The sequence below is a fragment of the Taudactylus pleione genome, unplaced genomic scaffold (genome assembly GCF_031769625.1).
Source record: "Taudactylus pleione unplaced genomic scaffold, aTauple2 ptg000225l, whole genome shotgun sequence".
Lineage (NCBI taxonomy): Eukaryota > Metazoa > Chordata > Amphibia > Anura > Myobatrachidae > Taudactylus > Taudactylus pleione.
The window spans coordinates 13,365,768-13,613,914 of NW_028284627.1; the positions used below are offsets into that span (position 1 = coordinate 13,365,768).

At 45.4% G+C, this 248,147-nt stretch overlaps 4 protein-coding genes across 9 annotated transcripts; 1 reads left to right on the forward strand and 3 right to left on the reverse strand.

Moving 5' to 3' along the window:
- Positions 1-14,014: 14,014 nt before the first annotated feature.
- On the reverse strand, positions 14,015-87,031 carry ADAM19 (ADAM metallopeptidase domain 19). Of its 3 annotated transcripts, none has more exons than XM_088478948.1 (22): positions 86,836-87,031; positions 85,616-85,722; positions 84,033-84,103; positions 65,093-65,171; positions 53,609-53,685; positions 50,875-51,052; positions 49,208-49,273; positions 46,418-46,489; positions 45,380-45,546; positions 42,805-42,889; positions 40,852-40,991; positions 39,666-39,843; positions 36,784-36,873; positions 36,422-36,617; positions 36,021-36,129; positions 33,967-34,168; positions 33,025-33,102; positions 32,129-32,237; positions 31,957-32,047; positions 27,297-27,357; positions 25,347-25,520; positions 14,015-15,939 (listed from the first exon to the last, which is right to left on the reverse strand). In XM_088478948.1, exons 1-22 carry the CDS (start codon positions 86,924-86,926, stop codon positions 15,871-15,873), a joined length of 2,490 nt encoding a protein of 829 aa, XP_088335074.1. In that variant the 5' UTR covers positions 86,927-87,031; the 3' UTR covers positions 14,015-15,870. The 3 variants fall into 3 exon arrangements, with proteins under 3 accessions (XP_088335074.1, XP_088335073.1, XP_088335075.1); XM_088478947.1 differs by having other exon boundaries at positions 31,897-32,047; XM_088478949.1 differs by lacking the exons at positions 46,418-46,489; positions 49,208-49,273 and having other exon boundaries at positions 31,897-32,047.
- Positions 87,032-105,216: 18,185 nt separating this feature from the next.
- SOX30 (SRY-box transcription factor 30) lies at positions 105,217-197,116 on the reverse strand. The gene is given in 11 exon segments (XM_088478971.1): positions 105,217-105,652; positions 137,049-137,265; positions 141,405-141,551; positions 146,027-146,266; positions 181,715-182,312; positions 182,315-182,471; positions 188,094-188,178; positions 190,998-191,237; positions 196,210-196,303; positions 196,475-196,596; positions 196,801-197,116. Coding segments are annotated over 11 exon segments (2,544 nt in total). The 3' UTR covers positions 105,217-105,324.
- Positions 197,117-202,336: 5,220 nt separating this feature from the next.
- THG1L (tRNA-histidine guanylyltransferase 1 like) lies at positions 202,337-220,753 on the forward strand. 4 transcript variants are annotated; one of them, XM_088478951.1, is made up of 6 exons: positions 202,337-202,588; positions 213,311-213,487; positions 215,030-215,199; positions 217,142-217,230; positions 218,819-219,005; positions 220,450-220,533. In XM_088478951.1, exons 1-5 carry the CDS (start codon positions 202,392-202,394, stop codon positions 218,960-218,962), a joined length of 777 nt encoding a protein of 258 aa, XP_088335077.1. In that variant the 5' UTR covers positions 202,337-202,391; the 3' UTR covers positions 218,963-219,005; positions 220,450-220,533. The 4 variants fall into 4 exon arrangements, with proteins under 4 accessions (XP_088335077.1, XP_088335076.1, XP_088335078.1 ...); XM_088478950.1 differs by having other exon boundaries at positions 202,342-202,588; positions 218,898-219,005; positions 220,450-220,753; XM_088478952.1 differs by lacking the exon at positions 202,337-202,588 and adding an exon at positions 202,889-202,937 and having other exon boundaries at positions 218,898-219,005; positions 220,450-220,753.
- Positions 220,754-230,600: 9,847 nt separating this feature from the next.
- NIPAL4 (NIPA like domain containing 4) lies at positions 230,601-247,670 on the reverse strand. Its single transcript, XM_088479018.1, has 6 exons — positions 247,506-247,670; positions 240,273-240,521; positions 239,739-239,795; positions 234,383-234,473; positions 232,876-233,036; positions 230,601-232,078 (listed from the first exon to the last, which is right to left on the reverse strand). Exons 1-6 carry the CDS (start codon positions 247,537-247,539, stop codon positions 231,465-231,467), a joined length of 1,206 nt encoding a protein of 401 aa, XP_088335144.1. The 5' UTR covers positions 247,540-247,670; the 3' UTR covers positions 230,601-231,464.
- Between the last annotated feature and the right edge of the window lie 477 nt (positions 247,671-248,147).

The window sequence follows — 248,147 nt, forward strand, 5'->3', positions numbered from 1 at the left end:
ATGTGACGTCATGTGCTGTTCCAGGGAACATCAGCACCCTACCACCCCCCAACGCATGTGACGTCATGTGCGGTACCAGGGAACATCAGCACCCTACCACCCCCCAACGCATGTGACGTCATGTGCGGTACCAGGGAACATCAGCACCCTACCACCCCCCAACGCATGTGACGTCATGTGCGGTACCAGGGAACATCAGCATCCTACCACCCAACGCATGTGACGTCATGTGCGGTACCAGGGAACATCAGCACCCTACCACCCCCCAACGCATGTGACGTTATGTGCTGTACCAGGGAACATCAGCACCCTACCACCCCCCATTGCATGTGATATCATGTGCTGTACCAGGGAACATCAGCACCCTACCACCCCCCAACGCATGTGACGTTATGTGCTGTACCAGGGAACATCAGCACCCTACCACCCCCCAACGCATGTGAGGTCATGTGCGGTACCAGGGAACATCAGCACCCTACCACCCCCAACGCATGTGACGTCATGTGCGGTACCAGGGAACATCAGCACCCTACCACCCCCCAACGCATGTGACGTCATGTGCGGTACCAGGGAACATCAGCACCCTACCACCCCCCAACGCATGTGACGTTATGTGCTGTACCAGGGAACATCAGCACCCTACCACCCCCCAACGCATGTGAGGTCATGTGCGGTACCAGGGAACATCAGCACCGTACCACCCCCCAACGCATGTGACGTCATGTGCTGTACCAGGGAACATCAGCACCCTACCACCCCCAAACGCATGTGACGTTATGTGCTGTAGCAGGGAACATCAGCACCCTACCACCTCCCAACGCATGTGACGTCATGTGCTGTACCAGGGAACATCAGCACCCTACCACCCCCCAACGCATGTGACGTCATGTGCTGTACCAGGGAACATCAGCACCCTACCACCCCCCAACGCATGTGACGTCATGTGCGGTACCAGGGAACATCAGCACCCTACCACCCCTCATTGCATGTGACGTCATGTACTGTACCAGGGAACATCAGCACCCTACCACCCCCCAACGCATGTGACGTTATGTGCTGTACCAGGGAACATCAGCACCCTACCACCCCCATTGCATGTGATGTCATGTGCTATACCAAGGAACATCAGCACCCTACCACCCCCCAACGCATGTGACGTCATGTGCTGTACCAGGGAACATCAGCACCCAACAACCCCCAATGCATGTGACGTCATGTGCTGTACCAGGGAACATCAGCAACCTACCCCCTCCCCCCAATGCATGCAATGTCGTATGCTGTGCCAGGGAACATCAGCACCCTACTACCCCCCAACGCATGTGACGTCATGTGCTGTACCAGGGAACATCAGCATCCTACCACCACCCCCAATGCATGTGATGCCATGTGCTGTACCAGGGAACATCAGCACCCTACCACCCCTCATTGCATGTGACGTCATGTACTGTACCAGGGAACATCAGCACCCTACCACCCCCCAACGCATGTGACGTTATGTGCTGTACCAGGGAACATCAGCACCCTACCACCCCCATTGCATGTGATGTCATGTGCTATACCAAGGAACATCAGCACCCTACCACCCCCCAACGCATGTGACGTCATGTGCTGTACCAGGGAACATCAGCACCCAACAACCCCCAATGCATGTGACGTCATGTGCTGTACCAGGGAACATCAGCAACCTACCCCCTCCCCCCAATGCATGCAATGTCGTATGCTGTGCCAGGGAACATCAGCACCCTACTACCCCCCAACGCATGTGACGTCATGTGCTGTACCAGGGAACATCAGCACCCTACCACCCCCAAACGCATGTGACGTTATGTGCTGTAGCAGGGAACATCAGCACCCTACCACCTCCCAACGCATGTGACGTCATGTGCTGTACCAGGGAACATCAGCACCCTACCACCCCCCAACGCATGTGACGTCATGTGCTGTACCAGGGAACATCAGCACCCTACCACCCCCCAACGCATGTGACGTCATGTGCGGTACCAGGGAACATCAGCACCCTACCACCCCTCATTGCATGTGACGTCATGTACTGTACCAGGGAACATCAGCACCCTACCACCCCCCAACGCATGTGACGTTATGTGCTGTACCAGGGAACATCAGCACCCTACCACCCCCATTGCATGTGATGTCATGTGCTATACCAAGGAACATCAGCACCCTACCACCCCCCAACGCATGTGACGTCATGTGCTGTACCAGGGAACATCAGCACCCAACAACCCCCAATGCATGTGACGTCATGTGCTGTACCAGGGAACATCAGCAACCTACCCCCTCCCCCCAATGCATGCAATGTCGTATGATGTGCCAGGGAACATCAGCACCCTACTACCCCCCAACGCATGTGACGTCATGTGCTGTACCAGGGAACATCAGCACCCTACCACCACCCCCAATGCATGTGATGCCATGTGCTGTACCAGGGAACATCAGCACCCTACCTTCCCCCCCAATGCATGTGACGTCATGTGCTGTACTAGGGAGCATCAGCACCCAACCCCCCCCCCCAATGCATGTGATGCCATGTGCTGTACCAGGGAACATCAGCACCCTACCACCCCCAACGCATGTGATGTCATGTGCTGTACCAGGGAACATCAGCACCCAACAAGCCCCAAAGCATGTGACGTCATGTGCTCCTCACCTGTTGCTGTGTAATATGGGTGAACAAAGATACCTGCCCAGTGGACTATGGAACCAATCAGGAGCCAGTATCCACTGATGGCCCAGCCACACACTAAGCGGCAGCTGCTGAAGGTGGAGGTTGCGTGGAGTTGCTGTTGCTCAGTGGGCCACACGTTGTTTGTGGACGGTTGCTAGGCAGTGGGTCGGACCAGATTGCCTGGCGGCCTACATGAGGGTTGTATTTTGCCCACCACTGGGCAATTGTATAATGCCCATTGCCCCATGGATGTTACAGTCTGTTGGTGTAGTGATCAGACTTGGCAAAAGAGTTTAATCCAATGTTATAGTGGTGGCATCATGCTTAATGTGCAAAATAAAAAAGTGCACAATAATAAGCTATTCTGAAATGATGAAGTCTATTTTCGCTGATGGTGGAGGAAGCACTCACAGGCCAGTGTAAGTCATGTGCAGCCGGATTGGATATGTCCACCATAAATAAAACTGTGTATTTATGTTGTCCTGGGATGTGACGTGCTCTGCCGTATACAAAGTCATCAGAAATAAACTACACTGCCTGGTAATATAAACACATGGCTGAAAAGCACAGAAGGAAGTGAGATTGGAATATATATATATATATATATATATACATATATATATATATATATACCATATATAGTAAAAGTTGCAAACATGTGGCGTTAATTGACGCCATCTAAAGAGGGGCAGCCCCTTTAAAATGAGCAGGTACACTGGGTACAAGCTGAGTGGATAAAACTGGGGCTGATTTGATAATTGCACACAAAGAGTTATTCATTTGAGAAGAACATATCCCAGAATGATGTACTGTATGTGAGAAGGCACTGAGCTGCTATATAACAATATAAAGCCAGAAGATCCTGGCATTTCAGATATTCCTCGATTGTAATTTGCTGCACTATAAATCCAACCACTCATCGTTTTACCACGTTAGTTGCTATCCCCTTATATATGGAAGATCAGCAGCAACATGAGAGCGTCACATCTGGGCAAAGTGCAAGGAAGAGGACAGCTCATTTCCGTGGATGATCCCAGGGGACAGTGAAACTAGAGAACAGTTTCTAAGCAGGTGCAATAATGTTACTGTGCTGATGACCATTATCCTCCCTGAAGAGCTTCTTACAGGCTTACTTAAAGACAAGGGGTTATATTTACTAAAGTGCAGTTTTATAAACGTGGAGATGTTGCCCATAGCAACCAATCAGATTCTACTTTTTTATCTGGCACCTTCTAGAAGATAATAGCTAGAATCTAATTGGTTGCTATGGGCAGAGTACTTATATACAGATGTATTTACTTAAAAATACAACAACATATTAATACTAACACATGCTACTGAGCTAGTTACAGAATTTCAACTGCCCAAAAGCAGATCAGATCCAATACTGCCAGATTTATTACAGTATCATGTAAGTTCCTTAGAAGAAAATAAATAAATTTTGTTAGAACAAGTGCTCACCACTATTGGGGTATGACAGTCGTTCTATCGTGGCTACAATAGATGTTACTGGCTGCTGTCTTAATTCACCCTTCCAGACAAGACCACAAGGTACGTTGGTGCAGTGTATACCTGTGCCTAGGAACTAACAGCACCAAAAAAGTACCTTGTGGCCATGTTTGGAAGGCTAACTTTATATAGTAGCGAGGAGGGCCCTGTGGAGCTCATTGGAGTACACTGTACTCATTGTTCTTGGAACCAGCTTGAGATCACCAGCTCTGTATTGAGGAAGACTGATGGCGAAACGCACATCTACGCGTGGGGGGGGGGGGGTCTCAACGGTGTACAGCGAGACCTCTGTTCGGCTCTGGGAGGCATACGGGATAATGATATCTACATATATACCCGTCTGTCCTCCTTCGCTCTCTCACAGCATGGAACCTGTCTGAGGGAGCACTGCAATGTTTTTCATATCGGTGCACCAGTAGCAGGTTTCACCCTGAAGCAGAAATACCTTCCTTGTCCTTCCGTCTATATAGTCTCACCCTATTACTTGTCCTCTTATCCTGCCATTCACTGCTCTGCACATGATAGGACAGTAGAAACAGGTTACAGACGCTGAAATTACTTTACAATTTCCCTATATATCACCATCTACATCTGGGGGTTTGTTTTTGTAACTTAATTTGAGATACCAGCCTGTTACATATTAGGTGTCATAAACATTGTGTGCCTCCCTTCACCCTCCAAGTCACTAAAATGTGCCTTATAGAATGCACGCTCTGTCTGCAATAAGCTAACATCCACCCATGATCTCTTTATTTCAACTAACCTCAACCTTCTGGCAATATCAGAAACATGTCTCACACAATCAGACACTGTCTCTCCTGCTGCACTTTCATATGGTAACCTACACTTCTCACACACCTCTAGGCCTGGTAATTGTAAAGAAGGTGGGGTAGGAATATTACTGTCCCAATCTTTCACATACACAGTTCTCCCACAGGTACCTTCACTCACATTTACATAATTTGAAGTACATTCTATCAGGACTTTCACCCCTTTCTCTCTGCGAGTTGCTGTTATCTATCGCCCACCTGGGCCACCTCAACAATTTCTGAAACATTTTTCTGCCTGGCTCCCTCACTTTCTATCCTCAGACATCTCAACCATCATTATGGATGATTTCAATATCCCCATTTACAGTCCACAGTCTCCTTATGCCTCCAAACTACTCTCTTTAACATCCTCTCTTGGCCTCTCCCAATGGACTGACTCCTCTACTCATCAGGAGGACCACTGTCTTGATCTTGTGTTCACCAGACTATGCTCAGTTTCTGATTTCACTAATGCTCCTTTCCCTCTCTCAGATTACAACCTTATCACCTGCGCACTCCCCTTCACTACATCAACCTCAATGTCATTAAAATTAATCATACCTCCTAAAACACGCAGAAATATTATTGCTATTAACTTTCAACAACTATCTACCTCTCTACAACTACTCTCATCAATTTCTACATTCATGTCTCCTGAGACTTCTGCATCACACCTAAACCAGATTCTAGAAAAAGCCCTCCATGAAGTAGCTCCAGCTACCTATCACACACCACGTAGACTTAGACGTCAACCGTGGCACTCTAGCTTAACAAGGCATCTATAAAAACTCTCACGTAAAGTAGAACGTCAGTAGCAAAAGACTCGTACTTCAAGTGACTTCCTTATATATAAGACTATCTACAACTCTTATCGTACTGCTCTGGACGCTGTCAAACAAACATATTTCCAATCTCTAATCTCTGCTCAAGCCTCTAAGCCCAAGCAGCTTTTTAATACATTTAAACTGCTTCTTACCTCTCCCGCACCCAAACTACCTGCTATCATCCGTGCACAAGATCTTGCTTCCTATTTCAAGGACAAGATTTATAAAATCCGAAATGAAATGGTATGCTGTTCCTCAGCTAATGACCTGCTCATTTCCCTACCTGAACCCTCTGGCACATTCTCTTCATTTGACCCCACAAACGAAGATGAAGTATCTACACTCTTCTCATCCTCCTACTCAATTACCTCTCCTCTAGTTCCTATACCCTTACAAATCAGTAAAGCTCTGGCTCCAGTGCTCACCCCAACCCTAACTAAAATCTGTAATCTCTCTCTGGCATCTTTCCATCACTGTTCAAACATGCAGTGATTACTCCCATTCTTAAAAAACAAAATTCTAACTCTAACACTCTTTCAAATTACCATCCTATCTCCCAGCTCCCATGCCTCTCCAAGATACTTGAGAGACTTGTCTACACCCGCCTCACACACTTTCTTAAGTCACACAACTTATTGGATCCACTTCAGTCCGGCTTTCATTCCCAACACTCCACAGAGACAGCACTGACTAAGGTAGTAAATGATCTGGTCACTGCCAAGGCTAAAGGTCATTACTCACTCCTAATTCTTCTAGATCTCTCTGCTGCTTTTGACACTGTTGACCACTCTCTTCTCAAACAAACACTACAATCCCTAGGTGTTAAGGACACAGCTCTTTCTTAGTTCTCTTCCAACCTATCTGATCGCTCTTTTACTGTCCTCTGCTATTCTCAATCAATACCACCTCTCTTGGCAAACTAATCCCCTCTTTTGGATTTCAGTACCATCTGTATGTGGATGTGGATGATATTCAAATCTACCTATCCTCCCCAGATTTATCACCATCTGTATTGGTCTGTGTCACTGAATGTCTTTCTGCCATTTCATCTTGGATGTCATCTCGCCACCTGAAACATAATATTTCTAAGACAAAATTAATTATATTTCCACCGGACAATAACAGTTACCAACCTGATCTCTCTATTACTGTTGATAACTCGACAATACATCCCACCCCCCCAAGCTCCCTGCCTAGGTGCAATACTTGACTCTGAACTGTCCTTTGTTTGCCACATTCAATCTGTCTCAAAATCATGTTATATACATCTAAAGAACATAAAATTCGACCATATCTCACACAAGACACTGCAAAAACTCAAATCCATGCACTCATTATTTCCTGCATTAACTATTGCAATAGTCTCCTTACTGGTCTTCCCAAAAACAGGCTATCACCATTACAATCCAATATGAATGCAGCTGCGAGGCTTATCTTCCTTGCCAAACGTTCATCGTCTGCTGCCCGCTCTGTCAGTCCCTCCATTGGTTGCCGGTTTTCTACTGTATTCAATATAAAATACTTGTACTTACACATAAGGCTATTAACCAAACCACACCAACCCAACCCGACCTCTCCGCTCAGCACAAGATATGCGTCTCTTATCCCCACGCATTGCTTGCTCCCATTCATGGTTACAGGACATCCTTCGGGCTGCACCCACTCTATGGATTGCCTTACCACGCACAATATGACTTTCTTCTATTCTCCAATCCTTCAAGCATTCCCTGAAAACTCACCTCTTCAGGAAAGCTTATCAAATTCCAGAACCGCCCACATAACCTACATAGCTTCCATATCTAATTACATCCCCTTTCACAGTCCACACATAATCTCACACATTGGGCCAAATGTAATAGGGTGTCAGTTTTAGTAACAGTACAAACTCGCACTTTCTCGCACTTTTAAAAAGTGCGAGTTTGTACTGAAACTCGCAAATTCAATAGCCTGCGAACTTTTCAGCTCGAGGCTACTGCATTTGCGAGTGCAGGCGAGTTTAGGACTATGTAAACTGACACCTTTTAACTTTTAATGCGAGTAGCATTAAAAGGTGCGAGTTTTAGAGAAGCCATCACAGATCAGTGAGATCCGTGATGGCTTCTGTGTCAAAAAAAAAACGTGCACCCCCTCCCCAAAAGCATAACCAGCCCCGGGCTTTATAAAGCCTGTTCTGGCTCTAAAAATACAGGGGCCAAAATGCGTAGGGGGGCCCCTGTATATTAAGAACCAGCACAGAGCTTTGTTGAGCTGGTCCTGGTTCTGGAAAATCAGGGGACAAAACGAGTAGGGGTCCCCTGAAAATTGCAAAACCAGCACCAAACTCTTTCTAGCAGGGGGATAATGCCACAGCCAGGGAAAACCTTTCACCGGTTTCCCCGGCCAAAGCATTATCCCTGACTGCTAGTCAGTCCAGGCCGGGGATCCCTGGGGAGTTGAGGACCCCCCCAATAAAGGGGTCCCCCTCTCCAGGGCACCCCAGGCCTAGACTGATAGCCCGGGGCTATCCCCATCACCCTAGGGCGGTGGGTGCCGGGTTGATAGTGTAAAATTAAAGTTTCCATATTGTCTTTGGTTGTAGAACCACAAGTACCAGCAAGCCTACTCTACATGCTGGTATTTGGAGAACCACAAATACCAGCATGCGGGGCATTACGGGCCCGCTGGCACTTGTAGTTCCACAACTAAAGAAATACGTAAATAAACAAACATACACCGTGAAAGTATAATTTTAATAAAACATACATGCACACTCACACATACTCACCTAGTATCCGAAGTAATCCATAGGGGTGTACCTGAAAAAAAAAATCCATACTCACCTCTCCTATGAGTCGATCACGTCCTCTTCTCCAAGTAGGCAATCCAGGGGTTAAAATAAAAAACCGCAAAAAAACCCGATCCATACGGACTGAGCAAAGGTATGTGTGTACACATACCTTTGCTCCGTGTAAATGACCGGGGCACACGTGTGCCCCGTCAGTGAAGGGACCGCCAGCCAATCAGGGAGCATCTCCGTCGGAGCAGCTCCCTGATTAGCTGAATGCAGCAGCCTGTGTGTCCCATAGACGTCTATGGTGAGAAATCCCCATAGACGTCTATGGTGAGAACCGCTACATCGTAGCCGCAAGATTAATTGAGGTTAATCTTGTGGTTACATCAATGATACAATGTCGCGACACACAGCAAGCGGCCGCCAGCAGCGAGTGGCTCTAAATGAGGTCCACAGTACAATAACATTATCTTGGAATCCAATCTCTATATGTGCTCTTATTAACTTAAATGGACAACTTTTATGTATAAATCAATGGATATGTTACAAAAGAAATTTCCTAACAAATAAAATTTTAAATATTTTGAAGAATACTAATGCTGGGCATACACTATGCAATTATCTGTCAAATATCTGTCCAATCTGGCTGGTTGGAATGAAAATCTGGTAATGTATGGTAGAAAATGACAATAGAAATTTGCTCCCAAACACTAGAAAACGGACCAGATTTTCCTTCCCAACAGACAGATTTGACAGATATCTGACAGATAATTGTAGAGTGTATGCCCAGCATAAACCATATGTCATTTATTATTCCTCTTGACATAACATTTTGGCTACTCAGTATCTTATTATTTCACCGTCCAATTTTTTGCCACCTAGCTGCACAAACAATTAATTAGGCATTTACCCTGCTCCTTATGATATGTGCTTGGTGCTGTGCCCCAAATACAATTCCTGAATGATAAACAGTAAGTGGCACTGACCCACTTTTGAAATATAAAATAATATATATCTTCTGTTTTAAACCCATATTATTATTTGGCATTTTAAAGCAAGGGCTAACATACCCTATAGTCTTCAGTACATTTCAAATCCCCTTCATTATGGTCATATGTGTTTTTTCCTCTCCTGACCAAATTACCATTAAATTATACATTAGTCTTTATCATATATATATATATATATATATACATATATATATATATATATATATATATATATATATATGTTTTAATTATTTGAAAGTATGCCCCTAAAAGGATTTTTTCTTCTGCACTTATGCAGAAAGAACCCATTTTATGTATTAATTACATTACTCCATTACACCAATAACCACCTTGAATTGACAAATGGAATTTAACCCTCTTTATAAAGTAGCTATATGTTGATTATAATATCACTTTAAATTTATTGTCCTGTATGAAATAATTTCCTCCTTTTATTCAAAGATCTCTGTCCTATGCAAGATGGATTCTGGCAGACAGGAGCTCAGGACAATCCTGGGCTACAGTCCCAGACGTAGGTCCAGTTGAAGATAACAGGGTGCCCTGTCTTATGGGTTCTGCCAGATGGGAGCTCAGAAGGGCCCTGTGCTAGAGAGAGAATTGTCGAACTTAAGTGACCTATTGTTCTTGGAACCAGCTTGAGGTAATGTGTGCTTTGTGACATGGCGCGTTATCCTGCTGGAAGCAGCCATTAGAAGATGGTGCAGGGGTAAGCAATGTGTAGCACTCTGGCTGCTGTGGAACTACACAGCTCAGTATGCCCTGCCACAGTTTTAGCATGCTCTAACAGCAAAACTGCAGTAAGGCATGCTGGGATGTGTAGTTCCACAGCAGTTGGAGTGCCACAGGCTGCCTACTAGTGCACTTTCATTGTTTAATATATATGTATTATTTGCACAGCTTTATTTTTCACCTCCCTACATGCAGCAACAGCTGCTCTTATCTATCCTACACCTTTTTACACTTCACCATTCCTTGGGCGGAATTCAATTGATTACGCGGTCCGGATCTCCCGTCTAAAGTGACAGGAGATCGCGGGCCGCCATTCAATTGCTGCCGTTCTTCGCGCTGATCGCGCCCATAGAGGTCAGGTTTAGTCGCGTAAAGCAGCTAAACCCGACCAAAGTGCTGGGCGCGATCGCGAAAAGTGATGTTTGGGCGCCCAAACATGTCACTTTTCGCACATTTCAGCTCTCATCCCCCAGGGGCTGCGAGCTGAAATGTAGCGCTTGGCAGCTGATCGTGCCCGACAGGAGCAAGAATAGAATAGCTCCGTCAGGCGCGATAGGGGATGAAAACAATTGAATTCCGCCCCTTATTGGAGTGATGCCCTGGGGTGGCTCAGCTGGGCTGGTTTGGGGGTATCCTGCACTCTGGATTTCAACCTCAGTATGTTAGGGACCTACCCTCACAGGTTACCTGGGCGCGGTGGGTAGGCCCATAACCATGGCCATGATTATGCCAAAACCTCTTTTATTATTTGCAAAATTCTATTGCAAAATGTATTATTGATATATAATGAATAATGTTGGAGTTGTGCATCTGTAATTCTTTTTTGTATGTTTGCAACAATAGTCTCCACAGGTAGCACCTCCCATTATATATATTTTCAGGGTGTGCAGTGTAGGGCCCCATTTCCACATGGCCTACTAGTGCATACTGATAATGATGACGAGGATAGGTTGCGGGTGTATAACTCTGCATACGGTCACGTGGAATAAGCGCATTTATTTCCCTTCTTGCGGTATGGTAGCACATACGGACGATATTCATCCAACATTGCATTGGGCTCTTTATTGTTATCGTGTGTTTGGTGTTTTTTTTTTTTTTTACAAAGCACTTGCCAGGAATACATTTCATTAAAGTGACAGTACCACGAACAGCACCTTTATTTTGGTTATCTTTTTGGCTGCAATTTTCAAAAATCAAATAACAAAATAACAAATATACATTTGCAAAACGTAAAATATAGCATAAGACCTCCAGGGTCCTTATCCCATCACAGAAGAGCAGTCCACTTCTCAGTGTTACTCCAGTTTGTTTCTCTTTGTTATGTAGAAACTAAGGGGTAGATTTAAGGTGAGAGTTTTTAGGAGTGGAGATGTTGCCCATAGCAACCAATCAGATTCTAGCTATTATCTTCTAGAAGGTGCTAGCTATGGGCAACACCTCAATTTCTAAAAACTTTCACTTTAGTAAATATACCCCTAAGTCACCTCTGTTATTTCCCAAGCGATTGCATTGTGAGCGTGCTGAGTGCATTGGAAGTTATTTCACATGACAGAACTTTGGGATGAAAGTGAAGGTTACTTTAAATGCAGAGAGCCTCATTTGTGAAGCGCATCGGGTGCATGATGGTTTTGACTTGGTGCTCCTATATGGTCCGTCCGGGCGCAAGGTGTAAACCTACGTCCTGCTAGCTGTGGAGAAAATGTCTCCCCCTCCAATTAACATTCTTGGAGGTGGTAGAATCAGGCCTTGGCCTACACTAAAAGTTACCTCAGCCTTGTCTCCATACATTAAACATTACATGTGTTTGCTTCTCGTCTAAATGCACATAATGCCACCACAAAGGACTTTGCTATCCGCCTCACTCACTGACAAGTGTCACCACTAAGCACTAAGCCTGTTATCACATTTGACCCACTCCCATCAGCAATATAAACACCTACACTTTCCTTCTAATATAATCTCATTCATGCCCCATATAATTATAACAATATGCAGGTTAGGTGCATTTGGGCATCTCATTTTATGCTACCTAGCATAAACAAAAAATTGTTTTACAGGACAAATATTTAAATGAAATGTAAGACATTATTCAGAGTTGGACGTGCAAATGCAAAAATACATCCAGAAACAAATGAGCATTTTGCTACTGATACAGAGTTGGTCACAAACATCAGCTGTGGCAAACTGTGCACAGGAGCAAATGACCCCCCCTTACAAATAACAGGAGCAGATACGCCAGGAATGCAATAGGAGGCGTGGATTTACTGTGAGCACAAATATGGGCAAAAGCACATTACATGCTTCATACGCATTATAGTAAGTGGCTAGAAAGTGAAGAAAATGATTCCCAAGTCGCGAGGAGTTTGTTAAAAGCAAATAGAACAAGATGCAAATATTAAATATTTAGTCCACACTAATAAAATATCAGCTGCCCTCCCCTTTCCAACCAGATTTATTTTATACAAATGAGTGTTCAAATACTGTAATCCTGCTATCAGATTGTAGAAGCAGCAGTGATACTATGGACCTGATTCAGACCCGCTCGCTAGGATGCGTTCGCTCGTAGCTGGACGATTTTCGCATCCTGTGCATGTGTACGCATCGCAGTGAGCGTGCGCGTATCAGTGTGAGAGACCGGTAAGCATTCGCTCGCTGCGCATAGAGAGCCCAGCAGAGTGAGTAACAGGAGAAGCCGTTTGTGGGTGGTAACAGGGGCAGGCCAGCAGTAACGGGGGAGTGGAAGTGTGAACGCAGGTTTGCATAATTAACAGGCAGCGTCGTTGTACACGTCACCTGGATGGATTTAACACTGAAGCGCTCGCAGTGCTTGCGGTAGGGAATAGTCAACAACAAGCACTGATGTACCGATGGTTGCATACACATCCGGGAGATGACGTGCGCAAGTGGGGGTCTTAAGAAAGGCTGGTGGGCGTCTGCATACACAAAGCGATTGCACACCAAGACATAGTGGGAGTGCTAATGCCTTGCCGTGCGATCGCCTGCCTTGCTGTGGGTTGGCCGGATTTGCATACGCTGGGTGTGAGCGTACACATCTAGCGAGCGGGTCTAGAATCAGGTTCTATGTTTGCATAATTGGGAGAATCTCACACATGACCAGCAGCTGTCATAACCATCAGCTCACAATTTGCACCGGAGGTCGAGTACCTGCAAGTGTTCAGCCTCCAAACCGATGGCCATCTAGGGAGGCATTTTGCATTGACACGTCCTTACTGCACACTTTGTCTGCATCTCTGTCCCTCTTTCACAACCCACCGTCCAACGCATGCACAGTTTATAAAAAAGCAAGTTCAATTTCATTTAAGTCCAACACTGAATGAGGTCCTTAATGTTTGCAGAGGCGGCATTCCCAGCTGTTTCATACCATGGATTTCTCTCTTACTTATCAGGAATCGGTGAAAGCATTTCCTATCCCTTCATGGGGAGAGCCTTTACTACCTATCAGATAGAGGGCCTGATTCAGACCCGGTCGCAAGCGCTGAGCACTCGCAACCGGGTCAATGGCGGCCCAGAGCGCATGCGCACGACGGAGCCGGCTCCGTCGTGCGCATGCGCGAGACCCGGATAGAGACGGGCAAGCTGTCGCTCCGGGTCTTGTACCAAAGGGGGCGTGCTGTCGATGTTGAGTGACAGCACGCCCCCTTTGGTGGGCGGGCCGGGGGGGTGGCTGCCCAGACGGAGGCGTTCCCATGAGAACGCCTACTTTCTGGGGGCGGCCCCACTGATACCACAAGTGATGTCAGTGGGAGAGCTTTCGGCTCTGTTTGAGCCGAAAGCTCTCTGGGGCTTGCGGCAACGAGACCCTACCACAAGGGTCTCGTCGCAAGCCCGATGGTCGCGATGGTCTTGACCATCGCGACCATTTTCCTGGCCGCTCGCTATAGCTGTGGGTGGTCACCCACATCTATGCGAGCGGCCAGGAGGCCGTTCTAAAAAAAAAAAAAGCCCGGCTCTGTCAGAGCGTCCGCCTCTGAATCAGGGCCAGAGCTCGCTATCCACTGAGAAGCACAGTTCTAGCAAAGCAATTAAATATTTAAACGTGAAATATGTAAGAAATTCTCTCCCAATATTCCCTCACATTCCTGATTAATTTAAGACATAAAAAGGCTGAACCCAGCAATATTTGAGATGTACAATTGAAAAACTGAAATGAATGAGTAGAGGGAGGTCCTAAACTGATAGAATTAAAAAAACAATACATACATGCTACTTGTTTGCCCTCTACACCATTCCAACAGCTTTAATGAACATAATGTATATTTTAATATCTAGAATAATTGTTAATAACTATATTAATTATATTTAATTAAAACAGAAATAAATATAAAGAACAAGAATTATTTAAGGGAGCTGGGGCTAGTGTTGGTGCATTATAACATCCTGTGTTTTATGCACATATTATTTTATTAAAGTTAATAATCTGTGCCTATACCTCTTTGGCCTCCCTGCCACAATGTCTGCCTTAGTTTGTGTTAAGGTGGATATATGTATTTATATATTTATTCGCTATTAAATGAACAGGTTCCCAGATACCTACGTTTTTTAACTGGAGATAACTGGGAGATAATCTGCCAGGACTTCAGCACCTAAGTGAAAATGCTTCAATTGCTGAAGGATTTTAGTTTGGCTAACTCTGGGGAAGTCAATGTGTGGCACTCCTATTGCTGTGGTACTACATATCCCAGAATGCCATCAGTTTTAGCATGCACTAACAGCAGAACTGAGGCAGGGCATGCTGGGATGTGTAGTTTCACAGCAGCTGGAGTGCCACTCGTTGCCTACCCCTGGGCTAAATTTTTGTTTGGATATCAACATGATACTACAGCAATGGTCATAATAATCTGTATTTTTTTCTTTTTACGCCTGCGCATTATATTCATACTTGTTTTCTTTACCTGTCATAATTATAGCACTGACCTTACTTATTTGTATACTCTCATTAAAGTGTACTCGTTACATACATTATACTTCCAACATTCCAATTTTTGAAATCAGGACATCACAGAAAGTGGGACTGGCCACTGCACAATGAGAAAGACCACCCATAATGAGGTGGTGACTATGTCCCTCATGGGCGTGTCTAGTGCTTCTGAACTCCCCTCCCCTGAAGACTCCAAAAACTGGGACCGTTTCACTAAAATCATAACTGTTGGGATTTGTGCATACAAACAATGGAGGCAGCCATTTTATAGGGTGTACCAATATTGATTCACTATGAACTAGTGACATTACTAAGATATGAATCACAACATTTCTTGCTTCACAAAATTCCTAGTTTCTCACTTATGACACTAGTCTCATGAATATTCTCTCAGCATACAAAATGGCTGCCTCCATTTTAGTGTACAAGTAAATACAGAAAATCTGTAGATGTTCTTGCCAGTGGTATTATTCATCTCATCTGAGATATGTCATTAGAGAAGAGTGCAGAGTCAAAATTAACCCTTTGTTTAGACACAACCTCTTTTGTCCCAGCAACTTTTTGTCAAAGATTATCTACGGACGTCCTCACTGGTCACTTGGCTGTCCGGCTCGGCCTACTTGGAGGAACCGGAGGTGGGACTCTTCTTGGGGGTTGTAATGCCTGAAAATGATGAAAAACATTTACTTTCTGCAGTCCCAACAAAGTCATAATAGATTAGTCACACAAAATAAGAACATCCAATTAAAACTGACGTTAAAGCCTGCATTACCCAAATTGTGGCTAAAATCCCCTCTGACGTTACCAGTCTTGAAATATTATCACCTGCACACTAACAATTGATGATTCAACCAATCTTAAACGGTCAGACAATTCTATAATTCATGAGTCCAGTTTCTTTATCATTTACCACTAAACATTTATCACTATCATAATAAAGGTGTATGACACTAATAATATGTGTTATTAAGACTTGTATCAACTTGTCAGACAAAGAGCGCTAATATAGAAAAAAGTATGACAATTTATTAACATCACATGTACAATTGCATATATATCTAAAACAAAATAAAATAATATACAAAAAAATATGAGTAAAGTTAAAATATAGATACAAAAATATACAAAAAACAATCTAGTAAAAGTTGTGAATAGGCTTATATCTGTATGAAGAAGAAGAGATACACCCCTTTCCACCTAAATATTTCATCCCCGTAATTCTTATAAATCAGTTTGTGCAGCAGTATATACTTTGATTTCAAGAGTATTGCAATAGAGGGCAGTCTATCTTAATGTGGATAGCAGAGTTTGTCTGTCAGCATGTGCAGCCACAGTCAATTCTCCCCCACTCGTGCAAGACACTAGTGCTTACCGCCGGCCGGCTGATGTAACGGTTAATTCGCTTTGGTCGTTACAAATGTTATTTAAGTGGAAACAACTATACTGGCTAGGAGTCTAGCTGGAATTTAATTAATGGAGGACAAAATTTGAATAGAATTGAGGAAAGGTAAGATTGCTGGTTTTCTGCTGTGTGTTTGTGCTGATGACAGCCTTGTTGCTGGGTTAAACTGTTTGTGTCAGATTGAGTGGATTAGCCTATAGGATTGTTAGTAGGTGGAGCTAGGTTTTGTCTATTTAAGGGCTGCCAGAACTCAGCTCAGTCTCTTTAGTGATCTTCTTACATGAGCTAAGTATCTGGGTTGCTAGTCTGCTCATTGTTGCACATTGCCAGCACTCGATTCTTTCCCCTTTCCATTCATAATGTCACGGCCCCGCCGCTCTGCTCCCCCCCCCAGCCGGCTGGCTGATTTTGCCTGCCCCATTCGCTCCGCTCCCTCCCGCAGTTCATCCCCCATTCCTCAGCCTGCCCTCTTACTTTTGTCTCCGGGTGGATCAATCATCCCCCCCGGCAGTCCCCCAGCACAAACAGGCTCTCCCTCTTTGGCCGCGCCCCCTCCCTTGCTTTTGCAGCCCTCCAGCAGGCAGGCTTCCCCAGCACCTCTCCATCCCCAGACTGCACCAGGTTTAGGCTTCATGGCGGAGCGTCCTCCTTCCGCGACCGACAGCATCCCCACCCTGTCGCCGGGTACACCTTCCGGTTCCTCTGGTCCCGCGCCTCTACCAGGTTTGCCCAGCATAGTTAGCCTTTCTCCCCCTCCTAGCACTCCCTTCTTACCTTTTCTGGCGGGGGCTCCTTCCGCGAGTCACCCGTCGGCGACAGGTCCCTACGCTGCAGCCGGGCACATAGCTGGTCCTTCCGCATGGCCTTATGCGGGCCTGGGAGGCGGGCTTGTTTCCCCGCATACCTCCTCCTCTGCCTCTTTAGCGCTGGGTGGTCCTGCCGGCCTGGCTCACACGGCGGGTCCGGCGGCCATCTTACAGCCGGGCGCCATTTTGGGGGTGAGCTCCCCTTATTTTGCCGGCACGGTCAGTCAGCTGCACAGCAGCATAGCGCCACGCTTACCAGCTCCCAGCTGGTTTCCCACTCAAGGTGGGGTGGTACCCATTAGTGTAGTATCCCAGGCGGCTTATCAGCCCCCGTGGTTCACGCCAGCAGGTTGTCAGGCAGCGGCGAGCGCGTCACCAATGCCCCTTTCCATGGCTGGTCCTATCTGGAGCCAAGCGTCATGGAGTTCAGGTGTTGCCCCACCAGTTTTATCTTCCCCTGCAGTAGCCCCTTCCTCGTCTGTGTACGGGGCACATTTTACAGCACCCCCCATTTACTACCCTTCAGCTTTAACACAGCAGCAATTGTATTACCCTTACGTACCGCCTTGGCAAGTTTACCCCTCTGCCCCGGCCGCACCCCCTCTTCGACCTGTGCTTTATCCTCCTATTTCCCATACGTTTCCTTTGAACCCCCCTGTTGATAGTAACAGTCAAGCATCTCCGGCTCGAGGTCCTCGCATTGCCCCTCCGGTGGTGGACCAGACACCCTCGCCCACTATCGCTACCTTGTCCACGTTGCCGGTGCCTCACACGTCTCTTTCAGTTTCAGGTACAGATGCGGTTAGCGGGCAAGTTACCGCGGTGGCTGTAATGTCTTCGTTGTCTGAAACGGCGCACGATCCTTCTACCACGGTGACCGGGACAGGTGCGGAAACAAGAGATAAAGTGGGAGAAGAAGTTCCGGGCCCATCAGGTTCTGGTGAGCATGAAAATGACATGTCTTCTACCGATTCTTCCTCTTCCTCTTCACACTCTTCTGGATCCCCTGCACGCCCCCGCAAAATTGCGCGAATGGTAGCGCGGCGTCTAGCTAAAAAGTCCAGTAACAATACTAGGAAGGATGATGAGATAGGGGCTAAAGCGCAAGAAGCAGGCGCAGACACAGTTCACTGTGCTAATACGGCGGTGCTTAGGGGCTTGCGTAAAAGTGTTAGAAGCAGAATACGCAGGGGAAAATTCGTGGACCTTTTTTCGCTCACAGATGATATGAAAAAGGGATTCACGCAGGCGAAAAAGTCGGGCGGCATTGGCGAAGATGCCTTTTGCAGCTTCAACACATGGTTGAAAGGAATGCTCATTTTCGCGACATGTTATTTGGAGACCAGGGCAGGCGAGCATGTTAACATTATAAGATATTTATTTTTGGTACTCGACATGTTTGTCAGGTCTCGTAATCTGGCATGGCGCGAATATGACTCTCAATTTCGCAAGAAGCATGACGGTGCTCTCCTCATTCCATTTGGGGTTAAAGACGTAGAGGTTTGGCTGGAGGTGTCGCAGCAGCATCGGCCCCCCTTGGATGGTGCTCCCCCTCGTAAGAATCTCACAAACAACAGACAGGGGACGGCGGGAGGGGGGAGAGGTAAATGTTTTGCCTATAATGACTCCAAGTGTACGCGTGGTGCAGGCTGTCGTTTTCGCCACTCCTGTCGTCTCTGCGGGGGGGAGCATCCAGCCAAGGATTGTCGACGGGGTTCAGGAAGTGCATCACAGGATAGAGGAGAGGCTCACAAAGGAAATGGTTAAAGCCTTTTCTCCGGTATGCTTAGATTCTCTTACCAGATGGTTAAAGTTATATCCTTGTAGAGAGGATGCTTTGTTTTTGTTAGAAGGTTACACAGTTGGTTTTCGTTTACCTATAATGGGGCCTTTGCGGATAAGGGCATCACAGAATTTGCGTTCCGCCAGGGACTTCCCAGGGGAATTGAGGCAGAAAGTTAGTGCGGAGGTTTTGCTGGGGAGGATGGAGGGTCCCTTTCCCTGTCCTCCTTTGCATAACCTATGTATATCCCCAGTGGGAGTGGTTCCTAAGAAAGTGCCGGGTAAGTTCCGCTTGATTCAACATCTCTCCCATCCTCGGGGCGGTTCAGTGAATGATGCTATTCCTGGGAACTATTGTAGTGTAGTGTATCAATCTTTTGATGCTACTTTAGACTTAGTTCGCAGTTTTGGTAGTGGCGCTTTAATGGCAAAGCTAGACAAAGAGGCTGCATTTCGTTTGTTACCGATGCATCCGGAGGCCATGCAATTCATGGGTTTTAAATTGGATTCGGGTTATTTTGTAGACAACTGTTTGCCCATGGGTTGTGCGGTTTCCTGTGCCTATTTTGAGAAATTCAGCTCTTTTCTTCAATGGTGTCTGTATGCCGGTACAGGCCAGATGGGTATAGCGCACTATTTGGATGATTTTCTGTTTATAGGCCCAGGAAAGAGCGAAGTTTGTGCTGATCTTCTCTTTTCGGCGCAGGCTTTGTTCAAAGTGTTAGGTGTCCCCGTTGCCCATGACAAGACGGAGGGTCCGGTGGCGTGTTTGTCGTACTTAGGCATAGAGATAGACACGGCAGCGGGTTGTTGCAGGCTACCTAAGGATAAAGTGGAGAAGCTGCAGGAACTAATTGAGTCATGTTTAGCAGCAGAATGTTAGGTTACGCAGGGTTCAGTCGCTCCTGGGTTCCTTAAACTTTGCCTGTCGGATCATTCCCATGGGTAGAGTTTTCTGCAGAAAATTGGAGGGGGCCACAGTCGGTGCGACGCAGCTGCATCAGTATATTCGCCTGTCGGGAGAGATTAAAGAGGATCTTAGGAATTGGAAGCGTTTTTTGTTGAGTTTCAATGGTGAACGCATTTGGCCTTCACCCCCGTTGGCGAATAGTATGCTTCAACTTTTTACGGATGCGGCTGGGTCGTCTGGTTTTGGGGCCTTTTTCAATGGGGAGTGGTGTGCTGCTCCATGGCCTCTTGATTGGCACAGGGAGGGGCTGACGAATAACATATTGTTGTTGGAACTGTTCCCAATTGTCGTAGCGGTGGAACTCTGGTCTGTACGACTGAGTAACTGCCAAGTAGTATTTTGGTGTGACAATCTGGGAGTGGTTCACGCCATCAACAACCAACGTTCGTCCTCACCTTTTGTTTTACGTTTGCTTCGGCATTTAGTTTTGCGCTGCCTCGAGGGCAATATAAGGTTTAGAGCTAGACATGTACCGGGTGTCTGTAATGAAATTGCTGATGCTTTGCCTCGCTTTCAATTTGCGCGCTTTAAAGCTCTTGTCCAGTCGGCTTCTGACGTTGGTTTGGTGTGCCCCCCTTTTGTGTGGCAGATCATCAGGCCGGCTTAGAAGGTTTGGTGTTACAATCGCTTGCCCCGTCGACTCTCAAGGCTTATTCGGCCGCTTGGCGGGATTGGTGCACTCATGGTGCACTCCTTGAGAAGGAGGGTAAGTCGGCGGATGAGTTGATTTCTTCCTTTGTTTGGGAAAGATGTCAACAGGGTAGGTCCAGGGCCTCCATGGGATCCGCGCTTGCAGGGATTTCTTTTTTTTGTAAGCTGAAGGGTTTGCATAAACCCCACCAAGTCTTTTGTGTTAACGAAGGCCATGAACGGTTGGGCTAAGGCTTTCCCCATTCGTTCGGATTCACGGCGGCCTGTGGACTTACAGTTGTTGGCAAATTTGTTATCAGTTATGGGGAGGGTGGCCTCTGATAATTTTGAGGCTTGTCTTTTCCGTCTTTCATTTGCAGCAGCATTTTTTGGTGCAAATGAAAGACGTTAGTGAGTTAGAGTTAGTGAGCTGGTAGCTTCCAGCAAGGCGTCCAATTCCTCAGGACTTTTGTTGAGCGATATCGTTTTTAGAGATTCGTCGGTGCTTTGTCGGCTTCGTTTCTCTAAAACCGATCAAACAGGCAGGGGTAAGTGGGTTACTTTACAACAACAGCAGGACCGGAATATTTGTCCGGTACACTTAGCGGCAGATTACATGGTAAAGCGCCCTTCGGGGGGAGCGCAATGGTTGCTACACGCTGATAATTCACCCCTCACGAAATACCAGTTCGCAGCAGTATTCAGGAAAGGCTTGCTTGAATTAGGGGCTGATCCATCAGAATATGGTACTCATTCCTTCAGAATTGGCGCTGCTACTAGCGCGGCTCTCGCTGGAGCTTCAGCAGACTCCATTCAGCAAGTAGGGCGTTGGAAGTCGGCTGCTTTTAAGAAGTATGTGCGCTGCGACAAGGTGTAGATGCGCTCCTGGCGTCAACCCGAAAGCGTTGCTTACCCGCCAATTGTTCAACGACTAGCGTTGAGTAATTGGGGGTGTGAAGGGATTTTTTAATTTTTCCTCCCGTTAGCCATGATTTGGCCCATATTTGGTTCACGGGAAGGTTTTTTGGGTTTTCTTCTTCACTCAGGTTCCAGTTTCCCCACATTTTGCATCCCTGCTAATTAGCTGCCATGTGTTGTTAAAGTTGTGTTTGTGTTTTTGGGTATGGTGCGGTTGTTAAGGTTAGGGTTTTCTCTTTTTCCACAGATTTGGCAAATGAAGATGTGACAGTGTGGCTAGTGGGCCATTCTTATATTTTTTGGGCGGAAAAGCATGTCTTGTCACAGGGTCAGAACTTGTGGCCGAGTGGTGTTAGTGTTCGCTGGATTGGTGTGAGAGGGTTACGTGTGGAGTGGGTGCTAGGATTGATTGTTTCATCTGTTGCCAAATGGGGAACGGACAAATTCTTGGTGCTCCATGTTGGAGGGAATGATCTTGGTCAGCTGAAAGGAGTTGAATTGATTGTGAGGCTGCGTGAAGTTTTGGAAGAGATGCGTGTCAGATGGCCGACTATTCAGATTGTTTGGTCGGATATGATGCCGCGTTTGAATTGGAGAGGTGTGCGCAAGCATGGTGCGTTGGATAGGTCACGGAAGAAGGTGAATGTGGCAATTACGAGACATGTTGAGTCTCTGGGTGGAATGGCGATTAGGCATGTTTTTCTGGTCGGAGAGCTTGGGAAGTTTTTTCGGCATGATGGGGTACATCTTAATGCTGTGGGCACAGCTTTGTTTATTAAGGACTTGTTCTCGTTCCTGGGTTAGGTTTTTGGGTGGCGGGCCGGTCTCTTTTAGGGCCCGGCTTTGGCAGGAGTACGCTGCAACTCAGTGGCTTTAAGTGGCATAAGACAACTTTGTGGGGGCACTGACCCTCGTTGCCCCTGGCGAATTTTTCCTGCTCTGTGCGGGGGACCCGGGTGCTGGCTGTACGGTAGCACCTCGGATTGGCCCTAGAGGGAAGTGAGACTCTCACATCGTTAGTACATCTAGAGGGGGGACTTTTAAGTAGTCCTCCGAGTATTCTGATCAGCGTGAAAGCTAGAACTGAGTTTGCAGCGTCTCTTAGCCACCCTGGTTAGGTTGATTAATAATTTATAAATAAAAAGCTGTGACCTTTTTAGCCAAGCTCTGGTGTCCGTGTCTTTATTTATTTATATATTGGTTAAGTAAGATATCAAGGTGTTAAGATATATTTGAAGCAGTAAACCAATGCAGATCTTATAATTTCTCTTGTATGAGAGGACAGACATACCTATTGTTTCCACTACCTGATTATTGCTGTGTGGAGCTGGAGCATATATGGCTATATAAATATTTTTATTTTTTGTATGTAAGAGACACCCACTGCAGGGGTGTATCTCTTCTTCTTCATACAGACATAAGCCTATTCACAACTTTTACCAGATTGTTTTTTTGTATATTTTTGTGTGTCTATATTTTAACTTTACTCATATTTTTTTGTATATTTTATTATTTTATTTTGTTTTAGATATACAGTCAGGTGCATAAATATTGGGACATTGACAGAATTTTCATATTTTGGCCTCTATTCACCACCACAATGGCTTTGAAATGAAACAAGATGTGCTTTAACTGCAGACTTTCAGATTTAATTTGAGGGTAATTACATCCAAATCAGGTGAACGGTGTAGGAATTACAATGGTTTCTATATGTGCCTCCCACTTTTTATGGAGCCAAAAGTAATGGGACTATCAACTCAAAAGCTATTTCATGGACAGGTGTGGGCTATTCCCTCGTTATTTCATTATCAATTAAGCAGGTAAAAGGTCTGGAGTTGATTCTAGGTGTGACATTTGCATTTGGAATCAGTTAATGTCTACTCTCAATATGAGATCCAAAGAGCTGTCACTATCAGTGAAGCAAGCCATCATTAGGCTGAAAAATCAAAACAAACCCATCAGAGAGATAGCAAAAACATTAGATGTGGCCAAATCTACTGTTTGGAACATTCTTAAAAAGAAAGAACGCACCGGAGAGCTCAGCAACACCAAAAGACCCGGAAGACCACGGAAAACAACTGTGGTGGATGACAGAAGAATTATTTCCCTGGGGAAGAAAAACCCCTTCACAACAGTTGGCCAAATCAAGAACACTCTCCAGGAGGTAGGTGTATATGTGTCAAAGTCAACAATCAAGAGAAGACTTCACAAGAGTGAATATAGAGGGTTCACCACAAGATGTAAACCATTGGTGAGCCTCAAAAACAGGTAGACCAGATTAGAGTTTGCCAAAAAACATCTAAAAAAGCCATTACAGTTCTGGAACAACATCATATGGACAGATGAGAAAGATCAACTTGTACCAGAGTGATGGGAAGAGAAGAGTATGGAGAAGGAAAGGAACTGCTCATGATCCAAAACATACCACCTCATCAGTGAAGCATGGTGGTGGTAGTGTCATGGCGTGGGCATGTATGGATGCCAATGGAACTGGTTCCCTTGTATTTATTGATGATGTGACTGCTGACAAAAGCAGCAGAATGAATTCTGAAGTGTTTCGGGCAATATTATATGCTCATATTCAGTCAAATGCTTCAGAACTCATTGGACGGCGCTTCACAGTGCAGATGGACAATGACCCGAAGCATACTGCAAAAGCAACCAAAGAGTTTTTTAAGGCTAAAAAGTGGAATGTTATGCAATGGCCAAGTCAATCCCCTAACCTGAATCCGACTGAGCATGCATTTCACTTGATGAAGACAAAGCTGAAGGGAAAATGCCCCAAGAACAAGCAGGAACTGAAGACATTTGCAGTAGAGGCCTGGCAGAGCATCACCAGGGATGAAACCCAGCGTCTGGTGATGTCTATGCGTCCCAGACTTCAGGCTGTAATTGCCTGCAAAGGATTTGCAACAAAGTATTAAAAAGTGAAAGTTTGATTTAGGATTGTTTAGTTTGTCCCATTACTTTTGGCCCCTTAAAAAGTGGGAGGCACATATAGAAACCGTTGTAATTCCTACACCGTTCACCTGATTTGGATGTAATAACCCTGAAATTAAATCTGAAAGTCTGCAGTTAAAGCACATCTTGTTTGTTTCATTTCAAAACCATTGTGGTGGTGATTAGAGACCAAAACATGAAAATTCTGTCAATGTCCCAATATTTATACACCTGACTGTATATGCAATTGTACATGTGATGTTAATAAACTGTCATACTTTTTCTATATTAGCGCTCTTTGTCTGACAAGTTGATACAAGTCTTAATAACACATATTATTAGTCTCATACAATATTTTAATTGACGTTATACTCAGACCTTTATTATTATTTTTAATCAGGTGGGAATTACAGATCAATTTCACTACTAGGAACAGCTATTTCTCATCATTCCATATTGCTAGTCATCATTTTAAGTTGTGAGCGCCTGATTTCTATATAGTTTGTATATTTACAAGTTATATTACTATCAACATTTATCACTATCCAAAGCTAAATCCTGCAGACTGTAGAATACCAGACACCTGTTTACACCGAATAACTATCCTGAGGTATTATTTTACCTTATGCGGTGGGAGACCTGGAGGCAGTGGGGCTGGTCTGTTAGGTGGAGGTAATCTTATTTGAGGAGCAGTATTTCTAATTGCACCCTCTAACTGCTTGTGTTGATGACTGGATGAAGGTCTTTGTTCTTCTACCATGTGGTGGATCTGCAAATTGACTGGGCTTTTTGGGCACTGCAGAGGAAGAATAAAATAATATGCCCTAATATTAGGACTGTGTGTTCATGTTCCTAACACCAGACTAGTCCATCTTGCATGTCATACTGCTACTGCCTGACTAATCCAGTTTGCGTGTCATACTGCTACTGCCTGACTAGTCCAGCTTGCGTGTCATACTGCTACTGCCTGACTAGTCCAGCTTGCGTGTCATACTGCTACTGCCTGACTAGTCCAGCTTTCGTGTCATACTGCTACTGCCTGACTAGTCCAGCTTTCGTGTCATACTGCTACTGCCTGACTAGTCCAGCTTTCGTGTCATACTGCTACTGCCTGACTAGTCCAGCTTTCGTGTCATACTGCTACTGCCTGACTAGTCCAGCTTTCGTGTCATACTGCTACTGCCTGACTAGTCCAGCTTGCATGTCATACTGCTACTGCCTGACTAGTCCAGCTTTCGTGTCATACTGCTACTGCCTGACTAGTCCAGCTTGCATGTCATACTGCTACTGCCTGACTAATCCAGCTTGCATGTCATACTGCTACTGCCTGACTAGTCCAGCTTGCATGTCATACTGCTACTGCCTGACTAGTCCAGCTTGCGTGTCATACTGCTACTGCCTGACTAGTCCATTATGCCTGGCACATTGCTACTGCTTGACTAGTCCAGCTTGCGAGTCATACTGCTACTGCCTGACTATTCCAGCTTGCGTGTCATACTGCTACTGCCTGACTAGTCCAGCTTGCATGTCATATTGGTAAAGCCTGACTAGTCCAGCTTGCATGTCATACTGCTACTGCCTGACTAGTCCATTATACCTGGCACATTGCTACTGCCTGACTAGTCCAGGTTGCATGTTATACTGGTAATGCTGACTAGTCCAGCTTGCATGTCATACTGCTACTGCCTGACTACTCCATCTTGCATGTCATACTGTTACTGCCTGACTAGTCCAGCTTGCATGTCATAGTGCTACTGCCTGACTACTCCATTTTGCATGTTATACTGGTAATGCCTGACTAGTCCAGCTTGCATGTCATACTGCTACTGCCTGACTAGTCCAGCTGGTATGTCATAGTGCTACTGCCTGACTAGTCCAGCTTGCATGTCATACTGCTACTACCTGACTAGTCCAGCTTGCATGTCATACTGCTACTACCTGACTAGTCCAGCTCGCATGTCATATTGGTAAAGCCTGACTAGTCCAGCTTGCATGTCATACTACTACTGCCTGACTAGTCTAGTTTGCATGTCATACTGCTACTGCCTGACTAGTCCATTTTGCATTATACTGGTAATGCTTGACTAGTCCAGCTTGCATGTCATACTGCTACTGCCTGACTAGTCCAGCTTGCATTATACTGGTAATGCTTGACTAGTCCAGCTTGCATGTCATACTGCTACTGCCTGACTAGTCCAGCTGGTATGTCATAGTGCTACTGCCTAACTAGTCCAGCTTGCATGTCATACTGCTACTACCTGACTAGTCCAGCTTGCATGTCATATTGGTAAAGCCTGACTAGTCCAGCTTGCATGTCATACTACTACTGCCTGACTAGTCTAGTTTGCATGTCATACTACTACTGCCTGACTAGTCTAGTTTGCATGTCATACTGCTACTGCCTGACTAGTCCAGCTTGCATGTCATACTACTACTGCCTGACTAGTCCATTTTGCATGTTATACTGGTAATGCCTGACTAGTCCATATTGCATGGCATACTGCTACTGGCTGCCTTGCTGACTCTAGACTTGCCTTGACAACAATAACATGAGACAACCCTGGCAACATACCATCTGTATCTGGGGTTTGGGTCTGGAGGTAGATTCAGGTCTGGCTTTATCACTGCTGTCACTGTGAATGAAGACAAATCTCAAGTTATTTTTGTGGCTGACACTTATTCTATGCTATGGCTCACTTTATTATAGATTTACAATGTGTGAAGTTATACAGTAAGAAAAGACAGCCGTGTCCCTCATCCACATGGCATGTATATAACAGAGGAGCACGACCTCTGTTTTATTCTCGTGTTCTATTATTTATTTTTTTAAATTCTATATTTAGACAGCTCATGGACGAAAACATGAGAAGATACAAGTATAATAAGCATTACAAATTCAGCTATTTTTCAAATAAAATATAGAAGTTGAACAGAAAATGGCATATAAAGGGATTAGTGTGTGGGGGGGGGGGGGGGGTGAGAGTGTAGGGTGGAACAGGACTACCAAGGGAGTTAAGATACCACAAAGAGTACCATACAGTATGTTGGGCAGGAAGCATTGGAAGGAGGAAAGAGGTGCCACTTGGGGTAGAAAGTAAAAAAGGAAGAAAATTACCTATCCAGAGAGGTTTACCAAGAAAAAGTCGGAGCAAACATGGGTAGTGAGTGTGGAAATCAAAGGTGACTAAGTGCCATCATGTGAAAGCCATGAAGCCCATTCCTGAATAAACTCATGGCCTCTATTGTGGTGATAACAGGTGATATTTTCCATCTCCTATATGCCGGATTTGTGATTTCAGGGCATAGAGGGACGGCAGAAGAGGGTTTTTCCAGTTGTGAGCAATCAGGCTTCTAGCAGCAACTAAGATGTGGGATAACAGTTTAAAAGAATGCTGAGATTAGGAGGGGGATAACTTGAAAGGAAGATCCATGGATCCTTCGGAATCGGGGCCTCAAATAGATTATTCAGAAGAGTATGAACCAAGGTCCAAAAAGGTTCAAGGGCTGGACCGGTCCACCAGACATGACCTAGGTTACCCCAAAGACAAGTTTCTCCAAAAGAGGGGTGAAGTAGAGGGGATAAATTTGGGAGAGCCGTACCGGGGTAGTGCCAGTGGTAGTATAATTTAGAAGAAGTTTCTTAGAGGCGGGTGGAGACGGAGGTTTTAGCAATTGCCAGTCTCATGTCGTCCCAAACCTCCTCGTCACGTGTGGAGATGAGGTCTACCTCCCAGGAGGATTCATGGGGACTACTATTAGGGAGAGCAGCATCAATTAGAATGCCTTAGACTTGAGAGATCATCTCTTTGTAAACATTGTCCCATGTCCAGAGTCGTACAAAGGGGGTGAGGTCACGGAGAAGCAGGGCATGTGGTAAGGAGCTTAAAAAGTGCCATATTTGGAAATATTCAATAGTGTAGCAGCTTTGGAACCATAGCACTCTCTGTAATAATACTAAATAAAAAAAATCAGTCTGATGAGTATCCCCCTATATAAATTCAGTGTCACAAAATATTATTATTATTATTATTATTATTATTAATAATGATTAAAACAGTTTTAGTTAGAGCCCGTCATTGTATACATATACATTGTATTATATTCTATAAAGTAATCTAATTATAAGCACTAGTGCAATTCGTGGAAAAATGCAAATAATCCAAAACTCAGCACAATCACTACTGGTCAAAGCAGCACACAGTAACAAAAGGCAGCTACACAGTGCAAACATTCCACAGTATCCAAGTGTGGTCTATCCGGCCTTCAGAAACAGATACGAGGCCTGATTCAGAGATATACGCTAGGTTCAGAGATATGGTTAGAGTACATTTCCAATGGTAAGTGGTCTGCGCAGGACCGGTCCTGCGCATGTGCAGAACAGGTCCTGCGATACCGCATGGAGTTCCCCAAGCCTCTGCCTGATTGACAGGCAGAAGCATTTGGGCGGCGGTGCCAGGACGGTCTGCGTCCCCAGAAACGGGGGCATGTTGTCCCAGTTTTCTGGGAGTGTTGAAGACCAGGGTCTGCGTCCATTGACGCAGACTTCCTGGCCTCACAAGCCACCGGTCAGACTGCGGTAAGCTTGAGTCCAGATGCAGCAAGGAGGTGTCTGTTTCCTAAAGACACCTCCTGCTACAATTCCATTTGAAACGGTGTGCGGCTCTGCAATTCTGTTCATCTTTAAATCAGGCCCATGGTATCAAAGTTGGAATTTGTTGAGTAAAACTTAGGGATCTATTTACTAAGCAGTGTTAGGAGACAGAGTGAAAAGTGATAAGGTGCCAGCCAATCAGCTCCCAACTGTCATGTTACAGGCTGTGGCCCTGATTCAGAGCCGGACGCTCTGACCAGAGCGCTCGCTCTGAATCAGGGCCGTCCTATTTAAATTTGGAGCGGCCTTTTGGACGCTCGCATAGCTGTGGGTTACCACCCACAGCTTATGCGAGCGTCCATGATGATGGTCGCGATGGTCAAGACCATCACGACCATCGGGCTTGCGACGAGACCCTGCGGTAGGGTCTCGCTGCCGCAAGCCCTGGAGTGATTTTGGCTATCAGAGCCAAAATCACTCCCACTGACATCACTAGTCTGGCAGCCACGTCCCCGGCACGCCCACCAAAGGGGGCGTGCTGTCAATCACCATCGACAGCACGCCCCCTTTGGTGCGAGACCCGGAGCGACAGCTTGGCTGTCGCTATGCGGGTCTCGCGCATGCACGCGACGGAGCTCCCTCCGTTGTACGAATGCGCATTTGGGTACCATCGACCCGCTTGCGAGCGTCCTGCGCTCGCGAGCGGGTCTGAATTAGACCCTGTGTTTGAAAAATGACAGTTGGGAGCTGATTGGCTGGTAACTTATCACTGTTCACTCTGTCTCCTAACACTGATGTGAATAAGGGGTCTATTTACTAAGCAATCACAATATGACTTGTGATGAAGGTCGTCTTGGCTGCATCTGTGGTTCCCATTGCACTACGTCTCTCCCTACTGACTGTAGCTAGCATGTGTTCTCTCCGGCTTACAGTCACTGTTCTCTGGTGTGAAGTCATATGAGATTCCATTTATCTTCTTTGTGTATAGTGTGGTGCCAACTAAAAATAATCCGCAAGGGACCCAGACAGAGCTTGGGCTGCAGACAAAATATATGATACATTTAGTATAATGATAATGTATAGAAACCTCCACATAGGGCCTGGTTCAGAATTGCACGGAAATAAATGCAAATGGACGCATGTATCCTTCTATGCCACCGCACATCCCCACTACCCACTGAAAGTAGCCGTCATCGCTATCTGGGGGAGATGTACGGAGAGTTGGTTAGTGCCAAATGCACCTTAACCAGCGATATTTGACGCTTTCATTGAACCACGGTATGTACGAAAGCAGATAACGTAGAGAAAAATCACTTTTCTCTACGTTATCTGCAAACATCTAACGATTTTGGCGTCGCCATTCTAAAATTATTCAGATATTATTGAAAAACAATAAGTGCAATTTTGTGGCGCTTTTTTTTCACACATCGGTAGTATTAGCTGCCGATTTGTGCGCTAACCTGCTGCCGCAGACCCGCCTGTAATAAGACGAGTGTCTGCTTACGCACAACTCTGAATTGCGCGCATTTCCATCTACACACCCACAGCACACTTATCCTACATTTGAACGCCTTGTCGCGTCCAAATTATACCCACTCAGCCACAACAAGAGATGTGTACGAGCTCCAAACCGCCCACTGTTGCTCAAAGGTGCGTATGCAGGTCCCAGTGCGGTTGCTTAATATCACAGGATCCGTCCGCAGAGGAGACTTTCCTGTAATTCTGAACCCGTCTCATAGCGTGTATCTAGCCCAACAGCAAGCCCTGCTCAGCGTAACACCAGTGTTGCAACTAGAACTGTATATAATCATATGACCAGTGAGATGAAGCAGAGATTTCTGTGTATACAAAGCTAAGAACATGGATATAAACAACACAAAGGGAATCTGCAGGGACGATTCTTGTGAATATTGTTAAATTCAAGAAATAGTGTAGCAGCTTTGGAACCATAGCACTCTCTGAGAGCTGGGGACACAACTATTGTATTCTGTGGATTGCATGCACTATGTAGCTGAAAGACCATATTGACATGGTTTTTATTAGTGTGTTGTCAGTAGTGATTGTGCATTGAAGTTTTGGGGGTTTGCACTTTTGTATTAATTGAACTAATATTTGATATAATTGCATAACAATCCAGAAATAATACCTCATTATAAACAATAGCGTGGTCTTTCTACATTTTTCTATGGTTAAGGTTTTATATTAGGGGCGCCATCCTAGTTATTTTTTTTTTACTTTTTAACATCATTTATAGATTTGGTATTTAAGAAGTGATGGAATTTTTTATTGCTTCAACCTTTCATAGTTTGGAATAAACATTTGGCAGTATATAAAGGCTCATATATACGGAGATTGCCCTTTTATTGGTAGCTGACCCACATCAGCCAATCAGAAACTAGCTCTTATTTGTCGAGTGCATGTTAAGCAATGAAAGCAAGCATCTGTTTGGTTGCTGTGGTTCAACACAGATTCAGTACCTTCTACATCTGGGGATTCTAACATGAGGGCACTCACCATTCTTTTATGAGAACTTTAATTTATATAGGGGCCGGTACAATACATGTGGTAATATTGCACATACCTCTTGTGCAGGGAACCTGCTGCGGGAATGCTGTCTGATTTATGGAGCCTTATTAAGCACCTGTGTTTGTAGAGGTATAAGGACAAAGTCACTGCGATCCCAGCTAGTAACGATACAGGTATAAATACCCAGAGCCACGCTGACTGTAAACCTGCAAAAAAATTAAATCAGTTAGCTTTCATGGTTCTAGCAATAGCACCCAGATACCCTAAAAGGAAACCGGAAGACTCACCATCACCAGGTACTGGGCCGCTGTCTACGCTGCCACCATTACCGGTCTGGTTACAGTATGGAGGTTTCCATCCAGGAAAACAGTGACAGTTCTGGTTATTATTGCAAACCTATAGATAGCATAGAACACAATCTGATTTAGTAGGTGTGCAGAAGGCCTGTGTTCTGTGTCATTTGCAGGTATTTTATTACTGTTTTTTCCAGAAACACAGGTAGAGAAGTGGACAATATTAAACATACGCTGCTATGTCAGACATGTAAAGACGTATAAATGGAATTCGTAGTTTCTCACTATGGCCAATAAACCCCACAGGCCTGATGCATAGTTCAAAGTATCCCTGATTGCGGAGCGTACCTTGTGTATTTTTGTTCTGGGCATGCTCTGAAAATGAGTGTACGCAATTATACATGTACTTTCCTTCCAATGCAGGGTTAAGAAGTTAACAAAGTAGAAAAAGCTGTAAGATCTGATCACATCAAAGGTGTCATACAAACAAAGTATGTTTGGGGGAGGAAAAGGTCTCTGCTCCCTCCTATAAAGCAGCTACCTCCCTTCTAATTGTGCCTTCTGCATACCCTTTATTTTGTTTAAATAAACCTATACTGCAAATCGAGATCTTGTCTTAGCACATTGCTGCAAACAAGGAACCTGCCCATCTAATGCACCTTCCCTGATCGGGTGATGCACCCGCAGACGCACCACCGTCCATGCACTACCCCATAAGACTGGGTAGAATTGCACCAAACTATTGTGTGACATCACAAAAGAGCATTTTTCTAGTTTTGCACTTCTGTGGTTCATAAATGATATTATATTCTAATATGTGTTATCAGAACACCTCGCTTACTCGCTTTTCTGCATGCCCCCTAGTATGAGTATGTTTTGGAGACTCTCACCCCATTTCCATGGCATTTCTTGGTACACTCATCCACTTGCAGGAACGAGATGTTTTTGCACTGTCCTTCAAAGCAAAGCTGGAGAAAACAAATTATAAGATCCAATATAATTCAGCGATAATGCACATGACCATAGCTTGTGTCTAGCGACAGGCCTAAATTCAGGCTCGTGACAGGTCTAAAATCAGGCTCGTGACAGGTCTAAAATCAGGCTCGTGACAGGTCTAAAATCAGGCTCGTGACAGGTCTAAAATCAGGCTCGTGACAGGTCTAAAATCAGGCTCGTGACAGGTCTAAAATCAGGCTCGTGACAGGTCTAAAATCACTCTTAAGTGGAAACACAAATTTTAATAGGCAACTAAAATGCTACATTGCACAAGTAAAGAAAAACATGTTCTTGTATTTTTTTGTGTGGTGATTTTTGAGGGATGTATATTAAATATAAAAACTGTACTTACATACAAGCTGGCAGCCATTTTGTGAGCTGAACCAATGTTCAATACCATGCAATCTTTCAATTCATTAGATACTAGTGACACTGATAAAGCATAAGGCATTAGTTTATAAATTTGCAGTGTTACCTTCTCCTTATTTCTCTCAATATTGGTCCAGCTCACAAAATGGCTGCAGCCACTGTGTAGATGACGCTATGACAGGCATACCTTACGCAATCATGCATAAGGGCACGTATTGGGCTGGAAGGCCACATACATGCAGCTCTGTCTATCTTACCACAGAGCTAACATATTTGTATGACACCGCTCACTTCATAGCTAAGCATATGGACATACAGTATATTGTTGTAAATAGAGAAGACAAAGCCAATCTATCAAGGTTTGTCTGCAATGGAAGCATGGTTCTATGTATGATCCATAAGAAATGAAATAGCTTATGTTGTGGGGTGTTCTGTGTCTCACTAAAGATGTACAGTACGGGTCTGACCTGGTTTATGCCACATTTAGTACCAGAGAGGACTAGGCCAGGATCCATCATATCTTCTTCTTCTGTGATTCTGTAAACATGAGTTCCCCTGCAGAGCACACGTCGCCCCTGCACGGTGATAGTGGTGTCTATTGCTACAGCGCTGTGCTCTACTGGCTTCAGAGCAGAACTTAAGCACTGGATCTTCCCACACTTCGCGTGCCTAGGAATACAGCAAAATAAGCTCTATGAACCAGGTGCTGGCTAGGAAATGTCATTTGCGGTCTATTATTTGACTGCCCCCTTCTTCCCTGACCTGGACATACCTCAGTGGACGCTGGGAAGCAAAGATTTCTCAAGAGTTTATTTTACACAGAAAAACACACAGTGTAGCTGGAGTCTTGGTAATGTCTACCTTAAGATGTTTTAGAACCTTTTCAAATGCTACATTTTGTGTATGAGAAACACAATGCATGAGAAATGGACTCCAGATAATCCCCAGGTAGCGATTTTCTGACTCTTCTCAGACTAGGATGCAACTGGAGCTCGCACCTACTCATTTCCTACCAGTCCCAGGTATTAGGTGATCTAGGCTTACTCAGAATGGGAAACATGACTCAATGGGAAGTTTTACACTTAAATATATATTTAAAGAAAAAAAAATCATGGATCAAGTTTTATTTAGCTTTGCAATTTTAGATTAAAGGTGCCCACTGAATAATTTAGCTGTAGTATCCCTATCACTGTCCCAGGTGATATTACACATGCCTGGAATTCAGAAGAGTAAGTAGTGGGTTCCATAGTATGTCTGAAGGAGCCTACGGAGTGTCTAATGAGGGGCATTCTCCTGTTGCCTTTCCCTCAACACCTTGCTAGGCCTGTATACCTCTGACCTGCTCTGACCAGAGCAACACAGGTGGCGACCATGATGGCCAGCTAGCTCCTGCATTTCTCAGTGGTTGTGCTCAAGTTGTCATCTCCTAAAGCCAGAACATATTGCCAAGCATAGACTACAAATGTTTAAAAGTTAAAAATAAAAAGAGATGCAGTACCATTTATGACCAAAAGGCGGAGTCCTTAGATGCAAACCATATATTTATTTTCACAATGCAATTTGCAGTCTACACTAGATCAGAACTTTTGCATAATATACTTGTGTGTATATTACAGACCTACCTCCCAACTTCCAGGATGTAGAGCTGACTATGTCACTGATTCACACAAACATATAAGCCAAGTTTTGAATGTAATTCAACTGGATAGTGATGAGTGAATCAGAGACATTATGATGGTTATGATGGGTATTTGTGACTGTTACTATGTCAGGGAGATAAACGGATCAACTGATCATTTAAAGGGACAAGGGACTGGATTACCAAAGACGTATGTAAATACCCATTTTAGTGCGCGCATACATGTCTTTATTTGGGTGTTGTGGATAGAATCTCTTTTAAGAGTATTGATGAGCAATAAACATTAATATTCCTACTCCTGCAATATGCCTGCCTACACCTGCTGCATTCCTGTGTCCCACAGATAAGAGCTAACACTCTCTCCATCCCCTGGCTGCTCTGTGTTGTACCCAGCTCCGAGACAATGCTCTACATGCGATCCTGCAACCCTGATACTAAGTGGTCAGGATGAACCCGGCAACAATCACCAGGTAAGAGACGCTGCAGCAGCTACACACCACATAAGTGTAAATGGTTCCAGGTTCCACAGAAGGAGAATACTGGTGTCAGTCACTACTCTCCTACACTACAGGGGAAGCCAGTTGACACTTCCAGTCAGTGAGCATCTAATGGCTTGGCTGCACGGGTAGGAGTGGTCAGTAACAGAAGGTTACAGTAACACAAAGGCAGAGTAAGCACAGTAACCAATACCTTATAGACTGATAAATTCTGTACTCTTCATGTATGCATTGTGTTGGTGGAGGACTGGTATATACATGCTCTGAACACGTATATCTCCTGCACTGTAACTCATTAGCTTTATATGCTGTGAATTAGTTATTTGACACCACATATTCACCAGTGAGAATTCAGGTAGTCATGTGTGTTATTCTCCTCACTCACCCAGCTTCACACTTCCTGAATTCACCGTTCATATCACGTCCACAGTTGCCATATTGGTCCCCAGCTGCGTTGATCTTTTCAAAGCACACATCTGGCGCAATGCTCGCTCCTGTGATACACACAGAACGCACACGTCAGGCGGTTACATCTGTGCACAAGGCCAGGCTTTGCAGTCTGCTCAGAGGTGGCAATAACCACTAGTAAACACAACCACAGCTCACAATAGACACCTGGCTGACAATGGTGCAGATAGACCAGACACCACAAATATGACCCTTGAAATAAAAAGAGCCATGTTGTACACTATGTGGAACCGTGGTACAAAGGGTTCGATTGGCGCAGGAAAACACAGGAACCTATTCCAATTTTGTTTGTGAATCTATGTTTACACTGCGACTCACCCGCTCCCCATAGTTGCCGGCACTGCTGTTGGTGAGTGAGACATCTCCCGTTGTAGCAGAAGGCTTCTCCATTTTGGCAAGGAGTTCCGTCCAGCTGGAAGGAGTTAGGAGGACACACAGGAGAATCCCCGGTGCAGAACTCTGGCAGGTCGCAGGCTCTGGATGTCTTCTGACACAGGAACCCAGGTGGCCTCAGCTAAACAGGAATTTTACACGGAGGGATTACTCTACAGATGTGTGCCACATGATGTTACGCTGTGCACGGGATATGCATAGAACAACAGTCGGTTGTGTTTCTCAGCTGTTCGTACTGTTTCTCCTGTTATTTATGTTGCTTGCATAACAAAGTAGAGATGACTTACTCTGCAATGATGACAGCAGGCCCCATGGGCACACTCAGCCCCAGGTTGCAGAGTACATGTTGTAGCATTGCAGCATTGATTACCACATTGCTGAAAAAGACAGGGAGAGGCTGTTAGGGAAACAGTAGAGTGTAGAGACTGAGGGCCTGATTCAGACCCGGACGCTATTTGCAGACGCTTGTTCTTAAAAAGGGGCCGGATATTTAAATTGAGTGCTCGCTCTTTGCGGTGTGTTGACGCCTCTATGTCTGAGCGAACGTCCGAAAAATGCGCTCGCTATTTTGTAAAGATGCCCCTTTGCCGTTTGCATCACACATCATCTCCGTTATTTATTAGATTAATCGGGAACATCGAGAGGCATCTGAACTGCTCGCAGTGCTTGTGGTAGGTTTTTCTTACCGCTATCACTGCGAGCAGTTCAGGCTAAAAGACAACCAAGTGACGTGGTCGATGACGCTCCTTTACTAATTATACACTCCCATTAAACGCCGTTTTGACCGTTAGGCACGACTGCGTTCGGATCTCCACTCCCCCGTTTTCAAGCACCTTCCCCTGTTACCACCCACCCTCGTTGTTTTACGAGCGCACGATTTCAGACCGCAATGACTGGTTTGCGCATTGCAAACCATACGCAGTTGTGCGAACATCGCTCAGAGCGAACGAGTGGCTCTGAATCAGGCCCTGAGTCAGTAGACAGGTAGAGTAGGGGTCAATGTACTAAGCCTTGGAGAGAGATAAAGTGGATGGAGATAAGGGCCCTCATTCAGACCCGCGCGCAAGCGGGTCGATGGTGAGGGCCTGCGCACGCACAGCACTCGTGCGCAAGCCCCGGAGTGAGTGACAAATTCACTCGCTCCGGGGCTCGCTACAAGCGATGTTGATTGACAGCTCGCCCCGTTTTGTAGACGGGGTGGGGGGTGGCCGGACAAATGGAGGCATTCCTGAAGGAACGCATGCCGTTTGTAGGCGGCCCTACTGACATCACCAGTGATGTCAGTAGGGAGCTTCCTGCTCTGTTAGAGCAGGAAGCTACCTGGGGCTTGCAGTAGGCGAGACCCTAACGCAAGGGTCTCGTCGCAAGCCCCGATGGTCGCGATGGTCTCGACCATCACCTGGTCACTTGCTAAAGCTGTGGGTGGTAACCCACAGCTTAGCGAGCGGCCAGGAGGTCGGCTTTCGAAACAAAAGCGTCCACTCTCATTCAGAGCGAGCGTCTCTGAATGAGGGCCAAAGTACCAACCAATCAGCTTCTGTCACTTTACGGGCTGTGTTTGAAAAATGTCAGTTAGGAGCTAATTGGTTGGTACTTTATCTTCGTCCACTTTATCTCTCTCCAAGGCTTAGCTAGACCCCAGAGTGTCTAAAACCCTGATATTTATTTATTTATTATTATTACCAGTTATTTATACAGCGCACACATATTCCACAGCGCTTTACAGAGAATATTTGACCATTCACATCAGTCCCTGCCCCAGTGGAGCTTATAATCTATATTCCCTATCACATGTACACACACACACACTAGGGTTAATTTGTGTTGGGAGCCAATTAACCTACCAGTATATTTTTAGAGTGTGGGAGGAAACCGGAGTACCCGGTGGAAACCCACGCAAGCACAGGGAGAATATACAAACTCCACACAGTTAGGGCCGTGATTGGAATTGAACCCATGACCTCAGTGCTGATATATAATTAACATATTTCCTAATCTGTGCAAGATCAGGATTCTTATGCAAGCAGGACACAGCCCATCCATAGTCATTTTCTGGGTTATTTTGGATTGCTAGACATTGTTCAGAAGTAGACCTGTGAACACCATCTTACAGCATTATGCTGGGTACACACTCGGTGATATACCGCTCATTCTATTGATGAGCAATATGTTGCGAGTGCATCAGCAGCTGTATACACCTGATATGTAAGTGAACGGCATTGTTTACAGACATATCAGGCCGGCCCTGCACCAAGTTAGAGGGCTGCTCATGGTGCTCCTGAAATGTATCAGGTTGCTGCTCTCTGGGTTAGACAGGGCTACTGGTTGCATTACTATCACATAAATTTACACCAGGCCCTAGTACCTGCAAAAATGATACTGCCAAATAAGTATGAGGGAACGTGTCCAAGTCACATTAGGTGGCATCTCCAGCTTATGTGTATATTCCCTTACTGTACTCAATTTGTGCTTGCCCTCCCCAGGTCATCTCTCCAACCATAAGATGCCTCCAAGATATCCACAAATCTACATACAGGCACGTTCCGGTACGTAGGCACAGGTTGGAGAAGGCCATTTGTAAGTGCATTCGGTTGGATACCTTCTAATACTGGGTAAACACTGGTAGACATATTGGCCGATCAATTGTGAGTCGGCCAATATATCATATGTGAGTCAGCCAGTGTGTACTAGCGTTATGTCAGCTCACGTGCTGCACAGGTCGCCAGGGAGGGGGGAGTGACGTGACCCACGGCCAGCGGAGCCCCCAGCCAGATGGCAGTGATGGTTGTCCAGTGTGTATGAACAACCATCTGCAGATATATCTTTCTGGTGTGTGCCCAGCTTGAGCGCGTTGGAATTGATCCGTTTTTTTTATACTGATGAATCATAACAGGTAACAGGTCTATGAAGTATGTAATCATCTAGATGCCTGCCACAAAGATACACAGATAAAAATACCATATACATTTACTCCAAGAAAGAAACGTTCTAGCTCTCACAAGAAAAACAAGTGACATTGGCAGAATAAAATAATGAAGGTCCTAAAGTGGATAGGCCCCAGAAAATTCACTGATGGTGTTGAGAAAGAGACCACCAGGGCATGCTGCAACTTGTAGTTCACCACCAGTCAGCGAGCCACAGATTACATATCATCTGCATTGCACAGTACCTCAGGATCCCCACAGTCACACTGCTCCCCCTCCTCCAAGAAGCCATTTCCACAGCGTGGGCCCCCGTAAAGTGTCTTAGTGTCCGGCGTGTTACTGAGGCACATTCCCCCTCCTGAGCGCAGGAAGCGCTCCAGCTCACGCTTATTACACTCATTGAACACTTTGGGGAAGGGATGTCTGGAAACGACACAATAGATAGTTAAATGTCAACCTTTAAAGTCCCCACTTATTCACTTTCCATTACTTTGCTCATTTCCATTATTCACCTAACACAGTCACTGTTATACATCAATTTAACTTTAATAAACATCTCTATTATACAGCAGATACAACTCCCCATCTCCAATAAAAGAAAGAAATTGTGATTATTCCAACATAAGATTCATGACAATTTTACTGGCAAATAATTACCGGACAACCATTTGGGATGTAATAGTAAAACAAGTCTGCATATATGTGTTTTTTTAATTCTTCAGGTCTCTGCAAGGTTACATCAAGAACAGTACAGTACATTGCACAATGCTCTCTTGTAAGGGGAGCAACAATGACACTATTATGGGTTTTGTGTTCCACTCTTTATCCGGTTATATAGCAGCTTGTAAAGCAAACAATAATGATTATATAGGACAATAATCAATAGTTATATCCCTATTGATGTAGTCAGGATACTGTGAAACCCTATACTTCTAATTGGGGCTTGGTGCAAGCTCAAATAATAATGTATAACTGTACAGACAGGAGTCCCAGCTCAATTCTACCAATGTCACCCCGTATACAGTGACTACAGAAACTGGTATCACAAATGAAGAGAATTTACTTAATTATAGTTGCATTTAGACAGTATGAAACCAATGTTCATTGGTGGCTGCAAGTAAATACTACAGGGGTGAAAACAATGTATAAGTTTCCCCCTAGTATGGATTCCCCTACATCATTCAGTAATTCCTAATACTACAGCAAAAGACAAAATACTACCACTCCCAGAATGCCTTGTGGCTAGGGTAAACAATAGTTGCTAACAAACACATATGTTGCTATGCAAAGCTCAGCATAGCAACAGATCTGTGAAATCCTCCTCAAATGAAGAAGGCAGCAAGCTTGCTTAACTAATATTAAATGTGGCCATTAGACATAAAGATTTGAAATAGTAAAAATAAAAATCATAGAACCAATTGGTTTTCTCACCCAGTTGCAGCCGCCATAATGCAGCCACCATCTTCTGGTTTGGCCAAGCAACAGCCGGCAGCATCGTGGCTCATCCCAAAATTATGACCCATTTCATGGGCCATGGTGGCTGCAACTCCAATAGCATTGTCCGAGTGATCCTGCATAACAACAAAGATAATCCTGATTACATTAAAAAGTACTCTGAATCTAACATGTGCTTACAGCAAAGTCCCTCTCGTGTCACTAGTGCTCCATCATAGATACTGCTCTCTAAAGTCAAGTAATGGTGCAGACACACGACCAAATTTTTCTTCAGATCTGAACGATAACGATTTTAAAAATCGTTCAATCGTTCATATCTGAAGGAAAATCTGACATATCTGACATGTTTGTCAGATGAACGATGAGCGTTCCCGCTGGTCCGATAACTATATCCAACATCTGATGTGTTTGCAGTCAGACTTGGACGATTCTATTCATTTTAATGCCGTCAGAAATCGTTAAATCGTTCGTCAAATCGTTCAATCGTTCATCTGACACATCTGACCATGTGTGTGCTCCATTAGGTGTAGATTTTGTTTGTGAATCTGCTCAAATGATATCTACGAAATAAATTATGTTCAGTTATTTTATTTGGAGCTGGACAGAAAGTACAACAGTCTTGAGTCTTATGGGTTTATTTACTAAAGTGCAGGTTTTAAGAAGTGGAGATGTTGCCCATAGAAACCAATCAGATTCTACTTAACATTTATCTAGCACCTTCTAGAAGGTAATAGCTAGAATCTAATTGGTTGCTATGGGCAACATCTCCACTTCTAAAAACCTGCACTTCAGTAAATATACCGCTTAATTTCTACCTTGGCTGTGATTTGATCCCGCTCCAGAATAATATACAGGTTGAGCATCACTAATCCGAAAGGCTTCAAAATCAGAAACTTTTTGAGTGCCGTCTCCACCTTTGCTTTCTGATGGCTCAATGTACACAAACTTTGTTTCATGCACCAAATTGTTACAAATAATAATAAATATTGTATAAATTACCTTCAGGCTATGTGTATATGGTGTGTATGACGCATAAATTAATTTTATGTTCAAACTTGGATCCCAATCCCAAAGATATCTCAATACATATATCCAAATATTCCAAAATCCAAAACATTTCTGGTCCCAAACATTTTGGATAAGGGATACTCAACCTGTATTTTAGGTAGGTCACAAATTTAAGTAAAACTCATCAAAAGTCTTTATTTTAGAGGACTGAAAATCTTTATGTTGATTATATTAATTCTCTGGATTTTTTTAAAGGCGTGCAGTGCCTTCTACTAGCCTCCAGGTGGCGCTGCTGCAATGGCTGTATATAGAAAGCATCTGGCCAAAAGCTATACTGCGCCATATACACATGAGTATATACAAGTATAAACAGCGATAATTACAGGATAATATAATACATATTTACAGATGTAAATGGGTGGGATACCTTACGCTCACTCACTTGGGTTTCCAAAAGGCAGCAGATAATTGCAGATGGAGGGACCCCGTAGTCCTCCAAACACAATATACAAATAACAATTTTAGCAAATAGCGCCAAAAGAACTATTGTGTGTGTATGTGATGTTAGTACTCAACAATGAGGATGCAATAGGTAGACTTAATGATGGTTTTACTATAAAAATGTAACAGGAAAATACATAACAAAAAGATCAATATACACCAAAGAATTACAAGGTAACTTAAAAATATTTACAGATGTGCTGATAACTCTTGAATTATTAATGACATAATATCAATTACTCTTCTTTTTAATTAGGAACCAGTGACATCACTGAGTCTCAACTGTGTTAAAATAGAATGTGCACTTTAAGTATAGATAAAGTATTCACATTTTTACTATTAATTGTTGCCTATGTTACATCACAAGTAATAAGCCATTTCTCCATCACACAGTTCAACAAAAATAGTGATCTGTCTTACCATATTTACTCCTCCAGACTGATAGGACGAGCACATTGCCTGTAATGGTGCCAATCCTATGGTCGTGCCATGAAAAGAGCGCCCTCTACAGGAGACAAAAGCAAAGAATTATACATATGGCATATTACATCAATCAATAAACTACAGTAACAAGGAGTTTTTAAACCCAGGAATAAAATTAATTTGGCTGCAATACAATATATTATCTCTGCGAATACAGGGCAGTGTATGGAACAACATGGCACAATGGTACAATATTTATAAACCACAGACAGCAGGACAACAGTTGTAAATGGCCATCACAGACCTTACTCCCTCGTTTGTGAATGTGGAAGCAAAATACAGAGCACTTAAAAGGGTAACTTCACTAAAAGACAATGTTGCCTAGTTAGAATTACTATGTTGCTTTTTATAGGTTACTGGAAAGACTCCTGATATTTGATATAGAACTTTTGCCTGAAATTGCCTGTTGATAACTCAGAAACACACTGGGACTCATTTACAACTCACAAAATTACCAAGGTGTGGCATGGTTTACCTAAACTTGCCCAGATGCATCTAGAACTTGCTTTAGCTAAAGTTTTTATTCACTATGGACAACCCCTTCTTAATCAAGCACACCCTCCTTGTCTATCTGCCACCACAGAGCTAAGCCATACCGCTGTTCTCAGTGCTGGAGGCCTCCGTACATGCACAGACCTCTATGTAAGCCCATACAGCTCTATTCATCAAAAGGGGAAACAGGCAGTGATCAGTGGAGTATATTGTTAGGTGAACCGTTATCATGTCGACCTGCATTAGGTCGACATGGTCAGCATGTCAACATGCAGCATGTCGACAGTGACCAAGTTGACATTCATCACATCTACGCAGATGACATATCGACATGATAGAATGTGGACCTAACGTCCCAGCAGTAGCTTCGTCTCCAGCCTCGTTTTCCGGGTCCCTGCAGCCATGTGACCAACATTTCCGGCAGAGATGTTTGACGGAGCGGTGTTCCAGTAAGTATTTTAGTCCTAACCCTAATGCTTCCCCTAGTGCCTAACCTTAACCCCCCCTCATGCAGCCTAACCTTAACCCCCTCCCCCATGCAGTCTAACTTTAACCAAGCCCCACAGCTTAACCCTTACCTTCCAGGTGGCACCTAACTGTCGGCATTCTGGGAATGTTGATATTTCTAAAGGCACCATTCAGATATCAACATTGTGGACATGTTAACATGGTGCCTGTCGTCGACATGTTGGACCGTGTCGATATTCTAATGTAGACATTGTGGCGTCGACATGGTTGCCATGTGACGGGAATCACTGCACCCAGCTCGAAGATTCAGATAATATGAGGGGATTTCCGGTTTGATTGGGAGGGATTTCTCCTAAGTGGATAATCCCTTTAAATTAGGGGTGAGCGGGTTCGGTTTTACTCGGATCTTTTTATTGGCTATCGCCGAACACGTGTTTTGGATAGCGAATGAAATCGAGCCGAAATTGCGGTAAAGTGGCGATAAGAACCGAGTAAAACCGAACCCGCTCACCCCTACTTTAAATAGCACCTAGCACCGATCTGCAGCAAGTTCCACCTGCCCCTTGTAATGGGGGATAGTTATATCAGCAACATTGACATGTCAACAAACACTTTGAAGACAGGTCTATTTCTCATTTCCAGTGATGTCATGTCCCAGCTCCTTGAGTGATGGAAACCCTAGTATTTCCATACAGGAAGGCTGTGGGTCATAGCACTTAGGCCAGGGAACCGGAGCTATCATATCACAGAGGGAGCCTGTATGCTTTCTTACATCAGCTAGAATCCCAGCAGAGAGCAGCAGTCTCAGCACTCTGCGTATTGATTTGTACTTACTGATGGTACACTGCCTTTATCACATCTAATCAGTTTTACAACTTTACTAGCACAGTGTTCCTCATCTTTTCATGACAAGTGACGTATCTATAATGGGTGTAGGGTGAGTCAAAGGGGACCTGCGTTTTACCCGACGGTTACCCGTGCCATATTTCTGAAAAAATCACCGGAAATATGGTACATATGCAGAAGAAAGCAAATACTGGTACTGTGCCAGGGTCCTTGCTATCTTCTGCCAATATGCTGTCACCATATTCTCCGGTAAAGGGGGCTGGTGCAAAAAAATGTGCACATGGGCCACCTCATGTCTTAAATTGACCCCTGCCTACTTTAAAATAAGTGTATTTTATAAAAAAGTGTCATTCAGACAGCGGAGGTGCAGCTATGGAAATGATGACTGACCATGGCACCTTGTGGTGTGCCAGATCCATCGTGCACATGCCCAGCACTAAACCGCCTCCCCAAAAAATACCACCACATTTCTGCACCTCGATGAGGAGGGCACACCTCCCAACAGACGCGCCAGTCAAGACAAAAAGCCTGACAAAATTAATCCAAAAAATCAACTACGGACCAAAAGCCCGACTGCTCGGCAAAGGGAAGAAGTAGGCAATGTGGCCATCTGCAATGGCCAGAAAGTAATTGGGGCTCATACTAAGGCCCTTCCCCATATCACACCAATAGTATACTTTACTCTTAGTAGCAGTGATATTCTCACGTTATGAGCTGTGCATTGTCATGGGGTGTCTGTAATAGGATCTTTCTCCTCCATGACAGGAAGGCACGTAAGGTGATGTATGGATTCTCAGACACATTGCATTTATCTCCAGCAGTCCAGATCTCCAATCCAACCAGAGCAATGCGGATATTCAGAGCCCTGTAGAACTGGGGGGTATAATACATACAGCTTTTATAACCATCATCTGTAATGAATGAAAAAAGAGCAGAACTAGCCAAACAATAATTCACTCAGTTACAAAAATACAATGTATCATTTCAGAACCCTGCCAACGTCCTATGCCGGTTAATGACTTTGGCACATAACAGCGCATTAGCAAGGTGTGTAATGATGTCATGAGTATGCATGTCTGCAGTAATCATTTCGTAAACAATAATTTCATTTTAGAAACCAAAGAACCATTATATCCAGCATTGGTGCAATCTAAAGCTGGGTACACACCAGACGATGTTACGGCACAGTATATCGGGCGGTCCTTATACACAGCACGATCTGGTGCACGACCGCTCAATATATCAGTCCCCTGCCGCATCCAAAACCATGGTGTTGACCGTCAGATCTTCTGATTGGCCTGCACTGCACGAGCGCCCAATAGTGCGTACACACTGGATGATGTGGACGTTTTTGTCATTCTGAGTCGTCCCAAAACAACAAATCGTCTAATATATTGTCTAGTGTGTACCCAGCTTTAAGATACGCTTCTGGTTCTCTGTGATGATGTTTATGCTTCCATGGATAAAACAGCATTATAGATGAACTTTGGGCAGTGTCAGTGAGCATGGGGCATTGGCATTTTACAAGAGCAACCACAAACATATCTAAACCACCCAATAGTAAAACAAGCCACTGTAGTATTCTATATTCAGGCTGCACCACCACCATAAATCTTATTCTTAGCATTATGTAAAATGTATTTCTATAAGACGCCCTCCCGCCCTTCATCACCACTGTATGCCCTTATATAACAATACATAGTATTTTCATTACGTATACAATGATGCTATTTGAGATTTGTACCTTATCTATATAATTTGTCACTTCCAGCATTTTGCGCTGAGTACACTCCAAGTCTGAATCATGTTTCTGAAACTGAATGTACAAAACAAATGGAAATCAATATATTGCCTTTCCGTTCACATGTGTAGCTGACAATACCAGGAAACTTTCATCACGTTATTGATCACAGCGCTGACTTAGAAAGCAGTATATTTATGTCAGGCTTCCTAGGCCCAGTGACATCTACAAGTACATTTATAAACTTCATTTGTGTCCTTGTTAACTACCATTGCTTGACACTGGCATCTGTGTTTTTGCTAGGCAAACTGTAAGCACCCCGCTTACAGTTTGCAGCGGGGCAGAAAGGGCAGTATAATGTGACCTAGGCGTTATTTTACTAAACAGTGGGCTGATGATTCTCATTGCGGGGGTATTTTATTACACAGCTCACAGCACTGCGAAGAGCAGCAAACAAAATTCAGGGATGAGCAACAGTGAGGAATGAGGAACAGATAGTGGGTCTCATTCAGACCCGCTCGCGAGCGCAGGACGCTCGCAAGCGGGTCGATGGTACCCAAATGCGCATGCGCGAGACCCTGCGAGCGACGAGGAAGCTGTTGCTCGGGGTCTCGCACCAAAGGGGGCGTGCTGTCGATGGTGAGTGACAGCACGCCCCCTTTGGTGGGCGTGCCTGCCAGACGGAGGCGTTCCCATGGGAACGCCTACCGTCTGGGTCCGGCCCCACTGACATCACTAGTGATGTCAGTGGGAGTGATTTTGGCTCTGATAGAGCCAAAATCACTCCTGGGCTTGCGGCAGTCGCAAGCCCGATGGTCGCGATGGTCTTGACCATCGCGACCATCATCATGGACGCTCGCATAAGCTGTGGGTGGTAACCCACAGCTATGCGAGCGTCCAAGGGGCCGCTCCAATTTTAGGTAGCCCGGCCCAGAGTCAGAGCGAGCGATCTGGTCAGAGCGGCCGGCTCTGAATCAGGCCCAGTATCCATTGAGAAAAGCACTTCTATAGTGGGACAGTGACTTGAAATCAAATTTCAGCCCCCCTTGAGCAGGATAGAATATACATAGCTCCCTCTCCTCGGAACCGGTATGAATTACTGCCGGACCTAAGCCCGGATGAAATACCGACGCTGGAAGGCCAGCACATGTAGATCCCGACAGAGGTGAATAAGACCTCTAACCCTTCCCTCTCACCCCCTCCTAACCCTAACCCTCCCTTAATCTCCCCGTAGTGCCTAACCTTAACCTCCCCCCAGGGTTGCCTAAACCTATCCCCCCCTCCCCGCACCCTAAACCTAACCCTCCCAGGTGGGGTGCCTAAACCTAACCCCACCTTCCCCTCGCCTGACCCTATCCCTCCCGGGGGGGTGAGTAACCCTAAGACCCCCTGGGAGTCCCTAAACCTAACCCTTCCCCCCGCAGCTATCGCCTCCTGACGCCCGACTTACCTACATTCGGTATGCCTGGCGTTGGGATTTCGGCGTGGGTCTAATGATAGGCGTCGGTATTTAGACACCTATCATTAGTCCCATGCCGGGATTTCACTGTCGAGAAGCCGGCGGTCGGCATTTCAATCTCCGGCTTCCTGACTACATCCCCCTCTCCTTTGGTTGGCGGCACAACAATAAACTGCACAATGTCCTGTAACAATCTCATGCAATGTGCGGTGAGGTCAGGTTTTTATAAAAATAAACTCCAAACTGAAAATGTGTGTGGGTAATATAAAATAACCCCCTCCCCCCTCCAAGTCACATGTTCACGCTCCAAAGATGTTTAAAAAAAATAAGAAGATCAGATTTATCTTTCATTTAAAAATAAAATGGTGAATAAGGCTTTTGAGTCTTTTAATTAAACTATATGTGAAAATTCTTTTGGTATAATGGACAGAGGTATTAGGAACCCCTGTCATTATAATAGTACCAATAGTGAAGCAAAGTTGCTACTCCAATGGTTCTAGACTTGTTAAGTACCATGACCTCTACAGCCCATGGGGTACAGAGACCTCCCCACTGTGCCCATCTTGCTCAGAAAATCCCCTGGGCCCAGGCAGATATGGAGACACCTAAAGCTATATTTACACTGCAGAAAGGCCACTTCAAATGACTCTATAGGCCAGCTAAAGTCTTATGGGTATATTTACTAAAGTGACAGTTTTTAGAAGTGGAGTTGTTGCCCATAGCAACCAATCAGATTCTAGCTATTATCTTCTATAAATGATAAGTAGAATCTGACTGGTTGCTATGGACAACAACTCCACTTCTAAAAAGCCACTGTGATATATGTAGGATTAGCAATACTACTGTTATAGAAGAACTTTAATACAATATACATTGGCAATACAGTTTCCTATATTGTTTTACTGAAGGTTTTAACCTTCTTAATAACTTAGTATTTCTTTTATCCAAGTAAACAGAATCTGAATATAGTTTAGAGGCATTTAGAATGATCCTGCATACATATAAAATATAATACAAAAGTACAGTATATCAGCATATTCCTACTACTTTCAAGTGAATGAACCAATTTGCTTTGTTCGCTATCAGTAAGAGATCTATCTGAATTGGATATTGTGAAATAATTTACTGGTGATTCTAAGTGACAGAAGGCAGGCACCACCCACTTGCACTCTGAGTACCTGGGCACAGGCAGATCAGGTAATAGTAACATTTTTGCTTTTACCTTTGCGAAACACATTCAGCAATGATCCTTCTCTAACTATATAACTGGTAATTGGAAAGTGGTGATAAGGATCAAAGGTCATTCTGCAAGATGAAACACCAAACGACTTTACCTCCGCGTGGTCGGCAACTAGGTAAAGTTCCACACATCTGTCCCCCTCCGTCTCCTCTCTCCTCACCTGCAGGACACACAAGAGGTCTGCTTCCAAACTGTAGTAATGATAGGAATTTAGAAAATGTACAGGGACAGGCCATGAAAATCACACTAGAGGTGACAGATCAGTGATTTCATGTGCGTGATATGATGGGAAAGCGAGAGACTCTAAGTACCAATAAACTGGAGCACAATTACATTATTATTATTGGGTTCATAGAATATACAACATTTTAAGGGGGTATTATAGTAAATTATTTTTGTTTTTAAGAGTGTTATTAGTTTTTGTTGCCCATTTAAAACAAGGATAATGTAATGTTTGAGAGATCATTGGTTTGAAATCAGGTAAAACCAAGCAGGAATTTTTCCATGTTTATACCTGGTTATTTTGGCACTGGGGGCGCTGTTCTATTAGACGGTATGTGGGTCATTGCCGAGAATTGAATCTCTCCCTCCCCTATGTATTATTTATACCTCAATGCTCGGGGATGGACGATTTTGATGGCGATGATGAGTACCCTAGTAGTCCTACTACCCCTGATGGTGAGTACCCCTGTAGTACTAGTAGCTAGTGAGGGCAGTTATTGGATAATTTTTAGGGAGACTGGAATTAATTAGAAGAACACTCATAGAACTATACATATTATGCTGTTAAGTATCCTATAACTGTGCATGTTATATTTTGTATATATTAATTTAATATGTGTGAGTGTGAGGTGGTGCACTGAGTGCTTGTCATGAAGCTGTTGAATGAAAGTTCTTTATAAACGGCAAAAGCAGCAATGCCACCCAAACCTGAGAACAATTGAAAACATTAGCATTCATTCATAGCCAAACACTGCATTAAAGATATTTATTACAAAATAAGGGATTATTACGTACAGCACATTAAAAGACTGGAAGTGTCTTACTGTGAAATATAACAGCTGTCATTTCTCTCACTTTTAAAACCTAAATGATGGGTCCTTAATAGTTCAATGAAGGTTTATGTATACAATGAGCAGTACATCACAGGCTGCTCCTGCACATTCTGCAGCCTGCGGAGGACAGATTTATATGAGGACATAGATAGGGTAGCATGAGGAGGACAGATGTTGCATGTCTGAGCTATAGAGCAGAGATCTCTTGGACAGATGACTCTAAACCTCTGTACGGCCGCATCAGATAGCTGGCTAACTAAAGGGATGTGGTTGGGTTTGTTTATATACATTTACAGTATCGGACAGCCACAGCCCTGGAACATCAGGTTGGAGGAGAAAATCACTGGCTAATGAAAAGTATGACACCAGATAATATACATCTGTTCATACATTGATCTCCTGGGAGTGTAAACTGAAGTAGAAATATTTTGTTGAGGAAAAGTAATTACTAGGGGGATATCATATCACCGGAAACCACTTCGTTCACAATTTTGTACAGTGCAATTAATTATTATTAATGTGTATGTATGTAAATAGGCTGGGGTTTGTTTCTGTTTATGTAAGCCTGACATGAGCCCACACTAAACCATATCTAATTGGAGTTATAACAATATGGCTTGTTCTTCATTCATCTCTACTTTTGGAAAATTATTATTGCAAGGGATGCTGTTGCTATAGCTGTGTATGCCGTTTGCCCAGCACTCACCCGATGATGAAAACGTTGGGATGTGAGGCTGGATACATTTTGCAGGTTAGCGGTTGCATGTCCACATTTTCCTCCTTCTAGACCTAGATGTTCTGCTCTGAAGATGAGGTGCCGGTGACAGTCTCCTGGCAATGGCTCCATCACATAACTTAGATTATTGCTAAGTGTTATAAGACCCCTGTAGACACAAGACGTTCTATTACATACAGACAATACATTTCTCTATCCCTTGAGTCAGTAAATTATTGATCTGACATAGCCCAGCATCAATTTGTGAGATGCAAAAATAAAAAATAAAAAAAAAAAAACCTAAAAGAAGCAAACAAAGAAGAAAACAAACTGATCACACAGCGTTTTATACAGCAGAGACGACAGGTCTTTTTCCTGCTACTACAAGTCTCAGCATGCTGATGATGCTGCTTGGGCTACCTGTGGCTCTGTAGCAGATGTGGAACTATAAGTCACAGGATGCTCTATTTGATGCTATCTAGGCAACCGGTGGCTCTGTAGCTGATGTGGAACTACAAGTCTCAGCATGCTGTATTTCATGCTGCGTGACCACCTGTGGCTCTCTAGCAGATGTGCAACTACAAATACTTGTACACCCGATATGATGAAAGATGATATGTTTAAAAACTTTGGGCCACTTACTGCCCCTATAACCTTCATATGTTGCCCTTAGCTCATTTTGTTATCTGTAATATGCTCCTATTCTTTGCTTTATTCCTCACTAAGCCTCCCCGCTGCCCCAGCTGTTATAATAGTTGGGGAGCAGATGAAGCTCACTGGGATATAAATCAGGAATAACACTGAACACAGGGCCTGATTCACTACAGATCACTATTGCAATGGCAGCTGCGATTACACACCCAGGCCTGCTGCGGAAATATGCTGATGAATGCAATCGCAAATCCGTCACACAGCCAGGATACAGACGCCCACTACCGCTATCCCACATCTGTAATACCAAACATCGAGTAACATCGGCCCATCACGCATAACAGTCCTGAACTTACTCTGAAATTGATAACCTCGTCGCACGCAGTGAGTACACAAGCTGCGTATGCTGTCGCAGTGGCTAATATATGCACACGCCCATGTAACAGCGTTCAAACGGACAGGCACGCCTGCGTTTCTCCGACCACTCCAACGTCACCACCCCAAACGCTGACCTCCCGTCACTCACTCAGTGATGGCTTTGTATCTGCGTAAGTGTATGCCAACTCACTCAGGCGCACTGTGGTGCATACATAGTACGCACCATCGGCCGATCTGCGTGCGTTGTTGCAATTGCGATCTGTAATGAATCAGACCCACAAATCATATTCTTTGCCCAAACTTCCACGTCATATGACTTCCCTCACACAGCGCATGGCGGCCGTGTAGTACCAGCGACATAATCTCTCTCCCTACCTGTGGGACAGAACTGCATGATTCTGGCTTTTAATGTTTTAAAATAGGGTAAGGCATTTTTGGAGAGACCCTTTTATATATCAATGTGTTGCAAAGCTGGATATTTTTTGTTCCACAGATATTGTATATCATGGGTCACATTAGCAACAACAAGCACTTCAGGCAGATGAAGAAAACCTACCTCTCCGCTAAATTGTCCTTCTTCCAGATATACACTTAGCTTCAAAAGCTGGTGGAAGATCTGGTCACCCAGAAGTCACAGTGATTTGTCAGCTTTGTTTGTTATAACATCTAGCACTTATTAATCTAACATGAACATGCCATGTGATGTTATTAAAGACATGTGTCTTGCTTTACTGGGTAATCTGCAGCCCATTTGATGGATAGAGGGCCTTGCATTTGACCCATGAAGAGTATCAGATTGGCCACCATTCATCAAACCTTCTAAAGATGACAAGTGGAGGTGTTACCCATAGCAACCAATCAGATCCTAGCTATCATCTATCTGGTACATTCTATAAAATGATAGGTAGAATTTAATTGGTTGCTATAGTAAACACCTCCACTGGTCCTCTTTAGAAGGTTTGATAAATATTTCCCTTGGGATATTGGGGGAGATTTATCAAATCTTGGAGAGAGATAAAGTCTAGGAGCCAAATGTAATAGGGTGAGAGTCTAGAAAATGTGGGAGTTTAGCAATAAACTCTCACATTGGTTGAGTTTATCTTCAAAATGGGAAAACATCTGGATGAGAGTGTAAATTCTGAGTTTTTTGAGTCTAAAAATGTGCGAGTTTACATGTTCTCGGGCTCTATGACATGGGCCGAGTTTTACAATTTCCAAACTCTCACCCTATTACAATTGGCCCTAGAGGTTGCTCATAGCAGCCAATCAACTTCTAACTGTCATTTTTCCCGAGCAAGCTTGTAAAATGAGAGTTAGAAGCTGATTGGTTGGTACTTTATTTCTTGCCAGATGTACTAAGCTCTGAAAAGTGATAAACTGGAGAGTGATAAATCACCAGCCAATCAGCTCCCAACTGTCATTTTTCAAACACAGCCTGTAACATGACAGTTGGGAGCTGAGTGGCTGGTGGTTTATCACTCTCCAGTGTATCACTTTCCAGAGCTTAGCACATCTCCCCCATCACTCTCCAAGCTTTGATACATCTCCCCCATAGTGTCAAAGAGATTTTTTAAATCCAGTACATGGAAATGTTAAGTTTAATAAATCTTAGGAGAGCGGGGCTAATAATCCACTGATGAAAGCAATAACGTGACACACGGATGTAGCTGCAGTGGGGGCAGCGTTTTCTCCTTACCTGATTCCTGAGCAGGTGCTGATTGCCACACTGGAGTCTTTCTGCCCCTGAACGACTCCATGGTAATAACAGTGGTCCTAGTGGAAACAGAATATTTTTTTTTTTCAATTTACCTACGCAGTTCAAAGAAAGATAATGTGAGAATATAGGTCATCCTATAAATAAGGGGTATTTTCAAGCAGGTTGTTAGCACGAAATACACAATGCCAGACCCCAACTTTGTGTCTTGCGATGATAAACTATCGCTCTGACGGACCCATATATTACCTTATATTTCACATGTCACACTTTTGGGTTTGATGCACAGAGCTGTAGCTATACACTCGTCCCCTAACAGGTAAAATAGCTGTGTTGGGCCCTACGTGTATGACAGTATGTACACAATATAGTATTGAGTGTTTTTGTGCTTTGTGATTTCAATGTCATTTATGATGATTTGCATCTGGTGCGCGATATCTTATACCCCTTTTACACCAAAAACCCGGTTCTGACTAGTCAGATCCGGACAGACCCCCTTTCATACCGTAGCTCCGACTCAGGTTGTCCCCGGGTCAACGCCGTTTACAATGCACACGGGCGCAGTGGTTCTCTCCTGCCAGCGCTTGGAGATTACATCAACTCCAAGCTCTGGGAATCCGCGTCTTCCTATGCTGTGAACAGGACCCTGGTCAAATGACTCAGGTCCCCTGTTCACAATGCAGGGTTACACAAGTCGTTCCTGTGCTCAACCCTGCTCGCTACCCAGGTTGGATTGACGGGTCACTCGACCCAGGGAATCAACCCTGGCCAGAATAAAAGGGGTATAACTGATGTCCTTTCTTCACCTGTATGATGGACATTACAGCGGGACACCCACAGATAGTACCCCCCTGGGTTTGCATCAATAGGAAGCTGCCGACATTTGAAGGAACAGTAAGAGAATACAAACAATGGTGGAGACTGGCCAGAGAACAGGGCAGATAGCTTCTATTCAGACGAGTCAAAGGTCAGGGTCACAGGGGTAGTAAGGTAACAAGCCATGCAAAAACAGGCGATCAGACAAGCAATACAGACTGTAACACTAGTAGATATGAAAACCTGTTGCTCAGGGACAGAGAATTGTGTACAGACATCTGCGGGTGTGAATCACCTCGGGCTCTAATACAGTAGGAGGGAAGCAGCAGTGTGGACACGTGCCTGACAAGGATGGCAAGACATCCGATAGCACAGGGAGAATGGAGATTCCGGAGAGCACTAGTGACTAGACTCCATACAATAATGTCAGACATCTCGGCCAGATCACAGAGAGATGAGTGTGGTCACTTTTGGTCACTTTGGAAGCAGACATTCTAATAACGGACAATGAACATTGGGCTCTTTCTATTCAACATTCTTATATCTCTTTTATCACTTCCGCTTCCCTAAAGACCCAATCCAAGTTCTCTGGATAAGGCGGGCGCGATGACCTCACCGAGTAAGATTTAACCCTTTCCTGCTGCTGATATAATACACATGATGTTGGGGGACTGGGAATTGCATAGGACAAAGACATAGTTGTACGAAGTGAATTTTTCCCAGAGGCTTATGACAGTTCACAGAGACTTAAAGGGGAAATTCTCCCAGCTGGTTATCTGCCAGCGCCATTCATATATAACACTCTCCTTTGTATAGTCACGCCGTAAATTAATTCAGATGCAAGCACTCCATCATACAACACTGTCTGCACTATGAGTAATGATCATTTGGTGTTTAATGCCTCATTCTATAATCAGGGCCGAAATGTATGATATAAATAGTTTTGTTGTCTTTTCTTGCAGTCATCTCATTAAGAAAAAGGCTGTTCATAAGAGAATTCCAATCAATATACAATTCTCCTGTGATACTGTATTTAGTATAGTGTGGCAGTCTCAGATGTGCTGCCAGTAAACTTAACCTTTCAGCACCTTTCTTTTACCAATTCAAGATTTAGGGTTTATTTACTAAGTGACGGATTGTAAAACCTAACACTTTTGTTTGTGTTCATGCCCAATATTTAAAAGGGCAGTGCTTTTACTAGACATGTCTTGCTAGTAAAAGCACTGCCCTTTTAAATTTTTTCGTACCTATGTCGATCATAGTTATATACACAGAAGTATGATATATGTGCATCCTGTCCTAATATAGGCCCTCATTCAGAGCCGTACGCTCTGAGCAGAGCGCACGCTCTGAATGAGGGCCGCCCTCCATGAAAATGGAGCGTCCTCCTGGACGCTCGTATAGCTGTGGGTCACCACCCACAGCCTATACGAGCGTGCATTTTGATGGCCGCGATGGTCGTGACCATCGCGACCATCGAAACTGCGAGCCGGAGCCTGCGGTTGAGCTTTTCAACCGCAAGCTCCGGAGTGATTTTGGCTCTATCAGAGCCAAAATCACTCCCACTGACATCACTAGTGATGTCAGTGGGCCGGCTTCTGACGGAGGCGTTCCCGTGGGAACGCCCCCGTCAGGGAGGCACGCCCCCGGCACGCCCACCAAAGGGGGCGTGCTGTCAATCAACATCGACAGCACGCCCCCTTTGATCAGACACAACGAGCGAAGGACTTTCCTTCGCTCGTCGCGTCTGGCGCATGCGCACGACGGAGCTCCCTCCGTCGTGCGCATGCTCAGTGAAGAGCATCGACCCACTTGCGAGCGGACAGCCGCTCGCGAGTGGGTCTGAATCAGGCCCATAGTCTACAAACTACATAGCAGAATAAAGTAACAGCATAATAGGTTCCAACAGAAAATGTCACCATCACCAGTAACAAATGAATGAGTCTGTGCTATAATTGTCATAGGGATCTCCTCTGTCCTCACTGGAGATTTTACAAATCCAAGCTGCAGTGAATGCATAGAACAACAATGCATTCAAGAATGAAGTGGTGACAATAATTAAATGATACACACATATACCACTATCTCAAGATGAACTTTCCATTGGATATGCTGGAATATTCAGTGGGCCGATCAGCAAAACATCTATGCATGTGGTCATCCAGTGACAGCGCTAGTTTCTCCCCAGGTGATCAAGCCGTTGTCCTTATTAAGTGACAGTTCCGTCCAATTTGGCTCCCTCCTAAGTGGAATAACTGCTGACTTTGTGCCTGGCTCCTCCGGGAGATGCTGGAGGGTCTGGCCTAAATGGCATGTGCATGGCGCCAAGAATTGAGTTATAGGGGGCCTGGATCGAACACTTATCTAGGGAAGTGTGCCGACCTGGGAGGGTGTCTACTCTCTCCAAAGTCCAGGGCAGCTTCTCTGTTTTCCCAGACATCCTGGGTGAGTAAGCCTGTATACTATTTGGCCTTTCTGAAGACAGATCAAGTTGTGTGTTATAAACAATTGCAATAATGTTGTAATAATAACTAATAAGCATTTGCACACAGAGCGCATCTGTATACAGATGTGTCCTCATACACTATTGCTGCAGTCACGCCAAACAGCCCTTCTTGGCGCACCAGGTCTTATGCGTCTCAGTCCCAACGCGATGTGACTAAACCGCTTCATGAGACTGCACACTTGTATATCTGTATGCGACTGAGTCTGACCATGTACACAAAGTGTCATGATGCAGCGGCCGCAGCTTTTTTCACGCCAAGTTTAGTTGTTTGTACAGATTCAGACGCAGTCGCAGACAGATATACAAGTGTTGCATATCAAATTGATCAGTGAAGTCTCATATAGCGGTTTTCTTGCATCACGTTGCGACTAAGACGTGCATTAGAGCGAAAAAGACGCTACACTGCTTGGCGCAGCTCGCTCGCACCAGGCACCGCGTGATTAGGCTATGTGTATGAGAACACATCTGTATGAGGCCAAGGGTCTGGCTGACTCTAGGTCTGTCCTCCTCTAACCCTCTGTGTCTGTCATGTGGTGGGTAATATCTGCATGTTCTATAAATAAATATGGAATCCCACTGTATGCGCGAATCCAAACGGACCACAGAGCAATGACTTTTCACTCCTGACCTACTTCCCTATTACATTCAGCCTCAGGCCTCAGAAGTGTGTTAGGAAACAGAAAGGGATTACAGGTCAAACCAAAATGGAACAAGAGTTTATCTGAGGTAGGAAATGGTGCAGCAGCAGCAGAAAAATATACAAAGCAAGCAGTATGGATAGGACAAACCACAGATTATACAGGACGTCCTGTGACCGAGCTAATATCTGACATGTTTTGATGTACACCAGAAGAAGAGTTGGTGCTGATGAATTATACAAAAACAAATAATAGTTCTCACAGCAGGACATTTTAGGTCACTCAGGGTGAACAGGCAGAATGCAGAAAAGTAAACAGGGGCATTACTAAGTCACATACAGATGTGTCCTTAAACATCTTTGCTGCAGTTGCGCCAAAAAGCCCCTCTCAGCGCGCCAGGTTCCGTGACATTCTGCTAGTGCCGGGCGTCTTTTTTGCAGTGTATTTTTTTTTACGAAAATGTGTCTAATGCTCGCCATACACGGTAAGATTTTCTGTCCAACCATCCAACTAGTTGATTGGTTGGAATGAAAATCTGGTAACGTATGGGAGTAAATGATGATCAGCAATTTGCTCCTAAATGCCAGAAAACAGATAAAAATGGTCGTCAGACAAGTTTGTTAAATGTTTGTTCTAAACAATTTATTCAAACAACAGTTTTTGTCCATTTTCCTGCGTTTGGGAGCAAATTCCTGATTGTCATTTGCTTTCATACCTTACCAGATTTTCATTCCAACCAACCAACTAGTTGGATGGTTGGACAGAAAATCTTACCCTGTATGGCCAGCATAAGTCGCAATGCGATGTGACTAGGAGGCACCAGCAGACTTGATTTGATATGCGACATTTGTATGTCTTTGTGCGACTGAGTCTATGAATCTGTGAGCCTGATTCATACCTATTCGCTAGGATGCGTTCGCACGCAGCCGTCAGCAGCCAAAGTATGCGGATCACACGATCACTAGCAAGACATTAGCACGCCCGCTATGTCTTGCCGTGTGATCGCGGTATGTATTTAGACGCCCACCAGCCTGACACAAGACGCCCATTTCCCTTAGTAACATACGTCATCTCCAGGAAGTGTATTAAACAATCGTTAACATCGAGTAACATCGGACCCACATGCAGCACTTGTGGCTGACCATAACTACCGCAAGCACTGCGAGTGCTGCTGTGTGTAATTCAGCCATGTGACGTGTATGCTGACGATGCATCTTAATTATGCAGGCCCCTGAAATGGCGTTCCAACGCAGACACACCTGCGTTCGCACCACCACACCTGCAGTACCATCCACCACCCACACACGGCAAGTCCTGTCACTCATGCTTGCGGAGCGTCTGTGTACAGGGTGCGAACACTTCCCGAACGCATGGACTAGTTCGCGCACGCGCAGTGCGTCTTGTATGCATGCGCAGATTGCAAATATCAGCAGGCTACATGCAAACGCAGCCTAGCGACCGAGTCTACAATGTAGCAGCCGCGGCTTTTTTCATTCCAAGTTCCATTGTGCTTTATACACTGTGCCCACTCAGGCCCTCATTCAGAGCTGCCCGCAAAAAGCGAGCGCTCACTCTGAATTAGGGCGGACGCTTTTTTTTTTTTTAAAGCCAGCCTCTTGGCTGCTCGCTAAGCTGTGGGTGACCACCCACAGCTTTAGCGAGCGACCAGGTGATGATCGCGATGGTCTTGACCATCGCGACAATTGGGACTTGCGACAAGACCCTTGTGGTAGGGTCTCGTCTGCCCAAGCCCCAGTGAGCTTTCGGCTCTAATAGAGCCGGAAGCTCACTACTGACATCACTCGTGATGTCAGTAGGGCCGCCCCCAAATGGTAGGCGTTTCTTCGGGAACGCCTCCGTTTGGCCAGCCACCCCCCCTCCCCGCCTACAAAACGGGGCCAGCTGTCGATCAACATCGACAGCCGCCCCGTTTGTAGCGAGCCCCAGAGCGAGAGAATTCTCTCTCGCTCCAGGGCTTGCGCATGCGCAGTGCGAACGCGGCGCATGCGCAGTGCCCCACCATGGACCTGCTTGCGAGCGCATAGCGCTTGCGAGCGAGTCTGAATGAGGGCCTAAGGCTGCATAGACGTAGGCTGTATTAGATTCAAAGTGTTAGTTATCAAATTGTAATTACATTTATAATCTAAGTCGGAGTTACGCCGGAGCTAAAATGGACGAAAACTGAGGGAAAACGAACTCAAAACCAGAACAGTTTCTGAACGACAATAAGCAACATATTTATGTGAATTACCAAAATCACCATCTTCTGCTTTATGAATATCCAGGAAACTCCTTACTGCACTCACTGCTTGGACATTGCAAATACTTCCCTATCTGTGTGCTGCTCTTGTTGATTGATCTTTGTTGATCATAACTTCGGACTGGATCAGCTCAGTACATTGTAATTTTGCCCTCATACTACATAAATTCTTGTTTGTATTGCCTTTTCCCATTGCATCACATGTATCCACTTTAATCATTTGTTTAATAACTAATTCCTGCACCCACTACTCACACACCTCTCCTTTATATATCACTTTTGGAGCTGCGCTCATACATTAGCAGCACTGTTCTTTTATCTATATTTTTGAACATTTAACAACTTTAATCCACACTGTCTATATCACACAGCCTCCACATCACACTGTCTCTACATCACACAGCCTCCACTCCAGTTTTCATCTTACTTATTACCTTGTCCATAGCATGAACACTCTTACTTCAAACACCCCCGTATTCAGCGCCCACACAATCCTCTACTTTATTCATCCCTATCCTCCCCCTCTTGTCTCCTCCGCTTGCTGTTCCCCCTTCTTTCTCTCATCAGTCTGCTTTCTAACCCTCTGCTTCTTTCCCCTGCCTTCTTTCCCCTGCCCCTGCCTTTTTTAGTTCCTCCACTCTCAACCACCTCCCTCCATGGCCTAGCTACCCCACAACTAAGCCCCATTCCCTCCTGGTTCTGCTGTCACCTCTTGGGCTGCCAAGAGAAATTCTGGGCCCGGATACAGCAACATCCTGTGGGACCACAGCATGTTGGGGATGGCTGCACCCATTTGTGGGTGGGTCTAGCATGTGAGATGCACCCACTCACAGAAGCATGGCATAGCACCCAGCAGCTGGGATTAAAGTATTCACTACTGTATTAGGATGGTGGGACAGTCCCAATATAACTGCATTTTTTATCAGGATGCATATAGATGCTAAAATGTAACACAAACATTAAAGTGCTACAACTTTATATTGTACATCTCTCATGTAAATAACATAAACAAAATCTATTTTCTGTCATAGAGATAGATGAATGAAGGACTTAATTTTGACATAACATCAGGTCATCTTAAACACACACCTTCCGCAGCACATATCCTAACCCACTGCTCCATGCTCCTTCCTCACTATCTACCCCATCTGTGTCACCCCTGTCTGTCTGCCCTACCAATTTAGAATGTAAGCTCTCATGAGCAGGGCCCTCATCCCTCACGTGCTTCTCCTCCCCTTACTTATAGTATAATTTACTCCTAACTCCCCACAACGGCGCCTAACACTTGGTTGCTTATGTCCTGCTGCTTGTGTTATGCAGCTATGTCTATAAACCATGTCCTTGTCCTACATTGTTTTTGTATTACTATTTGTTTTTCTTGTGTGCTCATTTATGTACTGTGTAAGGCGCTGCGGAACCTTTGTGGCGCCATATAAAGGATGATAATAATAATAATACACAGATTCAGTTGCACACAGACATACAAGTGTCACATATCACATATGTGTCACATATAACCAATACCATTAGCACATTCAGTCTATCTTTAAGAAACATGAAAATTTGAAAACTGTTTTGGAACTGATTGGATATGCAAGACACAACTGGTTAATATGTGGAGATCTTAAAATGTTATGCATGGTACTTGGCCAGCAACAAGGTTACACTAAATTCACATGTTTTCTCTATGAATGGGATAGCAGAGCTAAAAATTTACATTGGCAAAAAAACAATTGGCCAGCTCGAAAAAGTTTAGAAATTGGAAAAAATAATGTCATCAAATCCAGTTTAGTAGTGAGCCAAATAAAGTTGTACTTCCACCTCTACATATAAAATTAGGAATGATGAAACAATTTGTAAAAGCACTGCCTAAAGATGGAGAAACTTTCAAATATCTTTGCACCAAATTCCCTAACCTATCCGATGCTAAACTGAAGGAAGGCATTTTTACAGGCTCCGACATTAGAAAGTTATTAAAATATTAACATTTCGGGCGTGTAATGAATATTGTGGAACTTTCGGCGTGGACTTCGTTCAAACAAGTGATTTCAAAATTTTTAGGCAATGTCAAGGATCCAAACTACAAAGAAATTGTCAGGGAAATACTTAATAGTTACAGAAACCTTGGCTGCAATATGCTATAAAAGGTAAATTTTTTGAATTCCCATAGTGAGCATTTCCCGAATAATCTCGGAGACTACAGGGTGAACGGTTCCACCAAGACGTTAAAGATGTTATTAACGATTTTTTTCAATAATTATGGTTTTTGTCTCTATTATTGTTTGATTATGTTGTTATTTTATTATGTAATTAAGACAAAAACACAGTGCTATCATCTACACTTCTTCGTATTTCACAATAAATATGTCAAAAACAATTAAACTTTTTTTTCTTAAAAATGTATGTAACCCCCTTATAGGTAAATGTGATTTGGTAATTTTTTTCAATATACTATATCTTGATGTACACAGGAGTATAATTAAGAATATAAAAGTATTATTAAAAAAAGCTTTCAATACCTTAAATTTCGCAGACCTGTGTAATTAATTAGCACACTCTGCAGGTGCGTCCTAGTCACATCGCACTGCGACTTAGACACATTTTCAGCAAAAAAGAACGTCTAACGCTAGCAAAGTTGTACTTGACCTGGTGGCTCACCCACGCCAGGCAAGTCGCGTTGCGTGGTGTATTGAGACTAGATGTATGAGAACACATCTGTATGTAGGATATCTGACAAGAGAGAAATGCCATTCTCCATGCAAACCTATCCAAGTGCAGCACCCTTCCACTACAGACAGCCATTTTGTGAACGTAGCCTATTGATTCACTAGGAATCAGTGACATATCTATGGCTGCCATATTCAGCAAGTGAAGCCAGTGGCTCCATGACGCCCACATACTGTAACTAACACTCAGCGGGATAACCAAAATTAGCTAAATGTTCATTAATAGTCAATAACCTTTTTCAGGTTGCCCAAAAATGGCTGAATTTGCCATGAGCCAAAATAACTATTTTCTTTTATACCAAAATTAAATTTTACCCAAAGGTACCTATTTATTAAGCAGGTGACCAGTCCCTCCTGAAAATGATGATGATTTTACGTATCATGCCTACAAATGTCTAATTCAGGAAACATCAGAGATATCCCCTGCATTGGGGAAACTAAGACTAAAGTACCCAGAATTCGCAATGGGGTCTGTGATCTGGTCCAATTTACTAAGCTTCGAAAAGCTCAGCCTGGCCCCGATAACTAATGTAATTGTCAGAGCCGTTCTAGCAAATACTGTAGGTTTCAGTTCCCCCGGAGAGGGATCTTTGAATCCCTCACCAACTGCCTGACCTATGCGCATGCGTGGCCCGATAACAGATGTTCAAGAATGGGGCAAAACTATGGACATTAATAAATAAGCCCCCATTGCTCTAAGATATTTCTCCTTATGCAAAGTACCATGGTAATCCTTGTGAAAAAAAAAAACAAAAACAAAGTATTACCATGGTAAATTACCATATTTAATATGAAATTCCATCATTGTTGGTAGCTGCTCAATCACTTCAGGAATATCACTCAGGTGCATGTAAGGGAGGGGTTATGCTATCTTTTTGCTGTTTTTTTCTGGTGAAAAGGCCTGGTCCCTATGTCCAGGATATCAGACCACTGTCAGCCAACCAATCTGCTGTAGTTCAGTGTCAGAGGTACAGAGACACAAAAGACCTCTGCCAGCACTGTCAAGAGAATGGACTAGCATGGGTGCATGGGGGAATAAATATCTCCTAAGTGGTGTGGGTTCCACACCTCTTGCCCCTGCTATTATTGGGTGTAGTTGGGGAGAAGGTTTATAATAAAAATAAATTGATAAGGGAAGTTTTTACTATCCTTAGATCTGCAAAATGGTGTGATCAAATTGGTAGGAAGGGAACCATGGTCTTATGTGATACATTCAGGTTCAGAATGTCAGGGAACAGATCTATATTGCCTTGGAAGTGGTATACAGAGACTCTGGGGTAGATTTGCTAAAGTGCGGATTTATAGAAATGGAGATGTTGCCTATAGAAACTAATCAGATTCTAGCTATTATCTTCTAGAAGGTGCTAGATAAATGATACGTAGAATCTGATTGGTTGCTATGGGCAACATCTCCTATTCTATAAACCCGCACTACATCTGAAGCCCAATTTCCACATCACCTCCCTCCCACCCAGTTTACTCTGCCAACAACTGCCGTCTATCCTCCTTTCCCATCACCTTCTACCACTCCTGGGGGTATATTTACTAAAGTAGGGCTTTTAGATGTGGAGATGCTGCCCATAGCAACCAATCAGATTCTACTTATCATTTATCTAGCACCTTCTAAAAGATAATAGCTAGAATCTGATTGGTTGCTAAGGTCAACATCTCCACTTCTATAAATCCGCACTTTAGAAACTGTACCCCCTGCTCCAGGGTTTCTCCTGTTCTGCTCCAATCCTTCCACACTCTGTCATGACTCTACCATTATATGCCACCCATCCTCCTAGCAATCCGATATGCGAGAACCATCTCTCTTCCTACTATCTCTACATAAATGATGTAATCTGCAGATTATAATTATCTATATCTGTGAATATAACTGTTCGGTCTAATCACCCATGCACTATGTTATGTTGCTGTGTGTTCCGTCCACTATGTAGAGCGCTGTGCCACCATAGAAATTAAAAATAATAATTTCATCACCTGTACAGGGCTGTGATGTAAGTGGTGTCTCTTAGTGGGTGCTATTACTATACCGTGATATTTGTGAATTATCTGTGTAAATTATGATGAGACCTTAAAAGGAAGTACTGGTTCAATGCATCTTTACTGCTAGTCGCGCCTCATACCCTCTTGTGTCCTACTACCAGCAATTCATTTTCATATAATGTACCCTGGGGTGTGTGAGCATGTGGTAGGGAATATAGATTGTAAGCTCCACTGGGGCAGGGACTGATATGAATGGCCAACTATTCTCTGTAAAGTGCTGCGGAATATGTGTGCTCTATATAAATTACTGGTAATAAATAATAAATATATATAGTATCACTTGCATTTACTATATGTTTTTACACCACCACAGCACACAATGCACAGACATCATATACCAGGAGAATACTCTTATGCTCCATTTTCCCCCCATGTACGGTGCTACAGAATTTTGCGGCACAATCAAAATATACAGTAATAATAATATAAATGTATCTAATATGATCATCATCATTCACCAACTCATACCGTCATATTGGGGGTCCGAACAATAGGAATGTCACTGGGGCTATAATGAGTCTCTCTGTAGTCCATGTGGATTAGATGTCTGCAAAGCAAGCATAAAAACAGAAAATTAATCCGCATAATCCATTATAATGTAAGCAAACATTTAATGTCTCATTTTGCTATTGGTTAACTTAAAGTGGACCCATCAGATATAAACAGTGATATCAGCAGTTGGTGAGCTGAACCAATCTTATAATTTCACAAAGTGCCTCATGCCTCAGTGATGTCACTATTTCCTAGTGTATTGGTAGGGTGTATTCTCATGAACATTTGAATCCACAATAGCCGACGCCACTGTATATCTGTTACGGGATCACTTTAAAGAGAATGTATCAATCATTGAATATTTAGGTCAGTGCCCAATCCTGCTTACATGTGAACAACCTACCAATAGAACATACAAAGGTGGTTAATGCTGTATTCTTTTTGCTTAAAAATAAAGGATACCCTTACAGGTCAATCCAGGTCTCAGACAATTTTGAAGTTATACCAAGCTATCCAGTTTACTTAAATAATGATGCAGTACCTATTAACAGCCTGTAGATGGCACATTATGTAGCTTGCTACTAGAAATGCCCAAACCAGTCACACTTCATTTCTTGAACCGGTTTGTCTAATTAGTACAAAAATAAAAAAAAAATTGTTCAGATGGATTTGCAAAGTTCCAGACAGAATTGACCATGTTTGAGGCTATTCACTGCCCCATAGCATTTGCACCCCCTGCGCCTATTGCAGTTACGCCCATGGTTCGAACCGTTTCACTTGTGAAAAAATGTATACATTTAACGTTTCCTAACCGTGAACAACAAACATCAGGGCCAAATGTAATAGGGTGAGAGTTTAGAAAATGTGAGAGTTTAGCAGTAAAACTCTCACACTAATACATTGATCGAGTTGTATTTTCAAAACAGGAAACACCTGGATGAAGAGTTTAAATCTTGAGAGTTTTTTGAGTCTGAAAAACATGCACGTTTGCATGTTCTGTGACTTAAATACATTGGCTGAGTTTGAAAATGTGAGAGTTTAAATATTTTATATCATTTTACAAATGAAACTGAAATATGAACCTCATAGGCGAGCGGCAAATGGCGTGTACAAACTGCATATTTTTGAGCATCTTTACTTGATACTTTCCCAGTTCTGCTAACTACTGTGGCATTACTATATTATATAGTTTGGAGGGTGTGTATATTTTGTCAACGCACAATGTCAACATGGTTGTAATCTTGACATCGAACATGTTTGACAGGTCCATAATGTCGACATTAATCATATCAACATTCGTTATGTCGACATTTTAGTGCTTTTAATCTGATTTAATCCCTAACACTTAGCATGACCCTGACACTAACTTTAATGGAAACGGCGACTTTTTGGCAATGTCAACATTTGCCAGGTGTCCAGATAAATGATGTCAACATTATAACTATGATGACATCAACAATGTCGGCCTTCTGCTGACGAAATTGTGAATGTCGACATTTTAACCAGAGACAGTCTGACTGCATACCAGTTTGGGGAAGTGATACTACCAGACCCCAAAAATGTGTGGGAGATGATTCCTTCCTTTAAAGCGAAACCGCAGACAAAGAGCAATATGTGGATGCATGAGTCAAAGTGATCAAATGTAGTAGAATTACATCCTAGCAGACTAAACCAATGTACAACTGCATAAAGATTAGTAGAAATGTAAAACGTGGTCTTGGCACATGTATATGACCAGCACAATACTAAACAATTAGGACAATTAGACCATGATAAGTTGCACTGATGGCAGAAGTCTACACTGTGTATTATGGCACTGATTTACAAGCCATTTAATGGTGAATGGGTTAAAAGCGGATACAGCTACACAGTACACAGATGTATCAGTTACTGTAATAAATCTCATTAGGGGGATGGAGGGCTTTGTCCTACTGATAGCACAGCAGCTAGGAATTGTGAGGTCACCTTGTCATGTGACTAAACTCAAAAATTAGAGGTCAAAACTGAGCAGGAAAAGATGAGGAGGGACGGTGTTCTGAAGCTCATAGGGGCCCATTTATTACATTGCATTTGAGGTATAATCCCCGAAAACGGGTGGTTTGCCTCAAATATTAAGTATCCCCAGAATGTATTAAGGAGGGACCACAGCAGGTGCCGATACCTGCTGTGATCCCTCCATTACCTTTTGCAGCCGTCTGCAAGAGGTAATGGAGGGATCACAATGCATTCCAGATATTGGCCCCTGCAGCTAACGCCCTCTGAAGATGACGTTAGCCGCTGTAGCCTATGGGCTACACCGCGCATAATTAGCCGACAGAGGGATCTGCCAGAACCCTCCCCGGCTATGGCGGATGTGCATGTGCAGTCCGCGAGACCGTGCATGTGCAGCACCCCCTGCACTGGCCGGCAGCTCCCCGGAGACATCACATCGCCCGTGTCCCTGCATGTCCCGGATGATACGTCCAGCCGATAGGATCGAATTTTGCAATGCGATCATGGGCGTTACTGGCATGCCCTGATCGCATTGCAAAAGCTATCATTGATAAATGGGCCCCATAGACTTGCTGTGTAACGGTCCAGCACAATAGCTGATCCTTCTCTATACAGAATGCATCTAGCTTCTATATATATATGGGTATTTTTCCTCTTTGTTTTCACTCATGTTCACACAGAAAATATACAATACGATGTATGTTGATTAGGATAAATTGTAGGTTTGGCTCTTTCTGTGATAACCCAAGATGTATGTTGCTCTGCCGCTTCTGAAGTGGGGGCGTGAAGGTATTTCCTTTTTTCTCCCCTCCAAAGGGGCCTGAGACGCTGATGGTTTTCATGTGGTTTTTGCCTTCACCTGGGATGCAGTTCCCCTATCCTTAGCTAGGTAGCGCTGTGTTTACTAGTTAATTATTGTTAGTTTGTGTTTTGTACAGTGCAATGACGTACATTCGGGAATTGTTATCTTGAAATGAGACCTGCTCAGCAAGACGCGCCTTGGCTAAAAGGGTAAGTGTTTTTTTTGGGTGGTCACATGGTCACATGGTTAGATGGTTGGGTGGTAGGGTGTTTCATGATGGGGGGTGGGGGGGGGGGGGGGCAGTCTTGGAAATTATCTTCACAGTAGTGAAAATGTGGGGAAGACCAGATGGCTGGGTGAGAATGATTCAGGCCAACTGATCTCACAGATGAAGGCTGATTTGTTTCAGAGGGCCAGTCCAAGAGGCCCATTATAACTGTAGTATGGTCTGAGATGGTGCCATAGCAAGTTTGGAGGGGCTTTTGGGACCGCATTGCTTTTGGACAGTTCTAGGAAGATTAATATAGTAATTTCCCATTTCATTCTAGAGTCAGGTGCTAAGGTGATAAGACACCCTATGTTGAATTTAGAGTGTACCCCATTTTGCAGACCTTCTGATGCACATCTCAATAACCTGGGTTTGGGTATTTTGCTTAAAGGACTCCTGATATTTCTGGATTGAGTGTTTTATGGTCACATGGGTGGCAGGTTGTGGTTCTGTAGTGGGGAAAGTGTTGCTCGTCAGCAGCCACATGTGGCGCAAAAGTTAGCGTGGGGTTTATTGCCTATGGCAGTGGTTCCCAAACTGGGTGCCGTGGCATCCTGGGGTGCTTCAGGGCACTTGCAGAACTGCCTTGGGTTGGTGGTTCAGTACCAAATAAAAAATATTTTAGTCATTGCCATAGGCAAAACCATTGCTAATGGCTGCCAATCAAAACATTTGTGGACAAAAAGAAGACCAGCCCTGTCACCCACCCACACAACTGAGCCTAAGGGTGACATAAGCACAATTTACTATATTTAATTTTTGCTGAATTTCTCAATAAGAAACTTTTGGCCCAGGGGTGTCGTGGAAAACATGCCGATACTCTAGGGCGTCGTGATTCGAAAGAGTAAGAAGAGAGCCATCACAAAATAAGTCTACCATAAACCGTACAGAAGAATTCTGAACACATAACAATACAGCGAATAATGATGACAGATGTTCTATAGCCCAGTACATTACATCAATTAAACCTATCCTAGGTTCTGAGACTGTGGAATAATCAGCTCTCTCTATGCTGTTTTGCTTACTCTGTATATTTCTTTTCACTTTCTTCCTTCCCCTCCTTCCAGACGTTATTCTCTCGGAACCTTCTGATAGATAATGTCATTAAAGGATTGTCATATCCCACCCTTCCCCCAACCCTACTTCTTCCTTTATGTCAGTGCCGGGGAGGAGGAAGGAGGTTTAGCATACAGGTTTAATTAAGCTAAAAGCATGAGGGATGTCAGAGGGGAATATTCTAGCTAAGAGCCCTTAGTGCTTTCACTGCAGGATCTATCAGACAATGAGATGACTGTGAGAAGGGTCAGTGCAGACAGTGTGATGTCACAACAATGACCTCATCACCCACATCAGACAAGGGCATACAGACAGGCAACTCAGGTGGCGTCTGGCAGAAAGCACAGCATAACAATAATTTATTATAATTTATGCAATTTCTGGTCATTTGAGCTGTGGGCCTTAGTGAATGGAACAATACTGAGCATTTAATTTCCCCAGTTGCACAGAGATGGCCATCCTTGGTGATAAAGGACCTGCAGATAGTGGCTGATATGAATCAGATGCCAACACTGCTCCTAAGTAGGGATCCCAGAATTTTAAATGAAAATAAATAAATGGGACCCCATACATTCCTTTGGAATGGGTATGAAGTTCATATCTCGATGCCGGCAGCCCAAAGGGAGAAGATCCCGACAGGGGAGGTAAGTACCCTATCCCTACCCCTCCCACCCCCCCAACCCTAACCCTCCCTTAGTGGTGCATAACCCTAACCTCCCCCTCTAGAGTCTAACCCTAACCCCCCCCAGGGGTGCCTAACCCTAACCCCACCTTACCGCACCCTAAACCTAACCCTCCTAGAGGGGGTGCCTAACTCTAACCTCCCCCCTAGGGGTGCCTAACCCTAATCTCCACCCCCAAAAAAACCTAACCCTAACACCGCTACGCTCCCTAAACCGAACCTTCCCCCCCGCGGCTAACGTTAAGGGCGCCCCGGACTTATCTCATTCGGGCTGGCTTTCCGGCGTCAGGATTAAGATAGGCGCCGGTATTTCGACGCCTATCTTAAGTCCCTTGTTGGGGTTCAGATGTCAGTATTGAGACCGGCGGCTGCAACATAACTACATCCCATAGGGACCTATTCCTACACATTCAGGAATGTAAATAAATGGGAAATACACACTGTAAGTTAAAGAATGTAAACTCAAAACTCAGCTTGGTTTAATTGGTTTTATAATATAAGAGCAGTGCTATTTTTCAGCAGGAACTCAGGACCTGATTCAGACCTGCTCGCTAGGAGGCGTTCGCTCGTAGCCGGCCGATTTTTGCATTCTGCGCATGCGTACGCGTGTGCGAAGCACTGCGAGAGATCGAGAAGCGTTTGCTCGATGCACATAGACAGCCCAGCAGAGTGAGTGGCAGGAGAAACCGTCTGTGGGTGGTAACAGGGGCTGGCCACTAGAAACGGGGGAGTGGAGGAGCGAACGCAGGCGTGCCTGAGCATCTCAACGACGTTTCAGAGGCGTGCATAATTTAGAGACAGCGTCATAGTACACGTCACCTGTCTGGTTTATACACTGAAGTGATTGCAATGCTTGCGGTAGGGTATGGTCAGCCACAAGCGCTGCGATCGCATCCGATGGTAACCGATGTACCGATGGTTGCATACACTTCCTGGAGATGACGTGCACAAGTGGGCGTCTTAAGACAGGCTGGTGTGGCACCTGTTCCCGGATGGGGGCTAAGCTGCCGTACCTCTGTGTTCTGACTGCAGCAGCACAGTTAGCGCTAATGCATGCAGCGCAGAGCGGCTCCCGAGTCTCCTCATCAGCATCACGTGACACATCATGTCCGTGACGCTGATCACTGATGTCGGGCATCAAGAGCCGCTCTGCGCTCTATGCAGCAGTGCTGACTGTGCTGCTGCATTCAGAACACAGAGCCAGTATCACGGGACTCAAAGTAAGTAATCAGGGGGGGTGTGGTGGGGGTAGGCTCCGTGAGGCTGGGGGGAGGGAAGGGGGGGGGGCTCTGTGGCTTGGAGGAGGCCCCCACAAGCCTTAATCCGGCCCTGCTCGGAGGCCTCTGGGAAATCTGTCGAGGCAGAGATCCAAGTGGGAAGGTTGGGGACATACTACAATTTGCATTATTGCACCCCACACTATCTTGCAGTGATTTGCAGCATTACAGCTTGGGGATGCAATGACACATTTCACAGTGAAGCGCACTATCACGCACCCTGCCCACCCTGCAGCACGGAGGTGTTTTATCCACTATTCCGGGAGAACTCCCCCAAAATTGTAAGTCTCTCAAAAATTCTGGGCAACTATGGGTTTTGCCCCATATTTATAACAGGAGGCATTTAACACATTCCAGCTTTGCTTCAACCCATGCACTAAAAGCTTCAAATATACAAAAGTGACACATAATACATAACTTAGGCGTATTTTATGAGAAAAATAAAAAGATTTATATGAATGGAAGGTGTGGTGTAAAAATTAAGTATGTTGGACTTTGATGCGACCTCAGTGCCACTTGCGACCAGTCGTTGGCTTGCATCGATCATGTGACTGTACAGAATAGGGTGTGTCTTCATGGTATTAGTGGTTCAATAATCACCATCCTTCGAAACATCAGGATACTTTGTAATAAGTAGTCTTTCCCATTAAGTTATTACACACAATCTTGCAAACGCCACATACTTGTGTTTTCATAATATTGACTATGTAACAATTTTTCAACATGTTTTTAAAAGATCATTCACAGTTACAACAGTATCCCTAAATGGGGTATCCACTAGGCGATTTCAGCAAGCGACTGCACGATAACGACGTCGTTATTGTGCAATCGCTTGAAAACCGCGCATGCATCGTGCATGTTTTGGTCCGGAAGCAACCTGCGATGCGAGTGCACGCCGGTCGCTTCCGACATCTATCATCGCCCATACATGCTGGTCAACCTGACGATCTCGTAAGGTTCAGCATGTGCGGGGATGATGGATGTGCCTGTACTGAAAGAGTGAACTAGGCACATCACTATATATACAAACGAGAGCACGATTTCAATGTCGTAATTGTGCTCTCGTTTGTATATCTAGTAGTGGATACCCGCCTTAAGAGCTATATCTTCCCCTCCCATGACACACATACTCTGTGTAATACTAATAGACATAACTTAACATAAAACACAATAATATACTCTATTAAAATCACTGCGATCATACATCCCAACAAATACGAAAAACAAAAATAATTAAAAAAACTGCTAGATGGAAACACTTAATGTTCCTTACTCCACCTCTGCCTCCTCGTCTCTTATGAAATGGTTCAAGTGGCACAAATTTACCATTGACTGCAGCTCCTTTTAACTGGGTCACCTATGTGTTTTGTCACTTTCTAGTCAAACTTGTGTCATTGAGTGTTTTACTTTTATAGTGCTTACTCTGCTCTATGTCATGCCGTGCTCTTGACTGTTCATGCATTTTGTTTTGATTTATGGACTATGGGCTTGATTCAGCATGGATCGCTATTCTGCTAATACGCAAGCAACGCAGCTGCTAATATTAGCGGTGATATGCCAATAATTGCATTCACATTGCGATCGCAGCCTAACATAAGCACGCCCACTTCCCCTTACTCACACCAGTATACTTAGCCAACATAGCAAATTAATCGGTAACATCGAGTAACATCGGACCCATATGCACAGTTAAGGCAGGTCAGACCTCACTCAGTAACTGCTAACTTCAGCGCACGCACTGAGGCCTAAGGCAGCGTATGGTATCGCAGTGGCTAATTTATGCATGCTACTGCAACGCACCGGCACGCCTGCACTCTACCATGGGTCTGCGTATCCTCTGCGATCGCAGTCCCGATCGCAATAGCTAGTTCGTGCACGCGCGCTGCGATGCATACGCAGAAAGCAACAACAAGGCCGACTGCATACATATCAACTGGGATCCTTGCTGTATCAGGCCCTATGTACCTGTCATACCCTCCCCATTCAACTCCTTTTTTCTCTGTGTACCTTCCCTGTTCCCCACTTCTTTTATTCATTCTTGTTTGTCATTTCAAATTTCAATAAAAAAACTACTGATGATATAAAACTGCCCGTGTCCTCAAAACTCCCAATACATGTCCCAGTCCTCCCAGCCATAACGCCAATTCTCCATGACTACATCCGCAGTGGTATGCCATGACCCTTTCACCGTGTGGAAGTCGGCATATTAACTTTATGAACACACAGGCCCTTTGGGGAGTCACAGATGCACATATACAGTATATAAAACAATGTGGTTGTAAAGAGGGACAGTGAGATTTGTGTCCAGTTGAAAGATATAATCTCACATTTGTATAATGGATGAACTGGGAATCCACCATATATTGTCATCCTGTCCTTTCTGCCAAATGGATGAGAACTGCAGGAAGTGTTATCTGGCCTACATAGATAAATATGAGTCACAGAGACACAGATGTCAGCCTTACTGACTCTCAATGCAAAATGAAAGACACACTTAGAACAGGCCCCGCGTGAAGCAAATGTGGCTTTCATGCTTTTCCTTCCAATTGCCCTTTGTAGCTTTCAATAAATTGATCTGAGAGTTCTTTTCAACTAGGCATCCTCTGGTACAAATGACTGAGATCATTATTTCACTTTCATCATGTCAGACAGGAAGCTTTTAGGATCTTAATACCTCCACAACAGTGAAAAGCAGGATATGACACTGAAAGGACTGCTTCACCTAAAATACAAGTCCACAATATTTACACACACACACACACACACATATATCAGTGTTCTCCCCAGAAATTTTTTCCAGCCGGGTGGCATCCAGAAGTAGCCGGGTGGGGGCCTTCGCAATTATGCGCGCGCCGGGAAAAGGGGTATCTCCCAGACCAATCCAGCCCGACATGTCTCAGGCTGCTCCCCCACTGGCTCTCAGTCAAAAGTGCCCATTATGCAGTGCCCCCTGTATTTGTGCCCTTTATACAGTGCCCCCTGTAGTTTTCCCCTTTATGCATTGCTCCCTGTAGTTTAGCTTTGCCCTTATACAGTGCCCCCTGGCTGAAGTAGTGCCCCTATGTAGTGCCTGCAGACTGGTCCCTTATGTAGTGCCCCCAGGCTTAAATAGTGCCCCCAGGCTGGCCCCTTTATGCAGTGCCCCCAGGCTTAATTAGTGCCCCCAGGCTGGCTCCATTATAAACTGCCCCCAGGCTGGCTCCATTATAAACTGCCCCCAGGCTGGTCCTGGTCCCGGCCCCAGCACATACCTTTACTTGCTGGTCGGTCTCCCGCTCGCCGCTGCTGCTGCTGCTGCTGCTACCGCGCGCTGACTGGATCTAACTAGATCCAGCAGACGCGCGGGGAAGGCTCCTCACGTCACGGGTGACGTCATGACGTCACCCACGCAGTGCATCACTTGGAACGCTGGCCTCTGAAGTGATCGGAGGCTTCTTTAGCCTCTGGTCACTTCAGAGGCTAGTGTTCCACAGCGGGGGTCGGCGGGGAAAAGTGCCGGGCGGCAAGCTGTTTCTGCCGGGCGATGCGCCCGCAGAAAACAGCCTGGGGAGAACACTGTATATATATAATTATATATATATATATATATATATATTGTGGTGGGAGCACTGGTGAAGTCTGGGATGGCATATATGTGTGTCCCAGATTTCTATCATATGTGTTTTAAAAACCCCAGGAATGTCTGTTATGCCAAACAGACCAGAAGTGTCAGCTTTTGGTAAAAGCCGGATAATGGGTTCTAGGGGTGTGGATGTGAGAAGAGAAGGGAGGGCTCCATCCACAGGCCATTCCAGGTGTTGGGCCTTTCAGTCTGAGAGCAGGCTGATTAGTAGTTGCACCTGGTGGCTCAGATAAGCTGTGTAAGGCTGGCCACACACAAGACCAACTTACATCCAACCATCCAACTAGTTGATTGGTTGGAATGAAAATCTGGTAAGGAATGAAAGCAAATGACAATCAGCAATTGTCATAACCCTGGCTAGTTTTTTACCTTTTGCCTTGAGACTTACCTCTGCCAGCTGCTCCATGGATCTGTGTGTGTAATTTGCCTGGAGAATCTTCTCTGATCATGCTGGCTGCAACACTTCTCTGTATGCATTCCCTTCCACACTGATTGTTCACCTGGGCTCTACTCTGTCTGTGAGCATTGCTAGTCTTGATTGGAATCACAGGTGTGGTTCTGATTCTCAGTGCTGTAGAGATGAATACTCCCTCTGCATGTTGTGCCTTCCACCACTCAGAATGCTACTGCCAGACCACCTGTCCGTATCCACCAATTGCTGCCAGACCCAGGGTATGTATATCCTCCCCTGATAGCATTCTGGGCCTGAACATCTCGTTACTTCTTGTGGTGTATGGTTCGTGCTGCTACTCTGTACTAGTGTATCCCGGGCTCCTGCTACTACAATTCCTGGCAATCCAGAAAACCTGCTACAGCAATACCTGGCAATCCAGAAATCCTACCAGTTCCCAAACCAGTGCATTATGTCCATTGTTGTTGCATGACTTATGATCCTAAGTTTCCTGTGTGTTACCAGTGCTTCCTAGTACAGCCCACGATACTCCAGTCCGGAGTGATATTCCAAGTCCATTCCACGATACTCCAGTCCGGAGTGATATTCCAAGTCCATTCCACGATACTCCAGTCCGGAGTGATATTCCAAGTCCATTCCACGATACTCCAGTCTTGAGTGATATTCCAAGTACATTCCACAATACTCCAGGCCAGAGTGATATTCCAAGTCCATTTCACGATACTCCAGGCCAGAGTGATATTCCAAGTCCATTTCACGATACTCCAGTCCGAAGTCAAGTTCCAAGCTCACCAGTTCAATTCTCATTACTCCAGTCCAGAGTCAACTTCCAAGTTCATCAGTTCAATCCACGTTATTCCAGTCCAGAGTCAAGTTCCAAGTTCGCCAGTTCAACTCAGCAAGTCTTCCTGCCAGTCCCAGTCCGGTTCCTCCAAGTCTTCTACTAATTCCACTCCAACGTTACAAGTTTACTGTTCTTGTCATTTATCACCAAAGGCAGTTCTCACTGCTATACAATTCTTTCGCAAATAGAGCTATTTACCTCAACCATGGTTCCAGTCAAGCTGGTCTCCGCTGAATCCACTTCAACACCTGAGTCAGGTAATTCTCAAGCACCATTCGTGACAGCAATTTGCTCCCAAACGCCGGAAATTGGACAAAAACTGTTGTTTGAACAAATTGTTTAGATCAAACATTTAACAAACTTGTTTGAACGACCATTTTCATCTGTTTTCTGGCATTTAGGCGCAAATTGCTGATAATCATTTACTCCCATACGTTACCAGATTTTCATTCCAACTAGTTGGCTGGTTGGACAGATAATCTTTAGATGTGTGGCCAGCTTTAGGTTTTGGTTGAGCGTCTCACATACCCTGGGGAAGAACAGACACTGAGGTTTGTTCAGAGACACTGTTATTTGGAAGTGCTGTGTGTGTGGTAAGGCAGTAGGCCCTGCCACTTGTAGAGGGAATAACCTGTCTAGTTAGTACCCAGAAGTGCTAGGATTCATTTCTATGTTTTATTTATTTTGTGGTTTATATTGCACAATAAAACTGGTGCCGACCAGCTTGCACGAAAACCCTGGACTGGTGTGCTGTTTCCTGGCTGCTGTGTGTAAGGAGGTGTCCATCTACCCCAGGAGAGGGACCCCTACCCCGACTATATCACAATATATATATATATATACATATATACACACACATAATGGACCCGATTCAGAGACGCTCGCTAGATGCGATCGCTCGCCCCCTCGTATGCAAATTCGGCAAAGTGACAGCGTGGCAGGCGCTCGCTCGGAAAGGCCCACTTTGTCTTGTGAGCAATCACTTTGTGTATGCAGACACCCATTAGCGTATGTAGAGACGCCCACTAGCGCACGTCATCTCCAGGATGATAATAATTTTAATAAACATTGGTACAGCGAGGACCATTGGAAGGGCTCGCAGTGCTTGTGGTTGCCTTACCTTACCGCAAGCACTGCGAGGATTTCTTGGTAAAAAAAAAAAGCCGATGACGTGTACTATGACGCTGTCTGTTAATTATGCACGCCCTAGAAACGGCGTTGAAACATCCAGGCACGCTTGCGTTCGCACCGCCACTCCCACGTTATTAGTGTTCTGCCCGTTACCACACACAAACGGCCTCTCCTGTCACTCATTACACTGGGCTGTCTTTGCTTGGCGAGCGATCAGATTCCGATCGCTCTGAGTAGATCGCGCACGCACAGTACGAAGCATTTGCATGCGCAGTCGCTTAACATCGGCCGCGTACGAGCAAGTGGCCGCTTGCGACCGGGTCTGAATAAGCTCCAATGTCTTGATAAGAGGGAGAGCCTGTGAAACTTTGATCTCCACTACTGTGTGGTTTATCTTATTGTCTATAATCAGAGTGCCATCCAGTGTTTTTTGTATATATAGCTGCAACTCCGTCACTGCAGGAGGGGCACCTGGATTGCTGATCATTTCAGCTGTAGTGCTAGGCATCTAATATATACAGTCAGGTGCATAAATATTGGGACATTGACAGAATTTTCATATTTTGGCCTCTATTCACCACCACAATGGCTTTGAAATGAAACAAACAAGATGTGCTTTAACTGCAGACTTTCATATTTAATTTGAGGGTAATTACATCCAAATCAGACGAACGGTGTAGGAATTACAATGGTTTCTATATGTGCCTCCCACTTTTTAAGGGGCCAAAAGTAATGGGACAAACTAAACAATCCTAAATCTAACTTTCACTTTTTAATACTTTGTTGAAAATCCTTTGCAGGCAATTACAGCCTGAAGTCTGGAACGCATAGACATCACCAGATGCTGGGTTTCATTCCTGGTGATGCTCTGCCAGGCCTCTACTGCAAATGTCTTCAGTTCCTGCTTGTTCTTGGGGCATTTTCTCTTCAGTTTTGTCTTCATCAAGTGAAATGCATGCTCACTCGGATTCAGGTCAGAGGATTGACTTGGCCATTGCATAACATTCCACTTTTTAGCCTTGAAAAACTCTTTGGTTGCTTTTGCAGTATGCTTCGGGTCATTGTCCATCTGCACTGTGAAGTGCCGTCCAATGAGTTCTGAAGCATTTGACTGAATATGAGCATATAATATTGCCCGAAACACTTCAGAATTCATTCTGCTGCTTTTGTCAGCAGTCACATCATCAATAAATACAAGGGAACCAGTTCCATTGGCAGCCATACATACCCACGCCATGACACTACCACCACCATGCTTCACTGATGAGCTGGTATGTTTTGGATCATGAGCAGTTCCGTTCCTTCTCCATACTCTCCTCCTCCCATCACTCTGGTACAAGTTGATCTTTGTCTCATCTGTTTATAGGATGTTGTTCCAGAACTGTAATGGCTTTTTTAGATGTTGTTTGGCAAACTCTAATCTGGTCTTCCTGTTTTTGTGGCTCACCAATGGTTTACATCTTGTGGTGAACCCTCTATATTCACTCTTGTGAAGTCTTCTCTTGATTGTTGACTTTGACACATATACACCTACCTCCTGGAGAGTGTTCTTGATTTGGCTGACTGTTGTGAAGGGGTTTTTCTTCACCAGGGAAATAATTCTTCTGTCATCCACCACAGTTGTTTTCCGTTGTCTTCCGGGTCTTTTGGTGTTGCTGAGCTCTCCGATGCGTTCTTTCTTTTTAAGAATGTTCCAAACAGTTAATTTGGCCACACCTAATGTTTTTGCTATCTCTCTGATGGGTTTGTTTTGATTTTTCAGCCTAATGATGGCTTGCTTCACTGATAGTGACAGCTCTTTGGATCTCATATTGAGAGTTGACAGCAACTGATTCCAAATGCAAATGTCACACCTAGAATCAACTCCAAACCTTTTCCCTGCTTAATTGATAATGAAATAACGAGGGAATAGCCCACACCTGTCCATGAAATAGCTTTTGAGTTGATAGTCCCATTACTTTTGGCCCCTTAAAAAGTGGGAGGCACATATAGAAACCGTTGTAATTCCTACACCGTTCACCTGATTTGGATGTAATTACCCCCAGATTAAATCTGAAAGTCTGCAGTTAAAACACATCTTGTTTGTTTCATTTCAAAGCCATTGTGGTGGTGAATAGAGGCCAAAATATGAAAATTCTGTCAATGTCCCAATATTTATGCACCTGACTGTCTGTGTGTGTGTGTGTATATGTATATGTATATGTATATATATATATGTGTATATATATATATATATATACACACACACATACACACACACACATCCATTTTATGTATGATAGTACCAAGTTCAGTAAAGAAGGCGCTCCAGGAACTTGATGATGTGGTTTGCGGTGTATCTCATGATACACCGCTCAATGCTCAATGGCACAATGACGCATTTCATGACAGTTATCACCAGGGGCATAATTAGGTATTTGAAGGCCCCGTAGCAAAAGTTTGTAAGTGCCTGTATGTATCACCCAATGGTGAAAAATGTAAATAACACATGTAACTTTGACAAGGAAGATGGGCCCCCCTCATCTCTGGGCCCCAGCAGCTGTACCCCTTGCACCTATGGTAGTTACGCCCATGGTTATCACCAGCAACACCCACCTCCTGCATCTCCCACCTAGAATGATGAGAAGTACAGTATGATACTTGGCTAAATGTGGCTGTTTTAATCCATTCAATTGGAATAATGATCGATAGAGATAATCAAATTTGTTTCAAAGCAGTTGTCAACCTTTTTCTTAAGTTTGTTTTGTAATAAATTCCCAAACTTTAATTTGGATCAACAATTCAAGTGAACTTTGAAAAAGGAGAACAAGTTCGACCTTGTTTGAGCTTAATGGCTACTTTATATCGTAATTTTATTTATTTATTACCAGTTATTTATATAGAGCACACACATTCTACAGCGCTTTACAGAGAATATTTGGCCATTCACATCAGTCGCTGCCCCAGGGGAGCGTACGATCTATATTCCCTATCACATACTCACACACATACACACTAGGGAGGAAACCGGAGTACCCAGAGGAAACTCACGCAAGCACATGGAGAACATACAAACTCCATGGGGCTATAGTGGGAACTGAACCCACGACCTCAGTGCTGTGAGGCAGTAATGCTAACCATTACACCGTCTGTGATACCCACTGCTGTAATTTTAGCAGTTTACCATGCAAATGGTGAACTTTCAATTGGGAGAAAGTCATCTTTGCTGTTTGAGTTAAAGAGAAAAAAAAAAGACTTTCAAAATACAATAATTTGCATCCATTTAGACTCAAAACAGGCAACATTTCACAGTTTATCTTAATGTCTTCAAGATCAGGGAAACAAGTTTGAAGCTTGCTGCTCCAGTACAGGGTAGTCGCAGCAGATGAACAACATGACACCGGTCAATTGTACCATACACAAGTTCAAAGTCCACAAACCGCCCATATGCAATAAAATTTTGAGCTGGTTCAACATTTTCAGTCATGTCTCACAGAAATTTGTTGGATTTAGTAAATATCTCTCCAAGATCACAAGTTAGTGTTGCTGATAACAATAGAAGAGTGATTGCAGCTAAGATAAGCCTGTGAGATAATACAATATTTCAGCGAACTGTCCAAATAACCTAAAATGCACAGTAAGTTTTGCAGAGACAAAAGGCTACTAGCTGTGATGTATAGTATGTTTCCTATAATGCACCTATACATGGAATACATAAAAAAATCATTGATATTTCAGAGGGCCTCTGAAATATGTAATACATTACACTGATAATACACAGGTAGAAACATAAAAGCTAGGCTAACCTATTGGGGAGATCTAGAAATAAAGTATATTCCTAACTAATACACATACTATTTAACCATTTTCTGTGCAAATGTGACAGAAATTATGTCGCTGATGATATACTAATTCTAGGATGTAACAAGATTAAATATATTTCGTTATAAGGATTTCTGACTTAAGCTGAGTACACTCCATAAGATGGTGCGACCCATCGATGGTGCGATGCGATGTAACAATACATTGCATGCGCCGTACACACTGCACATCCTGGCCTATGACGGCTATCATGTGTACCCAGCTTAGGAAGCAATTTCTGAATACAGGCCATAGAAGAGTCATTAACAAACACACAGGGGTATATTTACTAAAGTGAGAGTTTTTAGAAATGGAGATGTTGCCCATAGCAACCAGTCAGATTCTACTTAACATTTAACTAGCACCAACTAGATAATAGCCAGAATCTGATTGGTTGCTATGGGCAACATCTCAACTTCTAAAAACTCTCACTTTAGTAAATCTACCCCACAGTCTTTTGTAAGTGACATCACAGGGAAGGGGTGTTGAGGTGGGAAAAAAATTATTTGAAAAACTGATATCAATTGTAGGTCTTTGGGAATGCGAATCGGATTACGGTGCTGTCTATATTCTAGCCAACAGATCATAGGACTATACATATGTTTCTATTTTGCTATTTCTTTTTAGGAAACTACGCATAAACTTACATTAGGATGTATTAATGTAGTTATTTATTTATTACCAGTTCTTTATATAGCGCACACATATTCCGCAGAGCTTTACAGAGAATATTTGGCCATTCACATCAGTCCCTGCCCCAGTGGAGCTTACAATCTATATTCCCTATCACATGCTCACACACATACACACTAGGGTTAATTTTGTGGGGAGCCAATTAACCTACCAGTATATTTTTGGAGTGTGGGAGGCAACCGGAGTACCCGGAGGAAACCCACGCAAGCACAGGGAGAATATACAAACTCCACACAGTTAGGGCCATGGTAGGAATCGAACCCAGGACCTCAGTGCTGTGAGGCAGTAATTCTAACCTTTATACAGTTTGTGCTGCATTCGGCAGCATGGCCCCCGCTAACGATATGTACCGTCGAACCTGCATGCAGGGCCGATGGGGGAGGTCGCGGATCGTCAGCGAAATAGCGGGTACACTAGTGTTCAACCAGCTTTACACTAAGAGAAATTATTCTTTAGGGTGTTCCTACAACATCTATCATTCTGAACTATACACTGACTTGCTAAAGACTGATAAACAGGATTTAACAGGTGTGACAAGCTCTCACGTCATTGGGAATTTGTAGATTCAGATCAGGACCCCTGGGATTAGCCTTGTGGTTAGAAGAGTAGCAGAAGTTTGAGGCCTTGGTAAAGCATTTTTTCATTAGGCCAGTTCTACTGCAAATTGCAGAACAGGAGGTAGATACTTGAGATGAATATGAAACGAATAAGCTGCAGGATGCACTAGTAAACACAGGTAAATGGTAACTGCAGACGAGCACCGATGCACTTGTAAACGCAAATAGTTGGTAAATGCAGACAGGTATTGATGCACTTGTAAATGCAAATAGTTGCTAATTGCAGACAAATACTGAAGGACTTTGGAAATGCAGATAGGAAACAGAAGCTGGAAGCAACCACAGCTAGGAGCCAGGATACCCCTCCCAGAAAAAAAAAGAGTGTTGTTCTGGCAATGAGCATGGCACTGGTGATGGTTTAAAAGTGTGCTCCTATCGCTTATTGGATAAATTAATCATATACGTGTGACTGCTGGGATCTGGTTGGCCAATTCAGTCATGTGAAGAAATCCAAGATGGTGGCGCCCATGCTCTGCTGTCATTGGAACTGTCAGAAGAGAAACGCCAGGCCCATATGCAAAACTGCCTTCATAGGTCTCAGGGGTGCCAGACACGGCCAGGGAGGGCATGGATGGCAGTGATGTGACAACGCCGGACCCGGTGACTGGGGCTAGGACTACATTACAATAAGATCTGACCACTGGACATAATAATAAGAGATCGAAACTTAGAACCCACAACATGACTCCAATGGACATGATCATAATACAATTCTGTTACACTATACAGATATACTGAACATCCCAACCCACTAAACATGAGCATAGTACAGTACTTTTACACTCATAACAGATGTAGAACACTACACCTCTACATTATCTGACCACTGGACGTGATCCTAATACAATTTTATCACACTTTATACAGACATAGGGCACTATACATCCCAAAATGGCATGACTACTGTATATGATCATAATACAATTCCAATACACTCTACAGAAACATAGAACACTGAGCCCCCCAACATTACCTGACCACTGGATGCTCATGGCATCTATTCACTGGCCAGTGACTGTTAACCACAATCCCCCCTTGGGACACTGCGGCCCGCAGGTGGGGGCAGCTGTTTTAGCAGGGTGCTGCCCTAAGGGCAGGATGCACTTTAGCGCTTTCAAATACAGCCTAGAGGGAACAATACAATTCTATTACACTCTATATAGGCATAGGACACTACACATCACAACATGACCTAACAACTATACATGATCATAACACAATTCTATAAATGGACACAAGGCAATATTTCTATCCAATGTGACCTGTCCACTGGACATGATCATTGCAGGAATCTATTATATTCTATGCAGAACGAAAACACTGCACCTTCCCAGCATGACCCAGCCACTAGACATGATCATAATGTAATTCTACTACATTCTACAGTCATATAACGCTACTCCTACTCAACACAATGTGATCACTGGATTTGATCATAATATAGTACTAATATAAAAAAAATTGTTAGCAAATTGTATCCTATAACTCACACACACAAATAATATATAAATGCATTCACCAATCATATATAAGAAACACTGTTTTCAGCTTTGCAGGGTTATAAATCCACAACCTGGGAGAGCAGTGACATATGTCATATAGGTGGAGAATAGTTCCTGAGCAGAAAGGACATACTATAGTTATACTGTGTACATTATTGCTGGTATTACACATACTCACTCGTTTCTTTGCAGAGATAGGATTAGCTCTCTCCCTTCTGCTGTTACCATCACTTCTACATGTGCTGGGTACTAAAAAAATAATATTTGTATTAAATAAATCCTAAATCGCACACACACGTAAATATACGCAGCCAAATTTAACATAGACTACACTATTGTCTACATAAGTGTGCTAGTGCATTGAAGATGCAGAGACGGAGCAATCTATAAGACCCCCTGGGGCCAAATGTAATAGGGTGAGTTTAGAAAATGTGAGTTTTCTCACACTTTTTAAACTTGGCCAATGTAATAGATCCGAAAACAAAGCAACAGAGCAAACTCGCATGTTTTTCAGACTCAAAAAGTCTCACGATTTAAACTCTCATCCAGATGTTTTCCCATTTTGAAGATAAAACTCGACCAATGTAATAGTGAGAGAGTTACTGCTAAACTCTCACATTTTCTAAACTCTCACCCTATTACATTTGGCTCCCAGTGTATATATTATGTAGGAGCTGTAATGCAATTGGCTGTTTTTATTTTTACATCTCTAAATGAATTATCTGCCCTAGGGTGCCTTTGATATATTGGTTATCCAATGTCTGTAACCCTTGATATGACCAAGGCTGGTATATATATATATATATATATATAAAGCTATGCTTTGAGTATTGCATATGACAGTATTCACAGACCAGTTATGTGTCACATCTACTGCGGGCCATACATCTAAACAGCGATTCCCAGTTCTGCCATCGCCAATCAGTGGTGATCCGATCCGCTGAGTGGTGAACGCCGATGATCAGCGATTTGTTGGTTGGATCAGTAAAAAAAAAAAAAACATACTAACAATCTCCATCTCACTGATTACGATTATTTTTGGGTCGGGATCTGGGAATCCAAATTGTTCAACATGATAGATTCTCACGATCCCCAGACCCAGGCATCGGCAGAATGGGAATTGCCCCGATACAAGCTGTATGGGCCACATAAAGGTAACAAGAACTAGTACTCTGAGCTCTGTTTAAGAATGAGCCATAACCACTTTAGCTTTCGCAAAAGGGGTTATGTACCTCTGTTAGTAAACAGAGGTACACTTAGTTTACAGCTGTTTGTGACTAGACCACTCTATAGATGGCTTTAGCGTTATGGACCCAGCAAAGCTTTTCCACTTCATCCTTCCAGGCTTTGCTAAGTCCCCTACGGGTTGAAGTACTATGCGCATTAGTTAGCAGCACGTGAGTGGTTGGCAGCAAGCAAGTGAGCAGATAACGCCACCGAGAAGGGGGACACTGCGGGAACTTGCCGGACAGGTAAGTTTTGGTAAATACCGGCGGCATATTCATTAGTTCACTGCAATACTAAACAAGATATGCCCCCGGAAATTAGTATTGTTATTAAATGTTCTGACAAGAAAACAAGCTTTGTTGAAAAACACAGGAGACAGAAACCAACGACATGAGTGAAAGTTGCAGGAAAACATGTACAAGCCTATACATTAAATTCAGAAGGTAGAAATCTGCTTTACATTTGTAATAACAGATATACATTTGTCTATGGATCAGAATACAGCCATGTCTCCATACACTCAGTCCAACTCACTTTGTTAGTGATCTTATTTCGTAAAGGGTGAGGTGTTAACCAGCGCGGCTCTATCACTTCAGAATGGGAGCGGATCTTATCAAGAAGAGGGGGCTGATTTTCCTCTCCTTAAAATATAGAAGGTGTGAAAATTAGTTTCCTGCAAAAGAGAGGAGTTTAGAGGTACAAACAGTCACTTGTACACCGGGGTCCCAAGAGGGGCACAAGTGTGCATGAAAGTAAAAAATGTGTAATACAGCAATTTTTTTAATCTAAAAAGTAACCTTCCCCTCTTTTGACATTTTCGGAAATGTCAAAAGACCTCCACACCCAACAGTTAATATAATGTGCTCATTGTATCCCATTCAGCAAAATGACACTGAAGTAGCACATGTCGCCTTATCAGACATGACAGGTGTGACAGGCCATGGTATTTCCTGACAATATCTGCAAAAATCCCCTCATAGAGATGGTTTCTGATGATCTATCCATCAGGTCTAGTCTATGCCAAGTCCTCCCACACTTACTGTTAGCATCTATAAATTCTTCATCACTCGTCTATATATAGTGTGCTATATATATATTGCACCAGTAAGGGCACGCTTACAGGCTGCCTGACAAACTTGTATACACACATTCATTACACTCCAGGCTCGTGTGACTAGTGCATGTGCTGCTGGAGAACTGTATATACTATACACCTACAGTACATGCTGAAATACTGTAGGCAGTACACATTAGATCGTGCACATATATAAAAAGCAAGACTTATCAGATTACTAATGTAGTATTCACACACGTGTGTATGTGTATGTACATATGTGACACTGTGTGTATACACACTCTAAGTGTAAAGGAGAAAGACCCATCTAAACACATCCATTGCAAAGTATTTTATATGAATACATACTATATATATATATATATATATATATATATATATATATATATATATATATATAAACATTTCTACATTGGTCATGTGTGAGGGTGTGGGTGTGTATGTGTATGTATATATATATATATATATATATATATATAAAACACATACATACATACATACATACATACATACATACTGACATATAGACACCCTCACACCTGACCTATGTAGCACTGTTCATGTATGAAGGGCTGAGCTACATGTCATTTAGCAGCTGCCAGCGCAGTGATATGTGGATAATACATTGGTCTCTGGAACATGCAGGGAGTTTTCTCCACGCGTGTCCTCGTCCACTTGCCTATCACAGTGGGTGGTGCAGGTGATGTCAACATCGCGATCCACATCCACATCCAGACAGGGATCCCCCCGAGCCACGCAGCTCCTTCCATCCGCGGGATCCCCGGCTTCTCCCCACCGTCATAGATCCAGCGTCAGCGGCAGCATCTCCGTCCTCACAGCCGCTACCCCGGAGAGATGCTGCCCGGACTCACACAAAGCCGGCGCCCCGCTACTCGCTGCAGGACAGACCCTCCCACCCGTGACACTGCTGAGTATGGCGCGTGGCGGCTGCTGCCCGGGGATTTATACCGTGCGCGGTCCCTCGGATGGGAGTCTCTCTCCCTCACTGCTATTCTTGCTGTACAGTGTGAGGAGGACACGGAGGGGAGGGGGAGTGCAATAATCATACTGTATATATCCACAGAGACAGGAGACATTTCACAGGGACTGTGACATTAATGCAGGCATTGGCTGCATACAGGGGCAGAGCATCCATGTAATATGTATAGAAGATGTTACCTCATCCCTGCTGTTGCTGCATACATCCTCAGTAACACTTCTATATACTGTGTGTACACATGTAGGACATCTGCACTGCACATATATAACCTGTCAGTATCTGTAATTACTCTGTATGTGGGACAACTGCACAGCACCACTTTTGTGCTTTATGGAATGCTCATTATCAGAAATGACTATGTGGGACAACTGCACAGCACAACTTCCCATATAATTTATGCAATGCTCAGTATTATTCTGTATGTGGGACAACGGTACAAGTTGAACAACACCACTTATGTCCTTTGTGCAATGCTCAGTATCTGTAATTGCTGTGAATGTGGGGCAACTGCACAGTACCGCTTCTCATGCTATTTTATGCAATCAACACATCAACAGTTTTATATATATATTTGTAATTGGGCTATTGTAATGACATTTTCACCAAATGTCAGCAACAACCCATGCAATCCACACATGCAAAGAAATCAAACCATAGATGTCCATAAATTAAGTTATGTGTAATAATGTGAAATGACACAGTGAAAATGTATTGAACACATGAAGAAAGGGAGGTGCAAAAAGGCATGGAAAGCCAAGACACCCGCTGAAATCTATCAGTAATTAGAAAGCAATCCTGCCCCTTGTCAGTGCAGAATTAATATCAATTGGTTCAGTCCCCACTGATGGCCTATAAAAAGGTGTCTCATTACCAAGGTGTCCCATAAGAAACATCTCATGATGGGTAAAAGCAAAGAGCCCTCTCAAGACCTTCACAACCTTACTGTTGCAAAACATACTGATGGCATTGGTTACAGAAGAATCTCTAAACTTCTGAATGTTCCAGTGAGCACTGTTGGGGCCATAATCCGGGAAAAGGAAAGAACATAATTTCACCATAAACCGGCCACGACCAGGTGCTCCTCGCAAGATTTCTGACAGACAAGTGAAAAGAATTATCAGAAGAGTTGTCCAAGAGCCAAGGACCACTTGTGGAGAGCTTCAGAATGGCCTGGAATTAGCAGTTACAATTGTTTCAAAGAAAACAATAAGTATTGCAGTCAACCGCCATGGCCTGTATGCACGCTCACCACACAAGACTCCATTGCTGAAGAAAAAGCATGTTGAAGCTTGTTTAAAGTTTGCTGCACAACATTTGGACAAGCCTGTGAAATACTGGGAGAATATAGTCTGGTCAGATGAGACCAAAATTGAACTCTTTGGATCCCATAACTATGTTTGGAGAAGAAATGGGACTGCACATCACCCCAAAAACACCATACCAACAGTGAAGTTTGGAGGTGGGAACATCATGGTGTGGGGCTGTTTCTCAGCATACGGTACTGGCATACTTCATGTTATTGAAGGGAGGATGAATGGAAAATTGTACTGAGACATTCTTGATAAAAATCTGCTGCCATCTACCAGGATGCTGAAGATGAAACGAGGGTGGACATTTCAGCAAGGCAATGATCCCAAACACACAGCCAAGGACACTCAATTGGTTTCAGAGATAGAAAATAAAGCTGCTAGAATGGCCCAGCCATAGTTCCCTTTATACAGTGCCCCCAGTAGTGGTCCCCCTTATGCAGGCCCCAGTTGTGCCCCTTATACAGTGCCCCCAGGAGTAATCCCCTTTATGCAGCCCCCCAGTAGTGGTCCCCACTATCCAGTGCCCCTTGTCGTGGTCCTCCCTATTTAGTGCCCCCAGTGCAGTGTCCCTTGTGCCTTCAGTAGTAAGTCCCTTATATAGTGCCCCCAGTAGTAGCCCCCCCTATGCAGTGCCCTTTATATAGTGCCCCCAGTAGTAGTCCCCCCCTATGCAGTGCCCTTTATATAGTGCCCCCAGTAGTCTCCCCAGTAGTGGTCCCTGATGGAGTGCCCCCAGTAGAGGTCCCACCAATTAGTTCCCCCAGTAGTAGTCCCCCCAATTAGTTCCCCCAGTAGTAGTCCCCACAATTAGTTCCCCCAGTAGAAGTCCCCCCGATTAGTGCCCCCTGTAGAATAAAATAAAACTTACCTGCATCCACGCTCCCGCCGTCCGCACGTCAGCCCTCCTGGACTGGCGCGCTCTGCATTATGGGAGAGACATCATGACGTCTCTCCCATTACCTACTGCAAGAGCCGGAAGGCAGAGCTCATGAGTGAGCTCCAGCCCGGCTCTTGCAGGTGGACACTGTAGCAGTCAATGAGAGTCTTTCTGACTCTCATTGGCTGCTGTTTAACACACACATCGCCGCCACACTGGCGGTGATGTGTTTGTTAGAATGCACAGCCTGAGCCCGCCTCCCACCCTCCGCCTGGCGCTATTGGGAAAGTGCTCAGGGAGAGGGAAGGGACTAGGCTGTGCAGTACAGGACCGGCGCAGGGAAGCCTAGTGCCGGTTCTGTGTAAATGTGTAGCACTGACCGCACTCACTGCGGTCGGCACTACACTGGGTAACTAGGACGGGCCCGGCGGCGCGCCCCACACACACACACACACTGCCGGTTCCACGGCGCCCAGGGCACGTGCCCCGCTCGCCCTGCCATAGTTACGCCCCTGAATGCACCTTATCTGTTATTCTGTTGGTGAGGGAACTGCACAGCGCACATTACCATGTCCTTTATGCAATGCTCAGTATCTGTTGTTATTCTGTAGGTGATGCAACTTCACAGCACTACTTCTTTTGTCCTTTATGCAATGTTCAGTATCTGTAATTATTCTGTAGGTGAGGCAACTACACAGCACCACTTCTCTTGTCTTTTATGCAATGCTCATTATCTGTTATTCTGCATGTTGGACAACTGCACAGCACCACTTCTCTTGTACTTTATGCAATTCTCAGCATTTCTAATAAATGGCTACATTGTCATAGATTTAATTCAAAACTGAATGTAAAAAAGTTCCGGGAGGTGTCAGTGGTCTCTTCACTCCTATCCTGGGACTCCTGCGCATGTGCGGCGTCCCGGCTAGTTTTGCGATATGTAGCCCATAGGCTACAGCAGCTTACGCCATCTTCGGATGGCATTTGCTGCGGGGACCAAGTTAGTTTGGTTAATCTGACAGCATCACATGCCCCATAGAAACCTATAGGGGTTGTGCTACTGGTGGAAATGGAGGTACAGCAGCAGATAGAGACATCTGCAGGATACTTAATATTTGCTGGTAACCCCCTGAAAACTTGTTTTCAGGGAATACCCCTCAAATATTAAATTATAAATGGGCCAGAGAGAGATACTGTATTCTAAGGTACATATAACACATGATGATGATGGTTGCTGGAACTAGTGAATGGCTTACAGTTTGCAAACGATTATGCTTTTAATACTTTTAATAGGCTAGTAATTCATCATTACTAAAAAATTGGTGGAGGTAATTAGGTTTAGAACTCGCATGGAGTTCTAGCTAATTACCGAAGGAATTCATCATTCCTCCTCTCCACAGGTATCTATTCCGAAAAGCTGTAATTTCTACGATGTCAGCTTTTCAGAAAATAGATACTTTCCCTGCCTAGTCCTACGTTACCGCAGCTGTAATTAGTGCTGCGCATGCGTCGTTACATTCACAAAAGCAGCAACCCCCTCCGCTCTGCACCCCCCTCCTGCCTGCTTGGCCGCTACAGCCGCGGACCCCGACCTCCCGTCTGAAGAATTTTTTTTTTTTAATCTTCACTGTTTTTCTTTTTACTTTACTGTGTTCTGCCGGGAGAACACAGTCTGTGTCAGAGCAGCACCCGGAGCCAGGGGAGGGACCAGGCAGCGACGGAAGGACCTGCTCAGGCTGAAATCAGGTAAGTATTACCCGCTGTACGCCACCTTCAAATTCCGAAAATACATCATTTTCGGAATTTAATGAATAGTTTAATTTCTACGTGCCCATACTGTTGTACTAATGTATGGGGAGTGTGGAAATTAACGCAGGCGGACTTAACCAAGAGATATCAGTGATATCTTCTGTGTTAAGTGTGTTAGCGAATACTAAAAAAACGGTATTTAAGGAAAATATCCTTAAAACCATTATTTTAGTGTTGATAAAAAGGCCCCTCAAGCATATATTATTTGTCTGATATTTTTTTTTTTTTTGGGGGGGGGGTCAGCCATAAAGCTGACCTGTATTCAACTCCCCATTAGCCCCATATAATGTTCACTAATGACTAGTAGAGCACAGAGGAGCACTGGTCTCTTGTTGCTGCACACATGCTGTAAATCACACACTGTTTGGATAGTGCTCTGTGTTTCTGGTTACACATCAAAGACAATCTTGGAGAAATCTTAAAATAGAAAAAATAAAGCTGCTCTGAAACTTTTATTTATATATTAGGGCTTACAGTTCCACCGGCGTGTCATCACTTTGCCCATGACATCACTCTGCCCATGTCATCACTCTGCCTTTGCCACCCTGTGGTCCGGGTATGGTAAAGGAAAAATGCCCTTCTAAACATAAATGAACAATTTGCTGAATATCTGTTTTCTGGTTTTCTTTTAACATTTTTATTTTCTACGAGCCCTAAATTCTTGTAACACATCCAGCCTATGACACACAAGTATGTTCTTACATATGTTTCCTCTTTGATTATCACTGTGTGCACTGTAATTGAAAGCATGTTTCACTATCCTTTGAAATGTGCATTGTTATATGTTTGAGTAACAGAGCCTTAATATTATGTTTGCATCAATCTGTGCAAATGATGAACCTACATTAGTGCAGGTGCTCAGGTCACGGTGCTCCTAGTTTTGCAAAGCATTGTAAAGATTACTTTTCAGTTGCTGGATCTTTAGGGGTGTTCTCACTGGCAGGACTAAGGAATGGGGGGCCCTGATGCAAAAGCATATTTTGCACCACTCATCCCAAAAATATATGAACAGATTAACATGAACTGAAATTGCTGAGTAGCTGCTTCCCGACCTGACCCTGGTTATTATCCAATGTTAGACTTGCAAGAAACTTGGGAGACAACTTTATTTAAGTTTGAATAATTTGATTGGCAGCAATAACACAGTGTAGGCACCACTATATTACTGTAAAAAACCATGTAGAGATGGCAGGAACTATTACGTCTGCCTCCCTGTTCCTCGCTCTGCAAGTCATCACTTTCAACTTCCTTGTGTCAGGATCGGTGGCACAGATGCTTACTGCAGCCATCCCCAGCTACTCCTTCACCCAGAGCCACTGCAGGACTTAAAGGCGCCCTGTGCAGGTCATATGATGTCATGTTGAGGGGGTGAGTCCACCAGTGCTGGTATGGACAGCAACAATGCCGGAGCATCCTCAGGATGCTCCGGGGTGCTGTACAGGCTGCCAGCTGCATGTCCAACGAACGCTCAGTGATGCGAATAGCACACTTTTAGTCATGGAGCCCTGCGCTCTGTGCGATGGCATCACTCGCATACCCCGAGGTACGGCCCTGCCTTCACCTACTATGGTAGACACAAAACAAACACTATTGCAGTGCTTGGAGGAAACCCATAAACACACACTTGAGTCCTGGATATAGAAAATAGTACAACAGTACTTAATTTTTTCTGCTGAAATTGGCATGCACAATGAAACGCATTAGAAGTTTAACATAAGTCTTTGCTGCACCAGTGGATGATCTGTTAATACCAGTTGTTTCCATATTTACCTTTGGATCATATATCACTGTTATTGGACCTTTATCAACTGTCAGGGTGCGCAATGCCGACCTTCATGTTACTGTGTTCACAACACATTACTATCTATTTACAGAGCCTTGCTATTGTTCTCGGTAAGGATTCTGCAGCTCAGCAGTAGTCAGATCACAGTATCAATTATACATGGAGCCTTGCAGCTTGCCCCAGATCCGGTGCATAAGAGTGAGTGTATGAACCACGCAATCCAATGTTACCTGTGTGCCAAGCGAGTCACATATCTGAATAGGAGTCGCATATCTCTAGGATTGTTTGGACTTATGTGATTTACTTATTGTCCCTCAACAACTGATCCTCCTGCATGTGCAAGCTCTTTTGTAAACCCACGTTAAGTGCAGGTCTCTACCCCTAACAGAGCTTCTGTCACTTAGTTGAACCTGGCCCTTTTTGATCACTAGTAGAGGTATTGTTTCTACTGGAGGTCTTAAAATGTCTGCTTTTGGCTGCATATTGTGGATTCCTTGAACTGTTAGTGGCCCAACTGTAAACCTTACCTTCTTGATAATCTTTGTTCACAGTGGTAAGTTTATCTCTTTTAAATCTGATAAGCTCTCATTTATATACTTCTATTAGTGTTTTTCAATCCAATCAGTAGAGCATCCTGATTTGAGGCTATCCAGATGTTTTACTACATTGTAGAGATTTTATTATTAATAATAGACAGCTCCCGTGCAGATTTCTCTATTACGAGTATAATTAGATCAAAACTAGATTTATTTAGCATGGCTACCCATTCTCTGCAGAACTCCTGGTTATATCTGCCGATAGTGGATCTATTGCGGACCCTACAGTCACAGATTGTTATTTTTCTCAATTTAAGAAAATAAAATCGAGATCCCCCCACTTTTCTATAACCAGCACCAGGCTGAACCAGCTCAAGGCTGGAAATCCTCGGGAAGTGGAGATCCCAAAAATAAGGTCCTCCCTCTGGAGGATCAACCCCTGGTGGCTGTGGATGCAGGGTAAATGTGTAAAAAATAGAAAGTAATATTGTTATTTACAGATGGACTACAGGTAACAGTAAGCCTGCTCTGGTATGCTGGCACCTGTAGTCCGTTTGTAAATAAAATATTAAAATAAAGACAGAACTCGTACAAAGTATGTTTTAATCCTTTATAAAAAATAAATAAAATTTCATATTCACCAAACTCCTGGATTGGAGTCTCTTCTGTCCATGTAGATATCCAAGTGTCTTCAGAAAATAGTAATAAAAAAAAAAAAACGAAAATCCTGATCCCCACAGCACTGTACACTTGCGATAGTGCTAGCACATAATGACAGGTTAATGCTGATCACTCTCAGGAATTAATGGGGTAAGCGATAATTGTCTGAGAGCGTTGGAACTGGCACCTACCGCCACCACTACTTTTTATTGTATACTCATCTATGTAAAAGTATGGATTGTTGGTCCGATGTTTTTGGTAGCTTTTCAGTTGCTTTTGCTCTTATTAAATATCTGTTTTTCGTTGTTTTGCAAAATAGACCAAAATCACAAAACCGAAATTTAGTAAATGTACCATTAGTGTCTCCACTATGGATAAATTCACACACAAAAAATCCACCTGTTTCCTGAGAGTCTGTTGTATGTGACATAATATTTACTGGTATATATATCAATATTATTTTTACTAAAATAATCTCCAAACAGGCTTTTTCACCTCCTTTTCACATTATTTAGTTCGAAGACAACGGGGAGAGCCCTGCAATAATAACAGTGGCTTAACTAAGGCAGGGCCGCTGGGGCTTGTTCCGTGGTCGCCATGGGACCGGCTGTGCCCGTCCTAGTTAACCAGTGTAATGCTGACTGCAGTGAGTGCGGTCAGCACTACACATTTACTAAGGACCGGCGCTAGGCTTCCCTGTGCACAGCACCAGTCCTGTGCTGCACAGCCGAGCTCCTTCCCTCCCCCTGAGAGCTTACCCAATAGCGCCAGGCGGAGGTTGGGAGGCGGGCTCAGGCTGGTGTATTTACATACACATCACCGCCAGTGCAGCAGCGATGTGTATGTTAATCAGCAGCCATTGAGAGTCAGACAGACTCTCATTGGCTGCTGCTGCGCCCACTGCAAGAGCTGGGATGGAGCTCACTCAGGAACTCCATTTTCCGGCTCCTGCAGTGGGTAATGGGAGAGACTTCATGACGTCTCTCCCATAATGCAGAGCGCCCCAGCCCGGGAGGACTGCGGTAGTGCGAACGGTTGCTGGAGCAGGAGTGGGGATTCAGGTAAGTGGGATTTTTTTTTCTATACTCGTGTGTCTGTCTATTGGGGGCACTGCATCGGGGGGGGGCTACTTCAGACCAAGCCTGGTGAGGGGGCACTGCTGGAGAGAGGGCTACTACTGGGGCACTGCATCAGGGGGGGACCTCTACTGGGGACTACTACTGGGGTGGGACCACTACTGGGGAGGGGGCTACTACTGGGGCACTGCATCGAGGGACCACTACTGGGGGCACTGCATGGGGGGGACTACTGGGGGCACTGAATAGGGAGGACGACTACAGGGGCACTGGATAGGGGGGATCACTACTGGGGGCCTGCATAAGGGGGACCACTACTGGGGGCACTGTATAAGGGGCACTACTGGGGGCACTGCATAGGGGGGACCACAACATGGGCACTGCATAAGAGGGATCACTACTGGGGGCCTGCATAAGGGAGACCACTACTGGGGGCACTGTATAAGGGGCACTACTGGGGGCACTGTATAAGGGTAACTAACGGGGGGCTGCATAAGGGGGAACACTACTTGGGGTACTGTATAAGGGGCACTACTGAGGGCCTGCATAAGAGGGATCACTACTGGGGACATTGCATACTGGGGGTACTGTATAAGGGGCACTACTGGGGGCCTGCATAAGAGGGATCACTGCTGGGGTCACTGCATAGGGGGGACTGTATAAGGGGCACTGCATTAAGGTGCATATGGAATGGAAAGGAATGTTCAGAGTGAGGAGATAGGGGTGTGTGTCATGTTAACATGCCCCATTTTTTAGTGGCCACGCCCCTTGTGACCATGCCCATTTTTTGGCACATGGGGGGCTCCATTTTTAAATTTGCCCTGGGCTCCTTATACCCTAGTTACGCCACTGAATAATAACACCACCTGGAGATGGCATTATTAGGGCAATCCCCCGTTTTATCGACTCCTGCTCTGTTCTGATAGACAGAGCAGAATTGTGAGCCGGCGCCAATAATCAGCTGATCACTGGATCCCTGTCAGCTGATCATCGGGCTCCTGCTCTGTGACCCGGTCAGCTGCTTTGTGCTGTAAGCTGAGATGCCGGCAACCGAGAGGCGCGGGGTTTGCCGGTGGCGCATGCGCGGCAACACTCTCAGACGGGTACAACTGGGTATTTGAAGGCCCTATAGCTAAAGTAGCTTTGGCAAGGAAGATGGGCCCTCCCTCAGCTCTGGGATTAGAAATCCGCATTAATTTGACATGGGTTTCAATGGAAGTTAACATGGATATTAATTTGCTGAGTAGGTGAAAAATCTTTATATTAAGATAAATGCATGTATGACTTTAGGCGGATCTTCTGAGGGAATTAAGTGCTTGATTCTGGCTGTGTTCCTCAGATGAAAGAATGAGGATTTGATTGTGGCTGATACCTGATGTTTAAGTGTCAAGCCACTATCCAGGACAACACCAAGATTCCACACATGTTCAGTGTTTTGTAATTCTGATCCCGCAAGCGTAAGTCCTGTCGGTTGGCTATGCTGTAGCCCTGTCCTGTGACCTATCATAAGGACCTCTGTTTTATCAGGGTTCAGTCACAGCCAACTGGCACTCATCCACTCCTGAAGCTCAGCTAGGCAGCCATTTAGGGTTGTTATTGGGTCCTTTGTACCTGGAGCAAAGGACAGGTACAGTTGTGTATCATCTGCATAGCAGTGGTAGACCAGGCCATGACGTCTGATTATTTCACCCAATGGTAGCATGTATACTGCAAAAAGCATGGGAGATAGAATAGAACCCTGTGGGACACCGCATGGAAGTGACACTGGTGATGAAGAGTTTACTCCAGAAGAAACTCTCTGTGACCTGCCAGTGAGAAATGATTTGAACCATCTAAGGACTGTGCCATCCAGTCCACAGAAATATTTCAGGCGCTCAATTAGAATACCATGGTCCACAGTATCAAATGCTGCTGAGAGATCCAGAAGGATTAAGATTGAACAATCACCTCTGTCTCTTGCCATCAGAAGATCATTAAGCACACATACCAGGGCTGTTTCAGTGCTATGTCTTCTCCTGAATCCTGACTGGAATGGTTCATAAATATCATGGGTAGACAGTTGGGTTTCCAGTTGCATTGCCACCACTTTCTCAATGACCTTTCCTAGAAAAGGAAGGTTTGATACTGGTCTATAGTTGGTCATGCAGTCGAGGTCTAAATTACGTTTTTAAGAAGTGGTCTAACAATTGCTTCCTTTAGTGGTTCTGGAAAAATGGCTGTTTGCAAAGAGCATTGAACTATTTTTGCAATTACAGGGCCAATAATATCTATACACCCTATGAGAAGCTTGGTTGAGGCAGGGTCCAGATCACAGGTGGTGGGTCGCAACATTCTGATAATTTTAGCAATGTCTTTTACATCCATTATGTCAAAGCTGTTCCAGGGAGACAGGTGGCTTACCTTGGCAGGCTTGGTAGTTTGGCACTCCTTTAATGGTACTGTGGGGATTCCAGCCCGGATGGAGGATACTTTATCTGCAAAGAATTTTGCAAACTCATTGCATCTTGACTGGGAGAGGGTTTCATCATGCTGCAGGCATGCTGGTTTGCAAAGCATCTCCACTGTACGGAAAAGCTGAGCCGGCCTATTGTTTGCTGCCTTGATCTCATTTGAAAGGAACTCTGTTTTCTTACGGGTGATTGTTGATTGATATTCTCTTATATGTTTGATTAGTGTTAGCTTATCCTCTACCAGGTTCGTCTTCCTCCATCGTCTTTCAAGTCTACGCCCCCTTTTCTTGAGTTCACTAACACTATTGTCAAACTAAGGGGCTTGACGGTGTGGCATGAGGGGTCGTATACGCACAGGGGCAATAATATCCATTGCAGCTGTCACATCCCTGTTATAGTAATGGACAAGGAAACAAGGATCATCACAGGCCCCCATTACCGCAGAAAGATCCAGGTTTGCTGCAAGAGCCTGGGGAGTCATGCCCCTCCTTGGACGATACCTTGTCAACTCCATGGGTAAAGTTCTATTTTGAGGGGTTGCAACTGAGAAGTTAATTGATTGGTGGTCTGACCACGTGACTGCGTTTATATTTAGGTCAGAGACATCTAATCCAATCTGGAAGACAAGATCAAGAGTGTGACCACTTATATGAGTAGCCGAAGGAATGACTTGTGTGAGGCCCAGAGCATTCATTGTGCACAGGAGATCTTGGCCAAGGTGTGAGAGCTCATCATCAATCCATGCATTGAAATCCCCAAGGATCAGCCATCTTTGATGCTCCAGAACTAGTCCAGCAACAATATCTGCAAATTCTTGTAGAAATATCTTTCCATCTCCAGGGGGGCGGTAAATGAGAAGTACTCTGAATCCTAATTCTGTAGAACTCAGAGCAGCGATGCACTCAAACGAGTGGGTCATTTCCAATGGGTGGACCCTAAGTTTAAGTGCTTTTCTAAAGCAGATGGCCACTCCCCCTCCCCTGCGGTTAAGTCTTGGGTTGTGAATGACAGAATAATTTGTTGGAACTGCAGCTTCCAAGATAGGTTCTGCATTTTCATCTAGCCAAGTCTCTGTAATACAGGAAAGATCTACAGATTCAATAAGGTCAGCAATTGTGGCAGTCTTGTTTCTTATAGATCTGGCATTACAAAGGACAGACCTGATTGGGCATACCGGAGTGCCTGTAGTTTTCTTTATATTGAGTGTGGGAGCTCTGGGGATGTCAGTCACAGAGCGGGAGTTTAATGATCTGTTCTTCTAAGCACAGGGCCGTTTGATAGGTACCACTTCTATTTGTCTTCTATATGAAACTGGTGAACCTGAAGGCAAGGAACTTACGTTGTTACAGCGGATAAGAGATTTTCGTCCTCGTTTCCCAAGACTGCCCCGTTGAGTTTTTTTGAAAATGCCAAGGGAAAATTGCAGCTGCAACTCAGAACCTGAATCAGAGGTGGACGCTAATGTGATTTCATTCGGATTTGCTGCTGTGCATATATGCATATGATAGTCTCACACTTCCCCTTCTATAATTGCATATGCCAGAGTTTGCAAGCCCTGAGATGCCCACCTTCAGTAGTGTACTCAAACATGCCACCATCGGTACACCGTCGTGATGACCATCAACACTTACAATGCCCTATGGCTGGCGCAGAGCTCTCTCTAATCATGGCCTCTGTGGCTGTGGCTCTACGTATCCTTGGTCACTGACACACCATTGACACTCTCATAAGACACCAATGAGATGGGCTTTTTTTGCATTCACTTCAAGCTGCCTCCCAGTTACCCTCCCAGAACCAGATCTGTAGAGAGTCGGGCCTGAGAAATGACAAGGAGGCGTGGCTTAATGTAAGGAGGCATAGCCACACCTCCTGGCAAAAAAAAGACAATTATGATCTGCGGTGCCGCCAGTGCGCTCCACAGGGGGATGCCATTTTGCCCCTCAGCCAGGGGCAGATCCAGAGGAGACGTGATCAGTGTGATTACCCACCCCCCTCCTATCTGGTGCAGTTAAAAGTGCAGACTGCTGCGTTCAGCGGCAGCAGTAGTCTCGCTGTACTCACTGCAGCCCAGCACACAGCAGTGTGTGCTGGGCGCTGCTGCCGCTGACAGGAAGTGGGAGGAGTGGCGGACCCGGCCTCTCCAAACCCGTGTAACCGTTACCCACTCCCCCCCCTCACGGCTTCCCAGCCCGGAACGCCTATAGCTGTCTGACTCTTGAACTATTACAAGCAACTTTGTTAGCAACAGCGGTCTCTGCATACACTCAGTGGTAAGCTTGCGTCATTGGGGTTCCTCAGGCTTGTCCCACATGAGCAGTAGCAAATAATTGCTCAGCTGCGCAAACTTCATCATTGCTTCCACCTCTGAATCAGGTCCTCGGTGCAGAACCTCTAGTACACCCATCCCAATGTATAATCATGCCCCTGGAGGCATTTAAATAACGTCATTTGGCCAATAATGACATGTCAATTTTCAGTTGATTATGTGGGACATGTATTTTGGGGCGTTGTATAGATAGGAAATGGGTTTTTGAACTTGTAGATGGGAGTTACAAGTGTATTTTGCCAATATTTTTGAAACTTGCTTACAAATCACATTACAGGTATTTTTCTGTAACCTAATATAATCTAGAGGCTTTAATTTTGTGGGGAAAAAACACTTGCGCACTAATATTGTTTCACTTTGTAATTAAAAAAATGGAGATATCAGCCATTTGGCACCTTAAAAGACCCTAAAATACTTTGCTTATGACCATTAATAGCCTTCTGTACTGTTATACAATCTTTTTTCCACTTTGGGGTTCAGGATGATTTCCCCACTTTTTCATGCACTTCCCCAGGTTATGCGCTGTAGAATTACCGCTTACTGCCATGGGAGCAGCTAATAGTCTTTTACAATTGAAATGACTCACAGAAGACCACTTGATAGAAATAACCTGCAAAATGTAATGCAACCTGTGGCTTCTGTAGACAGAACTTGTGGCTAATAGAATCGGCCCTTTAAACACAAAGGAAAGTCCACACACCTGAGATGACAAATCCAAATAATAACCTAGTGGTGCCCTGATAAGTTCTAGTATTTTAACAAAAGCAGTCCACCACTATGGCAAATCTATAATGGATGCAGGGTCTTAGGCCCTGATTCAGACCCGCTCGCTGCCGGAGGCAGCTCGCAGGTCTGAGGGGCATTTTTTTTTTTGTGTCCGGCCTTCTGGCCGCTCGCTAAGCTGTGGGTGACCACCCACAGCTTTTGCGAGCGGCCAGGTGATGGTCACGACCATCGGGCTTGCGACGAGACCCTTGTGGTAGGGTCTCGTCTGCTGCTGCAAGCCCCAGTGAGCTTCCGGCTCTAATAGAGCCAGAAGCTCACTACTGACATGGTGATGTCAGTAGGGCCGTCCACAAACGTCAGGCGTTCCTTCAGGAATGCTTCCGTTTGTCCAGCCACCCCTCCTCCCCGCCTACAAAACGGGGCAAGCTGTCGATCAACATCGACAGCCGCCCCGTTTGTAGCGAGCCCCGGAGCGAGTGAATTTCTCACTTGCTCTGGGGCTTGCGAACGCGCATTGCGCACGCCGCGCACGCGCAATGCCCCACCATCGACTGAATCAGGCCCTTAGTTACTTATCTCTTGACCCTCCCGCCCCCTTATTCCGGTGATATCTTCAATACTCACCCTCACATTTTTATACTGTTAATATATCTACCATGCCACTTTCCCTCTTCCTCACTGTGGTATTATTTTAATGCTGGTATAATATTTCCCAGCTCTTGGGTGAATTTGGGTCAGAGCTGTGGATTTCTATGCTACTCTAGGCCTCAGTTGGTCATCCCACCTGACCCATTAGAGTGGGAGATGATTACTGTGAAATCTGCCCCACATCTATAAGCGAGCCAAGATTGCTTAAGGTGAGTTTTGGGTGACCTCATCCCTTCCACAAACAGAAATATTTAAATATGAGTTTTAGACACTATAACAGACGAAAGTTGTTATTGCATTAGAGACATACAGCAGTAGTCAATGGCATGTGTTATTAAGAAGCTAACAGCAAATGTAATTCAATCATTTAGGGCTTTTTTTATGTGGGAATGGCAAGTTGAAACATGTCTGTGTAAATGGCAGCTGCAGAGCCAGAATTACAATCTTGGGCAGAGGACTAGATTGGGGTGTGTATGCTCTCTGTTTGAGGTCAGGAATAAGATGCGGGGGAACACGGAATGTTTATCAACTGTTGGGTATTTGCAATGGTGGAATTATAGCAGAGACCTGAGACTCCCACTGGACAAGAGTTACAAGAAAAAAGTAGAGGTCACTAAAGATAATTAGATCCTTATTGGGATTACTTGTGATTCCTGAGACCACTTTTGATGTAGATCAGTGCGAGGCCGTAACTATGGATGTGCAAGTGAAGCCGCCGCACAGAGCACAGGGCTCTATAGGTAGCACCGACGCTGCCCCATGGTCCCTACATCTGGTTAGCAGGGTGCCTGGAATGGCATCCTGCAGCCAGTGTCAGTGCTGTAGCGCTACTGGAGCTCCCGTTGGAATCTCCAGACATGCAGACGGTAGCCTGTAAAGCACCCCGAGTATCCTGAGGTTGCTCTGGCGATGCTGCTGTCCTTAACAGGGCTGGCAACCCCGCCCCCTTGATGTAATGTAGTCGGAAGCGTGGCCGGAACAGGGCATAAAAGCTCTGTTACGGTACTGAATCACCAGGTTACCAAACTGGGTGCCACAGGGCACTTGCAGGGGTGCCACGGGTTGGTGGCTCAGAATCAAATCAAATTATTTAATTTATGATGAATGTGATAGGCTGCCAATCATGAAATGTGTGGACAAACAGAATCACAACCCTGTCCAACACCACATAACTGAACCTAAGGATGACAGGTAAGCACAATTTACTTAATGTAATAATTTTTGATGAATTTTTCAATAAGAAACTTTTGGCCTACGGTTGCTGTGACAAAAATGCTGATACTCTAGGGTGCCGTGATTCCAGAAAGTTTGGGAACAACTGATGTAGATCCTTGTTGAATTTGAACAATATTTTCAAGAGTTGGAAACCCTGTTGTGGATTAGAGCATATGATAGGTTCCTGAATAGGTCAGAAATTAGGTAATCAATAATTACATATACATTGAAATAACACCTAAAATAGTTAAATGAAGTGACAAATGATTTATGAGTGCTAGCCTTCGCTGGCTCCCAACCACATGAACACAGAAACATGAAAAGCATTTCTGCCTATATCTAGTCCAACAGCTGTTCACAAAAGGAAACAGACCCAGCTGCCAACACTAAATATAGGGGGTAACTTCTACAAGGGCAAGAGAACATTGCAATTATTTAGTTCACCAATGAGGGTCATAACTGAGCTGCTCTAATTACGAGGATGAGTCAAAAATTATCCTCACTCTGGCTGTTGAATTTATTATATAATCAACTTTCAGTAAAGAAAGATACATATTTTCGGCATAATCTCCCAGCTTTTCAATACACTTTGTCCATCTGTCAACAAGCTTTCATATTCCCCCATTAAAAAAATGTCTTAGGCTGAGTTGCGAGCCACGAATGCACTGATGTTTTCACCCAAGTCTGTCGTGGATTATTGCATAGGCAGAGCCATGGCTGATTTGCAACATAATCCACTGTCTCTCATCTATCCAACAGAATCAGTTAACATACACGCTCAATGTTCTTATCAGTAATGGACAGTCGTCCAGCTCCTTCTTCATGGCTGACACTCGTGCGACCTTCTTTAAACTTCTCTATACATTCATACACACTTCTTCGCGACAATCCCGCAGCCTAACCCTAGCCCTCCCCTTAGTGCTTAACCCCTACCCTCCACTCCTGTAGCCTAACCCTAACCCTCAGCTCCCTACAGCATGTCAACATTTCACACGCTCTGCAGATGCCGACATGTTCAATGTCCATATTGCAACAATGTTGATGTTGTGGTGTCAATATCATGAATGTTGATATTATGACTACATCCCCATATGTGTGGGTGTGTGTATAATTTTTGTAGTATTTTTTTCTTAGTATTTGTTATCCATGGTACGCTGGGTCTCTAGCTAGTGTGGCTACCATATAGCCTCATCTCACCTGTGTTTCACCAGCTCCATTCTCCAATGTTAACTCCAGCCTCAAGCCCCCCCTCCCATATGTCTACAGTCACTGTCCCCCACGTATCTCTTTAGCCTCATGCCCCCCCACGTGACTCTACAGCCTCTTCCCCCCTGTGTCTCTCCAGCATCATGATCCCTTGTGTCTCTTCAGCATCTCTACACCCTGTGTCTCTCCCACATCATGGCCTCTTGTTTCTCTCCAGCCTCTTTCCCCCCCTGTGTCTCAACTGCCTCTTGTTCCTGTGTGTCTCTGGCATCATGGCCTCTTGTATCTCTCCAGCATTATTCCCCCCACCCACCATGTTGTGTCTCTACAGTCTCTTCCTTCTTGTGTCTCTCCTGCATCATGGCCCCTTGTGTCTGTCAAGCTCATGCTTCAGTGTCTATCCAGACTTATGCAACCTATGTTTGTCTTTGTCTCTGTACCCCCTCCGTCTCTCTGTCACCCTCCCCCATCTCTTTCACCTCTGTCTGTCTCATCTCTGTTCCTCTCCCCGCCATCTCCCTGTCATTGCTGTAGAGATACTGACAGTTGGTCTGAGCTCTGACCTCTCCCACCAGTGTCTATGATGTCATTATCTGAGATTTCCTTCATCTACTGAGCATGTTGAAAGAAGCCCATACACCAGGCATCTATCGGCCCAATTTCCCATTCAGCTGATGAATTGGTGAGCCAGGGATTTTTAACAAGTTGTATTTTGCTGATCCCACGAGAAATCGCCGACCATCAGAGTCCACCGCAGATCAGCATGAGGGAATCAGGGATTAGACGTATGGCCCGCATTACTCGGGACAGACTTTGCAGTATTACTATGCTAGTAAATGAGCCTAGCATATGCCAGGACACCTCAGCCTAGCCCCGCTTCTCCCCATCCTTCCTCCTCTCCTCTCCATACCTCCACCGCTTTTTTATACTTAGCCCATTTTCCTAATGCAATAGTCTTTCTCTCTGGGTGGTCTGTCCCGCCACTGTAGTGCACACCTTAGACCACCACCGATTATTATATACATAGAAACATACACAAAGATAGATAGATAGATAGATAGATAGATAGATAGATAGATTAGTATATTATTATTTGAGGATGATTAATCATGGTACCAGTGAATATGGGATATTTTTGAAAACTACAGTAAGTTAAGTGTGATAGGGGATTGAAAGTGATGATGAGTGCGGATCATTGATTAGTGAAATAGGATAGGGGCCATTGTGGGTTCTTGTAGGTGGGGCAAATTAGGGTGTATTGCTTCTAGTATGTCAAAAGTATTGACCATTTTTGGAGCATATATATTAATATGAGTGCGCAAATAACAAAATGAAACTGAATATTTCCAACATAAATATAATAGATATTAAAAACATTGATTTTATAAACACATAACATATATATTAAGAGTAAGACACTACATAAAACTGGATAGGAACACAAAGTTATCTGGATGTATTAAAGGGGAGAGTCTGTGGCATCTCCAGAACATAAACTCAGCAGATTTGTTTATTGTTGAGTTTATTTAGAACACTTTAGTCCTGAAATCTACAGGTCTACAAGAATTTTGGACTTGGAATCATCTTCATTGTCAGTCCCAGTGAGCTGCTGAATGCATTCAGGATGTCCGGGTGAAGTGGCAGCACTGGCCTCTGCTAACTCCACTTCTTGCACAGTGGAATGGCTACTCCCATAGCTACGAACCTCGTCGTTGGGTGCCGACTCACCTCTGAACTCATAGCAAGGATAGTCTCTGTTGAAAGTTGAAAACATGGCTTCATGCTGACGGTACTGGTTCACATAATATCCCAGGTAATCCGGCAATGGGGCTGCATAGTCTCCAAAACCAAATGCATGACCAGTAAAGGGAAATGCACTGTGTGGAATAGGAAAAAACATTATTAATTTTGAGAAAGAAACCGCTGGTTCCCAACCTCTTGCCAGCACACTGTGGGTCTGATTCAGAGCCGGACGCTATTTGCGCTCGCTCGTCCAGAAAAAGGGGCTGGCTATTTAAAGTGACCGTTCGCTCTTTGCGGTCTGTTGACGCCTCTATGTCTGAACGAGCAAACAAAATATGCGGACTATTTTTGTATAAAACGCCCCCTGGCCGCTCGCATCATACGTCATCTCCGCTATTTATTAGATTAATCGAGTACATCGAACGGCGAATGAACTGCTCGCTATTCTTGTGGTTGGTTTTTCCTACCGCAATCATGCGAGCAGTTCTGGCTAAGAGACACCCAAGTGACGTGGTCAATGACGCTGCTTTGTTAATTATGCACTCCCATTAAACGCCCGTTTTGACCGTTTGGCACGCCTGCGTTCGGATCTCCACTCCCCGTTTTCAAGCACCTTCCCCTGTTACCACCCACAAACGCCTCATCCTGTCACTCAAATTACCAGGCATTCGCTATCTTGCGAGCACACAAATTCTGACCGCACTGACTGGTTTGCGCATGCGTACTAAAACCCATACACATGCGCAGATGTGCGAACATCGCTCCGAAAGAACGAGCGGCCGCTTACGAGCGGCTCTGAATCAGGCCCTGAATGCATATTAAAAACATTTTAATCAAATGATAGTGCCAATTCGCCTGTAATGGACCTGTGAGACACAAAAAATGTATAGACAAAATAACAATGTATTTATGATATCACAAAGATTTATTCCAATAGACAAATCAGTATACTGGTCATAAAATTAAATCTAAAACAATCCAAATAACACATATACGAATATATATATATATATATATATATAATACATGCGGAGTGGCACTCCTCAAATCTGAGTAAATCTGCCCAGGCGCCCTCTGAAAGGGTTATTGAACAGTCTGGAAACAGCAGTGGCACTCAAGGTCTTGTTAGAAATCAATGAAGTGTATTCAAAAATAAACCACAGCATGGTTCCAAGCTGTGATTTATTTTTGAATATACTTCGTTGATTTTCTAACAAGACCATGAGTGCCGCTGCTTTCTCCAGACTCTCTCTCTCTCTATATATATATATATATATATATATATATATATATATATATATATATATATATAATATCGTATATGTAGAGAAAATCAGCTATTTAAGCTAATGCAGATTAGTGGTTATTAAGAATCAATGTACTCAAATAAAATCTAATCTCCAAAGTCACAGAGTGGCATAGAACAATGTATCCTTACACTATAGAAACTTAATATCCATTCATGATAATTCCTAAAATAATCGACCTGGACTCCAACAGTCTAGCTGGCTCGGTGGCTCAGGGTAATAAACAGCACATATTATAGTTCCACATAATCAATTAATATTGTTGTCATAAGAGACAAGTGGTTGATGATGAAATTCCGCATAGTCAGACCCACCAATAATATAGTCGCAATATATCCTCCCTCCACCAATGTCAATGGTAGAAGGGATCTGTATGGTAAAGACTATAATTACGACTCATTTAATGGTTTTAACCTATGTGTTAATTGGAGCGATAATGCTCCACTTTCCAAATATCGTGGGAGGAGGGAGACAGCCTGTAATTGCACCCAAGGACCCACCTTATTCAGTCAATCGAGGAGAGCCGTTCCGCCGTCTATGTACGCTCACCTGCTCCATGTGGGGTTAAATGCAGGCTAGGTCACACTGCTATCACTGTGACTCCGGACTCATGTAATATTCCCCCGGTCCACTGACGGCACGTCAAGTCCTGCTTTATAATGAGATTCAGGACTAGTGTAAAGTGCCTGCTGCTGTTGCTGTGGTCAGGGGGTCCGGGTACTAGTACGTCATGAGCTGTGTCCTCCAGCTATAAGTGCAGCTTGTGGGGCTGCATCAAGTGCAAAACGCTCCACTCTCCTGGTCCGTGAGGCGTTAATTGCAGGCCAGCTCACACTGCTATCACTGCAGCTCCGGATTCGTATGTAATTCCCCCTGATCTGCTAGTGGAACACCAGGTCCCGCTCTATACTGCAGCTCAGGACTAGCACAGAATGCCCGCTGTTGTAGCTGCGGTCAGGGGGTCCGTGCACTAGTGCGCCGTGAGCTGTGTCCTCTAGCTGTAATTGCGACTTGTGGGGCAGTATCAAGTGCAGGCGCTCCACTCTCCAATGAAAAGTCAGATTTGGAGAATTTGTGCAAATCAGTCTGCCGTAGTTCAGCAATGCTGGTCAGATATAGCTTCTTGGTCTGGAGACACCCTTAACGCGTTTCTTTCTCACTGAGAATTTCTTCAGAAGGAAAACATTTTGTCTAGTTCTTTTTAATTTTCAAAATATTGTTACTTTAACGTCCCAATTGCATGATGTCAACTTGCTTAGATCGTTCTCATGAAACTACTTTATTTTTATTTCACACTAACCTATTATGGAGGCACAAATGTGTCCTGACACGCTACTTGGGAATCACTGAACTGAATAGAACCTATTGCCCAATCATAAGGCCTGATTCTGAGTTGGATGCAGCTCAATATACGGCTGCAAATAGCGGGTTTTAGCAAGCTGCGCATATGCAGAAGCAAAGTTGCGGTTGAACACAATAGATCCATCTCATGGGAGCATCATGGGTGTGTAACCAGAGTTCTGTTCTATTCTGAGGCGCACTTACAGAGAAAGGAAGCCGGTTTCTGACAGATCTCTTGCACCCAGCATGGTGCTGGTGCAAGTGCTGACATAATTACAGTTTCGGGTGTGGATTAAAGATCTACACTATTTGATAGACAGTCAAAAGATAGACACCAACTGGTAGTCAGGCAATAGGTCGATAGGTTTAAAAGGTCGACATGGATGAAGATTGATTGGTACAAAAGGTCAACATTGGAATGGTCGAAAAGGGGAGGTGGGCACTGTGAGCCCCTCAGTCCTGCACAAAACCAGGGGGGGAAGCGATCAGTGTGATCACTCCCCCCACAGGCATAGGAGACTGCTGCAGTATCCCACTGTGAGCTGGGCTGCTGTGAGATAAGAGGGAGGGGTACCCAGTGCCGGGCCCCTCTAGCAAGCCCGGGCACCCGCTCCCCTTCCTCTCGGCGATATGTATGATATATTGTTGAACAATATCGTTATCGTTCATATCGTTCACTTTTATCATCAAGTGTGTACACTCCATTAGTCCCAAGATGTCCTGAGTGGAAGTCCATCCCCAGCATACTAGAACACGTCTTAGCTTACTGTGAGCTAGAGATGGCCATCGAATCAGTGGGCTAAGTCGATGGTAGGAAACCATTGATGGAAATAATTGATGGATATTACACACAGAACAAGGAATGGCACTGACGGCTGGGAGGTGGGACACGATGGGCCAATCAGGCAATGGATGGGGCTAAATGGATGTCTTAGGCAGAGCCATATGTCTTGAGCAGTGTAGAAGGAAAAAAATATATATATATTGCCATTCTCTCTGCCATTCATGACAGAAAACCATTTGATCTACAGCATCGATAGCAAATCATTCGCCGTCAGTTGCAAATCATTGATAGTTGATACTCATCACTGATTAATGGTTATACCTACTGTGAGGGCAGAAGCTATGAAGGTCGCTCAAACAAACCCAACAATTTCAAAACTGCCTATTAGCTGGGCAGGAGTGTACTATCTATAGAAGGGCTGACCAGGTGCAAGGCACCACTGGGCATCTCATAGGATGATAGAGTTGGATACTGCCGGAGAGCTGGAAACCAGCTACCTATTACATTCTATGCCAGGCCATGCCCATACCCTTGCAGCCATTTACTACACTGATCCCCTCTTACCAGGAGCGTATTAAGAGAGGATGGGGCCCGTGTTCACTCCCGTCTGGTGCCCCATCCTCTCTCCCAGGCTGCCGTCAGCTGACCCAAATAGGGGTATAAGACACTGGTGCAGGAGAGCCGGAAATAGAGATCCTCGTTGGAGCAAGGGCGTACTCCTACGATCCCCATGGTGAACGTCTCTGCTATTAGCTCCCCATAGAGAGGTCGCCAGCAGTGATTCGGGCTGGGTGGAGCAGGCAGAGCTTAACGCCGCACTCAACATACAGGGGTTGAGATACTGCCTGGCTCAGAGGACTTTGGAGCCAAAAAGAGATCTGATATTCCGGATCCTGACCATAGTTGCCAAAGTTGGCAACACTGATCTTGACTCAACTAAGGACCAAAGAAAAACTGGTGCCAGAGATTGTGGCCAGAGACTCTTTGTTCGTCAGTAGAGATCTGCACCCCCATAATTCCCCTTGATAAACGTCTTTGTTTCAGGCTCCCTATAGAGAGGTTGACAACAGAGATCTGAATCGAGGTGAGGCTGCACCCACGAATACCTAGAAAGGGAGAGAAGGAAGGCTGGGCGGGACAAGGCAGCAGTGGTTACCAGGGAGAAGGCCAAGTCCAGCATCAAAGTAAACGTGGAATATGGGCAGTGTGGAGTGCTGAATTCCAACCCGCAAAGTAATAGGGTGTTAAAGAATGCTAGCTCTCCTAATCTGTCTCTCCAAACGATAGCTAATTTGATTCCAGATTTGTATTTGGGTTCATGGGTTGGGGCGGGCCTTTCTTCCCTGAGTGACGTATTTACAGAAAATGGTCTTGCCCCATTTGTGTTTCTTCAAACTCAATTTGGACTAATGAAGCAGGATTTTTATAAATATTTACAGTTGAGACATTGGTTGCAAAGCCACCTCCCTTCTCCAATTAAGAAACCTGCCTTCCCAGCGTTGCTGTTGCTTCGTTTCCAATCTCCTAATCATAAAGGAGGTATCTCTTGGTGGTATCAGTGTCAGATAAGAATAAATAAAAAAGGGAAATTACCATGCCAGATCAAATGGGAGAGAGATTTAGCTGTAGATCTTTCTGAAGATGATTGGAATATTATTTTTTGTTCTGGTTTTACAGTATCCAAATGTATTAATCATTCAGAAATGTATTACAAGCTACTTCAGAGAGCATATTTTACACCTGAGAGGCAACATAAAATCTGGCCCTCTGCCTCCCAATATTGTTGGCGAAACTGTGGCTTGGTTGGAGACATTCTCCATGTTTTCTGGTCATGTCCCCTGCTTCGACCCCTATGGAATGCGGTGTTTTCCATGATAAGTAATATAGTTGGAACAACCATTCCTGCGGAGCCCCTAACTGCTTTATTTCATTTTTATCCTGGGACATTATCCTGTGGTGAGAGATACATTATGGGACATATTTTAATAGCTACGAAGGCTGCAATTGCTCAGGGGTGGAAGTCTGCTAACTTGCCCAACATCACAATGATAGAAAACAAGGTTCATAAGCACTTTGTTTTTGAAACATTGGATAGCAAATATTCCTCCTCTGCTAACTCCATCCATATGAAATGGTTTCAGTGGGGAGAATATAGGGAAAAACAAGGTCATTCCACTATTTATAGGGTTCCTGTTGATTTAGGTGTTCTCTGCTCACCTCATTCAGACTCGGGGTAGTTCTACTCATCATTCCTTTAGTATCCTGTTTCTAATTACTTTTATGTGTATTAAAAGTTCTCTTTTTTGTCTATGAATCAAATGTTTGTAAGCTGACCAATGATGTTTTGTTTTGTGCTATGCGATATGTCTGGCTTCCCCCTTTTCCCCTTTTTTTCATTCTGTATCCTCATTTATTTTTCTATACTAAATTTTCAATAAAAACTATTATGGAAAAAAAAAAGAATGCTAGCACACAGAAAGATCCTTGAACGGGATGGGATCTGGTAACGCAAGTACAATATATCATTCATTTCATTTTTTATTTTATTTTTTATATTTTTGGTATTTTTTCAGGGTCCAAACCTCTAAATAGTAAGGTACCCCTACAATTCAGCTGACTTTGCCAGGCATTACTGGAGGGACTGTGGGCCTGATTCAGACCCACTCGCGAGCGGCTGTCCGCTCGCAAGTGGGTCGATGTTCTGCACTGAGCATGCGCACGACGGAGGGAGCTCCGTCGTGCGCATGCGCCAGACGCGATGAGCGAAGGATTTTCCTTCGCTCGTATTGTCTCTTCAAAGGGGGCGTGCTGTCGATGTTGACTGACAGCACGCCCCCTTTGGTGGGCGTGCTGGGGGCGTGCCTCCCTGACGGGGGCGTTCCCGTGGGAACGCCTCCCGTCAGAAGCCGGTCCACTGACATCACTAGTGATGTCAGTGGGAGTGATTTTGGCTCTGATAGAGCCAAAATCACTCCGAGCCTTGTGGTTGAAAAACTCAACCACAGGCTTTTGTACGCAGTTTCGATGGTCGCGATGGTCAAGACCATCGCGGCCATCAAACTGCACGCTCGTATAGCCTGTGGGTGGTGACCCACAGCTATACGAGCATCCAGGAGGACGCTCCATTTTCATGGAGGGCGGCCCTCATTCAGAGCGTGCGCTCTGCTCAGAGCGTACGGCTCTGAATGAGGGCCTGTGTTATAAAGTTCTGGACTATGGTATGGGCTTGACTGTGAATGGGAAAATAGAAGTACATACGAGCATTATATATTTTTACGCTTTTGCTTTTTTTCTTCCCTCTTTAGGCTTCCATGGTGAACTGAGAGTGGGAACCAGTTTGGTGGGATGGGTATAATAACAACAAAATACCATATGGTGTAGTGAATGGTACAGAGACTCTATGTTTTTCTTTCTCTTCATATCCCTCTGTCGTCATGGTAGAGAAACTGATTTTTTATAACTCGAATAACTGAGTGATGGTTACTCTTGAGTAAATATGTATAACTAGTAAAAGTAGAAGTGCTAAGGAGCTAGTAAATATTTTCTAATGTATAAGAGAATAGAAGTGTAAAAAGGATATCTATCAATAATCCACTGTCCCTCTGTATAGGAGGGTTAGGATAACAGAAAAGAGCCCGCGGGGTATGGACAAATATATAAAGATGAGTGGAACAAGGCTATCCTCCAACTCACAAAATACGGAAATGGGTAAACAAAGACAGCGAGGGGGTAAGGCAACTCAGGCCTCTCCAGTGCGAGAACAAAAACGAGGCCATACGCCACTTCATACCCCTACTCGTACCCCAGAAAATGAAGGACCAGAGGGTAATATGCCGCAAATAAATGAAGGGGCTATAACCCTGTTACCCACCATAGATAGAAAACTTTATATAATCCAGGCCTCATTAGATTTGGCCTTGGCTAAAATTGCTGAAAATACTACTAGAATAGAACCCTCAAACGTGTTAATGATTTGGAGGATGAGGCATCGATGACACAAAATATGATAGAAACACACTCTAAGCAAATTCAATGGCTCCTTGATAAAATAGATGATTTAGAAAATAGGGACCGTAGAAAAAAACTTACGATTTATAGGTATACCAGCGACGGTCCCAGATCATGCACTAGTGAGCTATGTTATTACTAAAACTGTACCTGCTTTAAATCTTCAAAATGATATAGGAGATCTAAGAATAGAAAGAGCCCATCGATTGGGACCAGTGAGGGAGGGCCTTAATGATAGGCCAAGACCAACAATAGTAAAATTCCTAGATTACTCCATAAAGAATAACATTTGGAGAGCATATCGGAAACAATCCCAAGTTAAAATAGAGGGAGTTAATAACTTGATATTTCAAGACTACTCAGTAGCCCTGCAACAGAAACGTAAAGCATTCCAACCGATATGCAAAATGCTAATAGAGAATGGGAGAAGGTTTGCACTATGGTACCCAGCTAAGGAACGCTTGATGGAAAATGGCCAGATATTGATTTTCGATACACCAGAAGAGGCAAAGGCTCACATATATAGAGAAAACCTTCGGGGGGGACATTTATATATAAATACAAAGCCGAGAGAAGGAGATGCAAAAGCATAGAGAGAGTTGGAAAATATCTGAAAGAGTATAAACAGGGGAATGTATGATTTAAGTAAAATGCTGGGTAGTAAATACTGCTTTTTATGGGGGGGATGCTCTCTTTGGTAAAGAGGGATCAGCTCAAAAGAGTGAAGATTATATTTCTACACGATGGTAAAAAGAAGGGAAAAGGGCCCACTAAGCAAAATTTAATATACGTGTTTGCAAAAGAGAAAATTTGGAAAGTGGTAAAAGGGATAAAAATAATAGAGAGACAAATGTTTTGTTTTTTTTTCTTTTTCTTTTTTCTTCTTTGATTAAAATGGGTATAACATGCACATGGAAGGTATACTCACAGTATAATATTAATGAATGCTTAATCTTTAGATATTTATTTGGAAAAAGGAAAATGTGGAAAAGGAAGATTTGCACAAAGGCGATAGTAAAATGTCAAAGGAATTTGCTATATCAAAATGGTTATAATTTGCACAATGAAGTTAAAGTTGCAGTATAATATCACTGATTGGGGGAAAAAAGGGAATAAGGTAATAGAAAATAAGATAATGCACGCTATAGAAATAAATGGTTTTAAAAAACAAAACAAAAAAACAAACTCTCTCTGGTTGTCCACTATTGCCCCCTCTTGGTATATGGACATATTATGTGAATGGAGATATTTGGAATTTGTCAGTCAAGGACTTAAATAGTGAGGTACGGTCTGCAGAAAATTGAGCATGTGCTCCCCATTTAAAAGAACATTAATGTCACAAAGGGTTAAAATTATATCATGGAATGTGGGAGGTTTGAATACCCCGGTCAAGCGCAAAAGAGTAGTAGAACCTATGAAAAGAAATAAAACAGAAATTGCTTTTATACAGGAAACCCATTGGGAACAGGGAAAGGGATGTAAATTAAGAGCCCATTGGATAGGAGTATGTATTTAGTCAGATTACAGTTCTAAGTCTAGGGAAGTAGCATAGTATTCGCTAGACATTTGTCTTATACAATTTTGGTGGAGGATCCTGAGGGCAGATTTTTATTCCTCACAATTAGGTTATATTCAAAAAAATTGTGCTTTTCTAAATATACTGTATATGCCCCAAATTCAACACAAAATATATTATTTACTAATCTTACACAGATGCTTCTCCAGAGAGAATGTCCAAACCACTAGGGGGCAATTATAATTGGGTGGACAACCCAGCTTTGGATAAATCTAAGCCATCAAAAATATACGGAGATACCCAAATTAACCCCATAATTAATATAAAGAATACACAAGCCCTATTAGATCACTGGAGGATAAGTAATCTGTTGGAAAGATCGTATACCTGTTATTCTGGGGTGCATAGATCTTTCTCGAGAATTGATTACCTTTTAGTGGCCGAAGAACTAGTATCAGAGGTGGATACATCTGGAATTAATGAGATAGTCATATCTGACCATGCTCTAATATATATTATAATAGATATACCAAATATTAAGAAAGGGTCAGGATCATGGAGGTTCCCAGCATACCTATATAACTGTGAAGACTTTGGAAAATACCTTAGGGCTAAATGGCTAGAATTACAGGGAGATAACCAAGAACATAGACAAGACCCAATACTATATTGGGAAACATCTAAAACAGTTCTTAGAGGCCACATAATATCTTACATATCAAATTATAAGAAAAATAAACAAAAGTATGAAAGTCTTAGCAATAATGTATCAGAAAGCTTTAGAGAATATTTAATAAATCCAATAGAGAATAACTTTAAGGAGTATAAACAAAAAAGACAGATACAGGAAAGTAATTTGCTAACCCAGGCAAAGACAGCACTGGACTACTCTAAAACTCGATTCTATAGATGGGGTAAGCGCTCAGGGAGATTATTGGCATCACTGGCGAGGCCGGGTAAAATGAGAAATATTATAACGGCAATTACGGACCCAAAGAATGGGGGATTACTTACTAATAATGAAGAGATAATAAGGGTATTCCATGAATATTACTCTAACTTATATACATCTACACAACAGGAGGTTCCCTTAATGAATCAATTAATAGAAAAATCTAATCTCCCAAAACTTTCACAAGTGCAAAAGGAGCTACTGAATAGAGAAATTACAAATGAGGAAATACAGGCTGTCTTTTCCTCGATTAAATTAGGAAAAGCCCCAGGACCTGATGGATTAGCACCAGAATACTATAAAATTCTTCAGCAGGAGATTGGTCCAATATTATTGGATTTATTTCAATATACTGTATACGTACACATAGCCCTGACTATCCATCATTCAATAGAGCACACACAACATTGATACTGAAACCGGGTAAGGACCCTCAAATGATATTTAGACCAATATCATTGTGGAACTTGGACTGTAAGCTTATGGCAAAGATAATGGCTAATAGACTCCAGACAATATGTGCTGAATTAATGACAGACCATCAACTGGGCTTTATAACGGGCCACCATGTGGTAAAAGGGATTAGAACAGCCATAGCAGCTATAGTCCAGGCACAACAGCAAATAAGGCATTCAATACTATATCATGGTCTTATTTAAATAAAGTTATGAACACCAGAGAATTTTGGAAAAAATGTATTAACTTTATTAATTTTTTATATGACTCACCATACACATCTCTTCTCGTTAATGGTAATAAGAGCAACATAGTAAAGATGAGTAGAGGCACCAGACAAGGATGCCCACTCTCCCCACTTATGTTCAACTTAGTTTTAGATCCTATGTTAAGTTACCTACAAAATTGGCCAACTTTGAGGGGAATAGAAGCAGGCCCCAGAGAGATTAAAATAACGGCTTTTGCAGACGATCTGTTACTATATATAACAAATCCAAGATCGGCTGTGAAACCCTTGATGGAAAAATTAGCAGACTTTGGTAGAACATCGGGATTTACAATAAATCTAGATAAATCCGTGGCAGTGTATTTAAAGTCGGGCTTTAGGAAACCATCATGGGCAGGAGAGTTTCCTATAAGATGGGCTCCTAAGTTTATAACCTACTCGGGGGTTAAAATACCGAAGGAGATAGACTCAATATATAATCTTAATGTAAATCGACTATAGAGGCCTGCGAGAGAGAACTGAGGGGGTGGAAAAACCTCCCTATATCCATCGGATGCCGTATCTACCTTATAGAAATGGCGTCTTTCCCGAGGCTTCTATACCCGATACAGTCATTGCCGGTCTTGATAACTAGAACTGATGCAAACAAGATTAATGGCTTATTCATTAGGTTTATATGGGAAGGAAAAAAAGCAAGGATAAGTATACCCAAATTGCAACAACCTACCTCTAAGGGAGGAATGAACCTGCCTAATCTAGAATGGTATAGTCTATCAACACAATTACGATATATTAAAGACTGGCTTCAGGAAATAGATAACTATGCACATTCTTCTTTGGAGGGTTAATTTCTTAAAAATATGGGGTTAACTGCATTTCTTCACGCCACAGAGGCGGAGGTAGTTCCAAAAAACTTTGGAAACCCATTACTAATGAATACTAGAAAAGTATGGAATATTCTGAGACGTAGAATGAAAATTCACGCAAATAAGTCGATGCCTTTAACTTTTCTGGGCAATCCAAATGTCCAGGTAGGTGAGGCAACATACCCCTTTACTCTTTGGAAAAGGATGGGGATAAGCAGAGTTGGACAACTGGTTGACATGTATAATAAAAAAACAAAAACATACGGACAGATAAGAGAAGAATTTGAGGGGATAGGGGCCCATAATTTAGCAATCACCCAAGCCCAACATTATTCAAGCACTGTAGTGCGAACATTGGGAGAGAGAGATTGGAATAATAGATTAGATACTGTATATTATTGATGCAGAATAGCATAAATCGTAAAGCAATATCACTCTATTATTCAATGGTAAGGGATTTAGTAGATATTAGAGACTAAAACAGGAATTGGTAGATGGAAGGAGAAATCTCTGAATGTGTCTTTGGAAACATTGTATAAGGCGTTGAGTAAAGCATCTAGAACTACTTCCAATACCCAAATTCCTGGCGATGTTCCTTAAAATTCAACACAGGACATATCTGTCCCCATTGAGACGAAGAGAGATAGGCCTATCAATCTCTTATAGATGTGTAAAATGTAGAATGAGAGCGGCAGATATTATTCACTGTCTATGGGAATGCCAGATCATTAGGAGGTTCTGGAAAAAAATTGAAGGTTTCATAAATTTATATGTGGAAAAAGATCTTAGGATAAATCTAGAATGGGCTATACTTAATATTAGGCCTCAGGATAGGAAAGATACACGTCGGAATTCAGAAGTTAATACTTGCAATATTTGCGGTGGCAAAAAAACGATACTGCAGACTTGGATTCAGCCAACAAAACCGTCCATATCTATCTTACTAGATAAATTATATTACATTTTTAGAATGGATTGGGTAGAGACATCCATGCAGAAAGGAAAAAATATAGGGATGTTTTATGAGACATGGGGTAGATATATCCAAACCTTATCCAAAACAATACAAGATAGAATTAGGGAATGTTTTTCGGAAATAAGATGGAATGAAGGGAATGCAAGGCATTAAGAAAGTGCAATAATTAGAGTTAAGGGCTAGTCGAAAAACATGTAAAAAAAACTGGATAAAGGACCTGATGGATATAAAGATTAATAAACTTTTCCAGATGGAATTGAAGTGCAAAGAAAATTGTGAAAATATATGAAAAGTGTTAATGTAAAAACATTTTTTCCTTTTAATATTTTTGTAATATGTTATTTTTGTGCAATAAAGATATATATATATATATTATATATATATATATATAAAAAGAAATCCCCTTTGTCAGCCATTTATTACAGAGGAAGCATAATACTCCTAGTACCATTATAGAGTGGGTGCCCCGTTGCAAATATTGAGCTGGGGGCCACACAGCTGAGCTCTAGTTATGCCATTATATCCACATTAGGGGTGTGCACCGGCCACTTTTCGTGTTTTGTGTTTTGGTTTTGGATCTGGATCTTTCTTCGTGTTTTGGATCTGGATTGGTTTTGCCAAAACCACCCTTCCGTGTTTTGGATTCTGGGTTTTGTGTTTTGGATCTGTATTTTTTTGAAAAAAGCATAAAAACAGCTAAAATCACAGAATTTGTAGGTTTTTCTGCTCCTATGCTATTATTAACCTCAATAACCTTAATTTCCACTCATTTCCAGTCTATTCTGAACACCTCACACCTCACAATAGTGTTTTTATGTCCAAAAGGTTGCACCGAGGTAGCTGGATGACTATGCTAAGCGACACGAGTGGGCGGCACAAACACGTGACCCATCTAGGCGTGAAACTGCAGTGGCAGACAGGATGGCAGTTTGAAAAACTAGGCCCCAAACTGTACATAATGCAAAGAAAAACAGGATATGCACACTTTAACAAACCAATCATTTCAACGCCAGGGTCTGCCACACAACTGTGGCTGAAATGATTGGTTCGTTTGGGCCCCCACAAAACAAGCTGGCAATTAATCTGTCCCTGCACAAACTGGCTCTACGGAGGCAAGATGTCATCCTCATCCTCCTCATCCACCGATTCCTCACCCTCTTCAGTGTGTACATCCTCATCCTCACAGAGTATTAATTCGTCCCCGCTGGAATCCACAACCACAGGTCCCTCTGTACGTTCTGGAGGCTGGTCTCCCTGGAAGAGTTGATAATTCATTTTATGAACATCATCTTCTCCACATTTTGTGGAAGCAACCTCCTACGCCTTTCGCTGACAAGGTTCCCGGCTGCACTAAACACTCTTTCGGAGTACACACTGGAGTGGGGGCAACTCAGGTAAAATAGAGCCAGTTTGTACAGGGACCTCCAAATTGCTTCTTTTTCCTGCCAGTACAGGTACGGACTGTCTGACATGCCTACTTGGATGCTGTCACCGATGTAATCCTTTAACAGACAGACGCACACTTGTCGCTGCTGCTTTGAGGACAGTATCATATGCAGTGACAGTAGACTTGTCAGAAATTGTTGGCACGTCCTTCAATCCGGACCAGATGTCCAAACCAGCCCTTGACTTATGACACAGGCGCATGCTTGGCGCTGCTACTATGTTGATGCACGTGCGGCTACATCGCACACAAGTCACAAACACATTAAAAAAATAGTTTTTGATTTTTTGGAGCACTTTGAGGGTTACACCACCCTTTAACAGACAGACGCACGCTTGTTGCTGCTGCTTTAAGGATGCAGGTGCGGCTACAGCCCACACATTTCACAAAGACAGAAAAAAAAAGTACAATATTTTTATTGTTTGTGTAGCACACTTTGAGGGTGTCACCACCCTTTAACAGACAGACGCACGCTTGTCGCTGCTGCTTTGAGGATGCAGGTGGAATCTAGACGGGATTTGGAACCGGGGACACACTACCTCCATCAATTGTCTAAATCCCACTGCACTAATGGCGGATACCGGACGCACGTCTAACACCAACATAGCAGTCAAGGCCTCAGTTATACGTTTTGCTTCAGGATGACTGCTGTCGTACTTCATCCTCATCGCTAGGGACTGTTGGAGGGTCAATTGTTTAGTAAAAGTAGTGATGTTCCTACTTCCTTTCTGGGATGATGAACAACTCCCAGCAGCAGCAACAGCACTAGGAGGAAGTGGTTCTTGATCTTTCCCTATTTTATTTTTATCGGAGAAAGTTTGGTCCTCCATTTATGTTATATTGATATATACGTGCGGCTAAAGAGCACACAAACACAGAAAATATTTTTTTATTTTTGCTGGAGAGTAGTGCACTTTGTGGGTTACACCACCCTTTAAGAAATGAGCCAGCCGGCTCTTTACTTATGGGACACAGGCGCACGCTTGGCGCTGCTCCTTTGTTGATGCACGTGCAGCCACAGTGTACACAATTCACAAACACAGAAAATATATATTTTTTTGGTTTGGACTGGAGTGTACTTTGGGGGTTACAGCACCCTTTAACGGTCAAGCCAGCCGGCCCTTTACTTATGACACAGGCGCACGCTTGGCACTACTTTGTTGATGCACGTGCGGCTACTGCGCACACAATTCACAAACACAGAAAATATATATTTTTTTGGTTTGGACTGGAGTGTACTTTGGGGGTTACAGCACCCTTTAACGGTCAAGCCAGCCGGCCCTTTACTTATGACACAGGCGCACGCTTGGCACTACTTTGTTGATGCACGTGCGGCTACTGAACACAATTCACAAACACACAAAAAATATTATTTTTTTAGCACTTGTGGGGAGCACCCCTGATGGACAGAGCACCCCCTGGACAACACTACAGCACCCCTTTAGGACTGGGACACTGCACAGGACTTTGGAGTGGACACAGCCCCTATGGAGAACTGACTGCACAACACAGTCCAGCCAGCCCCTATGGACTTTGAAGTAGTGGACACAGCCCCTATTAACAACAGCAGCACAGCACAACACAGCCAGCCCCTATGGACTTTGAAGTAGTGGAAAACAGCAGCACTACACCACTACACAGCCCAGCCAGCCCTAACTCCCACCATCCCTCTTCACTGTCCACAGCCGAGTGAGAAAATGGCGCCGACGCGGGTACCTTATATAGGTTCCAAAACCCGCGAGACTCGGAAGGCGGGATGATGACGTTTTGCCTCGATTTCAGATCCGAGTCAGGCGGGAAAAGTCGAGCCTGACTCGGATCGGCCTCGGATCGGGGGGGCTCGGGGGGGTTCGGATTTCAGAAATCCGAACCCGCTCACCCCTAATCCACATATCTCCCAACATGACCCATTCCAGGAGGTACAAAATGCTCTGTTCCTGGACTTCCCTCTTAAATTCTGATTGCCGTTATCTGTGGTGAAACATCTTTTTTTTAATCATGTCTGATCTCTGTCACTGTGACCTTAAATAACTAATTAACCCCTCCTGCTTTATTTCCTTCCGCAGCTAACAAGATGACTGTGATCATATCAGAAGTACATCTTCCAGATCAGCACATGACTGCAACCCACTTCTCCCCCTCTAACAGAAAGCTCAGTGTTCATTAGGAAAGATGTGACTTAGGGGCCTATTTATCAATATTATTTCAACTAAAATAATTTGAAAAAGGGTGTTTTCACACCCGTTTCACATTATTTTAGTATCACATACATTTATGAAAGAGCAATTGGCGTCGTTTTCGAGAAAAACTATTTCAATCCCTTCAATTCACAGATTAGTAAGCAGATCGTATTTCCTATACTTGTAATAGGAAATGTGTTCTGCTCAGATTTACTAAAAATAAAAATGTGAAAAATACCGGGGGAAGCCCTGTGATAATAATGCCACCTGGAGATGGCGTTATCCAGGGTTTCCCTGGGTTCCCAGACTCCTGGAGCCGGCTCCAGTGATCAGCTGTGTGGTCTAAATAGACCACAAGCTGATTACTGTAAAAAAAAAAAAAAAAAATAGTTAAAAAGAAAAACACCTGATTCCAGGGACCGGAGATCGGTGCTCCGGTGATGTCCTCTGGGGCTCTGGTCAGCTGGTCTTCGGGGTCATGCACTGTGACCCTGGTCAGCTGCTGCATAGATTCCTCAGGATTCTTGGGAGCCCAGGTCATGTGTCCCCCTTGCCTCTGTCACCTGCTGTTAAACTGCTTACACAGCAGGTGGCAGAGGCAACAGTGAATAAGCAGGGCACCTGGCACGGTTGCGGCTACATACATCCACTCGGCACAGGTAGAGACAGGGAGGATGGCAGCCGGAGCAGCATGCGTGACATCATGACATCGCGCAGTTGAATCAGAGAGGGGCCGCCAGCCGGGTCTGACAGCCAGCCGCCAAGAAGCGGAACACAGGCAGCGCAATAGGTAAGTATTAGCCGGGGCCAGGCTGGGCTTGAAAGTCACGAGGCAGGTGGTGGGAAGCTGCAGATGAAGGAGGGAGAAGGGGTGTGTGTGAAACACAGGGTCTGCGGTAGAGGGGGGGTGTGACAGGGTCTGGGGAAGAGTGTGTGTGTGTGACAGACACAGGGGCTGATGGAGAGGAGGGGGGGTGACAGGAGCTGGGGAGAGGGGTGTGTGTGACAGAAATCGGGGCTGTGGAAGGGGGGTGACAGACAGGGGACGAGGGTGTGTGTGACTGACACAGGGGCTGGGGAAGAGGGTGGGTGACAGACACAGGGGCTGGGGAAGAGGGTGGGTGACAGACACAAGGAAGAGGAATTGTGTATGACTGACACGGGCTGGGGATGAGGGGGTTGACGGGGACATGGGCTGGGGAAGAGGGGAGGTGACAGACACAGGGTCTGGGGAAGAGGGGGGTGACAGACACAGGGTCTGGCTGGGGAAGAGGGGGGTTACAGACACAGGGGCTGGGGAAGAGAGGGTATGTGACAGACACAGGGGATGGGGAAGAGGGGGGCGTGACAGACACAGGGGCTGGGGAAGAGGGAGGTATGTGACAGACAGGTGCTGGGGAAGAGGGGGGTATGTGACAGACACAGGGGCTGGGGAAGAGAGGGTGTGTGACAGACACAGGGGCTGGGGAAGAGGGGGTCGTGACAGACACAGGGGATGGGGAAGAGGGGGTCGTGACAGACACAGGGGCTGGGGAAGAGGGGGGTATGTGACAGACACAGGTGCTGGGAAAGAGGGGGGTATGTGACAGACACAGGTGCTGGGGAAGAAAGGGGAGTGTGACCGACACAGGCGCTAGGGAAGGGTGTGGTGTGACAGACAAAGGGGCTGGGAAAGAGGGGGGTATGACAGACACAGGGGCTGGGGTAAATCAAGCTGAGAGATAAAGGGGCTGGGGAAAATGAAGCTGAGAGACACAGGGCCTGGGGGAAATGAAGCTGAGAGACACACTGGCTGTTGAATTAAGTTGAGAGCCATATGGGCTGGGGGAAATTAAACTGAGACACAGGGGCTGGGGAATTAAGTTGAGAGCCATATAGACTGAGGGAAATTAAGCTGAGAGGCACAGGGGCTGGGGAATGAAGATGAGAGACATGGGCTGGGGAAAATAAAGCTGACAGACACAGGGTCTGGGGAAAATTAAGCTGAGAGACACAGTGGCTGGGGAATGAATCAGAAATACATGGTGGTGAAATGAGTCTGAGAGACACAGTGAATCAGATGAAGCTGAGGGATACGGGATAATGATGGTCTCTCCCTGAAAGATACAGAGGATATGAGTGGATGGCTGCAGATGGAAAGGCACAGCTAATGAGGCTGGAGACATGGATGGTGCTGGAGTGACACAGGCAAGGAAGAGGCTGGAGAGATGATGGTTGAGGCTTTTACAACACAGGCGAGGATAAGGCTGAGAGACACAGTTGAGGATGATGCTGGAGAGACTCAGGGGATGAGCCAAATGCCGACCCACATGCACCTACTGGGAGGGGATGGGAGTCCCCAAAAACATGATTGTACAGGCCACAAGATTTCTGTTGCCGGCCCTGTCTATAGCCATGGCAGGGGGTGTGGGGACTATGAGGCCGGAAGCTGAGGAGGGCCTGGTGATACATGTTCATCCTCTATACCTGTCACTGCTCTGCTGTTCTGAGAGGGCCTTTGCTGTTCTTCACTAGGAACGCCTTCACTAAATTCATATCCAACCCTACAACCCATTACTATACTGCACTAGCACGTGGATGTCACTGACCCACCTGGTGAAGGGCAAGGGGCGGCAAGTGTTAGACATGTGTAGCTGAAATGACTGCATAGTGGGCCTGATCCAGGATGGATCGCAACTGCGATCGCAATTACACACGCAGTCTCATTGCGAAGATATGCTAATGTCTGGGATCGCTATGCCATACGCAGCCTAACATAAGGACGCCCATCTTACCTTACCTTACGCACATCCGTAATACTTAGCAAGACTGCGAAACCATTGGTAACATCTAATACAATCGCAGCCTCACGCTCACTTGCACAAGGTCTGACCTTACTCAGGAATTGCTAACCTCATCGCACGCAGTGAGTACACAAGCTGCGTATGGCATTGCAGAGGCTAATTTATGCATGCCCCTGCAACGGCGTTTAAATGCACTGGCACGCCTACGTTTCGCCGACCCCTACCACCCCCGTAACCACCCCCAAATGGTACTTCCTATCAATCACTCGCGATGGGTTTGCTTATTCCCAATCGCAGTTGAATCAGGCCCAGTGTGACAAGTTTCATCGGAAGCGCATATATACATAGTGTAAATAATACATTTGCAGACAACTCTGAATCACCTCCCAGGTCTCTCTTTAGTTCCTCTTTTCCCTTTAAATTGTAAACGCTTACAATCGTCTTTTCTATAAGATGACTATAAATATGCAATGTATATTAGAGATGAGCAGGCTCGGTTCTCAGAGAACCAAGTCCGCCCAAATTCCGGGATCTGAGATACAACTCGGATCTCCCTGCCTGCCCTAGATCCCTATCTGAAGCAAACCACGAGACGGATCTCGTGGTTTTGCCCCAGGCTCCAATTTTCAAAGTCCGGTTGAATTCAATAGGCTTACCGCTGATTGGCTGAGAGAGCCGTCTGTCACGGCTCTCAGCCAATAAGTGCTTGCCCATAGACTTCAATGGACACAGGAAAGAAGGAAAATACCTGCCATCCTCCCCGCTGCCCATGCCACCAGCACCACAGCGCTGCCCATGCCACCGGCACCACCGTGCTGCCCATGCCACCGGCATCCCCGCGTTGCCGATGCTACAGGCAACCCCGCGCCACCAGTGCCCCTGGCATCCTTGCCCTGCCGATGCCGTGGGCACCCCCGCACTACCGACACCGCCGGCACACCTGCATTGTATTTGAGCTGGTGCATTTTTGCTTAGTTTAACCAGCCAGCCTTTGGCCTATGTTGGTGAACAATTTTATGATCTGTGAGGTGGTCAAAATTGAGTGGAAATTACTGGAAATTAATGTTATTGAGGTTAGTAATACTGTAGGAACAAAAAAGGCCCCAACAACACAGATCCAAAATTACAACCAAAACACGAGGTTGGTTTTGCAAAACCAGAACCAAAAACAAAACTTGAAAGTTAATCCAGAACCAAAACCAAAACACGGGGTCGGCACATATCTCTGATGTTTATGCATAGTTCTTAAGCTGGTCATACACTAGTACGACCAGCAGAAGAAAAGATTCATCTTACGATTTCCCTGGCAGTCCTGGCCGCATGATTTGGTGCTTTTGACACACGATGTTCATACAATCATTCTCCCCGATGCATCGTGCGCCCAAGCGGCGTAATTTGTTAAAAAACAAAAAGACTGATGCACGCATGGGTGAGGGAGATCCGTGATGCATGCATCTATCTTTTTTTTTTATTTAAATTGAGTTTATTTGTAAAACTTTTTCCCTAACAGAGAGAAAAGAAAGAAAAAAAAAAAACACAATACAAGAAGCAAAATCCCCCCACTCCTAATGAACCCTAAATAAAAAAAAAATCATAATAATAAACAGCCATTAACATATAATCTCATTAATACAAAACCAAATCCAATGTATAAATAATACAAAACAAAAATATCTGCACAAAATAAATCTCAGTCCTTTCAAATTAGCAGAAAAAAATCACAAATAAAGATTCAGAATATCAAGACATTATTATGGCGTCTTACCGGGTGCCAACCCATCAGCGTCTGAAATCCCCCCCCCCCTCCAGTAACATAATATGAAGAAATAATCCATGGGCCCCAAATACGCTCATATTTGAGAATACAGTTACGCTTAGTATATGAAAATCGTTCATACCCCACCAGTTCATTCATCAACCCACACCACTCAGCAAAAGTAGGGCCCCTAGATGCCATCCAAGTGCGGGCAATACAAATCTTTCGCAGAATCAATGCATTAATCACATATTGGACCGTTAAACGATTAGCCCTGTCCAAGAGACCCAAACCAAAGATACACATTTTAGGGGACAAAAGGGGAATACCACGTCCCGTGTTGGTGACACAGTTGGTGACTTGGGACGAAAACACCCGGACAGCAGAACACTCCCAGAGGAGATACCAAAATGAGCACTGGGTAGTAGAGCATTTAGGGCACCTATCAGAAGCACCAGATCCAAATCTACTCAGTAATAAGGGGGTAAGATACACCCTGTATAATAAAAAAAATAGTATCTGTTGAAATCGCACTGCAGAGGTGGCAGACACATGACTATTCAACACTAAAGACAACTCTTCATCATCTAATGGACCCAAATCATCCACCCATTTAAGTCTAAGTGGTGCTAGGGCATCATCTGAATTAACAGTTAGGAGGTAGGAATAAATTCGGGAAATCAATCTCCTACCACTAGTCGCTTGCAGCACAGCCCTAACAGGATCAGGAGTAAATTGCGGAGGACCAGAAGAAAACTGGACGGATAGGGCATGTCGAAACTGTAAATAGCGGAAAAACATAGAATTCGGGACCCCAAATTCAGTCCTAACAGTGTCAAAGGTTTTAAAAACCCCGTTACTACATAACTGTCCGAGGGAGAAGACCCCCCTCCTGGACCATCAAGAGCTACAATCTAATAGGGCCAATTCTCCAAGAGCGGAAGAATGCCATAAAGACAAATTGGGATCAATACCTTCCACCCCCACTAAAGCACGGGCCTGTTTCCACAATGTATGAGCCTGTGTGACCAGTGTAGCTCCCCCCGTTGGGCATCTGTCGTCAAGTAAGAGTTGCAAAGGGGAACATCTTCTAGAAACAGTATGTACCAAGAAAGTAGGCAAATCGTGGCTCTCCTCACCCAAAACCCAACCCCACAGATGAGCTAATTGAGAGGCCAAATAATAAAGGCGGAAATTTGGAAGTGCTAGGCCACCCAACACTCTAGGCCTACTTAGGGTCTTAAGTTTTATTCGAGGACGTTTTTCTGCCCAAACTAAAGAGGAGATATAGCTATCTATCAGTTGAAATATACGAGGAGAGATATAAACGGGCCTGCTGAAAAACATACAAAATTGGGGTAGAACAATCATTTTTACCAAATTCACCCGACCTGTAACGGTCAAGGGAAGTTTATTCCAGACATGCAGCTTGGATTTCAAGGAGTCAACTTGTGGCTGGACATTGAGTGGGACAAAGTCCGACATAGATGACGTTACCGAAATTCCGAAATATTTAAACCTGGGGGTCCATTCCAAAGGAGTATTCACAGCCCCAACAGTTGAGGAAGGACCATGAACAGGAAAAATGCAAGATTTGTTCCAGTTAATGTGCAACCCAGAAAACTGTCCAAAAGAATCCACCAAGGAGAGAAGGGCGATCAAAGACTCCAATGCATCAAACAAGAATAACAGCATGTCATCTGCATAGAGAGCCACCTTCTCAACCCTTTGCTGTATCTGTATTCCGGGGTGACTTCTGATAAGACATACCAAAGGCTCGATGGCCAGGGCAAAGAGAGTCAGAGAAAGAAGACAGCCCTGTCTAGTACCTCTAGAGAGGCGAAAAGAAGGAGAAACATATCCATTAATACAGACCCGCCCTAAAGGGGAAGAATATAGTAATTTAACGCAAGATATAAATCTAGGTCCCATCCCAAAACGAAGCAGGATCTCCCAAAGATAGTGCCACTCCACAGAATCAAAGGCCCTGGCGGCATCCAAGGATACCACCACTGCCTTGTCATCCACAGAGTCCGCCAGCTGCAAACTCGGATATAATCTCCTAGGTTTTTGTGAGGTAGAATTCTCCGGCATGAAACCAGTCTGGTCAGGATGCACCACCTCATCAACTACCTTATTAAGCCTAGGTGCAAGCATTTTAGCCAATATTTTAATATCTGCAGAAAGGAGGGAGATCGGGCGATAAGAGTCAGGATCAAGAGGATCTTTGCCAGATTTAGGGATCATAACAATAATGGCCTCTGACATAGAAAGGGGAAGAGTACCTAGGTCACATAGTTCATTAAAAAGGTCAAGGAGTCTAGGAAAAAAGAAAAGGGCATGTTTATTATAGATCTCAATAGGAATCCCATCCACTCCTGGGGCCTTACCCCCCGGGAAATGAAGAAACAGCCACCCCAATTTCCTCTACAGTAAATGGGGAGTCAAGGAACGCTCTGCTGTCTGGGGAAATGGATGGGAGGGATATATGTCCCAAATATTCAAATAATTCTTCTAAAGTATAGTGGGCCAGGGAGCAATAAAGACTAGCAAAATACTCATAGAACACATTCGTAATAGCAGGTGTAGAGGAGTGCAAATTACCTAAGGAGTCCCAAATTTGAGCTACGACTGTAGCAGGTCGAACCTCCCTAGAAAGATAAGTCAGGAAAGCCCCAGATTTATCTGAATCTGAATAATAACTATGCTTAACAAAGAGCAGGCTTCTTCTGGACTTATCTAAGAGGAAATCAGATAAAAGTTTAGATGGCCTCCATATAGGAGGATCTAGCAGTAGTAGAACCAGAGGACAGATTTTGCTGTTCCAGCAAGTTACAACGATTTTCCAGCTCCGCTTCCTTTTTCTTATGGAAAGTTTTAATACTTCTCACCCTACCAATTAAAGAACCACGTAGGACACCCACAAAATATCAAAGGAAACGGAACCGGTATTCTCAGAGAAAAAAATCACACCATTGGGATTCCAATTCCGAGTCAGCACCCATTAATGTAAGCCAGAAAGGGTTAAACTTCCAAAAAGAGTGACCTCGTGAAGCAGCAACATCAATATTCAGTAGCAAAGGGGCATGATCCGACACCACGAGACCGGTACTTCACCTCAACAACCTGCGGGACCAGCCTCCCGGATATCAGAGTGAGATCAATCCTAGAAAAGGAATGATGAGAGGCCAAAAAGCAAGAGTACCGAGCCAGGTGAGGATGCTGTACCCGTCAAATATCCACCAACCCAAGCTCATCCACAAATTGGCAAAAGAGTGAGGGGAGGGACCAGACACAATCAATCTTTCACGCCACCTATCCAGGGCAGGGTGTAACACATTATTAAAATCCCCTACACAAATAACCGGGGTATCAGGGAATAAGGAAATAAATTCGGCAGACTTTTCAGGACCTCACTAGTATAAGGAGGGGGAATATAAGAATATGGAGTGGGGAGGAGTGAATAGATGCCCATATGAAGACATATCTACCCAAGGGGTCAATCCTAACTTCATCCAGCACAAAACTAGGGCTCTACGAACAAGGACTGACACACCTCTGGAATACAAGGAATGTGTAGAGTGATACGCCCAGCCTATCCAAGGTTTTTTGCAAAGCCAAGACTTTCCCACCCACTAAGTATCTTTCCATCAAACAAATAATATCAGCCTGAGCCTTTTTCACCTGAGTTCAAACTAAGGAGCGCTTGATCCGGTCATTGAGGCCCCGGATATTCCAGGAGAGAATTTGGAGAGGGGAACCTAAGCTAGTAGACATCATGGGGTTAGCCACACACCAGAGGGGAGAGGAGATACAGACATCTGAAACAGCACAGATGGGGGCACCTAGCGAGACATGGCAACACAGCATAAAAGAGAACACGGTAGGAGCTGAGAATATAATAAATAAAGGCATAATAGTTTAGAAAAAAAACACATTGCAATGGCATAGAATAGAAACATAAAATAAAATCCCATACAATAACCCCAAAGAAAAACCCACAACCCACCCTGTATATCCAACCCAACCAGATATACCTAGATCCCTATCCTACAGACTACAAACCCCAAAACAAAATACCCAATAAACCCCTTATATTATTTCATTTTTTATATAAAGGGTAAGAGAGAGGGGGGGGCAAATCTTACCTCAGCCGTAAGGTGGAGTGTCGGCCAGGCCCAAAGCAGAATTGCCCTCCCCAGCACCCAGCACATAAAATTAAAGTATGAAATATGTACCACAACAATATTACCAACTGGAGAGCAACTGAGAGCGAATAAACATCAGATTAACTATGACCAAAAAACAATCATACAAAACTGAGTAATGAAGATAGATAACGCTCAGAAGCAAACACAGCTCATGGAACAACAAGTCCAAGTCAATCCGGAGGAGCATCGTCACCACAGCCCCTAAGATCCAGCCACGACAAAGCTTCACGTGGGGAATGAAAGAAGTTAGATCGTCCATCAGCCACCACACGTAGACGGGCAGGAAACAACATGGCATATGAGAGGCCCAGATCACGTAGGCGACGTTTAATCTGTATAAATTGGGACCTAGACTTCTGGACATCCATACAAAAGTCTGGGAATACTGCCACCCGATTTCCATTATATTCCAAAGGTCCACGTAGATGAGCCAAACGAAGGATCGAATCTCTGTCCTTGAAATGCAAGATCTTGGCAATGAATGTGCGAGGGGGAGCGCCAGGAGGTAGAGCCCTATAAGGGATACGGCGCGCCCTTTCCACCGCAAAGTGGGCGGTGAAATCATCCCGGCCAAAAGTGTCCACCAACCATTTTTCCAGAAACGACTCCGGTTGAGAGCCTTCAGACTTCTCGGGTAGACCAACAAAACGGATGTTATTTCTGCGAAGTCGGCCCTCGATATCAGAGGTTTTTGGTGCGGCAGGCCACCATCTGGGACTCCAAGGTTGAAAGCCGTCCCGTAACCGGAGCAGTGACATCCTCTAATGTGGAAATACGAGTCTCGGCCTCACCAACACGTTCTCGCATCGTCTGCATATCATGACGGATAAGGGAAAGCTCCACATGAACTTCAGAAATCTTGCCAGACAGCGTTTTCTCTGAAGAGGTGATTGCCCGCATTAGATTATGCATAGTGATCTCAGGCTCCAAAGGAGGGTCCTCAGGAGCAGGCGGAGAGGAGGGTTGAGAGGAATGAGCTGGATCCCGTAGCCCCACCAGTTCCAGAACGGGAAAACCTCTCCAGCCGCGCAGCGACCGACTGCTGGGAGTTCTTTCCCATTAGTTCTAAATCGCAAGCACAAATTCAGAGGTCAGCAGGCAGTGGAGAACAGTGCAGGGAGGTAGCCAGCAACTGGATTCAGAAGGAGGAGGGCTGTGCAGGCAGGGAAATTACCAGTGATATATGAGTGCAGAAGTTGAGGACACATTGAGATAGATCCAGTAACAGACCCAGTGCTGCAGCTTCACTCTGAGATGCACAGCAGAGCATGCAATGTCAGTCCACTGACCCTTCCATAATGCTGAGTCCAGATCCAAGATGGGAGTGGGGGGCGTGGCCGGGTAATGACACTGTTTTGGGGGCAGAGCCAGGGGTGGGGCCACACGATCGTGCCATCGTGGCTCCGCCCCCTCATCACAATGCCGAAACTATAGGCTTTGTGAAGCAGGGGGCGGAGCCACGATGACACGATTCAGCGCGAATCGTGTCATTGGGCCCCTCGGTTTGGGGGTTTCTATTAGTAGTCCGGGGGGGGGCAGGCGGCAGCCGGGAGGCTTGTCTGCCTTTCCAGGGGGTCAGGTGTGGCACCCGATATTCGGTAGGATCCTGACCAAAGGCCGTATTCAAATATCCTCAGAGATCCAGAGAGAGGATCAGCCACCCCCGTAGCCGCCCAGGACGCCAAACAACAGTGTGCTGTGTCCGGCACTGAAGACAGGAGCCGCAAATATAGCTGGAGCCGGATCCAAGATGGTGACCGCGACCGGGAATCGCGGGTCCGCAACAGCAAGCAGGACACTGGAAAAAGAGTGAGAGAGGGTCTCTCAACTCCCCAGCCCCCCAGGGCACCTTCCGGACAGCAGAGGAGACAAGCGCTGGTGCCAGGAGCCGCAACAGATACCGGGGCCAAATCCAAGATGGCGCCCACGATAAGGAGACATTGCAGGGAGAGATCTTCAGCTCCCACAGCACAGCAGTCAGTGAACACAGACTGACCTTAGGACTCCTGGAGCTGGGAGTGGTAAGTAGTGAGGGATATACCAGTGCCAGGGACTGGGTATAGGGTACAGGATGGTATGTATCGTATATTAGGGCCTAGGTGCTACAAAGACAGCCTCCTACATCCAGCCCATCCAGGCCACGCCCCCCGCATGCATCTATCTTTAATAAAATAAGCACAGATGCAGGGATGGTTCAGTGAGAACCATCCGTGCATCTGTGAAAAAAAAAAGTGTTTAAAAAAATAAACGGTGTGCCCCCCACCAAAGAGCAACCAACCCCCGGGCTTTTAGTGACCCAGTGCTGGTTGTGCAACATACGGGGGACAAACGATGTAGGGGTCCACCGTATGTAAGCACAACCAGCACCGGGCTAGTCACAACCAGCCCTGGATGCCAAAATACAGCGGACAAACGTCCCCCGTATTCTGCGCAACCAGCACTGGGCTCTGAACTGGTCCTGGTTCTGGAAATACAGGGGGAAAGCGTAGGGCCCCCTGTACTTTCCAGAACCAGCAGCAGACTTTTTCTAGCGGGGGGCTGATGCCACAGCACAGGGAGCCCTTTCACCGGGTCCCCAAGCCGAAGCATCAACCCTGACCGCTAGAGTCAGTCCAAGCCGGGGATCCCTGGGGTGCTGGGGACCCCCACAATACTGGGGTCCCCCCGCCAGGGAACCCCAGGCCATGGCTGATAGTCCGGGGCTATCCCCAGCACCCCTGGGGCGGTGGATGCCAGGTTGAAAGTGTATAAGTGTAGTGTAAAAAAAGAAGTGAAAACATTGTCTTTACAAGTAGAACTGCAGGTCCCAGCTAGCCTCCCCAGCATGCTGCTACTTGGAGAACCACAAGTACCAGCATGTGGGGCATTAAACGCCTGTAAAGTGGGGCATTAAAATTGTAAAGAAATGTTTAAATAAACACAATACACACACACACACACCGTAACAGTATAGTTTTAATACATACATACACACACACACACTCACACATACTCACCTACATTACCTGGACTGGTCCTCTTGTCCATGTAGGCATCAAGGATGGTCTTGGTAAAAAGAGAAAGAAAACAACAACCCACGAACTAGGTACCAACCATGATGATTGATACCCCCCGAATGAAGAGCTCAGATGCGGCTTTTTCCTTTGTAGTGCCATGTCTGAGCGTTCATTGGCTGAGAGAGGTCAGCCCCCACCTCTCTTAGCCAATGAACGGCTCCCACCATTGGAGCCAGTAGTGAGAACCGCAGGATCGCATTTAGTAACCCTGCGGCTCTCACCATTGACTTCAATGGTGGGAGAGTGGGAGACGTTCATTGGCTGGGAGAGGCGGGGGCTGACCTCTCTCAGCCAATGAAGGCTCAGACACGGCACTACAAAGGGAAAAGCCGTGTCTTAGCTCTTCATTTGGGAGGTATCAACCATCGTGGTTGGTACCTAGTTCGTGGGTTGTTTTATTTTTTTGTTTTACCAAGACTAAGGATGCCTACAGGGACAAGAGGACCAGTCCAGGTAATGTAGGTGAGTATGTGTATGTATGTATGTATGTATTAAAACTATACTTTCACGGTGTGTGTGTATTGTGTTTCTTTAAACATTTCTTTACAGGTGAACTACAGGAACCAGCGGGCCCTTAAAGCTCCGCATGCTGGTACTTGTGGTTCTCCAAGTACCAGCATGCGGGGGAGGCTTGCTGGGACCTGCAGTTCTACTCGTAAAGACAATGTTTTCACTTCTTTTTTTACACTTCACTTACACTATCAACCTGGAACCCACCGCCCCAGGGGTGCCGGGGATAGCCCTGGGCTATCAGCCTGGGCCTAGGGTGCCCTGGAGGGGGGGACCCTTTTGTTGGGGGGGTCCCCAGCTCCTCAGGGATCCCCGGCCTGGACTGACTAGCGGTCAGGGTTGATGCTTCGGCTTGGGGACCCGGTGAAAGGGCTCCACGGGCTGTGGCATCAGCCCCCCGCTAGAAAAAGTCAGCTCAGACGTATGATGCATCGGGGAGAATGATCGTATGAACATCGTGTGTCAAAAGCACCAAATCGTGCGGCCGGGACTGCCAGGGAGCTGCCGGAGAGTTCAAGGGAAATCGTAAGATGAATCTTACCTTATGCTGGTCGTACTAGTGTAAGGCCAGCTTTACACTTTGGGCCTGATTCAGATTTGGGAATAGAGGAAGACAGAGCAAGTAACTTAGCACCTGGACAAACCATGTTGCAATGTAAGGGGAGCAAATACATAGATTTTGTGCATGTAGAATAAATGCTGGGTGCTGTTGCATGTAGTCCACACATGCAGTACAGCTTTATTTTCACTGCAATTTAGATTTCCGTTTGGACACAACTCTCCCCAATCTAAATCTCTCTGTACATTTTAAATCTGCCGCACCTGCAGTGCTGCATGGTTTTACCAAGATATACAGGACCTCATTCAGAGTCGGTCGTTGCGGCCGCACGGTCGTAAGGGAAAAGGGGCCGGATATGCAAATGATGCACTCGCAAGTTGCGTCCTTAAGATCGGATCGGTAGCTGGACGACCAAGGGGAGGATGCGGCCGTAAGACCAAAAAATATGCCCCCTTCTCGTACGCATTACACGTCATCTCCGGGCATATAAGGATTAATCGAGACCGTCGGGAACCATCGAAACTGGTCGTAGACCTTAAGGTTCACCATACCCTCTCTTAAGCACTACGATCAGGTCAGTGTACAAACCACCCATGTCACGTGTGCCATGACACTACTTTGTTAATTATGCACTCCCATAAAACGCCGTTCGCATAATTAGGCACGCCTGCGTTCGGATCTCCACTCCCCCGTTCACAAGCACCTTCCCCAGTTACCACCCACAAACGCCTAAGCCTGTCACTCAAACTAACGACCTGGCTGTGTTCAAGGAGAGAGAAATTTCTGATTGTAAGAGCTAGTTTGCGGATGCGCATTGCGAACTTTACGCATGCGCAGTTTAGCGAACATCGGTGGCGTACGACCGTGCGGCCGCAACGACCGACTCTGAATGAGGTCCACAGTTACTTGCTCTTTCTTACTCTAGGCTTGATTCAAAGTTGGGAGTAGAGGGTCTGATTTACTATGGAACACAACTGCGAATGCAATAGCGATTACGCACACAGTTTAACTGCAATAGTATGCTAATTCATTGCCATCGCAGCACTACATAAGGAAGCCCACTTCCACGCACGCTATCAGGCTTCAGGCCGCGTACAGCATTGCAGTGGATAATTTATGCACGTCCCTGCAGCATGTTGAAACACACTGGTATGCCAGGATTCAGCTAACACCCCCCCCCACCACCCACAAACGGCACTTTCTGTCAATCACTCTGCGATGGATCTGCGTAGTCACTGCGATCACAGTGCCGATCGCAGTGGCTGGTTCACGCACGCGCACTGTGATGTATATGCAAGCGCAGTACGCAACAGTCGGACAATTGAAATGCGGATTAGCAACTGCGTTCCTTGCTGAATCAGGCCCAGAGTAAGATAGAACAAGTAACTGCATCTTAGACACACTCCTCCAAAACTGAAATCTCTCTGCACATTTTACATCTGCCCCCCCTGCAGTGCAGCATGGTTTTACCAAGATGCACAGTTACTTGCAGGGAGCTACCATGCGCGGTATGCCCCAGAGGGCTCACTTAATGCAGAGATTTCCTTGCAGCTCCTGAGGAAAAATCTGCGTTAATTGAACCCTCTGGGGTTACTGTGCAGGATAGCGGCGGTAATTGAATAGCGTAGAGCTGCAGCCGTACTGTAAGTCCAGCAGCTAATTGATACTGACATTATGTTACAGGTATCAGGTCCATTCCAAATGATCCTGCATTTCATTGTGTGTGTTTCCACGTGGCTTGCGTCCCCAGTCTCTAATTGTGTGATTAATTACATTTTCAAACACTAATTATGCTGAATATTGAAAGGTCCCACTAAAACGACATTCATTATATAATAGTCAACTTTCAATAATGAGCTTAATCAAAGTGCTAACTGCAAAAATGTCATGTTTAGTATAAAGCTGTGTACACACTAGACCAGGGGTTCCCAACCACGGTCCTCAAGGCACACTAACAGTCCAGGTTTTAGGGATAGCCATACTTGAGCACAAGTGACTTAATTAGTACCTTAGTTATATTGATTTAACCATCTGTGCACAATCATGGATATCACTAAAACCAGGACTGTTAGTGTGCCTTGAGGACCGTGGTCGGGAATCACTGTACTAGACAATACATTAGACAATTTGTTGTTTTGAGGCAAACCGGAACAAATCGTTCACATCGTCCAGTATGTACGCACTATTGCTCGCTCCCGTGTGTCATTCATCACATCTTAAAATATCTTTAATGCTTTGTTGTTTCAATCGTCTAGTGTGTAAGCCCTAACGGATGACCAGGTGATATGTTAACGTTATATAGTTAACGATCTAACGACCAAACGATGCAAGATATATTGTTCGGTCATTTGAAAGTTTGCACAGTGTGTACATTTTATATTGTTTGTTCTGGGGTTCAAGGGAAATCGGGATGATCGTTGCGTTGTTTGCACATCGTCTAGTGTGTACCCAGCTCAAGACTAGGGAATGTAGAAGCAAGGAGAGATATACTAGCCTGATGTCCTAATTAGTAAAGTTTTAAAACTGGATGAATGTTCAACAACATATACAAAATACACAGATATAACACATATAAAGCTGTGTTCTAAATACTGCTTACCTGGGTTGAAAGAACTGTGGTCCAGGCAGGAAGTATGAATGGTGGAAAGGGAAATGTGTTGGAGCCCCATAAAGGTCTAGGTGAGGGGGAGCTGGTGTTATCTGTGTATGATTCACATCATCAGGCTGAACCATTGTGTTGACCATAGGATGCTGATCAGGAGGTGTTGCCACCATCTGTGGAGAAGCTTCTTCCCCTTTCAAGACAAGAAAGTACATTTGAGGTAAGATAAACAATCAGAGGGTCCAAGATTTTTCCCAAAAAGTGTTTCCCCTTCTTTAAGATTATACTGGTATCAGAGACAAGCTTCACGATGACCTTCAAGTCTCCTGAGATACATCAGAAGCTAGGAACCAAGACAGATTTTTTTTAAACTTACAAAGAAAAATGGTAGTTGCTCAGATCAGCTTAATTGCATAACACAGGTGCTTGTAAAGGGCGGGGTTTACTCTGAACACAGAAAAAAAGAGAGATTTGCCCTCCAGCACACTGCAGCAAAAACAATACATAAATCCTACATAATAATAGAGATTTAGAGGTATTGGTTACACATATTTGCAAATATATGAATAAGTGCCAGGCCAATCGTCAAGGCTCCTCTATACTGGCGTCCCTAATATCAGGGGCTAACGCCCAAGAAGCAAGGCACCCCAAAAAAATTCCAACCAAGGACCATCCCCAGGGCATCACACGAAAAAGGGAAAAAGGTGATAGTGAAGTATGTAGAAAAGATGTGTAAAGATAAATCAATAAGTGTTAATGAAATGATAAAGAATTAAAATGACATATATAATGTACAAACAAATAGAGAAGTGATAAAAGTATTCTATGTGAATTAAGTGGTGATGCCATGAGAAAGGCCCAGTCAGAAGCCCCCCGGGGGCCCCACTCCCAAACGCTCACCCCAAAATAATTATTGCTACATAATGGTAGCACCAACTCTGGGTCATATAATTACAATTGATGTACTGCATGATAACAGTACATATGTAAGCTGAGAGCTAACTTACCTTGGAGGTACCCCAAAAAACCTCCACATGGCACTATAAGCATCAGCACCTCCTCCTAATGCTGTCTGCCTTCATGCCTCTCCAAATTTACAAAGAAAAATGGTAGTTGCTCAGATCAGCTTAATTGCATAACACAGGTGCTTGTAAAGGGCGGGGTTTACTCTGAACACAGAAAAAAAGAGAGATTTGCCCTCCAGCACACTGCAGCAAAAACAATACATAAATCCTACATAATAATAGAGATTTAGAGGTATTGGTTACACATATTTGCAAATATATGAATAAGCGCCAGGCCAATCGTCAAGGCTCCTCTATACTGGCGTCCCTAATATTAGGGGCTCACGTCCGAGAAGCAAGGCACCCCAAAAAAATTCCAACCAAGGGCCATCCCCAGGGCATCACACGAAAAAGGGAAAAAGGTGATAGTGAAGTATGTAGAAAAGATGTGTAAAGATAAATCAATAAGTGTTAATGAAATGATAAAGAATTAAAATGACATATATAATGTACAAACAAATAGAGAAGTGATAAAAGTATTCTATGTGAATTAAGTGGTGATGCCATGAGAAAGGCCCAGTCAGAACCCCCCCGGGGTTCACCTTTTTCCCTTTTTCGTGTGATGCCCTGGGAATGGCCCTTGGTTGGAATTTTTTTGGGGTGCCTTGCTTCTCGGACGTGAGCCCCTAATATTAGGGGCGCCAGTATAGAGGAGCCTTGACGATTGGCCTGGCGCTTATTCATATATTTGCAAATATGTGTAACCAATACCTCTAAATCTCTATTATTATGTAGGATTTAAGTATTGTTTTTGCTGCAGTGTGCTGGAGGGCAAATCTCTCTTTTTTTCTGTGTTCAGTTTTTTTAAACTGCCTGGAATGTTATTATATGTGAATACTATTAATTTGTCGGGGCTGGTTAAGGGGAACTAGGACAATTTATTAAAATACTAGCTGAAGTACCCGGTTTTGCCCGGGTTTAAATTTTTTAGTTATTAAGTTTTATTATGTGATGTCATCCAACTCCATTCAGTGGAGGCTCCCTGGGTCAAAGTTCTGCCTGGCACACTGCTGTGAAGTCCAACCGGGACCCCAACCACTCCATTAGACATCCCAGACCAATTGTCTCCCCTCTATGACATTTGCATCCAAATACATCCAGTAGAAGGCCCAGAACAGGCTCCCCGGGTCAAAGTTTTGCCCAGCATACATGAACGGGAGGTCCAACCGGGACCTCAACTCCCTAGTACGTCTTCTGGGATCCAATGTTACCACTCTGAAGTTTTCATTCAAATTATGTGATGTCGTCCAAATCCATCCAGTGAAGGGCCCAGAATAGGCTCCCTGGGTCACAGTTCTCCCTGCACACTCCACTGTGAGGTCCAACTGGGACCCCAACCACTCCATTAGGCTTCTCAGACCAACTGCCACCCCTCTGTGAAGTTTCATTCAAATCCATCCAGTGGAAGGCCCAGAACAGGCTCCCCAAGTCAAAGTTCTGCCCAGCATCCCCGGGTCAAAGTTCTGCCCAGCATACACCAACCGGAGGTCCGACTGGGACCAACACCCCCTAATATATATTCTGGGATCCGATGTTACCACTCTGAAGTTTTCGTCCAAATCCATCCAGTGGAAGGCTCAGAACAGGCTCCCCGAGTCAAAGTTCTGCCCAGCGTACACCAACGGGAGGTCCTGGCCGGGATCCAACTGGACCACCTTGCGTTGGTTTCATCTCAAGGGGTGCAGTGGTGTCTGAATGTATAACCGACAAACAAACAGACCAATGAATTTTATATATAAGATTAACGGCATTGTTGATTTGTAAAACACAGTGGTCTGCAGTGCCATTTAATAGGAAATGCAAGGTATACATAAAATGGGGGCATACAAGGTAGATAAAACAAATACAGACATGAAAACAAAGGGTAGAGAGGGTAATTTAAATGTGAGGGCTACTGATTTAATGTTCGGGCTGGGGGGAGGACTGCCGGGACTTTAGTCCCGGGCCCGGACACTCGGGAAGCCCGCCTGCCTGCAACTATACCCCTGGCCGACGGTGGAAGACAGTCAGTGACAAATGACAGGCTGTCCACACCCAGCGCCCAGTACTATCCGCCTGCCGCTGGCAGAAAATGGAGTGACTGGTGAGTCACTTCTCCGTTCTCACAGTCCCGTTCCGCCTCCTAACTTACTTAACTACTACTGTCCACGGCCGGCGTTCCCTCAATAAAGTTTTTCACTGAAGTCGGCGCTGAAGAAGAGAGGACAAAGGAGCCGCGGCGGGCAGGTGGTGTGAGGACTCCTGAGGATCTGCCCGGTGCTCCATGGAATTCTCCCCATCCAGCTATTTTTTTAAATGCCTCAAATTTTTTGATGTGTTGTAGCCTCTATAATATAATGCTCAGTCTTTTACAACTTTTTTTATTGAGTATGAATAAGGGTTGTGGGGGGAGCAGGGGAAGGGGGGTTGAGGGAGGGGGCCCTGCCTATTTTGTCAGTCCCGGGCCCCACAATTTCTGATGGCAGCCCTGATTGGGGGATATAGGTTTATTTATTAAATATTAATGCTATTCAATGTTAGGGCTAGTTGGGGTAGAATTAGTCATATCTGTTACAAATAAATTATATTAAGTTAATTGTGAAAATGTGTGGGGGCTTCTGAGAATGGCACGCAAATGTCATCGCAGCTGCGATCTCTCACAGATCGCAATTGCGATAATACGCGACGTACCCACTGAAAGCATCTCACATCCGCCGCTCACGCACAAAACCAGAAACATTAAAGACATCAAACGCTGATCAGGCGGCCATCAGTCTTCTCAGTAAGTCTAAGCTGTCACAAACATATAAGGTCTCTAGACACGCAGAGGGCTCTTCTACTGACAGCAAGGATGCAGTGGTTTATTTATGCACGCCCTGAAAACAGTGTTTAAACGGTCTGACACTCCTGCGTATTTCTTACCACCAGAAAGGTGGTAAGGATCTCCAAATTGTTTGAAGAACATCCAATGCTTGACACTCCCCTCCATTGCTCGGCCTTTCATCCTCTGGCAATCGCACACCGGGTGCCATTGCCACCTGTCCACTTAGTTGGACTAGACTACCTTACTGGGTTAAAAGATACTAACTTACCACAAACTTTATCACCAGTGAACTATGGAGAAGTGTTAGCTGAATTACAGTATACCGTTATAAACAAGTGGAAATGTTGACATTATGGATTGTGTATTTGAGCTCATCAAAAGGTTCATACAGTTCAAAAGTGTACTTGAAAAGCTATATAAAATTCTACAAACCCAAAGCCATACAAAGGTGTACTGATAGCTGAAATCCCTTCATACGTGACTTACCAATAGTAATACTGAGCTGGGGCTTCATAGTAGAGTGGGTAGGTAAGCTACTGGAGAATACAGGAGCTGTGGTAGGACGTTTCAGGTCACTAGTGGCATTAAGGGGAATTTTCTTCTTCTTTCCCGGCTGTGGCTGATAAACCCAATCTAAAAGACAGAGAGTATGGTCACATGCAATGTAAGCACTGTAGGATTGATTCAGCAAGGAACGCACACTAGTAGACACACGCACCCGTCCGCTGCGAGAATATGCTAAATTAATGCATACGCACGGAGACCGCAACACAAGATGCAGATGCCCAGCCCCATATTAAGCCGCCCATCTCCCTTTACTCACAGCCTGATCAGTATGCAAGATAGTGTAAACATCGGTAACATTGAGAACCATCAGACTCATACGCACTATAGTGGTTGACCTGACCTGCCGCAGGATTTTGGCCTCTTCCTGTGTACAGGTTACGGTATGGCTGCGTATGCCGCCGCCCTGCCTTAATTATGCATGCCCCTATAACAGCGTCCCAACGCCTGCGTTCGCCTGACCAGCCCCCGTCACCACCCACAAACGGCACTTCCTGTCAATCAATATCGGAAGGGTCTGGCTAGTTCATGCATGCGCAGTGCGAAGCATGCGCAGAGCAAAAACATCGGCCAAGTGCGTGCGTTCTCTCCTGTGCGTTCCTTGCTGAATCAGGTCCCGTGTACACTGCAGACAGATACGGGGAATGTAGGAGCTGGTGCTTAGAAATGTAATTTTTGTACTTCAGTTAAATTGTTTTCTCTGAGACCGAAGGATGCACTAGGTATTCTAGGGTACAGGGCCGCCATAAGAAGTTTTGGGGCCCGGGACAGATCAAATAGGCAGGGCCCCCCGGCCCCCACCCACTACTTCCCCCTGCCAAATTTAAAATCACTGACAGGCTCAGCCCCAGGGGTCCGCTCCTACCAGCGGGCAGCCGCGGCCGCCCGCGCACACTGCTATATCCCCTCCTTACCTCTCACTGACAGGCTCGGCTGGGGGTCCGCAGCCGCCCGCGCCCACTGCTATGTCCTCTAACTATCTCTCCAATCGCCCACCGCTGCTGCCATGTATATGGCTGGCTATGGGAGGCAGGCAGAGAAGATGCTCCCGGCTGCTCGATTGTGTTATAGGCTAGCAGCACAGAGAAGGCTGGGAGCGGACACACAATTACCGCAGCTGTAATCAGTGCTGTGCATGCGCTGCTTTTGTGAACGTAAAGTTGCATGCGGAGCACTGATTACAGCTGCGGTAAGTTAGAGCAGATAGGGAAAAGTATCTATTTTCTGTCTTCGAAAAAATTACAGCTTTTCAGAATAGATACTTATGGAGAGGGGGAATGATGAATTCCTCCGGTAATTAGGTAGACCTCCATGCAAGTTCTAAACCTAATTACCTCCATCAGTTTTTTAGTAATGATGAATAGGCCCCAGAGCCTCTCAGGTAATCTGTGCACTGCTGCTGATACTCTGTTGGATGTTCCTCTGTGAAATTGTGACCCAGACGTGTGTGCCTGCCTGTTTCTACACCTATTTATATTCTCAGCTGTACCTGTGTCCATATTACTGATCTGCTTCAGACCAGGGACGTTGTCAATGATATTACAATATTGCTGGACTCACTCGGACCTTATCAGCTTTCTAGTATTGCTGTGATTGCATATTACAAATACGCCATCTAGTTGTGAATTATGTTCAATACAACTTACTGATTATACTTTTATCACATTGTCATTGATATAGTCAAATCTGTATCTTTCTGGTTACTGTTTATGTTTTCAGTTGACCTGGGTTATAACTGTACCTTACTGCTCATGTAATATTGCATTTGTACTGTTTTATATTATCTGTGTTACTTGGTCTGTACCTTTATGGATTCCTTGCCCAAATTTTCCATTGTAAACACGCCACAACTGATTTTGTATCTCAGCTCTGTAACAGGCTGGAAGTTATCTGGCTTTCTCTCCAACAGTGATGTCACTATTAAGTCCTATCGCATCACCTGTCTCCGACTTACAGCAGAATCTAGAGGACGGTGATAGCGTACCACCTTTACTGACCTAGAAATCCCTGATGTGCCTGGGGGAAATCGAGAAATCTGAGCTGCCTAATTTGTTTCATGATTTCTCTCTCCCTCCCATTTCCATCTTTGGCTACACACATGTCCTTCTTGGTGACGGAGACCTCCTGGGGCTCCCCAAATGGTGGTTTGGTTTCCCAATGTTTCTGGCTACACAGGGCTCTGCTTGCTTAATTTCCTTGGATGCTCCCAGGTTGGTTTCAAGCATCCCCATTCCTTACTCAAATCGCCCCTTTTTATTCCCTAGAAGCGGTATGGGTTGATGCATATATTTATTTAGTTATTGGCTAGTCCACCTTTCTCCTGATGATAGGGAGTGCACACAGGCCTCCTCCTCTCTTGAGACGCCCCTGGTCAAACTTGTATCTTTCTGGTTACTGTTTATGTTTTTATTATTTATTTATTGGCTAGTCCACCTCTCTCCTGATGATTTATTGTTGCCTTAGACAATTCACTCGACTTCATGCTGGCTGCATTTAAACCACGATTAATGTCTCACTCCCCAAATGTTCATTTACTTGCCACTGTCTGCAACTGGCATTTTATATCTGAAAGGTCATCGCATGTACAACACTTATAAAGTATAACATGTTTTAAAATCTATGACATTTGTCATTTAGACCACATTTGTGTTGTTTCTGCTTTCCTTGTTTCTCCACCCCATGACTCCTCTTATTCGATGAATATACTATTTAGTTTTGCATATATTGAAAATTCTTGTTATCCTTTCTTATATATCTATCTGGATGTACCCCTTTGTTTCTCTTTGTTATTATTTTGGATAACATTTTTCTTGTGTATGTTACACAGCCATGTTGTATATCTCTCTCTATGGTTGTACATCTATAAGAACTTTCTTGCAATAAAAATTTAAAAAAAAAGGCTGGTATGCATGTCACAATTTTCAATTCCCAGATGTAAAACGGATTTACATGTGGAAAGTCACAAAGGCTTGGCCAAATTCAGGACAAGTTAGGTTTGTTCAACCGATTATCCCAACACCATCTCCTGTCTAGTGTGGGCCTGTCTGACCTCCTCCCTGCCATGAGCACCAGGAACACCACACCCACCATTATTAAACTATTATCTCCACATAATTATGTAGCCCGATTAGTGGTTAACATCTAACCAGGGTCGTAGAAAGTGCCGCCAGGCCCAGGTAAAGAGGGAGCGTGACCTAATCGCGGGAGGCGTGGCCATGCCCCCTTGAGAACAAACAAACACTTTTGCAGCGCTGGGGAGGGGGCATTGCGAGCCTTCTGCTCTTCTGCCAATAACAGCCACCCGCTGTTCCCTTAGAACTGGTTACACTCACCAGTACTTAGGTGGCCACCTGGTCTTAAACTCAGGACAGTAGGGGCTTACACGGCTATCCTGATGACCACAAGATGTTATGCAGCTGGTGATGGTTCAGGTGCGACTTTGGTAGTAGGATGCAGCCTAGTGAGCTGAGGTGCAACTTTGATGGCAGGTTGCAGCCTGGTGGGATGAGGTGCAGCTTAGATGGCGGGATGCGGCACTGGTGTTGAGGTGTGGCCTTGACAGCTGAGGTGCGGCCTTGAGGGCAGAGGTGCAACCTTGAGGGCCGAGGTGCGGCACTGGTGTCGAGTTGTGGCCTTGATGGACAAGGTGCGACCTTGAGGGACGAGGGACAAGGTGCGACCTTGAGGGCCAAGGTGTGGCCTTGGGGGCCGAGGTGCAACCGTGAGATTTGAGGTGCAGCACTGGTGCCAAGGTGCGGCTTTGAGAGTCAAGGTGCGGCCTTGAGGGTCGTCGTGCGGCTTAGAGAGCCGAGGAGCAGCCTTGAAGCAAAAGGAAGCAGCTTGGTGGTAAAACCGCAGGTGCGGCAAGGTCGCAGAAAAACATCAGGTTTGAGGTGACCACTGCTTGCTGCAAACTTCTCATTCACCACCTGGCAAGCATGTACGCCGCTTACCACTACACACACTGTCTTTCCTGGTCACATTGTGCAGCCGGACCATCCGAAGACCGCGGGAGCCGAGAGGAACTGCTGGTGCAGGGCTACCCGATTCAGGCTACCACCTGGAACTATTCAGCTGACCAGGTACATCTTACATTACTAAACAAAAGGTCTCTTATCCTGTGGAGACGGACATCATTAATGGGACATTCAATTTTTGTGCATACCATCTATCAAGGATTTCTTTCCTTTCTTCAATTGGAGTTTTAACAGCATATCAAGGAACTCTTATGTACCCTAAGGAGATTAATACCTACACTTTCAGTATGATATGTTCCTGTGGGATAATATTTTATATCATATATTGAATATCTAAATGATAGACTGGATTGACATTCAGATGTTTATTAATTAGCAGTACATTTAGTAGTAACTTTAATTGTATGCTGTGTATTTTGTATTGTATTTTTATGACTCTTTATATGTGATTAAAACCAAGATTTTTTGGTAATTCTGACTGCTATATATCTTTTCTGCCATCTCACAATTTGAATGTTACAGAGCCCAGTCCCATCCGTCTGTTTTTAATTGCCTTCAGTTACATACCTGGAAACTTTTCGCTGTGCTTCTGTCTGAGTTTGTGTGCTTCGTCAAAATACGGTTTCTTTTGCTCTTCGGTCAGCTTGTTCCATTCCACCCCTAACTGCACACTGATCTCTGCGTTGTTGGCATAAGGGTTGGCTTTCTTCACTGCTGGACGGTGAATTCGTGCCCATATCATGAAAGCATTCATTGGACGTTTTATATGACCATGTTTGTCTGTGCTGAATGGCATATCAGGCATTCCTAGGAGGAAATGGCAAATGTTTGGCTCAATAACAATTTATATAGAATATGATTAATCATAGTAGTAATTAAGCAGTAAAGACTTTTAGCAACCAGAATAAGGTGTAACACTCCAAGAAATCCAAAATTTACATTTTAAGGGACCTATTAATCAAACGATAAATGGCTGGTAACCATGCAGAAACACTAGTTTCCGCATATTTAAGTTACCGGGCCATTCATCATGTGGGGTCCGATAGGACCCCCTTGGTATCCAGCACACTCCGAAAACTGAAAGTTTTCGGAGTTTGCTGCCGAAAACAAGCACCCTCTTCAGACGGCGTTTGTTCTCGGATCCCCACTCCTTCCTATGGCAAGGAGTTCTGGGGATGCGAAGAAGGATCTGAGCGGATCCCTCTGCCGCCTCCTCACTACGTCCCCGGTGGCTGTGCGCTTGTGGGACCCGAGGTCACGCCTGTGTATCCAGGATGATGGGGAGCAAGTAAGTAATGCAACTACAGAAGTAGCTGCGATACTATCCACGGGGACAACTGCTTTTCAGAGCAGTTATCCCTTCACTGAAGCAATGATGAATTGCTCCGGTGTCACTTTTCCCCCGCTGTGAGTTGGATACTTAAGTATCCCTCGCAGCGAGTTCAAAACTTCATCATCGAAGGCCATACGGTCTTCGATGATGAATAGGCCCCTAAATGAGATCTGTCAATACAGTCAGTGAGACTCAGCAATAAAAATGTGCAAATACAGGTTGAGTCTCCCATATCCAAATATTCAGAAATAATGAGAGTTATGGTAAGAACTTACCTTTGTAAACTCTCTTTCTTCAATGTCCATAGGGTCCACAGGGAGACCTTGGGGTGTAGGTGATGGAAATGAATTTGGGCACCAGGAAGTTAAAAGCTTTCAGCTCCCAGGATGCACTGGTCCACTCTCCCGAGCCAGAGGCACCTCAGTTGGTAATAAGCCAAAGGCCGGAGGAGGATAAAAGAGACTGGTACACTCAAGAATCACACTCTTACAGAGAAAGAGATGGGAAACCGGTGACCGGCAAGATAGCCCAAATGAAGCCAGGTGCGTCAGGGAGGGTGCCCTGTGGACCCTATGGACTTTGAAGAAAGAGAGTTAACAAAGGTAAGTTCTTACTATAACTCTCATTTTCTTCTTCAGGGTCCATAGGCTCCACAGGGAGACCTTGTGGATGTCCCAAAGCAGTCCTTTTAAGGGTGGGGACGCTCCTGCACTGAGAGGAGAATCCAAGCCCAAGCGAAGCATCCAGAGAGGAAAAGATATCGAAGGCATAGACCCTTACAAAGGTCTGGACAGATGACCACGTGGCCACCTTACAAAGGTGATCAGCCGAGGCGACACAGTGAGCTGCCCACAAGGGACCCACAGACTGAGTAGAATGAGCATTAACAGAAGCTGGAACAGGCCAGCCTGCATGTAAGCCTCTGAGATAGTCATACGAAGCCATCTAGCCAATGTTTGCTTAGTGGCTGGCCATCCCTTCTTGTGAAATCCATAGAGCACAAATAAGGAGTCTGATTTCCGAAGGAAACTGGTATGGTCCACATAAATCCTGAGGGCGCGCACCACATCCAAAGAGGCCACACCTGCCGAGAGGTCTGGAGATTGAAAGGCCGGGACTACAGTATAATTTCCTCAATAATGTGGAAACTAGAAACAACTTTAGGAAGGAACTCAGGGCGAGTGCGAAGCACAGCCCTGTCCCGGTGAATTATCAGGAAGGGGGAGCGACAGGAGAGCGCCCCCAATTCTGAAAGTCTTAGCTGTTAACTACTTAAGTTATATCGAATCTTGTGGTTCAAATGGAGGACCCTGGAGGGCGCGAAGAACTACTGCCAAATCCCAAGGAGCAACTGGGGGGGACAAAGGGAGGATGAATCCGGAGGACACCCTGGAGGAAGGTGTGGCTATCCAGAAGAGGAGCAATTCTACGTTGGTACCATACTGACAGTACAGAGATTCACTTTCAGCAAGGCCAGGCGGAGTCCGAGGTCCAATCCAGCTTGAAGGAAGGCCAGGATTCTGGAGATCCGAAACACCTGGGGGTAGTAATTCCTGGGATGACTCCACTAGAAATATTTATGCCACATTCTGTGGTAGATCCTAGCAGAAGCCAGCTTACGTACTCTAAGCATCGTGTTGATGACAGAGCTAGAGAATCCTTTCAACCTTAGGAGGAATGTCTCAAAAGCCACGCCATCAAAGACAGATGATCCAGATCCGGGTAAAGGCAAGGACTCTGAGACAACAGGTCCGGACGTTGAGGCAGCAGGAATGGAGTGTCGATGGAGAGACTACGAAGATCTGAGTACCAATGACGTCTGGGCCAAGCTGGAGCCACCAGCAGGACAGTGCCTCCGCCTTGTTTGAACTTCCGAAGAACTCGATGAAGAAGGAAGACTGGAGGAAACAGGTACGCAAACTGGAAGGTCCATTTCACTGACAGAGCGTCCACCAAGTTTTCCTCGGGATCTCTTGTTTTGGACCTGTACACTAGTAATTTGTGATTGTGTCGGGAGGCCATGAGGTCCACCTCTGGGAGGCCCCATTTGTCCACTAGGAGTTGAAACACCTCTTGGTGAAGAGGCCATTCCCCTGGATGCACGTTGTGATGGCTGAGGAAGTCCGCTTCCCAATTGAGAACTCCCGGAATTAACACTGCCGAAATGGCTGGGAGGTGACACTCTGCCCATGTCAGAATGCATGACACTTCTGTCATTGCTGCCCGATGTCAAGTGCCTCCTTGATGGCTGATGTAAGCCACCAAGATGGCGTTGTCAGACTGAACCTGCACAGGTTTTCCATGAAGTATGCTTTTGGCCAACTGGAGGACCGTGTACACAGTCTGAAGTTCCAATATGTTGATTGGAAGGGTTGCTTCGACTGTTGTCCAACGACCCTGAAAAGAGTGCGACTGGTCACTGCGCCCCATCCCCGGAGACTGGCGTCTATTGTTAGGAGTACCCAGTCCGGGATCCAAAAGTGGCGACCCTTGGTTAGATGAGATGTCAGTAGCCACCAAGACAGAGACAAACACACCTCCGGAGAGAGCACTATTGTCTGAGCTTTGATCCAGTGGGGCAACCCGTTCAATCTGGAGAGGATCAGCCCCTGCACCCTGGAATGAAAATGAGCATATTCCACCATGTCGAAGGTGGACACCATGGATTCCAGAACCTGCATCGCTGAGTGTATTGACACCCGGCGACTGTGGAGGCATCTCTCGTAGTTGTAATGTGGAGTTCTTGTCTGAAGTCAGAAAGATTTTCTGCTGTTGAGAATCCAGTAGGGCCCACAGATAAATCATCCTCTGCAAGGGATTCAGGGAGGACTTTTTCCAATTGATTAACTACCCATGCGCAATTGTCAGTTATAGGTCGTGGCAAAGCATTTCTGGAGAACCCACCAACAGGAGGAGCTCGCCCAGGTATGGTAGTAGCTGGATCCCCTGATTCCGCAGATGTGCTGCCATGATAACCATAACTTTGGTAAAAACCCTTGGAGCTGTGGACAGGCCAAAGGATAGCGCCCGGAACTGGAAGTGTTGCTGTAGCAAACTGGAGATAATGCTGGTGAGAGGGCATTATAGGGACATGTAGGTATGCGTCCTGAATATTCAGAGATACCATGAAATCCCCAGGTTCCATAGCCAGTATAATGGAGCGTTGGGTTTGCATCCTGAACCTGGGCACCCTGAGGAACTTGTTCAAGGATTTGAGGTTGAGGACAGACCAATGAGACCCATTTGGCTTCTGCACCAGAAAGAGAGTAGAATAATAACCAGTCCCTCGCTGGGATAGTGGGACTGGCACAATTACACGTGCTTGCAGCAAGGACTGTATACCTTTCTGGATCTGTAAGGCCATGTTCTTGTCTGAAGGAGGGCCTGTGCAGGAAAACTGGTGAGGAGGTCTTCGAAGGCATTGGAGAGTGTACCCGTGAGAGACCACTTCTCTTACCCAAGCATCTTTGGTAGTTTGACACCAGCACTGGGTGAACTGAAGAAGTCGGCCTCCCACTCTGGGATCCCCCAGAGGGAGGCCCGCCCCGTCAGGCTGAGGGTTTATCCTCCGGTTTGGAAGCAGGGCGTCTTGTGCTCCAGGCCTGCTTCTTAGGCTTGGCTGTCTTCTTCGAGGCTGACTGTTTAGGAAAGGACTGCCCTTTGGGTTTTCCTTGGGGACAAAAGGACCAAAAAGAAGTTCGACACTTTGAAGGGGCAGAAATTTAAATTTCGATGCTGCCAATGTGTCAACAATCTTGTCCAGGTCTGGACCAAACAAGATCTTCCCATTGTATGGTAAGACTTCCAGGCCTTTCTAAAAGTCAGCATGGCAAGCAGACATGGCCACAGCCTGGACCCTGGAGGTCAGTAGACTGGCATCCAGAGCAGCCTCACAGCCGCATCCCTAATGGGCCAACCAATGACACCTGATTCTCAGAAGCTTCCGTGGGGAAGGAGTCCTCAAGTGAATCGACCCAGCTTTAGCTACCCACAAGATAGCCATGGACCGGCGGGCAACAGCTCCTGAAAGAAAGTATATCGATTTCAGGCAAGTTTCCACCTTCTTATCTGCAGGATCCTTTAAGGAAGAAATGGAAGGCATAGGTAGTGTAGCACTTTTTATTAAACGTGTAACATGAGAATCCACCGCAGGGGGTGATTCACATTTTTTACAATGAGCCTCAGGAAATGGATAACATGAGGCCAAACGCTTTTGAGGTTGATACCGCTTACCAGGCGATTGCCAGGAAACAGCCATGTGTTCTACCAGCTGGTCTGATAGAGGGAATACTGCCAAGTCACCTTTACCCGTTTAAACTGAGGGTGTTTGGATTGAGGGGCAGGCTCGTCATCCTCTATTACCAATATGAATCTGACCACATGCACCAAGGCAGGAATATTAATATTCGACCTAGTCTCCGCCTCTTGCAGAATTGGGGTTAGATGCATCCTCAATCTCCCCGTTGTTAGATGACATCTCAGACTCCGAGAGTTGTGTGGACTGGGACGACAACACAGGCCGCTTACCGGGCTTCCTGGGTTTCTCACCCTGCAACATGGTCTGAAGGGCAGTAGAGGAAGCCGCCAGGCTGTGCAGTGAAGTAGAGAAAACATCTACTCATGGTGGGTGCATAGCTTGTGGTAGTCCCTGTAAGGGAATGACAGACTGCTGTGGTACAGGAGGAGTCTGCATAAACTGTGGTAGTCCCTGTGAGGGAATGACAGTCTGCTGTGGTACAGGAGGAGTCTGCATAATCTGTGGTAGACCCTGAGAGGGAATGATGGTCTGCTGAGGTAACCCCATATGGGGAAAAACAGCTGGTACCGCCAAGCGGACCGCAATGGAGGCCAGGACCTGAGAAAAGGCCGTCCAAGGGAGTTCCTGTACTGTTGTTGGTGGGTTTGAGGTGTACACATAACCCTTCCCGAACCAAATCCTCCTCACTTAAACTTGCAGCATATAACCTGCAAGATAGCAGAATGGGTATTTTTCAAAAAGGAAAATATCCTCACAGACCCTTATTTGAATATTGCCTTTTCCCAAATCTAGGTATCCTACTTCAATAAATAGTAGCTATAGGGGAGGTGCACCCAGGAATAGGAGTAATCACATTTAGAACAAAAAGACAAAGGTTTCCTTTACATGGACACTCACAGGCTAAACACATATCAAATTGTATCCAGTAATGACCCTAAAGAATTATAAAACATAACTTTTAGTAAATCATAAATATAAAACAGCAAAATATTTATTGGTTTTTATATTATAATAAAAATTCATAAAACTCTGTGTTGTCCACAATTATTCACACTTTTAATCATTGTGCTTTTAATCCAATTTGTCGCACTATATTTGAATGTACTCCTGATTGGTAAGTATTATTAAAGGTCCCTGTTGGTAAAGAAATCCAATAAATCTTATATCTCCAAATATAATTCCCAGTTTAATTGTGCTGTTAATAAATCCACTGTTGTTACTTTCATATGTTACTTCCCCATTGGGAGCCTATTGTTTCCCATATGAGACATAATAATCATATCCCTTTCTCATATACACACAAGTAGCGTTTTAGTAAATATGTGATTGAAATGTGTTTATATCACACAGAATGCAGGCCTGCATCCATTTCAGATACTTATTATTTTATACTCTTGTGTGATAGCGTATTTTCCTCCCACCAGGGATTAATACTTATGTATATATTGGTATCCCCCTTAGGGGTTTCTGGCCCTGATTCAGAGCCGGACGCTCTGACAGAGCGTCCCTGCTCCTTTATGGAGCAGCCTCCTGACCACCCACAGCTATAGCGAGCGGCCATGATGATGGTCGCGATGGTCAAGACCATCGTGACCATTGGGCTTGCGACGAGACCCTGCAGTAGGGTCTCGCTGCCGCAAGCCCACGAGTGCTTTTGGCTCTATCAGAGCCAAAAGCACTCCCACTGACATCACTAGTGATGTCAGTGGGGCCGGACCCAGACGGTAGGCGTTCCCATGGGAACGCCTCCGTCTGGGCAGCCGCGCCCCCGGCACGCCCACCAAAGGGGGCGTGCTGTCAATCACCATCGACAGCATGCCCCCTTTGGTGCGAGACCCATAACGACTGCTTGGCCATCGTTATTCGGGTCTCGCGGATGCGCACGACGGAGCCGCCTCCATCGTGCACATGCGCACTTGGGCACCATCAACCCGCTTGCGAGCGCTCAGCGCTCGCGAGCGGGTCAGAATCAGGCCCACTGTTCCTGTGATGTAAGTTGTGGTTATATCACCATGATTAGTTGTATTTATATTCAATCTATTTTAGGATACACATATGTCTTTAGTAACATTCCAATTGCACCCATAAAACGCCCGTTTTGACCGTTTGGCACGCCTGCGTTCGGATCTCCACTCCCCGTTTTCAAGCACCTTCCCCTATTACCACCCACAAACGCCTCATCCAGTCACTAAAATTAGCAGACACTCGCAATTTTGCGAACACACGTTTTCCGACCGCACTGACTGGATGGCGCATGCGCATTACGACCCATACGCATGCGCAGATGTGCGAACATCGCTCGGAGCGAACGAGCGGCTGCTTACGAGCGGCTCTGAATCAGGCCCTGAGTCCGGCTCGAGTTTTCCCGCCTGAATCGGATCCGAAAATGAGGTAAAAATGTGTCATCCTTTCACTGTCGGATTCTCGCGGGTTTTGTATTATATAAAGGTCCACGTGATCTGCGCCATTTTCACTCCGGCTGTTTAGAGAGAAGCTAGCAGACGTAGTCAGCCACTGTCAGTCACTCAATTTGTGTGTCCAGTCAGGGTCTTGGCCTGAAGGCTGCTGCTGTGTTGTCCATAAAGGGGCTTTAGACTGCAGCATATAAAGGGGGGATTCCTTCAGTGGGTGCTGCAGCTGCTGTGTCACTTGTCCTGTCAATTAACTGTGGCTGCTGCTGTGTTGTTGTCCTGTCCATCAGGCTAGAGCTGCAGTCCATAAAGGGGTGCTGTGTTATCCGGGGGGGGGGGGTTGCTCTGTCAATTACGGTGTTCTTCCCCAGTGCAAAAAAAAATAAAAATACTTTTTATTTTTGTGTGTGTGCGTTAGCAACTTAGCTGCGCTATTATTTTTCGGTGACACTGCTGCAGATTATCGTCCACGTATTTGTGACTCTGCAGACGGTCTGTCCGCACTCGGCAGGGGTGCTTTATTGTCCATAAAAAAGGAGTGCTGTCTGTGTTGTTCGTCAGGGGGCTGCTGCCTCATTCAGTGGTGCTCTTTCCCAGTGTCCAAAAATATCAAATTGTTTTTTATGTGTGTGTGTGTGCGTTAGCAACTTAGCTGCGCTATTATTGTTCGGTGACACTGCCACAGTTTATCGTCCATGTATTTGTGACTCTGCAGGCGGTCTGTCTGCACTAGGCAGGGGTGCATTGTTGTCCATAAAAAAGGAGTGCTGTCTGTGTTGTTCGTCAAGGGGCTGCTGCCGCATTCAGGGGTGCTCTTTCCCAGTGTCCAAAAATATAAAAGTGCTTTTTTTGTGTGTGTTTGTGCATTGGCAACTTAGCTGCGCTATTATTGTTTGTGACACTGCCGGCCAGACCGCAGTTTATTGTCCACGGTAGCGCAGTGTATTACTCATATAAAATTTTGTGACACTGTAAGTGTTAGCGCAGTCTAATATTCAACTTTTCACTTCTTTCCTCAATCGTGAATAAATTATTAGTCTACATGCCGACTACAAGACCACAACAAAGTGCTAAATAACATGTGTTATATATATAAAACATAATGACATCACTGTAAGTGGCAGCGCAATGTATTATTTTTTTCTTATTCATAAAAAATCTTGCAACACTGTAAGGGGTAGCACAGTCTAATATTAAACTTTTCACTTCTTTCTTCAATCGTGAATAAATGAGTAGTCTAGTCAAGGACTACAAGATCACAACAAAGTGCTAAATAACATGTGTTATATATAAAACATAATGACATCACAGTAAGTGGCAGCGCAATGTGTTATTCTTTTCTTATTCAGAAAATAATTTGTGACACTAAGTGGTAGCGCAGTGTGTTATTCTTATTCATAAATAATCGTGAGACAGTAAGTGGTAGCCCAGTGTGTTATTCTTATTCATAAATAATTGTGTGACAGTAAGTGGCAGCGCAGTGTGTTATTCTTATTCATAAAAAATCTTGTGACACTAAGTGGTAGCGCAGTGTGTTATTCTTTTCTTATTCATAAAAAATCTTGTGACACTAAGTGGTAGCCCAGTGTGTTATTCTTATTCATAAATAATCTTGTGACACTAATGGTGCATACACACGATCAGATTTTTCCTTCAGATATGAAAGATAACGATTTAAAAATCGTTCAGTCGTTCATATCTGAAGGAAAATCGTTCATATCTGACATGCCTGAACGATGGACGATCAACGATGCGCGTTCCCGTTTGTCAGATAACGATATCTGACATCTGATGGGTTTGCAGTCAGACTTGGACTATTCCATTCATTGTAATGTAGTCAAAAATCGTTCAATCGTTCAAATTGTTCAAAACTTTGGTAAAATCGTTCAAATCGTTTAATCGTTCAATCGTTCATCTGACAAATCTGACAAGTCTGACAAATCTGACCGTGTGTACGCTCCATAAGTGGTAGCGCAGTGTGTTATTCTTTGCTTATTCATAAAAAATCTTGTGACACTAAGTGGTAGCGCAGTGTGTTATTCTTTTCTTATTCATAAAAAAATCTTGTGACACTAAGTGGTAGCGCAGTGTGTTATTCTTTGCTTATTCATAAAAAATCTTGTGACACTAAGTGGTAGCGCAGTGTGTTATTCTTTTCTTATTCATAAAAAATCTTGTGACACTAAGTGGTAGCGCAGTGTGTTATTCTTATTCATAAATAATCGTGAGACAGTAAGTGGTAGCCCAGTGTGTTATTCTTATTCATAAATAATTGTGTGACAGTGAGTGGCAGCGCAGTGTGTTATTCTTATTCATAAAAAATCTTGTGACACTAAGTGGTAGCGCAGTGTGTTATTCTTTTCTTATTCATAAAAAATCTTGTGACACTAAGTGGTAGCCCAGTGTGTTATTCTTATTCATAAATAATCTTGTGACACTAAGTGGTAGCGCAGTGTGTTATTCTTTGCTTATTCATAAAAAATCTTGTGACACTAAGTGGTAGCGCAGTGTGTTATTCTTTTCTTATTCATAAAAAAATCTTGTGACACTAAGTGGTAGCCCAGTGTGTTATTCTTTTCTTATTCATAAAAAATCTTGTGACACTGTAAGTGGTATCGCAGTGTGGTATTCTTATTCATAAATAATCTTGTGACACTAAGTGGTAGCGCAGTGTGTTATTCTTATTCATAAATAATTTTGTGACACTAAGTAGCAGCGCAGTGTGGTATTCTTTTCTTATTCATAAAAAATCTTGTGACACTGTAAGTGGTATCGCAGTGTGGTATTCTTATTCATAAATAATCTTGTGACACTAAGTGGCAGCGCAGTGTGATATTTTTTTCTTATTCATAAAAAAATCTTGTGAGACTGTAAGTGGCAGCGCAGTGTGTTATTATTTTCTTATTCATAAATAATCTTATGACACTGTAAGTGGTATTGCAGTATGTTATTCTTATTCATAAATAATCTTGTGACACTAAGTGGTAGCGCAGTGTGTTATTCTTTTCTTATTCATAACAAATCTTGTGACACTGTAGGTCATTGATACCGCAGTGTAATATTTTAAATTGGTACAAATTGACGTGTGTGCTGTACCCCACTTCATTCGTGTTTGTGTTACAAGTCGTGGTCACGACTTGACACTTTCTGACAGTATGCCCAGACAGGACGGGGTTACTCCAGTTCTTCCTGTTGCTAGGAGATCGGCACGCCTCAGGAAGTGATGTGTATTCCACAAGTGCAAACTTGATTGGGACTTCAGCCTATTTATACTCACTGATCTATTGCACCTGTGCCGACTATGGAGTGTCTGTGAGTTCCCTCAGCCTGGCTGCAGAGTCAGGTTGTTCCTGTTCTTCTGTTCACTGAACTCCCACACGGCTTCCTAGCCGCTCCAAGTAGCTTCCGTGCTACAACCAATCTCCAAACGGCTTCCTAGCCGCATCCAGCAGCTCCCGTGCTGCCAACGTTCACCATACGGCTTCCTAGCCGCTCCAAGTAGCTTCCGTGCTACCACCAATCTCCAAACAGCTTCCTAGCCGCATCTAGCAGCTCCCGTGCTGCCAACGTTCACCATACGGCTTCCTAGCCGCTCCAAGTAGCTTCTGTGCTACCACCAATCTCCAAACAGCTTCCTAGCCGCATCTAGCAGCTCCCGTGCTGCCAACGTTCACCGTACGGCTTCCTAGCTGCTCCAAGTAGCCTCCGTGCTACCACCAATCTCCATACGGCTTCCTAGCCGCATCCAGCAGCTCCCGTGCTGCAACGTTCATCATACAGCACACTTGCTGCACCATCAGCTCTCAAAGCCATTATCAAACCCTAGACTGTTTATCTACGGCAATTGCCCCAACATCGGCACCATCACTGCAACATCGGCACAGTTGCCGCACCATCGGCTCTCAGAGCCATTTGCTAACCCTAGACTGTTTCTCTACGGCTATTGCCGCACCATCGGCATCATTGTCGCACCATCTGCATCATTGCCGCACCATGGGCACAGCTGCCACACCATCAGCTCCCAAGCTATTGTCCAAAAAATCAAACTATACTCTCACAACATCCGTACCATCGATATCCTTATCATCATCAACTGTGTCAGTCTTAACTGTACATTCTTTACCTATTGAATTCCCCTATATCTCCATGTGAAACGCTACTACCTTGAGCATAAGTCCAGGCGGCCGCCTAAGTACCGGTGAACGTATCCTAGTTCTAAGGGAACAATGGGCGGTTGTTATTGGCAGAAGATCTCGCTAGCTGGGTTCTTGTGGTGTCACATGGGGTAGGCATCGGAATTCATAACAGTTTGTTAATATGGAGAACGATCAGTTGAGAGGAGAGCAGGAACCACATACTAGTGCTGGAGCTGCTGCCAGTGCCACCAGCCATGATGATATTAATCCATCTACATCATCTACTAAAGCCGATGCCCAAGGGCATACAGGGCATAAGTCAGGACATCTAAAATCAAGAATCAATCTTTTACAGTGGTAAAGAAAAAAACATCAAAGGGAAAGTTAGCTGCAGAAAGACCTAAAATTGGCAATATGCCACATGAAGTGGCAAGGAAAGGCTAAGGCCTTGGCCTTTATTTATGACTGGGTGTTCTGCCTCTTATGATGATGTAAGCACAAGTGAACATGCTGACATAGAAATCGAGGATGCTTCTGTGGAAGTGCTCCAGGATGAGCAGAATGTTTGTGTAGCTGACGCTAATAAGGATGTTGTTGATGAGGATGTTGTTTCTGTAAATCAGGCACCATTGGAAGAAACAGTTATTGCCCATGATAAGGAAAAGCCCATTGTCATGCCAGGGCACAAGACAAAAAAATCTACTTCTTATGTGTGGAATTATTTCTACCCAAATCCGGACAACAATTGTCAAGTCATCTGTACTCTTTGTAAAGCCAGAGTAAGTAGTGGTAGGAACCTTAACCATCTAGGAATCTCCTCCCTGTTATGTCATCTGCAGCGCATCCATCAAAACATTTTTTGTGTTTTGTGTTGACTCATTTGCATCACCAGTGGGTCGTCTGGGAAAAATTAGTTTTTTCTCGGCAGTTGCACTTACTGGGGAAACTGAAGGAGAAGCCATCGCTGCATCACGTGTGTTAGAGACTCTGGACGATGTTAGGCCACTGCGCATGTGCACGCCAGAGCCGGCTCCGATGTGCGCATGCGCGAGACCCGGCTAGCGACGGTGCTCCGTCGCTCCGGGTCTTGCACCAAAAGGGGGCGGCTGTCGGTTTTGATCGACAGCTTGCACCGTTTTGGAGGCGTGGCATGGGGGTGACTTCACAAACGGAAACGTTCCCATGCGAATGCCTGCCGTTTGTGGGCGGCCCCACTGATATCACCAGTGATGTCAGTGGGAGAGCTTCCGGCTCTATTAGAGCCAGAGGCTCTCTCGGGCTTGCGGCCACGAGACCCTACCACAAGGTCACCCACAGCTATGCAAGTGGCCAGGAGGCCGCTCCAAAAAAAAAAAAAAAAACGCCCTGATTCAGAGCGAGCGCTCTTTCAGAGCATCCGGCTCTGAATCAGGGCCTGTGTTTTTTGTGGACCCGGAGTGTAGCAGGAGTAGACACCGGAACAGGTTTAAACTGAAAGGTGGGTTGTTTAATGTGAATGTTGGTAGACATGAGCAATAATATTAACTAAAGTCCAGTAATAACAAACTAATATACAGTCAGGTGCATAAATATTGGGACATTGACAGAATTTTCATATTTTGGCCTCTATTCACCACCACAATGGCTTTGAAATGAAACAAACAAGATGTGCTTTAACTGCAGACTTTCAGATTTAATTTGAGGGTAATTACATCCAAATCAGATGAACGGTGTAGGAATTACAACGGTTTCTATATGTGCCTCCCACCTTTTAAGGGGCCAAAAGTAATGGGACTATCAACTCAAAAGCTATTTCATGGACAGGTGTGGGCTATTCCCTCGTTATTTCATTATCAATTAAGCAGGTAAAAGGTCTGGAGTTGATTCTAAGTGTGACATTTGCATTTGGAATCAGTTGCTGTTGACTCTCAATATGAGATCCAAAGAGCTGTCACTATCAGTGAAGCAAGCCATCATTAGGCTGAAAAATCAAAACAAACCCATCAGAGAGATAGCAAAAACATTAGGTGTGGCCAAATCAACTGTTTGGAACATTCTTAAAAAGAAAGAATGCACCGGACAGCTCAGCAACACCAAAAGACCCGGAAGACCACGGAAAACAACTGTGGTGGATGATAGAAGAATTATTTCCCTGGTGAAGAAAAACCCCTTCACAACAGTTGGCCAAATCAAGAACACTCTCCAGGAGGTAGGTGTATATGGGTCAAAGTCAACAATCAAGAGAATACTTCACAAGAGTGAATATAGAGGGTTCACCACAAGATGTAGACCATTGGTGAGCCACAAAAACAGGAAGACCAGATTAGAGTTTGCCAAACAAAATCTAAAAAAGCCATTACAGTTCTGGAATAACATCCTATGGACAGATGAGACAAACATCAACTTGTACCAGAGTGATGGGAAGAGAAGAGTATGGAGAAGAAAAGGAACTGCTCATGATCCAAAACATACCACCTCATCAGTGAAGCATGGTGATGGTAGTGTCATGGCGTGGGCATGTATGGCTGCCAATGGAACTGGTTCCCTTGTATTTATTGATGATGTGACTGCTGACAAAAGCAGCAGAATGAATTCTGAAGTGTTTTGGGCAATATTATATGCTCATATTCAGTCAAATGCTTCAGAACTCATTGGACGGCGCTTCACAGTGCAGATGGACAATGACCCGAAGCATACTGCAAAAGCAACCAAAGACTTTTTTAAGGCTAAAAAGTGGAATGTTACGCAATGGCCAAGTCAATCCCCTGACCTGAATCCGATTGAGCATGCATTTCACTTGATGAAGACAAAACTGAACGGAAAATGCCCCAAGTACAAGCAGTAACTGAAGACATTTGCAGTAGAAGCCTGGCAGAGAATCACCAGGGATGAAACCGAGCGTCTGGTGATGTCTATGCGTTCCAGACTTCAGGCTGTAATTGCCTGCAAAAGATTTGCAACAAAGTATAAAAAGTGAAAGTTAGATTTAGGATTGTTTAGTTTGTCCCATTACTTTTGGCCCCTCAAAAAGTGGGAGGCACATATAGAAACCATTCTAATTCCTACACCGTTCACCTGATTTGGATGTAATTACCCTCAAATTAAATCTGAAAGTCTGCAGTTAAAGCACATCTTGTTTGTTTCATTTCAAAGCCATTGTGGTGGTGAATAGAGGCCAAAATATGAAAATTCTGTCAATGTCCCAATATTTTTTTTTTAAATCTCTTTATTTATTAAAAGGTAGATAACAGGTAAATACAAAAAGAAAAAAAATAATAATATACAGCCATAAAAAAAGAAACAGAGCAATTATAGAAGCAAAACTACCATATTTTCTTGCTTTTGGTATTGAAAAAATGAGACATAAAAAAAAAAAAAACAACAATAGCATCTAAAAGATATAATTAAGAGTATAAAATAATAGAAAACTGATATAACGGGGGGGGGAGGGGGGACACCAGGCAGCAGAGTTGAACAAAACAAGAGAAAAATAAATAAATACAGAAAATAAATAAAAGAGGTTCCAAGAATTCAAAAATGAAGGTCCTATTAAAGTAAGAATACCAGGGGTTCCATACTTCATGAAATTTTGGTATTTTGTCATGGAGAAGGGCAGTGATATATTCCATGGAAGCAGTGTACCAGATTCTGTTGAGTAATGCAGGCATGGGGGGTGAATATATTTTTTTCCAATTAATTGCAATCAGAATATTAGCAGCGTTAAATACATGACCACATAGTCAATGTCCCAATATTTATGCACCTGACTATGTGGCAGAAGGGAACTGCAGTGAGTGGGAATAAACGAATGTCCAGATCAGTGACAGATGAATGAGGTGAATCCAGATAGACTGTAAGAGTGAAGTGGATATCCTGGTATGCTTAAATAAACACTGAATAGTGGCTAAGCGGGATAACCGGAAATGCTGTAATGATGGCTGAAAGGAGAATCCGGTAATGCTGTGATGATGGCTGCGCAGGAATGGGTCAACTGAGGAGACAGGTTCAGGCAGGAGTGAGTCTGGTGGAAGGTGCAGGGCTGATCCCAGTGGAGTGCGAGGCAAGGCAGAGCGGTGCAGGCTACGCAGGGAGCCGGAGGCTGACAAGGAGCTAGGGCAAGCACCGGAGCACAAGTGTAAGGTTCAGGAGCACAGAGAACTCTCTCTCACAGCTGACGCTGTGAACACGTTGCACTGGCAACTACGGAGCGCTCCAAACACCCCTAAGTACCCAGTAACGGAATGTGATAGGCCAGAGAGAGCAGGTTACCCACAGACGATTGGCCTGCTAGGTCACATGGCCAAAGACAAGATGGTGGCGCCCAGACAGCCGTGACGTGGAGATGCCACTAGACTTACCCTTGCCAGGATGGCCCAACGCTGGCAAACCTCTGCATACATGCAATGCCAGTATTCACACGCCAGCTCCCCCGCCAGAAGGACCGCGCCACAGCACCCTCACCGGTAAGGACCGCAAACCTCCGCGCCGCGAAATCCGGGCCAAGACAACATTCCACTTAAACTGACAATTTGCTTACCAACAGCTCTATGCATCTCTTCAGATCTGTGTCCGTTGGGAAGAAGAACACAACGTATGACTTAAACCTTCTATGTTAAATCTTACGTTTGGTCTGTTCAGCTTGTCCACATATCTATGGTTAAGTGGACAGTGGGTACAATGGCATTTTGGAGGCCACTAATTAATTTTTTTTTAATGTCCCTGTATAGGTTGGGAATTGATTTTCTAGTGAAGTAGAATCTTAATGGGATTTGGTAGCGGGCACACAGGACCTCAATTAATTGTCTAAAACTCATTGAATTATTGGCGGATATTGGATGCACATCTAATACCAGCATAGATGTTATGGCATCAGTGATCTGCTATGCAGCTGGGTGAATGCTGTCATACTTGCTCCCCCTTGCAAAAGATTGTTTAATTGTTAAAGTTCTACTAGTAGTCTTCCTGGCCCCCTTCTGGGATGAAAATCTACTCCCAGCAGCAGCAGCAGGAATAGCACTCAAGGATTATTCTGATGCAAGGGCTGATGTGAATGAGTAAAATATTTTTTGTAAATGCTTCCCCTCCTCCCCTCCCCTACTCCCTCATAAATTTGCTTCAGAATCAAAAAATTCAATGACATTTACTACTAATTAAATCTTCCTTTCCTTGCCTTCAACAACATACATACTCCAACTCCTTCAGGCCTCTTGAATAATAAAAACATTTGTTTCCTGATGTGCCATGTTGGAAGTTGAACTGCCACTGCTGCTGCAATTTTTGACATGCGGTTGCTGAATGCCAAATATGTCCAGAAATGTTTATTGCCACAGACAGCATCTCCTGCATGCCCCTTTAATTTAAAAAAAATATTCTGAACCACCAAGTTAATTTTGTGGGCAAAACATCGGACATATTGTTCAGCCATGCTCTCCCCTGCTCCCTCATAATTTTGCTTCAGAATAAAAAAAGTCAATTAAATTTACTACCAAGCAACCCTTCCCGTCCCTGACTTCAACTACATGCATACTCCAACTCCCTCAGGCCTCTTGATTAATGAAAACATATGTTTCCTTATGTGCCATGTTGGAAATTGAACTGCCACATGTTTGTTCCACCCACTACTGCCGCTTAGCTTAGTCAGCCAGCTAGCTTGGTGAACATTTTGGGCCTAAACCAGATGAAAACAATATTGTGAGCTGTGAGGTGGTCAAAATTGACTGGAAACAAGTGGAAATTAATGTTATTGAGGTTAATAATACTGCAGGAACAAAATAAAAGAAAAAAAAAATGTGATTTTAGCTATTTTTATCAATAAAAAAAAAAAATACAGATCCATAACCAAAACAAAAACATGCAAGGGGTGGTTTTGTCAAAACCAAATCCAGATCAAAAACACAAGGAGGTACAGATCCAAAACCAAAACACAGGAGTCAGTGCACATCCCTATATAAAACATAAATGCATTCTGTATTTAGATTTTGTCTCATTCCCAAGATATTTCATTATGGTAAGCAAATATTTTAATATACGGAATATTCCGATATCCAAAATACCCCTGGTCCCAAGCATTTTGTATATGAGAGACTCAACCTGTATCTCATTCGTGCTCAAGAAATTCAGTTTCAGAATATTTGGATATGGGAGACTCAACCTGTATGTGTATATATATAGTTGCAAGATCAGGTTATGGAGTGCTGTTTTCTGGGGTAAATGACCGCACTCTGCATGCAGCAGTCAATCAGTATCACACCAGTCTAGTTTTATTTTTAGGATAATAAATAGAAAAAAATATATCACTTTTGTAGCGCTGCGGAGGGGGTCGCTGTGAGACTGGCACAAAGCCAGGGGGGGCACGATCAGTGTGATGGCTCCCCTCCACAGGCATAGGAGATTGCTGTGGCTGCTGCTCAGCAGCCGCAATCAGTTTCCCACTGAAGCCCAGCACACAGCAGTGTGTGCTGAGGTGCTGTGAAAGAAAAGGAAGGGGGGGCAGCGCCAGACCCAGGCCCCCACTGGGCCCCTCCAGCTAACCCTGCCTCTAGTAATTAGTACACGCCCCCCTCTCGGCGCTCCTTTGCCCAACACACAAAACAGCATTTAAATACAGCACTTACATAAAGCCATAGCAGTGTCTCTCAACAGGCTTATTAGCTTGCCACCCAGTTAGTGAGAGACTGCCCAGAGAAACTGACACACCTTTTATCAGCCTCTCACAGGTGGTCTGGCAATCAAGGCTGCTGATTACCCAGATAATTATCACACAGAAGTTAAAAACCTGGGATATATATACCTCCCATCAACAACTTCCCCATTGCATTTGTTACATATCCCCCCATTATTGCTGGGATTGCAGTGTAATCACTACCCAGGAGATTGTCACAACAGAAAACACATATGATTCCAAACAGCCGTTTTAAAATCACTCTGGGTAATAATGGCACCACATGTGAATGTACTTACACGTACTACAAATCGCAGTCAACACAGTTTGCAAGTCAATTCTTCTTATCAGCTTAATAATAGACAGTATTTACATAGCATCAGGTTATTCATGCAGGGTGCAGGGGTATCAGCTTGATTAGATAAATGCTTATAAAAGTCAAATTATATATATACTAGTATGCCCGTGACAAACATTTTGACAATTTGAACCCAGAATATACATACGGAAAATATGAGATATGGTAAGAACTTACCTTTGTTATCTCTATTTCTACAAAGTCCATAGGGTTCCACAGGATACCTTGGGGTATAGGTGATGACGTCAGGCATCGGGCACCATAGAGTTAAGTTTTCAGCCTCCCAGGATGCACTAGGGTCCCCCTCCTATACCCCGCCCCCGAGCCAAGGCATCTCAGTTACGTACCAAGCCATAGGTCGGAGGAGGAGAAGGAAGAGAGAGAAAAAAGATCTGGACACACACAAGAATCACATTCTCACCAGAGGGAGACGGAAAAACTGGTGACCAGAGCAAAGCCCATCTGCAGCACAGGTGCGACAGGGCAGGAGTCTTGTGGAACCCTATAGACTTCGTAGAAATAGAGATAACAAAGGTAAGTTCTTACCATATCTCATATTTTCTACTTCAGGGTCCATAGGGTATCCACAGGATACCTTGGGGATGTCCCAAAGCAGTATCCTTCAAGGGTGGGGACGCTCCTGTACTGAAAGGAGAATCCGCCGCCCGAAGGAAGCATCCTGAGAGGCAAAGGTGTCAAACGCGTAATACCTCACATAGGTATGGATAGAGGACCACGTGGAAGCCTTGCAGATCTGGACTGCAGAGGCACCACGTCGAGCTGCCCACGAAGGACCCACAGACCTAGTGGAATGAGCCCTCACAGAGGATGGAACCGGCAGGCCTTCTGAAATTGCCATACGGATCCAACCTGCCAAAGTTTGCTTTGAAGCAGGCCAACCCTTTTTACGGAAGCCATAGAGGACAAACAAGGCGTCCGACTTCCTAAACGAAGAAGTGCGGTCAACATAAATCCTTAAGGCCCGCACAACGTCCAAAGTGGCCTCACCCACTGAAAGGTCAGGTGAGTTAAAGCCGGCACAATGATTTCCTCGTTGATATGAAAACGGGAAACAACCTTGGGAAGAAAATCAGGACGAGTGCGCAGCACCGCCCTGTTCCCATGAAAAATCAAGAAAGGGGATCTATAAGAGAGAGCCCCCAAATCAGAAACGCGTCTGGCCGAAGCGATGGCCAGAAGGAAAATTGTTTTAGCTGTCAGCCATTTAAGATCCACTGAGCCCAGTGGTTCAAACGGCGGTCCCTGGAGAGCCCTCAGGACCACAGCCAAATCCCAAGGCGCCACCGGTGGAGCAAATGGCGGCTGAATTCGAAGAACACCTTGCATAAAGGTGCGCACATCAGGGATTGTAGCAATCCTACGATGGAACCAGACAGACAGGGCAGAAACCTGCACCTTCAAAGAAGCAAGGCGAAGCCCATGGTCTAGTCCCGCCTGTAGGAAGGCTAGCACTCTAGACAGACGGGACTCCCGAGGTGCATAACCTCTCGGTCGACACCACTGGAAGAACGTATGCCACACACGATGGTATATTCTTGCAGAAGACGGTTTCCGAGCTCTTAGCATAGTTCGTACTACAGAGCTGGAAAACCCCCTGGACCTTAACATGGCCGTCTCAACAGCCACGCCATCAAAGACAGCCGATTCAGGTCCAGGTGAAGACAAGGACCCTGTGACAGTAGGTCCGGTCGTAGCGGCAACCACAGAGGAATGTCCACGGACAGACCCTGAAGGTCTGAGAAGCAGTGCCGTCTGGGCCACGCGGGAGCTATCAACAGGAGCGTCCCTCCTTCCTGTTTGAATTTCCGGATTACCCGTGGAAGAAGGGAAAATGGAGGAAAAAGATAAGCAAACCGGAACGTCCACTGGACGGACAGAGCGTCCACCAGAGACGCCTTTTCGTCTCTTGTGCGAGACCCGTACACCGGCAACTTGTTGTTGTGCCGTGACGCCATGAGGTCGATCTCTGGAAGACCCCACCTGTCCACCAGAAGTTGAAAGATGTCCTGGTGCAGAGACCACTTCCCCGGATGAACGTCCTGGCGACTGAGAAAATCGGCCTCCCAGTTGAGGACTCCCGGGATGAATACTGCTGATATGGCCGGGAGATTGCGCTCCGCCCAGATCAGGATGCGGGACACCTCTACGAGTGCTGCCCGACTTCGGGTTCCTCCTTGCCAATTTATGTAGGCCATGGTGGTGTCGTTGTCCGACTGGACCTGCATGGGATGACCCTTGAGAACCCGATGGGCCTGCTGGAGAGCATTGAAAACGGCGCGGAGTTCCAAGATGTTTATCGGAAGCTCCTTTTCCGCCTGAGTCCATCTGCCCTGGAACAAGTGTGGACCCCGTGACCGCTCCCCAGCCCCGAAGACTGGCGTCCGTTGTCAATAGGACCCAGTTCGCCACCCAAAACGGACGACCCTTGTCTCAACAAGGGTCGTCTGCAACCACCAGGCAAGGGACAGGCGAACCTCCGTAGTGAGCACCATCGTCTGGGATTTGAGACTCTGAGGCAGTCCATTCCATTTGGACAGGATCAATTGCTGCAGAGGTCTGGAGTGAAACTGGGCATATTCCACCATGTCGAATACTGACACCATGGAGCCCAGTAACCTCATTGCCGAGTGAAGAGACACACGGCGACTCTGCAGACAACTGCGCACCCTCAACTGCAAGGCAGAGATCTTAACCCCCGTCACAAAGATCCTCTGCTGACTGGAGTCCAACAAGGCTCCGAGGTGCAGAATCCTTTGAGACGGGATCAGGGTGGACTTTTGCCAGTTTATCAACCAGCCGTGCCGTTGCAGTACTGCAATCGTCAGATCCAAATGGTGTAGAAGGAGCTCCGGGAGATCCTGCTACCAACAGAAGGTCGTCTAGGTACGGCAACATGCGGACTCCCTGCAGCCGCAGGGAAGCCGCCATGACCGCCATGACCTTGGTGAACACACGTGGTGCTGTCGCCAGGCCAAAAGGTAACGCCCGGAACTCGAAGTGATCGCTGCGGATTGCAAACCTGAGGAACTGTTGATGGCGCGAAAGAATAGGGACATGCAGGTAAGCGTCCTGTATGTCCAATGACACCATGTAATCCCCAGGTTCTCCTCTGGGAGAAAGGAACAGGCACTATAACTCCAGCCTGGAGCATAGTGTGCAAAACCTTCCGCAGTTCCGTGGCTTTGTTCCGGTCTGATGGAAGACCCGTGGTGAAGAATCGGGATGGGGGTCTGTGCCGAAAGGAGAGGGCATACCTGTGAGAAACCACCTCGTGAACCCAACTGTCTGTCGTGGTTACCGACCAACACTGGGCGAACCGTAGCAGGCGGCCTCCCACTTTGGGATCCCCCAAACGGAGGCCCGGACCGTCAGGCCGCAGGTTTGTCATCGGACTTAGGGGCCGGACGCCTGGTACTCCAGGCCTGCTTCCGGGGCTTGGCCGATTTCTTGGGGCCAGTCTGTCGGGGAAAGGACTGTGCTTTAGGCCTACCCTGGGCCCTGTAAGGCCGAAAGGATGACGTACCTGAACTGGAAGGAACTGCAGCAAACGGGAGACATGCCGATTTCGCTGCCGCCAGCGTGGCTACAATTTTGTCCAGATCCGGACCAAATAGGACTTCTCCAGTAAAAGGCAAAGCTTCCAAGCCCTTTTTGGAATCAACGTCCGCCTTCCAAGATCGCAACCATAAGGTGCGACGAACCGCCACAGCTGCCGAAGAAATCCGAGAAGTCAGGGTACTGATATCTAAAGCCACTTCATTAATGTAAGTGACCGAATCCCTGAGATTGCCTATCAACTCGGTCTGTTCAGCCGAACAGTCGGAATCCAAAGACGCCTCCAAACTATCAGCCCAGCACTCCATAGCTCTGGCTACCCAACAAATGGCCATAGCCGGCCTGGTTGCCCCCCCACCCCCCCCCCCCCCACGAGGGAATAAATGGACTTTAGGCAGATTTTCACCTTACGGTCCGTGGCATCCTTTAAGGAGGACATGGAGGGCATGGGCAACGTGGCACTTCGGACAAGGCGTGTCACATGGGAATCCACCTGTAGCGGGGATTCCCACTTAGCAAAATAGTTGTCCACAAACGAATAAGCCACTGCTAAACGTCTTTGAGGCTGATACCGTTTGCCAGGATGTTTCCACGCCTCCTCTAAGTGGTCCACCAATTGACCCGAAAGAGGAAACACTGTGGCGTCACCCTTAACATCTTTGAAAAGGCATATTTGTATTTTGATACCGGAGGTTCATCATCCTCAATAACTAAAGCTGTGCGGACTGCACGAATAAGGCCAGGTACATAAACCTTAGACTTAGTGTCTGACTCTTTAGTACAGAGAGGTTCCTGGTCCGAAAGATCCAGAATCTCCCCATCAACAGTCGTCCCCTCGTCATCCTCATAAGGAGTGGACAGACGCCACCGGCCGCTTATGAGGCCGCAACGCAGACTCCCCTTGTAACACGTCTGACAAATGCTGCACAGAACTTGTCAGGGAATTAACCCACGCAGGCTTCTGAGAGACCTGAGGAGGGGAAATAGGGAGACTATGGGGTACCATCAGTTGTCTCGGGAACCCCTGCATGGGTGACGACACCACTGACTGCTGGGACAATCCCATCTGAGGGAACGCAGGTTGCGTAGCTAACTGGCCCATTAGGGTTGTAAGCGCTTTAGCGAAACAAGCCCAGGGCGGTTCCTGAACAGGAGCCGTGACAGTAATTGGCCGCGTCAATAAAAAACACTGCCGACATAGCCCCTCCGCGCTACCCTCCCCCTCCGCTATAGGTACCTTACACGTAGTACACAGAAGCTGGAGAGGAAAATCACTCTCAAACATGATGGCAAGTATGTGACCCCTCTCACTGATACACGTTAGTATAGTGGGAGAACCGCCCTGCAATCACCGCACTGCAAGGGCTTTAGCAGAAGAAGAGCAGGGACAGTGAAATGGCTGACAGTAGAAAGCAGATGCTAGCAGCAGTCACATACAATGCAAATAAATCAATCCCTGCACTATCAGCGCTGATCCTCAACTACGCAGACACAGAGTCTGGTAGGACACAATCGCTGCATACACAGACCTGTTCCAACGGAGGAGAGGTATGCAGGGGGACCCAGACTACGATGCCACCGATCAGCAGCGTCCAGCAGCATTCACCATGCTTCAGGAAAGATGGCCACCGAGGAGCAGAGAGGAAGCCGGCCTGGGGGAGGAGCGCTGCCACAGGGCCAATCGGCAATTACAGAGAGGCTGTGTCCAGCGGGGGAGGAGCCGGCTGTGTACAGGGAAGGCGCGCTCCCATGGCATGCAATTAACCCCTGGGACGCCGCAGCGCTACCGCTCAGCTGCGGACCGCTGTCCCAGGGGGGTAGTGGAAGCGCAGGTCCGTAACCTGGCTCCATGCTGCAGCCAGTCCCCAGGGAGCCCCCTGCCTGGGGACTCCGGACCATGTTCCAGCGGGGACCCACCGCGGGACCCCGCTGCTTACCTGCTGTCCCCCTTAAATCCGGCCATGGTCCCAAACATCTGGGGTCACCGCTAGCTGTGACCCCAGATGCCTACCAGCATCCCCGGATCAGTACCGGCGTTCTGGTACCGGCGGGGGTGTAGGGAAGACAGCATGGACGTCAAGAATGACTATCCATGCTGTACCTCCAGATGTGCAGCCACAGCTGCCTTGTAGAAAACTTCAGGGGCTATCCTTAGCCCCCCTCTAAACAGGTGCATCCGACTCCGAGCCGGGCACCAACGAAACTGAGATGCCTTGGCTCGGGGGCGGGTTATAGGAGGGGGACCCTAGTGCATCCTGGGAGGCTGAAAACTTAACTCTATGGTGCCCGATGCCTGACGTCATCACCTATACCCCAAGGTATCCTGTGGATACCCTATGGACCCTGAAGTAGAAAATGCTTCACTAGATAATGGCTAGATCATATGTTAATACGACAGAATCGGGTAATAAAAGATGTGAGTGAAACATAATCGGCTAAGCCACGCCCTTTTATGGTTTTTGGTGATTTTTTTATTGTAACATTTCGCCAATTTGTAAGTGCGATTATATATTTGCCCATGAGCCCCTATAGATGCAAATGATAATGCAGTGTTACTCGCGTCACTGTCTCCCAGCCTCCTGCCAACCAACGGCTGCTGGCAGCTCTCGTGGAAAGCAGAGAAAAGAGATATAGATAGATGTTAGATAGATAGATAGATAGATAGATAGATAGATAGTGTATATCACATATACTAAACGCATATACTAAAAATTGCTAAAATTGTGTGCGTACATTCCCCGCAACAATATCTACCAATCAGAGATTAATTATTCTTTCTCATTAACGTAAAACCAAACAGCATACACTGAAGTGCCAAAAGTACGTACTGAAAAAAACTTCTTCATACCACCTTTATTTTATAATTTGCCCCCCCCCCCTCTTTTCAGTACGTACGCTCAGTTACCACTGCAGTTCCAGCACAAACAGCCTAAATCACCAGGGTTAATACTGTGCGCATACCAATGGAGCACTGTGACTCCATTATTAATAATACAATTAAATACATTGTTTTACAGACTATTTATCTCTGGTCATGATTGCCGACAGAGACCATTCAACTTTACATCCTACCACGTGATCAATAACCATTAACTTGGCACACATATTTTCACATATATGAGGGTGGGTGCGCCGGTGGAACCCGCACACATATATATCCATTTTATTGGGTTCTTATATGTTTGCAACTTTACTATTTGGTCATTAATGTGTGGCATAATGTGTTATAAGGGGCATTACTGTGTCACCACACACCCTTTTCGCCCTCTATGTTGTATTTTTGGGAGGGGACGCCAAATTATGGCCATGCCCTGGGTGACAAAAATCCTAGTTTCGGCCCTGCCTCTGGGGAGATGTTGACCGATGCCATCTGGATAGCTTCCCACAGCTCCCTGATATTTGTAGGTGCGGGATCTTGAATGCGAATGGACCTCTCCACTACATCCCATAATTGCTCGATTGGTTTCATGTTGGGTGAACGGTGTGGCCATAGCATTTCTCAGAACTCTCCAGAATGCTCCTCGAACCAATTATGGACAACTTGGGACCAATGACACAGTACATTATCCTCCTGGAATAATCCATTATTGTGGGGGTACATGAAGTCCTTGAAGAGCTGCAAATGGTCATTAAGCAATGCAATGTAGTGTTTACCAGTCAATGACGTGTTCAGTTGGATCAGTGACTCCAACCAATGCCACGTGAACACACCCCACACCATTATGGAACCACCACTAGTCTGCATGGTGCCTTATTGACAACTGGGGTCTATGGCCTCATGGGTCTGTGCCACACCCGAACCCCAAGTAAATTATCAGTCTGTATCAAAAGATGTCAGGAAAATGTAATCAATTAGGAAAGGACAGTAAAACACTCAATTGCCTCTCTGTCTCTGCTTTCATTTGTTGTACATAGTATTGAACGAACAAGGAGACTCTGGTCTGTGGAATTAAAGATAGAGTGATTGCCTGTTAAAGGTCTGTATGGGAGTTAGGTGATCCCTGGTGCCAATAAGGTTTTGCAGGGGTCGGAGGCACCCAGACCAGTCAATTAAATCACTAGGAGGAAGTTGGTGTGTACTTGTAGTGTAATCGGCTTATGTGTGTTCCATCACGCTGTTGTCATCAAAACTGTGCCAGGCAGAAGCAAGTGCCTGTGGTAGTAGTTCAGCTGACAGCAAATATTTGTGTCGGGCACAGCTTGGTATCGTGCACAGGTCTCACGGTCAGCTGAGCAGAATCAGAAGTGACACATGTGCAGAAGCCCCGCCATCGGATATGAAGTAAATAGGGTACATTTGAGCTTCCAAGGAGTACCATTTCTTTACATCGTGCTGTAATGCTTGACTCTACAGAGGGGACGGAGCGAGTGCCGAGGATGGGGAGGAGGCAAGAAAGTATTCAACTTCCCTGCTCTTCTTTCCCTACTAGTGTATGGGGAAGCAATTCTAACACTAATTCTAACACTAAGCAGTGGCAACCTTGGAGAAATCTAATGCTGGGTGCACACTAGAGGATATGTTGTCCGATCTGGCGGATCGGAGCGTCATATTGGGCACATCGTCTAGTGTGTACCGCTATGTTGCTGTTGATGCATGCTCCAGCACGTTGTCAGTGACATCATCTGTCAGACCTATATTAAGATCCAACAGGGGATGTCGTTAGTGAGGAATTGGTATGTAATACCGACAGACGGGATCCAGGTGGTCAGAATCCCGACGCCTGGATCCCGTCAGGGTTAATATATCGACACTTGGTGGTCGGTATGCTAACCCTCCCCCTCTCCCTACCCTAACCCTCCCTCCCTGGTGCCTGAATCTAATCTCCCCCCTAGTGCCTAAACCTAACCTCCCCCTCCCCGCACACTAAACCTAACCTCCCCCTCCCTGCACACTAAACCTAACCCTCCACCTAGTGCCTAACCTTAACCCTCCCCCTAGTGCCTAACCTTAACAATCCCCCCCACCCTGCTGCTTACCTTCGTCATCCGAGCGGTTGGGATGCCGGCGCCGGGATTCTGACTTGTGCCGGTATTCTGACGCTGGTAAGGTTAGCGTCAGCAACCAGACCACCGGGATGCCGAAGGCATGCCATTAGCGAGGACCATGCTGACAAATGTAACATGCCCCCACCATCGCTCAGTTACTGCCGGTATTGACAAGTGTGTATGCACTTGCCAGTGCCGGCTCCCCCGCCGGGTCCTATCGCTGAAGATGTTGGACACACTAGACATCGTCTAGTGTGTACATGGCTTTAGACTTTTCTATGGTAACCCCTTCTTGAATACGAAGAAGAGGTGAAAGGCCCTTCACAGGCGGTTCATGAAAAAGGGATTTCCATTTCTACATGAATAGAGCCCATATTTATTCCACAAGCAGTCATTTGCATAGCTATGTTGTATGAGCCTGCATTTTAAATTTACAACACTGGGGTGTCTATTTATAGTTGTTAGTGTGGCAAGTGATTATTATTACTATATATTGCATCATATCAATGCAATATATAATAGTTCTAAGTAGTAGTTCACAAACAACAAGAGATATGGTAAGAACTTACCTTTGTTATCTGTTTCTACGAAGTCCATAGGGTCCACAGGGTTGACCTTGGGGTATAGCTGGATCTGGATCCTCGGGCACCACGCAGTTAAAGCTTTAGCTGCTCCCAGGATGCACTTGGGTCCATCCTCCTCTATACCCCGCCCCCGAGCCACAGGCACCTCAGTTGGTAAGCAGCCCAGGCCGGAGGAGGAGACTAAACGGAGAGAAGGAAGACTGGAACACACAAGAAACCATACTCACAGAAATGGGAGACGGAAAACCGGTGACCAGCTACACAGCCCATTTGAAGCCAGGTACGTCTCCCTGTGGACCCTATGGACTTCGTAGAAACAGAGATAACAAAGGTAAGTTCTTACCATATCTACTTCAGGGTCCATAGGGGGTCCACAGGGTTGACCTTGGGGATGTCCCAAAGCAGTTCAACTAAGGGCGGGGACGCTCCTGAGCAGAAAGGAGAATCCTGCGCCCAAAGGATGCATCCTGAGAAGCAAAGGTGTCAAACGCATAAAACCTCAGAAACGTCTGAATGGAAGACCAAGTGGCTGCCTTGCACAGCTGAACAGCGGAGGCACCATGTCTAGCAGCCCAAGAAGGACCCACAGACCGAGTGGAATGAGCCTTAACCGAGGCTGGAACAGGTAAACCTTCCTGTACATAAGCCTCCCTAATAACAGAACAAAGCCAACGGGCTAAGGTTTGTTTGTTGGCAGGCCAACCCTTCTTATGAAAACCAAAGAGGACAAACAACGAATCGGACTTTCTAACTGAAGCAGTCCGATCAACATAAACTCTGAGAGCACGGACAACGTCCAACGAAGCCTCACCAGCTGTAAGATCAGGAGACTGAAAAGCTGGCACCACAAGTTCCTGATTGATATGGAACTTAGAAACAACTTTAGGCAAAAACTCAGGACGAGTGCGAAGTACTGCTCTGTCCTGGTGAAAAACTAAGAAGGGGGGACTACAGGAAAGTGCCCCCAACTCGGATACCCTCCTGGCCGAAGCAATTGCCATGAGAAACACAGGCTTAAGTGTTAACCACTTGAGGTCAACCGACTCAAGAGGTTCAAAGGGAGGTCCTTGCAGGACCCGAAGAACCACCACCAAGTCCCATGGAGCCACAGGAGGCACAAAGGGAGGCTGGATTCTAAGAACACCCTGGAAAAAGGTGTGGACAACAGGCAGTGTAGCGATCCGTCGTTGAAACCACACAGACAGAGCTGATACATGAACCTTCAGGGAAGCAAGATGTAAGCCCAGGTCAAGACCTGACTGCAGAAATGCCAAAATCCTAGAAACCCTGAACACCTGAGGATCAAAGTTTCTGGACTCACACCACTGAAAGTAAGTGTGCCACACTCTGTGGTAAATCCATGCAGTGGTAGGCTTACGTGTCCTCAGCATGGTACCGATGACAGAGGTAGAAAAACCCCGGGACCTTAAGACGGCTGTCTCAAGAGCCACACCGTCAAAGACAGCCGACCCAGATCCGGGTAAAGGCAGGGCCCCTGAGACAGCAGGTCCTGACGCTGATGCAGAAGGAACGGAGCGTCTACGGACAAGCTCCTGAGATCGGAGTACCAAGGACGTCTGGGCCACGCTGGAGCCACCAGCAGAAACGTGCCCCCGTCCTGTTTGATTTTTCTGAGTACCCAAGGTAGCAGGGAGATCGGAGGGAACAGGTACGCTAGGTGAAATGACAATTCCACCGACGGCGCGTCCACCAGGCTTGCGCCTGCGTCCTTTGTCCTTGAGCCGTACACGGGTAATTTGTAATTGTGACGAGAGGCCATCAGGTCCAACTCCGGCAGTCCCCATCTGTTCACGAGAAGTTGAAACACCTCTGGGTGAAGCGACCATTCCCCTGGATGCACGTGGTGACGGCTGAGGAAGTCTGCCTCCCAATTGAGGACTCCCTGGATGAAGCCTGCCGAGATCGCTGGAAGGTGGCGCTCCGCCCAATCCAGGATCTGAGACACCTCTGACATCGCAGCTCGACTGCGAGTTCCTCCCTGGTGATTGATGTACGCCACCGTGGTGGCGTTGTCGGACTGCACCTGCACTGCCTTTCCGTGAAGAGCCGTGCCTGACGACAGCAGAGCCCTGTACACGGCCCGCAGTTCTAGCACGTTTATGGGAAGAACTGCTTCCTCCGTGGACCAACGGCCCTGAAGGGACAACGAGCTGGTCACTGCCCCCCAACCCCGGAGACTGGCATCTGTTGTGAGCAGAACCCAGTCCGGGATCCAAAAGGGGCGACCCTCTATGAGATGAGCTGTCTGAAGCCGCTAAGCTAGAGAGTGGCGCACTTCCGAAGACAAGACCAGTGTCTGGGATCGGATCCGGTGAGGCAACCCGTTCCACTCCGATAGAATCTGCCCCTGCAGGGGCCTGGAATGGAACTGAGCAAATTCCACCATGTCGAATGCCGACACCAGGGACCCCAGGACTCTCATGGCCGAGTGTACCGACACCCTGGTCCTGCTCAGGCAACTGTGTATCCGCAGTTGTAGGGAAGACACCTTTTCTGGAGTCAGGAAGATCCTTTGCTGACGAGAATCTAGAAGGGCTCCCAAATGAACCATCTGTTGTGACGGGATCAGGAATGACTTCTTCCAATTTATCAACCACCCGTGTGCCTGAAGACAAGCGATGGTCAGGTGGAGATGTCGAAGAAGTACCTCCGGGGAGCTCGCCAGCAGAAGAAGATCGTCCAGATACGGCAGGAGCCGTATGCCCTGGTCCCGAAGGTGGGCGGCCATAATAGTGGTGAATACCCTCGGTGAATACCCTCGGTGAATACCCTCGGAGCCGTGGAAAGGCCAAAAGGCAACGCCCAAAACTGGTAGTGATGTTGCAGGATAGCAAATCTCAGATACCTCTGGTGTGTCGGTGCTATGGGCACATGAAGATAGGCGTCCTGGATATCCAAGGAGACCATGTAGTCCCCGGGTTCCATCGCCAGAATGATGGAACGTAACGTTTCCATCCTGAACCTGGGAACCCTGAGGTATTTGTTCAGAGACTTCAGATTCAGGATAGGGCGATGAGAACCATTGTGCTTCTGTACCAGAAACAGAGTAGAATAGTACCCCGTCCCGCGTTGAGACTAAGGAACGGGAACAATGACCCCTGCTTGTAGCAAGGAGTGTACAGCTACCTGCATCTGGGAAGCCTTAGTCTTGTCCAGAGAAGGACTCGTGCAAAAAAACTGGCGGGGCGGCCGGACCCGAAAAGACAGGGCGTACCCCTGAGAGACTACTTCTCGAACCCAGGCGTCCGTGGTGGTATTGTGCCAACACTGGGCGAATTGGAGAAGTCGGCCGCCCACTCTGAGGTCCCCCAGAGGGAGGCCCGTCCCATCAGGCCGCCGGTTTATCTTCCTGCTTGGAAGAGGGGCGCCGAGCACTCCAGGCCTGCTTCTTGGGTTTAGAAGCGGACTTAGTCGCCGCCTGTCTCGGGAAGGACTGACCTTTTGCCTTACCCTGAACCCGAAAGGAGCGAAAAGCCGAGCTCCGAACCTTGGAAGGCGCTGCCGCTGAAGGGAGGAAAGCCGACTTGGATTTAGCCAGGGTATCCACTATTTTGTCCAAGTCCGGACCAAATAGTAATTCCCCATTGAAAGGTAAGGCCTCCAGGCCCTTCTTTGAATCGGAGTCCGCTCGCCAGGACCTCAGCCATAAAGATCGGCGGGCAGACACTGTTGCCACCGATACAGGTGAAGTCAGCAGACTAGCATCCAAAGAGGCTTCTCCAATGTAGGAAGCAGCGTCCCTCATCTGTCCCGACAACGCCCTCTGGACATCCGGAGCGTCATCCGGGAAGGTATCCTCCAATGCTTTGGCCCATCCCTCAATGGCCTTGGCCACCCAGGAGATGGCCATGGACGGTCGGGCCACTGCTCCTGAAAGGGAGTAAATGGACTTTAAGCAAGTCTCAACTTTCCTATCCGTGGGATCCTTCAGTGAGGATATAGACGGTAATGGCAAAGTAGCGCCCCGAGTTAAACGGGTGACATGGGAATCCACTGCCGGTGGAGTTTCCCATTTTTTACAATGTGCCTCAGGGAATGGGTAATTAGAAGCCAACCGCTTCTGAGGTAGAAATGTCTTACTGGGGGCGCCTGCCAAGCTACCATCAACTGATCAGATAGGGGAAACACCGCAGAAACAACCTTAGTTTTTTTAAAACTAGGATATTTCGACTTAGGAGCTGGTGCTTCATCCTCTATTAGGAGAATGGCTCGCACCGCCCTAACCAGTGCTCGCACATTAATAGACGACTTGGTATCCATTTCCTGTACCGATGTGTCCGAATCAGTATCATCAGGAACCTCCCCATCACCTGAGGACCCCTCTGAGTCCGATACATGAGCCGCCTGCGCCATTAGTGTCCGTTTTGACGTCCTAGAAGGCACGTCAGTCTGCAACACTGACTGAAAAGCCGAAGACGCGGCCGCTAAATTTTGTACGGAATGGGAGAGCACATCCACCCAGGGTGGAGGAGCCGCCATAGGGGCCTGGAAAGGCACCACCGACTGTTGTGTCACAGGGGAAGCCTGTAGATACATAGGCAACCCCGCATAAGGATCAACAGACTGAGACCCGTGGGGAGGTTCGCAATAATTGCGGGACACCCGGGGAATGGGTGACGGCCGGGTGAGGCAACGTCCTAGCAGGAACCGCAGTCGGAACTGACAGATGGTCCGCAATAGATACCAGCACCTGAGAAAACATCGCCCATGGTGGTTCCCACATTATAGGAGGTTTTGAGGGGCCGGGAACTACCTGGCATCGTTTACACAGGCCATCCTGTGACAAATCCTCCCTATCCACTCCTGCAGAACAGCATCCGCAGGAGACCAACACCGGAGCCACGGAGTGCTCAATCTCCTTGTCCGACATGACAAAATATATTATATAAATAAATATATCTGGCAACAGAGCCGAATCAAGTACACTCACCAGTGTGCTGAACAACAGCCCACAATATGGTACAGTGTAGCACACAACTGTATGTGACGGACCTCACAAATACGTGATTTATATAGGTGAGGTCTGTAGAAACACCCCTCCCCCACACACCTGTAGGGCTTGTAGAGAAGTAAATGGATAGATATAAGCTGACAGTAAGTGGAAATAAGCACAGACAGGCAGCACTAGCAATAGTCACATACCATACAGAGAAGTTATACTCACTGCACCTTTCCACTACAATCAACCTGCCCAGATTCAGTGTCTGGGAGGGCTATAGTGCTGTGTACACAGGGGAGAGGTACACAGGGGGACCGGTCCACGTGCTCCCTGAGAGATCTGCGCTGCCACTGTGAGAAAATGGCCCCCAGAGACCTGAGAGGAGGAGTGGCCGAGTACTCTGCAGCTCAGCGCCGCCAGACTACGTGCTGAAAGGCGCGCTGAGCTGAGGGGAGGAGCCGCTAAACAGGGAAGGCTTCCTCCCCTGGCTAGCTATTAACCCCAGGGCTTGCCGGCTTCCCGCTTGCCGTTGAAATCCCTGGTGGTCTAGTGGTCCCACGGGGTATTCCTCCTCAGAGGGGGAGCCCGCCGCCACCGCTAGCGGCCCCCGGTCTGTCCCCTAGGACCGGGGTCAAAGGACTGCATTACTGGCAATACCCGCGAGCCGCCGCTAATCGGTGAGCACGGACTCTGGCCTCCCGCCGCGATCCCCAGTGCGATACTGGCGTCGCGGCGCCAGCAGGAAATAAGAGCGGCAGCGTGGGCGTCTGTATAGACAGCCCTTCGCTGCCGCACTGAAGAGCCACTTTATTAAAAATAAAAATTAAATAAACCTAACAGGCTCTAATAAAAAGCTTCTGGGGGCTGCTCCTGCAGCCCCCCCGCAGGGTGACCCGACTCCGGCCGGGCACCAACTCAAACTGAGGTGCCTGTGGCTCGGGGGCGGGGTATAGAGGAGGATGGACCCAAGTGCATCCTGGGAGCAGCTAAAGCTTTAACTGCGTGGTGCCCGAGGGTCCAGATCCAGCTATACCCCAAGGTCAACCCTGTGGACCCCCTATGGACCCTGAAGTAGAAACTTCCTTTACGGTGAAGCGATGTGAAAAGCAGGCCCCTCCGTGATCCCGGGAAAAGGTGTAGCACTCCGAGATATCATGATCTCGGTAATGCTGAGTACACTCTAGACGATGTGTGTACACGGCCGACACACAATGCCATGAACAACGACCGCACAATATGTTGTTCACCAGCCGCCTCTACAAGAATGGCATTGTTCATCAATTTGACAGATTGAGCAGCATGTAGGCTCAATCTGTCAATGCGATGAACGACCCTGCAGGAGTGCGCATGGTCGCTCATAGTGGATACACACTGGCCATTGTGGACGATATGTCGACCTGATCTGCCGGACAACATATCGTCTAGTGTTTGTACCCAGCTTAAGTATAGTGGTGTCTACACATGTGCCGGCAATGCCAAACACGGAGGAGCAGTGCAGAGGTCAAATCAGACCAGGACAGAGCGGTGGGGGCAGAACAAGTTCACTAGTTGATGGGGGGCATTTGGGAGAGGGGGTGTAGTCGGCAGCCTGAGGTGCAGGGTTCCATTACTAGTATAGAGGAAGTAGGAAGATAGGAGACATCACTGCTTCTCTCCAGCTGCGTAGCCAAGGCACCTCTGATTGGCTGGTGATAGTGAAGGGGGTGGGGAGGACAGGGAGGAGGCAGAATGCTTTTCTCCACTCAGAAAGCTCTTCTGAGAAGCGAAAAGGAAAGCGGAGCTCTGATTCGCTCTCCATACTGTATGGGGAAGTAATCCTGACACAGAGCTAGAAATGGTCATTGTTGGGTAACCATTGATTGTCACCATTAGTGGTTATCAACGATGATATAACACCATTCAAAGGGAAACCATTGATGATTGCAACCACCGATGGTCATCCCTGCTCTATGGCATACTGGGCTGCCGGCCAAACATAACCGAGGGGCGGGGCTTCATGGGTGCATCGGGGGAGGAGCGGAGCTAGGCTCCATGTCCTGGCATTAAAGAAACAAAAAACATTGGTTCTCTACCATCAATGGCAAAACTATCTGACATCAGCTATTAACCATTGATGTGTTGTAAACATTGATGGTCATTGGCCATCCCTATGCAAAGCTGGAGCACCGCTGCAGAAATCAGAAACTTCTCCACGGTATACCTCTTCCTGAATACAACAAAGGAGTAAGAAGCCCTGTGTTCTGAAGTGCTTTGAGGAACACAGTTTTTCACTGCTGCATGAACAGATCCCTGGGTCAGTAACTATGTAATAAATGTCACACATACACAAGATATGTAAATAGGACTTGTACTCTAACAAGTAAAATAGAAATGGAATAATAGTCTACGTGTGTGAAATCTAAAACAGGGAAGATTGGTAACACTAACTTATTGCAGTTGTAACAATTATTATTATTATTATTATTATTATTATTATGATATTTATTATTATTATTATTATTATTATTATTATTATTATTATTATTTATTTATATGGTGCCACAAATTATCCAAGTGTCCATAGCACCTTACAGGGAACTTACACCAAAACAGACAAATAATCCAATAAATTCAAACAGAAACAGTACATGGGGAAATCAAACAGATAACAGCTTGAACCTAACTGTAATGAAACCATACTTGCCTATTCTCCCGAAAATCGGCCCCCCAGAAGACTGGGTAAGTCTCCCGGCCGGCACCGCCCGCCCCCACCCAACCCCCGTTTTCCGCTGCCCCCCCCTCGCCGGCGTCCACTCCCCCTTGTAAGTGGCTGTAATCTCGGCATTGTGTAGCAAGGGCGAGGCCGCGATGATGCGATCACAAAGTCACGCTCCCCCGTGCCGCCCCCAAATTTGCCTCTCTCCCCCCTGCTGTTTTGATCTGGCAGCCAGATTGTCAGCAACTCTGAATTAAACATTGTATGAAGAAAGCACTACTCTGTACATGATGTAAATTGTTGAACAAAATACTTTACCTGCCTCTGAGGGAAGAACGGTCAGATTAATATTTGTGGTTTCTAAATTTACTGATGGTTCCAGCGAGGATTGCATAGTTATTGGGAATGATGTTGACGATATCTTGGTGACATGATTCATATCAATAGAAGATTGAAAAGGCTGGAACTGAAGTTCTATCTCACGGGGAACAGTGTAGAGACTAAGAGGAATTCTCAAGTCTTCATAAAAAGTGTCATATCGATTGGTTTCCTGTGCTTGAGGTATGTCTGTATTTTGTGGGTTAATATAGACACCAGAGTCTGGCGCATTGAGGAACATGCCATAATTTTGATCATCATCTTCTATATATTCTGTTTTTATGTCTCCTTCCTGGAGTAAAATGAACAGGTCATTCTGGGCCAGGTTGTCATCTGCGTCCATGTGGATATGTCTATTGCTTTCTTCACCAGATATAGTAATGGCGCTCACAGCATTCTCCCAGAGTCCTCTCCAGTTTGCATGCGACCAGTGCTCTGTGTAATTATGAACTGCTTTCTGGATTGTGACCTCACAGACATCTTTGACGTCAGTGATTGTTATGCTTTCTGGGCCATTGTGACTCATCAAATGGTCAGTACACTTTCCCATGATGCTCTACTGCTATAGACCTCCCAACTGATGGTATTGGCCATAATTTTATCTGTCTGCAACCTTACATCCCCTGCTGACACCCATTGCCCACCAATAGCATGTGGGACCTCATTCAGAGCCGGTCGCACAGAGCGTGCGATCGGTCTGAATGGGAGGACCTCTTGAATTTTCAAGACGTCCTCCTTTGCGGTGGTAAGGCTGTGGGTTAACAGCCGGAAGCTCTCCACTGACATTACTAGTGATGTCAGTGGGGCCGCCCCACAACGGTAGGCGTTCCCATGGGAACGCCCCCGTTTGGGCTGCCACCCCCCCCGGCCCGCCTTCCAAACGGGGCGAGCTGTCAATCAACAGAGACTGGCGCTGTCGGTCGTAGCGGGTCTCACGCATGCGCACGAAGGCGCTGTCGCCATCGTGCGCATGCTCTGTGGGGGGCCATGGACCCGGTCCGAGCGCATCGGCGCTAACGACCGGGTCTGAATGACCCCCTTAATTCTGTGACCTGGCTTGAATTCTGGGAACCTGGAAAGGTTTTGGTGACAGTTCGGTCACAGGGCTTCTTGGATTTGGTGAAGTCTTGCTTACTGGCCATCTGCATTGAGACCCCTGTGTTGTCTCCATCGCCACATGATCTACAAGTTCCAGTCCCAAACTTCTCCTTACCACTGCTCTCTAGTCCCACATCCATTACTGTCTGGTATTACCAATAGACAATAACGACCTTAGAACTCTGGGACCATTCAGATATGTAGGATGGCTACACACACCTAGTGATCAGAACACACCCCCTCGCAGCTTGGCTCCTTCGGCCTCTAACTGCTATTGGCTCTCAAAGACAAATCAGGCAGAGTGCAGCTACATACCTCCTAACATGACCCTCTCCAGGAGGGACACAATGCTCTGGTCCTGGACTTCCCTGGTAATTTATGATTGGTGGAAGCTCCAGAGGTGGGGCTGCAGTACAGTCCAAAATTCAAATAGGGGAGTCACACGAACTGCCAGTGAGTCCCAGCCAGTGATGTTTGGCAGCGTGTGAAATGACAGTTGGTGTGGCTCCCCTATTTGAATTTTGAACTGCTGCAGCCCTGCCACTTACCAGGGAAGTCCAGGGACCAGAGCATTGTGTCCCTCCTGGAGAGGGTCATGTTGTGAGGTATGCAGCTAGCACCACACAAGACATTGAGTTATGTTACTAGCGAGACAGGGCAGAGGCGGGGCTTAGTACCTGCTGTTAGTCTAATTCTAATAAAAAAAATGTTTTGATATCAAATTATGTTAATACTAGTAATACTGTCATTTATTAAGTCACTAGCTATTGTGCATGGCATTGCAGGTTTTTTTTCCCCCCTCTGGCTGCCTTTTCTGCTCTGTCTATCCCTTTCCCTGTCTCTCTCTCTTCTCCTCCTCTTCCTCTCATCTCCTTTAGGGGCCTATTTATCAATATTATTTTTACTAAAAAAAATGTGACAAAGGGTATTTTCACACCCTTTTCACATTATTTTAGTATCACATAAATTTATTAAAGGGCAAGTAGAGTAGTTTTCATGAAAAACTGCTCTATGCCCTTTAATTTGCATTTCCCATACTTATAATGAGAAATGTGATCTACCTGAGATTTACTAAATTATATTGTAAAAAAATAAGTGGGGAAGCCCAGTGATAATAAAGGCATATTCAGATGGTGTTATCAGGGCTTTCCCCCGGTCCCCTGACTCCTGCTGCTCTCTGACAGATAGAGCAAAGCCGGGAGCCAACCCCTGTAATCAGCTGTGTGGTTTAAATAGACCACAAGTTGATCACTGGAAAAAAAAAAATTGTTTAAAAAAAAACAACAACACTTAACTGATTCCAGGGACTGGAGATCAGTGCTCCGGTGAGGTCCTCTGTGGCTCCGGTCAGGAAGTCTTCGGGCTCCTGCACTGTGACCCTGGCCAGCTGCATAGAGCAGCTGACCCGGGTCACAGTGCAGGAGCCAGGAGACCAGCTGACTGGAGCCCAAGAGTACATCAACGGAGCACTGATCACTGAGGTAAGTGTAAGTGGGGGGCGGGTTTCGCGGGAAGGGGAATCGGTCGCGGGGAGGGGTTGGTGATTCGGCAACGCATGCGCGGACACCTCACTGTATTTTATTTATTTTTTAAAAAATACAATGAGAAGACGGCAGAGGGAATTCACAAGCTTTATCGCAAGATCTGTCCCTGCAAGAGATTTTTCATAAATTCCTGTGATATTTCCTAAATTCGAAATGCCGGGACGTTCGACCCAGCTTAATTCAACCTGGCCCTTTCACACTGCACAGTAACCCAGGTTATTGGAGCAAGTATAAAAGGGGTATTATATGTACATACACTGGTGGCCAAAATTGCAGACACATTTTGAAATTTGAATGTTCTTCAACTTTGAATGCTTATAAAAACTGCTTCACTTCACGCAGTGCAATGATTCATATATCAAATGAAAGGAAATTTAATGCTGAATTCAACACAATAAACAGAGATCAAATATTTGCATTACAAGGGAAGTTATGCTACTTTCAGTCAGACAAAGAAGCACAAATGCGTTCGATTCAAGAAACCGATTGTAGTAACAGCTACTACCAACCAATCGGAATCGTCGTTCTGAGGACCAATCAACTGTCGTTTATGAGCAGATGCAAGGTCATGTTCAAAGGTGGGAAAGGTCAGTTTGGCTGTTTCATTTTGCAGAATAAAGTTGGTTACTGAAGTGCAATTATGGTTGGATGATTGTGTGTATTGTTTAGTGCTAATGACGGTGTAAAAAATAAATACAGCAATGTCGTCCAGGCAAAGTGGTGACTGGTCACCCAGGAAGAGATCCAGGATTGTGGTGTTAAGTGAAAATGGTCTTTCGTATGCAGCAATTGCGAGAGAAGTTGGTGGAAATGTGACATCAGGAGCACGAAAGTTTTGTTTACGCTATCAGGAAACACAATCTATACAAAACAAAGAAGGAAAAGGCTGGAAAAAGTGCACAACAGCTGTTGATGATAGGAGAATAAAACTAATTTGCATCAGGGACAGATGGATGTCATCTGCGGCCATTAGCAGTGACCTGAGTGCAACTGGTGTTTTTGTCAGTGCAAGAACGGAACGGAGAAGACTAACGGAGGTTGGCCTAAAAGGTAGGATTCCCCGAAAAAAGCCATTGCTGAATAAAAAGCAGCGGCAGAAATGAATACATGGGCAAAAGAACACATTGCATGGACAGAAAGTCAGTGGAAACAAGTGATATGGAGTGGCGAAACTAAGATATCGATATTAGGCAGTGATGGGAGAAAATATCGGAGACGTCGCATCGGGGAAGAGGTACATCCAGATTGCATTCAAGCAACAACAAAGAATCCTACAAATGTTATAATCTGGGCATGTATGACAGCAGATGCTGTAGGCCGCCTTTATGTCATAGATGGCACACTGAACAGCAAAAAGTACATTGACACCGTCCTACAACCAAAACTTCTATCTTTTATCAGGGATCTTTTCCAGATAATGCCCCATTGTTTTCCCATCAGGATACAGCTCCCTGCCACACTTCATGGATATGCAAACAGTGGTTCACAGAGAATGACATACAGGTGCTGGGATGGCCAGGAAACAGCGCAGACCTGAACCCCATAGAACATTTGTGGTTCCGTTTGAAAAAACTGGTACATCTGAGGTGTCCATCCAATAAAAGGCAATTAATTGAGGCTATAATTGTCTCATGGCACCACGTAACAAAGAAGGAAGAGCTCCAAACACTGGTTGGCTCAATGCCACGTCGCTGTGATGCTGTCTTGAAAAAGAAAGGATACCCAACGAAATACTGATAGGACAGTAACATAAGTACACAGGGATTTTCACTGCATAACTTTGTTGTTTTCACTGCATAACTTCCCTTGTAATGAAAATATTTGACCTCTGTTTATTGTGTTGAATTCAGCATTAAATTTCCTTTCATTTGATATATGAATCATTGCACTGCATGAAGTGTAACAGTTTTTATAAGCATTCGAAGTTGAAAAACATTAAAATTTCAAAAAGTGTCCGCAATTTTGGCCACCACTGTATATGTCCAGGACAGTGCTAGGTTCTTCTGCTGCTCCTCCAGACTCCCGGACTTGCTCCACTGCCCTGGAATGGTGCTCACATATGAAATAAAAACATTCAACTCAGGCAGGATGGCACTACTGCCGCATTTTATGGCTTACTGTGATTGCTGGTCCTCTATATGCTGGAATTATGACATACAATACACTTTGGGCTCTATTTACTACAATCCGCATATTGAATGCGGATTGTAGTGTGATATTACCGAGTGATTTCGCATTGCGAATTCAGGCAATATCACAAGGATTTACTATAAATCCCTTGCAGGGACAGAGCTTGCGATAAAGCTCTGTCCCTGCAGATCCCATCCGCACTCTAGTCGCGGTATTTTCGGAAAAAATACAGCGACTAAGAGCCCGCGCATGCGCCGACCCACCGTCGCTGCTACCCCCCACCGACGCTAAGCCCCGCCCCCCGGTGCTAAGTCCCGACCCCCGCAATCGCGGACCCCCGTGACACCCCACCCCCCGCGCGACACCCCCTCCCTTCATTACACTTACCTGCATCCTCCTGGCCTCCGGTGATCTTCTCCGGGCTTCCCGATCAGGTGATCTCCCATACTGCACTGGGGCCCGATCACCTGATGACCGGGCAGCAGTGCACTGTGGGAGACCAGCTGACCGGAGAGGAGCCATCACCGGAGGCCCGATCACCGGTCCCTGGATTCAGGTAAGTAAAAAAAAAATGTTTCATTTTTTTTTTTTCTTTTTTTTACAGCAATCAGCTTGCGGTCTATTTAGACCACATAGCTGATTACTGGTACCGGCTCCCGCCTCTGCTCTCCCCGTTAGAGCAGAGTGGGAGCCCGCTAACCGGGGGAGACCCTGGATAACGCCACCTCCAGGTGGCGTTATTATCACAGGGCTTCCCCCGGTATTTTTTTACAATTTATTTTTAGTAACTATGGTCGGATCACATTTCCCATTACAATTATGGGAAATGCGATCTGCTTTACTAAAAATAAGTGATAATTAGGGGTTGGAGTACAATTTTACTAATTCTACTCCAATTGCCCTATAGTAACTACAGGTGAAACTAAAATAATGTGAAAAGGGTGTGAAAACACCCTTTTTCACTTTATTTTAGTAAAAATAATGTTAATAAATAGAGCCCTTTGTATGCATATTGGAGCAGGAATAGTGCATATCACTTTTTCAGTGGCTCCTATCCTCTTAGATGAAGGGGGCTGCCGCCGCTGAAAACAAGAGGGAGCAGGGAGGATGCAATCACTCACCCGCTGCCGCTCCTTCTGGCCAGGTCCCGGCGCCTGTGCAATCGATCTGTCAGGCGCCGGCAGTGGCAAACGCAGGATTTTGAAAGGGGAGTTTCCAAACCAATGACAAAAAAAATTTAAACACATACAGGTACCACTCCTTGGGTACTCACTAATCCAAGATTGCTAATACATTACTGTGCAAAATTTCAGATGCATTTATTACATATTTCGTCAACGCTTTAATGAAGTAAAATGCATTTTAAATGTTTCACAGTAATGGATTAACGAGCTTGGATTATTGAGTACCCGAGGAGTGCTGCCTGTATCTGACTGTATATATATATTTATATATGTATATATATGTATATATATATATTACTGTTGCATAGTCCCATAGTCCAGCACTCAGGATGAATTGAATAATGTTTGGTTTAGTTCAATTACAGAGAAAATCCCATCCGGGGCTTTTCAGCCCCTCCAAGAAATAAAAAGGCGACACCGAGTCCTCCATTGGAAACAGACACGCTCACTAGCGCAGACACACACACACACCGACAAAGACTACGCAAACACACACTTACACAGACACACACAGACAGACTACACACACACACTGACACAAACATTGACACACACACACTGACAGACTACATAGACACACACACTGACACAAACATTGAGACACACAGTCTACGCAGACACTCACACTGACAGAAAGATTGACACAGACACACACACTGACACAAACATTGACATGCACACAGAGACAGACTACACAGACACACACACTGACACAAACATTGACACACACACACAAAACCTCTCACTTCAAAACACAAATGAATACAGCTCTAGCATCATTTATTAAAGAACACCTCCCACCCTGCCGATACACAGACCTGCGGTGCGGCTCCAGGAGAGAATGCCGGCAGCAACTCTCAGCCTCTCATAACGTTGGTGCTCTCATGTGAACTGCCTGGGAGGGCTGCGTACTGCCGATGCAGCTCCCCCTACAGCCAGCACACTATAACAGCAGGCACAGTTGCCTGAGCTTCGGCAGGAGAGTGAGGAGACTCTTTACTAAAAAAAATAAAAGTTCAGCTGCTCGGCGGTGGAGCAGCTAGCAGGGGGGGTTTCTAGGTACTTAGAAACCCCCCCTGCGTGCGCGTGTGGCCGGGACCGGTGCATGCGCACTAGCGGCAGGGAGCCGCGCATGCCACCGGCATCCAAAGGGATGCATCGTCTGCAGCCCCTAGGAGCCGGTTAGGGCTCTCTGCTAATAGCATCCCGGACTGGCAGTCCCAGGGGGAGGAGACACCTCTACCTGGGGCTACCTGTGGTGTATGTGACTGGCAGGTAACGCTTCCAATAGGAAGCCACTGCCAGTCACACAGTGTAGCCAGTGCAGTCATGGACTGCACTGACTACACAGAGGTGTTGGATTTTACTGGGGGGGGGGGGGGGGGCATAGGCAAAATCTGCCACTAGTGATAATTATGCCCTCTTCATGGACTGGCCACGCTCATTCTAAAATTAAGCATTTGGAAACCCTCCTCTAGAAATCCTGCCTTTGCCACTGCACCACCTAGACTGGACTCATAGAAGATCTTCTCTGAATATGGAATAGGGATGAAGACATCAGGAGAAACTGTGACACTCTCATGAACAGCAGTCAAACCATTTCAAAATTATTATAAACGATAAAGGATATCATACAATGGGGCTTTTGTATCTATCTTCTTTTTTACCAAAGTAATTTGAAAATTAGTGTTTTCACATTATTTTCACATTATTTTAATATCACTTAAATGTATCAAAGGGCTTTTGGAGCAGTTTTTGTAAAAAACTACTTCAAGCCCTTTAATTTGCATTCTTTTAGTAAGCAGATCACATTTCCCATATGTGCAACTGGAAATGCAATCTGTTTTAAATTTACTAAAAGAAATTGAAAAAAATAAATAAATACAAGGGGGGAACCCTGTAACCCTGTGATAATAACCCCACCTGGAGATGTAGTTAAGCAGGGTTCCCCACCCCCGTTTCACCTTCTCTAGCTCAGCCCTCCCTGCCTACTGACAGGGAAAGCATAGCCCAGAGCAGGCTTCTGTGATCAGCCTGTGTATCTGTTAGACCACATCATGAGCACAGTAACAAAAAAAAAAAAAAAACACCGCCGTACAGGTGACCGGTGAGCTGGTGAGCCCCTTGGTGACCCACTCATCTGATTGCTGTGTTTTGGTCATCTGATCGGTAAACTGAGATGCTGTGAAGTCTCGGCAGCATCCTCAGTTTACTGCAGGGATCAGATGACTGGGGTCACGCACAACCATCACCTGGATGGAGCCTAGTGTAAGCTGAGCGTGGAGGTGGGAGAGCCGGAAGGGGGGGTGGGCAGCAGTGCATGCACAGTCTTTTGCAAAAAATATTCCGGGAAATGCCGGGAGAGGATTCGCATGGGCAGAGCATTCTTGCAAGCTCTGACCATGCATGCGATATTTGATACATCCTTGCGATATATTCAAATATCGCAATGCGAAGGCGAATTTATCACATCCCATCAGCATCTGAGATGCGGCTTATGATAAATATGCCCCTAAGTATTAATAGTTGTAAACAAGGTGTCAATAAAAGTGTTTTATAGAAAAAGTGTGACTTTGTTTTAAATTCCTTGTTTGAGTATAATAATATGCACACCTATGTATGATGAGTTAGAATAGTGGGCCTGATTCAGAGCCGCTCGTAAGCGGCCGCTCGTTTGTTCCGAGCGATGTTCGCACATCTGCGCATGCGTATGGGTTGTAATGCGCATGCGCCAACCAGTCAGTGCGGTCGGGAATCGTGTGCTCGCAAAATAGCGAATGCCTGCTAATTTGAGTGACAGTATGAGGCGTTTGTGGGTGGTAACAGGGGAAGGTGCTTGAAAACGGGGAGTGGAGATCCGAACGCAGGCGTGCCAAACGGTCAAAACGGGCGTTTTAAGAGTGTGCATAATTAACAAAGCAGCGTCATCGACCACGTCACTTGGTTGTCTTTTAGCCTGAACTGCTTGCATGAATGCGGTAGGAAAATGCTACCACAAGAATAGCGAGCAGTTCAGACGCCTTTCGATGTACTCCATTAATCTAATAAATAGCGGAGATGACGTATGATGCGAACGGCCAGGGGGCGTTTTTTCAAAATAGCGAGCGCATGTTTCGTTCGCTCATTCAGACATAGAGGCGTCAACAGACCGCAAAGAGCGAGCGCTTAATTTAAATATCCAGCCCCTTTTTCAGAACGACCGTCCGCAAATAGCGTCCGGCTCTGAATCAGGCCCTGTGTCAGTTTTAGCTGCCATTAGTTACATACCTGGAAACTTTTCGCTGTGCTTCTGTCTGAGTTTGTGTGCTTCGTCAAGATACGGTTTCTTTTGCTCAGCGGTCAGCTTGTTCCATTCCACCCCTAACTGCACACTGACCTCTGCGTTGTTGGCATACGGGTTGGCTTTCTTCACTTCTCGACGGTGAATTTGTGCCCATATCATGAAAGCATTCATTGGACGTTTTATATGACCTTGTTTGTCTGTGCTGAATGGCATATCAGGCATTCCTAGGAGGAAATGGCAAATGTTTGGCTCAATAACAATTTATATAGAATATAATCAGTGGCGGATCTTACCGAGGGGCTGCGAAGCTGCAGTACCCCCAGTAAAATCCTCCACTGTTCAGTGAGCCAGTGCAGTCCGTGACTGCACTGGCTTCACTGTGACTGGAGGTGGCTTCCTATTGTAAGCACCACCTGCCAGTCACACTGAAGACAGGCAGCCAGGGCTAGGGGTCTCCTCCCCCTAGGACTGCCAGTCCGGGCTGCGATCAGCAGAGGGCGGCTTCCAGTAGAAGCCGCTGCTCTTCCTTTTGGGCAGCCCTACAGGACTTCTCGGGGCTGCATACAATGCTGTCCCGAAATGCTGGTGTTTGGCTTGCGCATGTGCGGCGTCACCGCCGCTCATGCGCATGGGCATGATCCCGACATCTGCCAGATTCATTGAGCAGGCAATGGGACCCAGGCCAGCAGCAGAACCCCTCAGGTAAGAGGGCAGGAGACGTTGCTGAATATAATGAATCTGCTGTTTCATGTGGTAAAGATATTTATGGTTTTTTTCAAAGTTGGTAGCAAAGCAAAAAATGCACCTGGAACACACCATGCTGCAGAGTTGCCGACTTCTAGCTCCCTCCTTCCGGGAGGGAGCTGTCGGGCGTCCTCAGCAGGGGGGTGTGCCACATCAAAAGGGGGCGTGGCCCAGAAAATGCCTCGACAATGGGGGCGGGGCATGGGTGTGACAGCGCGATCGCGTCATCGCGGCCCCGCCCCCTCTTCACAATGCCATTGTGAAGCATGGGGCGGGGCCATGATTACGCGATTCAGCGCGAATCGCGTCACCCCCCCCCCCCCCGCTGCTGGGGATTATACTGTATTCACGGGCGGGGGGAAGATAGATCGCCGGGGACCGGGAGGCTTGCCTACCTTTCCGGGAGGCCGGGAGCGGCACCCGATTTTCGGGAGGTTCCCGACCAAATCGGGAGGGTAGGCAAGTATGCCATGCTGCAATGGGTGCAGACACATTTATTTTGTGTGCATGCAGGGTAAATACTGGCTGCTGTTCCATGTAGCCCACATATTGTGGACAGCTTTATATTTACATTTGAATTTAGATTTGAGGGCCTGATTCAGCAAAGAACGCAGTTGCTAATACGCATGCAATCGGATGGTTGTTGCCTACTACGCATGCATATGCATTGCAGTGGGCGTATGCAAACTAGCCATTGCGGTTGCAGCAGCTACGCAGACCCATCGCAGAGTTATTGACAGGAAGTACCGTTTGTGAGTGGTAACGGGGGGGTGGTCAGCCGTACGCAGGCGTGACAATGCATTTGAACGCTGTTGCAAGGGCGTGCATATATTATCCACTGCGATTCCTATACGCAGCCTGAGGCTTGATAGCGTGCGATGAAGTTAGCAATTTCTGAGTAAGGTCAGGGCTTGTGCAAGTGTGCTTGAGGCTGCGATGGTACTTGATTGTACCGATGTTTCGGCAGTCCTGCTAAACATTATGGATGTGCGTAAGGTAAAGTGGGCATCCTTATGTTGTGCTGAGATTGCATTGCGATTGCAATGGATTAGCATACTATCGCAGTGAGACTGCGAACGTAATCGCTATTGCATTCGCAGTTGCGTTCCTTGTTGAATTAGTCCCTAAGTTTGGATACCCCCCTCTCAAATCTAAATCTCACTGCACATTTTAAATATGGTCTTGCTTTTTTGTTTTCTTGCTTTACTCCCAACTCTGAATCGGGATGCTGTCAATATACCGACGGACAGGAATCCGTCCGTTGAAATCCCGCTGTCTAAATCCTGACTCGGGTCTAAAGACAAGTGTCTAATTTAAATAAATACAGACGCCTATCTTTAGCCTAAGGGCGGAATCCCGACAGGACGGCTTCCCAAACGAAGGTAAGCAGGGACACTTAGTGGTTAGCCACGGGGGAGGAGGGATAAGTTTAGGCACCCCCGGGGGGACTTAGGGTTAGGCACCCCCCAGGGAGGGTTAGGCTAAGGGAAGGGGGGGTTAGGGTTAGGCGCCACTGGGGGGAGGTTAGGGTTAGGCACCCCCCTAGGAGGGTTAGGGTTAGGCTAAGGGAAGGGAAGGTTAGGGTTAGGCGCCACTGGGGGTAGGTTAGGGTTAGGCACCCCCCTGTGAGGGTTAGGCTAAGGGAAGGGAAGGGAGGGTTAGGGTTAGGCGCCAAAGGGGGAGGTTAGGGTTAGGCAAACCCCTGGGAGGGTTAGGCTAAGGGAAGGGAGGGATAGGGTTAGGCACCACTGGGGGGAGGTTAGGGTTAGGCAACCCCCTGGGAGGGTTAGGCTAAGGGAAGGGAGGGGAGGGTTAGGGTCAGGCGCACTGCAGCCTCCCCTGACCTGAGCCGCCAGCGCATGCGCAGGGAGGACCTGCCTTCGCCTCCCGTTTGCTCACCCTAGATCGTAGCCGAAGACAGGACCGCCAGACCCCTGGACAGCGCATGAAGACGTCGGAGAGGTAAGTATACATGAATTGCTACTTAACAAATCTATATATCGCATCGAACCGATGCGATAAATAGTGATAAGTTATAATTAATTTTTCGTTATCTTTATGAATAGACCCCATAATTATCTGCATAAAAAAAGACCAATTACAGGTAATATCAAGTAGTCCCTTAAACAACAAGGGTACTATAGTCCTTTTTACAGCAAAGTACCACAGTGTCCATGGTGCCTTCCGGGAGGGAGCTGTCAGGCTTCCACAGGTGGGGGGCGTGAAGCTGCGTCGATGCTCCGTTGGGGGTGGAGCATGGGGCGTGACAGCGTGATCGTATCATCATGGCTCCGCCCCCACTTCACAATGCAGGGGTTTCTAGTGTAACCGCGTGGGGTGGGGGGGCGGATGGGTAGGTGGCTGCCGGGAGGCTTGCCTGCCTTTCCGGGGTCCTGGAGTGGCACCCAATTTTCGGGAGACTCCTGTCCGAATCAGGAGGGTAGGTAACCCTGCCTTACAGGGAAATTACAATAATAAAAAAATAGGGAAATAATCTCACAGTGAGATATCTACACAACTAAGCGACAGATAAAACGGTAGCAGACAGTGACCCAGTGTCATGGAAAAGCAGACTGATAGGATCAACATTCAGGAGCTTGCCCTAGTAGGTACGCTATTGTAGCCTATAGGCTACATTTTCGCAAAAGCCACTGGGAGAGGGATCCATAAAATTCCTTCCTGAAACTCTCCACAAGTGCATACAGGCGGTCAACAGGAATCGGTATGAAATACTGCCGGCAGCGTTTCGATTCCCGGCAGCGGCAGCCCGACACTGGAACAGATCCCGGCAGCATGAGCCCGACAGCGCTGAAAATCCTGATCGTTGTAAGGTAAGTATAGACTAACCTAACCCCCCTAACCCTCCTTAGGGGTGCCTAACCCTAACCTCCCCCCCAAGTGCCTAACACTAATCCCCCCTCTAAGTGCCTAAGCCTAACCCCCCGCTGCCTAACCCTAAGTCCCCCCGGAGATGCCTAACACTAGCCCTCCCTCCCCCAAGCCTAACCCTAACCCTCCCGGGGGGGTGCCTAACCCTAAGTCCCCCCCGGGTGCGCTAAACCTAAACCCCGCGGCTGTCCGCTCGCGGCGCCCGGCATCCCTTCAAGCGGGATGCCGGGCGTCGGTGAAATGAGCGGCGTCTACATCTAGACTCCGGGCATTTCACACTTGCCGGGATATGACAGTCGGGAAGCCGGCTGTCGGTTTAATGTCAGCCGGCTTCCTGATTGCACCCCGGTCAACAGACCGCACATTCTAAGTACTGCGGCAGTTGCCAGCAATTTAAGGTAAAGTGATCACTGATGTTGGCAGTAGATAATTTCTTATTGCCGTGAATAGCTGTGATAAGAAATTATAAATCAGGTCAAACATCTGATAATTTGTAAATGGGCCCATTTGTAAGACACGTTACCTTCCATTTGTTATGAACACAGGGCCTGATTCAGCTGATCAAAGATTCCCAATTATCTGGAATCTGCTCATGCGCAGGACACTTTCTGTGCATGTGCAGAACGGGTCCTGTGAAATCGTCCCCATTTTCCGGGAGTGGCTAGGCCAGGATCTGCATCCATGGACTCAGATTTCCTGGCCTTGCAGGCTGACAGAACCCGGCCAGCCTACGGTAAGCTTCAGCTACCGCAGACTTGCCAGAGGGGCAACCATCGCGATAATTGATGGTTGCGATGGTGATCCCAGGATATGACCTCGGTCGCAGCGCTGGGATCGCAGATGTAGCAAGGAGGTGTCAGACACCTCTTGCTGCATTTGCATTTTTGCAGGACAGAATTGCACAGACACTTGTGTGCGAATATGCAATTCTGTCCTTTGCTGGATCAGGCCCACAGACCCTTAGCTTTTTTTAAATGACCAGCAATAGCCAGTGATTACAGCTTGAACCAAACTGTATTTAAATGTTGTCGGGCTGATAATCAGTTAGGCACATCCGTACGGCTGTAATGGGCTACTTACCAACTTACACTAATGCGATAATTCGCCCATGTATGCCCAATATCCAAGCATATGCATGTGGAAGCCCATCCTGCCCAGTGTTTTTAGGTCCGCATCATTAGTATCACCATTTACACGAGCCGCCTGCTGGGTGCAAAAGATCCATCAGAAATAAGCATCCCGTCAGCATCCGTGCACTAAGAGAACCCACAACACTCCCATGAGAAGAGGGGTCAGTTCTGCGTGTCAGCTTCATCGTCAGCCAGTTACCACCCTGTTTCACAGAAACAGAGCTACTTTGATGGATTATTCCGTACGCACTTGCAAACTCCGTCCGTATGCATACGCCTTGTCAGATTAGAGGCGCAATCAGCTATTTCTTTCTATGGAGCATGTGCCATATGCAGGTATCCGTTCACATTTCCACTTTCATCCAACCCAGGCCCTGTTTGAAGAAAGAGCTACACAATTGTAAAATGTAAATGGTCAAACAAAATACTTTACCTGCCTCTGGGGGAAGCATCGTGGGACGAACATTTCTGCTTTTTAATTTTACTAGCGGTTCCAGTGAAGATTGCATCGTTATTGTCGGTGATATCTTGGTGACATGTTTCATATTCACAGAGGGTTGAAGAGGCTGGAACTGAAATTGTGTCTCAGGGGAAACAGTTTTGAGAGTCAAAGGAAGTCTTAAGTCTTGGGAAAGGGTGTCAAAGGGATTGGTTTCCTGTGTTTGAGGCATGTCTGTATTTTGTGGGTTCATATAGACATCACAGTCTGGTGCTTTTAGGAACATGCCATAATTTTGTTCCTTATTTTCCATATTTTCTGTTTTTATATATCTTTCCTGGAGTAACATGAGCAGGTCATTCTGGGGCAGCTTGTCATCCACTTCCATGTTTATATTGCTATTGCTTTCCTCCCCAGTCATAGTAAAGGCACTCACAGACCTCCCCCAGGGTGCTCTCCAGTTTGCATGCGACCAGTGCTCTGTGAAATTATGAACTGCTTTCTGGCTTGTGACCTCACAGACATCGTTGAGGGCAGTCATTGTCATATTTTCTGGGCCATTGTAACTCACCAAATGGTCAGTGCTTCCCCATGATGCTCTACTGGTCCCCCAACTAACGGTATTGGACATAGTTTGCCATGTCTGCAACCTAACATCCCCTGCTGACACCCACTGCCCTCCAATAGCATTAAATTCTGTGACCTGGCTTGAATATTGGGAACCTGCAAAGGTTTCGGTAATAGTTTGTGGGTCAGTCTCCTCCCAGCGCATCTTGGATATGGTGAAGTCTTGCTTACTGACCATCTGCACTGAGCCCCCTGTGTTGTCTCCATGGCTCCATGATGAACCAGTTTCAGTCCCCTGAATCTCCTCACCACAGCTCTCTAGTCCTACATCCATTACTGTCTGGTATCACCAACAGCCAATAACGGTCTCTGGGATCATTCAAGTCCTACTGGACAGACCACACCCCCTTGCAGCTTGGCTCCCTCTGCCTCACACTGCTATTGGCTCTCAAAGACATATCAGGCAGAGCGCAGCTAGCACAGTTGTGTTTACTATGGAGACATGGTGGAGGCGGGGCTTAGTATCTGCTGCTGTTAGTCTAATTCTACAAGGTGTTACTCAAATGAATGTTTTGTTATCGAATTATATATGTATATAATGATTGTATAAACTCTGTCCTATCTCTGACATATACAGTGGGAGCGCGATCCTCCCCCCAATGGCTGCCAGGACAGAGAGACCTACAGGAGTATACAGCGGGGGCGAACCGAGGTGACCCGACATTTGCCAGGTCCTTTTACTAGTGTTATTATATAAGTCTGTCAAATGGAAAGTATCAGTTTGTACCCACAAAATACATATTGTGCCTGTTTCAGCCGTCTGCCCTGCGTTTTTTTGCAGGAGTCGCGGCTACGTGGAAATGTGCAAGGAATCAGATTGCCTCTTTCTGCGTCTCTGCGCTCTGTAATACCGCCGGTGATCTTTTAGATGCCACCATTGGCACACCATCGCACGCACCATTTACACTTGCATCAGTCCTATGGCAGGAGCAGCTTCTCCATCTGAACCTGGTCTCTGTGGCTGTGGCTGTGCATCTGAGAACACAGACGCTCTCACTGACACGCCCATGACACTCCCATAACATGAGACTGAATTTATTTGCATTCACTGCTAGCCACCTCCCAGTCACTGCCCAGGGACACCCATCACTTTGCCTCCCCATTTCTGATACTGTCTGTCCCGATCGCAACAGCACCTCTGTGTACTGCATGCATTGTAGGGGTTTCCTACATTTTTGCTCATGTGCAATTACAAATAATCTCTCAACTATGTGAACATCACCTCTGAATCAGGCCATTGTGTGGATGCTGACCTGGGTGCCTACTGGTGGGGGATAGATGTGTATTGATGTCTGAATGTATGTAAATGCAGTGTCTCACACAGTAGCGTCACTCCCCGTGGTGTCACCTGGTGCAACGAGGGATGCTGTACGCGCGGCAAATCTGCACGCCGCCGAAAAGGGGTCAGTACACGTGGCCTCACGGCACGAACCCCCGTGGTCCCGTGCTTCTTACTGGCGGGGGGGCAGGTGTAGGAGGAGCGGAGCGACTGCCCTATGTGCTGTGCCGGATCCCTCACAGTGTCAGGAACCGAGTGCTGCACTTAATACTACAGTGCAACACCCAGTTCCTTTCACTGAGGGGTAAGTCTGCACCTTGGTGTCACCCCTCGGTGTGACCCGCACCCCCCGCACTTCGCTTGTGATACCACTGGTCTCACAGGAAATGGCATTTTAGTGACAATATGCAAAGAGTTCAAAGGTAGTAGATGGGTCAGGCAAGGCCAGGAGTCCCTGGCATGACACAGCGAGGAATAGAGGCGCAAGGGGCACACACGCCAGGGCTCACCATCGGCACTGGCAGGGGATGTCAGGAATACCATAGTGTATGGTGGCAATACCGTAATAGGGTTATGCAGGGTAGGATCCCCATCAGTAATAGGTATGAAGAATGTGCTGTTAAGGTGCGTACACACGTAACAATTTTTTGAACGATTTAACTATAACGATGTTGTTATCGTTAAATCGTTTGAAAAATCGTTCATTTTATTGCGGTGAACGATGAACGATAATCGTTCATGCGCGCTCCCGTTTGTAGTTCATCGTCCATTCTGACTGACCAACAGAACGATTTTCGTTCAGAAAATCGTTCATGTTGTACAGAATGAACGATGTCCATTCACTGTATGTATGTTTAAAAAATCCTTCATCGTTCATGAAAATCGTTGAAAAAATCGTTCATTAATTTAGTAACCAACGATTTTTCTAAACGATTTCTGAACAAAACTCGTTAACGAAAATTGTTGGTTACTAACATCGTTACGTGTGTATGCAGCTTTTGTGTGGGGATAACCCGCCCATTGCAGCTTTGACATCTTATCAATTAGTTTTGATTGGTTGCCCCCACCTGTCTTATGGGATTTCTGTTGCCTGGAATGTCTGTCCCTTACCTTTTTCTTTGATTTGATGATATTATGTATATTGTATGTATAGCCATGCCTCTAATTTGTTCTCCTTAATGTTGCCTGCTGTTTCTATTATGTGCCCAGTGCTGTCATGCTTGGCTATTTAGGAAGTCAATGTCACATCTTGCACACTCTAGGCCAGATACAGAGGTGGACACGTCTTTTGTCACAGTTGTGACTACGTCTTTATGCTCATGCCGCGGCATATGGGTCTTCCTGCTGAGACGCCCAGAGGCTGCGGCTCTAATCCGTTGCTGTGCGTATTAAGACGCACCATCGGTTGCACCATCTAAGATTGCACCAGCCCTTTGGAGGTGGAGATTCTCCAGCTGAACATAGCTGCCTGTTTCAGTGCAACTGCGTCTTTAGGTGCAGTCGCTGACCACAACCAGCTGGCTAGCCATCCCCATTGCCACCCAAAAACACCCACCAAAATAGCATTTCTCTGTGTGTAATTTTCATCTGTGTTTTAGAGCAGTAACCATCCGGATGCCTGATCAGTGAGACTCGGTCACATGCGCGGAACAAAAACAATGCCCACTTGCATGTGGCATCGAAACCTCTGTATCAACATGTATTGTCTTTTTACGTATTTATTTATTTATTTTGAAACAAGTTTGTATTTTATTTTCATTAAGCATATAAACAATAAAATTAGATAGAACAGTACCTGTACATAAACCATCACAGAAATAAACAAAGAAAAAGTATTCAGAAAGGAAGAGAATAATAAAAAAGACCATAAGAACCGATATGGCAGGGACAAACTACCCATAGGCCAAATTGAAGGCCCAACGCTTACCAATCAGTGGCTATACCACCAGAGATCTGAGCGATCTCATCAGTAGCTGTGGGGCCTATTCATCATCAATAAATGGCCCGGTAAACCATGCGGAAACGTTAGTTTCCACATATTTTAGTTACCGGACCATTCATCATCAGGGGTACAATAGGACCCCCTGATATTCACCAGTTTGCTCACGAGAACAAGCTCCATCTTCAGACAGCGCTTGCTCTCGTAGCCCCGCTCCTTCCTATGGGAAGGAGTTCCGGGGATGCGAAGAGGGATCCGAGCGGATCCCTCCGACACCTTCTCACGGACTCCCAGGTGGCTGTGCGAATGCTCGATCTCAGGTCACGCATGCGCAGCCAGGACGACAGGGAGGAGGTAAGTAACTCAGCTACATCTGTAGCTGCGACATTAAGTGAGGGGACAACTGCTTTTCGGAGCAACTGTCCTCGCACCGGAGCAATGATGAATGTATTCCCCGCTGCAGGAATATACAAACTCCACACAGTTAAGGCCATAGTGGGAACCGAACCCATGACCTCAGTGCTGTGAGGCAGTAACGCTAACCATTACACCGTCTGTGCTGCCTAGTTAACTATCGGCTTCCGATGTCCATCCTTACTCCCTTAACTCACCACAAAGCAGTGTTTCCCAAACCCAGCTTTCTAAGGGCCGGATTCAATTAGACGCGAAAAGCAGTAATCGCCTATTGCCGCTTTTCGCCTGTTTGCGTCTTATCTCCAAATTCAATTCCAGGAATTTTTAACCTAAGCAGAAACTCAATGCACTGAAACAGGCATAAAAGTTTCTCCAATGAATGGCAGGTGGAAAAAAGTGCAAAATTATTCAGAACCCTTTGGACCCCCCCCCCCACCCCCAAAGGACAAATCAGAAAAAAAAATTACCTCAGAAAACTCCAAAAAATACATAATTTTTGGGGCGAATATTTAATATGTGGTGGGACAAGGATAAAAACGGGCTAAATAGGTTTCTTGAGGGGCTGTTTGGATAGGGCAGGTGTTTTTAGGATTGCAGGTGCTTGCAGCAGGTGGATTTTTCATTTTTTTTACAAGTGCACTTTAGAGCATAGTTGCCTACCTTTGCTGTCTCTTCCCCGGGAGAAGCCCTGGGAGGAGAGGCAGGTGGGTGACAACGGGGGCGGGGCCTGACGATCAGCATAATTAAGCCCCGCCCTCTCATGTTAAAATGCCCAAGATTGGCTTAAATTTAAATAGGGGGCGGGGCCAAATGCAGTGTATCGCTCCATTAAGCCCCGCCCCCTGCACGGACACCCACGATCGCCGCGGAAATTCTCCTAATTCTGCCCACTTCACTAGGAAGTGGGCAGAATGTGGGAGACATGCCTACCCTTCCGGGGGTGCAGGGGGTTACCCGAAAAATCGGGAGCCTCCCGCGAAAACCGGGAGAGTAGGCATGTATGCTTTAGAGATACAAAATTATGCTAATATCCATTTTTAAATACCCCAAATTTAACTGGACTATTTACTTTAACCAAAAAATACTGTTTTCTATCATTCTTCACCACTTTTACATAAAAGCATCTTGAAAGATTTCAACAAAACTTAATGACACAAAGTAAGTTTATTAGGGCTAATAGTACACATCTGTAATGATTTCCAGTGTCAGTGTGTCTTATTTTGGGCTACAGACTGATTCCCCCATTGTATTCAGTACTTTCCGCCTGTTAGGCATTCGCCGATTTGCCTGTTCTGTAATTGAATAGGGCGAATCGTGGGGAAGCGCATGCTGCGATTTTGCGTCCCAAACAGGCAAATGCGTCGGAAAGTACAGCAGGCGACAAATCACGGACTTTTCGCAGCTAATTGAGTAAGCCTTTTGCCGCGTATCCACTACGCGACATTACTGAGCAATTGCACGATTACGACATCATAATCGTGCAATCGCTCAGTAATCGTGCACATTTATGTCGGAAACGATGTGCGCTCATACCTCCCAACTTTTGTGCACAATGAATAGGGACAGTTTGCGTTACAATGTCGTAATCGTGCAGTCGTTTCACGGTCCGCTAGTGGATGTGCCCCTTAAGTCTCTTGACAGTCCTGGTTTTAAGTATATCCATGCTTGCGCACAGGTGACTTAAGGTTAATACCACAGTCATTTTGATTAAAACATCTGTGCTCAACTATAGATATCCATGAAACCTGCACAGTAAAATGGGGGTTTATTTGAGGACCGAATAGTTATGGAAGCAGTAACAAATACATTACTGCCATAGAGATTACACGGCGATAGCGCGCCTCTGTTACCATGGAAACACTGCTTAGACGCGGCCACCGGGGAAGCTGAGACCGGGCACAACTTCCGCTTCCGGCCATGCGGGAGAGAGTACTGGGCCTATTACAGCTGAGCAGGCTGAGGCTGCCCGTTCTTCTCTCCTGTGTCTGCCATTTGCAGTGTGGGAAGATCATGGCGAAGAGCAAATTCGAGTACGTGAGACACTTTGAAGCCCCGGACACGTGCCTGCCGAACTGCTGGGTGGTGGTGAGGGTGGACGGGAGGAACTTCCACAGGTGAGGTCATGTGACCCTACGCTCGTACACACAGTCGCACCGGCACATGTGTACGCCTTGCTCTTTAACAAGCAATTGCTTTGATTTATTTTTTTTAAGGAGGTGCTGGGTGAGGTAGCATGGTCCCCTATGTTAGTGGGTAGTTGCAGACCTTCAAACATGACCCATTCCATTAGGTACAAAATGCTCTGCTCCTGGACTTCCCTCTTAATGTATGATTGCAGACACCTGTGCTGAAACACCTGTCTCATCAACTACCAAGTTCAACACAGGTGTCTACAATCATACATTAGGTGGGAAGTCCAGGAGCAGAGTGTTTTGTACGTAATGGAACGGGTCATGCTGGAGGGTAGGTAGTTGCCCACTACCATGGCCCTATGGAGGTACACAGGCTGGGACAGGATCTCTTCTTTATTATAGCGTCCAATATCTATTTAGTTTAGCAGAGTGTTGGTTTGGCTTAAAAATTTAATCTTGTACCTTACTCAAATCTCAGTGTATCATAAACTGGTCTCTATGTACAGCAGTGTACAGGCCCCTTTATATAGCGCTAACATCACTGTACCATGCTGTACATTAAGCCCTGTCCCCAAAGGAGCGTACGGTCTAATTACCATGCATACACTGTCTTGCTACAGATGTGTCCTCATGGTTGAGCTTATTTCCCCTTCTTGCTAAGGACCTGGAAGTGATGTGTAGTGAGGGCGGAAGTGTGATTCCATGCCCATACAGTCCACCTAGAGAAGAAACTTGATCACTCGCCACGCTTCGGGCACGGTGGCTTACTATGCTTGCTACACGTTTATATTCCCTCTCTATGTCCACGTGGATGGTAGGGAATGATGTTGGCCAGTAACTGATGACGTTGGGGGTCCTCTCTGCGAAGGGCATCTAGACACTACAGTGTCCCCTCATACAGTGGCTTCAGTCGTGCCAAACAGCCCCTCTCAGAGCTGCAGGCAACTCAACATTTGTACACCTGTGGGAATGAGTCTGAAAATGTATACGGAGTGCTGTGATACAGGGACTGCGGCTCTTTCTCACATCAAGTTCCCGTTGTGCTTCTTTTGCGTCTTTGTACGTGTGTAAAACTAATGCATGTGCTGCTATCGTTGCAGCCCAGCGTTTCTAGTACACTTTGGTGTTTGGCGGCATCTATGATGCAAATAAGACGCAGAATTAAAGAAAAGATGGTATGCTACACCTCTCTGAGCTGCTAAGTCGTGCCGGGCATCTAGCTCGTATGGCATGAGGACACAACTGTTGGTCAGGAACCTGTTCATCTCGCCAGTATAATTGTTTTGGACTGTAGGTGCACTCGATGGAAACTAGTGTAAATACAGGGAAAACAGACCATATCCTGGTAGGAATCTAACACATGACCATAGCGCTGTGAGACAACAAGATTGGAGTAAAAAATTATTTATGAAGCTCTCAAAGACTGATTCAGCCCCGGATGTAGTTCTGATTCGGTAGCAATGACCTTGTTTTCTGGGCTGAGTGACAGGCTGCAGGCATCTCGGGGCTGCTACAGGGAGCGTTCTAGAAAACGGGGGAGTGTCTGCCCTGTTATCTGGGTGTGCCAAAGCCAGTGGCTGACTCCTTGGACACACTTTCACTGGCACCAGCAGCGTAGTTTTGCCGGGCAATTCTGAGTGACATGAGTGCTACACAGAGGTCCGATGCTGCAACTGATGGTCGCAAAGTTGATAAGACTAAAATATTAATGTAATCTTTTGCGACAGAGTTCAATCAGCAATATAGTACAGAATTTGGATTAAAACTGTATAAAATTGATGGGGAAATTTTTTTTTGACAAAAACCATAATAAATGCTTAGTATAGCTAACCTTAAAATGTCAAGAAAACTACCAGAACACAGAGCCGGCACAGTGACCCGGGGGGAAGCAGGATAGGGGTGACTGTGGCTGGCTGCTGTTCTCACGCACTACCGGTGGTCTGTGCTCTCACATGGACCCAGTGACCTAGCAATGTGCGGACACTGTTTACATTCTTCCCAGTTCGGCTGATTGGCCATCTGGCTGTGTGACGTAGCTATTACATAATAAGGGAGGGCGAGCGGCGCAACACATGAGGCTGCTGTCGTAGGGGGCTCTTCCCTCACCTACTTTCTCCAACGCGTAGATTCCAGCCTCGCAACTCCCAGCCAATCGGAGCTTTCCACAAGAGCTGCCGGCAGCAGCTGATTGGCGGGAGGCTGGGAGACGGTGATGCATTATCATTTGCATCTATAGGGGCTCAGCTTGCAATACCCCCTGGAAACGGTCCATTTTGCTTCAGAGTCCATGGCCAAATATATCATCGCACTTGCAAATTGTTGAAATGTTACAATAAAAAAAAAAATCTCCCAAAACCATAAAAGGGCGTGGCTTAGCCGGTTATGTTTCACTCACATCTTTTATTACCCGATTCGTCATATTAACATATGATCTAGCCATTATCTAGCAAAGCATTTTCCGTACATATATTTACTGGGTTCTAATTGGCGAAATATTCGCCATGGGCATATTAGTCTCTTAGAATTCCTTTTCCTTTATTCTCTGTGTGAAATGTACCATTTTGTGGATTGTGGTGTTTTAAAGAAGGGCATAAAGAGCCACTATGTATGGTCATTGGCCTCCCCGAGCCGGTTTCTTTTTTTTTTTTTCCCCCATAATATATTTGTGAAATGGTGGTTGTTATATTGGCATTTGCAATGGCACGGAAATTATAAGTGGTACTACAGATCTGAAACACTGTTTAATATAGTGCTGATATTTGACAAAAAGTACTGATGATAAAGAGTGTGTGCGCTGTGGAGCTGGATCATCCATTAGGCTTATTGAAGACTCCAGCTTAGGGTTTTTTGACAAACAGAGGTAGTATAGGTTGGCCCAAATGATAACCTTGACTAGGGTAGTATGGGGTGGTAATTGGGTGCTGTGGCAATGACCTTGTGAATTCTTATAGAAGCATTGCAAGTCTGCAGTCGGGGGGTGCAGGGGTTTCAATTGCTTTTTTCGCGACCGTTTGGGCGCCCAAACTGCACTTTTTCCATTGCACTCATCAGTTTAGAAGCGTTAGGTCGCTTTGCGTGTCTAAACCCTGTGCTTCTGAGCGCGAAAAGCAAGATAATTATTGGGCACCCAAAACAATTGAATTGCTCCGTGGCGCGCCCATTAATTATCGCTGCCCAAAGAACAATTGAATTGCGTGGTGTAAAGGTGCCTACACACTTGACGATGTGCTCACGATCCAACAATGTCTGATTTCCCCTTGAACTCTCCCAGCAGCTCCCCGGCAGCCGTGGGCACGATTTGGTGGAAATTCACGATTTGGGTGTATTTTTCACGATTCGTCGGAATCGGGCAAATCGTGTAAAAAATTGGCAAGTCTGTAGGCACCTTATGAATAGCAGTGTAGTTTCTCCTTCATCCACTAGGGGACACTTGGTATATGATTCAGCTATGTACTTTGGGCCTCATTCAGTAGTGACCGCTAATGAGATCGCAGCTGCGATAATATGCTAATGCCTACTCATCTGTCCAACCTCGTTCTTCTGCGTAAACATCGGAACCATCGCCGCACATTGACTAGTCTAGTGTTCACTCTAGGTCCGGCGGCAGGCAGGACGTCGGACCTAGAGGTAGGGTACATCTGCACGCGCCCGGAAAGGGGGAGTGGCCAACAAAAAGGGGCGTCTCTTTATGAAGCATACCCTTTTGGGGGCCATGCCAGGCACTTACGGACATGCTGGGCAGCCCCCAAACGCCGTAGTCACTGTGAATGGTTGCCGGGTGCATGCGCCCAGTGTCCATTAACCAGTGGTGACAGCTGCTCTGACTATTTCCCCACCCGCGGGACACTGCGGCCTGCGGGTGGAGGACAGAGCCCGCAGGCTGTTTCAGTTGGGCGCCACGCTGGAGGGCAGGGTGCTTTCTGACCTTCAGAAATAGGGCAGGGCGCGGCGTCCTGCTGAAACAGCCTAGCGTGAACGCTATAGTCACGCAACAGGTCTGACCAGCCACAGACACTGCAAGTCTCATTGTGTACAGAGAGCTCTCATGCTGCGTATGCAATTGCAGTGGCTAATTTATTCACGGCCATGAAATTGCGTTCAAACGGACACACACTTGCGCCTTTCTGACCCCCCCCCCCCCAAACACTGGCTCACTTTGCAATGTGTTCCTCTGTGCTCCTGTAATCGCAGTCTGATCGCTGCGCATTGACACTTATGCGCATTGCGACTTACGGCAAGCAGTTGCTCGATGTGCGGCTGTAATCGCATTTGTGTTCACTACTGAATCAGGCTCTTTGTCCACAATGGCTTCACTCGCTGTTTATGCCATTGATTTGATGCGTATTTTGAACCCGTAAATCAAGCAATGCTTTGTTGCAGGCTGAGATTTCCCGCCTACATCTTAATGGCCGGCACAGTGTCATACGTTACATGCTGGAGCACAGTTTGTGTCCCTTGTTCAAAAGAATGTGAAGCAAATTGGTGCCAGGAGATGACGTAACTGATATGATCTGTGTTATAATCATATTTTCTCCTTCATCCACTAGGGGACACTGGAGCTTCATGACAGTGGGGTATAGACGGTGGGTTGAGTTGAGCCTGGCACTTTAAAAATCTACAAGTGTGACTGGCTCCTCCCCCTCTATGCCCCATCAACCCCAGTTTTTAGAATGTGCCCGAGTAGAGCCGGTGCACAGGGGCTGTCTCCAGCCCTTATATTAATTTTATATAGAAAAGTGAATCAAAGTCACAAGAGGACAGGCAGACTGTTAGCTGTGACAGTCTGCCTGCATCGTGGGAGCCGCCAGAGAGGGGACCACACGGCTACTGCAGCCTGTGTCCGGTCACCCTATGGAGGGGAGGCTGCTTTAGGCAGTTAGGAGTCATCAGACTCAGCGGGGCCCGCCACAGCTACCACTGGCTTGTGTCCGGGTCCCCGCTCTCCCCTCACTGCCCAGCGCTCTGGCCGCAGCAGCCCGGTGAGTAGCACACCTCTCCTGACTAGCAGGAGAGGTGAAAATAACTGCTGGGTCTGAAACGCGCGGCTGTCAGCCCCCGCTGTCAGTTGCCACGCTGGTGTTGTGATAGAACACCGGCGCTGGCTGTTAGGTAGGCGCGCTCACAGCGGTCCTGCCTCTGCGTGCCGGTGCTTGTGTAAAAGGCACCGGCACGGTTATCACTGGCGGCGGTCGTGCCGCTGGCCCCCGCTGTCAGTGCGGGGACAGAGAGTAACGTCCCACTGTATAAGTGTATGCCGCGCGCATACAAAGCGGCGGCCATTATGAGGAGGAGCTTATGGGTCCCTCCTCCTCTTCCTCCTTCACTGCCTGGGCTAGTTTGGCGCGCTCTGAACGGGAGTGGCGCCTCAGACTGCAGGCACTGAGCGGAGGGGAGAGGAGCAGATCAAAGACTGAGAGCATCTACAGGGGGTCTGTAAATACAGAGGGTGGTTTTAACTACTTTCTGGTCCTATTGATTGCTCCTCCCTTATATGCCTGTCTGCCCCTGTTACTGAGTTGCATTATTCTTGAAATTCTGCTCCTCCTATACTGCTCTGCATGCAATTTGAGTAGCATTATTATTGAAATTCTGCTCCTCCCTTATTGCTCTGTCTGCTCCCATACTTGAGTAGCATTATTATTGTAATTCTGCTTCTCCCTATACTTCTTCTGCATTCCTGAATTGTATGTGGTGCTTGTCTGTGAGTACATGATGACATCCAGGACAGAAAAAACTGCATCACAAAAGCTGTTTGCCTGCACTAAGTGCAGGAAGAAGTTTACCCATGCTCGCTCCGAAGGGTCTTCCCTGTGCGAGACATGTGAAGCAGACAGTGCTAACACGCAGTCTGTCACTCCCTCCTTCATAAATAGTTTGGCCGGGGTCATGGCGGACCTTTCTTCTGAATTAGCCGCTTCCCGTAGGGAACGGGAGTCTGCCAGAGATCTACCTGGCACATCTCACCCTTCTTTTCTAGCAGAACCAGCGTGGGCTCAGAATTTAGTCCGCTCTGTGAATAGCCTTGCTCAAGCGATGGGTTCTGCGTCTAAAGCTCCTGAAGCTACGGTAAGTCGCTCATCTAAAAAGAGGGCTCTTCCGGCGGTTCTCCAGTCGGATGAGGATTCGTCAGCGGATCACTCGTCTCAGGAGGAAGGGGAGATGCTGGACGAATCAGACGTAGAGACTTACTCACAAGAACCTGAGGCATTGCAAGGTATTGACGCACTCATTCTAGCGGTAAGGGAAGTTCTTAAGATTTCTGGCCAGGAAGCTCCAGAATCGTTAGAAGACTCCTTATTTGCCAGGTCACAGAAGATGGCCGTCACATTCCCTGTTTCTCTCCAGTTGGATGAACAGATGATGGCAGCCTGGCAGAATCCGGACCGTAAATTCCAGATTCCTAAGCGTTTCTTCTCTCTTTACCCATTTCCTGCGGAAAATAGGAAGAGGTGGGAGACCCCGCCACCTGTGGATTCTTCGGTTTCTCGGTTGTCAAAGAAGACCACGTTACCTGTTCCAGGAGCTACTACATTGAAGGAAACCTCAGAGCGGAGATTAGAAACCACTTTGAAATCCATTTATACGGCCGCAGGTGCACTTCTCCGGCCGGCCTTGGTAGGATCTTGGGTCAACAAGGCTGTGGAAAAGTGGGCGGAACAATTGACTGAGGGTCTTAGATCCAGCACTCCGCGGGCAGATCTGATTACCTTGGCAGAACATATTCAGGAGTCTGCTGTATACTTAGGAGACGCCTCCAGAGATATCGGCCAGGTAGGCGCTAGGATTTCTGCTTCGGCGGTCTCTGCTCGCCGGGCACTTTGGCTTCGTGCCTGGCAAGCGGATGCGGAGTCAAAAAGAGCAGTGGAAGCTCTTCCTTTCACAGGCGATATTTTATTTGGTCCAGAGCTGGACAAATGGATCTCGCTGGCCACTGGAGGTAAGAGTACTTTTCTACCTTCATCAGCACCTCCTCCGCGTCGCTCGTTTAGGGGACCTTCCTTTCGTTCCTTTCGAGCATCGGCAAGATTTCAGGGACGATCGCGAGGTTCGTCTTCAGCGGGGCGAGGAGGCCGTACTAGAGGACGTCAAACAAATATTGGCCGCCGTCCAGATCCCAAGCCAGCAGACAAGCCTGTGGCATGACGGGCTCCCATCCCATCTCGGAAATCCAAAGGTGGGGGCACGCCTCCAGCGTTTCTCGGAGGTTTGGAGACGGACTTCTCCAGACACTTGGGTTCGAAATCTGGTATCTCAGGGGTACAAGATCGAGTTCGCTTTCACTCCTCCTCGGCGTTATTTTACAACAGGTTTGCCCGTCGATCCCTTGAAGCAACTAATTTTGCGTCAAGCGATCGAGAAACTTTTGCTGGCCGAGGTCCTTGTGGCGGTTCCCACTGCACAAAGGCAACAAGGGTTTTACTCAAACCTTTTTGTGGTTCCGAAACCAGATGGGTCAGTCAGACCCATTCTGAATCTGAAATCATTGAACCAGTATCTTTCATTTCACAGGTTCAAGATGGAATCTCTCCATTCTGTCATTGCGGGACTAGAGGCAGAAGAGTTTCTGGTGTCGATAGATATCAAGGACGCCTATCTGCATGTCCCAATTTGGGTTCCTCACCAGGCTTTCCTCAGATTTGCCATCTTGCCAAGGGACAAGGCCATAGCCATACAGGAGCTGGTTCGTCTAGTGCTCAGACCCAGGAAAGTATCTGTGCATCTTTGCATCCGTCTCCTGGGGAAAATGGTGGCTTCCTTCGAGGCCATCCAATTCGGCAGATTTCACTCCAGAATATTTCAACTGGATCTTCTGTCTCAGTGGTCCGGGTCCCACCTACAGATGCATCGGCTGGTGCGTCTGTCTCCCCGGACCCGCATATCCTTGCTCTGGTGGCTTCGGACGGAGCATCTGTTAGCGGGTCGCCGCTTCGGAATTTGGAATTGGACCTTGGTCACCACGGACGCCAGCCTCCGCGGATGGGGAGCGGTGGTTCTGGACAATCACTTCCAGGGGCTTTGGTCGCAGCAGGAGTCCCTCTTACCAATCAATGTTCTCGAACTGCGGGCAGTCTACAGAGCTTTGATACAGGCTGCTCCTCTGTTACGAGGACTTCCGGTTCGGATACAATCCGACAACGCCACGGCAGTGGCATACATAAATCGCCAAGGGGGAACCTGCAGTCGGATGGCAATGAGAGAAGCCAGTCGCATCCTTCTGTGGGCAGAAAGACACGTAGAGGTCATTTCCGCAGTGTTTATTCCGGGGGTCGACAACTGGGAAGCGGACTACCTCAGTCGTCAGGATCTTCATCCCGGGGAGTGGTCCCTTCATCCCGAGGTCTTTCATCAACTGGTTTGCAGATGGGGGAAGCCACAGATAGACCTGATGGCATCTCGGATAAATCATCAACTACCCCTTTACTGCTCCAGGACCATGGATCCGGCAGCGGTGGGAGCGGATGCTTTACTGATCCCTTGGCCGTACAGCCTTGTGTACCTGTTCCCACCGTTTCCGCTCCTCCCTCGGATTCTCAAGCGGATCAAACGAGAGTCGTCCACCGTCATCCTAGTGGCTCCGGATTGGCCTCGTCGGGTTTGGTACTCCGATCTTTTATTCCTTCTGGCAGACGAACCTTGGCCTCTTCCGCTACGATCGGACCTTCTACAACAGGGTCCATGTGTGTACCCGGATTTACGGCGGCTTCGTTTAACGGCGTGGCTATTGAGACCGCCATCCTAAGAAGCCATGGAGTTCCTAGGTCGGTCATTCCTACCATGCTTAGGGCTAGAAAACCGGTAACATCAGCGCATTATCATCGCATTTGGAGGGCTTATATCTCCTGGTGTGAAGGTCGTGGATCCTCCACTTCCTCTTTTCATTTACCACGTCTTCTTCTTTTTCTTCAAAAAGGCCTCGATGCGGGGTTACGCTTGGGATCACTTAAAGTGCAGATTTCTGCTCTTTCTATTTTTTTCCAGCGTCGCCTAGCTCTGATTCCGGAGGTTCAGACCTTTTTTCAAGGGGTTCTTAGAACTCAGCCCCCCTTTGTGCCACCCACGGCTCCTTGGGACCTGAATCTTGTTTTATCTTTTCTTCAGTCATCCACCTTTGAGCCTTTGCAGGAGGTGGAATTGAAGTATTTGACTTGGAAGATGATCCTTTTATTGGCCCTGGCTTCGGCCAGACGTGTGTCTGAACTTGGAGCCTTGTCCTGCCGTTCCCCTTACTTGATTTTTCACGAAGATCGGGCGGAACTTCGTACCCGGCCTTCCTTTTTGCCCAAGGTGGTCTCGGGTTTTCATCTGAATCAGCCGATTGTAGTGCCAGCGTTGTCGGACTCTTCTGGTGATTCTCACTCCTTGGATGTGGTTCGGGCACTTCGCATTTATGTGTCCCGTACTGAGGAGCTACGTAAATCAGAGGCTCTATTCGTCCTTTATGATGCTAATCGGCGTGGCTGGCCTGCGTCTAAACAAACTTTGGCCAGGTGGATTCGTCTGACTATTCGTCAGGCATATGTTGCTTCTGCTCGACCACCGCCGGTATCCATTTCTGCGCATTCTACGCGCTCTGTGGGTACTTCTTGGGCGGCACGTAGAGGTGTCTCGGCTTCACAGCTTTGTAGGGCAGCGACGTGGTCTTCGGTTCATACTTTTGTACGTTTCTACAGATTTGACACTTTTGCGGCTTCTGCTTCAAATTTTGGTCGTAGTGTCTTGCAGGGCGTTCAGCACTCTCCCCCCCCAGGAGGGTAGCTTTGGGACGTCCCCACTGTCATGAAGCTCCAGTGTCCCCTAGTGGATGAAGGAGAAAACAGGATTTTGGTACTTACCGTTAAATCCATTTCTCCGATTCCACAGGGGACACTGGGCGCCCACCCAGTGCTTCTTGCCTGTTCTCAGTTGCTTGTTCTGCTTCAGTTCTGTTGCAGTTTTGTCTGTTTTTATTGTGTGACTGTTTATCACTGCAGCCTGCTGTGTTCTTGCAGTGTGTCAGTATGTTGGATGTTTCTTTTCCTGTTCTCCTTCTCTGTTCTTCAGTCTGTTCTCCGTCTCCTCTTGGGCTCAGTTCTTTAAAACTGGGGTTGATGGGGCATAGAGGGGGAGGAGCCAGTCACACTTGTAGATTTTTAAAGTGCCAGGCTCAACTCAACCCACCGTCTATACCCCACTGTCATGAAGCTCCAGTGTCCCCTGTGGAATCGGAGAAATGGATTTAACGGTAAGTACCAAAATCCTGTTTTTAACCATAGGTTTTTTGATGGTATCAGTTTAAATGTTATGATACAGAACTGTCTAAATAAAAAAATATTGTTTTAAAAATATTAAAATTTACTTTGTGTTCATAATCCAATGTCTAAGACTTTATTAGAGTATTATAAGAGTAATTATTTCACAAAAGGGTATATGTACTGAGTGGTGGAATTGCATGCTGGATTTAAAGATGTTGTAATATTAAATACAGAACTGTTTTATATTTAATGTTATTGCCGCTTTAAACCCACTGGTTGAATTTGTGATGGCTTTAAAAAGCGCAACTTAGTAAATATACCCCTAAGTGTACGGAGTAAAGAAAACTGTTTTGCGTTTATTTGCTGAGGCCTGGAAGTGAAGCACAGCATTACCCATTATGTCTGGTCCACCCCTTCATTGCATAACTCTTCCATCCCTTGTATCGCCTCAGCTCTGTCCTTTCTTCCACAGATTCTCAGAGCACCACAATTTCGTCAAACCCAACGATGCCCGCGCTCTGCATCTCATGAATCGCTGCGCCCAGAATGTGATCGATGAACTAAAAGACATATGTCTGGCTTATGGGCAAAGCGATGAATATAGCTTTGTCTTTCACAAGAAATCCAACTGGTACAAAAGGCGGGCAAGGTCTGTGTAGTCCTATTTTGACACTGTAAAACCCTCACTGAACAGGACAATATACACCAAGGGTATACGAAAAAACAGTAATGGCATGTATTTATTAGAATCTAAAGTGCAGGGACCTCCCATATTATGTGATCGATGGCTGAATTTGTTCATAATAACTGCAAAGTGTTGATTAATGTGTATCGAGGACCAGGTAATATCGAGGACCAGGTAATTGGAAACACACATACAGAATATCATTGCCAACTTACCGTCACAGAAATGTTAGCAAGCCAGTCCCATCTGCAGGTATAGCCGTTCTCTATTAAGTTTGAATTACATCGGATACAATGGATTCAGGGGGTCATTCAGACCCGGTCGTTAGCGCCGATGCGCTCGGACCGGGTCGATGGCCCCCCACAGAGCATGCGCACGACGGCGCCGTCGTGCGCATGCGTGAGACCTGCTACGACCGACAGCGCCGGTCGTAGCGGGTCTCGATCCAAAGGGGGCGAGCTGTCGATGTTGATTGACAGCTCGCCCCGTTTGGAAGGCGGGCCGGGGGGTGGCAGCCCAAACGGAGGCGTTCCCATGGGAACGCCTACCGTTTGGGGGAGGCCCCACTGACATTACTAGTGATGTCAGTGGAGAGCTTCTGGCTCTGACAGAGCCAGAAGCTCTCCGGGGCTTACGACAAGTGAGACCCTACCCTAGGGTCTCGTCGTAAGCCCCGATGGTCGCGATGGTCTCTGACCATCGCGACCATCACCTGAGCGGTCGTTAGAGCTGTGGGTGTTAGGCTATGGGTTAACGACCGCAACAGAGGCGGGCGGTCAGGATGCAAGTGGCCGCCCAGTTTCTGAGCAACCGCTTGCATCCTCCGACCGCCTCTGAATGAGGCCCTCAGTCTCTATAAAACATATGACTATAGTATAGTACAATTTTCTTCAATCCATAATTGATGTATCGATAGTGGCTTAATAGAAATGAGTCGGACAGCAAACCTGTTTGACGCGTTTCGTCTCGAATTGTAGGCTTTATCAAGTAGTAATCTGTTGCCTTTCCTCATTATATTTATAAGTCACATCTTTAATATGTTTTATATTTTCTGAATGAGTAATGATCACTTTGTTCAGAGCCTCGGCCATGAATAGATCATTAGGACTCCCCAGCTCCTGTATTCTTACAATTTGGATAGACAGACTGACAACATCTTCTAATATACAGTGAATATACAGAGTCTAATTTGGAAAGCATGTACTTAAAATTAGGCGTAACGTATGTAATCAAAAGTGCAACTTATAAATGCAAAAGTACAACTTATAAATGCAAAAGTACAACTTATAAATGTATCCTATTACTGTTTAGTGGGAGAGGTTGTCAATTGATCCCTGTTTATCAACCCATGGATTTAGTAATGTGCTACACCTAGAATAGTGGACATAGATTCCATAAGTCATTACAGTGCAACGATTAAACTCTCAGGACAGCTTTGTTACAACTGTGCAAATTGTTTTTGTTTGTTTTTGTTTTTTTCCTTTTTTGTTTCTTTCTATTTGTAAGCAAGTTTATGACGCACGTGGTCTCACAGTTTGCCTCCAGCTACGTCTTCTACTGGAAGGAATTCTTTCCAGATCAGCCAATCCTCTATCCCCCGGGCTTTGATGGAAGAGTGGTGCTGTACCCCAGCGAGCAAAACCTTAAGGATTACCTAAGCTGGCGACAGGCCGACTGTAAGGATCCTTTATAATGTGAAATTATTAGCACTAATTATAATTCACTGATCACCTACAGACAGTTGGTGCAGCTAACAGCTCACTAGGAACCAATGACCTGAAAGCGTCTCTGCGATGTCACTGGTCCATACTGATGTCTGTGGCTAAACCCCGGGGATTTTGGGCGCGCACAAGGTGCACGGGCACCCAAAAACAGCAACAGTTGAATCTCCTCATTAGACTGTTTAATTCTGTATTGTATTTTGTTTAAATGTTGTTACCCATTGGATTGTTGCTTTTGGCGAAAATATTTAATTTACACACTAAGGGCTCTAGTTGATAAAATGCGGCATTAAAGCTGATTTTTCTATCATGGCGTTAGAAAATGTATACAGTAACAGTATTTGAAAGTGATGCGCTCACAGGAATACACGTCTCCAAACCATAAGTGTCATTCTACTCTGTGTGTCATCTTTTAGTTTTGTAGGGTGGTGTTGTTGTCCAATCCAATTAAAAATGCATATTCGCGGTTATTGCAGCAGAGTTTGCGACTTGACTGCCAAATGCCGTGTGAGACAAGTGCATGAAAAAGTGGGGAGACCATCCTGGAACTCCCCCTCCCCCCAAAACTGCTAATTTCGTTAACAGGACCGTATAGAAGGCTGTTTGTGGGCATTAGGAAAGTACTGATGGTTTTTAAATGGTGTCAAATTACTGTTTTTTTTGTTTTTGTTTTCTACATGCAAAAAAAAATTGATGAGCAAACTTTTTTTTTTTTTTCGTTAAATCTCAAACGAATTAAACGAAAAAGAAAATGAAAACTGGGAAAATAAGTGATTTTGAGGTAATATGAGGGCATTTTCTTAACCATAGAAAAATGATGTGATTATTGGACTAATTAAGCTAATTGGAAACTTCCAATTGCCTAATTAGTCATTAGGGGGGTGTCCAAGAGGTCCAGCACGGTGTCTTGAAATATTAACCTTAAAAAAGATTTTTTCTTTCCATCTCCCTTCCTCAGGGAGGTGCGAATGGAATAAGAGCAAATTCACTAATTGCTAATTATACCCCTTTTACACCGGAGCTAAAACCCAGGTTTTTGAAGGGTTAACCCGGGCAGCTCCCTGGTGTAAAAGGGGAGAGAGTTGGATCGCCGGGTCGAGTGACCTGGCAATCCAACCCAGGTAACTAGCAGGGTTTAACACGGGCTCAGCCCGTGAAACCCTGCTGTGAGAACAGCACACTCCGGGTCACGATGACCTGGAGTGCGCTGCTAGCCGGCCGATTGGTCCGGCTTCAGTGGCGCTTGGAGATGACGTCATCTCCAAGCAACCACTTTCACTCCGCAAAAGCTGGGTCTATGCAGACCCGACTGCAGTGTGAGCGGCGCTGACTCGGGAATATCCCGAGTCGGCGCCGGCAAAATTCCGGGTCTGATGCGGATAGGAACTTTGTTCCAACTCCGGGTCAGACCCGGAATTTAGGTGGAAAAGGGGTATAAGATTGCAAAATAAATTTGCTATGCGAATTTGAAGAAAAAATAGCAACTCTCACCTCACAATTCGTACTATAGGTCCACAGGCATATAAGAGAACATTAGTAGAGGAATTGTATAACAGTAATGTTTAAATAACATCATAGAAGATATTTGTGGATGGCCTTACAGCCATATAACATGCCATGGAAAGTCTTGCTATCTGAGTGTGGTCAGGTGCAGTGTCGCATTGAGGATGCAGGTGGAAGATCACATATTGTGCTGGACTTGCCCACAAGCAACTGCCTCTTCTGCCAAACCCTTATCCCCAGCCCTACTGAAATGGATTAACCGCTGCATAATTCTTTTAGTGTATTTAGGACATATGAAAATGCTTAGATGGCTTAACACATTGGGGGCTATTGTGAAGTTTCCAGTATTGCAATACAAAATATTGATATTTTTCTCTGTTCCATTTTTCTGCAGGTCACATCAACAACTTGTACAATACCGTGTTCTGGATGCTGGTACAGAAGAGTGGGTTAACTCCAGCACAAGCTCAGGATAAGCTACGGGTAAAATGGGCACATTCAAGTGGGCAATCGCATGTGGCATGCAGTGTTTTTTCATCCCTGAACAGAATTTGCATAGCTATTGCTAGTAGGTACATGGTGCTAGACCGTACTGGATGATATAGATTTATTATATACTATTTATTATATATTATGTACTAAATGGTTAGGAAGGGTTAGATATCCCTTTTCTTTATGTGGTAAGCTATTGTCCTCTAAAAGCTTATAGTTAGTTCACGAGGACCAGGGTTGGCTACCCCTGCCTTAAAATATAACTACCAACAGTGCATATTTTCCAGGTCTCCTCACAGAATCACAAGTGAAATAATTAGTTTCACCTGTGGATCTTTTCAAATGTGTTAGTGAGTAATGAATACACCTGTGCACCAGCTAGGTGATCTGGAAAACGTAAACTATTGGTAGCTCTTGAGGACCGAGGTTGGCTACACCTGTTTTAAGATATACTGTATCTTAGGGAACAATTTGTTCTTGATGGACAGCAAGGCTAAAAACGACATTTTCAAAGATTAAGTATTTCACAATCGTTTAAACAATGGGTGAAATGGTGATGAAAAGAAATCCTCACTTTATTTAGTTACTTATATAGCACACTCCTATAATGCACCAATTTGCATAGAATATTTAAACCTTTATATTAGTCCCTGCCTCAGTTGTCTACACTCCGTTTTCCCTACCACATTGATTCTCTCTCTCTCTCTCTCTCTCTCTACAAGGAACCAGAGTAAGACAGGGAGAACATATAAACGCCACACACATTGGGCCCTGGTTTGAATCAAACCCAGGACCTCTGTATCTGTGCTGCCCAATGTAATTGTGTGTACTGGAAAACCAGTGTAATGCCTAGTGTGTGACTCCGCAAATATCCAGTTGTTCTGGAAACTGGTCACTCGCATCCTGGCTTCAACAGGGGTGCAAGAAGGTGGAATCTGCAGTATTATTTAGCAAAACATATGTGCACCTGTCACCAAGTGGTGCTGTAACTTGTTCGCAGAGCATAGGTTGTCCGTTTACAAGGAACCTGCGACATCACACTGGGAACGCTTATGCTGGGTACACACGGGACGAACTGTTCAGCGAACGACATCGTTGACCAATCTCCCTTGAAATTCCCATTGTGCTGGATGAACGATATTGTTCATCCACACACCAAAGATATCATCAACGACCAGCAATCATTCTTCCATATGGAAAATGAACGATATCATCCAGGTTAGCCTGCATGCATGGACGATATTGTTATCGTCCAGCGGGAGCGCGCATTGTTGGTCGTTCATTGCATACACACTGAACGATATATCGTTGAACCTTATCATTAATAGATATCGTCTCGTATGTATGCACCTTAGCATCAATAGGCTGCATTACTATGGATATTGGCCCTGCTCAGGAAATGAATGCCATTATTGTGTGTAGGTGGTAGATGCACTACAATGAGGGTATTCAGTATTATTGATGAATAGTTGTTAGATCGTCTATTCTGTAAGTGTTCAGCAAAGAATGTGACCAGGCGTGTAACAGCCCCTCGTGCTGCCTTGTGTGACTGCTGTCCTCTTCCTCCACTTGTGCTTAGTCACTGAGGGACCCACCCATGAATATGTTCCTCCACGTGGGTATAATCCACCTACTCCCTGCCTGTTTATGCACTGTAGGGAACGCTTGCTGGAGAGAAGAACGAAATCCTGTTTTCAGAGTTCAACATGAACTACAACAATGAGCCTCTGCTGTACAGGAAAGGATCAGTCATTATATGGAATAAGGTGAGGGGGTGGTCGCTATAGAATGGCTGCTGTGAGAACTGGAGATTGTTGAAAGTGAATTGTATTTAAAGCTCCTAAGTCTTTTATCATTTGTATGTCTTTTGTTTCTGCAATAAATGGGATAATATAGCTGTGCTCTGGGAATTGTTGGACTAGGTCCACAATCTGTGGCTGCACCCAACAAAGAGGGGCCCACCTCTCTTACACAATGGATTAATAGTATATATAGATATCAGGTGCGCTCAACTGATTGGAATTCGTGTTAAAGAAAACTAGCCTTAGACTGTAGTGTAAAAACAGAAACCAATTTATTAATTTGTACAATCTAAAAATCTATATATAAAACAGGCTGTGTGTGTGACACCTGTGTCCTATTATTCCCTTACTCGCTGTGGGGGGTCATTATCTCTTGCAGGGATAAACTTTCCGTATGATATCTGTGCTATAAGCAACTCTCATACGTTCCCAGAAAGGTTATTAAGCCATCTTCAGTGAGTACTAATTAAACAATCTAATATACAGTATATATTAGGTACTTCTCTCCTTGTTTCACTGTGGGGTGTCAGCGTCTCCTTCAGGGATAGCTCTCTGTATCATCTCTGCTTAGGGGCTTTTATCATACGTCCCCCAAGGGTACTGCTATGTGAAGGCAGGGAGGTAAGGGAAAAGGTGGGTGCTACGTACCTTAGGCGGCGTCCCGCACATGTACTTACTACTCCCTTTGTATTCACCTGTACAGTCTAAGGCTAGTTTTCTTTAACACGAATTTCAATCATTGCGCGCACCTGATATCTATATATACTATTAATAAATGGGATAAGACTTGCATCTGAAAGCTGCTAAAACTCTATCACGGATGGTCCTCTATACCGCCCTGTAAATGGCATGACTGCCGCTGTGCCAAGAGCTTATAGTTAGACCAGTAACCATAAAGTGTACTTCCTGGCCCCATAATTAACGTAGATGGCGGGATTTAAATGCCAAATTTCTGTGTATTTCCTCATTTGAATTCTCAGATTCCTGTGGCATGGACTATCATGTAAAATGAATAATAGTAATAACTACTGGGCATTAAATGAATGACACTTTGAAATGAAAAGTGCTGATCACTGCTTATAACAGTCTGCTGGAGAAATGTGAAGGGGGCACTCACTACAAGGAAGCACTGAGGCACCTCCATATTGTGATACGGAACCTGGCATCCCCTCTGTAATCTGCTCTTACTGGCCGAGCAGTGTGTGGGAACATGTTACGTGTTGGCCACAGAATACAGCATTGTACATCAGGCATATGGGCCAAAATGAATGATCATTACAATACTGACACTGCATATAGCCAGTTACTGAAATATGCCTTCAAACAGCATTGTATGTAGGCATTTATATATGTTATGTGTTGGAGTGACATAGCTTAGCATTTGCTTTCTCCTGTTACATACATTTAGGTAAATGACGTCAGGAAGAAAGTAGTAAAGTTACCAGATGACACAGAGGAGAAGGAAGTTGAGGTGACACGTCTGCGCAGTAAAACTGTCCTTTTGCACTGTGATGTCATCGGTGAGAAGTTTTGGGAGGAGCATCCAGATATACTTTCTACTGAAAGCTGATTGGTAGATGGCCTATTTATATGCTACATACAAGCGTGGACCACATTACATTTTACTGCAGTACTTGACTGATCTTATTTGTTTTAATTATGTAAAACTATTTAAAGTGGACTTTTAAAATAAAGGGATTTTTTTTTGCTAAGCTTGTCCAATTTATTCAGTGTTTGTCTTCCCCAAGTCATTGTATACACTCTAGTTTATTATTCCTTTACAGTCCCTATCTGCAGATTACATTTCTTGTCAGCTTAATATATATCTGTTCATTTCAGCGTTGAATTCCCCAAGGACTTTTATGTAGGATTACAGCTTTACTCTTTTTTGTTTTTGAACCACATTGTCCTTTTCTAGACGCTCCTGCTGTAATAGTCTTCCCCCTCGATCACTTTTTTATATGTTCAGCTTAAAGTATTTGGCTTCTTTATTACCAAAGCAGTTTAACACTCTCTCTATCAGTAATAAAGGTCCTCAGTCAGTGGTCATGTGATGGCGGAAGGGGGTGGTGGTGGTGAGGATTTTACATATTAAGACAGCAATTCCCAACCTCGGTCCTCAAGGCACACTAACAGTTCAGGTTTTAGTGATATCCATGCTTGAGCACAGATGGTAAAATCAAAATAACTGAGGTACTAATTAAGTTACCTGTGCTCAAGTATGGCTATCCTTGAAACCTGGACTGTTAGTGTGCCTTGAGGACCGTGGTTGGGAACCCCTGTGCTAAGGTTGGTCAATACATCAGACCAACTTTCATCCAACTGACCAGTCATCCAAATAAAATGGTCACTATGCACATCTAGCACCAGCCAACTTCTGTCCAACTTGTGATGTCACAGAATTAGGAGGACAGTGTCTGCATGTGTTTTTTATATATATATATATATATATATATATATATATATATATATATATATATATATATATATATATATATATATATATATATATATGCTCCTGTTCTCTACCCATTCATGAACTTGCCACTTTTTATCAGATAAGCTATATTTATATATATTTTTAAATCCCTATTTAATCTGACTTTTTAGGGTATTTTTATACAGACGTGCTATTGTTTTGTATGTATTTTATCGTTCATGTGGAAGGATATTATTGTTGGTTTTTGATTAAAAAATGTTAACTTTTTTAAATTGTATGAATTGCACTTTTATATTTTAAACACTTTAATAACTGAGGCACGGTTGCACAATTATATGAATTTGATTGATATTTATTTTGGTTACCTCATTGTTTGGGAGGTATCCCTTAATATATTACTTGCTATACCCAGTTGGCGCTGTAATATCTCGCGCTAATATATATATATATATATATATAACACACACACACCTCGATGCCGCCGGTCTCCATCCCATCACTGGAAGCCCTACAAGGGATTTAAAATTGGCGTCGAAATACCGATGCCTATCTTAGTCCCGATGCAGGAGGACGGCAGCCCGAATGAAGGTAAGCAGGGTCGTCCTTAGTGTTAGCTGCGAGGGGAGGGGGGGGGGGGGGGTAGCGTTTACTTACCCCTTGGGGGGAGGTTTAGGCACAAAGGGGAGAAACTTTAGGTTTAGGCACTAGCAGGGTGGTTAGGGTTAGGCTATAAAAAGGGAGGGTTTTGGTACCCCTGTCGGAATACCAAACAGATTCCCACACACCTACATATGTGTATGTAGTCCTTCCCATCCTCCATGTCACCCAGGAGGGTGCAGAAGATCTGGAGGTGAGCTGCCTTCTCCCAGCTGGACACTACCGGACAGTGTCTGCCTACTTATCATTCCATTGGGGAAGGGAAGTTCTCCCTACACTAGAACAACTAGTTGGGCAAAATCAAACAGGTTTGATTTTTCCAACTAGTTGGACCAGCCGCTTCCTGACGTTTTTCAGCGTGTGGAAGCAAATGGATGATCATAGTTTGTTCCCACACACTAGACTATTAGCATTCCAACCAGCCAACTAGTTGGAATGATATCGTTCTGGTGTATAGCCAATTTAAGGAGTGTTCCAAAGAGCCTCTGCTTTCCTCATGACCATGTGATTTGTTGCCATGGTAACAATGCATACAAGTTGGCAAACTATTACCAATGAACGTAAATTGCAGCTGTATTTTTCGTTTATCACTGTGATACGAATTAAAAATTCACTGGTATTTACCAATACTTGCCCCTCCGGCGAGGTCCCACAAAGTCCTCCGCTGGGCTGCTGGCAGCCTAACACTGCCAGCTACGGGACTCCCCTGTTATGTGTATACCCGATGGTCAGTCTGCACATGTGCATGACACAGGGATCTGGCAGTGCCTGGAAGGCTTCGCCGAAGCCGGAAAGGCACCACCGAGTCTCTATTGCCGGCAATGGGGACCGCATCACTCTCGCGAACGCTAAAGGGGTTATGTCCTCATTTCTGCATTTAACGAACAGTGGTAATCTAAGATTACCTCAGCTTGTCACAGCATCGTTCACACAATTATGGTTATGCTTTGTTGGTAAATGGGGGTCTACATCATTAATGTGAGCTTAAAGGGAAACATTAAGGGGGAGAGGTATCAAACCTCAAAGTGGAGAAGTTGCCCAGAGCAACCAATCTGCTTCTACCTGTCATTTTATAAACTGCTAAATGACAGAAGCTGATTGGTTACTATGGGCAACTCCACCTTATCTTGCTCACAGGTTTGATGCATCTTACCCTAAAGTATAAGTAAACAAGGTAATTTGTGTTGCAACAGATAAACTATATAAACAACTCTCTTGGGTTATGTATATATAATTAAAAGAAAACCAAGAAGGGGCACACCATACCTTAATAAAAAAAACAAACACGTTATTTAAGTATACAATCTCAACTATGTGTACCTAAAGGTATATAGAAAGCAGCATATACTTCCAAGTTTGCCAACTTGACTAACAAGTGTTTCAGGACCAAGCATAGCGATAGGCAAACTTTGGCATATGCTGTCTTGATATGCGTAAAAGAGATTAAATAAAATTTGTACATCATTTTAAAAAACACTAAGGTAAGTCCCATCTTGGTTTTTTAATGCAGTTCGCATGCTCGTGCGGATTTGGGCATTGGAAGGGGAATCTGCAGAAGAGTGAAGTGTTGAAGGACTGTTAAAAGATAAAGGAAGTTACACACTACACTATTACAGTCAAATAGACACGCGGTATGATTTTTCTGCAAGTGGAAGCTCCCGATATCGGTGGTACACACTATACATATTATTTGCAAAACCTGCCAATTTTCAATAGGCTGGATTAATAGTTTGCATATGTCTGCCCATAAGGAGGATGAAGTAAGCATGAATTGTTGCCAATATGGTCAGGTTATCGAAAAGGCCCACACACTGCATGATATTGGGACCATTTGGCCAATATCTTCTGCCCAAGTCGATAATTGAAGAAAAGTGTTTGTGGCCATTTTATCAGTAAAATGCTCATGGCTAAATGAGAGAACACTCCGAAAGATGATTGGGTCCCTTATTGTCTGTTGATCACCAGACAACGTTACCCTGCACTACAGAATTGGTAAATTTTCCATATATGGTCAGGAGGGCACTGTGTTGCCAATCACCCCTCCCCCCACAGTGACACCTGCAACTGTGTGGTCTCCCCTATTTCAAACTGTGTCCTCCTTGTAGTGATCACTAGACCTTACCCTGCACTACTGAAAGCATGTTTTTCCATATAAGTGGGCACTACATGTCCTATCACTCCCATTATTGCCATAATACAGGAGGGGGCACCCACACGTGAAAGGAGAGTCCCTTGGCAGCTACAGTATGACCATACAGTATCACCATCTATGAGAATGTTTTTCATAGATGGTGAGAGGGCAGATTGTGCCTAATCTCCTCCATACTGGTCTGCACACATTGGGGGACACTTTCAAATGTGTGTTATTGTCTGATGTTCAATTACTGAATTGAGGTAATTGAAACATTCTTATAGTTTTTTTTTTGTATGCTGATTTCAAATTTTGACCACCAAATCACAAGGTTTTATCACAGAGTGAATGCAAAAATATGGGGAAGTAGCTTAATGCGTATTCTGGTTGAAACGTTTCTAAAAAAAACATTAAATAGTTTTTTGCACAAATTGATAGAAATCCATTCGGACTTTGTTAAAAAAAAATCCTTCTCGTCTTCAACTTATGAATAAAATCTAGCAGTGTGGCAGCCATGTAGAAAATATCCACCTACCTGCCGAACGCTGCCCATAATTTCCTTATGATTTGGCATGACTGTAGTACAACAACACTACTCCTCAGGGACCCTTCCCTCTGGCTTGTCAGACCTCTTGTTGTAGAGTGATCATGCATTTCTTTGCCTCTACTGCTGTTGACTCTGGGAATTTCATACTTCTTTTTCCTTAGGTTCTTTATGAGACCTAGACTAGTGGGTAGATTTACTAAAGTGAGAGTTTTTAGAAGTGGAGATGTTGCCCATAGCAACCAATCAGATTCTATTTAACATTTACCTAGCACCTTTTAGAATATAGCTAGAATCTGATTGGTTGCTATGGGCAACATCACTTCTAAAAACACTCACTTTAGTGAATATACCCCTTAGGCCTCTTTTTTCTCTCTCTCTCTACCCCTTTCCCTCAGTTTTCAAGATTCTCTACACCCTTTCTTTGTGCTCTGGATTCATGCTTTCAATCCTTCTTGACATGGGCATTAGTTTTCCATGTTTATCTGTTCATTTGTTTTTGTATCCACTTTAGTCTAGTTTTTACATAAACGTGTAATTACATATATTATTTATTTTTTATGCACCACAAGAGTTCCGCAGTGCCATACATAAACTAATAAGTGAACAAGAAACTAGTACATTACAGTGCAGGACAAGGACATGGTTTATATACATAGCTGCAAAAGTGCTGAAAACACAATAAGCAGCAGGGAGTAAGCAGTCATGTGTTAGGTGCCTTGTGGCACCTAACACATGACTGTGTAAGAGTAGAAGAGTTGAAAGCATGAAACATGACTGTGTAAGAGTAGAAGAGTTGAAAGCATGAAACATGACTGTAAGAGTAGAAGAAAATGTAAAGAGAAGCACATGAGGGAAGAGGTACCTGCTCGTGAGAGCTTACATTCTAAAGGGGAGGGGCAGACAGGCATGACACAGAAGGGGTAGATAGGGAGGCAAGAATGATGTGGGTTAGGATGAGAGCTGGAAGGCCTTTATGAAATAGTGAGCCCGTTTGAAGATTTTCATAGAGTCTGATAGGGAGAGAGTTACAAAGGTAGGGAGTAGCACGGGCAAACTCTTGGAGGCAGGAGTGGGATGAAGTAATTAGTTGGCAAGAGAGGCGGCATGCATTTATTGAACGAAGTGGACAGGCGGGAGTGTGAAGGGAGAGAAGGTCAGAAATGTAAGTGGGAAAGGATTTGGTGAGGGCATCTGAAGGTGAAGGGAAGCCAGTGTAGGGCTTGAAGGAGAAGGAAAGCAGATGTAGAACGTCTTGAGAGGAAGATGAGCCGAGCAGCAGCATTGAGGATCACTTGTAGTGGAGAGAGGTGGGAGACTGGGAGGCCAGTTAGGAGAAGGTTACAGTAGTCCAATCTGGAGATGACCAGCAAGTGGATGAGGGTTTTAGTAGCATCCCAGGTGAGGAAGGGTCTAACCCTGAAAATATTTTTTAGGTGGAAACGGTAGGACTGCGAGAGGTGCTGAATGTGTGGGTTAAAGGAGAGGGAGGAGTCTAGGATAACTCCAAGACAGCGCACTTTGGGGCTAGAGGAGATAGTTTTTCCATCAATAGATAATGAAATTGTGGGAAGTGAGGTAATGGAAGAGGGTGGGAAGATGATCAGCTCGGTCTTAGACATGTTAAGTTTAAGAAAGCACTGGAACATCCATCAAGAGATAGCACAGAGACAGTTGAAGATACCGGTAAGGAGCTAGGGGGAGAGGTCATGGGCGATAGGTAGATTTGAGTATCATCAGCATAGAGATGATATTGGAGGTCAAAAGAGTTGATGAGTTCACCTAAAGAGGACGTATATAGGGGGAGAATAGGAGAGGTCCAAGAACAGAACCTTGGGGAACTCCTACTGTTAGTGAAAGTGGGGGAGAAGAGACAGAGAAGGAACGAGCAGAGAGGTAGGAGGGCAGTGCCACGTACACCAAGAGAGTGAAGGATTTGCAGGAGAAGAGGGTGGTCTACAGTGTCAAATGCAGCAGAGAGGTCAAGGAGAATGAGCAGAGAGAAGTGATCCCTGGATTTGGCAGTAAGGAGGTCATTGTATACTTTCGTGAGGGCAGTTTCAGTGGAGCGGAGAGAACGGAAGCCAGATTGAAATGAGTCAAGGAGGGAGTGGGAGGAAAGAAAGGTGCTAAGGCGGTTGGAAGCAAAAGGGAGGAGAGAGATGGGTCGGTAGTTGGAGAGTATATTAGGATCAAGGGTAAGTTTTTTAAGAATGGGGGAGACAAGGGCAAGTTTGAATGCAGAAGGGACAGTGCCAGGTGATAGGGAGAGATTGAGGAGGTGGGCAAGATGGGAACAGGCAGAAGGAGACAGGTAAGGGAAGGGATGAGGGCCATGACTTCCTCTCCAGAAACGGGAGAAGGATGTCAAAGTTGGAGAGACAGATGGGGAGGGGTGCTGGTCTGTTGGGATATGATGTCCTCACATATGGAGTCAATTTTAGATGTAAAGTAGGTGCCAAAGTCAAGGGCAGAGAGCGAGGAGGGAGTTCAAAGTGGCAAAGAGACACCTGTGGTCTCAATGTTACGCTTAGTAATGGTAGCGTTAGGAGGTAGAGGAGGGGAAGGAGAGAGGGATAAGTTAAAAGAGAGAAGGTGATGGTCAGAGAGGGGGAATTGGAGTAATCAGAAATATCAACCGTGAGTAAAGACCAGGTCAAGTGAGGGCCCACTCACATGGGAGGGTGATGAGGTCCATTGGGAGAGACCAAATTAAGAGGTGAGGGTAAGGAGTTTAGCGGCAGAGGATTCTGTGGGAATGTCAATAGGAATATTAAAATCACCTAAGACACAGGTTCTCAAACTCGGTCCTCAGGACCCCAAACAGTGCATGTTTTCCAGGTTTCCTCACAGAATCACAAGTGAAATCATTAGCTGCACCTGTGGATCTTTTAAGATGTGTCAGTGAGTAATGAATACACCTGTGCACCTGCTAGGTGACCTGGAAAACGTGCCCTGTGTGGGGTCCTGAGGACAGAGTTTGAGAACCACTGACCTAGGATAATGGAGGGAAGATCTTAGGAGAGAAGTTGCCAAGGAATTTGGAGGGAGGGCCAGGGGGACAGTAAATGACAGCTACTCTGAAGCTTACTGGTGGGAAGGTGTGTACAGCATGAACCTCAAATGTTGGGAATGTAAGGGATGGTTCAGAGGGTATTAGCTGGTAGGAATAACTGGCGGATAGTGTCTTCCCATGATACGCTGTATGCTGATGTTATCCTGTTGATCCGTGTGCATATTACTGTATGTTTCTTATTTTTGAAACCATAAAACAAACATATTTAGAAAAAAAAAGTTTTATGCACGTTTATACGTAAAGATACTGCCTTTTCCTTTTTGCCCTCAAAGCTTCTTGGTACTTTTTCTCTTGTAGACAGCTTGCGGCTTTTCTTTGTGCAGCATCCAACAGTAGTCCGCAATAATTTTAACGGTCCATCTCCCCTAGGGAATCGGCATGTAATGCTGGTGGCTGAATAGCCGACTGATCATATACCGACACCAAAAGACCGAAGGAGGCAAATCCCAACTGGGGCTGGTAAGGACACTAACCCTACCCCTCCCTTAGTGGTGCCTATGCCCTAACCTCCCCCTGTTAGTGCCTAACTCCCCGCACACTAAACCTAACCCTCCCAGGGGTGTGCCTCACCCCAACCCCCCCCCTAGTGGTGCCTAACCTTAACCCTCCGGGGGGGGGGGGGGGGTCCCTAAACCTAACCCCACGGCTAGAACCTAAGACACCCGGGTTACCTTAGTTCGGTATGCCGAGTGTTGGGATTTCATAGTGGGGCTAATGATAGGTGTAGGGATTTTGATGCCTATCTATAGTCCCATGTCGGGCTTGCAGTGTCGTGATATCCCGCCTGCCAGTATCCAGACTGCATCCCACCCTGGGATCTGCTTTCCATCTCATTGATATCTTGATGAAATCTTTCTCCTTGCTCTTCACTTACAGCAGCAAGATTTTCAGGGAAATAGTAAAAAATGAGAATTAAGGAAGTGCACCTTTAAACTCCTTGTGCAACCAAGTCTTTCATCGGTATGTCTTCCACAATACACTTAAAGTTATTGTCCTCATTGTTCCCTAGAAATTTCTTTAAAAGCTTCCCAGGCTTTTTTCTGCAACGGTTTCCATTTTTGTTTCATACACTTACTTTCATATGTTTCCAAATATCTGGACCGACAAAAACACCCTTTCACTTGTTGCACAATTATAGTAAACACTCTCCTTTTGATAGAGCCTTTGCCAATTGTTTCATTAATCCTAGCTTGATAAGAAGTGGAGGCCGAAGGACTTTTTCTGGATCAACCAAACTTCTCCGTTCTACATTTTTGTTTCCAGGTTGTAATGTTACCATATATTCATGATGAGTCAGGGCACCTATTATAATCAGTGAATAGCCAGCCCCAACCCTCCCCCTATTACTTACCCCCTCTTTGAATGCTCGTTCAAAACTTGATCAAATGAGAAATATTATATATATATATATATATATTTTTTTTTTTTTTTTTTTTTTTAAAGTGTTCTAAAGCACTATAATTACATTATTGTTTTAAAGCTTAATACAGCAATTCTGGAAATAATTAAAATTTGAGTTTGCGGGAAAAAATGGTACTTGATGGAACTTTTATAGTATGTTTTCTGAAACTAGCACCTAAAAACCAATACAAAAAAAAAAATCAGTTATTTTTCAGACAATTTTTCTATTGCAGGCCTGTAACATGAGTAAATATTACTTTGAAAATTGTATTTTCCTAGAATGGTGGAGTGGCTAAAGTCTAGTAAGGTCTTCTAGTTTAACATGGTAGGCCTTGTTGGGCGGGATCCAGTCAATATCCCGACAGTTGGAATGTCTGTGCCGGAATCGTTAAGTACTGGGGTTGTGGGGAGGGGGGAGGTTAGGTTTAGGCACTAGGGGGAGAGGTTAGGTTCAGGCACCAGGGAGGGAGGGTTACCATAATGACCAACAAGTGTTGGTATCCTAACCCTGTCGGGATGCCAGCATTGGGATTCTGACCGCCGGGATCCTGTACCCAACCCTTGTTGGGCTGTTACATTATCTTTACACATTACAAATTAAATGTTTACAATGGTGCAAATTAGAAAGAAAGAAAGAAACAAAAAAAAAAAAACAAACTTGCATGTGCAGATTTTTCTTTTTGCAAAAATCTACATGTAGAGATCTTTTTACTATTTTGGAAAGCTGGATGAATAGCAAAGCTAGATTTTTTTCCCTTTGTTTCAATATAATCACCTTTGCTCACGAAAAAGAGATTATGTTGTATTTGCACAATTGGAAAATGGTCTCGGCGTAAGTGTGACAAACCCCACAGCAGTGAAGGGGGTTAAAGGGTGATCTTCCACTAAAGAAGGTAGATTGTACTAAACACTAGTTCACTGAATCGAAAGTTTTATTTTGTACTTAATTCAAAACACAAGAGTATTATACCTGTACATGTTTTTTAGTGCATTTTATGATTAACATGTCTGAAAATGTTTAGGTCAGTGCTTGATAAAACATTGTGCAACCTGTTTAAACAGTCAGTGTGGTAACCTATTAAAATGGCCATACACTAGGGGGCACTGTTCTGCTCTCTACTTTACACAGTACAGTTCTATCAATTTCCAATTTTTATCTTTAATTATAAGGGGCATATGTATCAAAGCTTGAAGTGAGATAAAATTGTGATATATATCACCAACCAATCGGCTTCTAACTTACATTTTGCAGGCTGTGTTTAAGAAATGATAGTTTGGAGCTGATTGGTTGGTGATATATATTTCACAACTTTATCTCACATCAAGCTTTGATAAATGTGCCCCTAAATATCTAAACTAACTCTTAGGTGGTGATTCACTTACCCATGAAGTTGTGCACTATTATAACGCAGGTTTTTGCTCACACCCCATAGGATGGTATGAGCAATGTTTTCCCCTCTGTAACTAAACAACATGAGCAGCCGCCCCTCGCGCTTATTTGAATATCCACATTAAGGGAGGGAATTTAAATAAAATCTGTATTCACTAGTTTACAGACATTATAGGTGTAACAATAGATCATCCCATGAATCTACTTGCTTTTCTTATTACTAAGAGTTTGAAAGTAATCCATAATGAAATCACCAATGAACTGCAAACAATAAAATACAAAAACAACAACTTTAAAATAGGATTTGACAGAAACACTTTTAAAATAGTCACAGATTAGCCAACACGTGAAAAAGGTAAAAAATATATTTAAAGGGAACGTCCCAACCTCGTTCCATTATTGCGATATCCAGAGGGCGATCACCAGACCATACCAATTTCATAACCGGAAGTACGCAGTGTAACATGGAACTGAAGTCCAGACTCTTCTAAACAATTCTATTTCAAGTCACTGAACTCCTCCAACCCAACATCATAGACATCCAACAGAGGGAAGGGAAGTTTAATCCATGATAAAATTCCCCTGGGACCACCTTCCACAGACTTCTGAGTCACAGCTCATGTAAATCTTTGTTCTTTAATAAATCAGATGAGTTGTTGGTTTCTCTTGTTTCGAGAACAGTCATTGTTTAGAATTCTGTAACGCACGTAGCCCTCCAATTGAGCCATATAACAGCACAGCCACCAAGTTATGTTACTTTGGAGGAACGGTGCTAGAGTACAGGTTATGTATAAATAACAAACACTTTGGGAATACTGCCAGTGATCTCCGCCTCCAGGTTGTCTATTAAAGTGATCTTGTCCTCTTTTTTGGCTCTCTGTTGGGTGGGAACGGGTGTTTGGTTTTGCAGTTGCTCCTGAAGGCTTTTAAGACTCACGTCAAGGTTATTGAAAGCGTGAAGCATGAAAACGCCAAGGATGATAATGACAAATCCACAGACTGCTCCCACTGCATCCAGCGGGGACATAGACACCCATTCTTTAAAAAGGATGAGAGACGTAGCAATGACGACCGATGTGAACAGGACGTAGTAAATTGGAAAGACCAGGGAAGTGTTGAACACGTCCAGGGATTTGTTGAGATAGTTGACCTGGGTAACAACTGATACAACCAGGATAGGTATGAGGATCCAAGGCAGAGGATGCTGGACAACAGGCAGGCCGTCAATTAGACCCTTTATGGCTATGCCCAAGCCTTTCACGGAAGACACGGAGAAGGCACCCAACAGGGAACAAATTGCCAGGTACACTAGAATGTTTGTGTAGCCAAAACGAGGTGAGAGAATGAAGATTAGGACTAAGCAGCAGAGGAGCAGCACACTGATGTATATGATGAAGCCTGTGGAATGGACAAAAGCATGTTTTAGTCTTAGAACTATACAGTAGATATCGAACTGAGAAAAAAAAAAAAAAGTGCATACTTTATGCAGGTTCTTCCATGAAAAGTATGCACTCAGGAGCACAGGGGTCATGGGTTAGACTCCCACAAGGACCCTCTGTGTACAATTTGTATGTCCTCCTCGCACTATGATCCGCAGTGCATACCACCGGAGTGCCATTCATTAGGCATTCTGGGGCGCTATTTCGGACAGGATGTCACCAGTCACAGCAAATAACAAGTCACAGGCATTATCACGTTAACTCTGCTTTGATGTTAATTAAAGAGTGGGAAATCATCCTGTGCCCCAAAAAGAGGGGAAAGAAGATAGCATGACAATGTAGGAGGCTATAAGTCTAGAAGTAAAATAATGGAGGCTGTAATATGGGGTCAAATGGTTGATTTTTGCAACTTTTACGATGGAAAAATGATAGCCAGCATGGGTTTCAGCAAATAAGTGACTAGAGTACTTTTTGGTATATTGACGCATCTCTATAATGATGTTTAATACAAGTTTGTAAAAAGTTGGAAGAAAAAAAAAATATATATATATATATATCACAAAAACACTAGCAACTCCCATCTGCAAGTTCAAAAACCACTTTCACATCAATAGACAGTCAAACAAATCATTTAAAAAAAAAAAAAAAAAAGGCGATTGATCATCATGGTAGCCAAATTCATCTCTGTACACACAAATAAAGAGGAGCCTGCGGGTATAGCCCTCTGTTCCCAGTGTGCCCGATGAGCTCTCATACCTGGATCTTTAAGCTTTGAAGTCATGTCTTCTAAAGTGTTCACTTCTTGCTCCTCAGGGGAGTGGATAACCAGAACAGTGCTCCCTAACACGCTGAGTGCACAACCTAACTTCCCCAAGATGTTTAAGCGTTCCCCCAGCAGATAAGAGGACATCACAGCGCTGCATGAGAGAACAGAAACATTTCCATGGTTTTAACAACAGAAAAATTGTACAACAAACTTATGTATAGGAAATCATCAACACGTCAGACTTCTTGTTCCATGAGATATATGCCAAAAGGTGGCCGAGAGATGAGAAAAAGGTACAGTCAGACAGTACAGAGAGGACATAATTAGGACAAGCCGACCCAAGGCAAACTAAGCAAATCCGTAGGGGCACCCAAGCCCGCCTAGGGCCAGTGGATGTTTGGGGCAGGCTTGGCAGGAACACCTACTGCCGACTGGACAGAGACTCTGGAAGCTGCTACTGCCGCTGGCCAGCATCCACGATTGGGCTCAGCAGCAGCAAACAGTGAGCGGGCAGCCGGCGGTGGTTTGCGAGGGCGGGGCACCTGGATGGTGGCATGCACCGGGACGCGGCCTTCCAGCCTGAACCAAGCTAATTGCTGTACCTCCAGTCGGTGGGCGGCTCTGCAGGCTGCGCTCAAGTAAAGCAAGTCTGGAACTGGGAGAGCATTGGCAGGGGTGCGGTGGTGCTCACTGCTGGGAGGGGGGTGCTCAGCTGGGAGAGCAGTGTTGGGTGAATGTGGGTACTGACACCATGCTTTGCGAGGGAAGTGCTGTGCTGGGTAAGGGGTGATGGGTTCTGTGATCTGTGCTGGGAAAGGGGGGCCATGCTGGAATAGGGATGCTGGGTCAGGTGAGGGGAGCCATCATGCTGTGCTGGGAGAGCAAGGTGCTGTGCTGGGTGAGGGCCGGGTGCTACGTGAAGGGTGCTGAGCTGGAAGATGGGTTTTGTCCTGGGAGATGAGTGAGGAGGTGCTGTAATCTGTGCTAGGTGAAGGGTGCTGTGCTTGGTTAAGGTGCTGTGCTGGGAGAGGGGTTCTGGGTGCTGTGATCTGTGCTGGGAGAGGAGTGTTGTGCTCGGTAATGATACTATGGGGCAGATGTACTAAGCTCTGGAAAGTGATAAACTACTAACCAATCAGCTCCTAACTGTCATTTTTCAAACACAGCCTGTAACATGACAGTTAGGAGCTGAGTGGCTGATAGTTTATCACTTTCCAATTTATATCACTTTCCAGAGCTTAGTACATTTCCCCCTATTTCTCTATTCAAACAAATACTGGAATCAGTTATAGCAGTGGTTCTCAACTCCAGTCCTCAAGTACACCAACAGGTAATGTTTTCAGGATTTATACTCATCTAGAATAAATTACTGACTCAGCCAAATAGATCACCTGTGCCTGATTAAAGAAATCCAGAAAACATGACCTGTTGGGGTTACTTGAGGACTGGAGTTTTACAGTTAGTACGATAACAGTCATTCCCTGTGTAGGACACTACCTGATCAGGACACTGAGAGCCCCCAGCGGTGTGACGATGGTAGCTGGTGCAAAGGCATAGGCAGCAAAATTTGCACCTTCTCCACCTCCCACTGAAATTAGAGGATACAATCAACTTAAAATCAATACAAAAGGAGAGATACAAAATAAGCCAGAGCACTGATCACACAGGAGTGCGCCCACAACAAGGCAGTAAACGAGAGAAACATTGCATTATAGTAGGGGTGAGCGGGTTCGGATTTCTGAAATCCGAACCCCCCCGAGCCCCCCCGATCCGAGTCCGGCTCGACTTTTCCCGCCTGACTCGGATCTGAAATCGAGGCAAAACGTCATCATCCCGCCTTCCGAGTCTCGCGGGTTTTGGATCCTATATAAGGTACCCGCGTCGGCGCCATTTTCTCACTCGGCTGTGGACAGTGAAGAGGGAGGGTGGGAGTTAGGGCTGTGTAGTGTAGTGTAGTGTAGTGTAGTGCTGCTGTTGTCCACTACTTCAAAGTCCATAGGGGCTGGCTGTGTTGTGCTGTGCTGCTGTTGTTAATAGGGGCTGTGTCCACTACTTCAAAGTCCATAGGGGCTGGCTGGACTGTGTTGTGCAGTCAGTTCTCCATAGGGGCTGTGTCCACTCCAAAGTCCTGTGCAGTGTCCCAGTCCTAAAGGAGTGCTGTAGTGTTGTCCAGGGGGTGCTCTGTCCATCAGGGGTGCTCCCCCCAAGTGCTAAAAAAATAATATATTTTCTGTGTTTGTGAATTGTGTGCGCAGTAGCCGCACGTGCATCAACAAAGTAGTGCCAAGCGTGCGCCTGTGTCATAAGTAAAGGGCCGGCTGGCTTGACCGTTAAGGGTGCTGTAACCCCCGAAAGTACACTCCAGTCCAAACAAAAAAAAAATTATTTTCTGTGTTTGTGAATTGTGTGCGCAGTAGCCGCACGTGCATCAACAAAGTAGTGCCAAGCGTGCGCCTGTGTCATAAGTAAAGGGCCGGCTGGCTTGACCGTTAAAGGGTGCTGTAACCCCCAAAGTACACTCCAGTCCAAACCAAAAAAAAAATTATTTTCTGTGTTTGTGAATTGTGTGCGCAGTAGCCGCACGTGCATCAACAAAGTAGTGCCAAGCGTGCGCCTGTGTCATAAGTAAAGGGCCGGCTGGCTTGACCGTTAAAGGGTGCTGTAACCCCCGAAAGTACACTCCAGTCCAAACCAAAAAAAAATTATTTTCTGTGTTTGTGAATTGTGTGCGCAGTAGCCGCACGTGCATCAACAAAGTAGTGCCAAGCGTGCACCTGTGTCATAAGTAAAGGGCCGGCTGGCTTGACCGTTAAAGGGTGCTGTAACCCCCAAAGTACACTCCAGTCCAAACCAAAAAAAAAATTATTTTCTGTTTGTGAATTGTGTGCGCAGTAGCCGCACGTGCATCAACAAAGTAGTGCCAAGCGTGCGCCTGTGTCATAAGTAAAGGGCCGGCTGGCTTGACCGTTAAAGGGTGCTGTAACCCCCGAAAGTACACTCCAGTCCAAACCAAAAAAAAATTATTTTCTGTGTTTAGCCGCACGTATATATCAAATCGATATAACATAAATGGAGGACCAAACTTTCTCCGATAAAAATAAAATAGAGAAAGATCAAGAACCACTTCCTCCTAGTGCTGAAGCTGCTGCCACTAGTCATGACATAGACGATAACATGCCATCAACGTCGTCTGCCAAGGCCGATGCCCAATGTCATAGTAGAGGGCACATACAATCCCAAATGGCAAAGTTCAGGAAAATGACCTTGAAAAAGACATTTAAATCAGCTGAAGAGAAACGTAAACTTGCCAATATGCCATTTAAGACACGGAGTGGCAAGGAACGGCTAAGGTCGATCCCTAGTATGTTCATGACTAGTGGTTCAGCTTCACATGACGATGGAAGCCCTCCTCCCACTAAAAAAATCAAAAGAGTTAAGCTGGCAAAAGCACAGCGAAGAACTGTGCTTTCTAAGAAGATATCACAAATCCCCAAGGAGAGTCCAAGTGTGGTGGTGGTTGCGATGCCTGACCTTCCCAGCACTGGACGGGAAGAGGTGGCTCTTTCCACCATTTGCACGCCCCCTGCAAGTGCTGAAAGGAGCACCCACAGTCCACTTGCTGATATGCAAATTGAAGATGTCACTGTTGAAGTACAACAGGATGAGGATACTGGTGTAGCTGGCGCTGAGGAGGAAGTTGGCGAGGAGGATTCTGATGGTGATGTGGTTTGTTTAAATCAGGCTCCGGGGGAGACAGTTGTTGTCCGTGGGATGAAAAAGCCCATCACGGTCATGCCTGGGCAGAAGACCAAACATTCCACCTCTTTGGTCTGGCAATATTTCTATCCAAATCCGGACAACAACTGTCTTGCCATATGTACCATATGTAAAGGTGAAATAAGTAGGGGTAGGGACGTCAACCACCTAGGAACATCCTCCCTTATACGGCACCTGCAGCGCGTTCATAAAAAGTTACTGTCAAGTTCAGAAACTTTGGCTAAGACCGTAAGCAGTCCAGGGACACCTAAATCCCGTTGTCCTGTTGTATCCAAGCGCCTGCAAACCACACCGTCAACTCCCTCCTCGTCAATTTCCTCCTTAGTCAGGATCGGAAGTAGTCCTGCAGGCCATGTCACTGGCATGACTGACTCTCCTATCCGGGATTCCTCTGGAGGATCCTGCATTGCTACGCCTACTGCTGCCGCTGCTGCTGTTGCTGCTGCTGGGAGTCGTTCATCATCCCAGAGAGGAAGTAGGAACACCACTACTTTTACTAAACAATTGACCCTCCAACAGTCCTTAGCGAGGAGGATGAAGTACGACAGCAGTCATCCTGAAGCAAAACGTATAACTGAGGCCTTGACTGCTATGTTGGTGTTAGACGTGCGTCCGGTATCCGCCATTAGTGCAGTGGGATTTAGACAATTGATGGAGGTAGTGTGTCCCCGGTTCCAAATCCCGTCTAGATTCCACTTCACTAGGCAGGCGATACCGAGACTGTACAGAAACGTCAGAAAAAGTGTCCTCAGTGTCCTGAAAAATGCCGTTGTACACAATGTCCACTTAACCACGGACATGTGGACAAGTGGAACAGGGCAGACTAAGGACTATATGACTGTGACAGCCCACTGGGTAGATGTATCACCTTACGCAGCAACAGCAGCAGCGTCACCAGTAGCAGCATCTCAGAAATGCCAGCTCGTTACAAGGCAGGCTACGCTGTATATCACCGGTTTCAGTAAGAGGCACACCGCCGACAACCTCTTAGAGAAACTGAGGGAAATCATCGCCCAGTGGCTTACCCCACTTAGACTCTCCTGGGGATTTGTGATATCTGACAACGCCACCAATATTGTGCGGGCATTACATCTGGGCAAATTCCAGCACGTCCCATGTTTTGCTCACACAATAAACTTGGTGGTGCAGAATTTTCTGAAAAGCGACAGGGGCGTGCAGGAGACGCTTTGGGTGGCCCGAAAAATTTCTGGCCACTTTCGCCATTCAGCGACTGCGTGCCGAAGACTGGAGCGCCAGCAAACACTCTTGAACCTGCCCCGCCATCACCTGAAGCAAGAGGTTGTGACGCGGTGGAACTCAACCCTCTATATGCTTCAGAGGATGGAGGAGCAGCAAAAGGCCATACAAGCCTATACATCCACCTATGACATAGGCAAAGGAGGGGGTATGCACCTGACTCAAGCGCAGTGGAGAATGATTTCCGTGTTGTGCAAGGTTCTCCAGCCCTTCGAACTTGCCACACGTGAAGTCAGTTCAGACACTGCCAGCTTGAGTCAGGTCATTCCCCTCATCAGGCTTTTGCAGAAGCAGCTGGAGAAAGTGAAGGAGGAGCTAAGACGGAGCGATTCCGCTCGGCATGTGGGACTTGTGGATGAAGCCCTTCATTCGCTTTGCCAGGATTCCAGGGTGGTCAATCTGTTGAAATCAGACCACTACGTTTTGGCCACCGTGCTCGATCCTAGGTTTAAAGCCTATGTGGTGTCTCTCTTTCCGGCCGACACAAGCCTGCAGAGGTGCAAAGACCTGCTGGTGAACACACTGTCAGCTGAAGCGGAACGTGACACGTCAACGGCTCCTTCTTCATTTTCTCCTGCAACTGGGGCTGCCAGGAAAAAACTTAGGTATCCTAAGCAACCCGCTGGCGGTGATGCAGGGCAGGCAGGACCAAGTTTGGACATCTGGTCCGGACTGAAGGACCTGGCAACAATTTCTGACATGTCTACTGTCACTGCATATGATACTGTCACCATTGACAGAATGGTGGAGGATTACATCGGTGACAGCATCCAAGTAGGCATGGCAGACAGTCCATACCTGTACTGGCAGGAAAAAGAGGCAATTTGGAGGCCCCTGTACAAACTGGCTCTATTTTACCTGAGTTGCCCCCCCTCCAGTGTGTACTCCGAAAGAGTGTTTAGTGCAGCCGGGAACCTTGTCAGCGAAAGGCGTAGGAGGTTGCTTCCACAGAATGTGGAGAAGATGATGTTCATCAAAATGAATTATCAGCTCTTCCAGGGAGACCAGCCTCCAGAAGGTACAGAGGGACCTGTGGTGGTGGATTCAAGTGGGGACGAGTTAATACTTTGTGAGGATGAGGATGTACACACTGAAGAGGGTGAGGAATCGGTGGATGAGGAGGATGAGGATGACATCTTGCCTCCATAGAGCCAGTTTGTGCAGGGACACATTAATTGCCAGCTTGTTTTGTGGGGGCCCAAACGAACCAATCATTTCAGCCACAGTTGTGTGGCAGACCCTGGCGCTGAAATGATTGGTTTGTTAAAGTGTGCATGTCCTGTTTATACAACATAAGGGTGGGTGGGAGGGCCCAAGGACAATTCCATCTTGCACCTCTTTTTTTTCTTTGCATTATGTACAGTTTGGGGCCTAGTTTTTCAAACTGCCATCCTGTCTGCCACTGCAGTTTCACGCCTAGATGGGTCACGTGTTTGTGCCGCCCACTCGTGTCGCTTAGCATAGTCATCCAGCTACCTCGGTGCAACGTTTTGGACATAAAAACACTATTGTGAGGTGTGAGGTGTTCAGAATAGACTGGAAATGAGTGGAAATTAAGGTTATTGAGGTTAATAATAGCATAGGAGCAGAAAAACCTACAAATTCTGTGATTTTAGCTGTTTTTATGCTTTTTTAAAAAAAAATACAGATCCAAAACACAAAACCCAGAACCCAAAACACGGAAGGGTGGTTTTGGCAAAACCAATCCAGATCCAAAACACGAAGAAAGATCCAGATCCAAAACCAAAACACAAAACACGAAAAGTGGCCGGTGCACACCCCTACATTATAGTAGTGTGTGTTGGTATCTTTAGCTTACTTGTTAGAAGACCAGCCCACCACAACCAGTCTGTCAGGTAGCCATGTCCACCAGCACCTAGAAGGAATAGCATATAACCAGGTAATGAAAATGCAACAAGAGAGACAGGATTGGCAAATTATACTGCGTAGGGAAGAGGTAGGCAATGTGTGGCACTCCAGCTGTTAGGGTATGCTAAAACTGTGGCATAGCAAGCATGCTGGGATGTGTAGTCCCACAGCAGTCTAGAATTCCCACTTTCCCTACTATATGAATGCAGCCAAGCTCTGAAGTATAGATACTTCTGTAATGGGTGACGGATCAAACAGTGTGTAAAGTGTTTTGGCATTATTGATGTATTCAGTTTTTGTCATACAACAGTGAACATGCAATATCCATTTTACATGGGCATCAGAGATCCACACAGCCCGCCCATCCTACACATAAACAAACCAGGTCATACAAGTTCTATCTATAAGCCTTTTCCATCTTCCATGGAATTTACTGTCACAAAGTTCTTCCTATAATGAACATGCTCTGCCCAGTACATGATACCTGCACGTGTCCTTCCCTGCCCAGACAAACGAAGGAGTCCTTTCTTCTTGAGAATGACACTGCTGCCAATGAGTATGCTGGAAAACACAGCCAGAGCCAATCCAATGAGGAAATGATAGTTGGTCTTTGCAGTGGAGAACCAGGTTGTATCAGGAGTCAGATTGTGGTAAATGGAACTGTCCAGATCAGCCTCACCCAATATCCGGCAGATCACCTGGCGTGAAGGGCAGGTCAGGGTAACCAGGGTCCCTGCAGAGAGAGAGACAGACACAGTGGTGGTAGTCCATGGAGGGGGAGGGGTTGTAAATCTGAAAATAGTCATCACAGAACTTAAAACTCATGGGGGGCGCAGTGAGGATCATGACAAACCAGGGATTTCCCCTTAAAATCAGAGCTTGCCCAAATACAATCAGGACAGATAGGAGGTATGGATCTATGGCAACACTAGAGCCAATATTCAGGTTTAAATAATGCTATTTCAACTATGAAGCTGGCAAATATTGATAAAGGGATATCACATATCTGTAGTCCGTTTAATGCTGCATACACACGGAACCATAGATATTGTTGATAGATTTCCCTCCAACTTTCTGTAGTGAAGGTCAAACGATTTTGGTTGTACACACCGATAGATATCGTTGATAGCTTCACTGGAATATATACAGTATCTTATTACAGGCAAATCATTACAAAATCGTCCAAGTTGGCCTGCATGCATGAAAGAAGATAGATATAGTTATCGTTCATGCGGGAACGCGCATTGTTAGTTGTTGTCAGGTTGGTGACTGCAAAAAAGTGAATAATATGAACGATATCGTTCAAATCGCCCATAAAAGTCGTACTGTGTCTACACACCATAAGGGTCTTATAACCATCAGGCCTCAAATGACAACAAAATAAAAAATATTGTACAATGTGCATCTTGTAAGTTGTTTTTTTTATTTTATTAATGTATTTTGAAATGTAATTGTTTGGATAGTTTAGGATACTTACATATGAAGCAATTTGTTCAAAAGAGTTTCACAAAGAGTTGCAGATACATAAAAAAAAAGGGTCTGTCTTCACCAATAATGGATCCCTAGGGCAATTATTTTGAAATCCAGGGCCAGATTTAATAGCAGTCGATGTCATAGCAAACAGGTCACCCGACACCTCCGGTTTCACTTTAATATTGATTTTCCAGCCATTTCAATTTTAGCTTTTATCTAGAACACAGGTTCTCAAACTTGGTCCTCAGGACACCAAACAGCTCATGTTTTGCAGGTCTCCTCACAGAATCAGTGAAATAATTAGCTCCGCCTGTGGATCTTTTAAAATGTGTCAGTGAGTAATGAATACACCTGTGTCCCTGCTGGGTGACCTGGAAAACATGACATCTGTGAGTTCCTGAGGACTGAGTTTGAGAACCACTGATCTAGAAGAAGGAAAGGGGATGGGGGGGCAGGAGACCCCTTATTCTTTTCAAAACATACAAGCATATAAAAAAAAATAGGAATTGAAAGAGCTAACCAAACAAGCAGCACAGTTATAGGGGAATATATACCAATGTAAATTCTAGCACCCTGCACCTGTCACAAGCCATGCAGTTCCACTTTCCTGCCTGGGGTGTCACTCTCTGCTCTGGTGCTTCTTGCACACTCAGCTGCTGCAACAAACTGCTCAGAAACAGACCAGAGTGTGCTAGAAGCACCAGGCAGGAAAGAGGAACTGCACAGGTTGCGACAGGTGCAGGGTGCTAGAATGAATACTATATACCATCAGGGCTATTTTTCAGCAGGAACAAGCATCATCTTCAGTTTCTGAAACTCATTAACTAAATTAATGCATATATGCCTACTTTTTCCTATCTCCTCCCCGGGAGAACCCAGGGAGGAGAAACCGGTTGATCGCGATGGGGGCGATTCATGGATATTCACATTATTAAGCCCCGCCCCCCCTTCGCCGCGGAAGTTCTCCCCACTTCACTAGGAAGTGGGCAGAATGCGGGAGAAATGCCTACCCTTCCGGGGGTATGGGGGGGTTACCCGAAAAATCAATAGCCTCCCGCGAAAACCGGGAGGGTAGACATGTATGCGTAATGTCCTGGGCCAAAAAGTATTTTCCATATGAAGTTTTATTTTAAAGGCCCTTTTGAGTGCATAATATAATATAATATATATATATATATATATATATATATATATATATATATATATTATATATATATATAAAATTTTATTTTGTCTTTCTATAGCTCCACCCACAGTTCCTGAAACAATTTTTCCAGACAAATAACCCTGTATCAGGCTTGCCTACCCTCCCGATTTTTCGGGAGCCTCCCGACCCCCCTGGAAAAGCAGGCAAGCCTCCTGGCTGCCGCCTGCCCCCCCCCCCCCAACTAGAAATCCCCCGCAGGGGGCCCGATGACGCAATTTGCGCTAACTCGCGTCATCGTGGCTCCGCCCCCCCACTTCACAATGTCTTTAATTTCAGCAATGTGAAGAGGGGGCAGGGCCACAAAGATGCAATTGCGCTGCCATGCCCATGGCCCCCATGCAGAGTCAGTGCTCGGCCACGCCCCCGGAAGGAGGGAGCTGAATGTCGGCAACTATGCCCTGTATACCATTATAAATATTTGACCATGGTCACAGTATGTGAGTAAGTGGCTATTATAGCACTCAGAGAGGGCTATGAGCTTCTAGGACCATTGACAGAGATTAGCAGGATCTTTGTACAGAGAACACATTTCATTAACATGTAGAATAAACTTCTGTAAATACTTACTATTGCAGGAGTTGGTGCTTTGTAAAAATAATAGCAACACTAAAAGGCCTATTTATCAAGCTCATTTTTCATAAAATGATGCAGCAACAGCCGTTTCTGCATCATTCTATATATTCCTGCTATGTACGAATGACAGAAAACTCCTGAAGAAAGCTCATTAGTGCTGTACTGTATATCGCAGTCACCATTATTATCCTTTTTAAGGGGTTTGGCCCTATAAAACTGTAAGAGCAATTTACACCATGCTCAGATGGTGTAAACTGCTTTAATCATATGGAGGCAATCTCGCAGGAGAGGGATGTTATGATCCCTATCCTGCAACCTCCGGTCAGTTCCCGAATATAACGGTGTGCGTGCGCAGTGTCGGATTCGCCCAGGAGGAGTCTTTCACAAATGTGAAAGTCAAGACTCCTCCAATATGCCAGGAAAGTAACTTGCAATATTATAAGTTACACAACTGCTGCATATTGATGATAGAATAGGACTGGGGTAGGGAGTGCGATTATAACATTAGGAAGATTTTTGTTTTGTAAGGAATAATAAGAACACCTTGAACTGCATAGTAAAAATATCAGAAGTAACATGAGCGGGGCCGGCTCTACCTTTAGGCAGCTGACTAGGGGCGCCAGTATATGGGGGGCGCCACAGTCTGCTCATCACAATATTAAGGATGTGTCTGAGAGAGAGAAATTCTTGTTGTACTAAATGCAGGTGGTGGCTGCGGAACCAAGATGATGCCTTCTCACTTTCACTTGATGGGTTTGAAAGTGGGTATTGGTGGCGGTGGTGGGGGGCATCTCAGTAGGCTGCAGTTTTGCTTAGGGTGCCGAGAAACCTTGCACCGGCCCTGAACATGAGTTCAGGGTCTTGCTTCAATATCATTCTGAAAACCCCGTATTAATAATCTCGGCAGTGGCGCGATTATTACCAATCCTGGTCGTAAGTGGAATAATAATTTTTAACATTATAATTTCCACTACATATAAAAAAAATTTAATTAACACTTAATCCATAATATAATGCAGAAACTGCATAATTTTATGAAAACCGGCTTGATAAATCTACCCCTTGTTGACTTCACATCCTTAAGGGAAGATTCAATTCTAAGCAATGACGGAAGTACCTCCGGATCAGTCAGAGCTGGCACTTTGGGTGCAATTCAGTTAGCGGCTTGGCACATCGTGGAAAGCAATATCACTAGTTCTTCCTCGCTCCCCATAGATGGTGAATGATAATTGTTACTGTACATTATTCTAGAGGACAAGACAAAAATTGCAGAGAACTGAATCTCCCCCTGGTACAGTAGTGTCCCTTCTCTTTTCGTTTTAAATGCATGTGCGATCTAGCCAGGTATATTCAGATAATGTTTTGTTAATAAACATTCCTGTTCTGCTACTTGTACAGGGTCACTCAGTAGGTGGTAAGAATGTACTCCTTCAGCGTGCCAATGAAGCATGTTACTTTTACTTAATGCATTGGTTCCCAAACTGGGTGCGCAGGTTACCAAATAATATTATTTATGATCAATGTGATTGGCAGCCAGCATCACTGGGTTTTGACAATAATAAAATATGTGGATAAACAAACGCAACTCTGTCCACCACCATAGAACTGAACCTAAGGATGACAGGAAAGCACAATTTACAAAACTATTTTTATTAGCACCTCTTAGGGATGGCCATCAATGCGGCTGCCATCAATGGCGGCATGAACTATTGATGATAATAAAATATGTGGTTCTATATCATCAATGGTTTTTTAGACCATCTAAGATTTGCACATGTGCAGTAGAGACTGCCAGTGCAGTTGTGCAGTTTCTTTTGCGCATATGTGGCAGCCGGGCAGCTTCGTTCAACTTCTGACACGTGGGCAGGGCTCAGGGGAGGAGTCTCAATCGCCATCCTGATTCCTGACACACTGTGTGTAAGAGCCGGAGCTGGGGGTGTTGAAGGGCTACTGACTGACAGCTGAGTCTGTCAAGTAAGCAATAGAGCGAGTCACCGATACACATAGTATGTGTCAGGGGGGGAAAAGAAATTGCGCTCACACCTACCATCGATGGTGGGAAACCGCCATCCATGGTAAAACTATTTGACATCGACTGGCGACCATCATTGATTTCTAGCCATCAATGGTTGATGGCCATCCCAAGAGCCTGGGATTCTTTTCTTGCGCATTTTTCTTTTGGTAAGCACAACACTTTTGGCCTAGGGGTGTCATGAAAACATTCTGATACTCTAAGGCAGAGGTTCCCAAACTCAGCCCTCAAGCCAGAGGCGTCACTGGGTCTGGTGACACCCGATGCATGGCATGGGCTAGCGAGGGATCCCGCTGATTTCACTCCTGGGGTAGCCCAGCATCGCCGGAGATGGGCTGTCAGGAGAATATCACACTGCAGGACCTGGCTGCTGTCACCGCAGAGGAGCTGGCATTTTGGAGTCACCCCCTCCGAAGGTGACACCCAGGTGCGGCCCGCACCCCCCTCATGATGCCACTGCCTCAGGCACCATAAAGCTTGCCATACACCAGACCAACTTTCCTCCAACTAGTTAGTTGGAATGAATATCTGGTAATGAATGGGAACAAATTACAATCAGCAATTTGCTCCAAAACACCGGAAAACAGATGAAAGCTGTTGTTCAGACAAGTTTTTTAAATAAAACAGATTTAACCAATTTGCCTTAACAACCTTTTTCGTGTTTTTCTGGTGTATAGGTCAGAGGTTCCCAAACGCAGTCCTCAAGGCTCCCCAACAGTTCTGGTTTTATAGATATCCATGGTTGAGCACAGGTGACCTAATTAGTACCTCAGTCAATTTAAACACCTGTGCTCAACCATGGATATCTCCAAAACCTGGACTGTTGGGGAGCCTTGAGGACCGCGTTTGGGGACCTCTGGTTTAGGAGCAAATTGCTAATCGTCATTTGCTCCCATGAAATACCAGATTTTCATTCCAACCAACTAGTTGGATGTTTGGAGGAAAGTTGGTCTGGTGTATGGCCAGCTTAACGGTCCAGGTTTTAAGGATAACCATGCTTGGGCACAAGTGACATACCCCTTTTCCACCTAAATTCCGGGTCTCACCCGGAGTTGGAACAAAGTTCCTATCCGGATCAGACCCGGGATATTCCCGAGTCAGCGCCGCTCACACCGCAGTCGGGTCTGCATAGACCCGGCTTTTGCGGAGTGAAAGTGGTCGCTTGGAGATGACGTCACCTCCAAGCGCCACTGAAGCCAGACCAATCGGCCGGCTAGCAGCGCACTCCAGGTCATCGTGACCCGGAGTGCGCTGTTCTCACAGCAGGGTTTCACGGGCTACGCCCGTGTTAAACCCTGCTAGTTACCTGGGTTGGATTGCCGGGTCACTCGACCCGGCGATCCAACTCTCTCCCCTTTTACACCAGGGAGCTGCCCAGGTTAACCCTTCAAAAACCCAGGTTTTAGCTCCGGTGTAAAAGGGGTATTAACTAGTACCCCAGTCTTTTGATTTAACCATCTGTTCTTAACCATGGATATCCTTAAAACCTGGACATTGGGGTGCCTTGAGGACTGAGTTTGGGAACCTCTGTTCTAGGGCATATAGTGATTCAAGAAAGTTTTGGAGCCACTGCCTCAATGTATTTGGGAATGATCAACCTTCTCTATTGTGCATTGTGTAGTCTGTTCAAAATCTGCAACGATCAATGGCTTGTGTTGGCAATTAGTATAGCACAGATGCACTTTAGTCTGTAACTAATGACAGGTTTTTCCAATGATGAGGTTAGACCATGCAAAATAATAGGAGAAGATAGAATGTTCATATAATTTTAAAGTAGCTAAAATAAAGAGTCACGCTCTGGAATGTGTATTATCCCAGGCAGCTCAGACAAAGCCAGACTCAGGTTACCAGGTGTTGTGTTGGTCAGAGACAATTAGAAAACAATTCAAAAGACAAATAAAGAAAACCCACCCGACAACTTCTTCCCATAACACAGGTCAGCACAGGTCAATCCTACTACTGCCCACAACAAAGACACAATTACTACAAGAACTAGTCGTGTATGTATTAGACATGATACAAAGAGCACCAGTGATAATAAATATACAGTTCAGTCTTTTCTGTACAGTGGTTATAGGATACAGATTGTTTGACAAAATTGTTTCCTGTGTTACCATGTTATTTGGAAATAAAAACATGATAACGTGAAGATGCAGCATTTTCTCTGGGTTATGACTAGATCAGAACAGGAGCGGGATTTCAGTAGAATTTACTAGATAAAAATATTAAAAGCTTAAGAAAACCAGAAAAAAAAGGTTTGCACATAAAAAGGCCCCAAACTTTACACATCTAAATAAAATATTTGACAAACAATAAACCCCACCTCTAACTACAAATTAATAACTAAAGTGTGTGCATGGAGTCATAGGAAATTAATCATTCAAACTGTATTTACAGGATTCTGTGGCTCAGTGGCCTGTAGCAATACTCACCATTGGCACATTTGTGGTTAGATGAAGCAGCCATGTAGCAATGACAGTCACTGGGTTATTATCAGGCAGTGCACATTCCAGGTGCAACACTCTCACAGGCCAGGTTTAAATCTGACCATACTGCTCCCTCAGCTGATAAGGGGGAAGTTGCACAGTCTATAGTGTTTGCTGACTCCTCCCTATAAATAGGTTACACACACCTTCTATAGAGCAGTATCACTTCTCACTCTGTTTCATCCCACTAAGCTTTCAACCCAATCACTATTATTCACTGGGGGTCATTTACAGAGCATACATAATGCAGGCAGAAGAATGCTTTGGTTTTGCACCCATCTGCCTCAATGGCCTACCTCTACTATCTGCTGTCAGGAGCCTTGTTTGCAAACAAGAAGTGTGGGGAGAGGAGGATTATGCGCCCATAATAATGCAACCAGCTCTTCAAGGGTGTCATATGCACCAGATTCAAGGGCCAATGGAATGGTTGTAGAGGTACACACACACACAAATATATATATATATACACATACAGAGCCGTAACACGGGCTCTAAGCGCCCTTTGCCCATGACGTCATGATGTCGTGGATAAGAGGACAGGGTCACCAGCACCTGGAAGTGCAGCAGTGCCCAAGGCGTCTTTAAGAT

Bases quoted from the DNA above. Each gene is read 5' to 3' on its own strand.
- NIPAL4 (XM_088479018.1), bottom strand. From the start codon at position 247,539: ATGGCTGCTTCATCTAACCACAAATGTGCCAATG. The intron at 240,522-247,505 runs GTGAGTATTGCT...CTCTCTCTGCAG, and splicing joins TAACCACAAATGTGCCAATG to GGACCCTGGTTACCCTGACC. The intron at 239,796-240,272 runs GTATCATGTACT...TATTCCTTCTAG, and splicing joins GCAGGGAAGGACACGTGCAG to GTGCTGGTGGACATGGCTAC.
- ADAM19 (XM_088478947.1), bottom strand. From the start codon at position 86,926: ATGGAAGGAGCTGCGTGGCTCGGGGGGATCCCTGTCTGGATGTGGATG. The intron at 65,172-84,032 runs GTGAGTATGTGT...CTTGCTTTGCAG, and splicing joins CTATCTCTGCAAAGAAACGA to ACATCTAATCCACATGGACT. The intron at 33,103-33,966 runs GTCAGACCCGTA...TGTTTTCTCCAG, and splicing joins CTAAATGTGGCATAAACCAG to CTTTGCTTTGAAGGACAGTG.
- THG1L (XM_088478950.1), top strand. From the start codon at position 202,392: ATGCGGGAGAGAGTACTGGGCCTATTACAGCTGAGCAGGCTGAGGCTG. The intron at 213,488-215,029 runs GTCTGTGTAGTC...TCTATTTGTAAG, and splicing joins TGGTACAAAAGGCGGGCAAG to CAAGTTTATGACGCACGTGG. The intron at 217,231-218,897 runs GTAAAATGGGCA...TATGCACTGTAG, and splicing joins AAGCTCAGGATAAGCTACGG to GGAACGCTTGCTGGAGAGAA.